The sequence below is a fragment of the Delphinus delphis genome, chromosome X, assembly GCF_949987515.2.
Source record: "Delphinus delphis chromosome X, mDelDel1.2, whole genome shotgun sequence".
NCBI classification, from domain to species: Eukaryota; Metazoa; Chordata; class Mammalia; order Artiodactyla; family Delphinidae; genus Delphinus; species Delphinus delphis.
The window spans coordinates 80577420-80865777 of record NC_082704.1 but is presented as its reverse complement, the minus strand read 5'-3'; the positions used below and the strand labels follow the sequence as shown (position 1 = coordinate 80865777).

The 288358-nt window shown below is 40.5% G+C and overlaps 4 protein-coding genes and 2 non-coding genes across 21 annotated transcripts; 2 read left to right on the top strand and 4 right to left on the bottom strand.

Moving 5' to 3' along the window:
* Nucleotides 1-4655: 4655 nt before the first annotated feature.
* LOC132419130 (U2 spliceosomal RNA) lies at nucleotides 4656-4846 on the bottom strand. The gene has a single exon (XR_009518137.1). It is a non-coding gene; the product is annotated as a U2 spliceosomal RNA (small nuclear RNA).
* Nucleotides 4847-17740: 12894 nt separating this feature from the next.
* ALAS2 (5'-aminolevulinate synthase 2) lies at nucleotides 17741-41299 on the top strand. 2 transcript variants are annotated; one of them, XM_060001750.1, is made up of 11 exons: nucleotides 17741-17815; nucleotides 22764-22959; nucleotides 23602-23724; nucleotides 24576-24686; nucleotides 27045-27267; nucleotides 27820-28004; nucleotides 30869-31048; nucleotides 33517-33681; nucleotides 34256-34524; nucleotides 36939-37101; nucleotides 40994-41299. In XM_060001750.1, the coding sequence occupies exons 2-11, from the start codon at nucleotides 22794-22796 to the stop codon at nucleotides 41155-41157; spliced, it is 1749 nt and encodes a 582-aa protein (XP_059857733.1). In that variant the 5' UTR covers nucleotides 17741-17815; nucleotides 22764-22793; the 3' UTR covers nucleotides 41158-41299. The 2 variants fall into 2 exon arrangements, with proteins under 2 accessions (XP_059857733.1, XP_059857734.1); XM_060001751.1 differs by lacking the exon at nucleotides 24576-24686.
* Nucleotides 41300-42200: 901 nt separating this feature from the next.
* On the bottom strand, nucleotides 42201-49810 carry APEX2 (apurinic/apyrimidinic endodeoxyribonuclease 2). 3 transcript variants are annotated; one of them, XM_060001933.1, is made up of 6 exons: nucleotides 49553-49810; nucleotides 48473-48556; nucleotides 47614-47794; nucleotides 46920-47066; nucleotides 46107-46176; nucleotides 42201-43528 (listed from the first exon to the last, which is right to left on the bottom strand). In XM_060001933.1, the coding sequence occupies exons 1-6, from the start codon at nucleotides 49707-49709 to the stop codon at nucleotides 42620-42622; spliced, it is 1548 nt and encodes a 515-aa protein (XP_059857916.1). In that variant the 5' UTR covers nucleotides 49710-49810; the 3' UTR covers nucleotides 42201-42619. The 3 variants fall into 3 exon arrangements, with proteins under 3 accessions (XP_059857916.1, XP_059857918.1, XP_059857917.1); XM_060001935.1 differs by having other exon boundaries at nucleotides 49560-49669; XM_060001934.1 differs by lacking the exon at nucleotides 46920-47066.
* Nucleotides 49811-56984: 7174 nt separating this feature from the next.
* Nucleotides 56985-242959, top strand: PFKFB1 (6-phosphofructo-2-kinase/fructose-2,6-biphosphatase 1). Of its 13 annotated transcripts, XM_060002100.1 has the most exons (17): nucleotides 57243-57329; nucleotides 107802-107893; nucleotides 108043-108105; nucleotides 118581-118706; nucleotides 122529-122637; nucleotides 123514-123580; nucleotides 124883-124957; nucleotides 125400-125456; nucleotides 127429-127550; nucleotides 130470-130677; nucleotides 133417-133563; nucleotides 137031-137135; nucleotides 141339-141468; nucleotides 144112-144174; nucleotides 145235-145299; nucleotides 169185-169294; nucleotides 227171-227910. In XM_060002100.1, the coding sequence occupies exons 4-17, from the start codon at nucleotides 118613-118615 to the stop codon at nucleotides 227298-227300; spliced, it is 1482 nt and encodes a 493-aa protein (XP_059858083.1). In that variant the 5' UTR covers nucleotides 57243-57329; nucleotides 107802-107893; nucleotides 108043-108105; nucleotides 118581-118612; the 3' UTR covers nucleotides 227301-227910. The 13 variants fall into 13 exon arrangements, 12 of the variants coding, with proteins under 12 accessions (XP_059858079.1, XP_069396425.1, XP_059858080.1 ...); XM_060002099.1 differs by lacking the exon at nucleotides 107802-107893 and having other exon boundaries at nucleotides 57221-57329; XM_060002096.1 differs by lacking the exons at nucleotides 107802-107893; nucleotides 108043-108105 and having other exon boundaries at nucleotides 56985-57329; nucleotides 227171-227904.
* LOC132418680 (trophinin-like) lies at nucleotides 147640-156336 on the bottom strand. The gene is given in 14 exon segments (XM_060002679.2): nucleotides 147640-148676; nucleotides 148679-149054; nucleotides 149056-149513; nucleotides 150308-150422; nucleotides 150971-151033; nucleotides 151450-151492; nucleotides 151586-151625; nucleotides 151627-151666; nucleotides 152357-152448; nucleotides 152885-152964; nucleotides 153225-153288; nucleotides 153404-153508; nucleotides 154157-155307; nucleotides 156321-156336. Coding segments are annotated over 14 exon segments (3525 nt in total). The 3' UTR covers nucleotides 147640-147794.
* On the bottom strand, nucleotides 150657-150785 carry LOC132419097 (small nucleolar RNA SNORA11). The gene has a single exon (XR_009518109.1). It is a non-coding gene; the product is annotated as a small nucleolar RNA SNORA11 (small nucleolar RNA).
* Nucleotides 242960-288358: the final 45399 nt, after the last annotated feature.

Below are 288358 nucleotides of genomic sequence, written 5' to 3'. Positions count from 1 at the left end.
GGGACAAAGGTAAGTTAAAATGTCACAATGCACTCCTACCAGGTTTTAGTCACCTTTTTCTTGTTTAAGCATTTGATTGGTTGCTATAAACCTTTGATTATTTTCCAGACATCTGAAAAGTTGATTTTGACGTTGATTTTACCAGTGCTTTTGTAGAGGGATGGTCCTTTGGAACTCCCTACGTTGACATTTTTGTTGCTGTCACTACTATCAAGATGCATTTTAAGGAAAATTTAAGAAAAAAAGAACATGTTTAAAAGAAGAAAGCTTATCCCCCATAGAATGCAGTGTATTTTTCACCATTAGTCGACCACAGTCTGGAAACTTTTACAGTAGTGGACCTACTCATAACCATAGTACTGACTAGAATTAATATGATTTGTTGAGCATTTTACTCTGTGCAACTGATGCCCAAATTGCCTCACATGTGTGATCTCCTTGGATCCACACAGACAGTGTAGCAATATGTTCTATTTAACCTAAGAACAGAAGAGGCAGATCATATAGTAACATTCCCTATTTTATTGAATAAGAAACTGAGGATTAGCCACTGACACAATATCAAAAGGAGAAAATCTAGCAAAATTAGGTTTGTCACTCAATTTGGGACAAGTCAACTTCTTGACCCTTCAGTTTCTTCATTGTAAAATGGGAACAAGAATATCTACATTCTAGGAAAGTTCTGAAGGTATAGTGGTATAACATATGTTCAATTGCTAGCAGACATGTGCTCAACTAATATTTAGACTAATATTTAAACTAACAATGATAATGAGGATTAGGGCTGCTATGTTCTCAGCCTCCACTATGAAAGTCCAGCACTAAATAGCTAATTTCATTAAATAGACTGCCAACTTGCACTGACTGTACAGGAGAAATAACAAGTCATTTCATGTTGTCATTTATCAGAATATTGCAATATGGACCTAACCTCAAAGGAAATTTATGTTTGGAAATTAATATTCAGGCATTGAGATATAACACAAGGCCCAAAGAGTTGCAATACTGTTGCTTAATTTGGTGAAAAATCTAACCTTTCTGATTCTCAGTTTACAATTTACTGTAAAAAGGCATCATAAGAAATCATTGGAGAAAATCTGAAAACCAAAAGCAAATACTTTGAAAAGACCAATATGATTGACAAGCCTCTATCCAGGCTAGCTAAGAAAAAAAAGAGGATGTAAGTTGCTAATATAAGAAATGAAAGAGAAGAGATCACTACAGATCCCATAGGCACTGAAAGGGTAACAGTATATAATGAACAACTCTATGCCCACAAACTTGATAACCCTGACCAATTCCTAAAAAGACACAATTATCCAATACTCCCACAGGAAGAAATACACAATCTGAATAGGCTTCTATTTATTAAAGGAGTTGAATTAATGATTAATACCTTCCAAAGCAGAAAACCACAGGCCAAGATGGGTTGGCCATTGAATTCTAACAAATATTTGAAGAAGGAATTATACCAGTTCTGTAAAAGCTACTCCAAGAGATAGAACAAGGTAGAATACTTCCTAACTCATTCTATGAGGCCAGCCTTGTCCTAGTACCAAGCCCAGGCAAAAACATTATAAGAAAAATACACATCAATATCTTTCATTAACACAAATGCAAAATCCTCAATAAAATAGTAGTAAATCAAATACTATAATTTATAAGAACAGTGCATATATCATGAACATGTGAGATTTTGAATTTACCAAGAGAAAAGTGACTCATTCCCTACAAGAGAAACTCCATAAGACTGGGTTTCTCAGTAGAAACCTTGCAGGTCAGGAGAGAGAATGATGTGTTCAAAATGCTGAAAGAAAAAAAAAGCCTACCAAGAATACTTTACTCAGCAAAGCTGTCCTTTGCATATAAAGGAGAGATAAAACTTTGCCAGCCAAACAAAAAATGAGGTAATTAATCACCACTAAACCTGCCTTTACAAGAAATCCTAAAGGGAGTCTTCAAGCTGAACCAAAGTGATGCTAATTAGTAACATGTAAACCTGTAAAAGTATAAAACTCACTGGTAAATGTAAGCCTATAGTCAAACTCAAAATACTCCAAAACTGTAATGGCAGTGTGTAAATCACATTTAACTTGAGTGTAAAGGTTAAAAGACACACACACAGAAATAAATTAAAAATAACTTTAGCTAAATAATTTGATAATGGATACACTAAGTAAAACAATATAAATCATGACATCAAAAACATAAACGTGATGGTAAAGTAAAAGTATAGAGTTTTTGTATGCAATCAACATTAAATTGTTATTGCCACACAGCTCACAGTGCCATGTTGGCAGGGGTGTGTGGAATGACTCTGTTTCAGAAAAGAGAAGACAAGATGGTGGAGTAGAAGATCTTGAGTTCACCTCCTCCCACGAGAACATCAAAATCACAACAAACTGCTGAACAATCAAAAATAAAGAAGACTGGAACCTACTGAAGACAAAGAAGAAATCACAGTGAGATGGTAGGAGGGGTGTACTCACAATATAATCAAATTTCATACCCCCTGGTGGGTGACCCAGAAACTGGAGAATAATTATATCACAGAAATTCTCCCATGGGAGTGTGAGTTCTGAACCCCATGTCATGCTCCCCAGGCTGGGGGTCTGGCTACAGGATGAGGAGCCCTAAGAGCATTTGACTTTGAAGGCCACCAGGTCTTGTTTGCAGGAGCTCCAGAAGAGTGGGGGAAACAGAGACTCCAATATTGGAGGATGAACACAAGGTCTCATTTGCACCGGGACCCAGGGCAAAAGCAGTGGCTTTGTAGGAGCCTGGGCCAGACCTACATGCTGGTCTTGAATTTATTCAGGTATGCAAGAGTGGTTCAAAATTTGAAAATCAATTGATGTAATCTATCCTATCAACAGTCTGAAGAAGATAATTGCATGAATATATATGAATATATATATATATGCAGAAATTGGATTGAACAAAATCCAATGCCCATTCAGCAAAGTAGGAACATGGGAACTTCCTCAATTTGACAAGTTCATATACAAAAACCTACCGTTAATATCACATTCAGCAAGATGGTGGAATACCATCCTTTCTACCATCCTCTTCCCACAGAGGTACAGATTTTCATAATCTCCCCAGCATAAGAGTACCTTTGTGGAAGTCCTGGAGTCCAGAGAAGTTCCAGCACACCAATTGAGCAAAAAAAATCCAAGAATAGACACACTGAAGAGGGTAAGAAGCACAGTTTCACCTGACCCACATCACCCCTCCCCCAAGGCAGCACAGCTCAGTGCCAAGAGAGATCCCCTCAACACAATTTCTCTCACAACGGAGAGTGAAAACATAGTGAACTCATGGCTTCCCCAGCAAGAAGTCCACTTCTTTCTTGCCCCACCCAGAATACTGAGGTAGGTGGAAGAGTTTGGGTGCAGGGAAAAGAAGTGGGGACTCACAACAACCAGGGCTCAGAATTCAATAATGGGCCATAGATCCTATTGTCAGCTTCACAGACTGCAACAGGAGGCACACCCATGAGTCACTTGGTGTGCCTCACCTTCAGAACACTCTCTCCCCCAACTGGCCCACAGGAATTCCCAAAACACAGCTCTATTCAGCCTCCTCTGTGGCTGGCTCCCATTGCTTGACCCCACAGATGGCAAGTGTGATCCTCTGCAGACAGCTTGAGAAAACATGCCAATGGCCATCTCAACTCTGCAGAATTGGGAGAACGCACACAAACTTGAGCATTTCAGGGAACTGCACTATGGTAAACAAACAGGAGGCTCTCAGCACCTTGCCTGGTATTGTGGGATCAAGAGAGACATAAAATCTTAGGAATTCCCTCCTCCTAAGAGGGAACAAGGAGTGCAGAGTTGGTGTATCCATAGAAATGGTCTGCAAGTGCCTCAAAATCCATAGCTGGGCTGACTGGTGAAGGTGTTCCTCTCCTATAGCCAGTCAGTAAGAACTGTAGGAGGTGTCTACATCTTCAAATGTGAAAACAGCAACACAGAATTTCAATGTTAATGGAAAATCAAGAAAGCATGATACTATTGAAGGAACATAATAATATTCCAATAACTGACCACAAAGAAATGAAGAGCTATGAATTGTCTGACAAAAATTCAAAGTAGTTGTTTTAAGGAAGCTGGTGAGCTACAAGAGAACACAGATAACTTAGCAAAATCAGGAAAACCATACATGAACAAAATTAGAATTTCAATAAAGAAATAGAAATAATGAAAAAGAACCAAAGAGAAATTCTAGAGCTGAAGAAAGCATCGAATAAAGAAAAATTCCATAGAGAACACCAAAAACAGACTTCATCATGCAGAAGAAAAATCTGTGAACTCAAAGACAGGTCATTTGAAATTATCATGTCAGAGAACAACAAAGAGTGAAAGGATCAAAGATAGCCTACAGGATTCATCAGACACCATGAGGGAACTAATATACAGATTATGAGAGTCCCAGAAGAAGAGAGCAAGAAAGAGATGTAAAGCTTACTTAAAGAAATAATGGCTGAAAACATTCCAAATCTTGAAAGAGCTATTTATGGATATCCAGGAACATGAAGGTCAAAGGTGCCCAAAGAGGATCAACCCAAATTGAATTTCACCAAGACACATTACAATCAAACTGTAAATAATCAAAGACAAAGAGAATTTTTTTTTTTTGGTCCCCGTGAGGGGAAGTGCACCATTCCTGGAGATACTGCAATACCAGGTCGATGCGTGGAGCGGACAGAGCAAGCTCCTATTCCGACTCCCAGCTCCAAAAATCCATTTAATATATTGTCCTCGGATAGAGGACGTATCAGATATTAAACTGATAAGAACAGATACTACACTTGATCTTAGCCAAAAGGCCGAGAAGCGATGACAAAGAGAATTTTGAATTCACCAAGAGAAAAGTGATTCATTCCATACAAGAGAAACTCCATAAGATTCTAGATTTCTCACTAGAAACCTTGCAGTTCAGGAGAGAGTGAGATGATATGTTCAAAATGCTGAAAGAAAAATAAAAAAAGCCTACCAAGAATACTTTATCCAGTAAAGCTGTCTTTTGGAAATAAAGAAGAGATAAAACTGCCAGCCAAACAAAAAGTGAGGTAATTAATCATGACTAAACCTGACTTTACAAGAAATGCTACAGGAAGTTCTTCAAGCTGAACCAAAATGATGCTAATTAGTAACATGTAAACCTATAAAAGTATAAAACTAAAAGTATAAAACTCACTGGTAAATGTAAGTATATAGTCAAACTCAAAATACTACAAAACTTTAATGGTGGTGTGTAAATCACATTTAACTAGAGTGTAAAGGTTAAAAAAACAAAAGAATTAAAAATAACTATGCCGGGAGGACCTTCAAGATGGTGGAGGGGGGCTTCCCTGGTGGCGCACGGGTTGAGAGTCCGCCTGTAGGGGACACGGGTTCGTGCTCCGGTCCGGGAAGATCCCACATGCTGCGGAGCGGCTAGGCCTGTGAGCCATGGCTGCTGAGCCTGCGCGTCCGGAGCCTGTGATCTGCAACGGGAGAGGCCAAAACAGTGAGAGGCCCGTGTACCGTAAAAAAAAAAAAAAGATGGTGGAGGAGTAAGACGTGGAGATCACCTTCCTCCCCACAGATACATCAAAAATACATCTACATGTGGAACAACTCCTACAGAACACCTCCTGAACACTGTCAGAAGATCTCAGACTTCCCAAAAGGTAAGAAACTCACCCCCACTGTACCTGGGTAGGGCAAAAGAAAAAAGAAAACACAGAGACAAAAGAATGCGGACTGGACCTGCCCCTCTGGGAAGGAGCTGTGATGGAGGAAAAGTTTCCACAAACTAGGAAGCCCCTTCACTGGCAGAGACAGGGGGATGGGCGGGGGAGAAGCTTCGGAGCCACAGAGGAGAGCGCAGCAACAGGGGTGCAGAGGGCAAAGTGGAGAGATTCCTGCACAGAGGATCAGTGCCGAACAGCACTCACCAGCCTGAGAAGCTTGTCTGCTCAACCACTGGGGTGGGTGGGGGCTGGGAGCTGAGGCTTGGGCTTCGGAGGTCAAATCCCAGGGAAAGGACTGGAGTTGGCTGTGTGAACACAGCCTGGAGGGGGCTAGTGCACCACAGCTAACTGGGAGGGAGTGCAGGAAAAAGTTTGGAACTGCCTAACAGTTAAGAGACCATTGTTTCGGGGTGCATGAGGAGAGGAGATTAAGAACACCATGTAAATGAGCTTCAGAGATGGGCTTGAGCCACGGCTATCAGCATGGACACCAGAGACGGGCATGAAGTGCTAAGGCTGCTGCTACAGCCACCAAGAATCCTGTGTGCAATCATAGGTCACTATCCACACCTCCCTCCCTGGAGCCTCTGCAACCCACCACTGCCAGGGTCCCATGATCCATGGACAACTTCTCCGGGAGAACACTCGGCCTGCCTCAGGCTGTTGCAATGGCACACTGGCCTCTGCCCTCACAGGCTCGCTCCACATTCCGTACCCCTCCCTCCCCGCAGCCTGAGTGAGCCAGAGCCCACTAATCAGCCGCTTCTTTAGGGTTAGGCAGTCTACTTGAAAAAGAATTCAGAGTAATGATAGTAAAAATGATCCAAAATCTTGGATTTTTCTTTGTATTTAATTTTTGATAGTTTAATTAATATGTGTCTTAGTGTGTTTCTCCCTGAATTTTTCCTGTAGGAATGGGACTCTCTGTGCTTCCTGGACTTGGTTGACTGTTTCCTTTCCCATGTTAGGGAAGTTTTCAACTATAATCTCTTCAAATATTTTTCAGTACCTTTCCTTTTCTCTTCTTCTTCTGGGACCCCTATAGTTCGAATGTTGGTGTGTTTAATGTTGTCCCAGAGGTCTCTGAGACTGTCCTCAATTCTTTTCATTCTTATTTCTTTATTCTGCTCTGCAGTAGTTATTTCCACCATTGTATCTTCCATGTCACTTATTTGTTCTTCTGCCTCAGTTATTCTCCTATTGATTCCTTCTAGTGTATTTTCCATTTCAGTTTTGTGTTCTCCATCACTGATTGTTTGTTCTTTAGTTCTTCTAGGTCTTTGTTAAATATTTCTTGTATCTTCTCAATCTGTGCCTCCATTCTATTTTTGAGGTCTTGGTTCATCTTTATTATGATTACTCTGAATTCTTTTTCAGGTAGATTGCCTATTTCCTCTTCATTTATTTGGTCTTGTGGGGTTTTACCTTGCTCCTTCTTCTGTAATCTATTTCTCTGTCATCTCATTTTGTCTAACCTACTGTTAAGGTCTCCTTTCCTTAGGCTTCAGTGTCTGTAGTTCCTCTTGCTTTTGTTGTCTGCTCCCAGTCAGTGAGGTTGGTCCAAGGGCTTGTGTAGGCTTCCTAGTGGGAGGGACTGGTGCCTGTGCTTGGGGGTGTGGAGCTGAGTCTTTTCCCTCTGAAAGGCAGGGCCACATCAGGTGGTGTGTTTTGGGGTGTCTGTGATCTTAGTATGACTTTAGGTAGCCTGTCTGATGATGGGTGAGGCTGTGTTCCTGTCTTGCTGGTTGCTTGGTGTGAGGTGTCCAGCACTGGAGCCTGCAGGCTGTTGTGTGGGGCTGCATCTTGGTGTTGATATGGATACCTCCGGAAGTATGCACACCGATTAATATTCCCTGGGCCCAGGTATTCTCTGGCGGTCCAGTGTCCTGGACTTGGCACTTCCACCCCAGAGGCCCAGGCCTGACCCCTGGATGGGGAACCAAGTGCCCACAAGCTGCCCAATGATAAAAGAAAGAACAGAAAAGAAACCCAAGGCAAAGAGCAAAAACAACAGCAAACAGCAGCAACAACACAACACACACACACAGAATAAAATAAATTAAAAAAAACAAGAGAACAAACAAAAGAATTCAAACATGAGAACAGTCAATAAGGCCTTAACAAACAAAACTTAAAAAATGAAAAATAAAACAAAAACAGACAGCAAACAAAAAACAAGAAAAGTGAAGAAAACAAAATATACACATATAAACAATCAAAAAAACTAAAGAAAAAATAAAATGAAAAAACAAAGAACAAAACAAGGAAACAAGTAAAGTAAAAATAGAATATATATATATATTTAAAAAATAAAAATAAATGATAAAAAATAATAAAAGGAACACCACCAACAACTGAACAAAACAAAACAAACAAAACTGAATAATAGAATTAAGAATATTTTTCTGGGCCCTCCTCTGTCAGTGTCATTGCTCCCTCAGTGAGCCACAGCCAATCCCTACCTTCCCAGGAGGACCTCCAATAACCTAGGTAGGTCCCTGGACCTGCTGTGGGCACTGTGGGGCCAGCTCAGACTCTGACCTGGCTTGACTCCCACATGTATGTTACCTAAAACTCCAGTGCTATGAAGGCTAGATCGGTCTCAACTGTGGGAACACTCATTGTCTATTCAGGTATTCCACAGAGGCTGGATTTACCAAGTCAATCTTGGGGATTTAATCCATGGCTTGTGCAGCTGCATGGAAAGACTTCCATTCCTCTGCCTTAGTTGCATGGCCCCTGGGGCTCAATTCTCGTTTTGGCTTCACCTCTGCATGTGTGCCACCCTCAGGAATCTGTTCCTTGCCCAGGTGTGAGTGGGTGAAAGCAGTGGCTGCTTGGGGCACACTTACTCAGGCCAGGGAGGGGTATGGCGGACACAATTGGGGTGTTCATGAGTTGCCTGCAGCAGCGGGGACCAGCAGGCAGTTGCAACAGTCTGGGGCATGCTCACTCTGGTGGGAGTGCCTGGCAGTGCCTGCAGAGGCAGGAGCTGGCATGTGGGGGCAGTGGTGGCCCTGCTCCCCTCACACCTCTCAACAATGGTGCCCCACTTTCCAGGCAGTGCATGCTTCCTCTAGGGGCATTCCCAGCTGCGCATCCCCTCACTCCTGTCCCCACTGCTATATCCGTGCAGCTTACAGCACTCCTCTGCCCAGATCCATTCTCCCAACCCCACGCTTTAGCACTCAGCCCAGCCAGCATCAGCAGACTCTCATCCCAGGCAGGGGAGCCCAGGGCTGATGCCCAAGGAGGCTTTGGGATGGGCAGCACTCAGGCCTCTGGAGCCCACATGGACAGAGGAGACCCTGGCCCGAGGGATGGGTGTGCCTGCTCAGATAGGAGCCCTTCCCAATGCCCATGGAGGCTGAAGAAGCCGGCAGGTGGTGAAAGGGGTTATAATGGTAGTTCTGCCCCTTGTACGCCACTCAAAAATGACGCCTTGCTTTTATGGTGTCCCAGGTTTTTTCTGCAGACTTTCCCGGTTGTGCAGCTCCTTACTCTTGTCCCTTCAGGCTATCTTTTCACACCCAACAGCTGTCCCCTCCCTGGGTCCGTGCTCCAAACCCCAATTTCCTGCACCCAGCCTCCCTTTGCAACAGGTGACTCACGACTCAGGCTGGAATGTGCAGAGCTGCAGTGTAGACCATGCAGTTCTTAATTTTTCCTGCCTTCTACAGACTGTCCACTGCATTCTCCTTTGATCCCCTGAAGGTCCTTTTCTGTCCCAGCTGATTTCCCCACCATGAGAGAGTTTTTCTGAATATGAGGACCTCCCCTCACCTTCAGCTTCCCACCAGGGTTGCTGGTCCCTCTTTTGATTCCTCTTTTCTTTTTTTCTTCTTTCTTTCATCCTAGACAGTTGTGAGGGGATGTTTCTTGTCCTCTTAGGTGTCCAAAGTCTTCCGCTAATGTTCAGCAGGTGCTCTATGAGAACTGTTACGTTTGTAGTTGTATTCTTGATATACTTGTGAAGAGCGACGAATTCCACATCCTCCTATTCCACCATCTTGACTCCTCCCCTCTCTTGTTTCTTGATGTAGGCATTTATCAGTATAAATTCCCCTTTTATAACAGCTTTTGTAGAAACACATGGGTTTTGATGTGCTTCAATTTTAGTTTCAAGATATTTCTTGATCTCGCTTTTAATTTCTTCTTTGACCCATCAATTGCTGCTGAGCATGTTGTTGTTTTTGTTGTTGTTTTTAACATCTTTATTGGAGTATAATTGCTTTACAGTATTGTGTTTGTGCTGTATAACAAAGTGAATCAGCTATACATATACATATATCCCCATATCCCCTCCCTCTTGCATCTTCCTCCCACCCTCCCTATCCCACCCCTCTAGGTGGTCACAAAGCAACAAGCTGATCTCCCTGCGCTATGCAGCTGCTTCCCACTAGCTATCTATTTTACATTTGGTAGTGTATATATGTCCACTGAGCATGTTGTTTAATTCCCAACTATCTGTTAATTTTCCAGCTTTCCTCCTGCTATTGATTTCTAATTTCATACCATTGTAGTCAGAAAATATACTAGCTATAATTTCAATCTTTTTTAAAATTTGGTAAGACTTGTCTTCTGACATATTATATAATTTATCCTGGAGAATGTTCTGTGTGTGCTTAAGAATATTCTGCTGCTCTTGGATGGAATATTCTGTACATGTCTGTTAGTTCCATTTATTCTATAGTATGGTTCAAATCCAATGTTTCCTTATTTATTTTCTGTACAGATGTCCTATCTGTTGTTGAAAGTGGGGCATTGATGTCTCCTACTATTATGGTATTGCTGTCTATTTCTCTTTTCAGAACTGTTAGTATTTGCTTAATATATGTAGATTCATATATATTTACAATTGTTATATCTTCTTTCTTATTTATTTTATTTTATTTTTTATTGGAGTATAGTTGCTTTACAATGTTGTGTTAATTTCTACTGTACAGCAAAGTGAATCAGTTATACGTATACATATATCCACTCTTTTTAAGATTTCCTTCCTATTTAGGTCACCACAGATCATTGAGTAGAGTTCCTTGTGCTATACAGTAGGTTCTCATTAGTTATCTATTTTATACATAGTAGCGTATATATGTCAATCCCAATCTCCCAATTTGTCCCACCCTCCCTTCCCCCCTTGGTAACCATAAGTTTGTTCTCTACATCTGTGACTCTATTTCTGCATTGCAAATAAGTTCATCTGCACTATTTTTCTAGATTCCACATATAAGCTATATTATACAATATTTGTTTTTCTCTTTCTTAATTACTTCATTCTGTATGACAATCTCTAGGTCCATCCACATCTCTGCAAATGGCACTATTTCATTCCTTTTTATGTCTGAGTAATATTCCCTTGTATATATGTACCACATTTTCTTTACCCATTCCTCTGTCAATGGACATTTAGGTTGCTTCCATGTCCTGGCTATTGTAAATAGTGCTGCAATGAACATCAGGGTTCATGCATCCTTTACAATCGTTATATCTTCTTGACCCCTTTATCATTACATAATTACCATATTTGCCTTCTGTTACTATTTTTTGCTTAAAGACTATTTTTTCTGATATACATATAGCTACCCCTCCTCTCTTTTGGTTTCCACTTGCATGGAATATCTTTTGTCATCTCTTTACTTTGAGCCTATGTGTGTCCTTAAAGTTGAAGTGAGTCTCCATAGGCATCATATAGTTGGGTCCTATTTTTTCATCCATACAACCACACTTTGCCATTTTATTAGAGAATTCAATCCATTTACATTTAGAGTAATTCTTAATAGGTAAACGATAGGTAAAGACTGACTAATGCCATCCTATTAATTGTTTTCTGGCTGTTTTGTAGCTTGATTGTTCTTTTCTTCCTTTCTTGCTGTCTACCATTGAGGATTGATAATTTTCCAAAGTGATATTGTTTGATTCCCCTCGTTCTATCTTTTTTGTAACTGCTTTGCAGTTAACAAGGAGGCTTACATAAATCTTCTTATATATATAACAGTCTATTTTACACTGATAACAATTTAACTTTGATTGCATGCAAAAACTATATACTTTAATCCCCTTTCCTTTTATACTTTTTATGTCACTATTTTAATCTTTTTTTATTGTGTATCCATTAACAAATTGTTGAAGCTATAGCTATTTTGGGTACTTTTGTTTTTTAACCTTTATGCTAGAGTTAACTAGTTAACACATCACCATATTACAGTATCAAGCTGTTTCGAGTCTAATTATATGTTCACTTTTGCCAATGTGTTGCTTATTTTCTTATGTTTTCATGTTAGTAATTAGCATTCTTTTGTTTCAGCTTCAAGAATTCCTTTCAGCATTTCTTGTAAGGCAGCTTTAGTGGTGATGAAATCCCTCAGCTTTTGCCCGGGAAACTCTTTATCTCTCTTTCAGTTTTGAAGGACAACTTTGCTGGCTAAAGTATTCTTGGTTGGCAGTTTCTTTTAGCACTTTGAGTATATCATCCCACTCTCTCCTAACCTGTAAGTTCATTGCTGAGAAATCCACTGATAGCCTTATGGGTGTTCCCTCGTTGTAGAAAATTTTTTTCCTGTTGCTTGTAAAATTCTCTCTTTGTCTTTAAACAATTTTATTATTATGTATCTTGGAGAACATTGTTTTGGATTGAAATTTTGAGGTGACCTATTAGCTTCATGAACCTGAATAACTATATCCCTTCCCAGGTTTGTGAAGTTCTCAGCCATTATTTTTTTAAATAAGCTTTCAGCCATTTCTCCATCCCTTCTTCTGGGACTCCAGTTAAGTATAATATTTCTTTTGATGGTATTTCATAATTTCCATAGGCTTTCTTCATTCGTTTTCATTCATTATTATTATTTTTTTTGCTTCTCTGATTGGATAATTTCAATTGATCTGCCTTCTAGCTCACTGATTCTCTCTTCTGTTTGTTAAAGTGTGCTGTTGGAGTTCTCTGTTGTATTCTTCCATTCAGTGATTGTATTTAGCTCCAAAATTTCTGTTTGGTTATTTTTTTATGCTTTCTATCTCTTTATTGAACTTCTCCTTTCATTGTTGCACTGTTTCCCTGACATCATTAAATTGTTTATCTGTGTTCTCTTGTAGCTTTCTGAGCATCTGTAGAAAAATTATTTTGAATTCTTTGTTGAACACTTCCTTGAGCTCTATTTCTCTGGGGACAGTTGCTGGTGGTTTACTGTATTCCTTTGGTAGAGATGTATTTTCCTGATTTTTTTCTCATGATTCCTGTAGCCTTGACTATGTATCTGCACACTTGAAGGAGTAGTCAACTCTTCTAGACTTTATGGACTGACTTCAGTAACAGAAGCATTTCACCTATGAATAGAGGCACACTGTATCATGCTGTGACCTGGTTCTAGTGGTCCAGGGCGTCAAGTATGGGGGCTTGTGGTGGCACTGCGTCTGGGAAGCATGATGTCTCTTCAGTTTAGGCCAATTTTGTCCACAGCACTGACAACTATGTGGTCCTTGGTGAGCACAGCACAGTGTGGGGGGGTATGCAGTGGATGCAAGGACTGTTGGACTCCTTAGTGGCACCTCTAGATCTAGCAGCTAGGGACCAGGGCAGTCAGTGTTGCTGGTCAGAGTCAGTGGTGTGCACACACTCAGCTGCAGAGGCTAGCTGCAGACACCTGTGCCTGCACACTTTTTCCTTAAGCATGTGTGCTTCAGTGGAGGCTGATAGTGGGAGTTGGGCTAGGGACATGCAGGTACACAGCTAGAAGGGCTAGCTATGGGTAGGTGTGATGTTGCCAGCCAGTGATTAATCAAGGCCCACAAACAGCTGCAGGGGCTGTGGCATTCCATGTGATCACCTGTGGCTCCAACTCTCCCTGCCCATCTTACCCCGGGCATGTGTACTGCAGTGGAAGCTGATGGCTGATGACAGGATCCAGGCTGGAAGCATGCAGACACACAGTTGAAGAGGTTAACTATGGGTGGGTGTGGTAGTGCTGGACAGTGACAGAAGACAGGGCCTGATCTGGGCTCAGAAGTTGCTCCAGGAGCCCTGGCTTTTGGTGTGCCCACTGTGGCTGCACGATCTTCCTCAGGGTATGAAAGCTACAGTGGAGGCATAAGGCTAGATCCATGTGGATGTGCAGATGGAGGCCCCAAGCAGAAGCACAGTGGTGAAAGTCACCCAGGGTGCTTAGGCTGGCATTTTGCACTCATGCAGATGCAGAGGCTCAACATGGCTATGTGTGTGGCTCCTGGGCTCTGGCAGTAGCACGGAAGGACTCAGGCAGCTGGCAACTTATACTTGCATAGCTTCAGGATCCTGGATAGCTGTTGGTATGGTTCCTGGGCTCTGACAGGGGTGGGAGGAGGAAAGGAGTGGGAAGGAACTCAGATGGCTGGCATCAGCAAATGCAAATACCTGTGGAGTGAAAGCTGGTGAAATATGCAGGCAATCCACAGCAACGGTGTTGGCTGTTGGTTTCCTCAGTGGTGAAATTTGCTGAATTCGTCTGCAGAGCAGGTCTTTGTGAACTATGATTGCTCCTGCTGTATGTCTGCTAATAATAGCCTCTGCTTTTCTTCCTTTTTCCTAGCTGGCTGTATACATTTCAGCTTTGCTGGTCTAGGTGGGGTGAAACCAAAGTGGGAACTTTCTGCAATGCCTCAAGAGGCTGGATAAGCTGTTTGCTCACCCCTACTCTTCCTTTCCTAGAGAGAGGAACTCTTTCTTGGTGGAAGTTCTTTCTTGGTGCTGAACAATGCTGCTTTGGGAGATGGGATGTTGCAGATAGAATGAAGTTGTCTTCTTTCTCTGCTTGTGTGGTTCTCAAAAATACTGGTTTTTGTTCCACTGTGCTGCTAAAATTCCTAGGTGGACTCTAGAGGTTTTCCAGAGCTGTTTTTATTCATGGATAGCTGTTCAATCATTGAACTTTTTGGGGGGTGTGTTGGGGAAGCAGGGTTCTTCTGCATTTCAGTTTTCCCCAGAAACTAATGGCTGATTTTTCATCAAAAACCATGGAGGCCAGAAGGCATACTTAAAGTGTGAAAAGAAAAAAATAGTCAACTAAGAATTCTATATATGCCAAAACTATTCATCAGAACTGAAGGAGAAATCAAGACAGCCCCAAACAAACAAAACCAGAAGAATTTGTCACCAGTAGACGTGCCCTACAAGAAATGCAAAAGGGAGTCCTTCAGGCTGAAAGGGAAGGATGCTAGATAGCCATACACAGAAATAAAGAACACCGGTAAAGGTAATTAAATAGGTAAATATAAAATTCAGTATTATTTTATTATTGGTTTGTAACTTTTCTTTTTTACTATATGATTTGAAAGACAAATTCATAAAACAATAATTATAAGTCAATGCTAGTGGATACGCATTGTATAAAGATGTAAGTTATGACAATAACATCATAAAGGGGAAAGGACAGAGGTGTCTAGGAGCATAAGAGCAGAGTTTTGCATGCTACTGAAGCTGTTAGTATTAATTCAAACTAAAATGTTATGAATTCAATATGTTACTTATAATCCTCAGGATAACCACGAAGAAAATAACTCAAAATACACAAAAAGGAAAATGAGAAGGGAACCAAAATGGAACACAACAACAAAAAATCAATTAAACACAAATGAAGGCAGTAATGGAGGTAATGAGGAAGGAAAAGCTATAAGACATATAGAAAAAAATAGCAAAATGGCTGAAGCTAATTCTTCCTTATCAGTAATAAGTTTAAATGTAAATAGAGTAAACTATGTAATCAAAAGGCATAGATTGGCAGAATGGATGAAAAAATTATGATCGAACTATATGCTGCCTACAAGAGACTCATTTTAATCAAAAGAAACTGGTAGGTTGAAAGTGAAATTATGGAAAGAATACTCCACGCAAATAGTAACTAAAAGAGAACTGGGGTAGTTATACAAATATCATACTAAACAGACTTTAATTCAAAATGTGTTTCAAGGTACAAAGAAGGACATTACATATTGATTAAAAGGTCAATTCACCAAGGAGCTATAATTATAAACATACACACAACTAACAAGACCATCACAAAATATATGAAGCAAAACCAGGCAAAACAGAAGGGAGAAATAGTTCTACAATAATAGTTCTATACTTCAATACTCCACTGTCAGTAATGGGTAGAACAACAACCCATAAACAGAAGATCAATAATAGAGAACTTGCAAAACACTATAAACCAACTAGAACAAATAATATACACAGAATGCTCTGCTGGCAATAGCAGAATACATATTTTTCTCAAGTGCACATGGAGCATTCTCCAGGATACACCATAAATTGAGCCCCAAGTCTCAGTTAATTTAAAAAGAATAAAATCTTACGAAATATCTTTTGTGGTGACAAAGGAATGAAACTGAAAATCAATAACAAGTGAAACTGGAAAATTCACAAGTATGTGGAAATGGAACAACACACTATTAAACAATCAGTAGGTCAAAGAATACATCACAAGGGAAATTAGAAAATACTTAGAAATGGATTAAAATGAAAATACAACCTATCAAAACATATGGGATGCAGCAAGGCAGTGCTCAGAGATTTATAGTTATAAAAACATATTTTTAAAAAGAAACAATATATCAAACCAATAACCTAACTCTACACCTTAAGGAAATAGGAAATTAAAATAGCAAACTAAATCCAAAGTTAGCAGAAGGAAGGAAATAATAAAAATTAGTTATAATATTGTAAATTAAGTATATTTCAGTTAAGTAATTAATTAAATTTTTTAAATGGTGTTGGCAAGTTTATGAGAGACCAGACACACACACTCTTATGCACCATTATTGGGGATGTATAGCAAATGTATAGGGCAAATTAGCAGTATCAAAAATTTTAATGTCTATATATCCTTTGACCCAGGAATTTTTTTAGGATTCTACCATATAAAAAATATCCTCACATAAGCCCAAAGATATTTATTGCAACATTATTCATAATGGATGGGGGAAATCCCTGGAAGTAACTTAAATTTCCATTAATAAGTGAGTGTTTAAATAATGTTAACATTCAGATTCTTGAATAGTATGACTCCACAAAAAAGAAAGAATTTATATGGAAAGAACTACATGGCATATTGCCATGTGGTCAAATAGAAAAAAAGGAAATTGCAAATCATTATAGAGTATGATTCCATTTATGTTAATATACTATTAATGATGATAATCTGCTCCACAGATGAAATTGCCTGGTTATGACATCGTCCTGCTGCCCTAGGATTGAGAAAGAAAAAAGAAGATAGTGAGGAGAAGAAAATTACAAAGGGATAAGGAGTTGGTAATAAAAAGAGGAAATAGAGAACTTCAAATTTTTAACTGTATATCCTGAAAGGGAGAATAGTGCTTAAAGAGTACAGGTTCTGGAACCAGACTGCCTGAGTTCATAGTTGGACTCTGAACTTACTATCTCGGTAATTATCAGTTAGTTGTCTCACTTCTCTGAGCCCTAGTTTCTTCATCTGTAACATGGGAATAATAATACCTTTCTCATAAGGTCCTTATGAGGATGGGCTAAATTTATCCATGTAAAGCACTTAACAAAGGTGCATAGTAGGCACTCAATCAACATTAGCTGTTATTTCTTTGGACCAGGCACTGTGTTGTGTTTTCTGTACATGATATTATTGAATTGTTACAATGACCTGGATGTCATCTATGGAAGCTAACTGTTACAGAGCCCTTCCCTCTTGTGCTACAGTTGCTTCTGACTTTTACTGCCCTCCTTTTATAGTTGAGGAAAATGAGGGTCAGAGAGATAGATGGTTTTGCTCAAGGTGCCCTAGCCATATAGGGATGGTCTAATTCCAAAGCCAGCAAACTCATTTTACTACTCCAGAGGGAGAAGGGAAAGAAAATAGAGAGGGGAGAGCCGGTGCTGGGTGAGGGTGGGAGACAAGAGGGGACTACATTGGGTTTTATCTCTAGCAAGGGCCTGAGATACCTTTGGGGCCAATGCAGGGCCAGGCCAGCAGAAGGCGGGGTGGGTGGAGTTGAGCCAAGGGAGAAGGGATAAAACCAGGTCCTGACCCACAGCACCCAACCCGTCGTTCGTTCGTCCTCAGTGCAGGGCAACAGGTAAGTGTTGCTTTCAGCCTGGTGCCCTCTCTCTTGGTCTGCTTGCCCACCTCAAGGCTGTATATGCTGACTCTCTGGCCTGACTAGATCTGACTTTGTCTGTTCCTTAGAATCTGTCACTCTGTCATTTTCTTTTGGCCTCCTATGTCTCTTCCTGTCTTTCCCAGTTTTCAGCTTTCCTTTGTCTTTTTTCCTCATTTCCTCTCCTCTGTTAGTTTTCAAGATCACTCACTTTACTTCATCATTCTCTGACACTCTAGCTTTCTCTTATTTTTCCTTTTTCTGAGGTCTATATGTATCTTTTCCTCTAAATCTCTCTCTCCCTTTCCATCTCTTTCTTCTACTCTGTATCTCTCAGTCTATCTCTTCCATTCCTTCTCTGTCTCCCAAGAAGAGGTCTTGGTATTTTTTTTTTGGCAATTCTCCATTCCTCTCTCACTTTGACTCCTTCTCTCTCCTTGGCTGACAGCAGAGCTCAATGGGTCAGACCCCAGAGGGCCAGAGGTAGGGAGAGAAAACAAAGTGAATGTGGGGTGGTGGGAATGATGAATTGGGAAGGGAGAGATTTGAGGGAATTGAGAGTTGAATAATTAGCAGAAATAAGGGGAGATGGTGGGAGAAGAATGGGGCCCTATGCTGAAAGTCAATTGATTTGTTTTCTCACCCTAATTCACTGTGAGGCAAATCATTCATCCTTTGAAAAAAAGGGCTTGGCCTATGATTTCCACAACCTCTTCTAAGTTTTATTTCATGGTCTTCTAAATTTTTGTTTCTAAGAATTTCTGATTCTGATTCCAGGAATCTAAAATTCTTTATGATTCTTCCATGATGGGGAGAGGGTGCTAGGAAGGGAAGTAAATCCTGATGCTTCCAACTCCTGAAGAGAAGTGACCACATCCCCTCCAGACTTAACTGATTCTTTCAAAGCAGGCCACAAAGGGGAGAGAGAGATCGAGGAACGCTGCAATGAGTGGTTTCTGGCTCTCTCCTGGGGTAGAGTTGTGGTTGGCCCCTCTGATCTCTGGGACTGCAGATTGGCTGCTGACACGAGAGAGGATTTTAAGGTGTAGGGAAAATCTTCTAGTAATGCTCTATCACTTGGTCCAAAATTTCACAGTTACCTCCTTGGATAAAAGCATTGTTTTAAGAAGACCCCGGCAAAGATTGGTGCATAAGTTGTTAAATAATGGAATGAATGAATGTATGAATGAATGAATGTTCACCAGTGCCTGAAATTCCGCTTCAGTTAGAAATCTGTTCCTGTGGTAAAGGCATTGGTTACAACTCAAAATCAAGTGTCCCAGAAAGGGACCTGTTAGTGTAGGAGAGTGGATTTATGCCTGGAGTCAGGCTCTCAGTCAGGATAATGTGTAGTAATATTAGAATCATAGATCCATAGTGGTTAAGTTAGTAGGCTCTGGAACCAGATTGACTAGGTTCAAATCCTGGTTCTCCTACTTAGTAGCTCTGTGACCTGAACAGGTTACTTAATCTTTTGGGCCCTCAGTTTCCTCATCTTTGAAATAAAGTTGATATTAGTATATAACTCACAGGGTTGTCATGAAGATTAAATAAGTCAATGTATGTGAAGCATTTACAAAGGGGTATGGCACAGTGAGAACTCTGTGAGTGTTTGACTGGTAGAACCAGATGGAATCTATGGAGCTATCTAGTCCAATGTTTTTGGAGAAACTGAGGCCCAGAGAGGGAAAATACAGAGCCCAAGTTCATATAGTAAGTTGTAACAGAATCAGGACAAGAATCAGGATTGAGACAAGAATCAAGTTTCCAGACCTGGTCTGGTGTATTCATGATGTTACTTCCCTTGACTATACCTTCACTTTCCCTACATAGAAAATGTAGAATATAAAAAAGAACAGATAACACTTTTTCAGCATTTACTCTAGGATAGGCACTCTTCTATATACTTTATATAGATTATCTTACTGGATCTTCACAACATCCCTGTGAAGTAGATTGTCCTTGTTATTATCTACATTTTAAAGATATAAGACATAGAGCAGAGACATGACTTTTCTAATGTCCCAGAGCTAGTGAGTGGTAGAGCCAGGATTCAAATGCAAGTAGTCTGGCTCCAGAGGCTGTGCTCTTAATACCCTAAATTGCCTAAAATACTCCTTTGATTTGATTTTACTCTCTCCAGTCTCATGATAGGTAGTAAGATAGAATGGAAACAGAGCCCAAGATGGGCAGGCAGAGTGAGGCAGGGCAAATTCCAGGAAAGGAGTGCCAGAACAGAGAAACTGGAACTGAAGCTTGAAAGAACTTGATAATTCAACAAATTCCAAGAAGTAGCCTATATTTTCCCAGGTCCCTGAGAATATCATGGCCGAAAGCCCCTTAGAGATGATGTGTGTACTGAACTTCTGTTTTTATACCTGGGGGTGGGATTCACCATCATCCAAAGGCAGGACTGGACTTTGCTTCCAATCTTGGGGGTTTTTCTTCACATTACATACCCCAATGTTGTCATTATTGTTGTTAATGTTGGGGAAAGGAATTTGCAGGAGCCTGGAACCTGGCCATCTGCTTTGCCTCCTCTCCCTGGGCCATCCGCCCCCCTCACCACCAATAGCTAGGGTCAGCCCCAGCCAGATGCACAGACATGATTCTAGAAAGGAACTCCTCTTCTCTTCCACACCCTGGTCTCAGCTTCGGGAGTGGTCAGACCCTAAACGTGATAAACTCTGGGAGCCTTATCTGTGGTCTGCAGGCTCAGTTCCAAGCAGTTTAGCCTTTGCAGGAAGGCAGGAGAAGGGAAACTCATATCTCCAGATATAAGGTAAGCATCAAATCCAATTCATTACCTACCATATGAGGTAGACATAAATACCTTACATTTGACAGCTGATGAAAGCTGAGACCCAAAGAGGGGAAGTGACTTTCCAAGAACGTCCAACAAGGAGTTGGGGAGCTGGAATTGAAATAAGAAAAGCTAAGATTTTCTTTTAGGCACTTTCCTAAAGTCTTAACATGAGTTTCATTAGTCCTTTCAATACCCCTTGGCCTTTCCCAATTTCAGGACCCACACACCCTACCGCACATACCAACGTATGCTCTTATGACAGCCTGTGAGAGTTGGAGGAGGATGCTCTGGGATGGAACAAGGGGAAGAGGCTGCTTTGTGAGTTAGGAGGAGGGTGTTTGCTCTATGAGATCTAGAAGGGAGGAGTATTGCTCTGTAAGAGGTGAAGGAGGTTGTCATATGACGACATGGCCACGAGTTCCTCCTGTTCACTTTTCCCTCACAACATAAAGCCTTAAATACTAGAGGTGCTGTTAGGTTCTACTAAGTAGCTCTCCTGGTGGTGGGAGGGCCTTAGTCTTACCACATTCCTCCATCTCTCTCCCATTATCCTGTCCCATATCTTGTCTCACCCTCTGATGCTGGATCTCTAGTTTGTCCTTTTTCTTTTAATCTATTTCTCCCTCTTGCTATCTCTAGTTCTCTTTGTCTTTATATGTCTCAGCCCTCCCTCATCACAACCCCCAACCCACCTTAGCCATCTCTCTGTCTCTATCCTTTGATCTTAGCTCTAACTCAGTCTCACTCTAATCTCCCTCAGTAGGGAGGGCCAAGATCCTCTTTCCCTAGCTCTTCTTTGTTGTTCTCCCCCACCCACACAATCTCTGACAGAATTTCTCCTTTACCTTTGTTCCTGACTGACTCTCTGCCTCTGCTGGATTCTCTCCTCTCCTGCTTTCAGTTTTCTGAGTCTTTGTATATTCAGCCATGCTCCTTGATTTCGCCTCATATCCCTTTTTTGTCCCTCTGTCTATCTGTCTCTAACTCTACCTCTGCTCTGTTTCTCTCTCCCTCTCTCTCTTCTCTCATCTTCTCTCTTTCATTCTTTCTTTTATCTCAGTCTATTTCCCTACCTTCTATATTTCCCATAATCCTCTTGTCCTCTGCTTTTCTGGATCAGTCCTCTTCTCCCTGTTCTTATCTCTACCTGTCCCCTTTCCTCTTGCTTTGATCTCTCTCCCGCTATTTCTGTTGTAACTCCACTACTACCATTGCACCTTTGTTCTCTTACTTTCCTCCTTTTATCTTTCCTAATTTTTCTTTCTTTATGACCCTTCCTCTCTTCTCTTTCCTCCATTTGAGTCCCTGCTCATTCATTAATTTACTCCCCAATTCAACAAATATTTATTGAATGCCTACTATGTGTATTTTTTTCTTATATTCTCCCCACCCCGATTCTCTCTTCTGTCTTAGTCTCTGCCTCTTTCATTCACCTATAGACTTGTTTCCCAGATTCCTTGGGTCTTGCTTTCACCTACATCTCTATCTGATTTTCAAAACTCCAGGAGAAAATTCAAAGACAGTAAAATATCTGTCTCGTGGCACATGGTGCCCTTTTGTCCTATTTCCTGAATCTACTTAAGCTGGTACCTATGGCCTCAAGCTCCTTGTCTCTCTGACTGGGTCTGCTCGGGAAACACTCTGAGTGAAGCCTCATGAGCCCTTGTCAATGGCATCTGTCTGCATTAGCAGGTTGAATCTTCATTTGGCTGAGGCCAATATTCTTAGAAAGAGTCTTAGCCCTAAGTGTTGATCAAAGGGTTGGTGGGTTGTCAACTCTCATCCTGCCACACACAATCAGACTTCAATGATCCTTACCATCACAGAGCAGGTCAGTGGCAGAGTCTGAATCAGAATTCAGGCTTTCTGACCTCCAGTGGGAACTCTTTTCTTCACCTCTTTTGTCTAATGATCAGTTTCCTGTTTCTTCCTCTCTGATGCCCTATTAGTACATTTTAATATTTGGAAAGTTCTTACCCTGAAATGACAATAAAGGCATCTCTGGGGAGGGAGGCAAGCATTGGGTGAGAAGCTAAAGGCAAAGGATCAAACACAAGAATGACCCTTGGCTTTCAGCCAGATCTTCATGGTGGAATCTCATCTCTTCCACATCTTATGCAGAACTTCGGGCTCAAGAGGGTGGCAGCAGCCATGTTGCTACAGCGTTGCCCAGTGCTTATCCGGAGCCCCACAGCCATCCTGGGCAAGATGATTAAGACTCACCAGTTCCTGTTTGGTATTGGACGCTGTCCCATCCTGGCCACCCAAGGAACAACCTGTTCTCAAATCCACCTTAAGGCAACCAAGGCTGGAGGGGGTAAGAAGTCACTGCTGGCAAATGGGGGAGAATGTCTGGATCCTAGAGATAAGATTCCAAGTCATATTGGTCATCATTACCTAATAATTGGAAGGGTTCATGTGAAAAGTATCAAGGAAGAATGAGCTTGCCTAAGAGTTCACTGGCCTCTGACTTCTGGCAGTATCTCTAAAAGGAGTTTCACTCTCATTCCCCTCACATTCTATATACTCCAGTCATGCTGAAACTAAAGTTGTCTGGATTAACTCTGTTTTCTTAAGTTTCTGTGTCTTTGCACCTGTCAAATGACTCTCTCCCATTATCTTTACTAGAGTATCTCATACTTCTCATGCAACATTTAACTTGGGCATCATCTCCTCTATGAAGCCTACCTAGACTTCCAGCCTGTCCAAATCCAATTCTGGGTCATGTCCCTTTCCTCTTCTAGCCCATGTCCTCCCTCCAATCCCAGCACTGCTCATAATGTGTCTTCAGTATGTGCCATCCCCAACAACTCAGGAACTCCCCTAGGGACCAGATACATCCATCTCTGTGTCTCTACCATAGCCTGAGATAGAGCTTTGAGATATAGTACTTCTCAGTGACCACTGTTAAACTTACAGCTAGAAGCTCACTGCCACTTACTCTCTTAACTTTACGTAGACTCTCCATCTTGGGCCAAGAGCCACTGTCCCTTCATGCTGTTGGAACTCCAGGATGGGAAGAGTAAAATTGTGCAGAAGGCAGCCCCAGAAGTCCAGGAGGATGTGAAGACTTTCAAGACAGGTTGGAGTTAAGTTCCACCTCATGTAACCTCTACACCTAATGCTTGATTTCACTTTATTACAGTCCTGAGCTAGGCAGCTCAGGGCAGCTAGTATACATTTCATGATGGAAGTCCAGTCTTTTCCAGGGGAACCATGTTACTAAATAGTATAGACTGTGCACTGAAATGCACCCTCCCCAACACACATACATGCTTCTGTAACTTTTAGCTATTAGTCTAAAATGAGCCCTCTAGAGTTCTGCCTCCTCTCTCCCAAGTGGCTAAATGGATTCCAACAGGCTGGGCTCCCACATTTAAGCAATACCACTCTATGACAATCTGGATTTGCATAAAAGAGTGAGTTTTGGAAGCAGCTACATTCTTTAGAAGGGTATGGAGCCCAGGTGAACTCAATTGGTGCAGACCACTGAAGGCCACACTTGAGAGTTGTCCACACTTGAGAGTTGGCCATACAGTCAACATCTTTCATAGACCCTTTTGGGATATAATTAAGAGTAAAAATTTCAAAATTGAATTTTAATGACTTTCAGAAAAGAAGAGTAAGGTACACTGTCCTGCATCTACCTTCCAAGTGAAAGACTCAGCATTGCTGCTCCAGTTGTCTCACCCAAGGGAAAGTCCTAGTGAAGAGAAGTGTAATTCAGCCTATGGATGGCTTCCTGACATATAAGTCTCCACTTGGGGAGATGAGAAAGGGCTAACTTTTCAGAATATTTCTTCTCTCTGTACAAGGCTTCCCTCCTTCCTAAACTTGAATATTTATATGTTGTATTGTGTTTAAAGAAGATAGCACATGCTTTCTTTTTCCCCCCTTTTTTTCATGGCCAACGAATCCCATACTCCTTCTCAGACCTGCCCATCTCCCTGGCCTCAACCAGCCTGAGGAAGCCATTCTTTAGTCCCCAGGAGCCAGAGAAAAATTCAGAGAAGGTCACACACCTGATTCAGAACAACATGGCTGGTGAGTTTGCTGAGGAGGAAGTAAAAGGGGTAGGAATATGGAAGGAATGCTGAAAGGGCTTCTGACACAGTAGAGGCAATGGCAAGAAAGCACTTTAGAGCCAAAGGGAATCTGAGTTTAAATTTTAATGCTGGCACTTGCTGTATCTGCATGCTTTAGAAAGTAAGTCACTCCCCTCCAGTGAGATTTTAATAACTCAACAAGTTATTATGAGAAGGAAATAAAATTACACTTATGGAAGTGCTTCTAACTTGTTATGAAGCTTCATTAAATATTAGGTGTATTCCTATTATTTCTTCTCCATGTTTCCCTCAAAAACTCTCATCCTTTGCAGAGAGCCTTTTTCCCCTCTCTTATATGTGTTTATATTCATTTTTCATAATAGAATGTTTTATTTTCCCAATATAAAAAGAATATAAAGAGGGAAATTTAAAGCACTCAGAGTTCCACCATCCACCATTAGCTTTTTGTCATACTTTTTCCAGATATTTTCCTATGACTAAACACACACACACACACACACACACACACACACACACACACACAACTACACTTCCCTCCACACACATGTTGTTATTAGAAATGTGATCTTATTCCACCTGGAGTTTGTTATTACGCTTTGTTCACTTAACAATATGTTAGGGGCATTATTCAATGTCCCTAAACATAGAGCTGCATAATAATTATTAATGGTTGAATGTGTTCTGTAGCATGAATGCAACATCATTTAGTTAACCAAGCACCTATATTTCAGGTAATTGTTTCCAACTTTTTGTGTGTATTCTTCCACTCTACATTGTATGTTGGTTTTACATACATATAAATGTATCCAAAGATAATATATAGTATTATCTTAGACTTAGTGTGGCTGTACTATAGAGTATTTAGTTATTCCTCTATTGGGTTGCTTCCAATTTTTCCTATTACAAACAGAGGTGCAACAAACATCCTTGAATGTACCTCATGTATATAGGTAAGTGTTCCTCTAGAATAGACACTAAGAGGTGACGATTCTCAGGACGTAAGGGTGTGTACATTTTCAATATTAATAAATATTGCCAATTAGTCCTCCAAAGTGGTGTACCAGTTATCAAAGAGAATCCATATTCTCACACGCTCTCCAGCACTTAGTATTATCACATTTTAAAATCTTTATCAATTTGATGAGTGAAAATTTGTTTTTGCCTTTTGATTTTCCCCGATTAAGCATCTTTTTCTACATTTATTGAATTGTCTGTTTATATTATTTGCCCACTTTTCTATTGGGTTAAAATTTTCCATAATAATTGTTCAGAGTTTCTAAAAAATAAATTCTGGATATCAATTTTTCTGTTAAACATGCTGCAAATATTCCCCTAGGTATGTCAGCATGTGCATTTTAAAAACACTTGGTACATATTTCCAAACATCCCCACAGCAAAGATGTTTCCAATTTACCCCCCTACCATATAAGTTGCCATCTGCAACAATCATGATTTCTGTCTCATGGATAGAGTTCTGGAGTTTCAATTTATCCTAAAAGTAGGGTTGCTCCATTTTGTAGTGGTAATGGTTAAAGAAGTAGACTCTAGGTCACTTATTTGTAGGCCACTTATGTGCTGTATGACCTTGGTCAAGTTACCTAACCTCCATAAGCCTCTGTTTCCGCACTTGTAAAATGGAGATACTAATAGAACTTACCACATAGGGTTGTTATGAGGAATAAATGAAATAATATCTGTAAGTTCCTAAGAGAGGGTATTACATGTAATAGGCACTTATTAAATGTTGGTTATAATAATATTATTTAAAATTATTATTATTACTACTACTACTACTATATTACAATAATCATAATACTACTACTATGTGCCAGACACTAGTTTGGGTGTATTACATTCTGTTTGTCATCAGATGGTCACAATTCTGCAGGGAAGATATTATTAATCCCATTCTACAGATGAGGAAATTAAAACTAAGAGGATTCATGACTTGCTCAAGATTACACAACTAGGAAGTGGCAGAGCTATGACTAGAAACTAGACCCATCAACATTCTTCCACTGAAACTAGAAGTAGTGATTCTAGTAAGGAGGGTGCCATACTAACCTTGGGAAAAGAGATGAGGCCATGCCAAGGGTAGGAAGCCTGAGTGAATGTATAAATAAATTACTAAGTGAATGAGTCAGTGAGTAAGCAAAGGGATGCTTGAATGAAACAGTAGAGAGTTAATGTGACCCAGTAAGTTAATGACTGATCAAATAAATGAATAAATGGAAAGAGAATTGGAGAACACCAAATCAACAGCATGAATAAAATATGGACTAGCCAGGAAGTAATTTAAAATGAATTCTTCTCATCCCCATTTCTACTCCTGCAGGAAACCATGTCTTTGGTTATGACCAGTTTTTTAGGAACAAGATCATGGAGAAGAAACAGGACCATACCTATCGTGTTTTCAAAACTGTGAACCGCTGGGCTGATGCATACCCCTTTGCCGAACACTTCTTTGAGGCATCTGTGGCTTCAAAGGATGTGTCTGTCTGGTGCAGTAATGACTACCTGGGCATGAGCCGGCACCCTCGGGTCTTACAAGCCACACAGTGAGTAGTAGGGTCTGAGCCATGAGCTGTGGGGAGACATCCAGAGAAGAGCCAAAGCCACTCATGGAAGGAAAAGGCAGAGCTGACAGTGGAAACCTTGTTTCCACCCAACACCCCTTTTGTCCAAGGTCTTCCAGCAAATCTAATCCTCAGACATGAACTAAGTCAAAAGCTATGTTTTCCAAACTCTTTGGTGTCCAGTGCTACAAAGGAAAGGATGAGAAACCAAGCAAGGCCCACTCTCTATGAGTTCTTACTCTGGCTGCAGAATGAGTATTGCCAGAGATGATGTGCTAACTCCTCTAGAAGGTCTTCCAAGCTAATCAAGCTCAACATGGCTTCTCCCTCCATCCCTGAGTGCTTTCAGCCTGAGAAGGAAGGTCCATTTCTCCCCATTGTTCCCAGCCTGCCCTCTACCTGGTCATATAGGACACAGCTCATAGAGTCACTAAATCAATACTGATCCCCTTCAAGGAAGAGAAACCTACCCAGTTCCTCAGAATCTGACAAGAATTTCTTCTCCTTGTCCCCTTTCTGTTTTCTCCTGGCCAGAGAGACCCTGCAGCGTCACGGAGCTGGAGCTGGTGGCACCCGCAACATCTCGGGCACCAGCAGGTTTCATGTTGAGCTGGAGCAAGAGCTGGCTGAGCTGCACCAGAAGGACTCAGCCCTGCTATTCTCTTCCTGCTTTGTGGCCAATGACTCTACTCTCTTCACCTTGGCCAAGATCTTGCCAGGTAAGCCTGGTGCCTGAGCTTTGTTCAGGGGTGGTATCCTGCACTACAGCATCCAGGTTTACTGCCTCCATCACTCCTTCCCTGTCTTCTGAGTTCACTTGCTCCCATTGCCCTTCCTTATTACCCACCTTGCATCTCCTCAACACTGGATGACTATATCCCAACCTCACAGAAGGGTAACATCATAAATTTATCATTTCCCAACTCAACTGCACTCTTAACACTTATAAACAGTCCTTTTATGTCCCTACATCAACTTTTTCAAACTTTCTTCCCCCTTCTAAAACCTGTAGCTACCTCCTCCTTCACTCTTAGCAAATAACCTCACATCTTACAACACAAAGAAAACAGAAGCCACCAGACAGGAGCTCCTTTAACTTATAGCCACCAAATCCACACATTCATCTGACTGTTCATGTACCCTTCTTTCATTCTTTCCTTTTACAAATTGAAAGCGCATCTCTCCTTCTGCCTAAAGCCAATCCCTTCACTTATACACTAGATCCCATCTGAATCCCATGTTCCTACTCCCCCATTCTCTAGCCAATAATGTCTTCAACTCATATGCCTGTCATCCTTCCATCATAGCCCAACTCTGGATGAATATAACTCTCCACCTTCTTTTTTTTTTTTTTTTTTTTTTTTTTTGCGGTACGCAGGCCTCTCACTGCTGTGGCCTCTCCCGTTGCGGAGCACAGGCTCCGGACGCGCAAGCTCAGCAGCCATGGCTCACGGGCCCAGCCGCTCCGTGGCATGTGGGATCCTCCCGGACCGGGGCACGAACCCGTGTCCCCTGCATCAGCAGGCGGACTCTCAACCACTGCGCCACCAGGGAAGCCCTCTCCACCTTCTTTATGTCAATCCTGGTCTTATACAATTGCTCAGATGGGAGCCACTAAAAATTCATGATCCCCAATGTCTACCAGGTCCTGGCAATGTCTATGCTGCCTGGCAATCCTGTTTTCATAGTCAGCTCTCCAAGTCTCCAAGGTAACTTTGCCAAACCCCGATCTCTTCAGCCTTCTTACACCTCCACCTGACCTTCAACCACAGCAAATGACTTCACCTCCTACCACACGGAAAATAGAAGACCCCACGCAGTAATGTCCTCAACTTCTTGCCTCAAACTACTTATAAACTCATGAGCATTCCCCTATGTCCTCTCCTCTCTCCTTCTCTCCTGTCACAGTAGAAGAGGTGCCCTTTTTCTTGTTGACTAATTCTTACATTGGTGCTCTGTGTCCTCTACCTCTTCAGGAACCTTGATCTATGAGTTCTCTCTCTCCCTCCTGTATCTTTAGCCTCTCCCTCTCTTTAAAAATGTTGAAGTCTTTTGCATCTCAAAAAAAAAAAAAAACACTTGCCCTCATCACTCTCTAGCTACTGCCCTTCTCTCTCCTCCCTATAACAGCCAAACTGCTTGAGAGAAGTCTCCACACTTGTTATCCACTTCCTCAGTTCCTGTCTATTTTTCAGCACACTGTAAACACCTCCACTGCTTCTCAGAAACTTTTTCCGAGATCACACATAACCCCAGCTAAAGCCAACATCTTTGGGAATGTTTTCAGTGAACCCCCTCTTCAGCCATTAGAATTCAACTTCTTTCCATTTCCTCTGCCACCATCCTCACCTAGACCAACATCATTTTCTTGATTTCACCTTTGCCCTCCTACAATATATTCTTCACAACAATCAGATCACATTTTAAAAATGCAAACCTATCTTTGTTACTCCCCTGCCCCAAACCCTTTAATAGATCCCCACTGCCCTTAGGACCAAATCCAAACTCTTTATAATGCCTTCTAAAGCCCTCAATAATCTGGCCTCTACCTCTCTCTTCAGGCTCATCTTTTGACACCCCTCCTCTCACTCTTTCATTCAGTAATATATTAATTCATATATTCATTCACTCACTTGAAAATCAGTAATTTGTTTTTTATCCATTCATTCATTCATTCATTCAGGAAAGGTTTGCTTAACATCTAAAGTACACTTAGTCTTAACCTGGGTACCAGAGACAGAAAGATAAAAAGATGTGGCTCCTGCTCCCTAGAAATTCCCAGTCTAGTTATCTTTCACAGCAGGTCCTCCAGGTAGTCATGCCTGATTTCCACAGGTAGAAGTGATCCCTTACTCTAATGAAAGGCCACAGTTCCTTGATGTCAGTGCAGTTTTGGGGGCCCAGGGATCAACTCCATCCACCAATTTCCCATCTCTACCTGTTCTCCCAGCATTGTCCAGTAAAAAGCCCTGCATTCCTCAGGTCCTAGAGAAAGGTCTTCCCCTCTCTGGACCTTAGCTTCCTCACTTGTACAGTAAAGGGATTAGATTCCATGGTCACCAATGGCCCTTCCAGCTCTGACTTGTCATGAGCTTATGATTCAAATTGTGAAAGTCTGATGAGTGTCTACCCTGTAACTATAAGCAGAAGGATGCTACCTGGAAGAGGTGGGATTTCATCTAGATCAGGAAGAATCTAGCATCAGTCCAAATCAGCAAATATTCCCTGGGATAAACTCCTTTCTAAGGCTTAATCTTGGTGTCTAGGAGAAGGAACCTAGGTCCTGTCCTCAGGAAACTCTGGAGCTTCTTGGGAAATTCAAATTTCCTCCACCCCAAGATAGTCAAAGGCCAGACCAGAGTTAGAAATGCCTGGAGGGAAGAGTGTAGGGGTCAGAATTTCAGGGCAGAGGAGTCCTTCCAAGAGAGGAAGAGGTGTTACAAAGGCTTCCAGAGGATGGAGAAGCAGAGCAGAGTCTTTAAAGGGAGGAAAGGGTTGGCTCTCTGTCCCTGCCAGGTCAATCCTGAGGTTGAAGTGTGAATACTGGGACTGAAGCTTAAGCATTATGCATCTGGTTCTTCAGGGTGCGAGATTTACTCAGATGCAGGCAACCATGCTTCAATGATCCAAGGTATCCGCAATAGTGGAGCAGCGAAGTTTGTCTTCAGGCACAATGACCCTGACCACCTGAAGAAACTTCTAAAGAAGTCTAACCCTGAGACACCCAAAATTGTGGCCTTTGAGACTGTTCACTCCATGGATGGTATGTATATGTGTGAGTGTATGTTTACTAAAATTGGTCTCACAAAAACTATGATGATAATGATAACAGCTAACATTTATAGTGCTTATTATGTGCCAAGCAAAATTATTAGTATTTTACATGTATTAATTCACTTAATCTTCACAGTGATTCTATGAGGTAGGTGCTATCATTATTTCTGTTTATTTATATGAGGAAATTGAGACATAAACAAGTGAAGTGACTTGCCCTAGGTCACACAACCAGTAACTGCCAAAGGATGGAGGCAGCTATTACACTGATCTCAAAGGTTAAGAAACTAAAGTGCGGAGACAGTATGCAATTTGTCTTGGTTGGCTCAGTAAATTGGTGCCAAAGTGAGTAGCTGCACCCTAGGATGTACGATTCCAATTCCTTCACATGACACTCCCTCCATTAGAAGTGCAAATCAATCATCCCAGTGTCTGGTTTCTGCAACAGAAAATTTCACAAACCATTACCTGGGAGATTTTTCAGGGTCCAATATCATCCTACCTCTTTTCTTTTCCCAACTGAAACAATGCTCAAATCATTCCATTGTTGTCCCTTTTAAGCAGAAGTCATGTGTTTTAGGCATAACCTTCTGGATTTATTAAAAGGAAGAGGTCCTCACTTCATTTCAACTTGTCACTTTTCCAAGTGAAACAAAGGAGAGTCCACTGTGTTCTCTGATTTAGCCAATGTAAGTGCCATCACATCAAGCAATGGTGATGCACAGGCTGTTGAACCAAACTATCCATGTTCAAGTCCCAGTATGACAACTTACTAGCTTGGGCAAGTTTCTTAATTGCTCTGTGTCTCAGTTGCCTTACCTTTAAAAATGGAGATGATAATAATAGAGTAGCTGCGAGAATTTAAGTAAGTTAATTTATATAATGAACTTATTGTCATGCCCTCTTTCACAGTTCTACAACTAACAATGATTATATTTCTACCATTGAGACTACTCTAATTCATTCATTCTTTTTTTTTTTTTTTTTGGCCACACTGCATGGCTTGTGGGACCTTAGCTCCCCGACCAGGGATCAAACCTGGGCCCTCAGCAGTGAGAGCACAGAGTCCTAATCACTGTACCACTAGGGAATTCCCTCTAATTCATTACTTCTGTAGTGAAAGCCATGTTGGAACCATTCTACTTCCTTACACTTGCAAATGAATGGTTCCTGATTCTTTTGGTGGAAACCCTGCCTAAATTGTCAACCATAGGGCTGAATTCCTCCCACTGAAATGATGCTTGAGCCATCACACTGTCCTTTTTGTCTTGGGCTCCAACTCCTGTGGTTTTCTCCCCTCCTGTTGTCCCAGCTCACATACTTTTATCCAGGCCTGGAGTCCCTGTTCCCACCAGAAGAAGTTTCTTCTGTATTCCAACTCCCTGTACCATTAGTTTCCAGCGATGGGGAATGGCAGAAGTGTGGGTTTTTGTATATGTAGAGTGGCCACAAAGTCTATACATGAGAGTCACAGCCATTTGAAGACCTTATAAACGACTATCAGCATAGAAGATGTCTAGAATAACAGGGAAAAATGGTAAATCTGCATGGAAAATGTACAGGAACATACAGATTACTTCTAATTCACTTTCATTCAGTATATTGAGACTGAGTCTGTGGGTGGGGGCCCTCAAGTAACAACATTGACAGAGATGAGACAGAAATATATTCCCACAGAGACACAGAAAAGACACAGAGGCACAAAGAAACTCAGAAAGAGAGAAAGATATAGAGAAAAAAAGTCTGAAGTCAGAAAGGTAGATAAAAAAGGGACACAAACAGTAAGAAAGAGAGAAGTGAGAGAGGAACGTGAGGGAGGGAGTGAGAGAGACACTGACAAAGAGACAGAGGGAGGAAGTGGAGAGGAGAGAGAAAAACAGAAGCAGAGATAGAAAAATAGAGAAACAAAGATGGAAATAGCCACAAAAAGAGAGATAGTGACAAAAAGCCAGAAAGACAGAAATAGGGAGGACCAGTGAAGAATAATAATATTGACAGGGCTGCCAACAGTACTTGGCTGAGGGGGCAAGCAGGATCTAAAATCAGGACCACATTAACCTGGAGCAAAAGGTTATTTTTTTCAATTTATTTAAACAAAGACATCATATAGGCTAGTGCCAATCCTAGATGGAAATACACAGACTTGTACAGAAAAAAAAAAAGAAGCAGAGAGAGGCTGGCAAATAGCATAAACAAGATGACAGATATTATCAGAATGAAGTAAAAATAGAAAGAGGCAAGTCTTAATCACAGGTTGGAGAAAACACACACACACACAGCTTAGGTGGGAGTGGGGTGAAATTAGTCAACACATATAAAGAGGTTTGGCATAGCCCCAACTGACAGTGCACACCCACCTCCTTTCCCAACCTAAAGTAGTTATGGGTCACAAATTCCGTGCTGGAGATGGAGCTGGGGAAGGGTTATGATCTACCTCTATTTGTTGGCTTTGCTCAGGTGCCATCTGTCCCCTTGAGGAGTTGTGTGATGTGGCCCACCAGTATGGGGCTCTGACCTTCGTGGATGAGGTTCATGCTGTAGGACTGTATGGGTCCCGGGGTGCTGGGATTGGGGAGCGTGATGGAATTATGCACAAGATTGACATCATCTCTGGAACTCTTGGTGAGTGAGTCCCTTGAGTTGCCCTTATATACAATCCAGAAAGGAAGCCCCTAGAAGACCCTTTTCTTCCTCCTCCCCACAACTGCAGGAGCTATTCGGGTAGAATTTACAGCCCCAGGCTATGGAACTCGTGGATTCTCTCATCCCACTCCCACCCCACTGCAGAGTTGCTGAGAAAGTCTGGGAGGGTTTTCTGAGAAGACCCCTGAGCCAGGCCAAATAGCCAAGTTCAACTCAGTGAGTGGAGAGTTGTGGTTCTAAACTCCTCCCCCACCCCAGCCCCAAACTTCATTTTAGCTCCACTTTTGGGCCTAACCAGTTGATGGTCCCACCCAGCTCCTGCATATCTAGTCATTGCATATGGCAGCCCTTGAAAGTCCTATCTCAAAGCAGCAGAATTATCAGCTCTGTCTGCCTTGTCATGGACAGGGGAGATGAACAGAGGCCTGTGAAGGGAGTCTGGAGCTCCAGCTTTTGGTATACCGCCTTGTGTTACCTGGTGCATGACCCTGTTCCTTGGGGGACTGATAATGGGGTCTGTGCATATCCTCCTCATTCTCCTCCTTGTCTCCAGGCAAGGCCTTTGGCTGTGTGGGCGGCTATATCGCCAGCACCCGTGACTTGGTAGACATGGTGCGCTCCTATGCTGCTGGCTTCATCTTCACCACTTCACTGCCTCCCATGGTGCTCTCTGGGGCTCTGGAATCCGTGCGGCTGCTCAAGGGAGAGGAGGGCCAAGCCCTGAGGCGGGCCCACCAGCGCAATGTCAAGCACATGCGTCAGCTACTAATGGACAGAGGCCTTCCTGTCATCCCATGCCCCAGCCACATCATCCCCATTCGGGTGAGAGCCCCACACTGCCCATTTCCTTCTCTACCTATCTCTTCTGGGAGCCTTCCCACACCCAGCAAACCAACACCTGTTCCTGTCAACTCTGCTTTCTTGTTAATCATCCTCCTTATTGCCAGTTTTGTTGCCCTTTTTGAAAAATTATCAGTCATTCTGGATTAGCCAGTCCTTTTTTTTTTGTTTGCATTATCTCATGCCTATTTTGCATTAGCTATTATCTCATGCTTATTAGACTGTCCTGACCCTCAGTTTTTTCAAACTGTGGATCAAGACCATTAATGGGACACAAAGTCAGTTTAGTGGGTTATGATTAGCATTAAAAAATAGAAGAAATAGAATAGGAAATGTTGGAGCACATCACACATAGTAAGGGTATTGTTTTATGAGAAATTTGTTTCAGTTGCGTATATGCACGTTTATGTGTATGTGTGTATAGTACGGTCATGGTGTGAAATGTATTTCTTAACGGAGAACTGAAGTCAGAAAATAGAAAATCAAAATCCATGGGGCTAGCTGCTACTTTGGATTCCCAACTATGTTTGTGTTTACTGCCTTTAAAAATGAACCTCTGGGGCTTCCCTGGTGGCGCAGTCGTTGAGAGTCCGCCTGACGATGCAGGGGACGCAGGCTCGTGCCCCGGTCCGGGAGGATCCCACGTGGCACAGAGCAACTGGGCCCATAAGCCATGCCGTTGAGCCTGCGCGTCCGGAGCCTGTGCTCCGCGGCAGGAGAGGCCACAGCAGTGAGAGGCCCACATACCGAAAAAAAACAAGAACCGCTATTGTATGTACGTGCCACACTTTCTTTATCCATTCATCTGTCGATGTACACTTAGGTTGCTTCCATGTCCTGGCTATTGTAAATACAGTTGCAATGAACATTGTGGTACATGACTCTTTTGATGGACCTAGCGACTGTCATATAGAGTGAAGTCAGAAAGAGAAAAACAAATACCATATGCTAACACATATATACGGAATGTTAAAAAAAAAAAAAGGTTCTGAAGAACCTAGGGGCAGGACAGGAATAAAGACGCAGACTTTGAGAATGCACTTGAGGACATAGGGAGGGGGTAGGGTAAGCTGGGATGAAGTGAGAGTAGTATAGACATATATACATTACCAAATATAAAATAGATAGCTAGTGGGAAGCAGCTGCATAGCACAGGGAGATCAGCTCGGTGCTTTGTGTTCACCTAGAGGGGTGGGATAGGGAGGGTGGGAGGGAGATGCAAGAGGGAGGAGATATGGGGACATATGTATATGTATGTATACATGTATGTATGTATATGTATAGCGGATTCACTTTGTTATACGGCAGAAACTAACACACCAGTGCAAAGCAATTATACTCCAATAAAGATGTTAAAAAAATGAACTGCTAATTCTTTCTTAAACTCTTAAATGACATCTATTTGTGTGTGTCGGTAAGCTGGGGTATGGTAAGGACAATTTTTTGTGACCTTTATTGATGAGAATGGTCACTGTTCTTGGGCCAACCCAATGTTCCCTTGAAAGACTGCTTTTGTAAATATCTTTCTTTAATTAACCCAGTGGCAGCACCCCAGAGGTGGCTTGGGGGGGTTTATCTTCCTACTCAGAAGCACCCCAAATTAACATACTAGCTAAGTATGCTTGCTCTGCCAACAACTTCAAGACAAGGTCCCTAGTGCCACCTTCACCTCCTTTCATTTTTTTTTTAATTGCAGTATAGTTGACTTACAATATTGTGTTAGTTTCAGGTGTACAGCAAAGTGATTCAGTTATATATATATTTTTTTCAGATTATTTTCCATTATAGGTTATTACAAGATAGTAATAGTTCCCTGTGTTATATATTTAATAGTTCCCTGTGACTATAGTTCCCTGTGTTATGTAGTAAATCCTTGTTGCTTATGTATTTTATGTATAGTAGTTTGTATCTGTTAATCCCATACTCCTAATTTATCCCTCCCCTCCTCCCTTTCCCCTTAGGCATCCATAAGTTTGTTTTCTGTGAGTCTGTTTTCTTTATAGATTCATTTGTATTATCTTTTAGTCTCCACATATAAGTGATATCATATAATATTTGTCTTTCTCTGTCTTACTTCATTTAGTATAATATTCTCCAGGTCCATACATGTTGCTACAAATGGCAATATTTCACTCTTTTATGGCTGAGTAATATTCCACTGTGTGTGTGTATGTGCTGCTATGAACATTGAGGTACATGTATCTCAAATTTGCTTGCTGCCTCTGAGCAACTCCTTGATAGAAATTCTAGACCTGCCACTGACTAAGCCTTTTATGAAAAAATATGTCCCCAAATTCAGTGGTGTTCCTTGATCTGGTTCCCTCCACCTACTTAATGGAGCTAGTGATAGTGGTCCCAGGGTAGCAGATACTGACAGACTTTTCTCCTGAGCCCAGGTGGGTGATGCAGCACTGAACAGCAGGATCTGTGATCTCCTGCTCTCCAAGCATGGCATCTATGTGCAAGCCATCAACTACCCAACTGTCCCCCGGGGTGAGGAGCTGCTGCGCTTGGCACCCTCCCCCCACCACAGCCCTCAGATGATGGAAGACTTTGTGGGTAAGTCCTCAACATGGGTGCCTACAGTACTCTCCTTCCCTTCAGCCCCAGTATGTGAAGAAGTTGAGAATGGATGCCATTCAGTTTAAAAATATATTCCTGGAACATCTATTATGTGCCAGACCCTATACTAGGGTCATAAATTAATGAGAAACAGTCCTTATACTCATAGGGCTTCAGTTTGGTTGAGGAGATCATAGCAGACCCAAACAATGACTTCAAGGGCTGATCAAAATTCAACAAAGACAATGTATGGGGGAGTTGTGGGAGCAGAGAGGAGGGGCCTGACCCAACCTGTGGGATTCAAGACAGGCTTCCTAGTGGAGGTGACACCTGAGCTGAGTCTTACAAAGCTGTGTGGTATTGGGCCAAGAGAAGAAAGAGGGTGTAGTAGGGGTATTCCTAGCAGAAGGAAGAGCATGAAGAAAGGCAAGGAGGAGGGTGAGAAGTAGCCTGGGACTTATCAAGAATAAGCAGTTGTTACTGGAATGTAGGGTAGTAAGAATGGAGGGGTGGAGGGCAGTGTTTATCTATGAACCTACAAAGACAACACAAGATTTAGAGGCTTGTAGAGCTGAATAGTTTGGGTTTTATCCTGAAGGATGCCAGTTTAGATGCTCTCTGGTGGTCTAGTGGTTAGGATTCGGCACTCTGAAAGATGCCAGTTTAGTCAATTCACCTAAAGTTTACTGGATTCCTGTTGGGTGCAGGGCCTGGCATAGAGCAGGTTCTCTTTCTAGGTCTGTTGGGTGAAAGACACATAGGCAGTTGATGGTATAGCAAAGGAGACAGACATAAACATGGATCGTACTGGTCCAGTGTGATGAGTTCCAGTACTCTGGGAACTGGAAGGAGAGTACTCATTTATGGCTAGAGAGGGTATAGGAAGGGTGAAATTAAAGAGGCTTTATTGGTAAGGAAGTCCTGCTGCACCTTGAAGTACATGTGGTATGGTGTAAGGACATTCCAGAATAAGGGAATTCCATGAGCATGGACCTAGAGATAGGAAAACAGAGGGCAGGCATGGGCAACAGTCATTCTGTTTGTCTGGAGCATAGGCAGAATGAGAGTCCCGGGAAGAAAAGACAGGTAGGTGCCATTCATTCATTCATTTAAAAACATCAAATAATGCTAGCCAACATTTATTAAGTATTTACCACGTGCCAAGAACTGTTCTAAACACTTTACATGTATAAACTCATCTAATCCTCATGGGGTACAGATGGTATTATTAGTATTTCCATTTTATACATGTAGAAATTGAGGCATAAAAATATATAATAACTGGTCCAAAGTCACACAGCTAATAGATTTGAACTGCAGAGTCTGTTTCTACATCCATGCTCATACCACTAGATCTGTATACTACCTCTGTGAACTAATGATCTAGACTTCTGGACCTTTTGCTCAGTCCTCTCACTTGCTCCAGGCTTCAATTATAGACCTCTCAGTACTCTCAGTTCTCTGAGTGTCCATTTATGCTGGGCTTTTGCAGGAAAGAAATATGAGGCATCCACCATGACTCCACCAGTCAGTCCTTCAATGTCATAGCCAACCCATCACGAAATCTTGCAAATGTTCTCTACAATCACTCTCTAATGTCTTTTCTCCACTGCCACTTCTTTAAGCCATGTCAATGTGATTTCTTCCTAATTTTCCTGCTTCTCTCTTGCTTCCTTCTAATCCCTTATCCATATTGACCACTAGAGGGATTTTTCTAAAAATCTGACCATATAGCTCTCTTGCCTAAACCTCTTCATTTTTCCCTATTGTCTAGACTAGAGCAGTGGTCTCCAAGGTGAGGTATGCAAGATGATCCATAGGGTAAGGGGATTTATTAGAATTTTATGTTTACTTTTTATATTAAAAAATAGGAAATTAAGTGTGACTGATATTGATCTCTAATATATAGAGTGACAATAATATACGTATATAGTATATAAAAAATACATACATTGGAGGTACATACTACAACTTTTGTACTAATAGGATGTATAAGCCCCCAAATTGGAGACAACTGGCCTGGAGAACAGTCAAAGCTCCTTGGCATGGCATTCAGTGCCTTCAACATGGTGAACTCTATGCCCTCACTTCTTGCCCACATTCATTTTATTTCTCCAGCTACACTGAATGATTTATAGTTCCCTCATTTTGCTCTAGCCTCTTACCTCTGGGATTTTGCTAATGATGCTCCTTTCTGATTGGAATGCCCTCCCTCACCCCTTACTCTGGCTTACTTCTTTTCATCTTCTAGACTTAATCAGGCATCCTTTCATTCATTTTTCGACACATATTTATTGAGTACCTACTGTGTGCTAGATACTGTTCTAGGTGCTGGGGATCCAGTAGTAAACAAAACAGACACAAATTCCCTATTCTTCTGGAACTTACATTCTAGTGGAAGGAGATAGTCAAAAAACACTTTAAAAAGTAAGTGCAAATTAAATAGCATGGTAGTTCTAAGCACTATGGAAAAAAATAGAGCAGAAAAAACGTGCTGGTTGGGGGGATACATGGGCTAGCTTGGAGGAGGGTTGTAGCATTAAATGGAGTGTTATGGGTAGAGACAACCAAAGTGACACTTGAGCAAAGATATGAAGGAGGTGAAGGAGTTAGCTGGGCAGAAATCTAAGAGAAGGGCATCCCAGGCAGAGAGAACAGCCTAAGACAAGGAAGATCCTAACACAGCAGTATTCCTTCTGTATTTGAAGAACAGTAAGTAGATGAGTGTGGATGGAGTGGTGTGAGCAAGAGGGAAAGAGACAGAAAACTGAGGAGGGGCAATGTGGGCTAGACTGTGTAGGGTATTATAGGCCACTGGAAGGGTTATGGCTTTAACTCTGAAATGGAGAGCCTTCTGAAGGATTTAAGCAGAGGAGTAACATATCTGATTCAGGTTTTAAAAGAATTTCTCTGACTTCTATGTTGAGAATAGACTGAAAGACTGGGAGCAGGGACATCCATTAGGGGGCTACTGTAATATTCCGGGTTAAGAAATTATGGTGGCTCAGACCTGAAAATAGCACTGTAGGTGATGAGAAGTGGTCAGATTTTGAAGGTAGAGCCAATGGTATTTGCTGATAGACTGGATGTATGGTAGGAAGAAAGAGAAAAATAAAGGATGGCTCAAACATTTTTGTACTGAGCAACTGGAATTGCCATCAACTGAGATGGGTAAGGCTGAAAGTAGGGTAGACTTGGTGGAGAGTAGGGAGATCAGTAGCTCAGTTGTGCTCATGTTAAGTTACAGATGCCTACTAGATATCCAGGTGGAGATATAGAAAGGCAATTGGATACACAAGTCTAGAATTCAGGATACAGCTTTGGGCTAGAGATGAAAATTTCACAATCATCAGCATGTGATGGTATTTAAAGCCATAAAACTAGATGAGATCACACAGGGAGTAGGCATGAAAAAAAGCCAGGGACAGAGACACAACTGAGGTACTTCTGACAGCAAGGTCAGGTTCTGTCCTCTGGGCTCCCACTCCCTCTAGGAAAAACCCCTGCCCCAGGCTCCCAGGTCACAATACTGACGACACTGTGTGGGTAGTGTCAGTGTCACCTTCCTCACCAGGCTAGGAGTTTCCAACTAGATGGATTCACTTCTTGAGCCACAGCATGTCCTGTACTTAGGGCTTGGTTCAGGCCAGGTCAGTATAGCTTCAAATTATGTCACATGAGTGCTTCTCAAACTTTTATACATCACAGCACCCATACACATATGCTAACATTCATAGCACACGGTGGAGCAAACTGAGGAGGATACCTCTGGTTCCGAGACATCTCAAAGGGTTGGGGGGATCAATATCTTGGCACATCTGTAATGTGACACAGGGATTAAGACCTACTCTAACCAATTATTTCCCTCCCCTCCCCTCACTACCTTCAGAGAAGCTGCTGGCAGCCTGGACTGAGGTGGGGCTGCCCCTCCAGGATGTATCTATAGCTGCCTGCAACTTCTGTCGTCGTCCTGTGCACTTCGAGCTCATGAGTGAGTGGGAACGTTCCTACTTTGGGAACATGGGGCCCCAGTATGTCACCACCTATGCCTGAGAAACAAGCTGCCTTGGATCCCCACCACACCTGCACCTCTCTTGGGGCTGGGCCGCCTCCTGTCCTCTGCTTTGTTGTGTGCCTCTAGCTGACTTGAGCCTGAAAATAAAGAGCAAAGTGTAGCATTTGTAGCCCTTTGTTTGACAGAGAACAGACAACTACATTATACCTGACGCCCTCAGACAAGTGGCAGAGCCATGAGGAAACCACTGATCACCTGTTGGTCATTTTACTGATAGGGAAACAGATCCAGAAAGAGCAAGAGGCCAAAAACTACACAGTGAGTTAAACAAAGAGCCAGGACATTTGGCAGGTTTATATCAAATGGCTCTTTCCCCATGGTTTCAACAAGAATCCAGGGATTGACTCTTCATGCGTAGGCCCAGAAACTCAGGCCCCAGGTAGCCTCTGAAGCCAGGAGGTGGAATCAGCCCAAACCAATCTGCCTGGAGAAAAAGACTGGTTCCCCAAAACTTTGGAGATATTTTCCAACAGAGAGAATGGATGTCCTCCTCAATCCATTATCCTCTTTGCTTCTCACAGCACCTTATAAAACAAGACTTATCAGTTCTGTTTCCCAAGGTGAGAAAGAGGCTTGGCTATAGCAAGCAACTTGTTCAAGGCAATGCTCCCAAACTTTCTAGGTCATAACACACTGAAAACATTTGCATGGCATGCTTGGGTGAATTAATGGTATTACTTGTCTAGGAGGCAATCTTTCCTGAAACTTGTGCAATTCCTGGTCCTGCCTGGCAACTCTAGGGTTGAGGGACCCATTTCTTTCTACCCTGTAGCCCATTTGTGGCAGCTGTGAGACACATCAGTTGAGAAACAGTGGTTTAAAGCTACACAGCCCACTTGAGCTTTCTGCCCCACCACACCCACCTCCCTTGCTGATCCAACCTCAGCAGTGCAGGGAACCCCAACAACTCAACAGAGCACTTTAATGGTAAGCACCAATCCTCCTTCCTCCCCTCTCCCTGGAAGTTATATCATCAGGTTACAGGCAGTTGGCAAACCCGGGACTGAGATAACGTCTCTGACTCAGCTTTATGGAGCACATCGAAAATGTCCACATGACATGGTGCACTACAACAAAGACACGTACTTTATTTAGGCACAGATACATTTCCCAGGAAGGAAGGAAGGGGTTTAAAATCACAACTTCCTGGGGCAACTGGTTCCTCTGTAATTCTGAGAGGAAGGTGGGAAGTGGGGTGGGGGACTGGGTCACAGCATTAAGACAAAAGAAGCTCACCAGTGAGGGGGAGCTAGGCAGGAAGAAGAGAGAGGAAGGGAGGCCTTGGAGGAAGAAGAAAAAGAGGAAAGGGAAGGGTCCCTGAGGAAGGTGGAGGAGGAAGAGGAGGTGGGAAGGAGGTCTTGAGGAAGTAGCTTAGGAGGAAGCTGGCCTCAGACCATGTACAAGGTTAACCATGCCAGACATCCCTAGGCCTGGGTTGGTTCAGCTGGGCCTGCTCCAGAGGAAGAAGCTGCAGCGGGAGGAAGGGTCAGTGGGAGGACCCTGGGGCCTGGCACACATGTAGAAGTGGCGGCCCAGGTTGGGTCCTGGCTTCTTCACAGTTCGCATTACACACGGCTCCCTGTGGCCCCCACACAGGGGCATGGGCAAGGGCCCCCCCAGCAGAGACTTCCAGAATGAGGTCCGTACCTCCTTTTCATCCTTGGCCTCTGAAGCCTTGGCCCGCCCCTCCACCACATTGGCCATCACATCCTCTTCTGAGGTCTTTGGGGTCATGAGGGTGCCCAGGCTAGGAAGCTCCAAGTTAGAAGCAGCTCGGGGACGACTGGAGGATGGCTGGAAGTAGCTCATCAGGTTTTTTTGGCCCCTACTGGAACCAGCTTGACTTGGCCGAGACCTGGTCGAGCGCACACGGGCTTTGTTTTGGCGCATCTGTACCGGTGTTTGATTGCTGAGCTGCAGCGCTGACTGCCTGAACACAGGATCTTGTTCGAGACGAACTAGGAATCTAAGGATCTTGAGCTGGGTGCCTGCAAACTCAGGGAGGAAGCGGGTGCACAGAGGTGGGCACTGTTTTGCCGGCACAGAAGACACGCTTAAGACTGCACCCACGGGGCAGTGGTCAGAGCCCATCACCTCAGGCAGCAAGAAGGAGGCCTGAAAGGTGTCCATGACCAGGGTCCTGTCTCCCAGCACATAGTCAAGCCGAGAGCCATAGTTCAGATGGCGGGCGCCACTGACTGTGGACCAGCAGGTGAAGGCCCCCTTCTGCTTTGGATGGAAGCATCGGTAGCTATCAATGAAGGGTCCCGTATGGGAACCAGCCTGGCACCCCAGGTTACTGAGCAAGTGGTCCATCCACTTGCGACCTGGGTCCTCTTGAAAGCATTCCTGGGGAAAGAGAAGGGGGACAAAGAAAGAGGTAGAACTAGACGCCTAGAACTGGAAGGGGCTTAGATTAACTGCTTTATTTTACAGACAAGAAAATGTGGTTGTTTCAAAGAAGAATGCTTAAGGTCATACAGTCCAGAACTGGCAGAGCTGGGATTCACTTTCCACCCTTACTGATTTAAAAGGCCATGATTCTTTTTCCCCTCTGCATCAGGCTACCTCTACCTTGCACTGGGCCATAAATCCCAGATCTGAAAGCTTGCTGTTAGTTAATCAAAGCAATTCTCAGAACTGCTCACCAAGAGAATGGAAAACAGCAAGTTAAAAGTGGTTACCTCCAGGAAGTAGGGCTGAGGTTAGGAGTTAAGAAGCCTGTTGCCTTTTCATGTAAACCCTCTGGTACTATTTGGCTTATCTTGTTGTGTGTGTCAAAGCCTTCACTGACCACACCCCCTTCCTGAGCTGAGGGGCTCCAGGGTTTCAGGTCTGAATACTTCCTTTGGCTCTGATCCCTAATTCATCATCCATCCAATCCACTCACCCACTCATTCAGTGCAACAAATGTTCAAAGAACACTGATTATGTGCCAGGCACGATACTAGAGACAAAGTGGGACCATGATCTTGTCTTGGGGACCAACAAGGCTTCCTTTCAGGAAGTGATCTGGAGCTGAGATCCAGATCCAGATCTGAAGGCTGAGCAAGAGTAACCCAGGCAGAGGGTGTTACAAATTGAGAGAACAACTTCTGTGATGGGCCTGTGGAGGGAGGGGACAGTATACCCAAAAGACTTGAGGGGCAACCAGACTGACTATCAAGAGGTGATGGTCACTTAGACTAGGGTGGTGCCAGAGGAGACAAAATGAAATTAAGAGATGATTTGGAGCTAGAATCAACAGTACTCACTGACCAATTGAATGGGAAAGGCGGGTAGAGAAGAAGAACACTAACACAATTCCCTGGCTTCTGGTTGGAGCAACCAAGAGGACGATGGTACTATTTAGGGAGATGAGACTAGAAGAGCTGGTCTTGTGGGAAGTAGACATACTCTGTTATTTTGGAAAGATTGTGTTTCTCATGTGATCTGGTACTATTAGTTCTCTTTCCTTGGGAAAAAAAGAATATAGGAAGTGCACTCGAGATATCTAAGATATTTCTAAACTAAGAAGAGAAGGCATAAAAGTATATAACACTATCACAGGAAGCAGCAAAAACAGACTAAGTAAACACCGATAAGGAATAAGGTAGGGAGGATTGAAGGCTTGCAGTTTGTAGTGTACACTCCCTTCCCCACCACCACCACCACCACTACCACCACCACCAGTCTCTCATTATCTCATTTCTGCTCATTTTCCCAGCTGAGAGACACATTTATGTTCCTGTGGCTCTTCTGCAAACTAATCAAGGAATTTTCCTACAGCCTCTTCTTTGAGCCAAGCCTACTGCTGAGTTGGACTGTGCCAGCATAAGTTACTTATCCCTCCCCTTATGAGGCAAGCTATGATGAGAACTGACTTGGAGATTCTAGGGCAGTGGTCCTCAAGCCTGAATATACAATAAAATCAGCCTGGGAACTTTCAAAACATACTGTTACCCTGGCTCCACACCCAATAGATTCTGATTTAATTGGTCTAGGGTTGCACCAAGGTATTGACATTTTTGTAAAAGCTCCTTGTACTAATGTACTTTCAAGGGTTGAGGACCATTGGCATAGAAGGACTCAGAGATGAGAGGTTCACACAAGAAAAGAAGACAGAGGGAGCGGATGCCTACCAATTCAGAGGACAGTGAGAAAAGCCAAAATGAGAATAACTTTTGCAATGGGCAGAGAGGAGACAACCTGGCTGGAGTGGATGGAGTGTGTAGCGGTGCGGAGAATGGAAACGGAGACTGGGTGCAGACAAGAAAGAGTTTTGAATGCCAGGCCTGTGTGTTTTCTCTGCATCACAAAGGTAACAGAGAGGTGTTGAAGGTTCATGAGCAGGAAACATAGTATATTAGGGAAATGATCAAGGCAATGTGGAGTTCCAGGCTCTTGAAATCTGACTGAAACTCTCCAGCCCCATCTCCTGCTACTCACCTTCCTTCTCTGTCACCCCCTAACAAGAATGGGACTTGTAGTTCTCAATGCACACCAGCCAAATTCTCACCTTGCATCCTTTGCTCATCATGCTAGAATTCTTTGCTTCCCACCCCAAAGCTCTGTTCTACTCATCTTTTAAGATTCAGCCATTTTAAGATATCTCCCCTGACGTCCTGGCTGGCCCGACTCCTATTTCCAGGCTCTCCTAACCTCCTGGGCTGCTGTCTCTGCCTCAGCCGTGAAGACACCATTCTATAATTGACTGGTCATGTGTCCATACCCCACCACCATGCTGAGAGCTCTGAGGGGCCGAGCCAGCACTGACTACTAACTGAGTCCACAGCACAATCCTCAGTGCTTGGAGAATAGAATTTCAAACTAAGCTCTGCTTTTCCGTGAAGGAAGCTTGCCCCTGGGCCAAAAAAAAAAGCATTGATTGGCTGGCTAAACAGAACCATAGTCAGGAGTGAGGTCAAAGGCCTAGAGGGAGCCTTACCAGGTTGACTGCATCCCAATGGTCGATGGGGCGGTGAGCTGTATTCAGGTCCCCCAGAATGATAACATGGCTGAAAAACATAAAATGAATGTTCAGAAAGGGAAGCAGTAGTCCTGGCCCATCTACTTTCTCCTGGGCCCAAGATCTCAGATAGACCACCTGCCACACAGAGGTCAAGGTAGGGTCCAACGGCAAGTCATAATAGCCTGCCTCTCCAATTTCAGTATAACCTTGATGCCTTTTACAACTGACCAACACAATTATGATCTCCAAAGGTAACCCTGTTCCCTGTTTGACATGATTGTCTCACTTATCTCTACCTAATGGCATCTTTCTGGTCCTTTAAAGATGAGCTCAGGTACCACTCCCTCTAGGAAGCATCCCTCGATTATGTCAACCTACCCTCACTTTCCTGTCCCTCCCTGGGATAAGACTTTTCATTTGTTCCCAAGTACATTACCTTCCTCATCTCATTTCATCCTTAAAACTATACTCTGAGGTAGGGATTCATACACTTATTTTACAAAAGAGAAAATAGGGGCAACACTAGCCTTCGGGCTCACAGTGAGTAAAAGAGGAGCTGGGATAGGTGCTCAGAGGTATCTGAGTACAAAACCCATATTTGTATCACTTTACCTGGTCCCCACAGCTCTTAGACAGCAGGGTCTATTCTGGTGGGCCTGCTGGTGTCTACAACTAGGCTGTAAATGAACTCAAAAGACAAAGATCCCATATCCCTCTCAATGGACCTTGACACGGGGCTGGGCACCCGGGACAAGCTCAAGGAAGCCTTGCTGCCCAGGTTTGCAGTACCTGCCAGCTGCCAGGAGGGCTTCTGCTCGGATCTGCAGCAAGCGATAGAAGCGCATCTTAAAGGCGAGCCGCTCAGGCTTCCCAGGGTCCGCATGGGGGCAGTACACGTTGATTAGGGTCAAGGTCTTCTCCTTCCCTTCCCATGTGCTGGGGAGAATAGAACCGGCCCCCGCAAAAGGGGTCACTTTCAAGCCACCCTTCCCCTCCCCACACCATGTGGCTCCCACTTAATGATTGTCTGTGGGATGGAAGTGAAGGAAAGGGATAGAGAGACATGAACAAGCTGGCATACACAGGACTTGAGGACTGACTACATCTAGGATGACACTCAGGTAAACCAGGTGATGGTCCTGCCATTCACAAAGACAGGACACAGAAAGAGAGCAACCTGGGGCAGTAAAGTTGGCTAACTTGCTTCTGAGGCACCTGTGGTAAAAAAGAGAGCTAGTCCTCCTGGCCAGGCTCCCTCTCCCCCCGCCCCCGCCCCTGTAGAAATAGAGAACTCAAGGCTCAGAAGAGAATATGATTTGTTCAGGGTCACATAGCAGGTTGCCTTGCCAGGACTGAAGTCCAGGAAAGGCAAGTTTGGGAAGTTTTCTATGGTGAATGTATGTTTATAAGGCAAGCCTTAGAATCACCACATTCACAGAGTTGAACCAGCAATGCTCGGTGACAGGCGGATGTGGGCTATTACCAGATCTTGTGTTGTGTGAGGAGGGCCCGGCCCTCACTATCCAGAGCTCGAAGCTCCTCTTGAGTGAAGTCATCCATGTTTCCGTAGCAACCCACGTCCCCATTCTGAGTGGCAAGTAGGCCACTCAGGCCTTCTTCAGCAGCCACTGGGGTAGCACTGTCCTTACAGAAGGTGGCTACACCTGGAGACAGAGAGGGTACTCTAAGCAGGCCTGGCAGCCAACAGCCTGTTGCACAGTCTATTGCCCCTGCACAGGTCACCCGACTCATCTTCATCAAGTGTGGCTCTCTTGATGACTCCCCCAACTCAAGGGCCATGGATGCCTGAGGCAACTCCTCTACTCAAACCCTGGAATTTCAGTTCCTTCATCTAGAAAAGCTGCAGATTAATAACAGCTAATATTCTAAGTGCTTTACATGGTAGGTGCTCAGAAAATGTTAGCTATTATTATTATTTTTTTTTTAACATCTTTATTGGGGTATAATTAGCTATTATTATTATCACATGGATTAATTAGTTTAGTCCTTGTAATAGCCCTAAGAAGTACACATTATCTCCATTTTCCAGCTGAGGAACTTGAGGCATAAAGAGGTTAAGTAGCTTGCCAGAGGGTACGCAGCTAGGAAGTGAGCTAGGATCCAAACTCAGGCAGTCTGGCTCCAGAGCTCATACAACTAACCATCACACTACTGTGTTTCTGAGATCCAATATTATACATAAAAATTATCCTTCATATAACCTGATATGGCTTTAGCTCTTGGATGAAAAGCCTACATTTCTTATTACCTTCTCATTAAATATTGAAAACCCTTTCCCACCTGTCTCCATCACTTTAAAGTCCCCAGAAAGCCCGATTTACCAGAATAGCCACTACGGTTGCGGCTGAAGCTGAAATAGGAGTTACAGCCCTCAATGATAGCCAGGGGCTCTGTCAGCACATCCCCTGGAAAAAAAAAAAGATGTAAGATTACATCAGAGATAAAACTAGGACCCAGGACACAGAAAGGCTTGGAATTACAGCTGTAGGCTAATTTCTTGCACACATCAGAGCCAGGGTAGAAGAGAATATCAAGTACCTATGATAAGAAGAGAAGCTAAAAAAAGGTGGGGACTAGAGAGGGAATTGTTATCAGAATTACGAGAAAGGGGAAGACTACTGAATGGGAGGTGAAGAATTAGGTGGGAGGAGGCTAGGTGACTAGGTGACTGGAGGAAGTTGGGGGTGGGAAATGGGACATATGGGAGAGAGAACTGGGAATCTGAGCTGGGAGTAGGAGGTAGGAGAGGGAATTCAAGGATTTGAACTGAGGATGGAGGGAAAGTAGGTAATGGGTCTTAGAGGGAGGTGGGTGGGAGAGGGAAGGAATCAGGGGATTGAGCTGTGGGGGAGAGGGAATTAGAGGGTCTAAGTTTGGGGTGGGACATGAGGTAGAAATGATGAGAAGCTCTCAGCTGGGGAGGAGAGATGGCGGTAGAGATAAGAGGAACTGGGGATCTGAGATAGAAGTTTAAAAAGGAGGAAACTAGGGAGTCTAAACTGGGGGCAAAGATGGTGTGAGAATTAAAGGATATGAACTGGGGGCAGAAAAGGGAAAGTGGGGGTGTCTGTCTTGGGAGTGGGAGATGGAAAGTGTGTGGCGGGAGGAAATTTGGGGGACTGAGCTGTGTCAGGAGAATGAGTAGGAATTAGAGGATCTGAAAGAAGATGGAGATTGCAAGGGGGAGGGAATTATGGTTCTGCTGAGGCCAGGAGATGATGTCGGAATTAGGAGATCTAGCTGGAGTGCGAAATATAGAGGGGGGATTGGGATTCCAGACGGGCTCTAGGGGGAGGACTCTAAGGATAGAGAAATGGGAAAGTTAAATGATATGGAGCAGAGAGCAAAAGTTAGCGGAAAAGGGAACGTGTGGTAGGGGTCCTGAATTCTTGAGCGCTCACTGGTTACTTTGGTCTCCTGAAGACAGACGATGTCAGCATCCAGCTTGTCCAAAATGCGCCCCATGGCCATGGCGGTACAATTGCTGGGCTCCTCGTTTCCCACCCCTTGCACGGGGCTGCGAATCCCATTGATGTTCCAGCTCACCACGCGCAACATGCTGACAGCTAACTGCAATGCCTTTAAGCCCGCGCCCCACGTAAGTGCGAGCCAAAACCCGAAAATTCCTGTGTCCGCCAGGCCTGGCCTTCCGCGCGCGCATTTGCGCAGGCGTTCTTGTGCGTGCCGCAAAAGGGTCGGACACACATGGGGCGGGGATTCAAGCCCTTCAGTTTTCATTGGCTGGAGAAGCGGAAGCTGAAGGGGGCGGTGTGGTAGCCTAGGGGCGATGACTAGTGAGAGGAAGGCCAGTGGTTGGGCTCCTGCCCCTACCACCCGACACTGGCTTACGTGCCTGAGTCTGACTGCGTTTCTGCTCTGCTGAAAAGTCCCCTTGGTGATTTCGATTACTTACAAACGAGATTTTACCACTTTTTAAGTGGCGGAACCGCGCAGCGACCGAAGCCCCGCCCACAGTGTTCAGACTGCGCCCCTGAGTACGAAGAGGGCTGCGGCACCCAGCGACTAGGGAGTGGCTGGCGTAACCCTGCATGTAAATGTGGGCGGGGGAATGCGCGAAGGGAACTTTGCGGCCGGAGGAGGGAGCAATAAGAAACGCACTCCATTTTGGAAATTAAGATCTTGATGGTCGTCGGTCATCGTTTGCAAATACTTTCTCCCAGTCCTTAGGTCATCTTTTCGTTTTGTTTATGGTTTCCTTTGTTGTGCAAAAGCTTTTAAGTTTGATTAGGTCCCACTTATTTGCTTTATTGCTTTTGCCTTGGGAGACTGATCTAAGACGATATTACCAGGAGTTATGTCTGAGAATGTTTTGCCTATGTTCTTTTTCTAAGAGTTTTTTTTTTATGGTGTCACGTCTTATATTTAAGTCTTTAAACCATTTTGAATTTATTTCCATGTATGGTGTGAGTCTTCTAACTTCATTGATTTACATAAGGCTGTCCAACTTTCCCAGCACCACTTGCTGTAGAGACTGTCTTTTCTCCATTGTATGTTCTTGCCTCCTTTGTCCAAGATTAATTGAAAGTAGGTGTGTGGGTTTATATCCAGGCTTTCTATTCTGTTCCATTGATCTATATGCTTTTGTGCCAAAAGAATCTTAATTAAAAATGTTTAATTTTTATGTTATGTATATTTTACCATATTTAAAAAACTAATAATAAAAGGAATGAGGAACCATCACCTCTACCTAGTTCCAAAACATCACCCCAAAGGGAAATACATACCCATTACGCATTAAGCAGTTAGTCCCTATGCCCTCCACCACCAGCACCTTTATGGCATCAATTTGCTTTCTGTTCCTGTGGGTTTACCTATTTTTGATATTTCATATAAATGAAATCTTTGCAAAATGTACTAAATACCATTTAATCATAGACTTTAAAATTGTTAATTTTGTGTTCAAATTTACCTCGCTTTTTTAATATATATACACACACTACAATATATAAAATAGAGAAACAAGGACCCACTATACAGCACAGGGAACTCTACTCAATACTCTGTAGTAACCTGTATGGGAAAAGAATCTGAAAAAGAATAAACAGTATATGATGTATTTTGCTATACACCTGAAACTAACACAACATTGTATATCAACTATACTCCAATATAAAATATTTTTTTAAAAGGGGGGGAATAATGAAATGTTCTATGTGTAGTGATATGGAAAGATCCCAAAACATATTGGGGGGTGGCAGGCTGCAAAATAGTGAGTATTGAACCTTTTCAATAAACCACGGGGAAAATGAGGGAAAAAAAGAAGCACTCTAGTGGAGTAAGATTTAGAAGAGGGCCTCTGGCTTTATTGGGCTGGGGGAGTGAGATGGGGAAGCTGTATCAAGCCCACCCTGTAGTCATTATTTGTCTTGGGCCTTATAGCATCCCTTAGGATGTGGCCTGACAGGTACTTCCTCTTTGCTCTGTTTCTCAGATTATTAAAATCAAGGCCAAGAGAGTTTAAGTGGGCTACCCAAGTTCCAGAGCAGCACTGTCTTCCAATATAACCTATGGCTCTTCCATATGCATTATCTCATTTCATTATCAGGGCAACACTGTAAGGGGCATTGAGGCTAAGAGAGGTTCAGTGAATTCACCCCAGTATCACAGAAGCAGTAGAGCCAGGATTCAACCCCTGTCTTAATCAGCTCAAGGAATATTTTCCTGAGTAAGTTTTTTCTAACCTCCCCAGTTAGATCTTTTCCTCTGGGCCCCCACATCACCCTATGGTCCATTCTGTCACAGCGCTTACAATGCACAGCTACCACTGATTTCTATTTCTGTCACTAGACTGCCAAGAGCTTGAGAGCAATGACCATATCTGATTCATCTTGTTAGCCCCATCCCCTAATATAGCGCACAACACATATTAGGAGTTAATAAATATTTGTTGAATGAATGAACAAATAAAGGGCAATAGCAAGAGCATCAACAGGTTAGTGACTTGTTTTTGATAACATAAAAATAGAAATAATAGACATGCCCAATGTCCAGGGAAAAGCATAATTTCACATCCTTAGGTTCCTCACCCAGAGTTGTGGCATAATTACTTTTCCCCCAGAATTCCATAGCCTTAAAACCATCATTCTCAGTGTCTGCAAAAAAGACCCAAAGAGCTGCTTTTCCTCCTGGAGGACTTAAAGGTTACATTCTAGTTGTTGCCATCAGAAAATAGCCCTGCAATTAAAATTAAGATGTTGGTGCTTTAAGCTTTTCTATGTTTTGGTGGTTATTGGCTTAGGATTGAGTCCCAAGAGTGGAATAATTAGGACAAAAGAAATGAACATTTTTATTGCTCTTGCTTCATATTGCCAAATCACTTTCCAGTAGGGGATCGTGCTGATTTACACTGAAGACCAATCTGAACCAGCCCCAAGGAAATCCAGATCTTGCCTGTTTACATTGCTGGTTTTCATTTCCCCATTCTGCAGTAGCTTGTTAATATTAGTTCTGACCTTTGGGGCAAGGCGAACACATGGTTGGCCTGAAGAGAAAAGGCTCTGGGTGACTCAGGAACTTCTTTGGCAGCTGATATTTCAACAGCGGGCACACACCCCCTCTTACCAAGGGTACTTCCCCAGCCTTCCCAGGGAGCCAACGAGTGCCTCCAGGCTCCCTGCTTGATGCCACTCTCTGTACCTGCTTTGGGGGTCTAAATGCAAGAGAGCCGTGTGTCGTGTATTGGATAACTAGCGATGGAAGAAAAAACCTCTAGGAGAACAGGTAGGTGAAACAGAAGGAAAAATAGATAGGAGTTAACACAAACCCAAATCCATTCTTTAGGCTCTCTGGAAAGTTTTCTTGGAATAGGTGGACACTCAAACTGTTCACTAAAGTGTATGGGAAGTTGGGGATAACATGATTTCTATATTTCATTATCTATCATCCATTCTGACGTGTCTTTGTGGAACACTGGCCCAAAGGGCAGTTCCCTAGCACTTTAGAAGTCTCTTTAACATGGTCTAGTCCAGTTTTGAATGAACTGGGTGATAGAGATTGTATCTCTTACCTCCCAACTGGTGTATAAAGTAGGGCTGGTTTGCTGTGACACTTTGAACAAGTCTTTTAGCTTCTCTGGGCTTCAATAGCCTCCTCACCAAAATGGAAATTGAAGTCCCTCCTATTTCCCTCAGAGGACTGTCACAAGGTGAAGAGGAGTGGGATGACAGGAACTAAAGCTCTTCTGAAATATTTCAGGACTTCCGTGCTCTGTCTTAGTGATCCTACTTTTTCTGTAGCCTCCACAGGCAATACCACACATAACCCTCCAGCTGCTCTTCTCCCTGAGTGACTATGGTCTGTGGAGGGCTACTCCTAGGACTAGGATAGAGCAAACTTTGGGCCCCAGGCATGGGGCTGAAAGTAGTAGGGGGATGGTGGGCCAGGGCAGTGGCCAAGAAGGAAGTGGATCCTAGGCTGCTGCCACAGAAGGCCTGATATTCACATATAGGCACCTGACCTGTAAGCATGCAATCTCCCCTCCTCACCCTAACACAAATGCATTCACACCCACACACTCGAAGAATTACCAATAAGAAGACCCCATTTGTGATTTTGATACCCATCAGTACTGTCTTGATACTGCTTTTAATGAGATTCTCCCATACACTCCATACTTTGGGAGGATGGTCAGGATCTGTGGGCCTCAGGTAGTCATACTTTTTGCTTTTCCTCCATAGAGTTAACCCCAAATTAGAATTTGTGACTCAGCTCTTGGTCTTGAGTGAGTCTCTGATACTGAGTGAACAATTTTTTCTGTAACCATTAATTGGAACTTTTTTCTGGGGGCGGACTTCATTCTTTTGTTCTTTCTGTTCTGCCCCATTCAGGGTTGAGAAACTTTCTAGATCCTACTACCACCTTCTACCTTCAGACCAAGTTAGTTCCCCCACCCAGTTCCCTGGATAGCTCTCTTTTTATAAAATTTACCTTTGTTGAATGGGGATTATTTGTACACATGTTCATCTCATCTAGGGCAGAGAGATGTAGATTGAGCAAGTCTCCTCTGTGCCAGGGCCTGAGCTGGACACCTGGAAACAGATCACAGATAACTGAGATCCAGTCCCATCCTTAAGGAGCTCACAGTCTAGTAGGAAAGTAGACCGGTAAAAGGTGGATACTTGCACAGATAAACAGAAGCATATAGGCAATGTGGGAACCAAAGCCAAGGCTTCTCAGAGGAGGTGAGCATTGAGCCTGGCCTTGAAGAGTGAGTCAGATTTCACTGAGAAGGGAAGGGAAGAGAAGGCATTCCAGGCTGAGCAAAGGCCCAGAGGCAAAAAAGTACACAGTAAGTTTGGGGGCCTAGTGAGTCAGCTGGCACAATTTAACCACAGGGGTCTAAAGAGAGACATGACTGGAGAGACACGTTTGATTGAGAAGAGCCAGGGCTGAGGCCTTCCCATAAAGCTTGTTTAGTTTTCCTACTTCTGGGGATCAGAATTGATAACAGTGGTTAAAACACACACACACGCACACACACACACACACACACACACACACACACTCAGTTCCAGGTAGTTTTAAGTTGGGTTTTCAAGCCTGGATCCTAAGTTTACCCTTTCAGACCTTGTCAAAAGCCCACTAAGCTCCTATCTCAGATTTCCTGCTGCTAAATTTATCTTTCTGCCTCTTGGCAGGGTCATGAGGACAAAACTGTAAACATAGAAGAGGGGTTCATGTGACTGGATTGATTACCTCGGACAAGCCACTTCCCCTCCCTAGACCTCAGTTTCCCTGTGAGGCTAGTGAGAATGTTTGGAAGGAGCAACTATGATGAGGAATATGTTTCTTTGTGGGCCATGGAAAACATACATGTAAAGGGTTATTATTCAGATTACTAGCCTTAGCAGAGTGATACCAGTTAGGAGACTTATTACGATTAAGAGAGTTGCATGTCTTCCAAACTGTAGTTCTAAGACTCTAAATGTTCTGAGCTAATCTAGAAGACCACATTCTTAAATCAAGCTTGATTGATCAGTTAACCAAAGAAAAACCCTGGACTGGAGAAATCAGATCCCCAGTGTTCTATTTCTAACTTGGTGACTTAATTTACTATAGGATCTTAGGAAAATACTTCCCTCTCTAGGCTTCCATCTTCTTACCTGAGAGGGTTGGATGCAATGATTTCTAGGGGACTTCTGTATCACAAAACCAAGAAAGTAAAAGTGAATTCATCTTTCTAACTGATTGGCATGAGCTCTTTATTTATTATAAATGTTAACCCTTTGTCATAATTTTGTAAGTTTCCTTTACTGAGTGTTTCCTGAATGCTCAGCATTACACCAGAAGTTGCATATTAGCCAAGGAGGTAACTGACCTTTTACTTCACAAAGGGAATCAGTGTTAGGTAATATATAATGAACATTTTCCAGGTTACTTTATATGTGTTAACACATTGAATCTTCAACAACCCTAAGGGAGTAGGTACTCTTATGAGATGAAAACACCACGACACTGAAAAATTAAGTCTTCTACCCAGCGTGTCATAGCAAGGGGCAGAGGTGGGATTCCACTCCAGTAGTGTGACTCCAGAGCTCATTGCTTTTAACCACTGTTATCCACTGCCTCAGTAGATTCATTTAGAAGGGCAGGCTTTGAAATGTATTGAAAGTTTGGTATGATTTATACACAACAAATGGAGGGAATCTAACCCTTATGTAGACTAGGATTCTGAGAATATATTTTAGGGAACTTCTTAAAAGGCAAAGTGGAGCTGAGAGCATTGGAGGTCAGGGATTGGAGATTGCTATCCCCATGAGATTGCCCCAGTGTTGCCCAGCTCAGTGGAAGAAATTGAGCTTTCTTGTAGCCAATCACTGGAGGTTCATCAAGGGGTGGGAAGGTTGCAAAAGAATGAAGTAAGAGCACACTTGGATGTCTTCCAGGTAAGCTATGCTGTTAGATGAGTACTACACATAAAAGCTTCAAAACAACCAGGGGGATGGGGGAGGGTAAAGCAGAGACATCTGGGTAGGATGGCTCTGGCCTATGGACTTGTCCTACTTTGAGGCCATTGCTCCCAACTCACCACACTCTGCCTGCTGCAGCCTCCCCCGCTAAGCCTCCATCCCCATGACTTGGCATGAAGAACTTTAGTATGGTTCTGGGTCAGATCACAATGCCTTTCTCCCTAGGGGACCTGATGGCAGTTGGCAGTCATGTGAACAGTGCTTATCATCTCTCCCCCTAGCAATGGCTGCATTCACTTCTCTTCCCAAGGTGTCCGATTTACTCTGATTTATTTAGCTTTGGCTGGAGAGAGCATAAAGATGATCAGATAGTGCCCATCTCTCCAAGAGTGTCCTGGGTAGCACATTTTAGGAGAGAGAGGCCTTTCAGTAGGAAAGGTAGCAGAATTCAGGGAAGATAAGGGTTGCAATGCCATTTGCAGGGGACGGCATTGAGGCAGTAAACCTTCTACTTCCAGTTCAGACCTAAGATTGCTAGCTCAAAACATTGCGTTTTTCAGTAGGGACTTTGTGCTTGTGCATTTGTACTTGGGAATCTTGCATTTCTGATGTGGATCTCTGTTTCTGGGTTGGAATTTGACATTCTACTTGGGCCTGTTTTTTTATTTTGAAGCTATGAAAGCTGCTGAGATCTGTTTGCATCACCTTTGCCTCCCCACCCCACACAGGATATAAGCACATGATCTTTGGTCTTTTATTTGCATACTCTACTAGTCCTGTCTTCATTGGAGGGAAGTGACTGGCCAGACATGGGCTGTCTTGCTGGCTGTCTTCCTTGCTGGGCTCCAACTTATCTCTTATGTACACAGCCCTTGGAGTTCAGAGGCCTCTGCTGACCTCTGTCCAACCTCTCCTCTGCACCCAAGCCCCCACTGGTACATACAGGAGCAGAGGCAGACAAGTCAGGCAATGACTAGGAGACAGGAGAGGGGCTGGAGACAGGCTGCTAGAGAGCTCAGAACCCCAGCACACTTCCTTGTCCCAACTCTGTCCACCACCTGCTGTGACCACAGCAACAGAAGAGACAGCTAATAAGACAAAGTGAGGCCCGGTACCTTGAGGACAGTGGTGTCATTAGCTGCGACGCCTAGGATGTCTCGAGAGATGGGAGAACTCACCCAAACCAGATTGCAGAAGATCTGGATTCCACACAACGGTGGCAACAGCAGGCTGCAACGCAGGAGGGGCTGTAAGTGGGGTTTGCTTCCGTGGGCTTCAAGGTGGTGGTGGTAGAGTGGATGTAGAAGAGCAAAGGATATTCCCCCCAACCACCCCCACCCCAATCTGAAAGTTGGAATAGATGAGCAGCTAGATGAAATAGCTGTAGGATAGATAACAAGAGGCTAATGTCAAAAAGGTAGAGAAAGAAAGATAGAAAGAGAGAGATGAAGACAGAGAAAGAATGAGGATTATATAAAGACCATCATAATCAGAGGGATTTTTGACTAGGAATTTTTTTCTTTCTTCACCAGAGCTTGTTTGGAATACTTCTTATTGGAAATTTGATGTTTCTAGTTCAATGTTAGCCTAAATGTTTTATTTTGGCGACATCAGTGAAGTGTCTGGAAATTAGTACTGCCTGATAGTGCTTGGGTGAAATAAGGTGATGGTTCCTGGCATTGTTTCTCAGAGGACAGGTGATGGGTACACAACAGTACCGTATCATTGGTCAGTTTTGCTCCTCCCCTTTCTCAGGCCTCTTCTAATAAGCCTCTGACTGGGTTGGGAAAGGCTGGGTGTCCTGTCTCCTGCATTGCCTTCTTGGCACATATGGACACTTTTGCTGCTCTGGGGAGTTGAGGGAGAAGACATTCAGGGAAAGCCTGCTGGTGTAATGTTCACTTTGAAAATTTAAGAAAGAGCAGGTTCAAAGGGGAAGCAAACAAAACCTGTAAAATATATTTTTTAAGTAGACTATACCATTTCCAATAGATAACAGTGTACAGTTGTGGATCAAGGTGCTGCCAGCCCAAGAATGTTGGCCTGAGGAGCCATAAGGTGTGCAGAGATAAGACAGCTGTGGAGTGTGGGACCCAGACATCTCAAGGACCAACTGACCAAGCTTCCACTATGCTAATGCTAGAGGAGGTCCAGGCTCAGGGCTAGTGAGGGGAGGATCCAGGAAGATGTAGAATGTTAAATATACTATGTAGAATGGAGGCTGTGGATAGAGGGAGAGGGGTAAAAACCAACCTCCTGTTCTTCTTCCTCCTCCTCTCCACCAGCAGTTTCAATCTCTCATCTGGTGATCTAGGAGCCTGGATGAGACTGAGAATTACACCCCACCCTCACTCACCAAGCCACTCTGTCCTTTCTAAGGGGCTGTTGGGTTTAGCTGGCAAGCAGGCAAGCCACTCTCTGCATACCTGGGTCCTCCATTGTTAGGACCCTTATATTCCTGGGAACTCTGTCTTTCAGATTGGAGAAATAATAGATATAAATCACCTATTATAGTGTTTGTCATATAGAGGGTGCAAAATAAATATGTGCTCACTTTATTTCTGAGCCCGTCTTTCCTCAGCTGGAAGACAGAATTAATACCTACTTCCCCATGTTGTTGAGGTGATTCAGTGATTCAGACTGCCTAGCTTTGAGTCCCAGCTCTGCCACCTCCTGCCTCTGTGACCTTGGACAATTCTCTTAACTTACCTGTCCTTCCATTTCCTCACCTGTCAAAAGAAGTTAGTAATAGTGTTGTGAAGATTAGAGAACTAAAGCATATAAAATGCTTAGAAGAATGTCCGGTGCATAGTAAATACTCAATAAATCTTATTATTATTATTATGATTATTTAAACAAGAAGGTGGGTGTGTGGTCTTTTTGCCCATCATATCCCCAGCATCAAGCCCGAAGCCTGGCACATAGCAGATACTCAGTAAATGGTCGCTCTGTGCTACTTCCACTCTACCACTCACCATAGCCAAGCATGGGGCTCTGTGTATACAAGACAGTAACTCATTAGTGATTGACTGAATTATGTCAGACCGCAGATATAATAAACTTAGCTAGTGCCCTGGGCAATGTCTGCCTCACCTCCCTTGCTGAGGAGGCCAGGTTATTTACCCCAGAAAGATCTGAATTACCTCCTGCTCAGAGCATTCTCTCTAGAAGACCTGCCCACCCCCACAGTGGGCAGTGGGGGAGGGGATGCACACAATCACTTAATGACGGTTTTGAGGATTAAATGCATTAACGTGTGTAAAGTGCTTGAACAGCTGTGTATATTCATCTGTGACTTGGTTTTTCGCATTCAGTGTTATGTTTTTTTGTGCCATGTATAATATTGTTGCATGCAGTTGGTTTATTCTCCTTGCTGTGTAATATTACATTTTGTGAATATCCCATGATTTACTTATCCATCTTACTATTGATGTACCTTTAGGTAGTTTCGTTTTGGGTTATGAACAATTATGCAATGAGGATTTTTGTCCCCATAAATTTTGGAATCACTTTTTCAAGTTACACACACACACACACACACACACACACACACACACACACACACCCCTTTTGGGATTTTGATTGGAATTACAGTCAATCTGTATATCAATTTAAGGAGAATTAACATTTTGTGATATCGAGTCTTCTGTAAACATGGTGTGCCTCTCTATTTAGACTTTTTCGATGTTATTTGAGTGAAGTTTTAAAAGTTAAAAGGGCTTATACATCAGTATAAGACTTTTTTTGCTTATTTTTGTTGCTATTGTATACCTTTTTAGAAAATTACATTTTATACCAATTTATTGCTAATGAGTACAAACATAATTGTGGTTTTTTCGTATATTGCATTTGCAACTAGCAAACCTGATAAACTTTCTTATTAATTTTGATAATTTATATGTAAATGACAGTTTTCTTTTTTCCCTTCCAATCCTTATTTTTTAAAATCTCTTTTCTTATATTACTGCACTGCTAGGACCTCCTACCTTTGATACATGCACACCGACGTCAAATAGAAATGTTAGTATTGTGCATGTTTATGTTGAACCTAATTTTAAAGGTAATGCTTTTAAAGTTTCACCATTGAGTAAGTTTGCTATAATTTTTTTTGTAGATACCATTAACAGGTTAAGAAAGTTCCAGTTTGTTCTTAGTTTGCCAATAGGACTTTTTTTTACTCCTATCTACTTTATTTACTATTATTATTAGCCAATAATAATTATTTAACAAAAGATTTACCTTCTTAGCAATTTTTAATGTGTACAATATTATTAACTGTAGGCACTATGCTGTACAGTAGATTTCTAAGATGTATTTTTCTTGCAAAAACAAAACTTTGTACCATTTGACTAATACCTTCTCATTTCCCCTGCCCCATCCTAGCCCTTAGCAACCACCATTCTATTTTTTGCTTTTATGAGTTTGACATTTTTAGATCCTAAACATATGTGGTATCAAGCAGTATTTTTCATTCTGTTCTTGGTTTACATCACTTAGTATAATATTCTCCAGTTTCATCCATGGTGTTGCAAATGGCAGGATTTCTTTCTTTTTAAAGCCTGAATAATATTCCATTACATATATGCATGTATATGTACATTTCCTTTATCCATTCATTCACCAGTGGGCACTTAGGTTACTTCCATATCTTGACCATTGTGAATAATGCTGCTGTGAATATGAGAGTGTAGGTATCTCTCTGAGATACTGATTTCAATTTCTTTGGATATATACCCAGAAAGGAGATTGCTGGATCACATAGTAGTTCTCTTTTTAACATTTGGAGGATTCACCATACTGCTTTCCATAGCAACACCGATTAACATTCCCACCAACAATGTATGAGGTTTCCCTTTATTTCCACATCCTTGTCAACAGTTGTATTTCATTTTTTTAGGATAGCCATCCTAACTAGTGTAAGATGATATCTCACTGTGGTTTTGATTTGCATTTCCTTGATAATTGATGATGTTGAACATCTTTTCATATACCTGTTGTCCATCTGTATGTCTTCCTTATAGAAATATCTATTCAGGCTCTTGCCCATTTTTAAAGTAGGTATTTGGTTTTTTGGCTGTTGGGTTGTAGTATTTCCCTATATATTTTGGGTATTAACTCTTTATCAGATATAAGGTTTGCAAACATTTTCTACCATTCCACAGGTTGGCTTTCATTTTGTTGTTTCCTCTGCTATACAGAAGTTTTTAATTTTATGTAGTCCTACTTATATATTAGGATATTTTAAAGATGAGTAAATGTTGAATTTTATAAACATGCCTTCTGTATCCACTGAGATGACAGGTTGATTTTCTATTTTAATCTGTTAATGTGAATTACATTAGAGGTTTTTCTTGTTTGGAACTTATCTTGCAATCATAGGATAAATAAAAACTGCTGGATTTAGTTCGTTAATATTTTGTTCAGGAATTTGGCATTTTGTTTATGAATGAGAGTGACCTGTACATTTTCCATTCTCATAGTTCCAGGTCCCTGTTTGACTTTTGTGTCATAAAATGAAGTGGGAACTATTTCCTTTCATTCTATTTTCTCACAGAGTTTGTCCAAGGAACTATTCGTTCTTTAAATATTTAGCACAACTTCCAGGTAAAAATATCCGGGCTTGGTGTCTTCTTTGTAAGAAAAATTTTAATGGATACAGCCTTTTAAATAGCTATAGAATCATTCCAGTTTGCTATTTCTTCTTGTCAGTGTTGTTAAATTACGGTTTTCTAGGAATTTTTCTATTTCATGTCATTTTTCAAATTTATTTGCATAAACTTCTTATCTCCATATTTTTAAAAATCTCTGTTGCATTTATATCCTCTTAACCTTGTTTATTTGTACCTTCTCTTTCTTCCTCTTGATCAATCTTGCCAAAAGTTTGTCACTTTTATAAGTTTTTTAAAATAGTCAACTTTTGGCTTTCTGATTCTTTCTGTGATGTCCTTTACTTTTTATTTAGCTATTTTCCTTATCATTATTCTTTTCTTTTCACTTTACTTGGATTTATTCTGTTGTTCTTTTTTTAATTTCTCGAGTTGGATGCACAGCTTATTAATTTTCAGACTTTCTTCCTTTTGAATATAAGCATCTGACTGTATAATTGGCCTACTAAACAGGGCTGATATTCCACAGATGCACAATTGTATGGACATATGAATTTTAAAACTATTTCCAGACCATTTGGTAAATACGCACTGCTCCAGGCTTTCTTAGTTTCTCCATCACTTACCCAGTAGCCCTGGCCACCTCAGTCCCTTTCCCAGGACTGCTAAGACCTACAGATTATCATCCAGCAACTAAAGGGTTAATGCCTAACACAGAAGGAGGCCTCTACCAATTGGTGCCAAGCCCTTGGGCCAGCTTCTGTTTTGACAGATCAGTGCCCTTGCCATTTCCAATTTAATTCCATTCTCCTTAGAGAACAAACTTTGTAAGATTTCAATTGTTTGAAATCTATCGAGATTTGCTTTATGGACAAACGTGTGATAATTTTTGGTAAAAATTCCATGAGAACTTGAAAAAAATGCACATTTTACAACTGGGTTCAGAGTACTATATACTTCAATTAAGTCATCTTTGTTAATCTGGCTCAAATGCTCTATATTCTTCCAGAATGTTGTCTGCTTGTTGATATGGAAAATTTGTTAATGTCTCCTTGTAACTATGTCAATTTTTAAAAAAATCTTTATTGGGGTATAATTGCTTTACAATGGTGTGTTAGTTTCTGCTTTATAACAAGTGAATCAGTTATACATATAAATATGTTCCCATATCTCTCCACTCTTGCATCTCCCTCCCTCCCACCCTCCCTATCCCACCCCTCCAGGCGGTCACAAAGCACCATGCTTCCCACTAGCTATCTACCTTAAGTTTGTTAGTGTATAAAGGTCCATGCCTCTCTCTCGCCCTGTCACAGCTCACCCTTCCCCCTCCCCATATCCTCAAATCCGTTCTCCAGTAGGTCTGTGTCTTTATCCCTGTCTTACCCCTAGGTTCTTCATGACATTTTTTTTTCTTAAACTCCATATATATGTGTTAGCATACGGTATTTGTCTTTTTCTTTCTGACTTACTTCACTCTGTATGACAGACTCTAGGTCTATCCACCTCATTACAAATAGCTCAATTTTGTTTCTTTGTATGGCTGAGTAATATTCCATTGTATATATGTGTCACATCTTCTTTATCCATTCATCCGATGATGGGCACTTAGGTTGTTTCCATCTCCAAGCTATTATAAATAGAGCTGAAGTGAACATTTTGGTACATGACTCTTTTTGAATTATGGTTTTCTCAGGGTATATGTCCAATAGTGGGATTGCTGGGTCATATGGTAGTTCTATTTGTAGTTTTTTAAGGAACCTCCATACTGTTCTCCATAGTGGCTGTACCAATTCACATTCCCACCAGCAGTGCTAGAGTGTTCCCTTTTCTCCACACCCTCTCCAGCATTTATTGTTTCTAGATTTTTTGATGATGGCCATTCTGACTGGTGTGAGATGATATCTCATTGTAGTTTTGATTTTCATTTCTCTAATGATTAATGATGTTGAGCATTCTTTCATGTGTTTGTTGGCAGTCTGTATATCTTCTTTGGAGAAATGTCTATTTAGGTCTTCTGCCCATTTTTGGACTGGGTTGTATTTTTTTTTGTTATTGAGCTGCATGAACTGCTTGTAAATTTTGGAAATTAATCCTTTGTCAGTTGCTTCATAAGCAAATATTTTCTCCCATTCTGAGAGTTGTCTTTTGATCTTGTTTATGGTTTCCTTTGCTGTGCAAAAGCTTTGAAGTTTCATTAGGTCCCATTTGTTTATTTTTGTTTTTATTTCCATTTCTCTAGGAGGTGGGTCAAAAAGGATCTTGCTGTGATTTATGTCATAGAGTGTTCTGCCTATGTTTTCCTCTAAGAGTTTGATAGTTTCTGGTCTTACATTTAGGTCTTTAATCCATTTTGAACTTATTTTTGTGTATGGTGTTAGGGAGTGATCTAATCTCATACTTCTACATGTACCTGTCCAGTTTTCCCAGCACCACTTATTGAAGAGGCTGTCCTTTCTCCACTGTACATTCCTTCCTCCTTTATCAAAGAAAAGGTGATCATATGTGCGTGGGTTTTTCTCTGGGCTTTCTATCCTGTTCCACTGATCTATCTTTCTGTTTTTGTGCCAGTACCATACTGTCTTGATTACTGTAGCTTTGTAGTATAGTCTGAAGTCAGGGAGCCTGATTCCTCCAGCTCTGTTTTTCGTTCTCAAGATTGCTTTGGCTATTCGGGGTCTTTTGTGTTTCCATACAAATTGTGAAATTTTTTGTTCTAGTTCTGTGAAAAATGCCAGTGGTAGTTTGATAGGGATTGCATTGAATCTATAGATTGCTTTGGGTAGTAAAGTCATTTTCAGAAGGTTGATTCTTCCAATCCAAGAACATGGTATATCTCTCCATCTATTTGTATCATCTTTAATTTCTTTCACCAGTGTCTTATAATTTTCTGCATACAGGTCTTTTGTCTCCTTAGGTAGGTTTATTCCTAGATATTTTATTCTTTTTGTTGCAATGGTAAATGGGAGTGTTTTCTTGATTTCCCTTTCAGATTTTTCATCCTTAGTGTATAGGAATGCCAGAGATTTCTGTGCATTCATTTTGTATCCTGCTATTTTACCAAATTCATTGATTAGCTCTAGTAGTTTTCTGGTAGCATCTTTAGGATTCTCTATATATAGTATCATGTCATCTGCAAACAGTGACAGCTTTACTTCTTCTTTTCCAATTTGGATTCCTTTTATTTCCTTTTCTTCTCTGATTGCTGCAGCTAAAACTTCCAAAACTATATTGAATAAGAGTGGTGAGAGTGGGCAACCTTGTCTTGTTCCTGATCTTAGTGGAAATGCTTTCATTTTTTCACCTTTGAGGATGATGTTGGCTGTGGGTTTGTCATATATGGCCTTTATTATGTTGAGGAAAGTTCCCTCTATGCCTACTTTCTGAAGGGTTTTTATCATAAATGGGTGTTGAATTTTGTCAAAAGCTTTCCCTGTATGTATTGAGATGATCATATGGTTTTTCTCCTTCAATTTGTTAATATGGTTTATCACATTGATTGATTTGCGTATATTGAAGAATCCTTGCATTCCTGGAATAAACCCCACTTGATCATGGTGTATGATCCTTTTAATGTGCTGTTGGATTCTGTTTGCTAGTATTTTGTTGAGGATTTTTGCATCTATGTTCATCAGTGATATTGGCCTGTAGTTTTCTTTCTTTGCGACGTCTTTGTCTGGTTTTGGTATCAAGGTGATGGTGGCCTTGCAGAAGGAATTTGGGAGTGTTCCTCCCTCTGCTGTATTTTGGAATAGTTTGAGAAGGATAGGTGTTAGCTCTTCTCTAAATGTTTGATAGAATTCACCTGTGAAGCCATCTGGTCCTGGGCATTTGTTGGTTGGAAGATTTTTAATCACAGTTTCAATTTCAGTGCTTGTGATTGGTCTGTTCATATTTTCTATTTCTTCCTGATTCAGTATTGGCAGGTTGTGCATTTCTAAGAATTTGTCCATTTCTTCCAGGTAGTCCATTTTATTGGCATATAGTTGCTTGTAGTAATCTCTCATGATCTTTTGTATTTCTGCAGTGTCAGTTGTTACTTCTCCTTTTTAATTTATAATTCTATTGATTTGAGTCTTCTTCCTTTTTTTCTTGATGTGTCTGGCTAATGGTTTATCTCTTGTTTATCTTCTCAAAGAACCAGCTTTTAGTTTTATTGATCTTTGCTATTGTTTCCTTCATTTCTTTTTCATTTATTTCTGATCTGATTTTTATGAATTCTTTCCTTCTGCTGACTTTGGGGGTTTTTTGTTCTTCTTTCTCTAATTGCTTTAGGTGCAAGGTTAGGTTGTTTATTCAAGATGTTTCCTATTTCTTAAGGTAGGCTTGTATTGCTATAAACTTCCCTCCTAGAACTGCTTTTTTTTTTTTTTTTTTTTTTTTTTTTTTTTTTTTGCAGTATGCAGGCCTCTCACTGCTGTGGCCTCTCCTGTTGCACAGCACAGGCTCTGGACACGCAAGCTCAGTGGCCATGGCTCGCGGGTCTAGCTGCTCCGCGGCATGTGAGATCTTCCCAGACCAGGGCACGAACCCGTATTCCCCTGCATCGGCAGGCGGACTCTCAACCACTGCGCCACCAGGGAAGCCCTCTTAGAACTGCTTTTGATGAATCCCATAGGTTTTGGGTCATCGTGTCTCCATTGTCCTTTGTTTCTAGGTATTTTTTGATTTCCTCTTTGATTTCTTCAGTGATCACTTCGTTATTAAGTGGTGTATTGTTTAGCTTCCATGTGTTTGTATTTTTTACAGATCTTTTCCTGTAATTGATATCTAGTCTCATAGCGTTGTGGTCGTAAAAGATACTTGATACAATTTCAATTTTCTTAAATTTACCAAGGCTTGATTTGTGACCCAAGATATGATCTATCCTGGAGAATGTTCCATGAGCATTTGAGAAAAATGTGTATTCTGTTGTTTTTGGATGGAATGTCCTATAAATATCAATTAAGTCCATCTTGTTTAAGGTATCATTTAAAGCTTGTGTTTCCTTATTTATTTTCATTTTGCATGATCTGTCCATGGGTGAAAGTGGGGTGTTAAAGTCCCCTACTATGAATGTGTTACTGTCAATTGCCCCTTTTATGGCTGTTAGTATTTGCCTTATGTATTGAGGTGCTCCTATGTTGGGTGCATACATATTTACAGTTGTTATATCTTGTTCTTGGATCGATCCCTTGATCATTATGTAGTGTCCTTCTTTGTCTCTTCTAATAGTCTTTATTTTAAAGTATTGTGTCTGATATGAGAATTGCTTCTCCAGCTTTCTTTTGGTTTCCATTTGCATGGAATATCTTTTTCCATCCCCTTACTTTCAGTCTGTATGTGTCTCTAGGTCTGCAGTGGGTCTCTTGTAGACAGCATATATATGGGTCTTGTTTTTGTATCCATTCAGCCAATCTATGTCTTTTGGTGGGAGCATTTAGTGCATTTACATTTAAGGTAATTATCGATATGTATGTTCCTATTCCCATTTCCTAAATTGTTTTCGGTTCATTATTGTAGGTCTTTTCCGTCTCTTGTGTTCCTTGCCTGCAGAAGTTCCTTTAGCATTTGTTGTAAAGCTGGTTTAGTGGTGCTGAACTCTCTCATGTTTTGCTTGTCTGTAAACGTTTTAATTTCTCCACCAAATCTGAATGAGATCCTTGCTGGGTAGAGTAATCTTGGTTGCAGGTTTTTCTCCTTCATCACTTTCAGTATGTCTTGCCACTCCCTTCTGTCTTGCAGAGTTTCTGCTGAGCGATCAGCTGTTAACCTTATGGGGATTCCCTTGTGTGTTATTTGTTGTTTTTCCCTTGCTGCTTTTAATATGCTTTCTTTGTATTTAATTTTTGACAGTTTGATTAATACGTGTCTTGGCGTATTTCTCCTTGGATATATCCTGTATGGGACTCTCTGTGCTTCCTGGACTTGGTTAACTATTTCCTTTCCCATATTAGGGAAGTTTTCAACTATAATCTCTCCAAATATTTCCTCAGTCCCTTTCTTTTTCTCTTCTTCTTCTGGAACCCCTATAATTCGAATGTTGGTGCATTTAGTGTTGTCCCAGAGGTCTCTGAGACTGTCCTCAGTTCTTTTCATTCTTTTTTCTTTATTCTGCTCTGCAGTAGCTATTTCCACTATTTTATCTTCCAGGTCACTTATCCATTCTTCTGCCTCAGTTATTCTGCTATTGATCCCATCTAGAGTATTTTTCATTTCATTTATTGTGTTGTTCATCATTGTTTGTTTCATCTTTAGTTCTTCTAGGTACTTGTTAAATGTTTCTTGCATTTTGTCTATTCTATTTCCAAGATTTTGGATCATCTTTACTATCATTATTCTGAATTCCTTTTCAGGTAAACTGCCTATTTCCTCTTCATTTGTTAGGTCTGGTGCGTTTTTATATTGCTCCTTCATCTGCTGTGTGTTTTTTGTCTTCTCATTTTGCTTATCTTACTGTGTTTGGGGTCTCCTTTTTGCAGGCTGCAGGTTCGTAGTTTCCATTGTTTTTGATGCCTGTCCCCAGTGGCTAAGGTTGGTTCAGTGTTTTGTGTAGGCTTCCTGGTGGAGGAGACTAGTGCCTGTGTTCTGGTGGATGAGGCTGTTTCTTGTCTCTCTGGTGGGCAGGTCCACGTCTGGTGGTATGTTTTGGGGTGTTTGTGGACTTATTATGATTTTAGGCAACCTCTCTGGTACTGGGTGGGGTGTGTTCCTGTCTTTCTAGTTGTTTGTCATAGACTGTCCAGCACTGTAGCTTGCTGGTCGTTGAGTGAAGTTGGGTGCTGGCGTTGAGATGGAGATCTCTGGGAGATTTTTGCCGTTTGATATTATGTGGAGCTGGGATGTGTTTTGTGGACCAGTGTTCTGAAGTTGGCTCTCCCACCTCAGAGGCACAACACTGACCCCTGGCTGCAGTACCAAGAGCCTTTCATCCACAAGGCTCAGAATAAAAGGGAGAAAAAGTAGAGAGAAAGAATTAGTAGAAGTAGGAAGAAAGAAAGAAAGAAAGAAAGAAAGAAAGAAAGAAAGAAAGAAAGAAAGAAAGAAAGAAAGAAAGAAAGAAAGGAAGGTAGGAAGGAAGGAAAGAAGAAAGAAAGAAAGAAAGAAGAAAAGAAGGAGAGAAGGAAAGAAGGAAAGAAAGAAAGAAAGGAGGGAGGGAGGGAGGGAGGGACAGTAGGAGGAAGGAAGGAGGGAAGGAAGTAGGGAAGGAAGGAAAAAAGAAAGAAAGAAAGAAGATAAAGTAAAATAAAATAAAGTAAATTATAATAAAGTTATTAAATTTAAAAATAATTATTAAGAAAAAAATTTTAAAAAAAGGACGGATAGAACCTTAGGACAAATGGTGGAAGCAAAGCTATACAGACAAAATCTCACACAGAAGCACACACACTCACAAAAAGAGTAAAAGGGGAAAAAATCATAGATCTTGCTCTCAAAGTCCACCTCCTCAATTTGGGATGATTCGTTGTCTATTCAGGTATTCCACAGTTGCAGGGTACATCAAGTTGATTGTGGAGCTTTAATCCGCTGCTTCTGAGGCTGCTGGGAGAGATTTCCCTTTCTCTTCTTTGTTCTCACAGCTCCCAGGGGCTCAGCTTTGGATTTGGCCCTGCCTCTGCGTTTAGGTCGCTGGAGGGCGTCTGTTTTTTGCTCAGACAGGACGGGGTTAAAGGAGCTGCTGATTCAGGGGCTCTGGCTCACTCAGGCTAGGGGGAGGGAGGGGCGCGGTGTGCAGGGCAAGCCTGCGGCGGCAGAGGCGGGCATGACGTTGCACCAGCCTGAGGCCCGCTGTGCGTTCTCCCGGGGAAGTTGTCCCTGGATCCCAGGAACCTGGCAGTGGCAGGCTGCACAGGCTCCCCGGAAGAGGGGTGTGGATAGTGACCTGTGCTCGCACACAGGCCCCTTGGTGGCGGCAGCATCAGCCTTAGCATCTCCCGCCCGTCTCTGGGGTCCGCGCTTTTAGCCGTGGGTCGCGCCCATCTCTGGAGTTCCTTTAAGCAGCGCTTTTAATCCCCTCTCCTCACGCACCAGGAAACAAAGAGGGAAGAAAAAGTCTCTTGTCTCTTCGGCAGCTCCAGACCTTTTCCCAGACTCCCTCCCGGCTACCCGTGGTGCACTAACCCCTTCAGGCTGTGTTCACGCAGCCAACCCCAGTCCTTTCCCTGCGCTCCGACCAAAGTCCGAGCCTCAGCTCGCAGCCCTGCCCACCCCGGCTGGTAAGCAGACAAGCCTCTCGGGCTGGTGAGTGCCGGTCGGCACTGATCCTCTGTGCGGGAATCTCTCCGCTTTGCCCTCCGCACCCCTGTTGCTGTGCTCTTCTCCGCGGCCTCGAAGCTCCCCCCTCCACCACCCGCAGTCTCTGCCCGCGAAGGGGCTTCCTAGTGTGTGGAAACCTTTCCTCCTTCACAGCTCCCTCCCACTGGTGCCGGTCCCGTCCCTATTCTTTTGTCTCTGTTTTTTCTTTTGCCCTACCCAGGTACGTGGGGAATTTTTTTGCCTTTTGGGAGGTCTGAGGTCTTCTGTCACTATGCAGTAGGTGTTCTGTAGGAGTTGTTCTACGTGTAGATTTATTTCTGGTGTATCTGTTGGGAGGAAGGTGATCTCTGCGTCTTACTCTTCCGCCATCTTCCCCTGACCTATGTCAATTTTGAAGCTTTGTAAATAGTTCCAAATTTAGAATTGCTATATATTTCTGGTATATTGAATATTTATCAATGTGTAAGGAAATTATTTCTGGTAATCTAGTATCATTTTGTCCTACAATTTTTTTCCTGATATTAATATATATGTATATATATTTGCTTTATTTAGCTTTATATTTGCCTGGTATATCTTTCTTACACTTTTTAAAAATGGTTTTAACCATTTTTATTGAAGTAAGTTAATTTACAATGTTGTGTTAGTTTTAGTTTCAACTGTACAGCAAAGTGATTCAGCGTATGTATTCTTTTTCAGATTCTTTTCCATTATAGGTTATTACAAGATATTGAATATAGTTCCCTGTGCTATACAGTAGGCCCTTGTTGTTTATCTGTTTTATATATGTTTGTATATGTTAATCCCAAACTCCTAATTTATCTCTCCCCCTCACCCCTGCTATCCCCTTTGGTAACCATGTTTGTTTTCTATGTTTGTGCGTCTATTTCTGTTTTGTAAATAATTCATTTGTATCATTTTTAAGATTCCACTTATAAGTGATATCATATGATATTTGTCTTTCTCTGTCTGACTTACTTCACTTAACATGATAATCTCTAAGTTTATCCATGTTGCTGCAAATGGCATTATTTCATTCTTTTCTATGGCAGAGTAATATTCGATTGTATATATGTACCACATCTTCTTTATTCATTCATCTGCTGATGGACATTTAGGTTGCTTCCATGTCTTGGCTATTGTAAATAGTGTTGCTATGAACATTGGAATGCATGTATATTTTCAAATTAGATTTTTCTCTGGATATATGCCCAAGAGTGGGATTACAGGATGATATGGTAACTCTATTTTTAACTTTGTAAAGAACCTCCATACTGTTCTCCACAGTAGTTGCACCAATTTACATTCCCACCAACAGTATAGGAGGTTTCCTTTTTCTCCATATCCTCTCCAGCATTTATTATGTGTAGACTTTTTAATGATGGCCATTCTGATTGGTATAAGAAAAATGTTTTTGATAGAGATGTAATTCACATACCATAAAACTCACCATTTTAAAGTGTACAACTTATTGGTTTTTAGTATATTTGCATGGTTGTATACCATCATTACTAATTCCAGAACATTTCATCACCCCCCAAAGAAACCCCATACCCTTTAGTGTCGTTCCAGATTCCCCTCTCCCCTCAGTCACTGGCAGCCACTAAAATCTACTTATTGTTTCCATAGTTTTGCCTATTCTGGACATTTCACATTCATGGAATCATACAATATGTGGCATTTTGTATCTGGCTTCTTCCATTGGGCATAACATTTTCAAAGTTAACCTATGTTGTAGCATGTGTAGATACTTCATTCCTTTATATAGCTGAATAATATTGCATTATATAGATACACCACATTTTGTTTACCCATTCATGAATTGATGGAAATTTGGTTTGTTTCTGTTTTGGCTATTATGAGTAATGCTGTCATGAACATTCTTTCACAAGTTTTTTTGTGCACATATGTTTTCATTTCTCTTGAATATATACCTAGGAGTGGAAATGCTGAGTCCTCTGGTAATTCTATCTATAATGTTTTGAGGAACTGCTAAACTGGTTTTCAAAGTGGCTTCACATTTTACATTCCCAAAAGCAACATATGAGCATTCTAATTTCTCTATATCCTCACTAACATTTTTAAAATTATAGCCATCCTAAGTGTGTATGAAATGATATATCACTGTGAGTCCCATTTGCATTTTATTAATGCCTAATGATGTTGAGCATCTTTTCATGTACTTATTGGCCATTTGTATATCTTCTTTGGAGAAAAGTCTATTCAGATTCTTTGCTCGTTTTTAAACTGGGTTATTTGTCTTTTTATTTGGGTTGATTTTTCCTTTTTGTATTCTGGGAACTAGACTCTTGTCAAATATATGGTTTGCAGATATTTATTCCCATTCTGTGAGCTATCTTTTCACTTTCTTGAGAGTATCTTTTGAAGCACAAAAGTTCTTAATTTTAATGAAGTCCAATTTACTTATTTTTTCTATTGTTGTTTGTGTTAGGTGTCATGTCCCTGAAGCCATTGTCTAATCCAAGGTCACAAAAATTTATGCCTAGGTTTTCTTCTTCTAAGACTTGTATAGTTTTAGCTCTTACATTTAGGTCTTTGACTCATTTTGAGTTAATTTTTGCATATGATGTGAGGTAGGAGTCCAACTGCATTCTCTGCATGTGGATATTCAGTTGTTCCAGCACCATTTGTTGAAACGACTTCTTTCTACCACTGACTTGTTTTGGCAGCCTTGATGAAAATCAGTTGACCATAAGTTACAGAGTTTATGTCTGAGTTTTCAGTCCTGTTTCAATGGTTTATATATATATAAGGTTTATAGATATATATAAGGATATATATATATATCCTTATGCCAGTACAACACTGTCTTTATTACTATAGTTTTTTTAAATTAAGTTTTGAAATTGGGAAATGTGAGTCCTCCAACTTTGTTCTTCTTTTTCAGGATGATTTTGGCTCTTCTAGGTCCCTTGAATTTCCATGTGAACTTTAGGATCAACTTTTCAATTTCTGCAAAGAAGTCAGCTGAGATTTTGATAGGGCTGTGTTGAATCTGTAGACCAATTAGAGAATACTGACACCTTAACATTATTAAGTCTTAGGTCCATGAACATGAGTTGTTGTTCCATTTATTTAGGTCCTCTTTAATTTCAACAGTGTAAGTTTTCAGAGTATAAGTTTTGCATTGCTTTTAAGTATTCCTAAGTATTTTTGATGCTATTGTAAATTGAATTGTTTTTATTAATTTCATTTTGCTTGTTCTTGCTTCTTTATGGAAATATAATTTTTTATATATTGATCATGTATCTTGCAACATTGCTGAACTCATTTATTAGTACTAGTAGATTTTTAGTGGATTTCTTGGAATTTTCTACATGTAAGATCATGTCATCTGCAAAGAAAGATAGTTTAATTTCTTTTCTTTTTTTCTTTTTAATTTTATTTATTTAACATCTTTACATATACAAATATCCCCATATCTCCTCCATCTTGTGTCTCCCTCCACAATCTGGAGGCCTTTTATTTCTTTTTGCCTAATTACCCTCACTAGAACCTCTAGTACAATGTTGAAAAGATGAAGTGATAATAGACATCCTTCTTTTGTTTCTGATTTTAGTGGATTAACATACAATCTTTCACCAGTAAGTGCAATATTAGCCATGAGTTTTTCATAGATGTCCGTTATCTGACTGAGGAAATTCTCTTGTATTCTTAGTTTGTTGTGTGGTTTTATTATGAAGGAGTGTTTAATTTTTCAATTGCCTTTTCTATGTGCACTGAGATGATCATGTGGTTTTGGTCCTTTATTCTAGTGATGTGGTGTATTACACTACTTGATTTTCAGAGGTCTAATTAACACTGCATTCCTACAATAAAGCTAACTTGGTGACAGTGTATAATCTTTTATATTTTTCTGGATTCAATTTGCTAATATCTTGCTGAAGATTTTTGCATCTATATTCATAAAATATTGGGCTATAATTTTATTTCTCTCTGATATCTTTGTTTACCTTTGGTATCACAGAAATAATCAAGAAATGAGTTAGGAAATATTCCCTCCTATTTTATGAAACAGCTTTTGAAGAATTGATGTTAATTCTTTAAATGTTTGGTAGAATTCTCCAGTAAAACCATCGAATCCTGGACTTTTCCTTGTGGCAAGTTATTTTGGTTACTTATTCAATCTCTTTACTTGTTATAGATCAATTAGATGTCTTCTTGAGTCAGTTTTGGGAGTTTGTATTGCTTTAATAATTTGTCCATTTCGTCTAAGTCAGCTATTGTGTTGGCATACAGTTGCTCATAGAACTCCATTATAATTATTTTTATTTCCATAAAGTCAGTAGTAATATCCTTCTTTCATTCCTGAATTTATTTTAACGTTTTTATTGGAGTATAATTGCTTTACAATGGTGCGTTAGTTTCTGCTTTATAAATAAGTGAATCAGCTATACATATACATATATCCCTATATCTCTTCCCTCTGTGTCTCCCTCCTTCCCACCCTCCCTATCCCACCCTTCAGCTAGTCACAAAATACCAAGCTGATCTCCCTGACTATGTGACTGCTTCCCACTAGCTATCTATTTTACATTTGGAAATGTATATATGTTCACATACAAACTACCACTCTCTCACTTTGGCTCAACGTATCCTTCCTCCCCCCGGTGTCCTCAAGTCCATTTTCTAGTAGGTCTGCGTCTTTATTCCCATCTTGCCCCTAGGTTCTTCATGACCATTTTTTTTTTTTTTAGATTCCATATATATGTGTTAGCATACGATATTTGTTTTTCTCTTTCAGACTTACTTGACTCTGTATGACAGACTCTAGGCCCATCAACCTCACCACAAATAACTCAATTTCATTCCTTTTTATGGCTGAGTAATATTCCATTGTATATATGTGCCACATCTTCTTTATTCATTCATCTGTTGATGGACACTTGGGTTGCTTCCATGTCCTGGTTATTGAAAACAGAGTTTCAATGAACATTGTGGTACATGACTCTTTTGAATTATGTTTTTTTCAGGGTATATGCCCAGTAATGAGATTGCTGGTTTGTATGGTAGTTCTATTTTTAGTTTTTTAAGTAACCTCCATACTGTTCTCCATAGTGGCTGTATCAATTTACATTCCCACCAACAGTGTATGAGGGTTCCCTTTTCTCCACACCCTCTCTAGCACTTATTGTTTCTAGATTTTTTGATGATGGCCATTCTGACCGGTGTGAGATGATATCTCATTGTAGTTTTGATTTGCATTGCTCTAATGATTAATGATGTTGAGCATTCTTTCATGTGTTTGTTGGCAATCTGTATATCTTCTTTGGAGAACTATCTACTTAGGTCTTCTGCCCATTTTTGGATTGGGTTGTTTTTTTGTTTGTTTTGTTTGTTTGTTTGTTTGTTTTTGTGGTATGTGGGCCTCTCACTGTTGTGGCCTCTCCTGTTGCAGAGCACAGGCTCCAGATATGCAGGCTCCGTGGCCATGGCTCACGGGCCAACCTGCTCCGCGGCATGTGGGATCTTCCCAGACTGGGGCACGAACCCATGTCCTTGCATTGGCAGGGAGACTCTCAACCACTGCACCACCAGGGAAGCCCTGTTTGTTTTTTGATATTGAGCTGCATGAGCTGCTTGTAAATTTTGGAGATTAATCCTTTGTCAGTTGCTTCACTGCAAATATTTTCTCCCATTCTGAGGGTTGTCTTTTTGTCTTGTTTATGGTTTCCTATGCTGTGCAAAAGCATTGAAGTTTCATTTGGTCCCAGTCATTTTTTGTTTTTAATTCCATTTCTCTAGGAGGTCGGTCAAAAAGGATCTTGCTGTGATTTTTGTCATAGAGTGTTCTGCCTATGTTTTCCTTTAGAGTGTGAGAATGTCTGGCCTTACATGTAGGTCTTTAATCCATTTTGAGTTTATTTTTGTGTATGGTGTTAGGGAGTGTTCTAATTTCATTCTTTTAAATGTAGCTGTCCAGTTTTCCCAGCACCACATATTGAAGAGGCTGTCTTTTCTCCATTGTATATTTTTGCCTCCTTTATCAGAGATAAGGTGACAATATGTGTGTGGGTTTACCTCTGGGCTTTCTAAACTGTTCCATTAATGAATATTTCTGTTTTTGTGCCAGTACCATACTCTCTTGATTACTATAGCTTTGTAGTATAGTCTGAAGTCCAGGAACCTGAATCCTCCAGCTCCGTTTTTCTTTCTGAAGATTGCTTTGGCTATTCGGGGTCTTTTGTGTTTCCATACAAATTGTGAAATTTTTTGTTCTAGTTCTGTGAAAAATGCCAGTGGTAGTTTGATAGGGATTGCATTGAATCTATAGATTGCTTTGGGTAGTAGAGTCATTTTCACAATGTTGATTCTTCCAATCAAAGAACATGGTATATCTCACCATTTATGTATCATCTTTAATTTCTTTCATCAGTATCTTATAGTTTTCTGCATACAGGTCTTTTGTCTCCTTAGGTAGGTTTTATTCCTAGATATTTTATTCTTTTTGTTGCAATGGTAAATGGGAGTGTTTTCTTGATTTCCCTTTCAGATTTTTCATCATTAGTGTAAAGGAATGCAAGAGATTTGGGTGCATTAATCTTGTATCCTGGTACTCTACCAGATTCCTTGATTAGCTCTAGTAGTTTTCTGGTAGCATCTTTAGGATTCTCTATGTATATTATCATGTCATCTGCAAACAGTGACAGCTTTACTTCTTCTTTTCCAATTTGGATTCCTTTTATTTCTTTTTCTTCTCTGATTGTTGTGGCTAAAACTTCCAAAACTATGTTGAATAAGAGTGGTGAGAGTGGGCAACCTTTTCTTGTTCCTGATCTTAGTGGAAATGCTTTCAGTTTTTCACCATTGAGGATGATGTTGGCTGTGGGGTTGTCATATATGGCCTTTATTATGTTGAGGTAAGTTCCCTCTATGCCTACTTTCTGCAGGGTTTTTATCATAAATGGGTGTTGAATTTTGTTGAAAGCTTTCTCTGCATCTATTGAGATGATCATATGGTTTTAATTCTTCAGTTTGTTAATATGGTGTATCACATTGTTTGATTTGTGGCTACTGAAGAATCCTTACATTCCTGGGATAAACTCCACTTGATCATGGTGTATGATCCTTTTAATGTGCTGTTGGATTCCGTTTGCAGTATTTCATTGAAGATTTTTGCATCTATGTTCATCAGTGATGTTGGTCTGTAGTTTTCTTTTCTGTGTGATCTTTGTCTGGTTTTGGTATCAGGGTGATGGTGGCCTTGTAGAATCAGTTTGGGAGTGTTCCTCCCTTTGCTATACTTTGGAAGTGTTTCGGAAGGATAGGTGTTAGCTCTTCTCCAAACGTTTGATAGAATTTGACTGTGAAGCCATCTGGTCCTGAGCTTTTTTTTTTTTTTTTTTTTTTAACATCTTTATTGGGGTATAATTGCTTTACAATGGTGTGTTAGTTTCTGCTTTATAACAAAGTGAATCAGTCATACATAAACATATGTTCCCATATGTCTTCCCTGTTGTGTCTCCCTCCCTCCCACCCTCCCCATCCCACCCCTCCAGGCTGTCACAAAGCACCGAGCCAATATCCCTGTGCCATGCGGCTGCTTCCCACTAGCTATCTACCTTACTGCGTTTGTTACTGTGTATATGCCCATGACTCTCTCTCGCCCTGTCACAGCTCACCCTTCCCCCTCCCCATAACCTCAAGTCCGTTCTCTAAGAGGTCTGCGTCTTTATTCCTGCTTTACCCCTAGGTTCTTCATGACATTTTTTTCTTAAATTCCATATATATGTGTTAGCATACGGTATTTGTCTTTTTCTTTCTGACTTACTTCACTCTGTATGACAGACTCTAGGTCTATCCACCTCATTACAAATAGCTCAATTTCGTTTCTTTTTATGGCTGAGTAATATTCCATTGTATATATGTGCCACATCTTCTTTATCCATTCATCCGATGACGGGCACTTAGGTTGTTTCCATCTCCGGGCTATTGTAAATAGAGCTACAATGAACATTTTGGAACATGACTCCTTTTGAATTATGGTTTTCTCAGGGTATAGGCCCACTAGTGGGGTTGCTGTGGCATATGGTAGTTCTATTTGTAGTTTTTTAAGGAACCTCCATACTGTTCTCCATAGTGGCTGAACCAATTCACATTCCCACCAGCAGTGCAAGAGTGTTCCCTTTTCTCCACACCCTCTCCAGCATTTATTGTTTCTAGATTTTTTGATGATGGCCATTCTGACTGGTGTGAGATGATATCTCATTGTAGTTTTGATTTGCATTTCTCTAATGATTAATGATGTTGAGCATTCTTTCATGTGTTTGTTGGTAGTCTGTATATCTTCTTTGGAGAAATGTCTATTTAGGTCTTCTGCCCATTTTTGGATTGGGTTGTTTGTTTTCTTGTTATTGAGCTGCATGAGCTGCTTGTAAATTTTGGAGATTAATCCTTTGTCGGTTGCTTCATTTGCAAATATTTTCTCCCATTCTGAGGGTTGTCTTTTGGTCTTGTTTATGGTTTCCTTTGCTGTGCAAAAGCTTTGAAGTTTCATTAGGTCCCATTTGTTTATTTTTGTTTTTATTTCCATTACTCTAGGAGGTGGGTCAGAAAGGATCTTGCTTTGATTTATGTCATAGAGTGTTCTGCCTATGTTTTCCTCTAAGAGTTTGATAGTTTCTGGCCTTACATTTAGGTCTTTAATCCATTTTGAGCTTATTTTTGTGTATGGTGTTAGGGAGTGATCTAATCTCATACTTTTACATGTACCTGTCCAGTTTTCCCAGCACCACTTATTGAAGAGGCTGTCCTTTCTCCATTGTACATTACTGCCACCTTTATCAAAGATAAGGTGTCCATATGTGCATGGGTTTATCTCTGGGCTTTCTATCCTGTTCCATTGATCTATCTTTCTGTTTTTGTGCCAGTACCATACCGTCTTGATGACTGTAGCTTTGTAGTATAGTCTGAAGTCAGGGAGCCTGATTCCTCCAGTTCCTTCTTTCGTTCTCAAGATTGCTTTGGCTATTCGGGGTCTTTTGTGTTTCCATACAAATTGTGAAATTTTTTGTTCTAGTTCTGTGAAAAATGCCAGTGGTAGTTTGATAGGGATTGCATTGAATCTATAGATTGCTTTGGGTAGTAGAGTCATTTTCACAATGTTGATTCTTCCAATCCAAGAACATGGTATATCTCTCCATCTATTTATATCATCTTTAATTTCTTTCATCAGTGTCTTATAATTTTCTGCATACAGGTCTTTTGTCTCCTTAGGTAGGTTTATTCCTAGATATTTTATTCTTTTTGTTGCAATGGTAAATGGGAGTGTTTTCTTGATTTCACTTTCAGATTTTTCATCATTAGTATATAGGAATGCCAGAGATTTCTGTGCATTAATTTTGTATCCTGCCACTTTACCAAATTCATTGATTAGCTCTAGTAGTTTTCTGGTAGCATCTTTAGGGTTCTCTATGTATAGGATCATGTCATCTGCAAACAGTGACAGCTTTACTTCTTCTTTTCCAATTTGGATTCCTTTTGTTTCCTTTTCTTCTCTGATTGCTGTGGCAAAAACTTCCAAAACAATGTTGAATAATAGTGGTGAGAGTGGGCAACCTTGTCTTGTTCCTGATCTTAGTGGAAATGCTTTCAGTTTTTCACCATTGAGGATGATGTTTGCTGTGGGCTTGTCATATATGGCCTTTATTATGTTGAGGAAAGTTCCCTCTATGCCTACTTTCTGCAGGGTTTTTATCATAAATGGGTGTTGAATTTTGTCAAAAGCTTTCTCTGCATCTATTGAGATGATCATATGGTTTTTCTCCTTCAATTTGTTAATATGGTTTATCACATTGATAGATTTGCGTATATTGAAGAATCCTTGCATTCCTGGAATAAACCCCACTTGATCTTGGTGTATGATCCTTTTAATGTGCTGTTGGATTCTGTTTGCTAGTATTTTGTTGAGGATTTTTGCATCTATGTTCATCAGTGATATTGGCCTGTAGTTTTCTTTCTTTGTGACATCCTTGTCTGGTTTTGGTATCAAGGTGATGGTGGCCTCGTAGAAGGAGTTAGGGAGTGGTCCTCCCTCTGCTATATTTTGGAAGAGTTTGAGAAGGATAGGTGTTAGCTCTTCTCTAAATGTTTGATAGAATTCGCCTGTTAAGCCATCTGGTCCTGGGCTTTTCTTTGTTGGAAGATTTTTAATCACAGTTTCAATTTCAGTGCTTGTGATTGGTCTGTTCATATTTTCTATTTCTTCCTGATTCAGTCTTGGCAGGTTGTGCATTTCTAAGAATTTGTCCATTTCTTCCAGGTTGTCCATTTTATCAGCATATAGTTGCTTGTAGTAATCTCTCATGATCTTCTGTATTTCTGCAGTGTCAGTTGTTACTTCTCCTTTTTCATTTCTAATTCTATTGATTTCAGTCATCTCCCTTTTTTTCTTGATGAGTCTGGCTAATGGTTTTTCAATATTGTTTATCCTTTCAAAGAACCAGCTTTTAGTTTTATTGATCTTTGCTATTGTTTCCTTCATTTCTTTTTCATTTATTTCTGATCTGATTTTTATGATTTCTTTCCTTCTGCTAGCTTTGGGGTTTTTTTGTTCTTCTTTCTCTAATTGCTTGAGGTGCAAGGTTAGGTTGTTTATTCGAGATGTTTCCTGCTTCTTAAGGTGGGCTTGTATTGCTATAAACTTCCCCCTTAGAACTGCTTTTGCTGCATCCCACAGGTTTTGGGTCGTTGTGTCTCCATTGTCATTTGTTTCTAGGTATTTTTTGATTTCCTCTTTGATTTCTTCAGTGATCTCTTCATTATTAAGTAGTGTATTGTTTAGCCTCCATGTGTTTGTATTTTTTACAGATCTTTTCCTGTAATTGATATCTAGTCTCATGGCGTTGTGGTCAGAAAAGATACTTGATACAATTTCAATTTTCTTAAATTTACCAAGGCTTGATTTGTGACCTAAGATATGATCTATCCTGGAGAATGTTCCATGAGCACTTGAGAAAAATGTGTATTCTGTTGTTTTTGGATGGAGTGTCCTATAAATATCAATTAAGTCCATCTTGTTTAATGTATCATTTAAAGCTTGTGTTTCCTTATTTATTTTCAGTTTGGATGATCTGTCCATGGGTGAAAGTGGGGTGTTTAAGTCCCCTAGTATGAATGTGTTACTGTCGATTTCCCCTTTTATGGCTGTTAGTATTTGCCTTATGTATTGAGGTGCTCCTATGTTGGGTGCATAAATATTTACAATTGTTATATCTTCTTCTTGGATCGATCCCTTGATCATTATGTAGTGTCCTTCTTTGTCTCTTTTAATAGTCCTTATTTTAAAGTCTATTTTGTCTGATATGAGAATTGCTACTCCAGCTTTCTTTTGGTTTCCATTTGCATGGAATATCTTTTTCCATCCCCTTACTTTCAGTCTGTATGTGTCTCTAGGTCTGAAGTGGGTCTCTTGTAGACAGCATATATAAGGGTCTTGTTTTTGTATCCATTCAGCTAATCTGTGTCTTTTGGTGGGGGCATTTAGTCCATTTACATTTAAGGTAATTATCGATATGTATGTTCCTATTCCCATTTTCTAAATTGTTTTGGGTTCGTTATTATAGGTCTTTTCCTTCTCTTGTGTTTCTTGCCTAGAGAAGATCCTTTAGCATTTGTTGTAAAGCTGGTTTGGTGGTGCTGAACTCTCTCAGCTTTTGCTTGTCTGTAAAGGTTTTAATTTCTCCATCAAATCTGAATGAGATCCTTGCTGGGTAGAGTAGTCTTGGCTGCATGTTTTTCTCCTTCGTCACTTTCAGTATGTCCTGCCACTCCCTTCTGGCTTGTAGGGTTTCTGCTGAGAGATCAGCTGTTAACCTTATGAGGATTCCCTTATGTGTTATTTGTTGTTTTTCCCTTGCTGCTTTTAATATGCTTTCTTTGTATTTAATTTTTGACAGTTTGATTAATATGTGTCTTGGCGTATTTCTCCTTGGATTTATCTTGTATGGGACTCTCTGTGCTTCCTGGACTTGATTAACGATTTCCTTTCCCATATTAGGGAAGTTTTCAACTATAATCTCTTCAAATATTTTCTCAGTCCCTTTCTTTTTCTCTTCTTCTTCTGGAACCCCTATAATTCGAATGTTGGTGCGTTTAATGTTGTCCCAGAGGTCTCTGAGACTGTCCTCAGTTCTTTTCATTCTTTTTTCTTTATTCTGCTCTGCAGTAGTTATTTCCACTATTTTATCTTCCAGGTCACTTATCCGTTCTTCTGCCTCAGTTATTCTGCTATTGATCCCATCTAGAGTACTTTTAATTTCATTTATTGTGTTGTTCATCGTTGCTTGTTTCATCTTTAGTTCTTCTAGGTCCTTGTTAACTGATTCTTGCATTTTGTCCAATCTATTGTCCATTCTATCTCCAAGATTTCGGATCAACCTTACTATCATTATTCTGAATTCTCTTTCAGGTAGACTGCCTATTTCCTCTTCATTTGTTAGGTCTGGTGCATTTTTATCTTGCTCCTTTATCTGCTGTGTGTTTTTCTGTCTTCTCATTTTGCTTATCTTACTGTGTTTGGGGTCTCCTTTTTGCAGGCTGCAGGTTTGTAGTTCCTCCTGTTTTTGATGTCTGTCTCCAGTGGCTAAGGTTGGTTCAGTGGGTTGTGTAGGCTTCCTGGTGGAAGGGACTAGTGCCTGTGTTGTGGTGGATGAGGCTGGATCTTGTCTCTCTAGTGGGCAGGTTCACGTCTGGTGGTGTGTTTGGGGGTGTCTGTGGCCTTATTATGATTTTAGGCAGCCTCTCTGCTAATGGGTGGGGTTGTGTTCCTGTTTTGCTAGTTGTTTGGCATAGGTTTTCCAGCACTGTGGCTTGCTGGTCGTTGAGTGAAGCTGGGTGCTTGTGTTGAGATGGAGATCTCTGGGAGATTTTCACCGTTTGATATTATGTGGATCTGGGAGGTCTCTTGTTGATCAGTGTCCTGAAGTTGGCTGTCCTACCTCAGAGGCAGAGCCCTGCCTCCTGGCTGGAGCACCAAAAGCTTTTCATCCACAGGCTCAGGATAAAAGGGAGAGAAAGTAGAGGGAATTAGTAGAAGTATGAGGAAAGAAAGAAGGAAAGGAGGGTAGGAAGGAAGGAAGAAAGAAAGAAAGAAGCAAAGAAGGAAAGAAGGCAAGAAGGAAAGAAAGGAGAGAGGGAGGGAGGGAGGAAGGAAGGAAGGAGGGAAAGAAGGAAAAAAGACAGAAAGAAAGAAGATACAGTAAAAATAAAATAAAGTATAATAAAGTTATTGAATTAAAAACTTCTTATTTAGAAAAAAAAAAAGGGACGGAAAGAACCTTAGGACAAATGTTGGAAGCAAAGCTATACAGACAAAATCTTACACAGAAGCATACACATACACCCTCACTAAAAGAGGTAAATGGGGAAAAATCCTAAATCTTGCTGTCAGAGACCACCTCCTCAATTTGGGATGATTCGTTGTCTAAAGGAGGGAAGGAAGGACGGAAAGAAAGAAAGAAAGAACGAAGGTAAAGTATAATAAGGTTATTAAAATTAATTATTAAGAAAAAAAATTAAAAAAAAAAAAACATGGACAGATAGAACCCTAGGACAAATGGTGGAAGCAAGACTATACAGACAAGATCTCACACAGAAGCATACACATACACATTCACAAAAAGAGGAAAGGGGAAAAAATCATAGATCTTGCTCCTAAAGTCCACTTCCTTAATTTGGGATGATTGGTTGTCTATTCAGGTATTCCACAGATGCAGGGTACATCAAGTTGATTGTGGAGCTTTAATCCGCTGCTTCTGAGGCTGCTGGGAGAGATTTCCCTTTCTCTTCTTTGTTCTCACAGCTCCCAGGGCTAAGCTTTGGATTTGGCCCTGCCACTGCGTGTAGATCGCTGGAGGGCGTCTGTTTTTTGCTCAGACAGGATGGGGTTAAAAGAGCCGCTGTTTGGGGGCTCTGGCGCACTCAGGCCGGCGGGGACGGAGGGGCACAGAGTGCGGGGCGGGCCTGCGGTGGCAAAGGCCGGCGTGACTTTGCACCAGCCTGAGGCGCGCTGTGTGCTCTCCCGGGGAAGTTGTCCCTGGATCCCGGGAACCTGGCAGTGGCGGGCTGCACAGGCTCCGCGGAGGAGGGGTGTGGAGAGTGACCTGTGCTCGCACACAGGCCCCTCGGTGGCGGCAGCAGCAGCCTTAACGTCTCCCGCCCGCCTCTGGGGTCCGCGCTTTTAGCCGCGGCTTGCGCCCGTCTCTGGATTCCGCGCTTTCAGCCGCGGCTCGCGCCCGTCTCTGGGGTTCCCGCTTTTAGCCGCGGCTCGCGCCCGTCTCTGGAGTTCCTTTAAGCAGCGTTCTTAAACCCCTCTCCTCACGCCCCAGGAAACAAAGAGGGAAGGAAAAGTCTCCTGCCTCTTCTGCAGGTGCAGGCTTTTCCCCGGACTCCCTCCCGGCTAGCTGTGGTGCACTAACCCCTTCAGGCTACGTTCAAGCCGCCAACCCCAGTCCTCTCCCTGCGCTCCGGCCTCAGCTCGCAGCCCCGCCCGCCCCGGCGGGTGAGCAGACAAGCCTCTCGGGCTGGTGAGTGCCGGTCGGCACCGATCCTCTGTGCGGGAATCTCCCCGCTTTGCCCTCCGCACCCATTGCTGTGCACTCCTCCGCGGCTTCGAAGCTCCCCCCTCTGCCTCCCGCAGTCTCCGCCCGCGAAGGGGCTTCCTAGAGTGTGGAAACTTTTCCTCCTTCACAGCTCCCTCCCACTGGTGCAGGTGCCGTCCCTATTCTTTTGTCTCTGTTTTTTCTTTTGCCCTACCCAGGTACGTGGGGAGTTTCTTGCCTTTTGGGAGGTCTGAGGTCTCCTGCCAGCCTTCAGTAGGTGTTCTGTAGGAGTTGTTCCACGTGTAGATGTATTTCTGGTGTATCTGTGGGGAGGAAGGTGATCTCCGCGTCTTACTCTTCCGCCATCTTCCGCCTTCCGCCGGTCCTGAGCTTTTGTTGGAAGATTTTTAGTCACAGTTTCAATTTCATTGCTTGTGATTGGTCTGGTCATACTTTCTACTTCTTCCTGGTTCAGTCTCGGAAGGTTGTGCATTTCTAAGAATTTGTCCATTTCTTCCAGGTTGTCCATTTTATCAGCATATAGTTGCTTGTAGTAATCTCTCATGATCCTTTGTATTTCTGCAGTGTCAGCTGTTACTTCTCTTTCATCTGTAATTCTATTGATTTGAGTTTTCTCCCTTTTCTTCTTGATGTGTCTGGCTAATGGTTTGTCAACTTTATGTTCTCAAAGAATAAGCTTTTAGTTTATTGATCTTTGCTATCGTTTCCTTCATTTCTTTTTCATTTATTTCTGATCACATCTTTTTGATTTCTTTCCTTCTGCTAACTTTGGGGTCTTTTTGTTCTTCTTTCTCTAATTGCTGTAAGTGTAAGGTTAGGTTGTTTATTTGAGATGTTTCTTGTTTCTTAAGGTAGGATTGTATTTCCATAAAATTCCCTCTTAGAACTGCCTTTGCTGGATCCCATAGTTTTTGCATCGTGTTTTCATTGTCATTTGTTTCTAGGTATTTTTTGATTTCCTCTTTGATTTCTTCAGTGATCTCTTGGTTATTAAGTAAGGTATTGTTTAGCCTCCATGTGTTTGTATTTTTTACAGATTTTTTCCTGTAATTGATATCTAGTCTCATAGCAGTGTGCTCAGAATATATACTTTCAATTCTCTTAAATTTACCAAGGCTTGACGTGTGACCCAAGATATGATCTATCCTGGAGAATGTTCCATGAGCACTTGAGAAGAAAGTGTATTATGTTGTTTTTGGATGGAATGTCCTATAGATATCAGTTAAGTCCATCTTGTTTAATGTATCATTTAAAGCTTAAGTTTCCTTATTTATTTTGATTTTGGATGATCTGTCCATTGGTGAAAGTGGGGTGTTAAAGTCCCCTACTATGAATGTGTTACTGTCGATTTCCCCTTTTATGGCTGTTAGTATTTGCCTTATGTATTGAGGTGCTCCTATATTGGGTGCATAAATATTTACAATTGTTAAATCTTCCTCTTGGATCGATCCCTTGATCATTATGTAGTGTCCTTCTTTGTCTCTTCTAATAGTCTTTATTTTAAAGTATTGTGTCTGATATGAGAATTGCTTCTCCAGCTTTCTTTTGATTTCCATTTGCATGGTATATCTTTTTCCATACCCTCACTTTCAGTCTGTATGTGTCTCTAGGTCTGAAGTGGATCTCTTGTAGACAGCATATGTACATGTCTTGTTTTTGTATCCATTCATCCAGCATATGTCTTTTGATTGGAGCACTTAATCCATTTACATTTAAGGTAATTATCGATATGTATGTTCCTATTACCATTTTCTTAATTGTTTTGGTTTTATTATTGTAGGTCTTTTCCTTCTCTTGTGCTTCCTGCCTATAGAAGTTCCTTTAGCATATTTTGTAAAGCTGTTTTTGTGGTGTTGAATTCTCTTAGCTTTTGCTTGTCTGTAAGTGTTTTAATTTCTCTGTCGAACATGAATGAGATCCTTGCTGGATAGAGTAATCTTGGTTGTAGGTTTTTCCCTTTCATCACTTTAAATATGTCCTTCCAGTCCCTTCTGGCTTGCAGAGTTTCTGCTGATAGATCAGCTTTTAACCTTGTGGGGACTCTCTTTATGTTATTTTTTGTTTTTCCCTTGCTGCTTTTAATATTTTTTCTTTGTATTTAACTTTTGATAGTTTAATTAATATGTGTCTTGGCATGTTTGTCCTTGGATTTATCCTGTATGGGACTCTCTGTGCTTCCTTAAGTTGATTAACTATTTCCTTACCCATATTAGGGAAGTTTTCAACTGTAATCTCTTCAAATATTTTCTCAGTCCCTTTCTTTTTCACTTCTTCTTCTGGGACCCCTATAATTCGCATGTTGGTGGATTTAATATTGCCCCAGAAGTCTCTGAGATTATCCTCAGTTCTTTTCATTCTTTTGTCTTTTTTCTGCTCTGCAATATTTATTTCCACTATTTTATCTTCCAGGTCACTTATCCATTCTTCTGCCTCAGTTATTCTGCTACTGATCCCTTCTAGAGAATGTTAAATTTCATTTATTTTGTTGTTCATCATTGTTTGTTTGCTCTTTAGTTCTTTTAGGTCCTTTTCAACGTTTCTTGTATTTTCTCTATTCTATTTCCAAGATTTCAGATCATCTTTACTATCATTATTCTGAATTATTTTTCAGGTAGACTGCCTATTTCCTCTTCATTTGTTAGGTCTGGTGGGTGTTTACCTTGCTCCTTCATCTGCTGTGTGTTTCTTTGTCTTCTCATTTTGCTTAACTTTCTGTGCTTGGGGTCTCCTTTTCACAGGCTGCAAGTTCGTAGTTCCCGTTGTTTTTGGTGGTGCCCCCAGTGTCTACATTTGGTTCAGTGGGTTGTGTAGGCTTCCTGGTGGAGGGGACTAGTGCCTGTGTTCTGGTGGATGAGGCTGGATCTTGTCTTTCTAGTGGGCAGGTCCACGTCTGGTGGTGTGTTTTGGGGTGTCTGTGATCTTATTATGATTTCAGGCAGCCTCTCTACTAATGGGTGGGGTTGTGTTCCTGTCTTGCTAGTTTTTTGGCATAGGGTATCCAGCACTGTAGCTTGCTGGTTGTTGAGTGGAGCTGGGTCTTGGCGTCGAGATGGAGATCTCTGGGAGATTTTCGCCATTTGATATTACATGGAGCTGGGAGGTCTCTGTTGGACCAATGTCCTGAACTTGGCTTTCCCCCCGAGACACACAGCCCTGACCCCTGGCTGTAGCAACAAGAGGTTTTCATCCACATGGCTCAGAATAAAAGGGAGAAAGAAAGAAAGAAGAAGATAAAGTAAAGTAAAATAAAATAAGATAAAATAAAATAAAAAACAAAAAATAATTACTAAAATTTTTTTAAGAATTAAAAAAAAGAATGAAAGAAAGAAGAGAACAAGTAAACCAAAAACAAATACACCAATGATAACAAGTGCTGAAAACTATACTAAAAAAAACACCAAACGAAACAAAAACAAACAAACAAAAACGGACAGACATAACCCTAGGACAAATGGTAAAAGCAAAGCTATACAGACAAAATCACACACAGAAGCATACACCTATACACTTAGAAAAACAGAAAAAAGGAAAAAAAATATATAGTTGCTCCCAAAGTCCACCTCCTCAATTTGGGATGATTCGTTGTCTATTCAGGTATTCCACAGATGCAGGGTACATCAAGTTGACTTTGGAGATTTAATCCACTTCTCCTGAGGCTGCTGGGAGAGATTTCCCTTTGTCTTCTTTGTTCGCACAGCTCCTGGGATTCAGCTTGGATTCGGCCCTGCCTCTGCGTGTAGGTCACCTGAGAGCGTCTGTTCTTTGCTCAGACATGATGCGGTTAAAGGAGCAGGTGATTAGGCGGCTCTGGCTCACTCAGGCCGGAGGGCTGGAGGGGTATGGAGTGTGGGGTTAGCCTGCAGCGTTAGAGGCTGGCGTGATGTTGCAGCAGCCTGAGGCACATTGTGTGTTCTCCCGGGGAAGTTTTTCCTGGATCATGGGACCCTGGCAGTGGCGGGCTGCACAGGCTCCCGGGAGGGGAGGTGTGGATAGTGACCTGTGCTTGCATACAGGCTTCTTGGTGGCTGCAGCAGCAGCCTTAGCATCTCATGCCCGTCTCTGGGGTCTGCGCTGGTAGCTTCGGCTCGCGCCCATCTCTGGAGCTCCTTTAAGCGGTGCTCTTAATCCCCTGTTCTCGTGCACCAGGAAACAAACAGGCAAGAAAAAGTCTCTTGCCTCTTTGGCAGTTCCAGTCCTTTTCCAGGACTCCCTTCTGGCTAGCCATGGTGCACTAGCCCCCTTCAGGCTGTGTTCATGCAGCCAACCCCAGTCCTCTCCCTGGGATCTGACCGAAGCCGGAGTCTCAGCTCCCAGACCCCACCCGTCCTAGTGGGTGAGCAGACAAGCCTCTCGGGTTGGTGAGTGCTGTTCGGCACCGATCCTCTGTGCAGGAATCTCTCCACTTTGCCCTCTGCACCCCTGTTACTGCACTCTCCTCCATGGCTCCAAAGCTTCCTCCCTCTGCCACCTGCAGTCTCTACCTGCGAAGTGGCTTCCTAGTGTGTGGAAACCTTTCCTCCTTCACAGCTCCCTCCTACTGGTGCAGGTCCTGTCCCTATTCTTTTCTCTCTGTTTTTTCTTTTGCCCTGCCCAGGTACGTGGGGAGTTTCTTGCCTTTTGGGAGGTCTGAGGTCTCCTGCCAGCTTTCAGTAGGTGTTCTGTAGGAGTTGTTCCACATGTAGATGTATTTCTGATGTATTTGTGGGGAAGAAGGTGATCTGCACATCTTACTCTTCCACCATCTTGCAGCTCCTCCCCATTCCTGAATTTATTCATTTGAGTTTTCTCTCTATTTTTCTCGGTCAATCTAGCTAAAAGTTTGTTGAGTTTGTTAATCCTTTCAAAGAACCAGTTTGGGGTTTGTTAATTTTCTTTAATACTTTTCTGTTCTGTATCAAATTATAATATCCCTCCTTATAGTTCACATACTTGTGAATTTCCCAAAGTTCTCTCTGATGTTAATTTCTAATTTCACTCCATTATGACTGGAGAACAAACTTTATATTATTTCAATACTTTTAAGTTTACTATAGCTTATTTGATGACTTAGACTATGATGTATCCTAGAGAATGTTTGATGTGCACTTGGGAAGAATGTACATTCTGCTGTTTAGAGGTGGAGTATTTTATAGTTGTCTGTTAGGACTGGTTTGTGTACAGTGTTGTTCAAGTCTTCTGTTTCTCTGTTTAACTTCTGTGTAGTTGTCCTATCCATTATTGAAAGTTCCATATTAAAGTCTCCAAATATTGTTATCAAATTGTCTATTGCTTGCTTCAATTCTGTCAGTTTTTGCTCCATGTATTGTGGGGCCCTCTTCTTAGATATAATTATAATATATTCCTTATGGATTGACCCTTTTGTCATTATATCATGTCATTACATATCTCTAGCAATGTTTTTTAGCTTTTACTTTTACTTTTACTTTCATCTGATCTTAGTATAGCCACTCCAACTTTCTTCTGATTGGTCTTTGCATGATATATTTTTTTACATTCTTTTACTTTTCATCTATCTGTGTCTTTGAATCTAAAATGTATTTTCTGTAGGCATCATATAGTTGGATCTTGTTTTTAATCCAGTTAGACATTTTCCACCTTTTGATTGGATTGCTTGATCCATTAACATTTAATGTTATTATTGATGTAGTTGGATTTAAATGTGCCACTTTTAAATTTTCTATATAGATTATGTCTTTTTCCTTCTAGTCCTCCTTTCTTTTGCATTAAGTTAATATTATCTAGTTTAATATTTAATTCCTTTAATAATTTTTTCACTGTATATTTTTGAGATATTTCCTTAGTGGTTGCTCTAGGGCTTTCCATATATATCTTAACTATTAGAATCTACTTTAGATTTTTACTAACTTAATTCCAATAAGATATAGAAATGTTACCACTATGTATCTCTATTCCATTTTCTTTTTTGTGCTATTATTTCATACATGTCATATCTTTACATGCTAAAACCCCAATAATATATTGTTATAATTGTTATTTTATATAATTTTATGTTTTAAAGAAGCTGAGAAAATTAAGGAGAGCACATATATACTTATAAAGTTTTTTTTTTATATTTACTGTCTGATTCCATTCATTTTTTTCTATGGGTTTGAATTAACTTCTTATGTCATTTCCTTACTGTAATATAACTCTTTGCTTTGTGACTTGGTTAGGCTATTTTAGTGAATTCTATTTCTCTGCAGTGTGAAGCCTTTGGTGTTACTCCTTGGAGGGCATAGACTTTGGGCTCACTTTCACTATCTCTTTCCCTGATTACTCTACTAAGCTGTCAGTCTCATCTGGTATTACACTCTGGGATCCACTAATTATTAGCTGATTGCTATTATTTTTTATATTGCCCCCAGGCGTACATTGCTCAGCAGTGTTATCTAATTAAACTCTGGCAAAAGTAGTCTTTGAGGTTAGCTCTGACCTGAGGAGGGCTCTTCTTAATTGGCTTGTTCTCTGGTTCTCTCTGGTGAACTAGCTGTTCTACGGTTTAGCTTGTTGCTCTTAATTAAGTGGGCCTATTGTTTTCAAGAGCACCCTTAGGCTCTTGTCTTATGGACTGCTTCTCTCCATGGGCAAACCTTCTGATCCACTGCTGTGGGTGCTGGGTTGGGCAGTGTCCTCTGGTCTTCTCTGTTTGCCTATCCTGGTGTAGTACTTCTGGCCTCTGAGCAAGTTGGAGTGAGGGTGATCAGGAACCCAGTATTTTCAGCCTACAGCACCTGGGGTATAACCTTCATCCTATGGGTAGGGACTGGATGAGGGAAGGGCATCTCCAACCTCTGAGCTACATTTGCTTCTGCAACTTGGAGCTGGAAGGGATGTGAGGTGCTGACTGTCTGCCCCTTCCACTGAGGTACCATATCATTTGATTGGGTGAACTCTCTTAGGGGGAAGGGAGCCCCATCTTTTTGGCTACACACACACACCTGGAGTGGAGGTTCCATTAAACTAAACTTGGGGGTCAGGAGTGAGGATCATGGCAAAAATGCCACAGATTCTCACTGTTCTTACTGAATTTTGGTTGATTTTTTTTGAATAAATGCTTCATGTGCTGTATCCCATTAGAATAATTTTCAGAGACTTTAAAAGGTTATTTTTTTAAATAATATTTGCCAGTTTTGCTTTTTTTTCATTGGGGAGTGGGTTCACAGAACTCCTAATGATGGAAGTAAAAGTCTCACAATTAATTTTTTTGTGTTGATCTTGTTCCTTCATCCTTGCCGAACTCACTTGTTAGTTCTAAGAACTTTTATACTTTTGGGGAATTTCTATATAGATAATCATGACATCTACAAATAGGAAATATTTTGTTTATTCTTTTCTAAACTGTATGCCTTTTATTTCCTTTTACTGCCTTATTGCAGTGGTTAGAACTTCCAGTACTATGTCAAAAGAGTAGAAAGAGTGAACATCTTTACATTGGTTCTGATCTTAGGGGGAAAGTATTGTCTTTTACTTTTTAAAAATATATTTATTTTATTTTATTTATTTTTGGCTGCATTGGGTCTTCATTGCTGCATGCAGGCTTTCTCTAGTTGTAGAGAGCAGGGTATACTTTTCGCTGTGGTGCACAGGCTTCTCATTTCAGTGGCTTCTCTTCTTGTGGAGCACAGGCTCTGCACTCAGTCTTCAGTAGTTGTGGCACGAGGGCTCAGTAGTTGTGGCTTGTGGGCTCTAGAGTGCAGGCTCAGTAGTTGTGACACACGGGCTTAGTTGCTCCGTGACATGTGGGTTCTTCCCAGACCAGGGATCGAACCCATGTCCCCTGCATTGGCAGGTGGATTCTTAACCACTGTGACACCTGGGAAGTCCAAGTCTTTCACTTTTAAGGGTAATAATGACAATAGGTTTTTGTTGTAAAGATTCCTTATCAAGTTTAAGTAATTCATTTCTATTTGTAACTTGCCAATAATTTTTATCACTAATTAATGTTTAATATATGAAGTGTTTTTTCTACATGCATTGTCATATTTTTCTTCTTTAGCTTATCAATATTGTGGGTTACATTAATTGATTTTTTTGAATGTTCATCTAGCCTTGCGTACTTGGACTGAATCCCACTTAGTTATTGCATATAATTCTTTTTATGCAATGCTGGATTCCATTTGCAAACATTTTCTTGATGATTTTTATATTTAAGTTCATGAGAGATATTGACCTATAGGGGTTTTTTGGGTACTCTATTCATCTTCTTTTGGTATCAGTGTAATTCTGGCCTCATAAAATTAGCTGGGAATCCTCCCTTCTCTTTTTGTTTTCTTGAAGTTATTGTGTAAAATTTGTGTTAATTCTTCTTTAAATGTGTGGTAGATTTCTCACATGAATACATCTGAGCGTAGAGATTTCTATTTCTGGAGATTTTATTTTTAATTCAATTACTTTAATGATTACAAGACTATTCAGATTGCTTATTTCATCTTGGTTGAGTTGTGGGAGGTTGTGGTTTTCAAGGAATTGGTCTATATAGTCTAAGTAGTCAAATTTATAAGAGTAAAATTATTTGTAGTATTCCCTTATTAGCTTTTAAATGACTGCAGGATATGTAGTGATATAACCTATTTTATTTCTGATAATGGTCATTTGTGTCCTCTCTTTTTATATTTTTCAGTCTTGCTAAAGGTTGATCCATTTCATTGATCTTTTTTAGGAATCAGCTTTTTATTTTATTCATTTTCTCTATTGTTTTTCTGTTTTCATTGATTTCTGCTCTTATCTAATATTTCTTTCCTTTTGCTTGCTTTTGTTTATTTTGCTCTTATTTTTCTAGTTTTTTTAAAGTGGTAATTTAGATTACTGATCTGAGACTTTTCCTTTTTCCAATATAAGCATTGTGGTGCTATAAATGCCCCTATCAGTACTACTTTAGCTGCACCCCTCATATTTTGAGAAGTTGTTTTTTAACTTTAAGTCAGTTCTATGTGTATTTTCAAAATTTCTTTTGAGACTTCTTTTTTCATTCATGGATTATTTAGAAGTATGTTCTTTAATTTCCAAGTGTTTAGAGACTTTGCTGTCTTCCTTCTGTTGATTTTTACTTTGATTCAATTAAGATCAGAGAATACACTATGTTTAATGTCAATCACTTTTGATTTACTGAGTATTATTTAATGGCTCAGGACATGGAAATGTACCATGGGCACTAGAACAAAATATTTATCCTGTTGTTTCTGGGTGTAGTGCTTTATAAATGTCAATTAGATACTGCTGATTTATTGTGCTGTTTAATTCTTCTATATTGTTGCTGATTTTCTGTCTAATGATTCTATTAATTCCTGAGAGTGTATGTTGGAGTCCTCAGATATACTTGTGCATTTGTCTTATTTCTCCTTTTAATTTTTGCTTCATTTATTTTGAGTCTCTGTTGTCTGGTATGCATACACTTTGGATTATTATATATTCCTAAGGGATTGATCTTTTATCATTATGTAATTTCCTTTTGTATGTAGTAATTTTCTGTGCACTGAAGTCTAATTAACTGGATAGTAACAGCTACTCTTGCTTTTTTAAAATTAATGATTTCATGGTATATTCTGTTTTCTTTATAATATATATTTATTAACCCACTTAAACATGAAAATAATAAACCTACTACATGATAACATAAATAGCACATTTTTCATAAAAATAACTTTATTTCCCCTCAAGGAAGGTAAAGAAAAATTGTTTTATGAATTTGCAAATCTCTTTTATGTCTGGCTTAATAGAAGATAGATGTATTTTCATACCTTCTGCATTCAATCTGTTGCAATGTGTTATCTTGGTTGAAATATATGAAGAAAATTTGTCCTCCTATACAGTAGCTTGGGAAAACAGCAATATGCTCATAGCCTTTAGTTTTAGATAATTGTATTTTTCTTTGATATTACACAAAAATTAGACAATTGGTAGTTGCTTTTTTATATTGTGGCAGGAACACAACATGAGATCTACCCTCTTAACAATGTTTTAAGTGCATAATAAAGTATTATTAATTATAGGCACAATTACAGTAGATCTCTAGAACTATTCACCTTGTATGACTCAAACTCTATACTCATTGAATAGCAACTCCTCATTTCCTGGCAACAACTATTCTACTCTCTGCTTTTGAGTTTGACTATTTTAGATATCTCATATAAGTGTAATCATGCAGTATTTGAACTTCTGGAACCGGCTTATTTCACTTACCATAATGTACTCCAGGTTCATCCATGTTGTCACATATGACAGGATTTCCTTATTTTTAAAGGATGAATAATATTCAATTATATGTATATACCATATTTTCTTAATGCATTCATCAGTTGATGGATATTTAGGTTATTTTTATATCTTAGCTATTGTGAATAATGCTTCAATGAACATGGGATTGCAGATGATTTCTTGATGATCCTGATTTCAAGGATAGTCTCTTAAACAAATGGTAGTGGGGAAACTGGATATCCACATGGAAAAGAATGAAATTGGACCCTTATCTTACAACATACACAAAAATCAAGTCAAAATTCATTAAATATTTAAATATAAGACCTGCAACTGTACAACTCTTAGAAGAAAACTTAAGGAGAAAGCTTCATGACATTAGTCTAGGCAGTGATTTCTTGGATATGACACAAAAAGCACTAGCGACAAAAACAAAAATAGACAAGTGGGACTAAATCAAACTAAAAAGCTTCTGCATGGCAGAAAAACTTAACTGTATTTGAGTGGATCTATTTCTGGTTTCTCTATTTCATTCTTTTGATCTATATGTCTATCCTTTGCCCATACTACACTGTACCTTTATAATAAATCTTAAAATCAAGTAGGAAGTTTCCTCCAAAATTGTTCTTATCTTGCAATTATTTTAGTCAATCTAGTTCCTTTTACTCTCCATATTTTCAGAGTACAGGTATTTTGCCTCTTTAGGTAAGTTTATTCCTAGGTATTTTATTATTTCTGATGCAATGGTAAATGGGATTGTTTCCTCAATTTCCCTTTCTGATCTTTTGCTATTAGTGTACAGAAATGCAACAGATTTTTGTATATTTATTTCATATCCTGCAACTTTACCGAGTTCATCAATGAGCTCTAGTAGTTTTCAGGTAGCATCTTTAGGATTTTCTATGTATAGTATTATGTCTGCAAACAGTGACAGTTTTACTTCTTGTCCAATTTGGATTCCTTTTATTTCTTTTTCTTCTCTGATAGCCATGGCTAGGACTTCCAAAACTATGTTGAATAAAAGTGGTGAGAGTGGACATCCTTGTCTTGTTCCTGATCTTAAAGGAAATGCTTTCAGCTTTTCACTGTTGAGTATGATGTTAGCTGAAAGTTTGTCATATATGGCCTTTATTATGTTGAGGTAGGTTCCCTCTATGCCCAATTTCTGGAGAATTTTTATCATAAATTGTTGAATTTTGTCAAAAGGTTTTTTTGCATCTATTGAGGTATTCATATGGTTTTTATTCTTCAATTTGCTGATGTCATGTATCACACTGGTTGAGTTGCAGATATTGAAAAATCCTTACATCCATTGGATAAATCTCACTTGATCATGGTGTATGATCCTTTTAATGTGTTGTTGGATTTTGTTTGCTAGTAATTTGTTGAGAATTTTTGTGTCAGTGTTCATCAGTGACATTGGCCTGTAATTTTCTTTCCTGTGGTATTTTTTTCTGGTTTTATTATCAGAGTAATGGTGGCTTCAAAGAATGATTTTGGGAGTATTCTTCTGCAATTTTTTGGAATAGTTTCAGAAGGATAGGCATTAATTCGTCTCTAAATATTTGATAGAATTCGCCTGTGAAGCCATCTGGTCCTGGGCTTTTGTTTGTTGGGAGTTTTAAAATCACAGTTTCAATTTCATTACTTATGATTGCTCTGTTCATATTTTCTATTTCTTCTTGGTTCAGTCTTGGGAGATTGTACCTTTCTAAGAATTTGTCCATTTCTTCCGGGTTGTCCATTTTACTGGCATATAGTTGCTAGTTGTAGTCTCTTATGATCCTTTGTATTTCTGTAGTGTCAGTTGTACCTTCTCCTTTTTCATTTCTAATTTTATTGATTTGAGCCCTCTCCCTGTTTTTCTTGAGTCTGGCTAAATGTTTTTCATTTTGTTTATCTTTTCAAAGAAGCAGCTTTTAGTTTCATTGATCTTTTCTATTGTTTTTTTATCCCTATGTCATTTATTTCTGCTCTGATCTTTATGATTTCTTTCCTCCTACTGACTATGGGTTTTGTTTGTTCTTCTTTATCTAGTTGCTTTAAGTATAAGATTACATTGTTTGCGATTTTTCATGTTTCCTGAGGGAAGATTGTGTTACCATAAACTTCCCTCTTAGAACTGCTTTTGCTGTGTCCCATAGGTTTTGGATCGTCTTGATTTCGTTTTGATTTGTCTCTAGGTATTTATTGATTTCCTCTTCAATTTCTTCAGTGATCCATCGGTTGTTTAGTAACATATTGTTTAACCTCCATGTGTTTGTGTTTTTTACAGCTTTTTAAAAATTGTAGTTAATTTCTAATCTCACAGAGTTTTGTTGGAAAAGTTGCTTGATATGATTTCAATTTTCTTAAATTTACCAAGGTTTGCTTTGTGGCCCAGCATGTGATCAATCCCGGAGAATGTTCCATGTGCACTTGAAAAGAATGTGTATTCTGCTGCTTGTGGATGGAATGCTCTATAAATATCAATAAAGCCCATCTGGTCTAATGTGTCATTTAAGACCTCTGTTTCCTTATTGATTTTCTGTCTGGATGATCTGTCTATTGATGAAAGTGGGGTGTTAAATTCCCCCACTATTTTTGTGTTACTTTCAATTTCTCCTTTTATGGCTATTAGTATTTGCCTTATAAATTGAGGTACTCCTATTTTGGGTGCATATATATTTACAATTGTTATATCCTCTTCTTGGATTGTTCCCTTGATCATTATGTAGTGTCCTTCTTTGTCTCTTGTAACAGTCTTTATTTTAAAGTCTATTTTGTCTGGTATGAGTATTGCTACTCCAGCTTTCTTTTTTTTCCATGTGCATGGAATAACATTTTCCATCCCCTCACTTTCAGTCTGTGTGTGTCCCCAGATCTGAAGCAGGTCTCTTGTAGACAGCATATATAGGGGTCTATTTTTTGGTATCCATTCAGCCAGTTTATGTCTTTTGGTTGGAGCATTTAATCTGTTTAAATTCAAGGTAATTATCAATATGTACATTCTTATTGCTGTTTTGTTAATTGTTTTGGATTTGTTTTTTTTAGTGTTTTTCTTCCCTTCCTCTTTTGTTCTCTTCTCTTCTGGTTTGATAATTATCTTTAGTGTTGTGTTTGTATTCCTTTTTATTTTTTGTGTATGTAACTATTGTACACTTTTGTTTTGTGGTTATCATGAGGTTTTGATATAGCAGTCTCTATATATACTATATACAAGATAGTTTTAAGTTGCTGGTCTCTTAATTTCAAATGCATTTCCAATATCCTACATTTGTACTCTCCTCACGATTTCTGGTTTTGATATCATTTGTGTGCAGATGATTTCCTACCTTTACTCTATGTTTGCCTTTACTGTTGAGCTTTTCCATTTGTAATTTTCTTATTTCTAGTTGTAGCCCTTTCTTTTCCACCTAGAGAAGTTCATTTAGCATTTGTGTTAAAGCTGGTTTGGTGGTGTTGAATTCTCTTAGCTTTTGCTTTACACTTTTGATTTCTCTGATGAATCTGAATGAGAGCCTTGCTGGGTAGAATATACTTGGTTGTATGCTTTTCCCTTTTGTCACTTTAAATATATCCTGCCTCTCTTTTCTGGCCTGCATAATTTCTGCTGAAAAATCAACTGATAAGTTTCTGGAGATTCCCTTGCATATTATTTGTTGCTTTTAATATTTTCTCATTGTCTTTAATTTTTGTCAGTTTGATTAATATGTGTCTCAGTGTGTTCTTCCTTGGGTTTATCCTGTATGGGACTCTGTGCTTCCTGGACTTGGGAGACTGTTTCCTTTCCCATGTTAGGGAAGTTTTCAGCTACTATCTCTTCCAATATTTTCCCAGGCCCTTTTTCTCTCTCTTCTCCTTCTGGGACTCTTATAATGTGATTGTTGTATCCCAGAGGTTTCTGTGACTGTCCTCATTTCTTTGCATGCTTTTTTCTTTATTCTGTTCCACAGCAATGATTTCCACCATTCTGTATTCCAGCTCACTTATCTGTTCTTCTGCCTCATTTATTCTGCTATTGATTCCTTCTAGTGTATTTTTTATTTCAGTTATTGTATTGTTCAACTCTCTTTGTTCTTTATATCTTCTAGCTCTCTGTTAAACATTTCTACTTCTCAGTATGTGCCTCCATTCTTTTTACAACATCTTGGATTAACTTTACTATTATTACTCTGAATTCTTGTTTGAGTATTTTGCCTATCTCCACTTCACTTAGTTGTTCTTCTGCGGTTTTTCTTTTTTTTTCATTTTAACAACTTTATTGGAGTATAATTGCTTTACAATGTAATGTTACTTTCAGCTTCACAACAAAATGAATCAGTTATATATATACATATGTTCCCATATCTCTTCCCGCTTGCATCTCCCTCCCTCCCTCCCTATCCCACCCCTCCAGGTGGTCACAAGCACCGAGCTGATCTCCCTGTGCTATGCGGCTGCTTCCCACTAGCTATATACTTTACGTTTGGTAGTATATATATGTCCATGCCTCTCTCTCGCTTTGTCACAGTTTACCCTTCCCCCTCCCCATATCTTCAAGTCCATTCTCTACTAAGTCTGTGTCTTTATTCCTGTTTCACCCCTAGGTTCTTCATGACATTTTTTTTCTTAAATTCCATATATATGTGTTAGCATACGGTAATTGTCTCTCTCTTTCTGACTTACTTCACTCTGTATGACAGACTCTAGGTCTATCCACCTCATTACAAATAGCTCAATTTCGTTTCTTTTCATGGCTGAGTAATATTCCATTGTATATATGTGCCACATCTTCTTTATCCATCCATCCAATGATGGACACTTAGGTTGTTTACATCTCTGGGCTATTGTAAATAGAGCTGCAATGAACATTTTGGTATATGACTCTATTTGAATTATGGTTTTCTCAGGGTATATGCCCAGTAGTGGGATTGCTGGGTCATATGGTAGTTCTATTTGTAGTTTTTTAAGGAACCTCCATACTGTTCTCCACAGTGGCTGTATCAATTTACATTCCCACCAAGAGTGTAAGAGGGTTACCTTTTTCTCCACACCCTCTCCGGCATTTATTGTTTCTAGATTTTTTGATGATGGCCATTCTGACTGGTGTGAGGTGATATCTCATTGTAGTTTTGATTTGCATTTCTCTAATGATTAGTGATGTTGAGCACTCTTTCATGTGTTTGTTGGCAGTCTGTATATCTTCTTTGGAGAAACGTCTATTTAGGTCTTCTGCCCATTTTTGGATTGGGTTGTTTGTTTTTTTGTTATTAAGCTGCATGAGCTGCTTATAAATTTTGGAGATTAATCCTTTGTCAGTTGCTTCATTTGCAAATATTTTCTCCCATTCTGAGGGTTGTCTTTTGGTCTTGTTTATGGTTTCCTTTGCTGCGCAAAAGGTTTTAAATTTCATTAGGTCCCATTTGTTTATTTTTGTTTTTTTTTCCATTTCTGTAAGGGGTGGGTGAAAAAGGATCTTGCTGTGATTTATGTCATAGAGTGTTCTGCCTATGTTTTCCTCTAAGAGTTTGATAGTTTCTGGCCTTACATTTAGGTCTTTAATCCATTTTGACCTTATTTTTGTGTATAGTGTTAGGGACTGATCTAATCTCATATTTTTACATGTACCTGTCCAGTTTACACAGCACCACTTATTGAAGAGGCTGTCCTTTCTCCACTGTACATTCCTGCCTCCTTTATCAAAGATAAGGTGACCATATGTGAGTGGGTTTATCTCTGTGCTTTCTATCCTGTTCCATTGATCTATCTTTCTGTTTTTGTGCCAGTACCATACTGTCTTGATTACTGTAGCTTTGTAGTATAGTCTGAAGTCAGGGGGCCTGATTCCTCCAGCTCCACTTTTCGTTCTCAAGATTGCTTTGGCTATTCGGGGTCTTTTGTGTTTCCATACAAATTGTGAAATTTTTTGTTCTAGTTCTGTGAAAAATGTCAGTGGTAGTTTGATAGGTATTGCATTGAATCTGTAGATTGCTTTGGGTAGTAGAGTCATTTTCAGAAGATTGATTCTTCCAATCCAAGAACATGGTATATCTCTCCATCTATTTGTATCATCTTTAATTTCTTTCATCAGTGTCTTATAATTTTCTGCGTGCAGGTCTTTTGTCTCCTTAGGTAGGTTTATTCCTAGATATTTTATTCTTTTTGTTGCAGTGGTAAATGGGAGTGTTTTCTTGATTTCACTTTCAGATTTTTCATCCTTAGTGTATAGGAATGCCAGAGATTTCTGTGCATTAATTTTGTATCCTGCTACTTTACCAAATTCATTGATTAGCTCTAGTAGTTTTCTGGTAGCATCTTTAGGATTCTCTATGTATAGTATCATGTCATCTGCAAACAGTGACAGCTTTACCTCTTCTTTTCCGATTTGGATTCCTTTTATTTCCTTTTCTTCTCTGATTGCTGGGCTAAAACTTCCAAAACTCTGTTGAATGAGAGCGGTGAGAGTGGGCAACCTTGTCTTGTTCCTGATCTTCGTGGAAATGCTTTCAGTTTTTCACCATTGAGGACGATGTTGACTGTGGGGTTGTCATATATGGCCTTTATTATGTTGAGGAAAGTTCCCTCTATGCCTACTTTCTGCAGGTTTTTATCATAAATGGGTGTTGAATTTTGTCAAAATCTTTCTCTGCATCTATTGGATGATCATATGGTTTTTCTCCTTCAATTTGTTAATATGGTGTATCACGTTGATTGATTTGCGTATATTGACGAATCCTTGCATTCCTGGAATAAACCCCACTTGATCATGGTGTATGATCCTTTTAATGTGCTGTTGGATTCTGTTTGCTAGTATTTTGTTGAGGATTTTTGCATCTATGTTCATCAGTGATATTGGCCTGTAGTTTTCTTTCTTTGTGACATCCTCATCTGGTTTTGCTATCAGGATGATGGTGACATCGTAGAATGACTTGGGGAGTGTTCCTCCCTCTGCTATATTTTGGAAGAGTTTGAGAAGGATAGGTGTTAGCTCTTCTCTAAATGTTTGATAGAATTCGCCTGTGAAGCCATCTGGTCCTGGGCTGTTGTTTGTTGGAAGATTTTTAATCACAGTTTCAATTTCAGTGCTTGTGATTTGTCTGTTCTTATTTTCTATTTCTTCCTGATTCAGTCTCAGAAGGTTCTGCGTTTCTAAGAATTTGTCCATTTCTTCCAGGTTGTCCATTTTATCAGCATATAGTTGCTTGTAGTAATCTCTCATGATCTTCTGTATTTCTGCAGTGTCAGTTGTTACTTCTCCTTTTTCATTTCTAATTCTATTGATTTCAGTCATCTCCCTTTTTTTCTTGATGAGTCTGGCTAATGGTTTATCAATATTGTTTATCCTTTCAAAGAACCAGCTTTTAGTTTTATTGATCTTTGCTATTGTTTCCTTCATTTCTTTTTCATTTATTTCTGATCTGATTTTTATGATTTCTTTCCTTCTGCTAACTTTTGGTTTTTTTTTTTTTTGTTCTTCTTTCTCTAATTGCTTGAGGTGCAAGGTTAGGTTGTTTATTCAAGATGTTTCCTGTTTCTTAAGGTAGCATTTTATTGCTATAAACTTCCCTCTTAGAACTGCTTTTGCTGCATCCCATAGATTTTGAGCCGTCGTGTCTCCATTGTCATTTGTTTCTAGGTATTTTTTGATTTCTTCTTTGATTTCTTCAGTGATCACTTCGTTATTAAGTAGTGTATTGTTTAGCCTCCATGTGTTTGTATTTTTTACAGATCTTTTCCTGTAATTGATATATAGTCTCATAGCATTGTGGTTGGAAAAGATACTTGATACAATTTCAATTTTCTTAAATTTACCAAGGCTTGATTTGTGACCGAAGATATAATCTATCCTGGAGAATGTTCCATAAGCACTTGAGAAAAATGTGTATTCTGTTGTTTTTGGATGGAATGTCCTATAAATATCAATTAAGTCCATCTTGTTTAAGGTATCATTCAAAGCTTGTGTTTCCTTATTTATTTTCATTTTGGATGATCTGTCCATGGGTGAAAGTGGGGTGTTAAAGTCCCCTACTATGAACGTGTTACTATCGATTTCCCCTTTTATGGCTGTTAGTATTTGCCTTATGTATTGAGGTGCTCCTATGTTGGGTGCATAAATATTTACAATTGTTATATCTTCTTCTTGGATTGATTTCTTGATCATTATGTAGTGTCCTTCTTTATCTGTTCTAATAGTCTTTATGTTAAAGTCTATTTTGTCTGATATGAGAATTGCTACTCCAGCTTTCTTTTGGTTTCCATTTGCATGAAATACCTTTTTCCATCCCCTTACTTTCAGTCTCTATGTGTCTCTAGGTCTGAAGTGGGTCTCTTGTAGACAGCATATATATGGGTCTTGTTTTTGTATCCATTCAGCCAATCTGTGTGTTTTGGTGGGAGCATTTAGTCCATTTACATTTAAGGTAATTATTGATATGTATGTTCCCATTCCCATTTTCTTAATTGTTTTGGGTTCGTTATGGTAGGTCTTTTCCTTCTCTTGTGTTTCTTGCCTAGAGAAGTTCCTTTAGCAGTTGTTGTAGAGCTGGTTTGGTGGTGCAGAACTCTCTCAGCTTTTGCTTGTCTGTAAAGGTTTTAATTTCTCCATCAAGTCTGAAAGAGATCCTTGCTTGGTAAAGCAATCTTGGTTGTAGGTTTTTCTCCTTCATCACTTTAAATATGTCCTGCCAGCCCCTTCTGGCTTGCAGAGTTTCTGCTGAAAGATCAGCTGTTAACCTTATGGGGATTCCCCTGTGTGTTATTTGTTGTTTTTCCCTTGCTGCTTTTAATATGTTTTCTTTGTATTTCATTTTTGACAGTTTGATTAATATGTGTCTTGGCATATTTCTCCTTGGATTTATCCTGTATGGGACTCTCTGTGCTTCCTGGACTGGATTAACTGTTTCCTTTCCCATATTAGGAAAGTTTTCAACTATAATCTCTTCAAATATTTTCTCAGTCCCTTTCTTTTTCTCTTCTTCTTCTGGAACCCCTATAATTCGAATGTTGGTGCGTTTAATGTTGTCCTAGAGGTCTCTGAGACTGTCCTCAGTTCCTTTCATTCTTTCTTCTTTATTCTGCTCTGCAGTAGTTATTTCCACCATTTTATCCTCCAGGTCACTTATCCGTTCTTCTGCCTCAGTTATTCTGCTATTGATCCCATCTAGAGTATTTTTAGTTTCATTTATTGTGTTGTTCATCATTGTTTGTTTCATCTTTAGTTCTTCTAGGTACTTGTTAAATGTTTCTTGCATTTTCTCTATTCTATTTCCAAGATCTTGGATCATCTTTACTATCATTATTCTGAATTCTTTTTCAGGTAGACTGCCTATTTCCTCTTCATTTGTTAGGTCTGGTGGGTTTTTATCTTGCTCCTTCATCTGCTGTGTGTTTTTCTGTCTTTTCATTTTGCTTATCTTACTGTGTTTGGGGTCTCCTTTTTGCAGGCTGAAGGTTTGTAGTTCCTGTTGTTTTTGGTGTCTGTCCCCAGTGGCTAAGGTTGGTTCAGTGGGTTGTGTAGGCTTCCTGGTGGAGGGTACTAGTGCCTGTGTTCTGGTGGATGAGGCTGGATCTTGTCTTTCTGGTGGGCAGGTCCACGTCTGGTGGTGTGTTTTGGGGTGTCTGTAGACTTATATGATTTGGGGCAGCCTCTCTGCTAATGGGTGGGGTTGTGTTCCTGTCTTGCTAGTTGTTTGGCATAGGATGTCCAGCACCTTAGCTTGCTGGTCGTTGAGTGAAGCTGGGTCCTGGTGTTGAGATGGAGATCTCTGGGAGATTTTCGCCGTTTGATATTATGTGCAGCTGGGAGGCCTCTTGTGGACCAGTGTCCTGAATTTGGCTTTCCCACCTCAGAGGCACAGCACTGACTCCTGGCTGCAGCACCAAGAGCCTTTCATCCACACGGCTCAGAAGAAAAGGGAGAAAAAGTAGAAAGAAAGAATTAGTAGAAGTAGAAAGAAAGAAAGAAAGGAGCGAGGGAGGGAGGGCGGGAGCAAGGAAGGAAGGAGGGAAGGAAGGAAAAAAAGAAAGAAGACAAAGTAAAATAAAGTATGATAAAATATAATGAAGTTATTAAAATAAAAAAATAATTATTAAGAGGGAAAAAAAACAAAAAGTGGATGGATAGAATCCAGAACAAATGGTGGAAGCAAAGCTATACAGACAAAATCTCACGCAGAATCATACACATACACACTCAGAAAAAGAGGAAAAGAGGAAAAAATCATAAATCTTGCTCTCAAAGTCCACCTCCTCAATTTGGGATGATTCGTGGTCCAAAGGATGGAAGGAAGGAAAGAAAGAACGAAGATAAAGTAAAATAAAATAAGGTTATTAAAATAAAAAGTGATTATTAAGAAAAAAAAACAGGACGGATAGAACCCTCAGACAAATGGTGGAAGCAAAGCTCTACAGACAAAATCTCACACAGTAGCATACACATACACACAAAAAAAGGAAAAGGGGAAAGAATAATAAATCTTGCTCTCAAAGTCCACCTCCTTAATTTGGGATGATTCGTTGTCTATTTATGTATTCCACAGATGCAGGTACATCAAGTTGATTGTGGAGCTTTAATCCGCTGCTTCTGTGGCTGCTGGGAGAGATTTCCCTTTCTCTTCTTTGTTCTCACAGCTCCCGGGGCTCCGCTTTGGATTCGGCCCGCCTCTGCATGTAGGTCGCCGGAGGGCATCTGTTCTTTGCTCAGACAGGACGGAGTTAAAGGAGGAGCTGTTTCTGGGACTCTGGCTCACTCAGGCCGGGGGGTAGGGAGGGGCACGGAGTGCAGGGCGAGCCTGCGGCGGCAGAGGCTGGAGTGACGTTGCACCAGCCTGAGGGGCGGCAGAGGCTGGAGTGACGTTGCACCAGCCTGAGGCGTGCTGTGCGTTCTCCCGGGGGAGTTGTCCCTGGAACCCGTGACTCTGGCAGTGGTGGGCTGCACAGGCTCGCCAGAAGCGGGGTGTGGATAGTGACCTGTGTTCACAGACAGGCTTCTTGTTGGCGGCAGCAGCGGCCTTAGCATCTCATGTCTGTCTCTGGGGTCCGCACTTTTAGCCGCGGCTCGCGCGCGTCTCTGGAGCTTCTTTAAGCAGCGTTCTTAATCCCCTCTCTTGGCGCACCAGGAAATAAAGAGGGAAGAAAAAGTCTCTTGCCTCTTCGGCAGGTCCAGACTTTTCCCCGGACTCCCTCCCGGCTAGCCGCGGTGCACTAACGCCCTGCAGGCTGTGTTCACGCTGCCAACACCAGTCCTCTCCCTGCGCTCCGACCGAAGCCTGAGCCTCAGCTCCCAGCCCCGCCCGCCCCGGTGGGTGAGCAGACAAGCCTCTCGGCTGGTGAGTGCCGGTCGGCCCTGATCCTCTGTGCTGGAATCTCTCCACTTTGCCCTCCGCACCCCTGTTGCTGTGCTCTCCTCCGCGGCTCCGAAGCTCCCCCCCTCCACCACCCGCAGTCTCTGCCCGCGAAGGGGCTTCCTAGTGTGTGGATACTTTTCCTCCTTCACAGCTCCCTCCCGCTGGTGCAGGACCCGTCCCTATCCTTTTGTCTCTGTTTATTCTTTTTTCTTTTGTCCTACCCAGGTACGTGGGGGGTTTCTTGCCTTTTGGGAGGTCTGAGGTCTTCTGCCAGCGTTCAGTAGGTGTTCTGTAGGAGTTGTTCCACGTGTAGATGTATTTCTGGTGTATCTGTGGGGAGGAAGGTGATCTCCGCATCTCACTCTTCTGCCATCTTCCCAGAAGTCCCTGGGGTTTTATCTTGTTCTTTCATCAGGAACATATTCCTCTGCTGTCTCATTTTGTCTAATTTTCTGTGTTTGTGGTCTCTGTTCTGCAGGCTGCAGGATTGTCATTTCTTTTGCTTCTGGTGTCTGCGTCCTGCTGGGTAAGGCTTGTCTAGAGGCTTGTGCAGGCTTCCTGGTGGGAGGGACTAGTGCCTGACCACTGTTGGTTGGGGCTGGATCTTGTCCCTCAGGTGGACAGGGCTGTGGCAAGTGGTGTGTTTAGAGGTGGCTGTAGGCTCAGGAAGACTTTAGGCAGCCTGTCTGCTGATGGGTGGAGCTGTGTTACTGCCCTGTTGGTTGTTTGGCCTGAGGCCTCCCAGCTCTGTAGCCTACAGGATGTTGGGTAGAGCCAGGTCTTGCTGCGAAAATGGCAGCTTCCAGGAGAGCTCATGCCAATGAATACTCCCCAGAGTCTCTGCCTGCACTGTTCTTTTTCCCACAGTGAGCTTCAGCCACCCCATAACTCCCCAGGAGACCTTCAAAGGCCAGCATGTAGGTCTGAACCAGGCTCCTCTCTGAAGTCACTGCTTTTCCCTGGGTTCTGGGGCACATGAGAACTAGTGTGCACCCTCTAAGAGTATAGTTTCTGTTTCCACCAGTCCTGTGGAGTTCTTGTGATCAAACCCCACTGGCCTTCACAGCTAAATGCTCTGGGGGCTCCTCCTCCCAATGCCAGACCCCCAGACTTGTAAGCTTGATGCAGGGCTCAGAACTCTCACTCCTGTGGGAGAATCTCTGCAATATAGTTTTGTTCCAGTTTGTGGGTCACCCATCTGGTGGGTATGGGATTTGACTGCATTGCAAATGTGCCTCTCCTACCATCTTTTTGTGGCTTCTTCTTTGTCTTTGGATGTAGAATATCTTTTTTGGTAGGTTCCTATCTTTTTTGTTAATGGTTGTTCAGCAGTTAGTTGTGATTTTGGTGTTTCTGTGAGAGGTGGTGAGCTCAAGTCCTTCTACTCCACCATCTTGTCTCCAACCCCCATAACCAATCTTCTTTTATGGAAGAACCCTGAAGTATGAACAGGTGATTTCACACAATTCTAAGGTACAGCTTTCTGGAGGGAGAGGAACAGACGAGCAGTTCACTGAGTTCTCATTACCAGGTTCAGTGACACCCCTTGCTCTTCACCACTTCTTTTGGTTCTCCACAGCATACATTTTCTGGCCCATTTCATGAAAAGGAAAGATATCATGGAAAATATCCTAGAGAGTAGTTGAAGGCACTAGTGAATGCAGATCAATGAATCCCTGCAGTTGAACCATCCAATTCTGCCTGGCTCATACCTCTTTGGGTTCTCACTGGGCAGTGTTCCCTCTGTTGTCTCTGCACCCCGGGATAATGTGACAAGGTAGCTCTGATACTGTCTGTGCAGGTTTCTGTCTGTTCTGGCTGCTTCAAACTAGCTGCTGCACTCTCCTCCAAGGCTCTGAAGCTTTCCCTCTGTCCTGGCTGATTTCCCTGCAGGTAAGGGGACTTCCCAGGGTGTGGGACCTTTCTGTCTTTCACAGCTCTCTCCCAGGTGTTCAGGTCCTGCCCCAATTTCTTTCCCTCTTTCTTTTTCTCTTTCTTCTTTTGTCCTACCCTGTTACATGGAGATTTTCTTGCCCTTTCAGGAGTCTGAGGTCTGAGTCTGCCAGCGTTCAGTAGATCTTCTGTGAGAATCATTCCACGTGAAGGTATATTTTTGATGTATTTGTGGGAGGAGGTGAGATTCATATTCTACTGCCCTGCCATCTTGATCTGGTCTCTCATTCAAGAATTTTTATAATAGATAATTTTAGACAATTCCATCGTCTGTGTCATCTCATGATTTCATGTCTGTTGATGGTCTTTTTTCATGTGAGTTGAGATTTCATAGTTATTTGTATCTTGATTGATTTTAGTTTGTATTGTGGACATTGTAAATATCATTTAAGACCAAGAGTATTATTTTTATCCTATGGAGGTTGATGTTTTTGTTTTACCCTTCTGTGTATTGGGGTTCCAATTTTTTGAACATTTTTGAAACTTTCATAGTACTGTTTAGACCAGTAGGGTGTGTGCATAACCTAGTGGTCAGTGTGGAACTTGGGATGATTCACTTTCCAAATCTTTGGTAGGCTGATTAGGGTCACATCAAAGCACTCACAGATCAAACGTGAGCCCAGCAGTTCAAAACCACTTTTCGTAATTTCTTTTCTAAACTGTTCCCTCTCCCGTAGTTTTTCAGTACTTTCCATTTCTCTAGGCTCCCATTTTCTGTCCTCTGTTCAGAAACCACCCACTTTCTTGGTAGTATCACTCCCAGAAACAAGTTGCAGGAGAGAGAGAGGAAAAATTAGTATGAAGTTTAGTTTTGTCCCCTTGACGCCATGACTCCACCTAGAGAAAGGACCTTATCCCTGAGATTTTTGATTACTGGCAGTTCCCTTTATGGACCACTCTTGCTTCTGGACTACTTTTGCTGTCACTACTCCCACTGTGGGACCAAAACAGAAGTAGAGTAAATAAAATCCTAGGAATGTCTCACATTCTCACATTTAGGAGTTCTCTTTTCCACTCCTTAAGCCATAACATCAAGGCTTCTCCTGTATTGCCCTCTGACTGTTAAACAATGCTCACCTCTGGGTTTCATATCATGTCCAATTCAGGCTTAGGATTCTGGAGGGAAAAAAATAATGTTGAACTCAACCATTTAGGTGGTATTTCAAACTCTGATCTTTTCTCAATCCATCTGCCTATATTTACTTTTCAGTTTTCAAATAGGTGTTCATGAATTCTATCAAGGTTTTATATTCGAGTTAGTTAGTGAGAGATAAAAGAAGGTCCCAGAACTGGACCCAGCTGCATGTGTTTTGTAGATGGCTTCTAGTTGATTCTTGCTTTTTTGTCCACTCTGACAATCTCTGTCTTTTAACTGGTGTGTTTAGAAAATTCACATTCAAAGTGATTTTTAATACAGTTGGATTAAAATCTACCATCTTGCTGTTTTTCTATTCATTGCATTTGTTCTTTGTTCTCTTTCTCTCTCTTTCGACTTTTCTTATTTTATTTGAGTATTTTTATGATCCCATTTTATCTCCTCTATTTCCTTATAATTTATATATCTTTAAAAAAATTTAGTGGTTCCCTAGGGTTTACAATGTACAGTTTAAAATAATTGGGTTCATCTTCAAATAACACTATATTGTTTTGCATGTAGTCCAAGTACCTTACAAAAGAATATTCCCAATCTTACTCCCTTCCCTTGTGTCACCATTGTAATCATTTAATTTTTACATTTGCTATAAACACTCAATACATTGTTACTATTATTGCTTTAAACAGTTGGGTTGTTTTAATTGGAAATATAGTTGAGATACAATATTATGTTTCAGGTTTACTACATAATGACTTAACATTTGCATATATTATGAAATGATCACCATGATAAGTCTAGTAACCATCTGTCCCCATACAAAGTTATTATTATTACAATATTATCAACCATATTCCTTATGCTGCATATTACATCCCTGTGGCTTATTTATTTTATAACTGGAGGTTTGTACCTCTCAATCCTCTTTATCTATTCACCCCCAACCATCCATTTTTTCTCTGCATCTATGGGTCTGTTTTCATTTTTTGTTTGATTTTTTTTTATTTTTTGGATTTTGCATATAAGTGAGAACATATGGTATTTGTCTTTCTCTGTCTGACTTATTTCACTTCACATAATACAATGTAGATCCATCCATGAGGTCACAAAGGTAAAGATTTCATTTTTTATGGCTGAATAATATTCCACTGTGTGTGTATACATATAATATAAATTATATATATATATATAACAGATCTTCTTTATCCATTCATCTATTGATGGACACTTAGATTGCTTCCATATCTTGGCTATTGTAATTAATGCTTCAACGAACAGGGGAGTACATATATCTTTTGTGATTACTGTTTTTTGTTTTCTTCAGATAAATACCAAAAAGTGGAATTGCTGGATCATATGGTAGTTCTAGCTTTAACTTCTTGAGGAAACCCTCACTGTTTTCATAGTGGCTGAACCAGTTTACAATCCTAACAACAGTGTACGAGGGTTCCCTTTTCTCCACATCAGTCAGTTAATTTTTAGAACAATTAAGAATATGGAAAATAAAAAGATATATTTTGCCTTCACGTATTCCTTTCCCAATGCTCTCACTTAAATTATGTAGATCCAATTTCTGACCTATATCATATCCCTTCTGCGTAAATAATGTCCTTTAATATTTCTTATAAGACACATCTGCTGTTGATGAATTTCCCATTTTTGTTTGAAAAAAAGTCTATTTTGCCTTTATTTTTTTTATTTAGAGTTTTTTTTACATCTTTATTTGACTATGATTGCTTTACAACTGTGTGTTAGTTTCTGCTTTATAACAAAGTGAATCAGTTATACATATACATATATTCCCATATCCCTTCCCTCTTGCGTCTCCCTCCCTCTCACCCTCCCTATCCCACTCCTCCAGGCAGTCACAAAGGACCGAGCTGACCTCCCTGCGCTATGCGGCTGCTTCCCACTAGCTATCTACCTTATGTTTGGTAGTGTATATATGTCCATGCCTCTCTCTAGCTGTGTCACAATTTACGCATCCCCCCTCCCCATATCCTCAAGTCCATTCTCTAGTAGGTCTGTGTCTTTATGCCTGTTTTACCCCTAGATTCTCCATGACATTTTCTTTTTCTTAAATTCCATATATATGTGTTAGCATACGGTATTGGTCTTTCTCTTTCTGACTTACTTCACTCTGTATGACAGACTCTAGGTCTATTCACCTCATTACAAATAACTCAGTTTCATTTCTTTTTATGGCTGACTAATATTCCATTGTATATATGTGCCACATCTTCTTTATCCATTCATCTGATGATGGACACTTAGGTTGTTTCCATCTCTGGGCTATTGTAAATAGAGCTGCAATGAACATTTTGGTACATGACACTTTTTGAATTATGGTTTTCTCAGGGTATATGCCCAGGAGTGGGATATATGGTAGTACTATTTGTAGGTTTTTAAGGAACCTCCATACTGTTCTCCATAGTGGCTGTATCAATTTACATTCCCACCAGCAGTGCAAGAGTGTTCCCTTTTCTCCACACCCTCTCCAGCATTTATTGTTTCTAGATTTTTTTTTTTTGGTGGTACGCGGGCCTCTTACTGTTGTGGCCTCTCCCATTGCCGAGCACAGGCTCAAGACGCGCGGGTTCAGCGGCCATGGCTCACGGGCCCAGCCAGCCACTCCACGGCATGTGGGATCTTCCCAGGATGGGTCACGAACCCACGTCCCCTGCATCGGCAGGCGGACTGTCAACCACTGCGCCACCAGGGAAGCCCTGTTTCTAGATTTTTTGATGATGGCCATTCTGACTGCTGTGAGATGATATCTCATTGTAGTTTTGATTTGCATTTCTCTAATGATTAATGATGTTGAACATTCTTTCATGTGTTTGTTGGCAGTCTGTATATCTTCTTTGGAGAAATGTCTATTTAGTTCTTCTGCCCATTTTTGTATTGGGTTGTATGTTGTTTTTTATTGAGCTGCATGAGCTGCTTATAAATTTTGGAGATTAATCCTTTGTCAGTTGCTTCATTTGCAAACATTTTCTCCCAATCTGAGGGTTGTCTTTTGGTCTTGTTTATGGTTTCCTTTGCTGTGCAAAAGCTTTGAAGTTTCATTAGGTCCCATTTGTGTATTTTTGTTTTTATTTCCATTTCTCTAGGAGGTGGGTCAAAAAGGATCTTGCTGTGATTTATGTCATAGAGTGTTCTGCCTATATTTTCCTCTAAGAATTTGATGGTTTCTGGCCTTATATTTAGGTCTTTAATCCATTTTGAGCTTATTTTTGTGTATGGTGTTAGGGAGTGATCTAATCTCATACTTCTACATGTACCTGTCCAGTTTTCCCAGCACCACTTATTGAAGAGGCTGTCCTTTCTCCACTGTACATTCCTACCTCCTTTATCAAAGATAAGGTGACCATATGTGCGTGGGTTTGCCTCTGGGCTTTCTATCCTGTTCCATTTGTCTATCTTTCTGTTTCTGTGCCAGTACCATACTGTCTTGACTACTGTACCTTTGTAGTATAGTCTGAAGACAAGGAGCCTGATTCCTCCAGCTCCTTTTTTCGTTCTCAAGATTGCTTTGGCTATTTGGGGTCTTTTGTGCTTCCATACAAATTGTGAAATTTTTTGTTCTAGTTCTGTGAAAAATGCCAGTGGTAGTTTGATAGGGATTGCATTGAATCTATAGATTGCTTTGGGTAGTAGAGTCATTTTCACAATGTTGATTCTTCCAATCCAAGAACATGGTATATCTCTCCATCTATTTGTATCATCTTTAATTTCTTTCATCAGTGTCTTATAATTTTCTGCATACAGGTCTTTTGTCTCCTTAGGTAGGTTTATTCCTAGATATTTTATTCTTTTTGTTGCAATGGTAAATGGGAGTGTTTTCTTGATTTCACTTTCAGATTTTTCATCATTAGTGGATAGAAATGCCAGAAATTTCTGTGCATTAATTTTGTATCCGGCTACTTTACCAAATTCATTGATTAGCTCTAGTAGTTTTCTGGTAGCATCTTTAGGATTCTCTATGTATAGTATCATGTCATCTGCAAACAGTGACAGCTTTACTTCTTCTTTTATGATTTGGATTCCTTTTATTTCCTTTCCTTCTCTGATTGCTGTGGCTAAAACTTCCAAAACTATGTGGAATAAGAGTGGTTGGAGTGGGCAACCTTGTCTTGTTCCTGATCTTAGTGGAAATGCTTTCAGGTTTTCACCGTTGAGGATGATGTTGGCTGTGGGTTTGTCATATATGACCTTTATTATGTTGAGGAAAGTTCCCTCTATGCCTACTTTCTGCAGGGTTTTTATCATAAATGGGTGTTGAATTTTGTCAAAAGCTTTCTCTGCATCTATTGAGATGATCATATCGTTTTTCTCCCTCAGTTTGTTAATATGGTTTACCACATTGATTGATTTGCGTATATTGAAGAATCCTTGCATTCCTGGAATAAACCCCACTTGATCATGGTGTATGATCCTTTTAATGTGCTGTTGGATTCTGTTTGCTAGTATTTTGTTGAGGATTTTTGCATCTATGTTCATCAGTGATATCGGCCTGTAGTTTTCCGTGTTTGTGACATTCTTGTCTGGTTTTGGTATCAAGGTGATGGTGGCCTCGTAGAATGAGTTTGGGAGTGCTTCTCTCTCTGCTATATTTTGGAAGTGTTTGAGAAGAGTAGGTGTTATCTGTTCTCTAAATGTTTGATAGAATTCACCTGTGAGGCCACCTGGTCCTGGGCTTTTGTTTGTTGGAAGATTTTTTTTTTGGAAGATTTTTAATCACAGTTTCAATTTCAATGCTTGTGATTGGTCTTTTCATATTATCCATTTCTTCCTGGTTCAGTATTGGCAGGGTGTCCATTTCGAAGAATTTGTCCATTTCTTCCAGCTTGTCCATTTTATTGGCATAGAGTTGCTTGTAGTAATGTCTCATGATCTTTTGTATTTTTTCAGTGTCAGTTGTTACTTCTCCTTTTTCATTTCTAATTCCATTGAGTTGAGTCTTCTTCCTTTTGTTCTTGAAGAGTCTGGCTAATGATTTATCAATTTTGTTTATCTTCTCAAAGAACCAGCTTTTAGTTTTGTTGATCTTTGTTATCGTTTCCTTCATTTCTTTTTCATTTATTTCTGATCTGATTTTTATGATTTCTTTCCTTCTTCTAAGTTTGGGGTTTTTTTGTTGTTCTTTCTTTAGTTGCTTTAGGTACAAGGTTAGGTTGTTTATTCAAGATGTTTCCTGTTTCTTAAGGTAGCATTTTATTGCTATAAACTTCCCTCTTAGAACTGCTTTTGCTGCATCCCATAGGTTTTGGGTCGTCGTGTCTCCATTGTCATTTGTTTCTATGTATTTTTTGATTTCCTCTTTGATTTCTTCAGTGATCACTTCGTTATTAATTAGTTTATTGTTTAGCTCCATGTGTTTGTAGTTTTTACAGGTCTTTTCCTGTAATTGATATCTAGTCTCATAGCGTTGTGGTTGGAAAAGATACTTGATACAATTTCAATTTTCTTAAATTTACCAAGGCTAGATTTGTGATCTGAGGTATGATCTATCCTGGAGAATGTTCCATGAGCACTTGAGAAAAATGTGTATTGTGTTGTTTTTGGATGGAGTGTCCTATAATTATCAATTAAGTCCATCTTGTTTAATGTATCATTTAAATCTTGTGTTTCCTTACTTATTTTCATTTTGGATGATCTGTCCATGGGTGAAAGTGGGGTGTTAAAGTCCCCTACTATGAATGTGTTACTGTCGGTTGCCCCTTTTATGGCTGTTAGTATTTGCCTTATGTATTGAGGTGCTCTTATGTTGGGTGCATAAATATTTACAATTGTTATATCTTCTTCTTGGATGGATCCCTTCATCATTATGTAGTGTCCTCCTTTGTGTCTTCTAATTGTCTTTATTTTAAAGTCTATTTTGTCTGATATGAGAAGTGCTACTCCAGATTTCTTTGGGTTTGCATTTGCATGGTATATCTTTTTCCATCCCCTTACTTTCAGTCTGTATGTGTCTCTAGGTCTGAAGTGGGTCTCTTGTAGACAGCATATGTATGGGTCTTGTTTTTGTATCCATTCAGCCAATCTGTGTCTTTTGGTGGGAGCATTTCATCCATTTACATTTAAGGTAATTATCGAAATGTATGTTCCTATTCCCATTTTCTTAATTATTTTGAGTTCGTTATTGTAGGTCTTTTCCTTCTCTTGTGTTTCTTGCCTAGAGAAGTTCCTTTAGCATTTGTTGTAAATCTGGTTTGGTGGTGCTGAACTCTCTCAGCTTTTGCTTGTCTGTAAAGATTTTAATCTCGCTATCAAATCTGAATGAGATCCTTGCTGGGTAGAGTAATCTTAGTTGCAGGTTTTCCTCCTTCATCACTTTAAATATGTCCTGCCAGTCCCTTCTGGCTTGTGGAGTTTCTGCTGAACGATCAGCTGTTAACCTTATGGGGATTCCCCTGTGTGTTATTTGTTGTTTTTCCCTTGCTGCTTTTAATATGTTTTCTTTGTATTTAATTTTTGACAGTTTGATTAATATGTTTCTTTGCGTATTTGTCCTTGGATTTATCCTGTATGGGACTCTCTGTTCTTCCTGGACTTGATTAAGTATTTCCTTTCCCATATTAGGGAAGTTTTCAACTATAATCTCTTCAAATATTTTCTCAGTCCCTTTCTTTTTCTCTTCTTCTTCTGGAACCCCTATAATTCGAATGTTGGTGCGTTTAATTTTGTTCCAGAGGTCTCTGAGACTGTCCTCAGTTCTTTCATTCTTTCTTCTTTCTTCTGCTCTGCAGTAGTTATTTCCACCATTTTATCCTCCAGGTCACTTATCCGTTCTTCTGCCTCAGTTATTCTGCTATTGATCCCATCTAGAGATTTTTAGTTTCATTTATTGTGTTGTTCATCATTGTTTGTTTCATCTTTAGTTCTTCTAGGTACTTGTTAAATGTTTCTTGCATTTTCTCTAATCTATTTCCAAGATTTTGGATCATCTTTACTATCATTATTCTGAATTCTTTTTCAGGTAGACTGCCTATTTCCTCTTCATTTGTTAGGTCTGGTGGGTTTTTATGTTGGTCCTTCATCTGCTGTGTGTATTTCTGTCTTCTCATTTTGCTTATCTTACTGTGTTTGGGGTCTCCTTTTAGCAGGCTGCAGGTTCGTAGTTCCCATTGTTTTTGGTTTCTGTCCCCAGTGGCTAAGTTTGGTTCAGTGGGTTGTGTAGGCTTCCTGGTGGAGGGTACTAGTTCCTGTGTTCTGGTGGATGAGGCTGGATCGTGGCTTTCCGGTGAGCAGTTCCACATCTGGTGGTGTGTTTTGGGGTGTCTGTGGACTTATTATGATTTTAGGCAGCATCTCTGCTGATTGGTGGGGTTGTGTTCCTGTCTTGCTTGTTGTTTGGCATAGCGTGTCCAGTACTGTAGCTTGCTGGTTGTTGAGTGTAGCTGTGTGTTGGTGTTGAGATGGAGATCTCTGTGTGATTTTCACTGTTTGATATTACATGGAGCTGGGAGGTCTCTTGTGGACCAGTGTCCTGAAGCTGGCTCTCTCACCTCAGAAGCACAGCACTGACTCCTGGCTGCAGCACCAAGAGCCTTTCATCCACACTGCTCAGAATAAAAGGGGGAAAATGTAGAAAGAAAGAATTAGTAGAAGTAGAAAGAAAGAAGGAAAGAAAGAAAGAAAGAAAGGAAAGAAAGAAAGGACGGAGGGAGGGAGGGTGGGAAGGAGGTTGCCTTTATTTTTGAAGGACATTTTTGCTGAATTTAGATTTGGATTGGCAGGGTTTTTACTTTCAGTATGTTAAAGGTTCCATTCCACTATTTTTGGCTTATGTGACTCTGGTACGAAGTCTTGTGTAATTATTCTTGTTCTTCTGTATGTAAGGTGTTCCGTCCACCCTTTTTCCCTGACTGCCTTCAATATTTTATTTTGCCTGTTTTTCTGCAGTTTGAATTTGATATGTCTGGGTGTGATGTGGCTCTTTTACAAATTTTATTTACCCTGCTTTGTGTTCTCTGAGATACTTGGATCTGGGGTTTATATCAATTGCTAATTATGAAAAATGTCAGCAATTATTTATTCAAATATTTTTTCTCCATTCTCTCTCTCTTCTCCTTCTAGTATTCTAATTTGATAGTGTCCCAAAGCTCTTGGATGTTTTGTTCTGTTTTCTTTTTTTACTCTTTATTTTTTCTCTGCATTTCAGTTTGTGTAATTTCTATTGTTCTAGCTTCAATTTTGCTTATTCCTCAGCTGTGTCTAGTTCACTAATAAGCACACTGAAGGCATTCTTCAGATCTGTTAATGTGTTTTTTCTCTTGTATTTACATATGATTCTTTCTTATACATTTTATCCCTTGCTGCTATCTTATCTTGCATGTTGTCTACCTTTTTCAATATAGAAAAGTACTTAATCATATTAATCACAGCTATTTTAAGTTGTCTGTTGGAAATTCCAAAATGTGTCATAACTAAGTCTTGTCCTGATGATTTTTTTGTCTCTTCAGACTATGTTTTTTTCTTTCCTTGATTCTTCCCTTTGTGCTGCTCTCTGGAGGTAACTTACCTCTTGCATTCTTTAAAAATAAAGTCTGCTATTATTTTACTTGATTTATTTTAGCCTTGTAGTGGAGAATAGGGGACTAGGGACATACTATGTTATTTTGATTAAGTCTCAGTCTTAGGCAGGCTTATCCTGAGTCATAGAGGTGTGACTTTCCCAAATGTTCCTGCCCCTCCTCTAAATATAACTGTGAGCCTAGCACATATTCCTATCCCTCCTGGGTTATAGCATTTTTTCAAATTTTCTCCTTCACCTGTGGTGGTGAGTTTCCACCTGTGCCCTCAGTTCCTATTGCCATTCCTTCTGCAGAGCAAGGCTTGTTTTCCCTAGGGGAGATAGAGTAGATTGGTCTGGGCAGAGTTTTAGTGGTGTTGGGTATTCCTCTCTGCTAGCTGCAATGAATTTCCACCAGTGTGCTCAGACTACAGTTTTATTACCTTTCCCTGTGAAGGTTAAGGCCTTTGCTCTGCAGTGTATAAAGGCAGAATGCTTTGGGCACAGTTTCAGCAATGGATGCTGTTCTGTTTCCCTCCCCCAAACCAGAACTATAGAATATCTTTCTCCGGATTCTTATTCTTCCCTGCCAGCACCTGGTGGACTTCTTAGGGGGAAAGTCTGCAAGAGGATTCAAAACCACCTATGTCTACAGCCCCCAGGGGTTTCACATTCTCACACTAACACACAACCAACTTTTAGCAATTCATTAACAAATTTTAGCTGTTATCTTCTTATGACTACATATTATTCAGTAGTATCTGCAAAAGATAAGCAAGTACCTGGGCCCTGTTGTTCCCTGTAGATGCCTATGTCTACAGATTTTGGGTTAGCTTTTAGCATTGCAATCTCAGTTTTCTCATGAATTCAATAGAGGACAATTTGCAATTTTCCAGTTTTTGTTTTCCTTGTTCTAATGGTGGGCGAGATGCTCATTCCAATTCTACAGCTCTGAGTTGATACCAGAATATCATGTGAACCTGGGGATAAGATTTGAGGTTCTGTTTGTCTTCCAGCATCCATACCCCAGTTTACAAATTCCCCCACGATGGTGATAATGGTGGGTTTACCAGCTCGAGGAAAGACCTACATCTCCACGAAGCTCACACGATATCTCAACTGGATAGGAACACCAACTAAAGGTATGTCCCTGAAAGCCTTTGTTCTACAGCCCTCTATAGGCCAATTATGGAAAATACAGTAAGGTAGCTGACCTCAAAAGGGCAAAACCACGAGTAAAGGAATGTCTCAAAACATTATTAACAGTATTAGGACTAATACTATTACTGCTGCTGCTGCTGCTCTACTACAACTACTACTACTACTACTGCTACTACTACTACTACTACTATAGCACCACCACCACCACCACCACCACCACTAACCTCATAAATTTTTACAATTTCTTAAGTACGTAATCTGTGCCCAATCCCGTGATAGCTGCTAAGCATAAGAAAACTACAAAGATTAAATATCTGTTTTCAAGGAGCACGATTTTTGTAAGACCTGAAAAAAACCCTATGAGTAACATACTACTTTTATCACCTTTATTATTACTTCTACACCAAAAATACGATTCTTCTTAGCATTACCATTTCTTCACAACCTTAAGGTTTTCTTTAAATTTTAGGGGTGTGTGGAGTCAAGCACCTCAAAGCCCCAGCCTGGAGTCCCCCACAAGGTCTTCAGTAAAGCAGGGCACTTTAGCTCACCTCTCCTGTCCAGAAGGCGTCCACTCTCTCCAAGCCTCTCCTTAGGTCTGAGCCTATTTGCTCCCCCTCCCCAGCCGGAAGTGATCCTGCCTCTTTCCGCCTCCAGAGGGGTCTCCTTCCCTGCCTGTCAGCCTCCTCCCTCACTCCCTACTTCCAGATTTCCTTTCTCCCCAATGTGATCTCTTTTCTGCTTACTACCTCTTATTCAGCAATCATATTTTTCTATTCTCCATTTGATTTCTCTATCACCCACACTGTATCCCCATTCCTATTTGATTCCTCTGTTGCCCCTAGGAAGACTATGTTTCTCTGGGCTCCCACATCAATGCTTCCTACAGACCCCTCTATGCCAACCTTAGTTACATAGTGTGTTGTTGTAGTGTGTTGTGTGTCTGGGTCTCTCTCCCCAGGAGCTGCTCTGCGGTAGGGGACTAGATCATGTTAATTTCTATTGCTTAAGTAGGACCAAATTAAGACATTTAGAGTCTCTAAACGCTAAAAGTTAGGGTATCCCCTACATCATACGTAATTCAGAATAAAATCAGTAAATACAAGAAAGTCTACCAAAAGTTTTTATTTATCCCCCAATGACTATTGATGCTTTTAACATATATCAACTTAGCTGAAAATTACTACTGGGACTGTGTTCCTCCTTTACTGGTACACTGGTACACAAGTGCTTAGCCTCTGTCTCTTGTGGAAAGGAGCACTCCTCCCCAGTGTGGAAAACAGTTCTTCTTGGGCAATCACTTGCTCACTCAGTCAGTAATTATTTGCTGAGCACACAGTTGTGCCACGGCCCTTGTTGGATGTTGGATCCCTGCCCTCAAAGAACTCACATCTAGTTTTTAAACTTTATTGGAGTATAATTGCTTTACAATGTTGTGTTAGCTTCTGCTGTATAACAAAGTGAATCAGTTATAAGTATACATGTATCCCCATATCCCCTCCCTCTTTCATCTCCTTCCCACCCTCCCTATCTCACCCCTCTAGGTGGTCACAAAGCACAGAGCTGATCTCCCTGTGCTACGCAGCTGCTTCCCACTAGCTATCTATTTTATATTTGGTAGTGTATATATGTACATGCCAGTTTCTCACTTGGTCCCAGCTTCCCCTTCCCCCTCCCCATGTCCTCAAGTCCATTCTCTACGTCTGTGTCTTTATTCCTGTCCTGCCCCTAGGTTCTTCAGAACCTTTTCTTGTTTGTTTGTTTTTTAGATTCCATATATATGTGTTAGCATATGGTATTTGTTTTTCTCTTTCTGACTTGCTTCACTCTGTATGACAGACTCTATTCTTAAGTTCTAAAACACCCATGTAGGAAGAACTAGTATCATCATTCCACAGTTGATGAAATTAATGCCCAAGATGTGACGTGTCTTGTCTAAAGGCACATGATCACTAAGTGATGGAACCAGAATATGAACCCACATCTGGTTGATTCCAAAGCCTGACACTCACTGTGGCAGGTCTGATACTTGGTGCTACTGATGGGAAGAAGAAAGAACCCACATTGGCCCTGTGCTCTCCTCCACACTCTTCCTCTTATTTCCCTTGACCATACCAACACCCTATCTCTCTTCCCCCTTCCCTCCCTCTCTCCAAGTATTCTCCTCCCCTTCTCCCATTTCTTCTTTCTCTTCATGCACTTTCTCTTTCTCTAATTCACTGGTGAAGAGTTCCCCAGTGGTTTTCCATGTGCCAAAACCCATACTATGCACTGGAGATGCAAAACTGGATGAGATTCACAACCTGTCCTTGAAGATTTCTCCATCTGGCTGGGATGCATAAGAATACAACATGTCACTGAAGAATCCCAGAGCAGGATACTGACGGGCCTCACAGAGGAAATCACCTACTGGAAGGCAGTGAAAGCTTCCAGATAGGGTGTATTTGAGCTGGGTGTGTCCTGTGGGAGGAGTAGAACATTGGAAGAAGAGAAGGGAAGAAGGAGTAGTTCTTGTAGGACTGCAGGCTCTGAGGAGCCTCTGCTGAGCATAGGGGCACATGGGACAGTGTCAGATGGGTCTCTGATCTAATGCACCTGCTTCCCATCTGTTCTACTTGCACAGAGGCCCTCAGAGTCATGTTTCAAATGCCAAGATGACCATATCTACAGCCACCAAGGGTTCCCTTGGCCTGCAGGTTTAAATCCAAGCTCCTTAGCCTATCATTCAAGGCCCTCCACAGTCAGTCTCTGACAGCCTCACAGGCCTCAGTCACAGTGGATGTCTCATGTTCTGCCTCCTGCCAATGCCATACCTTTGCTCAAACTCTTCCTCTACCTGGAATGTCTTTGTTCCCCTCTCCCATACCCCATGCCTGCCAATAAAAGGCCTGCCTTCCTATAAAGACTGGTACAAATGCTGCTTTTTCTAAGAAACCATCTGAGATCACCCCAAGCTTAGTTAGTCTTTCCTTCCTCCTTGCTCTTTTGCATGGCTCTGTCAGAGCACTTAACACACTGGGTGAGATCTCTCTGTTTACCGATTTACTGTTTACTCTCTTTCCTACATGCTAGACTGTGAGCTCCTTGGGGCCCCATCATACAGATCTGTTTCATCTCTGACACCCCAGAACTCTGTCCTGATTCACAAAGTAGGCATGAGAAACTATTTATTGGATGAATGAAGAAAATATTACATTACCTCTTTGCCTATTATCCCCTCTTTTCCCCTTTCCTTCCCTCCTCTCTGATTTTTCACCATTACAAATGAGAAAGTGTGGCCTAAAGAAGGCAATAAATCTAGACTCTCTGTCTTGATACAGAAAATGTAACAACATTGGACTAGGATTCAGGAGGCCCAGTCTAGTTATGTCCCCAGCTGACTCAATGTTTGACCCTTGACGGATTTTACTCCCTGGGTCCCAATTTCTTTATCTTTCCAATGCAGTAATGTACAGAACACAGTAATAATATATAGTAATACTATGGGCATTAAAAGGTTTGGAGTTTATGTTAAAATGGAATAGTGGAAAGATCACCAGCTTTGGAACCAAACAGTCCTGGGTTTGAATCCCATCTCTCCACTTATTAGCTATGAGAGTTACTCCCTTGATTTCCTCATTTATAAATGGGAATGATGATTCCTACTTTTCAGGGTTGTTGTAAGGAGTAAATGAGCTGGTGGCCATAATTTGAAGCTTTGTAAACATATTATATAGCTACAAACTATACCTTCTTTTACCTCTGAGCTACCTCCAAGAAAGGACATTATTTTGCCACTGGGATCTTCCCAACCTCTTCACCAGGGCTCCTGCTTTCAGTGTTTAATTTAGGCCAGTATCGACGAGAGGCAGTGAGCTACAAGAACTACGAATTCTTTCTCCCAGACAACATGGAGGCCCTACTTATCAGGAAGTGAGTACCTAATACTTTAAAGACCTGTGCTGCCCCCTGGCTGAGGGAGACCTTTGTTCAAATGATGCGGGAGTAGGGCAGAGCAACTTGGGTTAGCAAGGAGTCCACCTAGAGTCTCAAAGGGTCGTTAGGACAGCCCTTCTACTATCTTAACCAAAGCTTATTTCTGGTCATATCCATCCCCTGCTTAAGAACTTTTAACAGTTTCCTACTTCTGACAAGAGAGAGTGGAAACTTAGCTTAGAATTTAAAATAAGAGTCTCAGTAGCTTGGCCCACTCCAGTCTCATCCATTCAACCTCAAGTTGTCTCTCCTCTACAAGACTCTGAGCACTTCCAGAACAGAGCCTGGGTCTCATTTATTGATCCATATCCTCTTAATAGAACTCAGCAAAGAGTAATCACTAACCAGATTTTTGCCAAAAGCATAAATACATTTCCACATTATTACCTGTGCTTGCCCTGTTACATATGCCAGGAATGCCTTCTCCTTCACAGACCATATATTCAGGCTCTTCTTGGGTTCAAGAACCAATTCAGCTTGAGCGCTATTAGTTCAAGGTTTGGAGCCCTTAATACTATGGCTCTGTCATTAGTCAACTTTTCCTGGGTATGTTACTTTATACCTGCACCTAAAATGTCTACACAGAGCCATTTTCAACTGTGTGACCTCTCTGTGCTTGTCATAGCACATTTTCAACTGTGTGACCTCTCTGTGCTTGTACCTAGAATATAGGACACCCTTTGTAGATATTCAACAGATGAATAATTTAATGTAGGACATCTAAGAGATAGTGCAAAAGATAATTCAGAAAAATAGAGAGGAGACCATTTTGGGTATAATGGTTGTTTCTGTTTCTTCCTTCATCTTTTTCAGGCAATGTGCCATAGCAGCCCTGAAAGATGTCCATAACTATCTCAGCTGTGAGGAAGGTCATGTTGCGGTAAAGAAATTTGCATTTTTTCTTAGGTTTCTGCTGGGTTGGAGAAGAGCTAATATATATTGAGCATTTACTATGTTCTAAACATTGTTCTAAGCACTTTGCACATATTTATTTAATTTCCACCCTCCCCCATGAGATAGGTATTGTTATTATACTCCATTTTATAGCCCAGAAGAATGTCGTGCAGAGAGATTAAATAATTAAATATTTTACCAAGGTGGCAGGCCAGAACTGGAATACAGGTTGTATAGCTCCAGAATCTACACTCCTTTTTTCTTTCTTTTTTTAAAAATATTTATTTATTTATTTATTTATTTATTGGCTGTGTCAGGTCTTAGTTGCGGCACATGGGATCTTTGTTGAGGCTTGCAGGATCTTTTGTTGCACCACGCGGGATCTTTCATTGCGGTGCATGGGCTATTCACTGCGCTGCACAGGCTTCTCTCTCATTGTGGCGTGCGGGTTTTCTCTTCTCTAGTTGTGGCGCAAAGGCTCCAGGGTGCATGGGCTTTGTAGTTGTGGCACGTGGGTTCCAGAGAGTGTGGGCTCTGTAGTTTGTGGCACGCAGTCTCTCTAGTTGAGGCACGTGAGCTCAGTAGTTGTGACACATGGGCTTAGTTGCCCCGCGTCATGTGGGATCTTAGTTCCCTGACCAGGGATCGAATCTGCATCCCCTATTTTGGAAGGCTGATTCTTTACCACTGGACCACCAGGGAAGTCCCCAGAATCTACACCCTTAACCAGTATACACTACCACTCCATCCCCAAGAATTCAGCAGGACTACACTAGAATTTGACTGCAATACAAACATTTTTAAGTTCTAGAGATTTAGCTAAACATTTAATCAATTTAATCTCATAGACCTTTGGGATTTGCAAATTCTAAAAGTGCTTCAAAGAGCTCCAAAGTGATAGGGAAGGAAGAAGCTTCACCTAGGAGTTGAGAGAATTGGTTCCAACTCTGCTTTGTCAGAGTTTGTGACAGTTTGTCTCTCTGTGACATTGGTTAAGGCAAACACTTCCTCTAAGCCTCAGCTACTTTACCTGTAAAATAACTCTAATAAACCCCCACCATTTTCCTCTTGCTTTATTATGTCTACAGAGTCTGCTACATTTCTGGGCAGGCAGTGAGGGCTCAATGAGTGTTTGAGAAATTGATATAAGCCATTTCCAAATCCTTCAAAACCCTGTTCAAGTTTTATCCCCTTCTGGAAGCCCTGTACTTAGCACAGAGATGGTCAAAGAGTAGGCATTCTATTAGAGCCAGATTCAGAGCAAACCAATCTCATCGTGTGCCTCTAGGTTTTTGATGCCACCAACACTACCAGAGAACGACGGTCACTGATTCTGCAGTTTGCTAAAGAACATGGTTACAAGGTAGAGTAACTCTCTAACTCTTATCTAGAGCCTACTCATTTAACAAACACCAAAGAAAGGCAAACCAGGGGAGGAAGAGATGCCAAATCAGCTACCATAGGGTCAGCATTTTAATTTAGTTGTAGGATTTTCCAGGTCACAGTTAGAAGCATCAAAACAGAACAGAACAGGAAAGAAGAGGTGCCACATTAGGCAATGGAAGATAACTGCTGACAAGCTGACACTGTGGGGGTGGGTATGAGGAAGGAGGAGAGAGAACCACTACAATTCAGGGCCAATCTGACTCATAAAACTCAGAATCCTGAAAGCACCATTGTATGAAATTATGTTGTCAGAGATACCTCTAAAGATGACTCAGAGCCATTGAGAAGGGGTCAAGCTATGTTTGACTCCTACCAAACATAATTCCTTGCTGGAAATCTTTCTTCTGTTTCTTTTATAGGTCTTTTTCATCGAGTCCATTTGTAATGACCCTGACGTCATTGCAGAAAACATCAGGGTAAGGAGCACCAGTCACCTTTCCTTCTTATTTTGTCTCAGATTTGGATCATACCTAGAAATACCTCTGTGCAGTTAAAGGAGGTATCTTCCCTGAGCTTCTCCTCCCACTTCCTATAGGAAGTATTCCCTGATCATCCTGGCATACAATGATTCTGTGAAATTCCTTTAAGTATTGGAGAGGAAACTAAGGTTCCAAGAGGAGAGGTAAGTTGTCAAGTGTTCATACAGCCAGGAAGAGGTAGAACTGGGACTGGACCTCAAGCTTGGATGTCTGCCTTGAAAGCTCTTTTTTCTGACCCACAATTCATATCAGAGCTATCATTGTAGCTATCACTGTAGCTATCACTGTAGCTATCACTGTAGCTATCACAGAGCTATCACTGTAGCTATCACTACAGTTTCTAGGCATGTGGTCTAGATTTAGTTCACTCACTACATTTTATTGTTCCCTATTTCATTAAATTACTGTATCTTGGGGACAGAGGTGACCTTAAAAGTCACCTCCTTCAACACTTCATCAGAAACTTGAAATCTTAGCTAATTGTTTGTGTAGATTTTCTCTTTGTACCTCCAGTGTGAAAGCTCATTGTCTTCATTAAGTGCAGTCCAATCAATCTGAAATCTGCCTCCCTGTAATTTCCACTCATTGGTCCTAATTTTGCCTCTTGAGGCATAGAATATGTCCAAGTACTCTCTTTCCTTTTCATCCATCCACCTATCCATCCATTTGTTGATTAAACATAAATTGAATACATACACCTGGGTTGAACCATTCTGGGTACTAGAGACAGAAATAGATAGGGGAGTGCCTGGCCCTTGAGCTCACAGTCTAGTGAGGGAGACTGACAATTTTATAGACATAATTCTGTGAGATCAGTGCTGAGATGAAGAAACAAAGGAGGCTGTGGCAGCACAGTGTTGAGGACCTAACCTTGCATGGGAAGGCTTCTCAATGAAGGTAATAGCTGACCTTCATCTTGAAGAATGCATAGGAATTTGGCAAGTAAAGAATGGAAAATAGGGGGATAGCATATACTAAGTATGGCATCTATGGGGAACTAGAAATAGCCTAGGTTGTCTAAAGCAAAGTGTGTGGAGGTCTAGAGGGGCAATGGGAGAGGAGGATGAAGAAATCATTTGGGGCCCAATCATAACAAGCCATGAGTCACCTGCTAAAATATTTCATACTTTGTCCTAAAAGATGTGAGGAAATGGTGAAGGGTTTCAAGCAGAGGAATTCCATATTCAGATGTGCATGTTAGAAATATCCTTCTGGCTGCTAGTATGGGAAAGTAACTAGACTATAGACAGAGTAACCAGTCACAAAGCTAGAGTGAGCATCCAGGAAATGGATGGAGGCCAGCTGGAGAGATATTTAGAAGATACAGGGGGGAAGATTTGGTACCTTCTAAGAGGTGGGGGATGATAGAAAGAGACACATCTAGGATGACTCCCAGATTCATTTTAGGCTCAGGTGACTTGAGTAGATGATAGTGACATTCACTGAGATGGTGAATGTGGGTGGAGAAGATAGATATATTAAGGGATTAGGAGTTGCCAGCCCCTCAGAAATCTAAAGCCAATATATGCCATGTTATCCCAGTAAACACTCAATACATGTAAGCCATTATGATCCCCAGCCAAGATCTCCTGTTCCTTTTCTTCAACCATTTCTCACACCACAATTTCCAGGCCACTTATAAATGTTTCTCTTAAACAGTGTGTGAACTGAATATAATGTAACAGACCTTGTTTGAGCACACAGGGATAAGGAATGAGGTGTTAACACAGTACAGATTCTCTTCAACTGACTGATTTTGTAAACTTGGGCAAGAACCTTTCTCCAAGTCTCAACTTCCTCATCTTTATGATGAGGAATATTGTACTCAGTGATCTCTAAGCATTCATCCCAAGGGCACTGTCGGAGTCTCTGTCTCCCATGGTTCTTCCATCTTTTTCCCTTCCTCCAGCAAGTGAAACTTGGCAGCCCTGATTACATAGACTGTGACCATGAAAAGGTTCTGGAAGACTTTCTAAAGAGAATTGAGTGCTATGAGGTCAACTACCAACCCTTGGATGATGAACTAGACAGGTAAGAACCCAGAACCCCAAAGTAAAGGTCAGGATCCTTAGCCCGGTTTTGATGTCCTGTAGGACCTGGAGGAATGCCTTCCTTCTCTGGGCCTCAACTTTATTTGTAACATCAGGAAACTGTACTTGATTTGTCTTCAAGGGCCTTCCCAGCTCTAATTATCCATGAGGTGGTGATTCCTTGTTGTGTAAGGTGTTCATCATAAGGGGCTTGAAGTAGTGTTTTCCTGAACAATGTGGACATATTAGGACCCTGATCTCAGGGGGGGAGAAATGCCTCTCTCCTGTGGTTGTTGCTATTATGTTTTCAAAAGTATTCTTCACACATGGATGACATTTCAGCTTCCAAACATGTTCACCTTTTTTGTTTCATTGAATCCCCTCGGCATCCCTGTTAAGGAGGCTGAAATAGGTCTTATGATCATAAATTTTCAAGAAGAGGAGATTGCATCTTAGAGAGCTGAAACCACTTGCTCAAGCTTCCACCACAAGTCAGGGGGTAGAGCTAGGATTCTAACTACATATTCTGTCTCTTAATCATGTCTGTTTTCACAACACGCATGCACCTTCAACCAGTAAGTATTTGGATTCTTTGGGCTATGGTGTACATCGGGGGTGTAAATAAGGGCAAGAGAGGTAGGTTCTATCCTCAGGTAGCTTCCATAGTGCTTTGACATATGGGAAGATACATTAAAAATATGAAACTTTCATTCACAATACCAACTAAAGATTGGAGAGGTGTTAGCTGGCAGTACAGGGAAGATGTGAGTTTTAGACGTAGGGTATACCCAGAACCTCACTTTCTTTCAAAATGGATTGTGATGAGAAGAGACCCTGGTCACTCAGACCCTTTGGACCCCAAGTAAGAAGTATAAGGAGACTTCTAACAGTCATCACCACCCAAAGAAGTTTAAAGAGCATCCTTCCAACTTTGTCCAACCAAAGTCCCCAGAGGTGAGCATTGTTACTGCCTCACTTCTTAGATGGGGAAACAGACCCACAGCAGGGCAAGGGCTTACCTGAGGCCACACAATGAGTGAGTAGCAGAATATATACTCAAATTCTTGTCTTCAAACTTCCATCATGGTTATCCTCCTCCCACATCCCTATATCATAAAAGTGCCACATGAGGCTTAGACACTCAGGTCAAGGGGCAGGACCTTGTGTACAATTGTGAATATTGTTCACTGTGCCAGGTCACGGGTACACTTGCTTTTCTCACCAAGACGTGTACTGGAGTAGGGGAAACTTTTTCAAATTTCCACAAAGGCACTGTATGAATAGTAGCATATGGTGGAAGAAGTTTGAAGGAGGGGAGCTAAAATGAAAGAACAGCATTGAGAAAGCCCCTAGCCTTTGGCCTAGACTGCTGCAGGTACTCGGTGTTTGATGAATCAGTTTGGGTCTGAAGACAACTGATTCTGAAAGTTGGCTTTATCTAATCGTTTTTCCATCAACAGACATTTACAATCCATGCATCAAGGCCCACTCCTAAGCTGTGCCCTAGGAACCCAAAGAGGGAAGGTCTATCTATCTCTGTTCTGATAGAATGCCCAGGTGGTTGAGGAAGACAATGAGTATGCAGTTGACCAGAATTGTGGTGATGGTAAAGCAAGTGGGGTGGGGGAACACAGAAGAGGGGACCCAGTCCAACTGGGAGGAAAAGGTCTGGAAGAACATGTTTACCCAGTAGGTGGACTAGACATGCGTTTAGGGCACCAGCAAGGTAGAGTCCACCAAAAATAAGAAAAGAAAATCTTGAAAGCTTTTAATAGTTTGTATTTCAAAAACAGCATCAAGGTAGTCAAAACAGAAAAAAATATAACCAGAACTCAGTAGACCTTCTTCATGTTATAATATAGCTTATAATTTTTATTTTAAATTACACATAATGGGGGTAAGCATTAGCTACTATAAGACTTTTGATGTGAAGTACCTTTAAATGACTTCATATGATCCTGGGCTCAAAGAAAACTTTCTAAAGAGAGTGAATGTACTGGTTCTTGAAGGATGGATGCATAGGAGCTCAACTTTGGAAATCAGGCAAATAACATATTTTCAAGGAAAGAGAACAGTACCTTGCAATGGCCTAGTTAAATCTGAATAAAAGTAGAGGAGTACAGAGAATATTTCAGCAAAAGCATTAAGGCTAGAATGAAACAGAGAAGTTATGAGCATAGACATGGAACACTGAGGTGAGGCAAAGCAGGACCAGTGTATGAAGGCACCTAGAATGTCAGACTAAGCTACAGAATTTGGAAGTTCTCCTAGAGCCACTCAGGACCTAGTACCAGAAACAAGGCAACAAGGCTACATCAGATATTTTCTACTTAGGTTCTGAGAGTCATAGATGAGATGGTTGGAGAGTTTGACATTAGGCAAATCAATTCCTCTCTCTGTGTTTCAGTTTCCTCACCTATCAGAGATAATAATCTCTGCTTCCTAGGATGGTTATGAGGATTTATGCACTTTGAAGCCCCCACCCCTGCCAGGTGCATACATACACACAAAATGGTCAGCAAATGCAAGTGGCCTGTGAGATGTTGGAGACAGTCAGGGACACAGAGGATTACTGTTTCTCTCTGAGTATGTCAGCAGTGTGAGCCAAAAAAAAGAGAACCCTAGATGCCTGAAGTGTGAGGAGTGAAAGTAAGACAGTCTGGCTCAAACTGAGATTGAGGAAAGGAGAGAAAAGGAGATGGTAGCAGGCAGTGAGCTCCTCAGAGTGGCCAGGAACCAAGTCTCTAGAACAGGTACCCAGAACAGGGCAAGGCATAGCACCTTGTCAGAGGAAAGGTAGGTGAGAGCTGGGTTATGGAGGAAGCTTGAAGGCAGGGTGTGTGGTTGGGGCTTTCTCTTGGGATCAGCCTCTCCAACATCAGCCCCTGAGCTGCCCTTGCTCCTGCTTGGGCTGGCCCAGCCACCTGTCCTACATCAAGATCTTCGACGTGGGCACACGCTACATGGTGAACCGACTGCAGGACCACATCCAGAGCCGCACAGTCTACTATCTCATGAACATCCACGTCACACCCCGCTCCATCTACCTATGCCGGCACGGTGAAAGTGAACTCAACCTCAGAGGCCGCATCGGAGGTGACTCTGGCCTCTCAGCTCGGGGCAAGCAGGTAGGGATGGCCCCATGCACTCAGAGGTTTTGGCTGATCTGGTCCAGGTGGGCTGTGGGTTGGTGGGGTGGCTGCTGCCTGGGTCCTGAGGATGGGGGTACTCAGTGGCAGGATAAAAGCAGGTTCTGGTCACTCTTGCTCTTCCACCCCATCAGCCACTCAGTTTTGACCCACTGAATGGCTCCCAAGTGCCAACAGCATCTGCAAGTCTGATGGCTTGGTCCAGGCCTTCCCAGATCTGGCTGCTCCTCCAGCCCCATTACAATAAGCACCCTCTCTCCTGCCTGACTGGTCCCCTCATCTTTCTCACAACTCTGTGCTTTTGCTTGTGCAGCTTCCCCACCGAGGCTGTCCTCCTCTGTCCCCTCTGTCAGCTGGTGACCGTCATTTGCACAGATACCTGCCTTAAAGTGCCCCACCTTTGAATCCATCTTCTCCTCCATTACTCAGGGCTGATTCTACTCCCCCAAACCCCCACTACAGGTTATCACAGGGTCAGCACTTGTCCTCCCCCAGTTACCGCTTCTTTTCTGCCCTCCCTGCTCCACCCCTTCCAGGACCCATCTCCTGCTCCATGAGCTGGTCCAGGAAGCCCTCCCCTGTCCTTTCCTGCCCTCCTAGTCAGGTCACCTGGGCTCCATCCCCCCCATTTCTGGCCCATCTCTGACCCTCACGGTGGGAGTCTCTTTGTAGCTGAGAATAGTGAGCTGCACATTATGGGTGCTGGCCAATTAAAGAGACACATTTTCCCATATTTGGCCCTGACCCTGGGCTTGTTAACACAGTTATTGTTCTTGCTGGGAGGATGGCTTGGGGTGGAACAAGTGGGAAATGAGGTGCAGGAGGGAGGGAATGTCCTCTCTTATTGGACACCTCTGCACATTCACGGCACCGTCTGCTTCCACATGTGTGGCCTCATTTAATCTTCATAGCAGCTCTGTGCAGTGGCCATTACTGTCACTGATTTATGGATGAGGAGGCTGAGGCCCACACAGGAACAGAGAGTGGCCCCTGGTCACACAGCCAGTAAAGGACAGAGCCAGGACTGAAAACCAGGCCTTCATGCTTGCTCCTCAGCCTCCCCCCACTGCAGAGCTGGCAGTATCACAGGCAAGGCATCACACCGGAAGGCCTGGTCCTCCTGGATCATTTTCTGTTACTTTCAGACTGGTAGCCTCCCCTCGAGGTAGACTCTGACCTCTGACTCTCGCCTCTCTCGCAGAGTCAGAGACCACTGGAGGAGCCACCCTAGCCCGTGGCACCACCTACAGCCAGGGGTCTCTTGGTTAGGGCTGTCCGTGGCTTTGCCTGCACAATTTAGCACCCAGTTTGGACACGTGGCCATCTCCACCCAACATGCCTCCTTGAACACAAGTGTGCACATGTACATGCACACGCCTGGCCCCAACCTTCATGCTAAAGGGCACAGTGCACCATGCATTGTTTACAAAGCAGTTTCCCATCAACTGTCACCCACCACCAATCACCGTAGCTCTCACTTACTATGTACCAGGGAGCGCTCTGGGTGCTCCCGGTCCACTATCCAATGTGACACAGAGACCAGGCTGAGTGAGCTAACGCTGTTTACATTTTATAAGCAGGAGATATGAGGCCAGAGATGACCAGGGACACGTCCCAGGCCACACAGGCATAACCCCCATCGTCTGTCTCCCAGTCAGCACTCCTTCCACCAGAGCACACTGACTGCTGACTCATAATCCATAATTAGAATGTGTGTACACAATGCCTATATTTGTACATAAAAATGTGTGCCTGTACCTGTACATTTGTGCAGATGTTCCTCACAAACCATCTGTGATGAATAACATGCCTGTATGCAGAAGAATAGCGAACCACTTGCTCATCTGGGCTCCCACAAACCTAAGTGGTTCCTTTTAGTGCTGTCACTGTTTCCCTCACTGGACTGACCATGTCTTAATAACAGGACACCCCAGTACGCAGCACATGGCCACACACACTCAGTAAATGTTTGAATGCCCTTAGAACCTGGGTACCAGGTCCCCTGCTCAAACAATGAGAATTCACAGGGTCAAAGGGAAATGTACCCCACATCCCACCCCCATACACTTCCAGACCACACTCAGAGTACCCAGAACACTAGAATTTCCTGCCCAGAGTCTGCTTCCATTACCTACATGGGCACATCCCAGAGTCTTTTCACCTGAGAAAAGGCCATGTCACAGAAGTGTTCACCCCTAGGCAAAGGGGTGGCCAAGGGGTTACTGTTTGTGTGTTATGGAGATTGGTGGAGATATGGTGTGGACAGAACTTGTTCCTGTGACTGGATTATCCATAAACGTGTACTCAAGGCACCTAGGAGTGCAGGATGGAGCAGAAATGGGAAAAGGAGGGAAGTAGACTATGAGTGGAGTGCTTCCATTTGTACTTTTGTCCCAGGCTCCACAAATGTTAGAGGTGGGCTGTTTGAATAAATGAACAATCAAGTAGGAGGTTCTGTGAGCAAACATCAGTGAATGCACACGCACACATATGCACATATACACACATAAATACACATATTCTTCTCTATTCCCTTGGTTCTTAGTCACATGGGCAAGAGTATGACTTTTTATAAATTGGGAATATTTAAGCTCTACTTTTGCTTGTTCATCGTCACTCCATTATTTGTGGCAGATCTGAAATTCTTCTCATGGTCACCCTGTCTTCTTTCATCTCTCTTTCTCCCCTGCTCTCCTCCTTTGCACCCCTACTCCCCAGTATGCCTATGCCCTGGCCAACTTCATTCAGTCCCAGGGCATCAGCTCCCTGAAGGTGTGGACCAGCCACATGAAGAGGACTATCCAGACAGCTGAAGCCCTGGGTGTTCCTTATGAGCAGTGGAAGGCCCTGAATGAGATTGATGCGGTGAGATGGAGGGGGATGGATTTCCCGGTGGATGGTGAGGCTTGACTCTAGGCTTATCCCCTGGATTGCCTCTACTCTGGCTCATATGGGGAACCTAATTAATTCGGCAAACATTTCTTGTGCTAAACACTGTTCTGTGTCTTGGGGATCCAGTGAAGGCCAGAACAGACAAGATATTTACTCTCATGGAGCCCAAAGGCAGGCCGTGAATAAGACATTGCTTTGCATGTGACAAAAGTTTGTGAGAGGGGAAGTACAAGGGACTATAGAGTCTCAGAAGGTGAGGGTACTCTTGACAAGACAATGGTGGAAGATTTAGAAGGAAAGCTTCCTAGAGGAAGCTGGAGATGAGACAAGAAGCAGGCAAAATGGACTGGGGTGAGGGATAATTTTAATTCGAGAAATAGGGAACAGTTCATGTGAAAGCCCAGAGGTAAGAAGAGAGCATGGCATGTTTAGGGAACTGAGGAAAAATAGCAGAGAGTCTGGGACAGTGAGTGTGAGGTCTGGAGAGAAGGGAGATGAGGTTGGAAATGAAGACAGCTTATAGGGCTTTATAGCCCATGTTGAGGGATTTGGATGCTGCCCTAAAAATGGGAAGCCATTGATGTGGTCTAAGTCAAGGAGGAGTGGCCTGAATGTGATTCACGTTTTCTTAAAAAAAGACCACTCTGGTCATGTGTGGAGACTAGGTGAGAAGAAGGCCAGAATGAGAATGCATACCGGTATGGAGATGGCTGCATTTGTCTAGGCAAGAGGTGAGGGTGTGATGGCCCATATGTATATTGGAGATGAAGAAGAAGAATTTGGTAAATATTTCATATGACCCTCGTGACATGGCAGTCTCTCATTAGAGTCAGGTTTTTCCATGAGCTTCTTGAGAAAGTGTTTCCTCTCCATTGTCTCACCTGTACTATAGGTACACTGACCTCAGGTTAGACACTAAAGTAAAAGCTTCACTACAGATATAGATAGCTTGTGTGTAGGTAGGTTAACCTGATTGCCTGCTAGATAAATACATAGAAGTATGTTTGTGTATACATAATACATATATGCTTAACTGTAGATGTACAGAGGCACACATATTTAGAAAAGGGATATACAGCATTGTTATACATATCACATATATTTGTTATAAAATACATGCAAGCAACAGTTCATCATAATTGTTCAGTTATTGTTTGTTTCTGGCCCACATGTGGTGTAAACATTTATTGGATACCTACTCCATTTCAGGCTCTGGAGTAGTGCTGGAGACAGAGATTGGTTCCTGTCTTCACTGGGTTTTCAGAAAAAAACAGGGTAGACAGAGGAATGCAAAATAGTGTGCATGATACAGCCTCTGATGGGTTAGAATGTGGGCACACAGATGTTGGGGCAAGGCATCTGACCCAGCCATGATCTGCCTAGAGGAAGTGATGCCTAGCTAAAGCCTAAGGGGTGAGTAACAGTGAGCCAGAGAGAGAGGATCAGGAATAGTATGTCACGCAGAGAAAGCAGAATAAGCAAAGAGGGAATTGTGTGTGTGTGTGTGTGTGTGTGTAGACCTACTAAGGTCATAGCAGTGCAGATGGAGAGGGAAGAAAAAGGAATATATCTGAGAGAAATTTAAGAGGTAGAATCTCAGGAATTAGCTATGAGGGGATGGGTAAGGAAGAAGGAAGAATTTAGAATGATGTCTAATTTTCTGGTTTCTTTTCCATTCAGTAATATATTAATAATTAGATATATTAATCTAATAACATTAGATTAAATTAATCTATTTAAATTACTATATAATCTAAATAATATTAATTAATATAATAATATATTCTATTGATTGAGTTTTTAAAATGTGCCTTGTACATTCTGTACTAGTCTTTTTTACATATATTATCTCTAATATTCAAACTACTGTTGTGAGGTAGTTATAATTATCTTTATTTTGCAGATGAGGAAAATAAAATTCAGAGAAGTTAAGCAATTTTCCTTGTCAATAAAGTCAGTGGCCACTTCCACAGGCAACAGGCTCCCAGCATGCCTCAGAATATAAAGTCAAAGCCAATCTGGAAGGACCTTGTGTATATACAGGGTGCACTTTCTCCTATGGACAGTGTCAGTTGCAGGTTTGACACTGCCTGTCTTCTTGTAGGCTGGGGCAGGGGTGAACCTAAACCCTAAGGGAAGCTTGGTTGATGGCTCAAAAGACAACAACCAGAGCACATTGCTCCCCTACAGGAAGGTCTACTTGGAATCTACACAACCAGAAGGAAATCTTACAAACCCAACATCACTTCCCACCTCTACCAGCAGCCACCTCACTTCTGTGGATTTCTCAGTGGGAACTCATTCTCTGAGCCCTTGATTCCTTTGGGTGTGGAGAGTGTATCTCCCCAAGGACCACTCTGAAACTGTTAGGAATTTACTAATTCTTGCCTTCTGAGAAGTCTGTGGATATCTGTTTCTTTATCTGCCAGAGGTCCTGGAGCAGAGGTGTGGGCAGGAGGGATGGGAAATGCTATAACACAAGAAAGCACTGCTGTGGATGTGCGCACACACATGCGCCTGCCTACACAGTCACAGACATCCACCATAGGTATGTTTACACTCACAGACATGTACTTCACAGACACATGGACCCAATAGTCAAACACAGGTTCCCTCTCAGATGCATTTACCAATCATATTTGCACCATTCATGCACACACATGCACACTTACAGACAGACACACCTAGAGATACATATCACACTCACCATAGACACACATGCAGTCTTTGCATATATCTACATCACATAGACACATAGAGGCATGCCAGGGACATATAAACAGTACAGACACATAACCTCAATCATATTACCACAGATTAATGCAGACCTTAGACATAGGTACACAGATACTCACACATATAATCAGGGACATACACACTCACAGATACACATACCACAGACACACTGAGACCCACATGGAGGGACAGACCACAGAGACACCCATGCAGGCAGATTCTTAGATGATCAGACAGTCTTCATACACACACACTCACACCAATACACTATACATATGCTGAGACAAAAACACAACCAACAGCATAGAACCTTAAACATACCACAAATATACACCATAATCATGCTGCACACACACAGATAAACACAGTCACAAATCCCCACAAATTTATAAAAGTACACACTCATATATACAATGTACACCTATAAACCTTTGGAGACAACCATAGAGAAACACCAGATACCCACCATACACTCAGCCTGAACACACCTATACACATGCACTCATTCTCACATCCACACAGCTACACACCTTGTGCATACATACACACATACATTCAGACAACAGACGCAGACCTAGAGCTGTGTTCACAGAAACCCAGGTGCTTGTGTGCTAACGTTCCACAATCATTGGCTTCAGAACTATGGTAAAGGTTGTGGGGATTTCAACTTGTGAATACTTTTGTCCCCAAATAATTTTTCTCAGGGTGTCTGTGAGGAGATGACCTACGAAGAAATCCAAGAGCACTACCCTGAAGAATTTGCACTACGAGACCAAGATAAATATCGCTACCGCTATCCCAAGGGAGAGGTAAGGTTTGGAGGGGTGACCAGACTCTTAGGACTGCTCCCCAGTATCTCTATTCCAACTACCAGGATTCCATATTTTCCTAGATAGCTTTAAAAACAGGGTAAAGCAAATTTTGCAGCATCTTCCATCCCGCAAGGCATATGATTATCTGGCCCTTTGCTCTCTCATTCTTAGCTATAGGCAACAGATTCCCCTTTTTTTAAAAGCTACACATTTGCCTGATTATTTTCCTGTCTTCTTTCAGGAGGACTCACTTTGTCCTAAACTTTGAATTTGATATCCTTACACTAAAGGTATTTGAAATAGTTCAATATACTCTAATTTCCTGACATTTTATTGCCAAGTTGCCTAAAGCTCCAGCCTCTCTGGACTGTGGGTTGGAGTCCCAAGGGACAATGGCTAATGGTTTATCCAACTTCTTTGCCACCACATGAACCAGACTATCAGTTCCCTATTCCCATGTGAGGTAAATCCTCGTTGTTTTCAACCCAGTCTCCATTTAGCCAGTTCCACATGTTAGAATATTTGTTAGTCATACTCCATTTTTGATAGATTCCAGGGAACAATTATCAGAAAGCAGGATATCAGAGAAGAAACAATAGATATCCTGTGTTACAAAGCACTTTCACATGTGTATTTTCATCCTCAAAAATGACATTATGAAGTCAGTCCGACTTTGCCCTCATTTTCCTTTATATATTTTGAGGTTATGTTGTTAGAGGCATACAAAATTAAAGCAATTATATCTCCTTAGTGAATTGTATATTTTATTATTACATAGTGAGCAAGCCTCTTTCCCCCTAATAATGCTTTCTGCCTAAAAGTGTATTTTATATGATATTAATATAGCTATATAAGATTTCTTCTGGTCAGTATTTGCTTAGTTCATCTTTAGTCATTTACTTTCAACTTCTCTGTGTATGTTTGTTTTGTTTCTTATAGACAGCGTATAGTTGACTTTTATTGGTTTTAATAAAAATTGAAAATGTATGTCTTTTGAATTGTAAATTTGGTACACTTACTTTTATTGTAATTACTGATTTATTTGAACTTCTTTCTATTCTCTTATTTTGAGCTCTCTAGGCTTAGTTTATCTTTTCTCTTTTCCTTCCTTCTTTAGAATTGAGAGTTTTTACATCTATATTTGACTTATACAATCTCCTTTCTTTTAGAGTTACTCTTAACATTTTAATATGTGTGATTGACAAAATCTAAAAATCAATATCTTCACCCACCCCCTAAAACAATATAAAAATGTTACAACTCTGGTCACTCCCTCTCTTAACTTACATGTTAATTGTTGTTTTATATTTTACTTCAAACTTGTGTCTTATCCCCCAGATGACTTATTATTGTTATTAATAGATTTATTATTGTAAGCACAACTTACTAAGTAGATGTTGATTGAATTAATGCTTACTGAAGCACTTCAATTTACAACAATCTATCAGAATATATCACTATTTGTTCCTATAATACCAACATATTATATTTTTTAAGTTAAATCAATATTACCAGAGTAGAATTATTATAAATGCTAGACAAAATAGAGCTACTTCCAAACACTTAATAAACTTTGTACCCACATAGATGGATTTTTTTCTTTTTTAAAAATTTTGTTGGATTATAGTTGATTTACAATGTTGTGTTACTTTCAGGTGTACAGCAAAGTGATTCAGTTATACATATACATATATTCATTCTTTTTCAGATTCTTTTCTCATAAAGGTTATCACATAATTTTGAGTAGAGTTCCCTGTGTTATACAGTTGGCCCTTGTTGGTTATCTATCTTATATATAGTAGTGTGTGTCTGTTAATTCCAAGCTCCTAATTTATTCCACCCCCCCCCCCCAATTTTCCCCTTTGGTAACCATAAATTTGTTTTTGATATCTGTAAGTCTGTTTCTGTTTTGTAAATAAGTTAATTTGTATTATTTTTTAAAAATGAGATTCCACATATATGTGATATCGTATGATATTTGTCTTTCTCTGACTTACTTCACTTAATATGATAAGTGAAGTGAAGCATCCATGTTGCTGCAAGTGACATTATTTCATTCTCTTTTATGGCTGAGTAATAGTTCATTTTATATATATATATATATACCACATCTTCTTTATCCATTCATCTGTTGATGGACATTTAGCTTGCTTCCATGTCTTGACTATTATAAATCGTGCTGCAGTGAACATTAGGTGCATATATCTTTTCAAATTATGGTTTTCTCTGGATATATGCCTACGAGTAGGATTGCTGGATCATATGATAGTTCTATTTTTAGTTTTTAAGGAACCTCCATACTGTTCTCCTAGATGGATTTTATATAGTGGAAAAGGGGTAAAATCACTTATCCAATTAAAATATAATTCTTATTCGCTAAAAAATAATATTGTATACAGTCAGTGTTTATTTAGATTTAGCCACATATATCCAATTCCCTTGATCATTCCCTTGATCATTCTTTCTCCTTACAGCTGAAGTTTTCCTTCTGGGTTCAATGTCTATCTTCCTTTAGAAGTTTCTTTAGGAGGATCTGTTGGTAGTAGACTCACCTTTCTTTTTGTCTAAAAATGTCTTTAAGGAGGGGTGGCTCTTAATCCTAGATGGTATTTTGGCAAGGTATAAAACTCTAGGATGACAGTTTTCTCTCAGCACTTTGGAGATATTGTCCCCACTGTCTTCTGGCTTCTAACATGGTTAAGAAGTCTCCTGAAATTCTAATTGTCATTTCTTTTCTCTCTGGCTGCATTTAGGGTCTTTGGGTCTCTATGGCTTTTAGTTCCACTCTGATATGTCTAAATATTAATTTCTTTTCATTTATCTTGCTTGGGGTTAATTGGACTTCCTGAATCTGAGGACTAGGATTCTTCATCGATTCTAGAAAATTCCCAGACATTATATCTTTAAATATTCCTCTCTCATATTTTCTCTATTATCTCCTTGAAATGCAATTAGATGTGTGTTAGTCCTGTCTCTATCCTTTATGTCTCCTAACTTCTTCTTATTTTCAATCTCTTTGCTACATTCTGAGTAATTTCTTCAGCTCTATCTTCCAGAACAGTATTTCTTGAATTGTATCTAATCTGCTGTTTACTCTATCCATTGAGTTTTCCATTTTAATGACTATATCTTTCATTTATAGAAATTCTACTTAGTTCTTTTTCAAATCTAGATCATATATTCAATAGCATCTTATTTCTTCCTTACATTTTTGATTCAATCTTTTATTTCTTTCAAAATCTCAAGCATATTCATTTTATATTGTGGATCCTTTATCTTAAGTTGTTAGGGTTCTTGTTGTTTCTGCTTATTTTTACTCATGATAGCTTATTTTCCTTGCATGTTATGTGAGCTTCAGTTTGATGAAAATTTATCTATGGGAATCCCATGCAGTCTGAGTTGAGAGAATCCAGAGAGAATTTCCATTTGCTTCTTCCAGACACTCCTGGGAGCTAATGACTTGAAATCACTTTTTATTAAACTCTCAGCTTAGCATTTTCTAAAACACATAGGTAGTGTAATTCTCAACCACAAATCCACCTGAGGATAGGCTTGTGGTTATACATTCTTACAGGAGGCTTTTCCTAATTTTTTCCACCAAGAGTCAGGCAGAGACAGATATATTTTCTTACTGTTTCCCTTTGCCTGTGGATATATTTTTTAGTTTATAGTTTTTCTGAGGATGTAGTCCTTTGAAGGTCTCAGATTTTTGTGAGAGTCTCAGTCCCAAATCCCCATCTCGTACACACCTAAGGCCTTGTCTCGTGTTTCTATAAGGTTTTAAAAGCTCAAGTCTCTTGGATACTGTGATTGGCAAATGCCCTCATGGGAGTTGTGGCTTCTATATCCATTTATCACTCTTTTTTTCAGTTTTTCTTCATTTTGGAACCATATATTCATAACGTTTCCTTCATTTTCTTGAAAGATCAGCAGTGCAGACATTTATTTTATCCAGATTTTCTAGGGAATTTTAGTGGAAATTTTATTATTGTTATTTACTCTACTATATTGGTTGCCCCATTTAATAGATGAGAAACTAAGGCCCTAAGAAGGAAGTGAGTTGCCTAAGGTCATACTGCTGGACCAACAACGGAACTGGCACCACAGCCAAGTTTTCCTGATTCCTAGTGTAGAGTTCTTCTCCTCTGGGCAAATGTGCCTCATCTCCTCTTCTTACCCAAGTGTTTCTCTCCCTTTCAGTCCTATGAGGATCTGGTCCAGCGTCTGGAGCCAGTTATAATGGAACTAGAACGGCAGGAAAATGTATTGGTGATCTGCCACCAGGCTGTCATGCGGTGCCTCCTGGCCTACTTCCTGGACAAGAGCTCAGGTACCACTGTTCTCTCTGTTCCTGGCATGGGAGCTGCATGTGAGTTGAGACTCTGACACCAGAAATTGGTGGTTTATATCTTAATAGTTAAGAGTACGGGATCTAGAGCAAGGGTGCATGTGTTCAAGTTCTTGCTCTGTCACATAATACTTTTGGCAAATTACTTTAACCTCTCTGTTCTCAGTTTCCTTATCTGTAAAATGGGGAGAATAATGATGAAGTTTAAATAAATGAACATATTTAACATAAAGAGCTTAGAACAGTTCATGACACAAAGTATGGGCCATATAAGTGTTAGCTGCTATTATTAATATCAGTGTTACTCTGAGATAACATTTTCAAAGCCAACCTTAACAGTCTGCCTCAACCTGAAAAAGATGAGCCAGTATTTGTCTGAGGCATGCTGTTCTCAGGTGGAATGGGACCTCTTGTGGTCTCTTGATTTTGATTATAGGTTTCTGTCTTTGCTATAGGGATGATTTCCCCAAGATATTGATGTTTTCATTTAAAATTTTTAAATGATAATTTCTTTTTATAAAAAACATCTAGATATTTTAATTTACAGAGTATCTACACTGACTACAAATACTGAAATGCAAACTAAGGCAGCTGGCCTGGCAAGAGACTGTTGTGTCACCTTCAGGTGGGAGAGTCCATTTCTGACATGAATGCTGAAGCACTGACATCTCCAGGATACTGGAGGGAGGGAGTGTGAGGACAATGCAAAGTCATATTTGAAGTGTACAATATCCTGCAGACTTGGATCTTTTCTATGACGCTAGCTTCCAAGCAAAGGGCACTTGTAATATGGAGTCATCTAGAATTGGAACCCCTGGGACTTGAAAACTTGACATTGGACAAGTAATTTCCTCTGCTTGGTCCTCAATCTCTTCAATGGAAAAAAGATGACAGGGGGTGGGGTGGTGCTGCTAGATTTCTGATACTGTCCACATCTCTACTGCTCAGTACTATTTTTGAGACTGTGAGGCCGGTCTTGTAACCCCAACTGTGCAGAAGAGGAAATGGAAGCTCTGAGGGATGAAGGAATTGCCCAAGATCACAGGGCTCAAGGAGAGGTACCAATCTCAGGTGCATTCCAGAGGCCTCTCACTTCAGACACATGTGAGGTGCATGGGAAGCACATGCATCTCCCGTTTGCACACTGCTTTACCCACTTACTAACCACTTTCATGCACAGGCCATGCCATCTTCTCACAGCTGTCTTAAGAGCTGGGCCAGGCAGGGCTGGGCACATGCTCTTGCCCCTATCACTCACGTGAGGAAACTGAGACCCAGAGAGATGGTGTGACTGAGAACTCAGACCCATAAGACCTCAGAGCTGGGTCCAATCCTGTGCTATGAGAGATAGGAACTTTAGGGACCAGAAAGGGAAAAGACAGGGCTGAGGTCACTTGTGCAGGCAGTGGCAGAGCTGGGTCAGAGACCTCAGGCAAGTCGCTTCCCTTCTCTGAATCTATTTTGTCATGTGTGCAGTGAGGAACAGTAACTCCCGCAGAGTATCAGTGAGGATGGAATGAGATAGTGCACCAAAAGCACTGGGCCCAGCACCTGAAGATGATGGTGACAAAGGCAAGGAGGAGGAGCAGACTGGTTGCCCAGGAAATTGCCAAATCTTATGTGTCAGGAGGCTGAGTGGTCAGTGGCAGGCCTTAAAAGCCTACGGTGAACCTCAGGGGCAGGGAGGCCGTGAGGGGTGGAGTTCTGGCTCAATGAAGGGAGATGGGGAGCCGTATAGGTTGCCTGGGTGGTCAGGAGGGTGGATGTCTGCAGAGAGGAGTGAGGTGGGGGTGTCACCCCACAACACTGTGAGTCCCTCGAAGGCAGTGGCAGCAGACTGCAGTGGGAAGAGCACACATTTGGCCTCAAAGCATCCTGGGCTCGAGTCCCAGCACTGCCACTTCCTGGCTGTGGGACATAGGGCAAGTGCCTTCCCTCTCAGAACCTCAGTGTCCTCATCCATGGAATGGGCCTGATCATCACCTCCCATCAGGGCTGTCTGAATGTCATCAAGGCCATACGAGTAATTGCATGCGAATATTCAGAACAACTTTATACATAATCCTCAGTAACTGGAAACAAGTGAATCGGTGAATGCTTGTCCATCAACAAGTGTCCCAGGAGTCAGAGGGCACAGGCCTGGGCTGGGGAGAAAGCTGCGGGAGCTGCCAAGGTGCACGCACACCTCAGCCACGGCCCCAGCGCATAGTAGGGCCTCAGAAAACACTTGCTGGGACCTGTTGTGAGCCTTTGTGGTGGGGGAGCCCATGGAAGGGCTGAGGTTGGGGCGGGAGGGAGGCCTGCCTTGGTCTTATGTTTGCCCTGTGGGTGAGGAGGTCGGCCACCTCCAAGGTGACCATCCTCAGCGTCTGGGGGACCCAGGGTCTGTCTGCGATCTCCAGGGCCCTCCTTCCTCCCTGCTCCTGAGGCTGCCTCTCTGCTCTCTTCCTCCTTCCCCACCCTGCTCTCAGCACTGTCTCTGAAGACTGTGGGGGAGAAGGGCCCAGGTGAAGACAACCATGGGGAAGGGGGTGGAAAGGGAGAGTGCTGCAAGCCTGGAGGCCTGGGGAGGTGGTGCCTTCCCCAGCACCCTGTCTCTGAGGGCTGCTCTCTCCTCCTTTCTAGATGAGCTGCCTTATCTCAGGTGCCCTCTGCACACAGTGCTCAAACTTACACCTGTGGCTTATGGTGAGTCCCCTACCTTCATCTGGGGAAAAGCACATAGACACCATGAGCATGCCTGCAATGCCTAGCATTTTCCCAGAAGAGTCCTGAGAGAGATTTCCTGGGTGGGTAGTTGGATGTCTTGGTAGAGGCAGGGCTTGTGATAGCAAGATGAGAATGGGGAAGGACTGAGGTGGCCTCTAAATCTGGGACCTGGCCCCAGCTTTCTCTGTCTCTACCAGAGCACCAATCATACAGCACAAAGCTGTAGAAGAGGGGGTCCCCAAAAGGGACCAGATGAATAAGTGTATGTTGGGGCCAGATTTGAAGAGAGGGTTCAAAGACCAGCCCGGGCAGTTGAGACTCTCTTTGGGGGCATTAGTCAGCTCTGGAATGTTCATGAGCGATGAAGAGACAGACTCAAATCTATTCTGGAGTATGAAGAGGGCAGATGGTATACTGAAACCTGGATTAGTGTTCAATCCACAGGGATGGAGCTAAGGGGGCTTCCATAGGCATTGGGCCTCCTCTGCCCACTCCAGGCCCCAATGATACCACCCTCCTCTTTCTTCAGGCTTCCTAGAACTCCCTTCTGACCTTCCACACCTCTGATGTTGCCATAACCGCATAGTTCTGGAAATAAATTTTACCTGGGACTGGTCGCCCCAGGCAGAGACACCAGGACTCTTCCACCACTTTAGCACCTAACACAGCTGGGAGGATCCACAGAGCTCCATTGTTATTATTAGGTTTCTGTCTCACAGACACGAGCTGGGGAGGGGTGCAAAAATCATCTCTTGTCATCTCTCATTCCCATTGACAACTGGGCAAGGGAGGCTCAGAGAAGTCTGAGACTATTAGGGGCAGAGCTGGGGGGATGCCCCATTCCTGTCTCTTAGGCCTAGTGTCTTCCCCTGACATCACACAAGTGGTCTAAATTCCCCTCCCTAAAGGGCAGTCACAGTCTGCGCACAGCGTGGAGCTGGGGGTGTGGGTGGTGACGGGTGGAGGAGGGAATGACACCTCAGGGAAGACCTGTGCTTACCCGGGTGGCTTATGGATGAACGGGTTGTTCTTTTCTGAGGCTGCAAAGTGGAGTCCATCTACCTGAACGTGGAGGCTGTAAACACACATCGGGAGAAGCCTGAGGTAGGTGAGGGACTCTGTGGCCTAAGCTGGCACATGGTGAAAGCACCCTCCCCTGCAGAAAGGCAGCCCCAGTCCCACAGAGCTTGGGTGTTTCCACCAACAGGTAGAATAACCAGCACCCAGAAATGCAGGAACCACAGCCCAGACCCGAGGCACCCTAGACACGCACAGCTAGAGCAACCCTGACTAAAAGCCCTCTGGCTGAGGTTCCCCCAGGCTTGCCTGAGAAGAGGGTCAGGATCCAGGCTTGGCTGAAATAGGGGAGCCTGGCAGTGAGGACAAGAGGCAGGGAGGGGTGGGGGCTCCACACTGCTGGCTGCTTCCTGCTAATACTGGGTTCTCTCCTCTCAGAATGTGGACGTCAGCCGGGAACCTGAGGAAGCCCTGGACACTGTCCCTGCCCACTACTGAGCCCTTTCTAAGACATAAAACTGCCTCTGTCCTCGCTATCTTTCACGTTTAGGAGCTGCTATTGTTGCTCTTCTCTTACACTGAGAACACTCTGGAGTTGGCCTCACTGAAAGAGACCTGCTTCCAGTGAAGAAACCCTCATCAGCTCCAAAACAGGTCTTGATTTCTAGCTACAACTAAGGAGCTGTCTAGGTCAGGATGAAACTTTTTCCTTCTTAATTCCTATTTCCTGATCAATAAAGACTTCTCTTACTGCCTACAAAAGGGGAAAGGAGGTCATTGTGAGGCTTTTCCCACAAGATCCTCTTAAGATCCTGACCCTATGAAATGGCTCTGGTGCTGTTGGGGTATGGACTGGGTGAGAACTACCTGGAAAGAAGGACTTTGGAGTAGTACCTCCAAATGTGAGGGTGGAGATAGGTTCATGTGAGTGCTTATGGCCTTGTTTCTTCGTGGGCAACATGGCTGGGAACATGACACCTTCATCCCTACATTCAAAGAAGAATCTGCACTCAGACCACAGTTCTCCTTCCTTCTCCAACTCTTGTTGCCATCCTGAGTTATTTCACTGTCCATATAAATGATTCAGACAATACCCTGGTCTCCTAGTGTTCTGCCCCCTCAACTTCAGTGAGCATCTTCCCTTCAGCCACTCACTGCTTGGTTGGCATCATCTAGACTTCTCTACAGTCTGACTTCTTAAATACAAGCATCCCACTATCTGACCACTGGCCCCCTGGTCCTTAAAACTCTCTGTGTCATCCACAGGATCCCTAGCAGCATGCCTCCCACACAGCAGGCATGTATGTAGTATTTCTTGAATGAACAATACTTGTTCTTGTACTGCATCAAGAGTATAGTCCTTTGATTCCTCCATTATCTCCCAATCCACCAGTCCTCTTCCTCTTCACTGTTCTTCCATACCTGGCCAGCTTGCATCCTACATTCTATTTCTTCAGCCAATCTCCATGCAGCTACTGTGGGCAGATAGCAGCAACCCAGTTGCGAAGAGACAGATGCATACACCCCCTGACTTTGTTTGTCCTTCCATCACAACCACCAGCAAGACACAAACCTTGTATGATCCACATCACTTTTTTTATTGGGATCACTGCTTGAAGCAAATCTACATTTATCTCCTTCTAGAGCCACCCTTAAATCCTGTTCAAAGTCAGGGTCACCCTCTATTCTCTGGTATTCTATCCATCCCACCTCCCCAAGGATGGGTTGATTCAGTCAGTTCCTGACTATTCCATATCTATATCCTGTCCTTCTCTATTGGCTTTTGCCCCCACTGTCTATGCAACATGCTCAGGTCTCTCTCCTATCCCAAAAAAGTCCTCCCTTGTTCCCATGTCCACCTTTAGTTACGTCCCTCTATATCCCTCCCATTCTTACACAAATATCTCAAAATGAATCTATACTTACTCTCCAGAACCCTCTCCCTTTGCCTTCTGTTCCAGGCTTTCTCCTTCTAGATCTTGACTTAAGGTATTATCCCCTTGCCTGCTATGCTTTCCCCACATCTCTACCCCACTGAAGTCATACTTGCCTTTTAGCCTAAAGCTGGAGCCCACCTTCCCCAAAGAGCTATGCTTATCTCTAGCTCTTATATGAACCCAAAATGTCACTCACAACAACTTAGGCACATTAAAAGACAGAACAAACCGCAATTCATTTTTCAAATTTAATGGAACTCATATCAAATATGACAAGACACAGAAAGCAAACAACAAAGCAGGATTGGCAAACAGATTTTTTCATAGTATGTCACCCTCAGCTGATTGGTAATATCTGCTTAGATTGCTACGTGGACAAAGATTCCAAGGATGTACCTTGGCTCCATGGGAAGGACTGCTGCAATTCATTAGCGGTATCTGTAAACATGCGATATAAATCTGAAAACAAAACACCAAACAGAAACACATTTTAGCACCAAATATACTATTTTCTCATACTTCCTTCATTGTGCTCATCTCCCCACCCTGCCCTCCCACCTTGGGGTTTCTTATAACATCTCCCAGCTCTTATACCCATCCCCATCGGCCTTGGCTGTGGAAATGTTGTAATTACCTGAAACCTCACTAGCCATAGGAGAAGCTACAGGCACCAAGGCTGGTGGCTCCACCACTAAAGCCAGCAGCATTGCTCGGTCCACTGCCATAGCCAGCACTACTGCTTGGTCCACCGTTGAAGTCAGCATCGGTGCTCAGTCCACTGCCAAAGCCAACAATGGAAGTGGGTCTACCAATAAAGCCAGTGCTGGTGTTGGAACCACTGCCAAAGCCAATCATGGTGCTCAGTCTTCCATCGAAGCTGGTATTAGGCCCACCGCCAAAGCCATCACTGATGCTGAGGCCACTACTAAAGTCAGCACTGGTGCCAAGTGTGCTGCCAAAACCAGCATTAGTGCCCAGCCCACCACCAAAGATATCACTGGAGATCAGTCCACCACCAAAGCCAGAGTTGGTGCTCAGTCCACCACCAAATCCAGTGCTGGTGCTTAACCCATCACAAAAGCTGAAACCAGCACTGGTGCTGAGTCCATCACCAAAACTGGCACTGGTAGGACCACTAAAGCAGGTGCTTGTACTAGGAGGGCCACCAAAACATAGGTTGGTGTTAGACACACTGCCAAAGCAGAATCTGGTGCTGGGGGCTCCACCAAAGCTAATGCTGGTACTGGGAGCACTGCCAAAGTCAGTAGTGGTGTTAGGTGCCCCACTGAAGTCAGTACTCGTGCTGAACACACTGCCAAAGCCAGAGTTGGCACTGGGTGCACTGTTGAAGGCAATGCTAATGCTGACAGCACTGCTAAAACCAGCACTGGTGTTGAGTGCACCACCTAAGCCAAGACTGGTGCTGAGTGTACCACCAAAGCTGGCACTAGTGCTGGGAGAATCACCAAAGCAGAAGCTGGTGCTTGGTGTACCACCAAAGTCAGTGCTATTGCTGAAAGAGCTGGTACACCAGCTAAACCAGCACTGGTACTGAGTACACCATCAAAACCAGTGCTGGTGCTAGGAAAGCCACCAAAGCAGATACTGGTACTGAGTTTGCCACCAAATCTGGCACTGGAACTGGGAGAGCCACCAAAGTAGACACTAGTGCTGAGTGTGCCACCAAAGCCAGTGCTGGTGCTAAGTGCACCACTAAAGACTGCACTGGTGCCGAGTGTACTGCCAAAGCTGGTGCTCATACTGAGTGCATCACTGAAGCCAGCAGGGGTACTGAGTATGCCTCCAAAACCAGAGCTGGCTCCACCACTGAAACTTGTACTGGTGTTGAGTGGGCCACTGAAACTAGAGCTGACCCCACCACTGAAGTTGGTACTGGTGCAAGGTGCCACCAAAGCTAATGCTGGCTACACTGCTAAAGCTGGCACTGGTGCTGCATGTGCCACCAAAGCTAATGCCAGCCCTGTCACCAAAGACATTACTGGGGCTGGGGACACCACTGAAGCTAGTACTAGCACCATCGCTATAGCTAGCCCTGGTGCTAGATCCTCTGCTGAAGTCAATGTTGGTGCTGGCATTTGCATTTTCTTGGGCTCTGGCCTCAATTTCAAGTGAAAATCTGCCCCAGGCCTGAGCATCATTACCTAACTCTTCTCTTGTTAGGCAGTTGATATCCATGTCATCCCAATTCCAGGGCCCAGCCACAGCTTCCTCTCCAATCCCCATTTGGGCTCTTGCCTCAGCCCTGGCCTCAGCCTCAGCTACAGCCACAGCTGCAGCTTGGACTTCCATCTCCACTGCCTCCCGGTACTGCACGGCCCAGTCCTTGGGGTCTTTCTTCTGCACCTAAAATGAGAATTACAATCATTATAAGAAAAATAACATTTGTAATTATGTATTAAATACCTACCATGGGCTTTGTATAAAACTAATAGTAGCATTTAAAAAAAAAGTCTTAGTTGTTGGGACTCTATCATGGGTCAGTCCTGAGATCCAATTTCAGTTCGATAACTTAGGTGCTGTGTGACCTTGGACAAGCTACTTAATCTCACTGAGCCTAAGTGTCTTCATCTGTAATATGGGAAACGATAAGAGAGTATGTTGTGGATTGAATGTTTGTGTCCCCCCAAAATTCATATTTTGAAGTACCAACCTCGAATGTGACTATATTTGGAGGTAGGCCTTTATGGAAGTAAAGTTTAATGAGGTCATAATGGTGGGTCCTTGATCCAATAGGATTAGTGTCCTTATAAGAAGAGACTCTCTCTCACCACCAAGAACACAGCAAAAAGGTATTCATCTGCAAGCCAGGAGGAGAGGCTTCACTAGAAACTAACACTGCTGGACCTTGATCTAGGACTTCCAGCCTTCAGGACTATGATAAAATAATTTTCTGTTGTTTAAGCCACCCAGTCTATAGTATTTTGTTATGGCAGTTGAGGAGACTAATACAAAGTATGAACATGAATGAAACAATGTAAACTTTATGTCAAGCAGCATTCTGGGACATAAATGAAGTTCCATGTGCTTATATATGAACTGCAGACTGCCCTATACCTGCCCATCCCTGTACACTGCCTACCCCAGCCAGAGACATCCTGTACCCTTAATATGCCAAGTCAGGGCAGCTCTCCTATTACTTTGCATGCAAACTTGAGAACTTTCATCTTGCTAGTCTCATGGTAGGAGCACAAGCCCCAGAAGAACTCATATTCAGGTGGTCTGCTGTTGGGGACCCTCTTGTATTCCAGGTACCTTGAAGAAAGGAAATGAAACTTGCTTCTAACCAAGCAAACCTGTTGTCTAACCACTTGGGACCAGGTGGCAACCTCCTCCAAAGAAAAACTAAACTCAGCTCCTAGAGAAGGATTTCCAAGGCCCTCCTTCCCTAGACTCACTCCAAAACACAGTTCATGGTCTTGACCTCCAATACTGAGCCATTTCCCATTGGCCCTGTGCAAAGTAGTCACTTGGTGTGGCAGGGGACGCATGTATAGGGCATGGTGTCACAGGGAGGCCAAAGTATCCTGCCACCTGTGAGGAGTAAACCCAAGTTTCTATTGGGTGTGTTGTAAACAGAGGAGCCATTCTTTGGGCATTCTGCTCTGAGCACACCCCACAGCAAGGGCCTTGTGTTTGGTCTGGCCCAGCCCTGGTATGGTCCACCATGGACTCAGTTCTAGGGAACAGGATGCCCATACCTCTAAAGGTAGTGTAAGAAAAGGGCAATCGAGCACTTTCTGGACCAGATCGGCACACTCAGAACACTTCATGGCCTGACAAAGCCCCCAAACACCACTTACTTCTGCTTCACAAACTCATCTGTGATGAGCTTCCTCACTTCCCCAAAGAGCGAGTGCCTTACCCTAACAATGGGAAAAATAACCCATGAACCAAGATCAGAACTTCCCACATGGGGGCAGAGGCATTTCCCAACATGGAAGAGACCTCTCTAGTACATAAGGCCATCTCAATGAACTCAGGAAAGTAATGAACACATGGTCACTAGAAGCAGGCAGTTGAGGCCAGATGGTTCTTTATCAGGGATGCCCTGAAGGTCTATCTTATATATCAGCTTAGAACAGAAAAAGAACATAGGAGAAAGGGGAAGCAGAGAGTTCAGGACCATTTCCCCATCCACCCAGGTCAGAACCCTGGACCCTCTACCCAGTCCAGCAATCCCGCCCCCTCCACCAGACCACCAGGCTGATGCAATCCTGGGACCATCCTCTCTTGCCAAAGGACAACATGGAAAGCAACTGCTGACAGAGCCCAATCATACCCAGGGTGCAGCCCCAACTTGGGCAGCAACTCCCAGATGACAGCTGCAAGGGGAGGCAAAAGGAAACAGGGATAGAAAATGAACATGTGGAATTCCGACCATGACCCCCCATTCGGCTGCCAGCCCAGCAACTCACCCTCATTGGCCTTGTTGCCATTCATAAAAATGACACTCAGAAATCACCATGAGAAGATCTATTTTGGGTGTGTCCTTGGTCCTAGGGAAATAATGGGACAGAGAGAAGGTTTACATCCAGCAGCCATCTGCAAAAAAATACACACCAGCCAGCCTACTAGGTTAGCTTCTCCCAGATTCTTCAGATATGAGAGAATTCTGCCCAGTCTATGCTTCAAGCTCTATGTGACCCTGGGCAAGGCACTTAGACTCCCTTATTCATAAAATGGGAAAATCACATTTTCCTCTCCCCAGGTTGCTGAGAGGATAGAATTGTACTTGTATTTGTCAACCCACTACAACCCAGACACCCAGCCAATATGAGTCCCTTCTTTCTCTTCCAGACCCCTCAGCTCCAAAAGAATTCTAGGCATGGCCCCACTGATGCTCCTGCCCTTCAACCCTCATGATTCACCCATACCAGGAAGCCCTCCCTTGGGAACCACTCTACCAAGGTCAATAGGAAGAGACAAGCAACAACAGGGAAGCTTCTGGAGATACAGAAAACTTGACAGTAGGAATGACCTGTCCCAGGCTTCTACAACCTCCATTCAATCATAAACAGGCACCACTATCATGTGTAGGGCTCCAACTACGTGTGGGATATGGAAAAGGGGTTTTTAGGCTCTGTCTTTCCTGACTTCCTAGGGGATGTGGGGAGAGGACAGGGATGGAGTAGTACCATGGACAAAAGCAGAAGCCTCCCTCCCATCCTAGCCCTTTCCCAGCTTACGTTCCCAGGATGCCTGCAGAGGATTCCTGAATGCTGATGAGAATATACAAGCTACTTTGTTTATCAATTTCCTTCAGATTGACTCGAAACATCTGCCAAGTAAAAGAATAGCCTGTGAGGTCACAAAATTCAGCCTAGGCAGTGAAATAATTCATGTAAAGCACTTAACTAACACAGCAAACAGGTAACAAATGTACTATTGTTATCAAAATAGTCTTTATGCTTAATGGGACTCTAGGGAGACAGATAATGGGGGATGGAAGGGAGAGGTGAGCAACTGAAATACACTACAGGACATGTCCAGCAGTAGACAGAAGCCAGGACTAAGCTGGGTGGCTTGGGTCCTAGCTGTACTTGCTGTGTGACCCGAGGCTAGTCTACGTCCCTCCCTAGGCCATCATCTGCTCATTTGCACAGTGATGGGGCTGGATTAGGGAGTCTCTGTGGTCCCCCGCAAAGGGACGTGTACACCTTTGTTCCATTCAAGACTTCCCCATTGTGCGCATCCCACAGAGGATGTCCCTTCACCTTCTCCAGAGCATAGCTTGCTCGTTCAATGATCTCTGGGAAATATTCATCATATTCTTAGATGACATCCTTCAGCATGTCTGCAGGAAGGGAGAGGTGGGAGCAGCTGGGCTGAGAAGGGGCCACAGAACTGCAGCCCTTTTGCCAGCCCTATGGGGTTAGTGTAGTCTGAGTCCTGAACTGTGTTAATGGGAGATGCCAGCCATGACAGAGTGTGAAAAGGGCAGGGGAGGATAGATGAGAGAATGAAGAGGCCATAAAACTAAATGGTTACCCCCAGGGCAGGGAGGAGAGGGGAGTAGAAAGGAGAGCTCAGGGAGGAGGGTTGGGATGACTCTACCTGAGCGCTTGATGGGGATCTTTGTCTGGTCCTTAACCAACAGGTATTTCATAAACTTATTTGCCTGGGAGAAGAGGAATACATGGGGAGATCTCAATATGTTTTCATAAAACTTGGAAGAATGACAGAGAAGAGGGCAGGTGAAGAAGAGAAGAGACTGGGCAGCATTGGATTCTTACCCTTTCTTGCAAAATGGCCACATCTCAGGATAGCGGAGGCCTCCGGCCCCATGGAATCCACCTATAATTACCACCACCTCTCTCATCCCCGTTCAGATGCTTGGACTGCATCATCAGAAAGCAGAAAGGTCCAAAATCACCAGGTGAAAGAGATGGCTCTGTCTCCTCACCCTGCCTATTCCTGAAAGTCCCCTAAACCCTCCCTGTAGGGGTCCTGACCTTACCATTAGCCACACTGAGTTCTAGATTTGTCTTTCACTGTCTTCCGGTCAGGAGTTTCATTTCCCTGCCAAGACAGGAGCAACCCAAGGGCAGGGTCTGGTTCTTCCTCTTCTTTTGGCCACCACTGGCTCTACTAGCTGTACCCCTTCAACAAGTCACTTCACCTCTCTGGGACTTGGTTTTCTTATCTGTAACACTGGGACCTAGCTGGTAAGAGTTACTTTAAAACATAAAAGCATAACCTGTGTGACTATACCCAACACAAAGCCTGGTCCATGCTAACTACTATGTATTGATAAATACAAGTTGAATTATATCCAGTTTGTAGCTAAGTGTATGGATGCCTTATTTCCCCACCAATTTTTGAACTGCAAAGCAGCAGGAACTATATCACATTCCTCTCAGCATCTCTCACAGCCTATGTGAATGCAGGGACTGGCTCAGTAAACTTAAAAGAACAAGTGAACAAACCAGGCAGATAGGAATGGAAAAGGAGTACAGAGTTAAGGATGGTGATGTCAGAGATCTCACCTTTCGGTTCCTCTTGCCCCGGGTCCTGTTTGTTGGCTCCAGACTCAACTGAGCCAGGTAGTCATCTGCCAGGGCCTGGACAGCAGCAACAACCTGAGTCTCAAGGGCACTTATATTGATCTGAGGGGTAGTCATCTTAGCCTGGGCCCCTTTGTCAATTTGAGTCTGGCTTTCAGTTGTCCGGGTTTTAGTGGCAACCTTCTGAGCCCTGTACCTTCTCTTGACCCGGAGGGTGGCTGCTAGGGCTTGTTTTGTGACCATTTGACCGGCAGGTGGGGCCTCAGAGATCTCACAGGCAGAATTTGGGCCCTTATAGGCAGCCTTCTTGACTTTGGATTTTTTGGGCCAGATAGCTGCTGCTGAGGCCTCAATCTGCCTGGTAGCTGTCTCAGTGGCATCTGGGGTCTCTAGGAGTTCAGTGTCAGTATTTGTGTCCTTAACAGTTGCTTTCTTGGCTTTGGAGGTTTTCTTAGTTCGGATGGAGGTAATTTGGCCTTGGATGGTAGCTGAGTAGGTGGTGGATGGAGTCAGTGAGATCTCAGTGGCACTAGTTATGGCCTTATTGTTAGCCTTCTTAGCCTTGGGAGCTTTCTTAGGCTTGATGGAGGCTAACAAGGCTTGAGAATTGGCTGACTCAGTGGCAATCGGAGCCTGGATAGTCTGTGGGATGACTGGCACATTTAGGGCCTACAAGGGTAACTTGATCTGTGTAGTAACACTCTCACTGCCAGTTGGAAATTGGGAGCCTCGGGCTGCCTTAGCAGTAACTCTCTTTGTCTTGTTGGCTTTCTTAGGCTGAGCAGTGAATGAAGAAGCCTGAGTATTGGCTACCTCAGTGGTAGCTGAAGCCTGGTTGATCTGGGGGATGATTGGCAGGTTTAAAGCCAGAAAAGTTATTTTAGGCTTGTTGGTGGTAATCACATTGGCAGATGGAACTGGAGGGGCAGTGCGTACTGTCTTAGTGATAGCCTTAATAGGGGCCTTCTTGGTCTTGCTTTTCTTAGGCCGGTTGGCAACTGGTGGGTCCATAGCTAGTAGGTCCTTGGTTGATGACAAGAGGGTATGCATCAGCAAGACACTATCTTCTTCTGTTGTCTCAGGCTGTACATCTGGAGGGAAGTGAAGCCCAGGCTCCCAGAGGGCCCTACACACTTAAGATTATAACGTGCTGAGCCATCTGGCCTCCCTACAATCCACCCTTTCTACAAAACCTCCCCCTCCTCTGAATGGTGACTGATTGAAGGGGAGGGTGAAGGAAGAGGAAGGGAGCAAGAAATAGGCAGGTTTTCTTCACCTCCTCCTCCACCATTCAGGGGAGGACTGAAACAGGTTAGGCAGGAAATTATGCAACTACAGAGTGGTAGGGGCTCAACAGCCTTAAATGAACTCAGAATAGGGCAGATGGCCTGCCAAGAATGCAGAGGGGCCTCACCTGGAACGGGGTCATCTTATAATCGGAGTCATTTCTCCTATCCATTTTTCTGGAAAGCCGAGAAGGGGCCTGAGTCAGGAAAGAATAAGAGGGAGGTGGACATTCATCAGGTCTCCTGCCAATCCTGAAGGAGGGGGTTCTGATCAAACCTTGGGCCCCAAACCCTTCAACTACTGGGTTCTCATACCTAGAAACCCAGACCATCTGGCTTCCAAATCCTAGCTCCTTTTGCCTCCAAGAAACCGCAAGCCTGCTCTCGATCCCGCCCCTTTACCCTACAAACACCCTTACCGCAACTCGGTAGTGCGCATGCACATCAACCAGAGGCGTGAGGGCAACCGCAGGCGCTCAGCGCGCATGTGCTTTGGTGGACTGGACAGCCTGACCACCTCAATCCCACATAAGCCCTCTGCCCTCAGAGCAGCAGAACATCTTGACGCCACTCCTGACCCACTCTTTCTAACTGCATCTCGTCTCATTCCAACCCTTCCCCCAACACCGGTCCCTCTCCCTCCGCTCTGCAGCACCTCTTCGTTCCGCCCCTTCCCCAACACCATACACCTCTCCTCTGCAGTATAGCCACGCAGCGCACTGCCCCTTTCTGTAATGCCCCCTCCCTCCGCTCTGCTGTACTCCTCCGCACCTCCTCTTCTCTTTATATGCCCCCTCCCTATGCTCTGCAGTAAGTGCCTGCACTGCCCCTTCCGCAACACCGCACCCCTACTTACTTACTTCTGCAAGTGACCATCCCGCCCTTACTGCAACATGGTTACCCCACCCACAAATCCTATGGTATTCGGCTTTTGTGTAATCCTTCCCAAACGCTACCAGGTTCTGTCCCTTTCTTTTCAAACCGGTATCAACCGGGTCCTAGCCCCTCTTTTCTCCCCTCTGAGCCAGGTCATTTCAGATGTATAATAAGGATTCTGCCTCTTACTTTTTCTAGCTCCCAGTCTCTACTTTCTGTGGCCCAAACCAGGTCCTGTGACCTCTCTCCAGTTTAAACGAAGCCTCCCATCGCCTATCTCCCTACCTAATTGGATCGTGTTCCATTCTTTCTATGGCCGGAACTATTTCTCCATCTCTCTTTTCTGCAGTCCCAACCGGGTCAGCATCCCTCCTTCCTGCAGCCCGAACTGAGTCCAGATCTCTCTTTCCGTTGCCCAAAGGGGATTCTGCCCTCTCCTTTCTCCCTTGCAAACCGAGTCCAGACACCTCTATCCGACCACTTCTATGCGGTTAGCTCCTGAACCTCTAGCAGGTTTCCTTCAAACCCTAGGGATGTGTGGAGTCAAGCACGTCAAACCCTAGCCTGGAGTCCCCCACAAGGTCTTCAGTAAAGCAGGGCACTTTAGCTCACCTCTCCCGTCCAGAAGGCATCCGCTCTCTCCAAGCCTCTCCTTAGGTCTGAGCCTATTTGCTCCCCCTCCCCAGCCGGAAGTGATCCTGCCTCTTTCCGCCTCCAGAGGGGTCTCCTTCCCTGCCTGTCAGTCTCCTCCCTCACTCCCTACTTCCAGATTTCCTTTCTCCCCAATGTGATCTCTTTTCTGCTTACTACCTCTTATTCAGCAATCATTCTTTTCTATTCTCCATTTGATTTCTCTATCCCCCACACTGTATCCCCATTCCTATTTGATTCCTCTGTTGCCCCTAGGAGGACTGTGTTTCTCTGGGCTCCCACACCAATGCTTCCTACAGACCCCTCTATGCCAACCTCAGTTACATAGTGTGTTGTTGTAGTGTGTTGTGTGTCTGGGTCTCTCTCCCCAGGAGCTGCTCTGCGGTAGGGGACTAGATCATGTTAATTTCTATTGCTTAAGTAGGACCAAATTAAGACATTTAGAGTCTCTAAACGCTAAAAGTTAGGGTATCCCCTGCATCATATGTAATTCAGAATAAAATCAGTAAATATAAGAAAGTCTACCAAAAGTTTTTATTTATCCCCTGATCACTATATTGATGCTTTTAATGTATATCAACTTAGCTGAAAATTTTTACTGGGACTGTGTTTCTCCTTTATTGGTACACTGGTACACAAGTGCTTAGCCTCTGTCTCTTGTGGAATGGAGCACTGCTCCCCAGTGTGGAAAACAGTTCTTCTAGGGCAATCACTTACTCCCTCAGTCAGTAATTATTTGTTGAGCACACAGTTGTGCCATGGCCCTTGTTGGATGTTGGATCCCTGCCCTCAAAGAACTCACATCTATTTTTTTTAACTTTATTGGAGTATAATTGCTTTACACTTTTGTGTTAGTTTCTGCTGTATAACAAAGTGAATCAGCTATAAGTATACATATATCCCCTCCCTCTTTCATCTCCTTCCCACCCTTCCTATCCCACCCCTCTAGGTGGTCACAAAGCACAGAGCTGATCTCCCTGTGCTATGCGGCTGCTTCCCACTAGCTATCTATTTTACATTTGGTAGTGTATATATGTCCATGCCACTCTCTCACTTCGTCCCAGCTTCCCCTTGCCCCTCCCCATGTCCTCAAGTCCATTCTCTATGTCTGCATCTTTATTCCTGTCCTGCCCCTAGGTTCTTCAGAACCTTTTGTTTGTTTGTTTGTTTTTTAGGTTCCATATATATGTGTTAGCATATGGTATTTGTTTTTCTGACTTACTTCACTCTGTATGACAGACTCTATTCTTAAGTTCTAAAACGCCCATGTAGGAAGAACTAGTATTATCACCATTCCACAGTTGATGAAATTAATGCCTAAGAGGTGACGTGTCTTGTCTAAAGGCACATGGTCACTAAGTGATGGAACCAGAATATGAACCCACATCTGGTTGATTCCAAAGCCTGACACTCACTGTGGCAGGTCTGATACTTGGTGCTACTGATGGGAAGAAGAAAGAACCCACATTGGCCCTGTGCTCTCCTCCACACTCTTCCTCTTATTTCCCTTGACCATACCAACACCCTATCTCTCTTCCCCCTTCCCTCCCTCTCTCCAAGTATTCTCCTCCCCTTCTCCCATTTCTTCTTTCTCTTCATGTACTTTCTCTTTCTCTAATTCACTGGTGAAGAGTTCCCCAGTGGTTTTCCATGTGTCAAAACCCATACTATGCACTGGAGATGCAAAACTGGATGAGATTCACAACCTGTCCTTGAAGATTTCTCCATCTGGCTGGGATGCATAAGAATACAACATGTCACTGAAGAATCCCAGAGCAGGATACTGACGGGCCTCACAGAGGAAATCGCCTACTGGAAGGCAGTGAAAGCTTCCAGATAGGGTGTATTTGAGCTGGGTGTGTCCTGTGGGAGGAGTAGAACATTGGAAGAAGAGAAGGGAAGAAGGAGTAGTTCTTGTAGGACTGCAGGCTCTGAGGAGCCTCTGCTGAGCATAGGGGCACATGGGACAGTGTCAGATGGGTCTCTGATCTAATGCACCTGCTTCCCATCTGTTCTACTTGCACAGAGGCCCTCAGAGTCATGTTTCAAATGCCAAGATGACCATATCTACAGCCACCAAGGGTTCCCTTGGCCTGCAGGTTTAAATCCAAGCTCCTTAGCCTATCATTCAAGGCCCTCCACAGTCAGTCTCTGACAGCCTCACAGGCCTCAGTCACAGTGGATGACTCATGTTCTGCCTCCTGCCAATGCCATACCTTTGCTCAAACTCTTCCTCTACCTGGAATGTTTTTGTTCCCCTCTCCCACACCCCATGCCTACCAATAAAAGGCCTGCCTTCCTATAAAGATTGGTACAAATTCTGCTTTTTCCAAGAAGCCATCTGAAATCACCCCAAGCTTAGTTAGTCTTTCCTTCCTCCTTGCTCTTTTGCATGGCTCTGTCACAGCACTTAATAAACTGGGTAAGAGCTCTCTGTTTACTGGTTTACTGTTTACTCTCTTTCCTACATGCTAGATTGTGAGCTCCTTGGGGCCCCATCATGCAGATCTGTTTCATCTCTGACACCCCAGAACTCATGTCCTGTTTCACAGAATAGACATCTGAATGAAATATTACATTACGTCTTTTTTTTTTTTTTTTTTTTTTTTTTTTTTTTGCTGTACACAGGCCTCTCACTGTAGTGGCCTCTCCTGTTGTGGAGCACAGGCTCCGGACATGCAGGCTCAGCGGCCATGGCTCACGGGCCTAGCCACTCTTCGGCATGTGGGATCTTCCTGGACCGGGGCACGAACCCGTGTCCCCTGCGTCGGCAGGCGGACTCTCAACCACTGCACCACAAGGGAAGCCCCATTATCGCTTCTTTTTTAAAAAAATTTATTGGAGTATACTTGCTTTACAATGTTGTGTTAGTTTCTACTATATAGCAAAGTGAATAAGCTATACATATACATATATCCCCTGTTTTCTGGATTTCCTTCCCATTTAGGTCACTACTGTGCATTGAGTAGAGTTCCCTGTGCTATACAGTAGGTTCTCATTAGTTATCTATTTTATACATAGTATCAAAAGTGTATATATGTCAATCCCAATCTCCCAATTCATCCCACCCCCTGTTCCCCTTGGTATCCATATGTTTGTTCTCTACATCTGTGTCTCTATTTCTGCTTTACAAATAAGATCATCTGTACCATTTTTCTAGATTCCGCATATATGCATTAATATACAATATTTGTTTTTCTCTTTCTGACTTACTTCACTCTGTATGACAGTCTCTAGTTCCATGCACATCTCTACAAATAACCCAATTTCGTTCCTTTTTATGGCTGAGTAATATTCCATCGTATATGTATATATATGTACCACATCTTCTTTACCCATTCCTCTGTTGATGGACATTTAGGCTGATTCCATATCCTCGCTACTGTAAATAGTGCTGCTATGAACATTGGGGTGCATGTATCTTTTTGAATTAGAGGTTTCCCCAAATATATGCACAGGAGTGGGATTGCTGGATCATATGGTAACTCTATTTTTAGTTTTTTAAGGAACCTCTATCCCAATCCATTACCACCAATAGTGCAAGAGGGTTCCCTTTTCTCCACAACCTCTCCAGCATTTATTGTTTGTAGAATTTTTGATGATGGTCATTCTGACCGGTGTGAGGTGATACTCCATTGTAGTTTTGATTTGCATTTCTCTAATAATTACTGACGCTGAGCATCTTTTCACGTGTTTGTTTCCCATCTGTATGTCCTCTTTGGAGAAATGTCTATTTCGGTCTTCTGCCCATTTTTTTGATTGGGTTGTTTGATTTTTGATATTGAGCTTCATGAGCTGTTTGTATATTTTGTAGATTAATCCTTTGTCAGTTGCTTCATTTGCAAATATTTTCTCCCATTATGAGGGTTGTTCTTTTGTCTTGTTTATGGTATCCTTTGCTGTGCAGAAGCTTTCAAGTTTAATTAGGTCCCACTTGTTTATTTTTGTTTTTAATCTAGGAGGTGGATGAAAAAAAGGTCTTGCTGCAATTTATGTGAAAGTGTGTTCTGCCTATGTTTTCCTCCAAGAGTTTTATAGTATCCAGTCTTACATTTAGATCTTTCATCCATTTTGAGTTTATTTTCTGTATGGTGTTAAAGAATGTTTTAATTTCATTTTTTTACATGTAGCTGTCCAGTTTTCCCAGCACCATTTACTGAAGAGACTTCCTTTTCTCCATTGTACAGTCTTGCCTCCTTTGTCATAGATTAATTGACTGTACCTGCATGGGTTTATTTCTGGGCTTTCTATCCTGTTCCATTCATCTATATTTATTATTTTGTTCCAGTCCCATACTGTTTTGATGACTGTAGCTCTGTAGTAGTGTCTGAAGTCAGGGAGCCAGATTCCTCCAGCTCCGTTTTTCTTTGTCAAGATTGCTTTGGTTATTCGGGGTCTTTTGGGTCTCCATACAAATTTTATGATTCTTTTGTTCTAATTCTGTGCAAGATGCCATTGGTAATTTGCTAGCGATTGCATTGAATCTGTAGATTGCCTTGTGTAGTAGAGTCATTTTCACAATATTGATTCTTCCAATCTAAGAGCAAGGTATATCTTTCCATCTGTTTGTATCATGTTTGATTTCTTTCATGAGCATCTTATAGTTTTAGGAGTACAGGTCTTTTGTCTCCTTAGTTAAGTTTATTCCTAGGTATTTTATTCTTTTTGATGCAATGGTAAATGTGATTGTTTCTTTAATTTCTCTTTCTGATCTTTTGTTGTTAGTCTGTAGAAATGCAAAGGTTTCTGTATATTAATTTTGTAACCTGCAACTTTACTGAATTCATTGATGAGCTCTAGTAGTTTTCTGGTAAGGTCTTTAGGATTTTCTGTGTAGCATCATGTCATCTGCAAGCAGTGACAGTTTAATTTCTTCTTTTCCTATTTGTATTCCTCTTATTTCTTTTTCTTCTCTGATTGTCATGGCTAGGACTTCCAAAGCTATGTTTAATAAAAATGGTTAGAGTGAGCATCTTTGTCTTGTTCCTGATCTTGGAATGCTTTCAGCTTTTCAACCTTGAGTGTGATGTTACCTGTAGGTTTGTCACATATTGCCTTTATTTTGGTGAGGATTGTTCCCTCTATGTCCACTTTCTGGAGAGTTTTTATCATAAATGGTGGTGAATTTTGTCAAAAGTATGTTCTGGTGCTATTGAGATGATCATATGGTTTTTAGTCAATTTGTTGATGTGGTGTATCACACAGATTGATTTTTGGATATTGAAAAATCCTTGCATCCTGGGATAAATCCCACTTGATCAAGTTGTCTGATCCTTTTAATATATTGTTGGATTCACACTGCTAGTATTTTGTTGAGGATTTTTACATCTATGTTCATCAGTGATATTGGCCTGTAATTTTTTGTGTGTGGTATCTTTGTTTGGTTTTTGTATCTGGGTGATGGTAGCCTTGTAGAATGAGCTTGGGAGTGTTCCTTCCACTGCAATTTTTTGGGAAGAGTTTCAGAAGAATAGGTGTTAACTCTTCTATAAATGTCTGATAGACTTCAACTGTGAAGCCATCTGGTCCTGGACTTTTGTTTGTTGGAATATTTTTAAACACAGTTTCAATTTCATTACTTGTGATTGGGCTGTTCATATTTTCTATTTCTTCCTGATTCAGACTTGGAAGGTTGTACCTTTCTAAGAATTTGTCCATTTCTTCCAGGTTGTCCACTTTTGGGCATATAGTTGCTTGTAGTACTCTCTTACGATCCTCTGTATTTCCGTGGTGTCAGTTGTAACTTCTCCTTTTTCATTTCTAATTTTATTGATTTGAGTCCTCTCCCTTTTTTCTTGATGAATCTGGCTAAAGGTTTTTGAATTTTTTTTATCTTCTCAAAGAACCAGCTTTTAGTTTTATTAGTCTTTGCTATTGTTTCTTCGTTTCTATTTCATTTATTTCTGCTCTGATCCTTATGATTTCTTTCCTTCTGCTAACTTTGGATTTTGTTTTTTCTCCTTTCTCTAGTTGCTCTAGGTGTAAGTTTAAGCTGTTTATCTGAGACTTTTCTTGTTTCTTGAGGTAGGATTGTATTGCTATAAATTTCCCTCTTAGAATTGCTTTTACTGCTTCCCATAGGTTTTGGGTTGTTGTGTTTTCAATGCCATTTGTTTCTAGTTTTCTTTGATTTCCTCTTTGGTTTCTTCAGTGATATCTTGGTTATTAAGTAGTGTATTGTTTAGCCTCCATGTGTTTGTATTTTTTCAGATTTTTCCCCAAAATTGATATCTAGTCTTATAGCATTGTGTTGAGAAAAGATACTTGATAAAATTTAAATTTTCTTAAATTTACCATGGCTTGATTTGTGACCCAAGACATGATCTATCCTGGAGAATGTTCCATGAGCACTTGAGAAGAACATGTATTCTGTTGTTTTTGGATGGAATGTCCTATAAATATCAATTAAGTCTATCTTGTTTAATGTATCATTTAAAGCTTGTGTTTCCTTATTTATTTTCATTTTGGATGATCTGTCATTTGGTGAAAGAAGGGTGTTAAATTCCTCTGCTATCATTGTGTTACTGTTGATTTCCCCTTTTATGGCTGTTAGCATTTTCCTTATGTATTGAGGTGCTCCTATGTTGGGTCCATAAATATTTACAATTTTTATATCTTCCTCTTGGATTGATCCCTTGATCATAATGTAGTGTCTTTCTTTATCTCTTCTAATAGTCTTTATTTTAAAGTCTATTTTGTCTGATATGAGAATTGCTACTCCAGCTTTCTTTTGGTTTCCACTTGCATGAAATATCTTTTTCCATCCCCTTACTTTCAGTCTGTATGTGTCTCTAGGTCTGAAGTGGGTCTCTTGTAGACAGCATATATAAGGGTCTTGTTTTTGTATCCATTCAGCCAATCTGTGTCCTTTGGTGGGAGCATTTAGTCCATTTACATTTAAGGTAATTAATGATATGTATATTCCTATTCCCATTTTCTTAATTGTTTAGAGTTCCTTTATTGTAGGTCTTTTCCTTCTCTTGTGTTTCTTGCCTAGAGAAGTACCTTTAGCATTTGTTGTAAAGCTGGTTTAGTGGTGCTGAACTCTCTCAGCTTTTGCTTGTCTGTAAAGGTTTTAATTTCTCCATCAAATCTGAATGAGATCCTTGCTGGGTAGAGTCATCTTGGTTGCAGGTTTTTCTCCTTCATCACTTTCAATATGCCCTGACAGTCCCTTCTGACTTGCAGAGTTTCTGCTGAAAGATCAGCTGTTAACCTTATGGAGATTCTCTTGTGTGTTATTTGCTGTTTTTCCCTTGCTCCTTTTAATATGTTTTCTTTGTATTTAATTTTTGACAGTTTGATTAATATATGTCTTGGCATATTTCTCCTTGGATTTATCCTGTATGGGACTCTCTGTGCTTCCTGGACTTGATTAACTCTTTCCTTTCCCATATTAGGGAAGTTTTCAACTATAATCTCTTCACATATTTTCTCAGTCCCTTTCTTTTTCACTTCTTCTTCTGGGACCCCTATAATTCAAATGTTGGTGCGTTTAATGTTGTCCCAGAAGTCTCTGAGACTGTCCTCAATTCTTTTCATTTTTTTTCTTTTTTCTGCTCTTTGTTAGTTATTTTCACTGTTTTATCTTCCAGGTCACTTATCCATTCTTCTCAGTTATTCTCCCACTGATCCCTTCTAGAGAATTTTTAATTTCATTTTTTGTGTTGTTCCTCACTGTTTCTTTGCTCTTTAGTTCTTCTAGGTCCTTGTTAAACGTTTCTTGTATTTTTTCCATTCTATTTCCAAGATTTTGGATCATCTTTATTATCATTTTTCTGAATTCTTTTTCAGTTTGACTGCCTATTTCCTCTTCATTTGTTAGGTCTGGTGAGTGTTTACCTTGCTCCTTCATCTGCTGTGTGTTTTTCTGTCTTCTCATTTTGCTTAACTTACTGTGTTTGTGGTCTCCATTTCTCAGGCTGCAGGTTTGTAGTTCCCATTGTTTTTTGTGTCTGCTCCCAGGGGCTAAGGTTGGTTCAGTGTGTTGTGTAGGCTTCGTGGTGTAGGGGACTAGTGCCTGTGCTCTTGTCGATGAGGCTAGATCTTGTCTTTCTGGTCAATAGTTCCACGTCTGGTGGTGTGTTTTGGGGTGTCTGTGACCTTATTATGACTTTAGGCAGCATCTCTGCTAATGGATGGGGCTGTTTTCCTGTCTTGCCTGTTGTTTGGCATAGGGTGTCCAGCACTGGAGCTTTCTGGTCATTGAGTGGAGCTGTGTCTTGGCGTTGAGATGGAGATCTCTGGGAAATTTTTGCCATTTGATATTACATGGAGCTTGGAGGTCTCTTGTGGACCTGTGTCCTGAACTTGGCTCTCCCACCTCCGAGGCACAGCCTTGACTCCTGGCTGGAGCACCATGAGCCTGTCATCCACATGGCTCAGAATAAAAAGTGGAAAGAAGAAAGAAAGAAAGAAGAAGATAAAATAAAATAAAATAGTTTGAGACCTATGCAGCTGCATGGAAAGATTCCTCCTCCTCAGTCGCAGTGCCTGTGGGGCTCAGCTTTGATTTTGGCCCCAACTCTTTGTCAGCACCGCCCTCAGACATCTGTTCCCCACCCAGGCAAGAGAGAGAGAAAGCAGCAGCTAATTGGGATCCACTTACTCCCTCAGTCTGGGGAGTGGTAAGGCAACCACAACTGGGGTGTTCTAAAATTGCCTGTGGCAGCAGGGACAGGCAGGAATTTGCAACTGACTGGGGCAAGCTTGCTCTGGTTGGAGGGGCTGGTGTGTGGGGCTTTTGGCAGTCCCTCCCCTTGTGTGCCACTCAACAATGGCACCTCATTTTCTAGGCAGACAATGCTTCTTATAGGGACATTCCTGGTCCTGGAGCTTCTCACTCCCATCCCCTCTGTTGTATCCATGCAGCCAACAGTGGTCCTCTCCCTGGATCTGCTCTTTTAACCCCACACCTTAGCACTCAGCACCAGCCAGCATCCGCAGATTCCTGTCTCAGGCAGGGTGCCAAGGGCTGTTTCCCAAGGAGGCTTTAGGTTGGGCGACACTCAGGACCCTGTGGCCTACGTGGGCAGAGGATGTGGAGGAGACCTTGGCTTGAGGGGCAGGTAAGCCTGCTCAGGTGGTTGCCCCTCCCAATGCCTGCAGAGGCCAAAGTAGCCAGCAAGTGGGGAAAGGGGTTGTAATAGTGGCCCCACCCCTGTTTGCCACTCAACAGTGATGCCTTTCTTCTACGGGGTCCTGAGGTTTCTCTGCAAACTTTCCAGGTTGTGGAGCTCCTTACTCCTATCCCGTCAGGCTGTCGTTTCACAGCCAACAGCTGTCTCCTTCCTGGGTCCATGTTCCAAATCCCACTTTCCAGCACCCAACCCCCCTCCACAACAGGAAACTCACAACTCAGGCTGGGATGTGCAGAGCTGCAGTTCAGACCATGCACGCAGTTCTTACTTTGTCCTGCCTTCCACAGACCGTCCGTTGTATTCTCCTTTGATCCCCGAAGATTCTTTTCTGTCCCAGCTGATTTCTCCACCGTGAGGGAGTTTTTCTGAGTGCTGGGACCTCCTCTCACCTTCAGCTTCCTGCCAGGGTTGCTGGTCTCTTTTTTGATTCCTCTTTTCTTTCTTTCAAACTACCTGGTTGCAAGAGGATGTTTCTTGTTCTTTTAGGTGTCTGAAGTCTTCCACTAATGTTCAGCTGGTGCTCTGAGACAATTGTTCTATTTGTAGATGTATTCTTGATGTACCTGTGAGGAGCGACAAATTCCTTGTCCTCCTATTCCACCATCTTGACTCTTCACTCTGTCTAAAAGACTATCTCTTAATAGAGCACATTACCAGAAATTTCATACTACTCCTCCAAGTGTTCTTATGAAACAAATTATGACAGCTTTACCTCAGTGGAAGAAGAGAAAATTGTGGAATGAGGACTTGCTTTATCTGTAACCAGACATCCACTTTTCACTGCTTCTACACAGTCCTCCCCATGGCCCCTTGCAGATTCTGCTGACTTCTGTTAATCTTTCAGACCTGAATGCTGGCTGCTACAGGGTCTTACACTTTCTGACTATGGCAAAGATTAAGCTCACAGCTTCCTCATGTGTTAGGTAGTATTAGCAAAGTTCAGCATGAATCAAGAGAATAAATCAAAATTAATTTAGCCTTCTTCTCAGGGGTCCACCAATTTTCTTAGTAGCATCTTCTGGTAGATTATCCACTTCTATCTTCTCATTTTTATCACTGAGGTCCAAAGCTGGAAATATCCCTGAAAACCAGCAGTTTTATCTCATTGTTCCTTGAAAATCTTTGCCACGGAAACTTGGTATGAACTCTTGTCTTTATGAAACAGATACAGCCAGAGAACCTGTGGTTTCTATTAGATTCATGCAGAATATTGAGCTGATCAAGGTGTGTTTATGGTAGCTGTGCAAATATGGACGTTTTCCCCCTTATCCTTCATGCTTTGCTTAGTTTCACTTGTTCATAGTGTGCACCGTAAAAGCCTCACACCTGGCACTTCAGACCAGACTTCCTAGTGAGAAACGGTGCTGCCTGGCATCTCAGTTCAGTGGGCCATGTGAGGAAGTCACCTCTTCTTCTTCTTCACATCTTCTTCCACTGTTTCCCTCTCTCCTCCCCTTATTTCGTTTTTTCTTTTATTGCCAATTTTTGTTTTTACATTAAGCCATGCCTAAATCCAGTGCTATCCCTGAACTTTCCTAATGTATGATAAAATGCCCCCCTTTTAAAGTCAGTTTGGAGTTGAATTTTCTATTATTTACAGGCAAAAGCATGCCTATACAGAAATTAGTACCAAGTTGTTATGGGTAGAAACTGCAACAGAGGGGAGAAGTTAGAAAAGTATAGAGTATGAAGGTATGTTGGCTACAATAAGGGACCTCAAAATAATTTCTACTAAAAAGAAATAAACTGAGTTTGAGACTGGCCTGAATGAAAATCAATAAGCATTAATTAAGGAAATGAAAATTACCATAAAATAAAATACCACTTTGTCTATTAAATTAGTAAAAGCTAAAAAATATATTTTTTAAAAATGAAGATTGATAATACATGGTGTTGGGGAGAGTATCAGAATATAGGCAATCCCATTCAGTATTTGTGGTGGTATACATTTGTCCAACTATATTATCTAGTAAAATTAAATATAAATATAACCTATAACCCAAAATTCCACTATTAGGTAGTATCCAAGAGAAACATGTTCCTAATGATACATGAAATGAATGTTTATTGCAACATTATTTGTAATAGAACAGAATCAGAAGGCTACCCCAAATTTAAAACAAAGTAATAGGCAATTTTGATAAGTAAATTGTAGCATAGTCGTTCAATGAGATACTACACAACAGTTAAAATATGTATCAAAATGGATATTTACCTACTAATATCTTCAGTATCATACCATTTATGTACATGTGAAACTATGCTATACATTTTATGGATACATACATATACAGTAATAGTATAAAAATCTGCACAGGGAGGGAGGAAGTTATGGGATTTGGAAACAGGTACAAAAGCATATTTAACTCTATCTAAAATATTTTATTATTAAAAATATAAAAATCTAGCAGGGCTTGGTAGCTAGATTGAGCTCATAGAAACTGGTAGTCAGGGATTTTTCTCATTAGTTGATGTCTATGCCATACAGATTGTTATATTTTGAATATCACCTCTGGAAACAACTTTATAAAATGTTAGGATATGATAGGTATGGATAATGGCTTAGCAAGTGTTTGTTATGTTATAATCTGTACACTAATGTACAAAATTCTTGCTGTAATTTTATCTGAACTGTCAATCAATTTATGGATAAATTTGGGAGACACTGAAATTTTTATAGTGCTAAATAATCCTATTCATAAATATGGTATATCTGTCCACGTGTTCAGGTTACTTTTTATGTCTTTCACAATAAAACCTAAAATTCTATGAAAAGATGCAACTGGATAATTATCAACATAATGTTGAACATAAATTAAGACATAGAATGAGATTTAAAATACAGTGCTCTTGGGAGACTCAATTCTGCAATGGGAATGTAAGCTCCCTTACAAACCACACCCGCCATTAATGACACCTATAAACACTGGAAAAAATTTTAAAAAGAAAAATCCTGCTTGAGGACTCTGAGAAGTAGCCAAAAAGGAGGCAAATGGTGGAAAAGAGTGATAACATAAGAAAGAGGGTAAGTTACCCAGATTTTTTTTTCTTTCTCAGCCTTGCATGGTTATTGTGTCCCACTTGTGGATTGGAGAAGCACAGGTAGCTGAAACTCTGATGGAAACCCTGCCATCTTTCTGGCCAAAGGACCTCACAAGGGAGCATGGGTAAGATGCAGTGCAAGTGAGGAATCTCAGGAGGAAAAGAGACAGAGAAAGTATTCCATATCTATGAATAAAACCACACAACACTTACTGGAAAATGCACATGCAGGAGTTAACCACACATGCAGGAGTTAACCTCACAAGCAAATCAAAGGCTTTGAGAAATGAGCTGAGATTTGAATCACAAAATTATCAGCCTAAACCCTGAACCACACATGCACACACATATCCAAATTAGCAAATTAAGGCTTTGAGAACTAAACTGAGATTTTAACTACAGCCCAGAAAATGTAAGACAGAACTGATGGGCAGAATCTAACCAAATTGATTGCCTACTAAAAGAAAAGGATCAACATTTTCCAGAGGGTTATAAAAGAACAGAGTCTACACAAAACATTTTCAATGTCCAGGATAAACAAAAAAATTACTTAGTATTAAAGAACAAGAAAATATGCCCCATTCAAAATGAAAAACAAAATCATCAGATGTCAAACAAGAAGAGACCCAGATATTGGAATTATGAGGCATAACATTAAAGTAGCTATTATAACTATATTCCATGAGGTACAGAAAAACACACTTGAAATAAATGAAGGAAAAACAAATCTCAGAAGAGAAGTAGAAACTGTAAGAAAGAAGCAAATGTAAATTTTAGAATTGAAAGTGCACTATCTAAAATAAAAAGGAATTGGATGAGTTTAATAACAGAATGGCAATTTCAAAGGAAAAAATTGGTGAAATTGAAGTTAGATTGATAGAAACTAACCAATCAGAAATATATAAAGGAAAAAAGTTAGGGGAAAAATAAACAGAGACTGAGAGAACTATTGAGCATTACCAAAGATACTGATATATGTGTAATTTGAGTTCCAAAAAATGGAGGAGAAATAGACTGGGGTAGAAAATATATTTGAAGAAGTCATAAACAAAAGCTTCCTAAATTATGTGAGTAAAACATTTCTGTATGTATGAGAAGCTCAGTGAACAGCATAACTTCCAAGAAAACCAAGTCTTAAAACCAAAGGTATGTTAAAAACCTATAAAACAGCCAGAGGAAAATGACATTATTTTACACAAGGAAAGGCTTCAGTGAACATGGACTTTTTAAAAAATTGAAGTATAGTCGATTTACAATGTTTTGCTAATTTCACGTGTAAAGCAAAATGATCCAGTGTTTTTTCATATTATATTCCATTATAGGTTATTACAAGATAATGAATATAAATTCCTGTGCTATACAGTAAATCCTTGTTACTTATCTATTTTATGTATAGTATTCAATAGCTTGTGTCTGTTAATCCCATACTCCTAATTTGTCCCTCTCTCCCCCTCCCCTTTGGTAACCATAAGATTGTTTTCTATGCCTGTGTGTCTGCTTCTCTTTTGTATATAGATTCATTTGTATTATTTTTAGATTCCTCATATAAGTGATATCATATAGTATTTGTCTTTCTCTGTCTGACTTACTTCACTAAGCATAATATTCTCTAGGTCCATATATGTTCCTGCACATGGCAATATTTCATTTTTTTATGGCTGAGTAATATTCTGATGTATATACCTACCACATCTTCTTAAGTGAATAATCTGTTGGGCACTTGTGTTGTTTCCATGTCTTAGCTATTGTAAATAGTGTTGCTATGAACATTGGGGGATGAATGTATCTTTTTGAATTAGAGTTTTCATTTTTTCCTAATATATAACCAGGAGTGAGATTGCTGGTTCATAAGGTAGCTGTATGTTTAGTTTTTTGAGGAATCTCCATACTGTTTTCCATAGTGACTGCACCAGTTTACATTCCCACCAACAGTGTAGGATGGTTCCCTTCTCTCCACACCCTCTCCAGCATTTATTATTTGTAGATTTTTGACGATGGTCATTCTGATTGGTGTGAAGTGATACCTCATTGCAGTTTTGATTTGCATTTCTTTAATAATTAGCAAAGTTGAACATATTTTCATGTGCCTTTTGTCCATCTGTAGGTCTTCTTTGGAGAAATGTTTATTCAGGACTTCTGCCCATTTTTTGATTGGGTTTTTTTAATATTGAGTTGTATAAGTTGTTTGTATATTTTGGCTATTAACCCCTTGTCAGTCACATCATTTGCAAATACTTTCTCCCCTTCAGTAGGTTGTCTTCATTTTTTTGATGATTTCCTTTACTGTCAAAAAGTTTTTAAGTTCAACTAGGTCCAATTTGTTTATTTTTGCTTTTGTTTCTTTTGCCTTGGGAGACTGATCTAAGAAAATATTGCTACAAAAAATGTTTTTAACAAGAAAATATTGCTACGAATTATGTCAGAGAATGATTTACCTATGTTCCCTTCTAAGAATTTTATGGATTCGTATTTTATATTTAAGTCTTTAAACCATTTTGAATTTATTTTTATATATGGTGTAATGAGTATTCTAATTTCACTGAGTTACATGTTGCTGTCCATCTTTCCCAACACGACATGCTGAAAAGACTATCTTTTCTCCATTACATCCTCTTGCTTCCTTTGTCATAAATTAATTGACCATAGGTGAGTGGGTTTGTTTCTGGGCTCTCTCTTCTGTTCTATTGTTTTTGTGCCAATACCACGCTGTTTTGATTAATGTAACTTTATAGTATACTCTGAAGTATGGAAGGCATATGCCTCCAGCTTTGTTCTTCTTCCTCAGGATTACTTTGGTAATTCAGGATCTTTTGTGGTTCCATATAAATTTTAGGACTAATTATTTTAGTTCTGTGAAAAATGTAATGGGTCTTTTGGTAAGGATTGCATTAAATCTGTAGATTGCTTTGGGTGGTATGGTCATTTTAACAATATTAATTTTTCTAATCTAAAAGCATGGGATATCTTTCCATTTCTTTGAATCATCTTCAATTTCTTTATCAATGTTATATAGTTTTCAGTGTATAGATCTTTCACCTCCTTGGCTAAGTTCCTAGGTATTTTTTTGACATGATTTTAAACTGGTTGTTTTTAAATTTTCTCTTTCTATTTCATTATTAGTGAAAAATGCAACAGATTTCTGTATGTTAATCTTTTATCCTGCTACCATGCTGAATTAATTTATTACTTCTGATATAGTTTCTGTGTGGAGTCTTTAGGGCTCTCTATATAGAGTATCATGTCATCTGCAAATAGAGAGAGTTTTACCCTATCTTTAAAGTTTGAATAACTTCTATTTCTTTTTCTTGTCTGATTCTTGTGGCTAGGACTTCCAATATTATGTTGAATAAAAGTGGTGAGAGTGGGCATCCTTGTCTAGGTCCTGATTTGGGGGGAAGGCTTTCAGCTTTTCACAATTGAATATTAATTTTCTCTGGGTTTGTTGTAAATGGATTTTATTATGTAGAGATATGTTCCCTCTATATCCACTTTGGTGAGAATTTTTATCATGAATGGATGTTGAATTTTGTTGAATGCTTTTACTGCATCTATTGATGATCATGTGGTTTTTGTCTTTCCTTTCGTTGATGGTGTGTATCACGTTGATTGGTTTCATATGTTGAACCATCCTTGTGAACCTGGAATGAATCTAATTTGATCATGGTGTATGATCCTTTTTATGCACTGTTGAATTTAGTTTGCTAATATTTTGCAGAGGATTTTTACATCTATATTCATCAAAGATGTTGGTCTTTTTTTTTTTTTTGTAATGTCTTTGTCTTGTTTTGGTATCAGGGTGATGGCAACTTCATAGAGTGAATTTGGGAGTCAAAACTTCTCTTCAGATTTTTGGAACAGTTTGAGAAGGATATGTATAAGTTCTTTTTTGTATATTTGGTAGAATTCCCCAATGAAGCTGAAGACTTATTTTGCAGCAAGTTTTTAAAATTACAGATTCTGTTTCACTTTGAGTGATTAGTCTGTTCAAATTATCTGTCTCTCCTTGACTCAGTTTTGGGAGGCTATATGTTTCTAGAAACTTGACCTTTTCTTCTAGGTTGTCCAGTTTCTTGACATAGAATTGTTCATAGTATTCTCTTATGAGATTTTGTATTTCTGTAGTATCACTTGGTATTGCTCCTCTTTTATTTCTTATTTTGTTTATTTGGGTTCTATCTCTTTTCTTCTTGGTGAGCCTGGCTAGAGGTTTTTGAATTTTGTGTACCTTTAAAAAACAAAAAAGCTCTTGGTATATTGATCTTTCCTATTTTTTTTTATCTTTCCTATTTTTAATCTCTATTTTATTTATTACCTCTCTGACCTTTATTATTTCCTTCTTTCTGCTAACTATGGGTTTTGTTTGTTTTTCTCTTTCTAATTCTTTTAGGAGGTAGATTAAGCTGTTTGAGATTTTTCTTGTTTCTTGTGGTAGGCCTGTATTGCTCTGAAGTTCCCTCTTAGAAATGCTTTTGCTACATCCCATAGATTTTGTAAGGTTATGTTTTCATTTTCATTTGCCTTCAAGTATTTTCTGAATTCTTTGATTTCATCAGTGACTCTGGTTTTTTAGTAGCATGCTGTTTACTCTCCATGTGTTCATTCTTTTCCCATTTTCTTTCTATAGTTGATTTCTGGTGTCATACTATTGTGGTCAGAAAAGATGCTTGAAATAATTTCTATCCTCTTAAATTTGTTGAGACTTGTTTTGTGACCTAGTATGTGGTCTATCCTAGAGAACATTCCATGCATGCTTGAAAAGAATGCTTATTCTACTATTTTTGGATGTAGTGTCCTGTAGGTATCAGTCAAGTCCAACTGCTCTATTGTGTCATTTAGGATCTTTTCTGCCTTATTGATTTTCTGTCTGGATGATTTACCCATTGATGTCAATTGAGTGTTAAAGTCTCCTACTGTTATTGTATTGTCAATTTCTCCCTTTAGGTCTGTTAGTATTTGTTTTATGTATTTAGATATTCCTATATTGGGCATGTATATGTTAATATTTGTAATATCTTCTTTTTGTATCGATCCCTTTATTATTATATAATGCCATTCTTTGTCTTTCTTTATGGTCTTTGTTTTAAAGTCAATTTTGTCTGATATGAGTATCATCGTCCCTGCTTTCTTGTTGTGTCCATTTGCATGAAATATCTTTTTCCATCCCCCTCACTTTCAGTCTGTGTGTGTCTTTTGCCCTGAAGTGAGTTCCCTGTAGGCAGCATACTGTAGGTTCTTAAGTTTTTATCCAACCTAGCACTCTATGTCTTTTGATTGGAGCATTTAGTCCATTGACATTTAAAGTAATTATTGATAGCTATGTATTTATTGCCATTTTAATTCTTGTTTTCAGGTTGTTGCAGTTCTTCTTTCTTCATTTCTTCTTTTTGTTTTTCCCTTTGTGGTTTGATGATTTTCTTTTGTAGTGTGCTTGAATTCCTTTCTCTTTGGTATTTGTGAATCTATTGTATGTTTTTGATTTGTGGTTACCATGGAGTTCAAGTACATTGATCCATAACTATAACTCTTCCTTTAAGCTGATAGTCATTGAAGTTCAAACACATTCTAAAAAATCTATATTCTTATACTCCCCTACCCCCATTTTGTGATTTTGATAATCTATTTTACATCTTCATGCTTATCCTTTTGCTGTTAATTGTAGCTATAATCACTTTTATAATTTTTTATTAATATATGTACTGGCTTATTTAAATGATCTTCGATCCTTTTGTATATTTACCTTTCCTATTGTGATTTCCCTTTTCTATAGATTCCTGCTTCTTTTCTATTTAAAGAAGACCATTCAATGTTTCTTTTAGGGTAGGTTTAGTGTTTGCTAGTCTGAGAAATTCTTTATCTTTCTATTCTAAATGATAATCTTGCTGGGTAGTGTATCCTTGGTTGCAAGTTTTTCCCATTCAGGACTTTGAATATATCATGTCACTCCCTTCTGGCCTGCAAAGTTTCTGGAGAGAAATCAGCTGATAGCCTTATGGGGGCTCCCTTGTAGTGGTACCTGGCTTTTTGTTTTTCTCTTGCTGTCTTTAGAATTCTCTTTATCTTTTACTTTTCACATTTTTAATATGATATGTCTTGGTGTGGGTCTGTTTGGGTTAATCTTCCTTGGGACGCTCTTTACTTCCTGTACCTGGATATCTGTTTCCTTCTTCAGGTTTGGGAAGTTTTCAGCCATGATTTCATCAAAGACATTTTTGACTCCCTTCTCTCTCTATTCTCCTTTTGGGACCCTTATAAGGAAAATGTTGGTATGCTTGATGTTATCCCAAAGATCCCTTAAACAGTTCTCATTAAATTTTCTTTTCTTTATGCTGTTATGATTGGGTGATTTCCATTATTTTACCTTCCAGATCACTTGTTCATTATTCTGTGCCATTTAGTCTGCTATTCATTGCTTCTAGACTGGTTTTTATCTTGGCACTTGAATTGTCTATTTTTGATTATCTTATCTTTACAGTTTCTAGTTCCTTGGTATAGTGATCTACATTTCTATCAATAATATTTCTAAATTCAGTTTACATTTTTATCACCTCTTTTTTAAACTCAAGGTCTAGTAGACTGGTGAGCTTTGTTTCATTATTTGTTCTTTCAGGAGACTTCTCTTGTTCTTTTTTTCACTTTAAAAAAATTTATTGGAATATAGTTGATTTACAATCTTGTGTTAGTTTCAGGTGTACAGCAAAAGTGAATCAGTTATACATATACATATATTCACTCTTTATAAGATTCTTTCCCCATATAATGCCACTCACTTTTTTTTTTTTTTTGTGGTACACAGGCCTCTCACTGTTGTGGCCTCTCCTGTTGCAGAGCACAGGCTCCGGACGCACAGGCTCAGTGGCCGTGGCTCACGGGTCCAGCCGCTCCACGGCACATGGGATCCTCCTGGACCGGGGCACGAACCCATGTCCCCTGCATCGACAGGCGGACTCCCAATCACTGCGCCACCAGGGAAGCCCGCCACTCACTTTTTTTTCACACACACACACTATTTTATTTTTACAAGAGATAAATAGACTGACAACAAGCATTGTAAATGAATGACCACAAAAAAAAGCAACAATGATTGCAATTACCAAGCACAATACACACTCATAATATGTCATAATATTGACATTCAGTCCAGTAATCCTCCACTATAACAGCTCCTTTACTTTGCAGTGAAAATTGATTTGTATATTTTTTGCCTCTGGGTCCTTGTGGGATTTTTTTTTCTTTTATTCAAACACAAAGTCACAAAAATTATAATCGTCCACATCAGTTCACTCAGTCCTGTGTAATTAATCTTTTTATTTTCCTCTTGATCTTTTGTTAGCACTTTTAAGAGTTCATCAGTTTTCCATTAGAGTTCTGAAAATGCTTCTTCATTCAGTTCAGCAGTATAGTGGGTTACCAGAAACTGTACTTGTCAGAGTCTTTTCCATGAATTCCTTGAAGATGAAACCCTTTTACAGGAACATATTTGCAAAAGCATCAGAGTACACCCAGAACTGTCTGTAAATTACAAAAGACTTAAAAATGACCATGGTTAAATATTTGATGAAAGTTCATAATAATGCAATTGACAAGGAAATTTAGTTATTTCTGAGATATACATTTTAAAGTAATAACTGGAATTATGATTTATAACATTATACCAGAACATATAAGATCTTTAGAAATTTCATGCAATGTCTGAAACATTTATATTAACATATTTCCATACAAATAACTCAAAGAAAGTTTAGTATTAGTTGTTTTGTTTGTTTGTTTGTTTTATATTGCAGGTTCTTATTAGTCATCAAATTTATACACATCAGTGTATACGTGTCAATCCCAATCGCCCAATTCAGCACACCACCATCCCCACCTCACTGCGGTTTTCCCCGCTTGGTGTCCATACATCTGTTCTCTACATCTGTGTCACAAAGTCTGCCCTGCAAACCAGCTAATCTGTACTATTCTTCTAGGTTCCACATATATGTGTTAATACATGATATTTTTTTCTCTTTCAGACTTACTTCACTCTGTATGAGAGTCTGTAGATCCATCCATGTCCCAACAAATGACTCAATTTCCTTCCTTTTATGGCTGAGTAATATTCCATTGTATATATGTACCACATCTTTATCCATTCGTCTGTCGATGGGCATTTAGGTTGTTTCCACGACCTGGCTATTGTAAATAGTGCTGCAATGAACATTGGGGTGCATGTGTCTTTTTGAATTATGGTTTACTCTGGGTATATGCCCAGTAGTTGGATTCCTGGGTCATATGGTAATTCTATTTTTAGTTTTTTAAGGATCCTCCATACTTTTCTCAACAGTGGCTGTATCAAATTACATTCCTGTCAACAGTACAGTGGGTTCCCTTTTCTCTGCACCCTCTCCAGCATTTGTTGTTTGTACATTTTTTGATGAAGCCCATTCTAACTGGTGTGAGGTGATATCTCATTGTAGTTTTGATTTGCATTTCTCTAATAATTAGTGATGTTGAGCAGCTTTTCATGTGCTTCTTGGCCATCTGTATGTCTTCTTTGGAGAAATGTCTATTTAAGTCTTCTGCCCATTTTTGGATTGGGTTGTTTGTTTCTTTAATATTGAGCTGCATGAGCTGTATATATATTTTGGAGATTAATCCTTTGTCCGTTGATTCATTTGCAAATATTTCCTCCCATTCTGAGGGTTGTCTTTTTATCTTGTTTATAGTATCCTTTGTTGTGCAAAAGTTTGGAAGTTTCATTAGGTCCCATTTGTTCATTTTTGTTTTTTTATTTCCATTACTCTAGGAAGTGGATCAAAAAAGATCTTGCTGTGCTTTATGTCAAAGAGTGTTCTTCCTATGTTTTCCTCTAAGAGTTTTAGAGTGTACGGTCTTACATTTAGGTCTCGAATACATTTTGACTTTCTTTTTGTGTACGGTGTTAGGGAGTGTTCTAATTCCATTTTTTACATGTAGTGGTCCAGTTTTCCCAGCACAACTTATTGAAGAGACTGTCTTTTCTCCATTGTATATCTTTGCCTCCGTTGTCATATTAGTTGACCATAGGTGTGTGGGCTTATCGCTGGGCTTTCTATCTTGTTCTGTTGATCTATGTTTCTGTTTTTCTACCAGTACCATGTTGTCTTGATTACTGTAGCTTTGTAGTATACTCCAAAGTCAGGGAGTCTGATTCCTCCAGCTCCGTTTTTTTCCCTCAAGACTGCTTTGGCTATTCGGGTTCTTTTGTGTCTCCATACAAATTTTAATATTATTTGTTCTAATTCCGTAAAAAATGTCATTGGTAAATTGATAGGGATTGCACTGAATCTGTAGATTGCTTTGGGTAGCATAGTCATTTTCACAATATTGATTCTTCCAATCCAAGAACATGGTATATCTCTCCATCTGTTGGTATCATCTTTAATTACTTTCATCAGTGTCTTATAGTTTTCTGCATACAGGTCTCTTGTCTCCCTAGGTAGATTTATTCCTAGGTGTTTTATTATTTTTGTTACAATGGTAAATTGGAGTGTTTCCATAATTTCTCTTTCAGATTTTTCATCATTAGTGTATAAGAATGCAAGAGATTTCTGTGCATTAATGTTGTATGCTGCTACTTTACCAAATTCATTGATTAGCTCTAGTAGTTTTCTGGTGGCATTTTTAGGATTCCATAAGTATAGTATCCTGTCATCTGCAAAAAGTGACACTTTTACTTCTTCTTTTCTAATTACTATTCCTTTTATTTCTTTTTGTTCTCGGATTGCCATGGTTAGGACTTCCAAAACTATGTGGAATAATAGTGATGAGAGTGGACATCCTTGTCTCATTCCTGATAGTAGAGGAAATGCTTTCAGTTGTTCACCATTGAGAATGATGTTTGCTGTGGGTTTGTCATATATGGCCTTTATTATGTTGAGGTAGGTTCCCTCTATGCCCACTTTCTGGAGAGTTTTTATCGTATATCGGTGTTGAATTTTGTCAAATGATTTTTCTGCATCTATAGAGATGATCATATGGTTTTTATTCTTCAATTTGTTAATATGGTGTATCACATTGATTGATTTGCGTATATTGAAAAATCCTTGTATCTCTGGGATAAATCCCACTTGATCATGGTGTATGAACCTTATAATGTGCTGTTGGATTGTGGTTGCTAGTATTTTGCTGAGGATTTTGCATCTATATTCATCAGTGATATTGGTTTGTAATTTTCTTTTTTTGTAGTATCTTTGTCTGGTTTTGGTGTCAGGGTGATGGTGGCCTCATAGAATGAGTTTGGGAATGTTCCTTCCTCTGCAATTTTTTGGAAGAGTTTGAGAAGGATGGGTGTTAGCTCTTCTCTAAATGTTTGATACAATTCACCTGTGAAGCCATCTGGTCCTGGAATTTTGTTTGCTGGAAGATTTTTAATCACAGTTTCAATTTCATTACTTGTGATTGGTCTGTTCATATTTTCTGTTTCTTTCTGGTTCAGTCTTGGAAGGTTATACCTTTCTAAGAATTTGTCCATCTCTTCCATGTTGTCCATTTTATTGGCATAGAGTTGCTTTTAATAGTCTCCAAGGATGCTTTGTATTTCTGTGGTGTCTGTTGTAACTTCTCCTTTTACATTTCTTATTTTATTGATTTGAGTCCTCTCCCTCTTTGTCTTGATAGTCTGGCTAATATTTTATCAGTTTTGTTGACCTTGTCAAAGAACCAGCTTTTAGTCTTATTGATATTTCCTATTGTTTTCTTTGTTTCTATTTTATTTATTTCTGCTCTGATCTTTATGATTTATTTCCTTCTGCTAACTTTGGGTTTTGTTTGTTCTTCTTTCTCTAGTCTCTTTAGGTGTAAGTTTACATTGTTTATTTGAGATTTTTCTTGTTTCTTGAGGTAGGCTTGTATAGCTATAAACTGCCCTCTTAGAACTGCTTTTCCTGCATCCAATAGGTTTTGGATTGTCGTATTTTCATTGTCATTTGTCGCTAGGTATTTTTTGATTTCCTCTTTGATTTCTTCAGTGATCTCTTTTTTATTTAGTAACGTTTTGCTTAGCCCCCATGTGTTTGTGTGTTTTACGTTTTCTTCCCTGTAATTCATTTCTAATCTCACAGCGTTGTGGTCAGAAAATATGCTTGATATGATTTCAATTTTCTTAATTTTACTGAGGCTTGATTTGTGACCCAAGATGTTATGTATCCTGGAGAATGTTCCGTGCACACTTGAGAAGAAAGTGTAATCTGCTGTTTTTGGATGGAATGTCCTATAAATATCAATTAAATCTATCTGGTGTATTGTGTCATTTAAACCTTCTGTTTCCTTATTTATTTACATTTTGGATGATCTGTCCATTGGTGTAAGTGAGGTGTTAAAGTTCCCCCCTATAATTGTGTTACTGTTGATTTCCTCTTTCAGAGGTGTTAGCAGTTGCCTTATGTATTGAGGTGTTCCTATGTTGGGTGCATATATATTTATAATTGTTATATCTTCTTCTTGAACTGATCCCCTGATCATTATGTACTGTCCTTCCTTGTCTCTTGTAACATCCTTTATTTTAAAGTCTATTTTTTTTTTGATATGAGCAGAGTTACTTCAGCTTTCTTTTGATTTCCATTTGCATGGAATATCTTTTTCCATCCCCTCACTTTCAGTCTGTATGTGTCCCTAGGTCTGAAGTGGATCTCTTGTAGACAGTATATATGTGGGTCTTGTTTTTGTATCAATTCAGCAAACCTGTGCCTTTTGGTTGGAGCATTTATTCCATTCACGTTTAAGGTAATTATCGATATGTATATTCCTATGACCATTTTCTTAATTGTTTGGGGTTTGTTTTTGTAAGTCCTTTTCTTCTCTTGTGTTCCTCACTTAGAGAAGTTCCTTTAGCATTTGTTTTAGAGCTGGTTTGGTGGTGCTGAATTCTCTTAGATTTTGCTTGTCTGTAAAGCTTTTGATTTCTCCATCCAATCTGAATGAGATCCTTGCCAGGTAGAGTAATCTTGGTTGTAGGTTCTTCCCTTTCATCACTTTAAGTATATCATGCCACTCCTTTCTGGCTTGTAGAGTTTCTGCTGAGAAATCAGCTGTTAACCTTATGGAAGTTCCCTTGTATATTATTTGTCATTTTTCCCTTGCTGCTTTCAATAATTTTTCTTTGTCTTTAATTTCTGCCAATTTGATTACTATGTGTCTCAGCATGTTTCTCCTTGGGTTTATCCTGTATGGGACTCGCTACTCTTACTGGACTTGGGTGGCTATTTCCTTTCCTATGTTAGGGAAGTTTTCAACTATAATCTCTTCAAATATTTTCCCAGGTCCTTTCTCTCTCTCTTTTCCTTCTGGGAGCCCTATGATGCGAATGTTGTTGCATTTAATGTTGTCCCAGAGGTCTCTTAGTCTGTCTTCATTTCTTTTCATTCTTTTTTCTTTATTGTGTTCCACAGCAGTGAATTCCACCATTCTGTCTTCCAGGTCACTTATCTGATCTTCTGCCTCAGTTATTCTGCTATTGATTCCTTCTAGTGTAGTTTTCATTTCAGTTATTGTATTGTTCATCTGTTTGTTTGTTCTTTAATTCTTCTAGGTCTTTGTTAAATATTTCTTGCATCTTCTCGATCTTTGCCTCCTTTCGTTTTCTGAGGTTGTGGATCATCTTCAGTATCATTATTCTGAATTCTTTTTCTGGAAGGTTGCCTATCTCCACTTCATTTAGTTGTTTATCTGGGGTTTTATCTTGTTTCTTCATCTACTGTATAGCCCTCTGCCTTTTCATCTTGTCCATCTTTCTGTGAATGTGGTGTTTGTTCCACAGGCTGCAGGATTCTAGTTTGTCTTGCTTCTGCTCTCTGTCCTCTGGTGGATTAGGGTATTTAAGAGGCTTGATGGGAGGGACTGGTGGTGGGTAAAACTGACTGTTCTCTTGTTCTCTTAATTGGGAGTAGTTCCTCTTCCTTTTCATTTTTCATGTTGTAGTATCTAGAGCCTGTGCTGGATGTGAGGCATGGCTTCCTCTCTCTTCTGTGGATGTCACAGCCCTGTCAGGGGTGGGGCCTATTCTCCAGTTGTTGAAGTAGAAGCCCTTATTGCTGAGTTGGATCAAGCTCCATTGCCATTGAGTGCATGTTTTTACCCCAAATGTGGTGATTACTGAAGCTAGTGAGGCCCGTGTGGTCACAGTTGACCTATGTGTTGCCTTTGTAGGCATCCTCAGTTCTGCTCAGAAGCAACTCAATATTGTGTCCCTTTCTCTGTAGTATTCTTCCCACATCTAGTGCAAAGCTGTGGTGGAGAGTAGACTGGGACTGGGGGTTAGGGGATTGTGAGTGCAGGAATTGAGTTGGCTGTGCTGTTGTCTGAGATCTGGGCTGCCTCTGTGGCAGAGTTCTCCCAGGACCTATCTGCCCCAGATCTAGCACTAAGCTAACTGTGATGTATAGTGGGTGGAGCTTGGGCACTCTTGCTGGGAGATAAACCACTGCATACTCTTGGAACATGCTGACAATAGCCATCGCCACCCCACATGGACCACACCCCAGGACCTCCAGCCTATCTCTGCATAGCTAAATGAGTCATTTTCCAGGGCCTGTCTGCCCAAGATTCAGCACTTAGCCATTTGTGCACCTGTGGTGTTGCCCCATGTGTACATTGACAATGTTTGCCACAGCTACACCTGCTGCTGTGTGTGTTCACTGACAATAGTCTTCTCAGATCCACTCATATCACACCCCAGGTGCCCTGGTCTGTCTCTACACAGCTAGGCTGAGTCTCTGCCCAGGTCTCACACCAGGCTGTGTTGGGGCATGAGTGAGGCTGTGTTGTTCACCGCTTCAGATTGGCAAGTGTGACAAGGCACCAGCCACCAGTAAAGGGTCTGTCTGCCTTGATTGTCAGCAAGCTAACACGCACATACTTCTCACAAGTAGAGCCTAGACTCCTACAGCCCTTCTTTCTGTCTTGGTGGATTTCCCAGCAGGTAAAGCAGCCTAACTCCTCCATGTAAGATCCCAGGACAGGGATACCCAGATTGTGGCTCAAACTGCTAACCCCCCAGGGCGAAGGTCCACCCATGCAGACCTCCTCGTCCTTACAGATACCTCCCAGAGGTGCAGATCCTTACCTGATGCTTTTTTTCCCCCTACTTGGTTAGATGGAGATCTTTCTTGCAGCTTTGATTATATAGGAGTTCTTCTGCAAATTTCCAAATAGTTTTCTATGAAAAATACTTAACTAAAGCCAAGTGTAATCCTCTCTGAAGACCTCAGAAGGCAAGAATTATCTTCATACTCATCTTTGCCATGCTCCAGGTTACCAGTAATCCCCTGGAGGGGAGATTGTACAGGCATCTGGTGCTCTGGTTTTTATGTCTGATGCCCCAGTTTTGTGACTGCCACCCTGGGGATGCCCCTAGAACTTCTGACTCTGGTGACAAGTGGGGCTTGCATTCACAGGTCCCATGGAACTGTAACAAGTAGAGAAACAGATCCTGGCCAGTTGTCCTGGGCAGTCTTTCCGAAAAAGAGGTCTATCTGTTTGTCCTGGAGCTTTGGTATGAGGGGCAGGCTTCTGGTTTGGCACATATCTAGGAGCCTACTTAGGTGCTCTCCAGAGACAGAAGGCAGTGGATGCCATTTTAGCATTCTCCCTCTGCCTTGCTCCAGTTCACTATATCTCTCAGGAGATTGTACACTAGTCTGATGCCCCAATTTTTGTAGCTGCCACCCAGGGGACACCTCTAGATTACCTGGCTATGTTGACTAGTGGGGCTAATGCTAATGGGTCCCACAGGACTGTGACAAATGGAGAAAGTATTCTTAACCAGCTACCACCTCCGAGGGCACACGTGAGAGGTAACAGACTGAGGCACCCAGTCTTTCTGTGAAAGAGGTCTATTAGCTTATCTTTATAGCTGTGTCCTGAGGGGCAGGCTGCTAATTAAACACACACCTAAGAACTCAATGTAATCCTTTCCAAAGACCTCAAAGGGCAGGAGCTATCTTCACACTCCCTCTGCCATGCTCCAGATCACTGGTAACTCCTAAAGGGAAGTTGTGCACACACCTGGTGTCCTGGTTTTTATGTCTGGTGCTCCAGTTTTCATGGCTGCCCCTTAGGGGAAGTACCTTGATCTCCTAGCTCTAGTGGCCAACAAGACTTTTGTTCTTGAGTTCAATGTGATGGTAGGATAGAAACAGTTCTGTGCTAGCTATCATTCCAAGGCTCAGTGAAGAAGGAACAGAAAGAAATGCCTATCTATCTCCCAATCCTCCCCTAAAATAAGTATATTTGCATACTTTAAAGGCTGCTGCCTGAGAGTCCATTTTCCATACAGACTGAATCTAAAGGCTGACTGAGATCCTCCTGTTTGTAACAACAGGTCTTGACACACTCTCAACTACTGGAAACCACTAAAAGTAAAATAGGCTGCTTGGATAAGCACAAAGTTTTGAGAGACAACAAAGATTGGGGCAGGGTGGAACAATTAGGTTCATCTCCCACAGGAGGCCAATCCTTCAAGACTGGGATAGGTGGTTGTTTTATTTAATGCATAGAAACCAACATAAAGAGTCCAGGAAAATGAAAAAAACATAGAAATATATTTCAAACAAAAGACAAGATGAAAGGAAGCTCAGACGTTTCTAAATAAAATGAACCCAAAGAGACCCACAACAAGACACTATAATTAAAGTGTCAAAAGTTAAAGACAAGGAGAGAATCTTAAAAGTAGCAAAGGAAAACAATTTGTTAAGCATAAGGGAATCCTCATAAGACTATCAGCAAATTTTTCAGCAGAAACTTTGCAGCCTGGAAGTGAGTAGCACAATGTGTTCAAAGTGCTGAAAGAAAAAAACTCTGCCAAGCAAGAATATTCTAACTGGCAAAGTTGTCATTCAAAATTGGAGGAGAAATAGTTTTCTTGGTAAGCTAAAGCTAAAGAAATTCATCACCATGAATGGCCTTACAGGAAATATTAAAGGGACTTCTTTAAGTTGAAAAGAAATGGTGGTAATTAGTAACAGGAAAAAATATCAAAGTATAAATCTTACTGGTAAAGGTAAATATATAGTATTGATAAAATTCAAAGTAACCCAATGATGTAAAGGTGGTAGGTTAATCACTTGTAAAGTTAGTATGAAGGTTAAATGGCAAAAGTAGTAAATATAACTATAATAATTTGCTAAGGGATACATAAGGCTGTACACACTGTCTCCTCCTCTCTCAAGCAGAAAGGGGAGATGGGAGGAAAGTAGACAAAATTCTCTGCCATAGCCCCCTGGCAACCTTGCATGCATCCATATTTGCCATGTAGGCAAAGGCTTTAACTACAGCAAATCTGGATCTTGGTTGAGTGCCTTTGATCCTCCCAGAACAGAAGCTGGTGGGAGGCGTGTGATGAGTTTCTATAAGGTCACCTCCCACTTGCCTCCTTAACTCTCCTATCAGGCTATCATCATAAGACAACTTTTCATTGCCTCTTGTGTTCTGATGAGGTATCAAGCTTCCTGACTCATATCTTTCAGAATAGAGCTAAAGAACATAAAACCACTTACCTGAAGGCTGGAGTTGGCTCCTCAGGAGTGGAGTATCCACAGTTCACACTATAGGCATCTGCCTCTTTTATTTTGGTGTCATCCTTTTCAGTGTGTGAGACAAAGACCCAGGAAAATGACACCTTTGACTACTCTTCCTTTTGTGGTCTATACAAGTAATAAACAGTCTGAATCTAAAAGTTGCTCATTGTTCTGAAGAATGTTCTCTGTCCCTAGTCCAATAATTTTAACAATACTCCCCATGGGTCTGGGAACTCCCCAGCAATAGCCCAAGCCTAGACTATTTCCCCAGCTATCCTCCTTTGACTCCATGCCTAGGCAAGTGAGGAGACACTCTGGTAAAATCACTAACCTGTCTGGATTGACTCCAACTCCATGGTTCCAACATTTCCTCGGGTATCACAATCATGCTCCAGAACTTACAGGCAAATCGCTGGTCAGCAACATTTCACAGTCCCCTCAATGGACATTCTAAACCCTTACCTCTCTCCTTCAGCTTTCTTTGTCTCACCTAAATACATACCTCTATATAGAAGGCAATCTGCCTTCAGTGTATCTGGGACATGAAGTAAGTAAATAGCAAAGTCAGTTCCTGGCTTTTGACTTTGAAAATCCTTAATTTGGGCATAAGGCAAATTCATCCATAAGCCTAAGTGAACAGTCAGGGTCAGTTTTTCCTTTGAGACTAGATTAAATTTTCCCAATATAAGAAGAGGAGAAAAGTCTCAAAGACAAAGCAAAGAGAGATTAGATACCACTGTGGACTCTGAGAATGGAACATATAGCCTGCTAAAACTCAGACTGAGACTCCAGAACTCCTAGATTAGTCTGAATATCAGGAAGAAGAGTGAATTTTTTTTTTCCTCCCTAGTGTGGAGGACAGGTACCTGGCAAAATCCCAGAGTCCCCTCATTGCATCACAATTTGCAAGAATAAAGAAGACATTTCTGTGTAGTATCTAGGCAAATAAACCTGCCCATAATTTCCTATAGTCAAGAGCAGTGCAAGAGCAATAAAACATTTTCCAAGCAAGGAAACTGAAGTGATTCTGTGATCAGAACAAGGAAGAGGTATCAGTGACTGGCATAGACAAATGACCAAAAGCCTCACAAGAATATATCTCAGTGATGCCAGCAAGGATATATAAGAGCACAGAGTATTAGATGCCTAACTCTGTATCCTCCCTCCAGAATATAAATACATCCCTGGAGAGAAGTATGTCAAAGGGGAAAGAGTCCTTAAATAACTGAAATTAAGTATCCACCATTCTAGTGTGATGGGGATGAAGAAAGAAAAAAATAGTGTTAGAAAAAAAAGAAAGCAATATTTCTTACACCCTTTAGTGGACATGGTTTCGTACTATTAATATAGGGGAGTTTAGAAATAGTTATAAGTGGGGAAAGTTAACAAATTTCTAAGTTAACTAACCACATCTGTGCCTAAGAACAAGAGTAAGACTCCTACTGCCCCCTGGTGGAAGTGTACTCTAAAGTGGATGCTCCCTTCAGTTCTGAGTGGAGGAAATGCTTTCCTTCCTACTTGCTGTGCTGTTTTGTTTCGTTTTGTTTTTCCTGAGAGTGGTTTTACTTTTATTAATATTGTTGGCATAATTTTATAGGTCCAAAATGGAGCTGCTCCTACCCTGGGTGCCATGTCAGCAAGTTGAAATTTAGATAGCTTTTGTGTTCCTGTAAATGTTCTGCTTGCCCAGAAACGTAGTACATATACCAGGTCAGCCAATCCCCAAATGTCAAGCCAACTCTGGACACTGTACTATTTTCTTGTCCCTTCTCATCCCAAACAAGGTTGAGTCTGTGGCCTCAGCCAATCAGAAATTTTCTATTTTTCTCTTCCTTGTTCTTTATTCTTTGTCCCATAAAAGTTTTCTTCCTTCTGCTCTGTTTTGCAGTTCTCTGAATGGAGAATGTCAGCTACATGAAACGTTATTTTTAACCTTGACGAATAATTAAAAAAATTATTTTAACTTGAAGTAGAGTTGATTTACAATGTTATATTAGTTTCAGGTGTATAACATAGTGATTCTATATTTTTAAAGATTATACTCCATTTAAAGTTATAAAATATTGGTTATATTCCCTGTGCTGTACCTTGTATCCTTGTATCTTATTTATTCTATATGTAGTAATTTGTACCTCTTAATCCCCTTCCCCTATTTTGCCACTCCCCTTATACCTCTCCCCACTGGTAACCACTAGTTTGCTCCTTATATCTATGAATCTGTTTCTGTTTTGTTAGATTCATTAGTTTGTGTTTATTTTTTAGATTCTACATAGAAGTGATAGCATACTATTTGCCCTTAACTGACTTACTTCACTAAACATAATGACCTCTATGTACATCCATGTTGTTGCAAATGGCAAAATTTCATTCTTTTATGACTGAATAATTGATATTCCACCGTGTGTGTGTGCGTGTGTGTGTTTGTACATCTTCTTTATCCATTCATCTGTTGATGGACCACTTAGGTTGCTTCCATATCTTGGCTATTGTAAATAATGCTGCTGTGAACATTGGGATGCATATATCTTTTCAAATTAGTGTTTTCATTTTCTTTGGATATATACCCAGGGGTGGAATTGCTGGATCATATGGTAGCTCTATTTTTAGTTTTTTGAGGAACCTCCATACTGTTTTCCATGGTGGCTGCACCAATTTACATTCCCATCAACAATGTACTAGGGTTCCCTTTTATGCATGTCTTCACCAACATTTGTTATTTTATGTTCTTTTCGATGATAATTATTCTGACAGGTGTGAGGTGATATCTCATTGTGGTTTTGATTTGCATTTCCCTCATGATTAGTGATATTGAGCATTTTTCATATTCCTGTTGGTCATTTTTATGTCTTCTCTGGAAAAATATCTATTCAGGTCTTCCACCCATTTTTTTAAAATTATTATTTTTATTTATTTATTTATTTTTAACAACTTTATTGGGGTATAATTGCTTTACAATGGTGTGTTAGTTTCTGCTTTATAACAAAGTGAATCAGTTATACATATACATATGTTCCCATATCTCTTCCATCTTACGTCTCCCTCCCTCCCACCCTCCCTATCCCACCCCTCCAGGTGGTCACAAAGCACTGAGCTGATCTCCCTGTGCTATGCGGCTGCTTCCCACTAGCTATCTACCTTATGTTTGGTAGTGTATATATGTCCATTCCTCTCTCTCTCTTTGCCACAGCTCACCGTTCCCCCTCCCCATATCCTCAAGTCCATTCTCTAGTAGATCTGTGTCTTTATTCCTGTCTTACCCCTAGGTTCTTCCACCCATTTTTAAAATCAGGTTGCTTGTTTGTTTATATTGAGTTATATGAGCAGTTTATATATTTTGGATATTAACCCCTTATCAGACATATCATTTGCACATATCTTTTCCCGTTCAATAGGATGTCTTTTTGTTTTCTCAATGGTTTCCTTTGCTGTACAAAAGCTTTCAAGTTTAATTAGGTCCCATTTGTTTATTTTTGCTTTCGTTTCCCTTGCTTGAGGAGACAGATCCAAAAAAATATTGCTGAGACATGCCAAAGAGTGTACTATCTATGTTTTCTTCTAAGAGTTTTGTGGTTTCTGGTCTTACATTTAGGTCTTTAGTCCATTTTGACTTTATTTTTGTATATGGTGTGAGAAAATGTTCTAATTTCATTCCTTTACATGTAGCTGTTCAGTTTTCCCAACTCCACTTATTGAAAAGACTGTCTTTTGCTATTGCATATTTTTGCATCCTTTGTCATAGATTAATTAACCATATGTGTGTGGGTTTATTTCTGGGCTTTCTATTCTGTTCCACTGATCTATGTGTCTGTTTTTTGCCAGTACCATACTGTTTTGTCATGCTGTTTCATACCCCTGTATTTCTATACATACTGTTTCCTTTGGCTAGAACCATCTTTCTCTGAACCTTGTTCACCTGATGAAGGTAAGGTCCCATTCATGTTTTATGTTTCAACTCAAGTATTTCTTTCTCTACAAAGCCTTTTCTGTCCTCCCATCTCTGATCTCACACCTCAGCACAGGTAAAAATAATCTTTCCTTTCTTTGTGTTCCAATATGTTGGTATATGTATCTGCATGTTATCTAAACTAATTTATTACTGTTGTTTTTTATGTATTTGCTTCCTAAAAATCTGTTAGCTCTTTCAAGGCATGAAGCTAGGCCTGACTAACCTTACAATCCCCAAGTTACAAAGCAGAGGACAGACACAGTGTATTAAATCTCAGGGACTGTTTGGTGATATGTTTCGTGGATATATGGAGAAAAAAAACAATATCTTTTCTATTAAATGTATATAATTTAAGGTTTTATTAATTACTTTAAGGTTTTATTTAATTACTTTATGTATTTTAAATTTTTCCTGCTATATATATTCTATTTTGAAATTAGATCATTGAAATCTGTACTATAACGTATGTTTTTATTTCCCATTTTAATAATTTGGGTGGTAGGCATTTAGCTCTTATGTTGCTATGACTTCTTCAGAAAATATGATTTGTATTATTGTTGATGATCCTCTTTATCGTATTTAGTGAATTTAAGCTTAAATTGTCTAATACTAATGTAGTTATTGTCTAATACTAATGTAATTGTCTAATACTAATGTAGTTATTTATGCTTTCTTTTATTGTTATGTATTCCACTCACTTGTGAGATTAGGGAGCAGAAAAATACCCAGAGTTTCTCACAGAAATATGTGTGGGGGGGGCAGGGGAAGGGTTTATCACATCAGCTCAGTCAAACATCTTAAAAATAAGTCAATTATTAGAGTAAATTGAGGCATAAGGAGATAAGGGAATTTAGTTACTATTATACAGCTAGGAAGTAGAACAAGCATCAACTTCAAAGTCAGTGCTCCTTCTACTTCCCTGGACCCCCACATCTACACATGTCCAGTGAGGTCCTCCATGGCTACAACATATTGGATCATGAAATCTACCATGATAACTGAGCTAGTCAACCCAGACTAGCCTTGCAGTATGGGTAGAAGATGATACATATACAGCCTTCTCCCTTCTCAATTCTGGTGGATGGTGGCAAGTCAGCTTCACCTGTATGAATGGGGTGGGATAGGATGGAGGGTGCTATGATCTGAATGTTTGTGTGCCTCCAAAATTCATATGTTGAAGTCCCAAAAATGATGATACTAAGAGTTAGAGCTTTGGGGAGGTGCTTAAGTGATGAGGGTAGTGCCTTCATAAATGGAATTAGAGCCTTATGAAAGAGACCCCACAGAGATCCCTAGCTCCTTCTACCATGTAAGAACACAATAATAAGGCATCAGCTATGAACCAGGAAAAGGCAACCATGTCAGTAGCTTGATCTTGGACTTCCAACCTCCAGAACTATGAGAAATAAATTTCTGTTGTTCATAAGCTTACCCAGTCTGTGGTATTTTATTATAACAGCTCAAATTGACTAAGGCAGAGGGATTACCAAACAGAAAGCCACGTAAAGTGACATCAAAAGGGGCAATATCTGGGTAGGATGAGAAGTAATCCCTGTACCACATACTGTTTATTTTTTCTTGCCTGCAACACTATTCCACCTGCCCAAATGCCATGCTCCTCTCCAAACCTACAACCAGCTCTTCCTGCCCTGCCTCTTCCAACAAGCCCACCCTGAGAGAACCATCCCTCCCCTCAGCACCAAGGCTGCACCCCTCATTCATAACCTCACCCTGGACTCACCATCCTTTCCAGGAGCCAGCCTCTGAAGAGTGTCATGTCCTCAGGTAAACTGGGTCTCTTCCAAGAGGGGTCATGTGGTGTGTGTTGTGGAGAGAGACGGACACACAGACAGGTTCTAAGTCTCCTCCCATGCCCCTTACTGGTGTAAGAAATTGCAGTCTAGCAAGGTTCTCTTCTGGGATAGAATTTCATGTGCTTTCTTCCCCCTCTACTTTCTGACTGTCAGAATAACGTGTGTGAATAAGACTTTTAGCACCTCATGAAATCACAGATGAATTTCTGGTCCCAGATGTTTGCTGATCTGGCCACAAGATCAACTCCTCTGGAATTTCAGCCCAAGACAAATGTCCATTTAGACATGCCTCTGTGCCTCCTTTTTTCCAGAAAATGGAAACTAGGGAATTCTGCTCCCCACCCCCCTTTTCTGCTAAAGCTTTCAGGAAGATTAGGGGAAAACTGAGCCCCCAAACTCTCTGAGATGCCTGCTTACATACATTCCCTTGGCTTCCTTCCTTTCAGAGTCTTTGTTCTGTTTTATCCCCACAGGATTGGCTATCTGCTCTGTTTTAACATTTAAGGAAAAGTGAGCGTATCAATTTACATTCCCACCAACAGTGCAAGAGTGTTCCCTTTTCTCCACACCCTCTCCAGCAATCCCACTACTGGGCATATACCCTGAGAAAACCATAATTCAAAAAGAGTCATGTACCAAAATGTTCATTGCATCTCTATTTACAATAGCCAGGACATGGAAGCAACCTAAGTGTCCATCAACAGATGAATGGATAAAGAAGATGTGGAACATATATACAATGGAATATTACTCAGCTATAAAATAAACTAAATTGAGTTATCTGTGGTGAGGTGGATGGACCTAGAGTCTGTCATACAGAGTGAAGTAAGTCAGAGACAAACAAATGCCATATGCTAACACATATATATGGAATCTAAGAAAAAAAAAAGGTCATGAAGAACCTAGGGGTAAGACGGGAATAAAGACACAGACCTACTAGAGAATGGACTTGAGGATATGGGGAGGGAGAGGGGTAGGCTGTGTTGAGGTGAGAGAGTGGCATGGACATATATACACTACCAAACGTAAAATAGATAGCTAGTGGGAAGCAGCCGTGTAGCACAGGGAGATCAGATAGGTGGTTTGTGACCGCCTAGAGGGGTGGGATAGGGAGGGTGGGAGGGAGGAAGACGCAGGAGGGAAGAGATATGGGAACATGTGTATATGTATAACTGATTCACTTTGTTATAAAGCAGAAACTAACACACCGTTGTAAAGCAATTATACTCCAATAAAGATGTTAAACAAAAAAAGGAGAAGTGGGGAGAGAGCTGCTTTATACCTTAGGGTTTAAGAGTGCAGGCTCACAATTGTTGGGAAAGATGGAGGAACAAGAATTAGATTTTATCCTCTCACACAAAAGAAACAAAAAAGGACAAAATTTATGAAACAACGTGTTTCAAGACACTGGACATCAGGTAACAAAGGACAATGATCCCTGAGAAATGGGAAACAAATGAGGTGGGGTCTACTATTGCCCCAGCTTACAGTTTTGAGGCACAAGTAGGTAGAACTAAGGTGAAGCCCACAGGATTCCCTGAGTTAGCAGATGGAGTTGGAAGTCGAGGAGATCAAGTCAGAGAGAGTCCACAGGACAGAGTAAGGAGATGAGATAGCTGCACAGAGTAAGAACTCCAGAGATCTGCAAAGCGTTCTTCTCAAGTATTCAGTTGAGTTCTGATTTGTGTGTGCAGGTGAGGAAACTACCAGAGGCTAGGGAAAAAACAACATCAAAATATTATAAGAAAGAATACCTGAGACTCACTCAAAGTGGAAAAGAGTGTCTGTCTCCATCAGCCAGTCTGGAAAACCTCATAACCCTTGGGGCATTAGTTAGAGTACACAGAAGGGACTTGCCTCCATATTGGGGAATAATTACCTTAAGATTGATTGAGAATTGCTCTAGTACTGCCTTAAAAAACATAAAAGGAACACCTGAAAGGATTAAACAATTTCCTAGTAACTGTGTCCCAGAACGAAGATGAAAGGTATGGTATTTATAGAAATGCAAAAATTATCAGCACTCAACAATGTAAAATTAATAATGTCTCAGAACTGATAAAAAATTATCAGGCATTCAAAAATGGAACATATGAGTGAAAATGAGAAAAATCAGTCAATGGAAAATGACCCCCAACTGACACAGACACTACAATTAAGAGACAAGGTCATTAAAATAGTTACTGTAACTATATTCTATATGTTCAGAAATTAATTAGAAACACAGAAGGTATACAAGATATCTGCAATGAACTTCTAGAGATGATAACTACCATGTTTGAGATGGAAAATGCACTGAATGGGATTGCTGGCAGATTAAACATTACAGTGAAAAGGTCAGTGAAGTTAAAACAGAATGAGAAACACAAAGAAAAAAGATATTTTAAAGAAATAAACAGAGAATCATTAAGCTTTGGGACTTTTTTTTTCCTTTGAGTTGAGTTTTATTCTATGAAGTCTGAAAGTCTTATGTCATAAAGAAAAGGATTCTAACATTGAGGAGGTCTGTTTTTTTTTTAAAGGATACAATTATTATTCAATTTGTTATTCCCTATATACAAAAAATTAGCTTGGTAAAACATTAAAAGCTTTCACTTTTAGACTGAGAATAATTCATAGCTCCCAAATATTCCCACTTCTAGTTAACACTGTACTGGAGTCTTAGCAAGTACAATAATGCAAGAAATATAACTACAAGGTATAAGAATACAGAAAGGAAGAAATATTGTTCTTATTAAGTTATGAGCCCCTTTTTTCCCTTATTAGTCATAAATTTCATTCACATGAGTGAATACATACCAATCCCAATCGCCCAATTCATCACACCACCACCCGCACCCCCATGCCACTTTCCCACCTTGGTGTCCATACGTTAGTTCTCTACATCTGTGTCTCAATTTCTGCCCTGCACACCAGTTCAGCTGTATCATTTTTCTAGGTTCCACATATATGCATTAATATACGATATTTGTTTTTCTCTTTCTGACTTACTTCACTCTGTATGACAGACTCTAGATCCATTCACATCTCAACAAATAAACAAATTTTGTTCCATTTTATGGCTGAGTAATATTCCATTGTATATATGTACCACATCTTCTTTATCCATTCGTCTGTCGATGGGCATTTAGGTTGCTTCCATGACCTGGCTACTGTAAATAGTGCTGCAATGAACATTGGGGTGCATGTGTCTTTTTGAATTATGGTTTTCTCAGGGTATATGCCCAGTAGTGGGATTGCTGGGTCATATGGTAATTCTATTTTTATTTCTTTAAGGAACCTCCATACTGTTCTCCATAGTGGCTGTATAGATTTACATTACCACTAACAGTGCAAGAGGGTTCCCTTTTCCCCAGCATTTATTGTTTGTAGATTTTCTGATGATGCCCATTCTAACTGGTGTGAGGGGATACCTCATTGTAGTTTTGATTTGCATTTCTCTAATAATTAGTGATGTTGAGCAGCTTTTCATGTGCTTCTTGGCCATCTGTATGTCTTCTTTGGAGAAATGTCTATTTAGGTCTTCTGCCCATTTTTGGATTGGGTTGTTTGTTTTTTTAATATTGAGCTGCATGAGCTGTTTATATATTTTGGAGATTAATCCTTTGTCCTTTGATTCGTTTGCAAATATTTCCTCCCATTCTGAGGGTTGTCTTTTGGTCTTGTTTATGGTTTCCTTTGCTGTGCAAACGCATCAAAGTTTCGTTAGGTCCCATTTGTTGATTTTTGTTTTTATTTCCATTACTCTAGGAGGGGGATCAAAAAAGATCTTGCCATGATTTATGTCAAAGAGTGTTCTTCCTATGTTTTCCTCAAAGAGTTTTGTAGTATCCAGTCTTACATTTAGGTCTGTAATCCATTCTGAGTTTATTTTTGTGTATGGTGTTAGGGAGTGTTCTAATTTAATTCTTTTACATGTAGCTGTCCAGTTTTCCCAGCACCACTTATTGAAGAGACTGTCTTTTCTCCATTGTATATCCTCGCCTCCTTTGTCATAAATTAGTTGACCATAGGTGCATGGGTTTACCTCTTGGGTTTATCTTGTTCCATTGATCTATGTTTCAGTTTTGGTGCCAGTACCATACTGTCTTGATTACTGTAGCTTTGTAGTATTGTCTGAAGTCAGGGAGTCTGATTCCTCCAGCTCCGTTTTTTTCCCTCAAGACTGCTTTGGCTATTCGGGTTCTTTTGTGTCTCCATACAAATTTTAAGATTTTTTGTTCTAGTTCCCTAAAAAAGGACTTTGGTAATTTGATAGGGATTGCCTTGAATCTATAGATTGCTTTGGGTGGTATAGTCATTTTCACAATATTGATTATTCCAATTCAAGAACATGGTATATGTCTCCATCTGTTGTTATCATCTTTAATTACTTTCATAAGTGTCTTATAGTTTTCTGCATACAGGACTTTTGTCTCCCTAGGTAGGTTTATTCCTCGGTATTTTATTCTTTTGGTTGCAATCGTAAATGGGAGTGTTTCTTGAATTTCTCTTTCAGATTTTTCATCATTAGTGTATAAGAATTCAAGAGATTTCTGTGCATAATTTTGTATCCTGCTACTTTACCAAATTCATTGATTAGCTCTAGTAGTTTTTTGGTAGCATCTTTAGTATTCTCTATGTATAGTATCATGTCATCTGCAAACAGTGACAGTTTTACTTCTTCTTTTCCAATTTGTATTCATTTTATTTCTTTTCCTTCCCTGATTGCCATGGCTAGGACTTCCAAAACTATGTTGAATAATAGTGGTGAGAGTGGACATCCTTGTCTTGTTCCTGATTTTAGAGGAAAGGCTTTCCGTTTTTTACCACGGAGAAAGATGTTTGCTGTGGGTTTGTCATATATGGCTTATATTATTTTGAGGTAGGTTCCCTCTATGCCCACTTTCTGGAGAGTTTTTAGCATAAATTGCTGTTGAATATTCTCAAAAGATTTTTCTGCATCTATTGAGATGATCATATGGTTTTTATTTTTCAGTTTGTTAATATGGTGTATCACATTGATTGATTTGCGTATATTGAAAAATCCTTGCATCCCTGGGATAAATCCCGTATGATCATGCTGTATGAGCCTTTTAATGTTTTGTTGGATTCTGTTTGCTAGTATTTTGTTGAGGATTTTTGCATTCATATTCTTCAGTGATATTGGTCTGTAATTTTCTTTTTTTGTAGTATCTTTGTCTGGTTTTGGTATCAGTGTGATGGTGGCCTCATAGAATGAGTTTGGGAGGGTTCCTTCCTCTGCAATGTTTTGGAAGAGTTTGAGAAGGATGGGTGATAGCTCTTCTCTAAATGTTTGATACAATTCACCTGTGAAGCCATCTGGTCCTGGACTTTTGTTTGTCAGAAGATTTTTAATCGCAGTTTCAATTTCATTACTTGTGATTTGTCTGTTCATATTTTCTATTTCTTCCTTGTTCAGTCTTGGAAGGTTATACCTTTTTAAGAGTTTGTCCATTTCTTCCAGGCTGCCCATTTTATTGGCATACAGTTGCTTGTAGTAGTCTCTTAGGATGCTTTGTATTTCTGTGGTGTTTGTTGTAACTTCTGCTTTTTCATTTCTAATTTTATTGCTTTGAGTCCTCTCCCACTTTTTCTTGATGAGTCTGGCTAATGGTTTATCAATTTTGTTTACCTTGCTAAAGAACCAACTTTTAGTTTTATTGATCTTTGCTATTATTTTCTTTGTTTCCGTTTCATTTATTTCCTCTCTGATTTTTATGATTTCTGTCCTTCTGCTAACTCTGGGTTTTGTTGTTCTTCTTTCTCTAGTTCCTTTAGGTGTAAGCTTAGGTTGTCTATGTGAGATTTTTCTTGTTTCTTGAGGTAGGCTTGTATGGCTATAAAATTCCCTCTTAGAACTGCTTTTGCTGCATCCCGTAGGTTTTGGATCATCATGTTTTCATTGTCATTTGTCTCTAGGTATTTTTTGATTTCCTCTTTGATTTCTTCAGTGATCTCTTGGTTATTTAGTAACGTAGTGTTTAGCCTCCATGTGTTTGTGTTTTTTACGTCTTTTTCCCTCTAATTCATTTCTAATCACATAGCATTGTGGTCAGAAAAGATGCATGATATGATTTCAATTTTCTTAAATTTACTGAGGCTTGATTTGTGACCCAAGATGTGATCTATCTTGCAGAATGTTCCGTGTGCACTTGAGAAGAAAGTGTAATCTGAAGTTTTTGGATGGAATGTCCTATAAATATCAATTAAATATATCTGGTCTATTGTGTCATTTAAAGCTTCTCTTTCCTTATTTTCATTTTGGATGATCTGTCCATTGGTGTAAGTGAGGTGTTAAAATCCCTCACTATTATTGTGTTACTGTCGATTGCTTCTTTTAGGGCTGTTAGCAGTTGCCTTATGTATTGAGGTGCTCCTATGTTGGGTGCATATATATTTATGATTATTATATCTTCTTATTGGATTGCTCCCTTGATCATTATGTAGTGTCCCTCCTTATCTCGTGTAACATTCTTTATTTTAAAGTCTATTTTATCTGATATGAGTATTACTACTCCAGCTTTCTTTTAATTTCCATTTGCATGGAATATCTTTTTCCATCCCCTCACTTTCAGTTTGTATGCATCCTTAGGTCTGAAGTGGGTCTCTTGTAGACAGCATGTATATGGGTCTTGTTTTTGTATCCCTTCAGCAAGCCTGTGCCTTTGGTTGGAGCATTTAATCCATTCACGTTTAAGGTAGTTATCAATATGTGTGTTCATAGACCATTTTCTTAATTGTTTTGGGTTTGTTTTTGTAGGTCATTTCTTGTCTTGTGTTTTCCACTTAGAGAAGTTCCCTTAGCATTTGTTGTAGAGCTGGTTTGCTAGTGCTGAATTCTATTAGCTTTTGCTTATCTGTAAGGCTTTTGATTTCTCCATCAAATCTGAATGAGATCCTTGTTGGGTACAGTAATCTTGGTTGTAGGTTCTTCCCTTTCATCACTTTAAGTACATCATTCCACTCCCTTCTGGCTTGCAGAGTTTCTGCTGAGAAATCAGCTGTTACCCTTATGGGAGTTACCTTGTATGTTATTTTTCATTTTTCCCTTGTTGCTTTCAATAATATTTCTTTGTCTTTAATTTTTGCCAGTTTGATTACTATGTGTCTTCATGTATTTTTCCTTGGGTTTATCATTTATGGGACTCTCTGCACTTCCTGGACTTCGGTGGCTACTTCCTTTCCCATGTTAGGGTAATTTTTGATTATAATCTCTTCAAATATATTCTTGGGTCCTTTCTATCTTACTTCTTCTGGGACACCTATAATGTGAATGTTGTTACATTTAATGTTGTCTGAGAGGTCTCTTAAGCTGATTTCATTTCTTTTTTTTTTAACATCTTTATTGGAGTATAATCGCTTTACAATGGTGCGTTAGTTTCTGCTTTATAACAAAGTGAATCAGTTATACATATACATATGTTCCCATATCTCTTCCTTCTTGCATCTCCCTCCCTCTCTCCCACACACCCTATAACATCCCGCTCCGTGGTCACAAACAACTGAGCTGATCTCCCTGTGCTATGCAGCTGCTTAGCACTGGCTATCTATTTAACATTTGGTAGTGTATATATGTTCATGCCACTCTCTCACTTTGTCAAGATTACCCTTCCCCCTCCCCATATCCTCAAGTGCATTCTCTAGTAGGTCTGTGTCTTTATTCCTGTCTTAACCCTAGGTTCTTCATGACCTTTTTTTTTTTCGATTCAATGTATATGTATTAACATTCGGTATTTGTTTTTCTCTTCTGACTTACTTCACTCTGTATGACAGACTCTAGGTCCATCCACCTCACTACAAATAACTCACATTCGTTTCTTTTGATGGCTGAGTAATATTCAATTGTATATATGTGCCACATTGTCTTTATCCATTCATCTGTTGATGGACACTTAGGTTGCTTCCATGTCCTGGCTATTGTAAATAGAGCTTCAATGAACATTTTGGTACATGACTGTTTTTCAACTATGGTTTTCTCAGGTACATGCCAGGTAGTGGGATTGCTGCGTCGTATGGTAGTACTATTTTTAGTTTTTAAAGGAGCCTCCATACTATTCTCCATAGTGGCTCTACCAATTTACATTCTCACCAACAGTGCAAGCGTGTTCCCTTTTCTCCACACCCTGCCCAACATTTATTGTTTCTAGATTTTTTGATGATGGCCATTCTGACTGCTGTGAGATGATATCTCATTGTAGTTTTGATTTGCATTTCTCTAATGACAAATGACGTTGAGCATACTTTCATGTGTTTGTTGGCAATCTGTATATCTTCTCTGGAGAAATGTCTATTTAGGTCTTCTGCCCATTTTTGGATTGGGTTGTTTGTTTTTTGTTACTGAACTGCATGAGCTGCTTGTAAAACTTGGAGATAAATCCTATGAAAGTTGCTTCATTACCAAATATTTTCTCCCATTCTGAGGGTTGTCTTCTGGTCTTGTTAATGGTTTCCTTTGCTGTGCAAAAGCTTTGAAGTTTCATTAGGTCCCATTAGTTTATTTTTGTTTTTATTTCCATTTATCTAGGAGGTGGGTGAAAAAGGATCTTGCTGTGATTTATGTCATAGAGTGTTCTGCCTATGTTTTCCTCTGACTTTGATAGTGCCTGGCCTTACATTTAGGTCTTTAATCCATTTTGAGTTTATTTTTGTGTATGGTGTCAGGAGGTGTTCTAATTTCATACTTTTACATGTACCTGTCCAGTTTTCCCAGCACCACTTATTGAAGAGGCTGTCTTTTCTCCACTATATATTTTTGCCTCCTTTTTCAAAGATAAGGTGTCCATATGTGCGTGGGTTTATCTCTGGGCTTTCTATTCTGTTCCATTGATCTATATTTCAGTTTTTGTGCCAGTACTATACTGTCTTAATTACTGTAGCTTTGTAGTAAGTCTGAAGTCAGGGAGCCTGATTCCTCTAGCTCCATTTTTCGTTCTCAAGATTGCTTTGGCTAATTGGGGTCTTTTGTGTTTCCATACAAAATGTGAAATATATTGTTCTAGTTCTGTGAAATATGTCAGTGGTAGTTTGATAGGGATTGCATTGAATCTGGAGATTCCTTTGGGTAATAGTCATTTTCACAATGTTGATTCTTCCAGTCAAAGAATATGGTATGTCTCTCCATCTATTTGTATCATCTTTAATTTCTTTCATCAGTGTCTCATAAATAACTGCATATGTGTATTTTGTCTTCTTAGGTAGGTTTATTCCTAGATATTTTATTCCTTTTGTTGCAATTGTAAATGGGAGTGTTTTCTTAATTTCACTTTCAGATTGTTCCTTATTACTGTATAGGAATGCCAGAGATTTCTGTGCATTAATTTTGTATCCTGCTACTTTACCAAATTCATTGATTAGCTCTAGTAGTTTTCTGGTAGCATCTTTAGTATTCTCTATGTAGAGTATCATGTTATCTGCAAGGAGTGACAGCTTTATTTCTTCTTTTCCAATTTGGATTCCTAGTATTTTTCTTCTCCTCTAATTGGTGTGGCTACAACTTCCAAATCTATGTTGAATAATAGTGCTAAGAGTGGGCAACCTTGTCACGTTCCTGATCTTAGTGGAAATGCTTTCAGATTTACGCCATTGAGGATGATGTTGGCTGTGGGTGTGTCATATATGGCCTTTATTATGTTGAGGAAAGTTCCCTCTATGCCTATTTTCTGCAGTGTTTTTATCATAAATCGGTGTTGAGTTTTGTCGAAAGCTTTCTCTAAATCTATTATGATGATCATATAGTTTTTCTCCTTCAATTTGCAAACATGGTGTATTATGTTGATTGATTTGCGTATATTGAAGAATCCTCTCATTCCTGGAATAAACCCCACTTGATCATGGTGTATCGTCCTTTTAATGTGCTGTTGGATTCTGTTTGCTAGTATTTTGTGGAGGATTTTGCCTCTATGTTCATCAGTGATATTGGCCTGTAGTTTTCTTTCTTTGTGACATCTTTGTCTAGTTTTGGTATCAGGGTGATGGTGGCCTCATAGAATGAGTTTGGGAGGGTTCCTTCCTCTGCTATATTTTGGAAGAGTTTGAGAAGGATAGGTGATAGCTCTTCTCTAAATTGTTGATCAAATTCGCCTGTGAAGCCATCTGGTCCTGGGCTTTTGTTTGTTGGAAGATTTTTAATCACAGTTTCAATTTCAGTGCTTGTGATTGGTCTGTTCTTATTTTCTATTTCTTCCTGATTCAGTCTTGGCAGGTTGTGCCTTTCTAAGAATTTGTCCATTTCTTCCAGGTTGTCCATTTTATTGGCATATAGTTGCTTGTAGTAATCTCTCATGATCTTCTGTATTTCTGCAGTGTCAGTTGTTACTTCTCCTTTTTCATTTCTAATTCTATTGATTTGAGTCTTCTCCCTTTTTTTTCTTGATCAGTCTGGCTAATGGTTTATCAATTTTTTTAAATCTTCCCAAAGAATCAGCTTTTAGTTTTATTGATCTTTGCTATCATTTCCTTTATTTCTTTTTCATTCATTTCTGATCTGATCTTTATGATTTCTTTCCTTTTGCTAACTTTGGGGTTTTTTTTGTTCTTCCTCTAATTGCTTTAGGTGCACAGTTAGATTTTTTATTTGAGATGTTTCATGATTCTTATGGTAGGATTGTATTGCTATAAACTTCCCTCTTAGAACTGCTTCTGCTGCATCCCATAGGTTTTTGGTCATCGTGTCTACATTGTCTTTTGTTTCTAGGTATTTTTTGATTTCCTCTTTGATTTCTTCAGTGATCACTTCGTTATTAAGTAGTGTATTGTTTAGCCTCCATGTGTTTCTAGTTTTTACAGATCTTTTCCTGTAATTGATTCCTAGTCTAATAGCATTGTCGTCGGAAAGATACTTGATACAATTTTAGTTTTCTTAAATTTACCAAGGCTTGATTTGTGACCCAAATATGATCTAGCTTGGAGAATGTTCCATGAGCACTTGAGAAAAATGTGTATTCTGTTGTTTTTGGATGGAATGTCCTATAAATATCAATTAAGTCCATCTTGCTTAATGTATCATTTAAAGCTTGTGTTTCCTTATCTATTTTCATTTTGGATGATCTGTCCATTGATGAAAGTGGGGTTTTAAATTTCCCTACTATGATTGTGTTACTGTCAGTTTCCACTTTTATGGCTGTTAGTATTTGCCTTATGTATTGAAGTGCTCCTATGTTGGGTGCATAAATATTTACAATTGTTATATCTTCTTCTTGGATTGATCCCTTGATCATTATGTAGTGTCCTTCTTTGTTTCCTCTAATAGTCTTTATTTTAAAGTCTATTTTGTCTGATACGAGAATTGCTACTCCAGCTTTCTTTTGGTTTCCATTTGCATGGAATAACTTTTTCCATCTCCTCATTTTCAGTCTGTATGTGTCCTTAGGTCTGAAGTGGGTCTCTTGTAGACAACATATATATGGGTCTTGTTTTTGTATCCATTTAGCCAGTCTGTGTCTTTTGGTGGGAGCATTTAGTCTATTTACATTTAAGGAAATTATCGATATGTATGTTCCTATTCTCATTTTCTTAATTGTTTTGTGTTTGTAATTGTAGGTCTTTTCCTTTTCTTGTGTTTCTTGCCTAGAGAAGGTACTTTAGCTTTTGTTGTAAAGCTTGTTTGGTCATGCTGAACTCTCCCAGCTTTTGCTTGTCTGTAAAGCTTTTAATTTCTCCATCAAATCTGAATGAGTTCCCTGGAGGGTAGAGTAAACTTGGTTGTAGATCTTTCTCCTTCATCACTTTTTTTTTTTTTTTTTGCAGTATGCGGGCCTCTTACTGTTGTGGCCTCTCCCATTGCGGAGCTCAGCCTCCAGATGCACAGTCTCAGCAGCCATGGCTCACGGTCCCAGCCGCTCTGCGGCATATGGGATCTTCCTGGACCAGGGCATGAACCCATGTCCCCTGCATTGGCAGGCCGACTCTCAACCACTGCACCACCATGGAAGCACTCTCCTTCATCAATTTAAATATATCCTGCCAGTCTCTTCTGGATTGCAGAGTTTCTGCTGAAAGATCAGCTGTTAACCTTATGGGGATTTCCTTGTGTGTTATTTGTTGTTTTTCCCTTGCTGTTTTTAACATGTTTTCTTTGCATTTAATTTTTGATAGTTTGATTAATATGTTTCTTTGTGTGTTTTTCCTTGGGTTTATCCTGTATGGGACTCTCTGTGCTTTCTGGACTTGATTAACTATTTCCTTTCCCATATTAGGGAAGTTTTCAACTATAATCTCTTCAAATATTGTCTCAGTCCCTTTCATTTTCTCTTCTTCTTCTGGGACCCCTATAATTCGACTGTTCGTTCATTTAATGTTGTCCCAGAAGTCTCTAAGACTGTCCTCAGTTCTTTCCATTCTTTTTTCTTTACTCTGCTCTGCAGTAGTTATTTCCACTATTTTATATTCCAGGTCACTTATCCGTTCTTCTGCATCAGTTATTCTCCTATTGATCCCTTCTAGAGTATATTTAATTTCATTTATTGTGTTGTTCATCATTGCTTGTTTCCTCTTTCGTTCTTCTAGATACTTGTTAAATGTTTCTTGTATTTTCTCTATTCTATTTCCAAGATTTTGCATCATCTTTACTCTGATTATTCTGAATCCTTTTTCTGGTAGACTGCCTATTTCCTCTTCATTTGTTAGTTCTGGTGGGTTTTTACCTTGTTCCTTCATCTGCTGTGTGTTTTTCTGTCTTCTCATTTTGCTTATTTTACTGTGTTTGGGGTCTCCTTTTTGCAGGTTGCAGGTTCGTGGTTCCCGTTGTTTTTGGTATCTGTCCCCAGTGGATAAGGTTGGTTCAGTGGGTTCTGTAGGCTTCCTGGTGGGGGGGGGACTAGTGCCTGTGTTCTGGTGGATGAGCCTGGATCTTGTCTTTCCGATGGGAAGGTCCTCGTCTGCTGGTGTATTTTGGGTTGTCTGTGGTCTTATTATGATTTTAGGCAGCCTCTGTGCTAATGGGTGGGGCTGTGTTCCTGTCTTGCTAGTTGTTTGGCATAGGGTGTCTAGCACTGTAGCTTCCTAGTCTTTGAGTGGTGCTGGGTCTTGGTGTTGAGATGGAGATCTCCGGGAGATTTTTGCCATTTGATATTACGTGGAGTTGCGAGGTCTCTTGTAGACCAGTGTCCTGAAGTTGGCTATCCCACATGAGAAGCACAGCACTGACTCCTGGCTGGAGCACCAAGAGCCTTTCATCCACACAGCTCAGAATAAAAGGGAGAAAAAATAGAAAGAAAGAAAGAAAGAAGGAAGGAAGGAAGGAAAAAAGAAAGAAAGAAAGAACATGAAATAAAATAAAGTTATTAAAATAAAAGATAAAAAACAATTATTAAGAAAACATTTTTTTAAAGTAAAGAAAAACAAAACAAAACAAAACAGATGGACAGAACCCTAAGGAAATTGGTGAAAGCAAAGTTACACAGACAAAAACTCACAATGAAGCATAAACATACACAGTAACAAAAAGAGGAAAAGCGGCAAAGATAATATATCTTGCTCCCATAGTCCACCTCCTCAATTCGGGATAATTCATTGTCTATTCAGGTATTCCACACATGCAGGGTACATCAAGTTGATTGTGCAAATTTAATCCACTGTTCCTGAGGCTGCAGGTAGAGATGTCCCTTTCTCTTCTTTGTTCGCACAGCTCCCAGGGTTCAACTTTGGATTTGGCCCCGCCTCGGCATGTAGGACTCCTGAGGGTCAGATCTCACTCAGAGAGGACAGGGTTAAAGGAGCAGCTGATTCGGGGGCTCTGGCTCACTCAGGCCAGGGGGAGGGAGGAGTATGGAACGCAGGACGAACCTTCGGTGCCATGTGTTCTCCCAGGGAAGTTGTCCCTGGATCACGGTACCCTGGCAGTGGCGGGCTTCACAGGCTCCTAGGAGGGGCAGTGTGGATAGTGACCTGCCCTTGCACACAGGCTTCTTGGTGGAGGCAGCAGTAGCCTTGGCATCTCATGCCTGTCTCTGGGGTCCGCACTGTTAGCTGTGGCTTGCACCTGTCTCTGGAACTCCTTTAAGCAGTGCTCTTAATTCCCTCTCCTCACCCACTGGGAAACAAAGAGGGAAGAAAAAGTATCTTGCCTCTCCAGCAGGTCCAGGGTTTTTCCCGGACTCCCTTGCGGCTAGCCGTGGTGCACTAACCCCTTTAGGTTGTCTTCATGCCTCCAACACCAGTCCTCTCTCTGTGATCAGAATGAAGCCCGAGACTCAGCTCTCAGCCCCCGCCCACCCTGGTGGGGGAGCAGAGAAGCTTCTCGGGCTAGTGAGTGCTTGTCAGCACTGATCCTCTGTGCGGGAATCTCTCTGCTGTGCCCTCTGCACCCCTGTTGCTGTGCTCTCCTCCACGGCTCCTAAGCTTTCCCCCTCCGTCACATGCAGTCTCCGCCTGCGATGGAGCTTCCTAGTGTGTGGAAACCTTTCCTCCTTCACAGTGCCCTCGCACTAGTGAAGATCCCATCCCTATTCTTTTGTCTGTGTTTTTTCTTTTTTCTTTTGCCCTACCCAGGTACGTGGGGGAGTTTCTTGCTTTTTGGGAGGTCTGAGATCTGCCAGTGTTCAGTGGGTGTTCTATAGGAGCAGTTCCACGTGTAGATGTATTTCTGATGTATCTGTGGGGAGGAAGGTGATCTCTGCATCTTACTCTTCTGCCATCTTCCTCAACTCCCCAGTGTTGAATATCCATGATTCTTTCTGAATTGTGGTTTTCTCAGGGTACATGCCCAGTAGTGGGCTTGCTAGGTTATTTGATAGTTCTATTTGTAGTTTTTAAGGAACCTCCATACTGTTTTCCATAGTGGCTGTATCAATTTATATTCCCACCAACAGTGCAAGAGTTTTTCCTTTTCTCCACACCCTTTCCAGCATTTATTGTTTCTAGATTTTTGGATGATGGCCATTCTGACTGGTGTGAGATGATATCTCATTGCAGTTTTGATTTGCATTTCTCTAATGATTAATGATGTTGAGCATACTTTCATGTGTTTGTTGGCAATCTGTATATCTTCTTTGGGGAAATGTCTGTTTAGGTCTTCTGCCCATTTTTGGATGGGGTTGTTAGTTTTTTTGTTATTGAGCTGCATGGGCTGCTTGTAAATCTTGGAGATTAATCCTTTGTAAGTTGCTTCATTTGCAAATATTTTCTCCCATTCTGAGGGTTGTCTTTTGGTCTTGTTTATGGTTTCCTTTGCTGTGCAACGCTTTGAAGTTTCATTAGGTCCCATTTGTTTAGTTTTGTATTCATTTGCATTTCTCTAGGAGTTGGGTCAAAAAGGATCTTGCTGTGATTTATATCATAGAGTGTTCTACCTATGTTTTCCTCTAACATTTTTATAGTGTCTGGCCTTACATTTAGGGGTTTAATCCAGTTTGAGTTTATTTTTGTTTATGGTGTTAGGAAGTTTTCGAATTTCATACTTTTACATGTATCTGTCCAGTTTTCCCAGCACCACATATTGAAGAGACTGTCCTTTCTCCACTGTAAATTCTTTACTCCTTTATTAAAGATAAGGTGACCATATGTGCATAGGATCATCTCTGGGCTTTCTATCCTGTACCATTGATCTATATTTCTGTTTTTGTGCCAGTACCATACTGTCTTGATTACTGTAGCTTGGTAGTATAGTATGAAGTCAGGGAGCTTGATTCCTCCAGCTCCATTTTTTTTCTTTTTTCTTTTTTTGCTGTACGTGGGCCTCTCACTGTTGTGCCTTTTCCCGTTGTGGAGCACAGGCTCTGGCCTTGCAGGCTCAGCAGCCATGGCTCATGGGCCCAGCTGCTCCGCGGCATGTGGGATCTTCCCAGACTGGGGCAGGAACCCGTGTACCCTACATTGGCAGGAGGGCTCTCAACCACTGTGCCACCAGGGAAGCCCCTCCAGCTCCATTTTTGTTCTCAAGATTGCTTTGACTATTCAGAGTCCTTTGTGTTTCCATACAAATTTTCAAATTTTTTGTTCTAGTTCTGTGAAAAATGCCAGTGATAGTTTGATAGGGATTGCATTGAATCTGTAGATTGTTTTGGGTAGTACAGTCATTTTCACAATGTTGATTGTTCCAATCCAAGAACATCATATATCTCTCCATCTATTTGTATCATCTTTAATTTCTTTAATCAGTGTCTTATAATTTTTTGCATACAGGTCTTTTGTCTCCTTAGGTAAGTTTACTCCTAGTTATTTTATTATTTTTGTAGCAATGGTAAATGGGTGTGTTTTCTTCATTTCACTTTCAGGTTTTTCATCATTAGTGTATACGAATGCCAGTGATTTCTGTGCATTAATTTTGTATGCTGCTACTTTACCAAATTCATTGATTATCTCTATCAGGTTTTTGGTAGCATCTTTAGGATTCTCTGTGTAGAGTATCATGTCCTCTGCAAACAGTGACAGGTTTACTTCTTCTTTTCTGATTTGGATTCCTTTTATTTCTTTTTCTTCTCTCATTGCTGTGGCTAAATCTTCCAAAACTATGTTGAATAAGAGTGGTGAGAGTGGGCAACCTTGTCTTGTTCCTGATCTTAGTGGCAATGCTTTCAGTTTTTTACCACTGAGGATGATGTCGGCTGTGGGTTTGTCATACATGGCCTTTATTATGTTGGGGAAATTTCCCTCTATGCCTACATTCTGCAGGGTTTTTATCACAAATGGGTGTTGAATTTTGTCAAAAGCTTTCTCTGCATCTATTGAGATGATCATATTGTTTTTCTCCTTCAATTTGTTAATTTGGTGTATCACGTTCATTGATTTGCATATATTGAAGAATCCTTGCATTAGTGGAATAAACCCCACTTGATCATGGTGTATGATCCTTTTAATGTGCTGTTGGATTCTGTTTGCTAGTAGTTTGTTGAGGTTTTTTGCCTCCAAATTCTTCAGTGATATTACTTTATAATTTTCTTTTTTTGTAGTATCTTTGTCTGGTTTCGGTATCAGTATGATGGTGGCCTCATAGAATGAGTTTGGGAGTGTTCCTTCCTCTGCAATTTTTTGGAAGAGTTTGAGAAGTATAGGTGTTAGCTCTTCTCTAAATGTTTGATACAATTCGCCTGTGAAGCCTTCTGGTCCTGGACTTTTGTTTGTTGGAAGACTTTTAATCACAGTTTCAATTTCATTACTTGTGATTGGTCTGTTCATATTTTCTATTTCTTCCTCGTTCAGTCTTGGAAGGTTATACCTTTCTAAGAATTTCTCCATTTCTTCCAGGTTACACATTTTATTGGCGTACAGTTGCCTGTAGTAGTCTCTTAGGATGCTTTCTATTTCTGTGGTGTCTGTTGTAACTTCTCCTTTTTCATTTCTAATTTTATTGATTTGAGTCCTCTCCCTGTTTTTCTTGATGAGTCTTTCTAATGGTTTATCAATTTTGTTTATCTTGTCAAAGAACCAGCTTTTAGTTTTATTGATCTTTGCTATTATTTTCTTTGTTTCTATTTCATTTATTTCTGCTCTCATCTTTATGACTTCTGTCCTTCTGCTAACTCTGGGTTTTGTTTGTTCTTCTTTCTCTAGTTCCTTTAGGTGTAAGATTAGATTGTTTATTTCAGATTTTTCCTGTTTCTTGAGGTAGGCTTGTATAGCTATAAACTTCCCTCTTAGAACTGCTTTTGCTGCATACCATAGGTTTTGGATCATCGTGTTTTCATTGTCATTTGTCTCTGGGTATTTTTTGATTTCCTCTTTGATTTCTTCAGTGATCTCTTTGTTATTTAGTAACGTAGTGTTTAGCCTCCATGTGTTTGTGTTTTTTATGTTTTTTTTTCTTGTAATTCATTTCTAATCTCATAGCGTTGTGGTCAGAAAAGATGCTTGATTTGATTTCAATTTTCTTAAATTTACTGAGGTTTGATTTGTGACCCAAGATGTGGTCTATCTTGGAGAATGTTCCATGAGCACTTGAGAAGAAAGTTAAATCTGCAGTTTTGGGATGGAATGTCTTATAAATATCAATGAAATATATCTGGTCTATTGTGTCATTTAAAGCTTCTGTTTCCTTATTTATTTTCATTTTGGATGATCTGTCTATTGGTGTAAGTGAGGTGTTAAAGTCTCCCACTATTACTGTGTTACTGTCGATTTCCTCTGTTTGAGCTGTTAGCAGTTGCCTTATGTATTGAGGTGCTCCTATGGTGGGTGCATATGTATTTATAATTGTTATATATTCTTATTAGATTGATCTCTTGATAATTATGTAGTGTCCCTCCTTGTCTCGTGTAACATTCTTTATTTGAAAGTCTATTTTATCTGATATGAATATTGCTACTGCATCTTTCTTTTAATTTCCATTTGCATGGAATATCTTTTTCCATCCCCTCACTTTCAGTCTGTATGTGTCCCTAGGTGTGAAGTGGCTCTTTTTTAGGCAGCATATATATGGGTCTTGATTTTGTATCTTTTCAGCAAGCCTGTGCCTTTGGTTGGAGCATTTAATCCATCACGTTTAAGGTAATTATCGATATGTATGTTCCTGTGACCATTTTCGTAATTGTTTTGGGTTTGTTTTTGTAGGTCCTTTTCTTGTCTTGTGTTTCCCACTTAGAGAATTCCTTTAGCATTTGTTGTAGAGCTGGTTTGTTGGTGCTGAATTGTTTTTGGTTTATTCTGTTCTGCAGTGTATTCCACCATTCTGTCTTCCAGTTCACTTATCAGTTATTCTGCTATTGATTCTTTCTAGTGTAGTTTTCATTTCAGGTATCATATTGTTCATCTCTGTTTGTTTGTTCTTTAATTCTTCTAAATCTTTGTTAAACATTTTTTTGCATCTTCTTTATCTTTGCCTCCATTCTTTTTCCGAGGTCCTGGATCATCATCACTATCATTATTTTGGATTCTTTTTCTGGATCTTTGCCTATCTTCACTTTATTTAGTTGTTTTTCTGGGGTTTTATCTTGTTCCTTCATCTGATACATAGCCCTCTGCTTTTTCACCTTGTCTATCTTTCTGTGAATGTGGTGTTTGTCCCACAGGCTGCAGGACTGTAGTTCTTCTTGCTTCTGTTGTCTGTCCTCTGGTAGATGATCAAGGAGGTCTGTTTCTTATTGTCTCACTCACACCTCACAACTTCACAGTATTGTATATAGAAACCCTGCTGTCACTGCCAAGTACTTTGGTGCATCCAATTTCAGGCTGGATGATATCTGACTGTAAATTCAGAGTCCTATTCTGACACAGTAGGATTATAATCACTGTGTTTCTAGAGTTTTAGATGTTGTATTCTGAATGGTAGATGTAACAGAGGCATCTGCTAGTGTTGGAGGGTCTCCTGCAGAGGCGGGGGGTGGCTGTGGCTCACCGTGGGGACAAGGACACTGGCGGCAGAAGTTCTGGGAAATATTTCTTGGTGTGAGTCCTCCCAGAGTCTGTCATTAGCCCCATCAAAGATCCCAGATAGGCTCCAGTGTTGGGTCGCCTCTGGGACAACTTTAAATTGGCTAATATGCAAGAAATCTGAGTCCCTCGAGGATAGCAGGAGGGGAAAGGGAAAACCTCTGAAGGAGTATTAAACCAAAATTTTCCAAATCTGATGAAAATTATAAAGCTACAGATCCAAGAATCTCACAAACCCCAGTCACAAGAAACATGAAGAAGCTACACTGAGGTAATCATGATCAAATTGTTCAAAACCAATGATAAAGACAACATCTTAAAAACAGCCAGAGAAAAAATGGCATACTACATACAGAGAAACAAATATAAATATGACATATGACAGCAAATTTCTAAGGAGAAACATTGCAAGCAATAAGATAGTGGATCAGCAGGCTTAGAGTACCAAAAGAGAAATACTGTCAACCTAGAATTTTATACTCCATGAAAATATCTTTTTAAAATGAAGGTGAATCCAGACATTTTCAGACATATGATGGTGAAAATAATTTAACACCAGCAGATGTTCAATGCAAGAAATGTTAAAAATTCTTTCTTCAGGCATAAGGAAAATGATACCATATGGAATTACAGATCTACTATAGGGAGGGACTTCAGAGTTCTAATTCCACATGTAAGGAGACTGGAAGTCGCTGCTCCATCCTAAAAACAAGTAAAAAAAAAACTGAACAGACTAAAAAATAAAAAAAACACTTCTTGGATCTATAAGAAAGGGAAGGACTCAGGCAAAACCCCTGCCCCCAAGATTGGAGAGATAGTCAAGTGAATACAGGGAGCCATAGATCCAGAAGAGAAATTCACAAGTGAAGACTGCATGGAAATAAGTGTCAGGGTAGGAAAATTTGAGCTGTAGTTAACAACTTGCTGGAGGCTCAGTGTGAACAATTCTCAGAGTTAAAAATTCCAGTCTAACCCATTCATAGGGGGCTACTGCACAATTTTGTGAGATTTACATCCAGGAGCTTGTCAAGGTTCTCAGAGTGAACATTGAATAAAAATTTTCTCATGTTTATAGCACAGAGAGGAGACAGAAAGTATTTTGAAATATGCCAAAGCACTGTCTTCTTAACAAGGTCTGCCCTTGTGGGAAATTAATTAACCAGAGCCTAACCTGCTGGAGTATTATAAGAACCTAAATGCTCTTGGGGAATGGAAATATGAACTCAAGTCAGCTCTAACCTTATATAACTCCAGCCAACCTTAACCACCCTATTCCTCCTAAGGGGAAGAAAAAAAACTGAGAAATGCTTGTGGAGTTCACAGTCTAAAGGCATAGGCTCTCAGAGAATGAGACCTAATCATAGGACTAAAGAATACTTTTCCTCCTTCCACAACTCACCACCACATAAGTAAAAGTATATTTACATTACGTCCAGCTATCAAGAAAAAATTATAAAACATACCAAAAGGCAAAAAGAAATCCTCACAGTATGAAGAGACAGAGCAAGCACCAGAACCAGATGTGGCAGAGATGTTGGAATGATCAGACCAGGAATGTGAACGATCTATGATTAATATACTAAGGGCTCTAATGGATAAAGTAGACAGCATGCAAGAAGAGATAGGTAATGTAAGCAAAGAGATAATAATTGTAAGAAAGAACAAAAGGGCTTCCCTGGTGGTGCAGTGGTTGAGGGTCCGCCTGCTGATGCAGGGGACACGGGTTCGTGCCCCGGTCCGGGAGGATCCCACATGCTGTGGAGTGGCTGGGCCCATGAGCCATGGCTGCTGAGCTTGTGCGTCCAGAGCCTGTGTTCCACAACGGGCAAGGCCGCAGTCGTGAGAAGCCCGCGTACCGCAAAAACAAAACAAAACAAAACAAAAAAATAGAAAAAAAAAGGAAGAACCAAAAATATATGCTAGATATAAAAAAAACTGTAACACAAGTGAAGAATGCCATTGATAGGCTTATTAGTAGGTGGGATACAGCCGAGGAAAAAATCTCTGAGCTTGAATATATCTCAATAGAAACCACAAAAACTGAAAAGCAGAGAGAAAAAGACTGAAAAAATATAATAAAATATCAAGAAATTCGGGACTGCTAAAAAAAGGTCTGATATATGCATAATGGGAATTCTAGAAGAATAAAGTCAAGAACAGAAGAAACATTTGAAACAATAATGACTGAAAATTTTCCCCAAATTAATGTCACACACCAAGCCACAGATCCAGGAATCTCAGAACACTGAGGAGAATAGATGCGAGAAAACTACACCTAAGCATATTATATTCAAACTATGGAATATCAAAGATAAAGAAAAAAAGTAAAAGAAGCTAGAGGAAAAAAATCTTACATATACAGGAGCAAAGATTACATCGAAAATCATGCAAGCAAAAAGAGAGTAGAGTGAAAAATTTTATTTTTTGACCTTTCATGATTTATTTATTTTAACATTTAAAATTTTTTTACTAGAGTATAGATGATTTAAAATGTTCTGTTAGTTTCAGGTGTACAGCAAAGTGAATCAGTTATACATATACATATATGCACGCTTTTTTAGATTCTTTTCCCATATAGGCCATTACAGAGTATTGAGTAGAGTTCCCTGTGCTATACAGTAGGTCCTTATTAGTTATCTATTTTACGTATAGTACTGCGTATATGTTAATCCCAATCTCTCAATTTATCCCTCACCTCACTTATTCCCTAGTAACTATGTTTGTTTTCTAGATCTTTGACTCTACTTCTGTTTTGTAAATAAGTTCATTTGTACCCCTTTATTAGATTCCACATATAAATGATATCATATGATATTTGTCTTTCTGTGACTGGCTTACTTCACTCAGTATGACAACCTCTAGGTCTATCCATGTTGGTGCAAATGGCATTATTTTGTTCTTTCTTTATGGCTGAGTAATATTCCATTGTATATATGTACTATATCTTCTTTATCCATTCCTCTGTTGATGGACATTTAGGTTGCCTCCTTGTCCTGGCTATTGTAAATAGTGCAGCAATGAACATTGGAGCGCATGTATCTTTTAGAATTATGGCTTTCTCTGGGTATATGCTCAGGAGTGGGATTGCTGGATCATATGGTAGTTCTATGTTTAGTTTTCATGTTTTTGTTTGTGTGTTTGGCTATACCACATGGCTTGTGGGATGTTTGTTCCACAACCAGGGATTAAGCCCATGTTCTGGACATGAAATCCTGAGTCCCAACCACTGGACTGCCAGGGAATTCCAGCTATTTTTAGTTTTGTAAGAAACCTCCATACTGTTCTCCATAGTGGCTGTACAAATTTACATTCACACCAACCGTGTGTGTGGGGGTCCCCTTTTCTCCAAACCCTCTCCAGCATTTATTATTTGTAGACATTTTAATGATGGCTATTATGACTGGTGTGAGGTGACATCTCATTGTAGTTTTGATTTGCATTTCTCTAATAATTACCAATGTTGAGCATACTGTCATTTGCTCATTGCCATCTGTATGTCTTCTTCTTTTTTTTTTTTGTGGGACGCGGGCCTCTCACTGTTGTGGCCTCTCCCATTGCAAAGCACAGGCTCCAGATGCGCAGGTTCAGTGGCCATGGCTCACGGGCCTAGCAGCTCCGTGGCATGTGGAAACCATAAACAATATGGAAAGACAACCCACAGAATGGGAGAAAATATTTGCAAATGATGTGACTCACAGGGGATTAATCTCCAAAATTTACAAACAAATCATGTGGCTCAATATAAAAAAAATAAAACCCAATCAAAATATGGGCAGAAGACCTACATAGGCATTTGTCCAGAGAAGACATGCAGATGGCCAAGAGGCACATGAAAAGATGCTCAACATCGCTAATTATTAGAGAAATGCAAATCAAAACTACAATGAGATATCACCTCACACCAGTCACAATGTCCATTATTAAAAAGTCTACAAACAATAAATGCTGGAAAGGGTGTGGAGAAAAAAAGGAACCCTCCTACACTGTTGGTGGGAATGTAAATTAGTACATTTGCTATGGAAAGCAGTAAAGAGGTTCCTTAAAAGTCTAAAACTAGAGCTATCATATCATCCAGCAATCCCATTCTTGAGCACATGTCCAGAGAAAAACATTTTCGAAAGGATACATGCACCCCAATGTTCATTGTAGTACTGTTTACAATAGCCAAGACATGGAAGCAATATAAATGCCTATCAACAGAGGAATGGATAAAGAAGATGTGGTACATATATAATTACTCAGCCATAAAATAAGAACAAAATAATGCCATTTGCACCAACATGGGTGGACCTAGAGGTTGTCATACTGGATGAAGTAAGTCAGACACAGAAAGACAAGTATCATATGATACTGATTATATGTGGAATCTTATAAAAAGGGTGCAAATGAACTTATTTACAAAACAGAAGTAGAGTCACAGATGTAGAAAATAAACTTATGGTTACCAGGGAATAAGGGAGGGGAGGGAAAAATTGGGTGTTTGGGATTGATATATACACACTACTGTGTATAAAATAGGTAACTAATAAGGACCTACTGTATAGCACAGGGAACTCTACTCAATACTTTGTAATGGTGTACATGGGAAAAGAATCTAAAAAAGAGTGGATATATATGTATAACTGATTCACTTTGCTGTACACCTGAAACTAACAGAACATTGTAAATCAACTGTACTCCAATAAAATTTCTTTTAAAAAAGAATAAATAAAGAATAACAAAAATACAATACGTTACAATAGATAACCATCATAGACCCACTCTGTAGCACAGGGTACTCTGCTCAATATACTGTAGTAACCTAAATTGGAATAGAATTTGAAAAAAGAATAGATACTTGTATATGTATAGCTGAATCACTTTGCTCTAAACCTGAAACTAACACAACATTGTTAATCAATGATACTCCAATATAAATTAAAAATTTATTTTAAATGTTGAGGAAAAAAAACCTACCAACCTAGAATTCTGTGTCCTGAGAAATTATCTTTCAAAGATGAAAAAGAAATAAAAAATATTCTCAGAGAAACAAAAATTGAGGAAATGTGTTGCCAATAGACTTGCCTTGCAAGAAATACTAAAACTTTATGCAGACTCATTAAAGATGGCAGAGTAGGAAGACCCTGAGCTCACCTCCCCACAAGGGCATACCAAAATTACAACTATTTCTAGAGCAAGTATTGATGAGAAAGCCAGAATCTAGCAGAAAATATCTTCTACAACTAAAGATATGAAGAAGGGATCACAGTGAGACAGATAGGAGGGATGGTCACAGTATAGTCAAGACCCATACCCTGGGTGGGTGACCAACAAATGGAAGGGTAATCACCACTGCAGAGGTTCTCCCCCAAAATCAACAGGGCTGAGCCCCACATTGGGCTCCCCAACCTGGGGGTACTTCACTAGGAAGACCAGCCCCCAGAACTTTTGCTTTGAAGACTAGTGGGGATTACTTTCAGAAGAACCAGAGGGCTGTGGGAAATAAAGACTCCACTCTTAAAGGGCACACACAAAATCTCACAAGCTCCAAGACCCAGGGCAGATTTCATAGTTTGAAAGGTGCCTGGGTCAGACCAACCTGCTGATCTTGGAGAGCCTCCCAGGAAGTCAGGAGGCGACTGGAGCTCACCCATGGGACACAGACACTGGCAGGAGCCATTTGGGGTAGCTCATTCTACCACACGGACATGGGTGCTGACAAGTGCCATTTTGGAATCTTCCACCAACCTTACTAGCACTGGGACCCAGCCTTGCCCAACAGCTTGTTGGCACCAGCACTGAAACACCTCAGGCCAAGGAAATAACTGTATGTGGACACAGCCTCACACACCAGCAGGCAGGCTGCCTTAAGATCCTGTGAGCCAACGGCTGCTCCATGACATGGCCTTGTCCACCAGAGAACCCAGAACATGGACACATACACCAGTGCACTGGCTCTAACCTTAGGACCCCCAGGGCCCTGGTATCACCCAGCAGCAGGCAAATGTTAGTTCTGTGACACCTTGGGCCATTCAGACAGCCACCCCAGGATCTGGCCCCACCCACCAGTGGGCGGACACAAGCTTTGGACACTGCAGATGCCACAGCCAGTTGTGTCAGGAACCAGCCCCAACCACCAGTAGGCCAACTCCAATTTCAGCACCCCCAGAACCCTGCAGCCAGAGAGCCTAGGATCAGGCTTTGCCCACCAGTGAGCCAGTACTAGCCTTGGAATCCCCCTGGGTCTTGGGCCCCCACACCAGCAATCTGACAGCAGATCTGGGACCCACGGACCCCACAGCCAGAGGCCCCAGGACATGGCTCTGCCAACCAGTAGGCTGGCACTAGCCCCAGGACAAGGCTTCACCCATAAGCAGGCAGGCACCAGACCCGGGATCCCCTGGACCAAAATGCCATCTAGCAGCAGGTGGATACCAGCCCCAAAACCACTGCAACCCTGCAGCCTGCCTTGTCAAGACCCAGATAACCCACAGGTAAGCAGGCACCAGACCCAGCACCTCCTGGGCCCTGGCCCTGCCAACCAGCAGACCCACACTATCTCGAGGAAATCATAGACCCTTCAGGCAGCCACCTCAGGATATGGCCTCACTCATCGGCAGGCAAGAATCAGCTTTGGGACTCCCTAGAACCCAGAGACAGCCACGTCAGAAATTGGCACCACCCACCAGCAGGCAGACACTAGATCTGGGAACCCAGGCCCAACAACCACCCGCTCACCAGTGGGCCAGCACTAGCCCCGGGATACATTGGGGTTCTATAGCCAACCACCCCAAAACTCAGCCCCAACACCCAGTGGCCAACAGCATCTGCACAAGGCAGGGCCTGGCAACCAAGCAGACAAGTAGGGACTGGCAACCAACAAGAACAAGGGCCAGCTACACCTACCAGACAACTCACAGTAGTCAGGCCACCACAACAGAAGAACACAGACAGCTCTTATAGGGGGCATACCAAGAGCATATAGCCCTGGTGACCATAGGGGAGTGAACTGCTGGGTTTCATAGGACAACTCCTAAAATAGACCACTTATCCAAGGTTGGGAAACATAACAAACCTATAAGATACATAGAAATAAAAACAGCAAATTAGGAAAAATGAGATAACAGAAAAGATGCTTCAAATGAAGGAAAAGATGAAATCCAAGAAGAAATAAGTGAAGTGGAGATTGGCAATCTACCAAATAAAGAGTGCAAAGTAATGATCATAAAGATAATCAAAGAATTTGGAAGAAGAATGGATGAACACAGTGAGAAATTTAACAAGGATTTAAAAAATATAGAGAGAAACCAAATAGAGGAGAAGAATACAATAAATGAAATATAAAGCACACTAGAAGGAATCAACAGTAGATTAAATGATAAAGAGAAATTGATCAGTGAGCTGGAAGACAGAGTAAAGGAAATCACTGAAGCTGAACAGAAAAAAAGAAAAAAAAATGAGGACAGTTTAAGAGACCTCTGGGACAACACCAAATGTGTTACTATCCACTTCATAAGGATACCAGAAGGAGAAGAAAGATTTAAAAGAGGGCATAGAACATATTTGAAGACATAATAGCAAAAAATCTCTCTAACCTGAGAAAGGAAACAGACATCAAGGTACAGGAAGCACAGAGAGTCCCAAACAGGATCAACCCAACAAAGATCACATCAAGATACATTGTAATCAAAACTAAAGCATACTAAAAAACTAAAGCAAACTAATCAAAACCTAAGCATAAACAGAAAATATTAAAGCAGCAAGGGAAAAGCAACAAGTTATATACAAGGGAGCTCCCATTAGGTTATAAGCTGACATTTCAGCAGACACTCTACAGGCCAGAAGGGAGTGGCATGATATGTTTAAAGTGATGAAAGGGGAAAGCCTACAATCAAGAATACTCTACTCAATAAGGCTTTCAATCAGATTTGATGAAGGGCTAAAAAGTTTTACAGACAAGCAAAAGCTAAAAGAGTTCAGCACCACCACACCAGCTTTACAAGAAATGTTAAAGGGACTTCTCTAAGCAAAAAAGAAAAGGCCACAACTAAAACACAAAAATTATGAAAGGAAACAGCTCAGTGGTAAAGGCAGTAAAGATAGTGAATCAACCATGTACAAAGCTAGTAGGAAGGTTAGAAAACAAAAGTAGTAAAATTATAAATGTTTACATAGGTAGTTAAGGAATACATCCCCCCAAAAGATGTAAAATATGATGTCAAAAACAAATATGCTAGGGGGGGTGTGAAATAAAAGTGCAGGATTGTTCAAATGTGTTTGAAATTAGGAGATAAGGAAGTTAAAATAATCAAATGGATGAAAGATAGATAGATGATAGATAGATAGATAGATAGATAGATAGATAGATAGATGATAGATAGATGTAAACCTCATGATAACCACAAACCAAAAATCTATAACTTATATAGACACATAAAAAAGAAAGGGATCAAACGTTACACTAAAGATAGTCATCAAATAACGAGATGAGAACAAAAGAAGAAAGGAACAAAAAGGAACTACAAAAACAACACAAAAACAATTTAAAAGTGACAATAAGAACATACATCTCAATAATTACTATAAATGAAAATGGACTAACTGCTCCAACCAAAAGACATAGAGTGGCTGAATGGATACAAATACAAGACCCATATATATGCTGACTACAAGAGACTAACTTCAAATCTAAAGACACACACAGAATGGAAGTGGGGGATGGAAAAAGATATTCCATGCAAATTGAAATGAAAAGAAAGCCAGGGTAGCAATACTAACAGACAAAATAGCTTTTAAAACAAAGACTGTAACAAAAGACAAATAAGGACATTACATAATGATAAAGTGATCAATCCAACAAGAAGATATAACAAGAACATACACATGCACCCAACTTAGGAGAACCTAAATGCATAAAACAAACATTAACAGACATAAAGGGAGAAATTGACAGCAACACAATAATAGTAGGGGACTTTATTATTTTTATTGTGGTAAAAGTCATATAATATAAAACATACTATTTTAACCATATTTAACTGTACAGTTCAGTGGCACTAAGTACATTTACAATGTTGTGCAACTCTCTCCCGAATTTTTCAACTTCCTAAACTGAAACTCTGTCCTCTTTATACACTAAGTCCCCATTCCTCCTCCCCACTCCCCCACCCCCTCGGCCCCTGACGTCTACCAATGTGCTTTCTGGCTCTATGAATTTGACTATTTAAGGTACCTTGTATAAGTGGAATCAAACAATATTTGTCTGCACCTAATGTATATTGGAATGCATTTTTAAGGTTAACTTAATATATGTCCTGTAAACATATTGTACCTGCTTTTCTTCCCCCTGTGCTATACAGTAGGGACTCAGCAGCCATCTATTTCATACAAAGTAGCGTACATACGTCAATCCCAATCTCCCAGTCTACACCACCTCCCTTCCCGCTTTGGTGTCCATATGTTTGTTCTCTATGTCTGTGTATTTCTGCTTTGCAAATAGGTTCATCTGTACCATTGTTCCTAAATTCCACATATATGCATTAATATACGATATTTGTTTTTCCCTTTCTGCCATACTTCACTCTGAATGACAGTCTCTAGATCCATTCTTGTCTCTGCAAATGGCACAATTTCTTCCCTTTTCAAACCTGAGTTATATCTCATTGTACATATGTACCACACCTTCTTTATCCATTCCTCTGTGGATGGACATTTAGGTTGCTTCCATGTCCTGGCTATTTCAAATAGTGCTGCAATGAAGATTGGAGTGTATGCGTCTTTCTGAATTATGGTTTCCTCCAGGTACATGCCCAGGAGTGGGATTGCGGGGTCATATGATAGTTCTATTTTTAGTTTATTAAGGAACCTCCATACTGTTGTCCATAGTAGCTGTATCAATTTACATTCCCACCACAGTGTAAGAGGGTACTCTTTTCTCCACATCCTCTAAGCATTTATAGTTTGCAGATTTTGTTATGATGGCCATTCTTACCAGTGTGAGGTGATACCTCATTGTATTTTGATTTGCATTTTCTAATAATTAGTGATATTGAACATCTTTTCATGTACCTCTTGGGCATCTATATGTCTTCTTTGGAGAAAAATCTATTTAGGTCTTCTGCCCATTAACTGATTGGGTTGTTTGTGGGTATTTTTGATATTGAGCTGGATGAGCTTTATGGGAAATAAATCCCTTGTCAGTTGCTTCATTTGCAAATATTTTCTCCCATTCTGAAGGTAGTCTTTCACTCTTGTTTATGGTTTCCTTTTCTGAGCAAAAGCGTATAAGTTTAATTAGGTCCCATTTGTTAATTTTTGTTTTTATTTTCAATATTCTAGGAGGTGGGTCAAAAAAAGATCTTAATATGATTTATGTCAAAGAGTGTTCTGCCTATATTTTCCTCTAAGAATTTTATAGTATACAGCCTTAATTTAGGTCTTTAATCCATTTTGTGTTTATTTTTGTGTACGTATTAGGGAGTGTTCTAATTTCATTATTTTACATGTATCTGTCCAGTTTTCCCAGCAAGAATATTGAAGAGACTGTCTTTTGTCCCTTGTATATTCTTGCCTTTTTTGTCATAGATTAGGTCACCATAGGTGCTTGGGTTTATCTCTGGACTTTCTACTCTGTTCTATTTGTCTGTATTTCTGTTTTTGTGCAATACCATACTGTTTTGATGACTGTACTTTTGTAGTATAATCTGAAGTCAGGGAGCCTGATTCTTCCACCTCCATTTATCTTTTCTTTTTTTTTTAACATTTTTATTGGAGTATAATTGCTTTACAATGTTGTGTCAGTTTCTGCTGTATAACAAAGTGAATCAGCTATACGTATATATAAATCTCCATAACCCCTCCCACTTGAGTCTCCCTTCCAGCCTCCCTAATCCACCCCTCTGATGGTCAAAAGCACTAAGATGATCTCCCTGTGCTATGCAGCTCCTTCCCACAAGCTATCTATTTTACATTTGGTAGTGTATAAATGTCCACTCCACTCTCTCATTTCATTCCAGCTTACCCTTCACCCTTCCCATGTCCTCAAGTCCATTCTCTACATCTGCATCTTTATTCCTGTCCTGCCCCTAAGTTCTTCAGAACAATTTTCTTTTTTTTTTAAGTTTCCATATATATGTGTTAGCATACGGTATTTGTTTTTCTGTTTCTGACTTACTTCACTCTGTATGACAGACTCTAGGTCCACCCACTTCACTACCAATAACTCAGTTTCACTTCATTTTATGGCTGAGTAATTTTCCATTGTATATATGTGCCACATCTTTATCTATTCATCAGTCGATGAACACTTAGGTTGCTTCCAGGTCCTGCCTATTGCAAATAGAGTTGCAATGAACATTGTGGTACATGACCCTTTTTGAATTTTAGTTTTCTCAGGGTATATGCCCAGTAGTGGGATTGCTGGCTCGTATGGTAGTTCTACTTTTAGATTTTAAAGGAACCTCCATACTGTTCTCCATAGTGGCTGTATCAATTTTCATTCCCACCAACAGTGAAAGAGGATACACTTTACTCCACACCCTCTCCAGCATGTATTGTTTGTAGATTTTTTGATGATGGCCATTCTGAGTGGTGTGAGCTGATACCTCACTGTAGTTTTGATTTGCATTTTTCTAATGATTAGTAATGTTGAGCATCCTTTCATGTGTTTGTTGGCAATCTGTATATCTTCTTTGGAGAAATGTCTGTTTACCTCTGCTGCCCATTTTTGGATTGGGTTATTTGCTTTTTAAATATTGAGCTGCATGAGCTGCTTGTAAATTTTGGAGATTAATCCTTTGTCAGTTTCTTTGTTTGCAAATATTTTCTCCCATTCTGAAGGTTGTCTTTTCGTCTTGTTTATGGTTTTCTTTGCTATGCAAAACCTTTGAAGTTTCATTAGGTCCCATTTGTTCATTCTTGTTTTTATTTCCATTACTCTAGGATGTAGATCAAAAAAGATCTTGCTGTGATTTATATCAAAGAGTGTTCTTCCTATGTTTTCTGCTTAGAATTTGATAGTGTCTGGTCTTACATTTACGTCTCGAATCCATTTTGAGTTTATTTTTGTGTATGGTGTTAGGGAGTGTTCTAATTTCATTCTTTACATGTAGCTGTCCAGTTTTCCCAGCACCACTTATTGAAGAGATGGTCTTTTCTCCATTGTATATCCTTCCCTCCTTTGTCATAGATGAGTTGACCATATGTGCATGGGTTTATCTCTGGGCTTTCTATCTTGTTCCATTGATCTATATTTCTGTTTTTGTACCAGTACCATACTATCTTGATTACTGTAGCTTTGTAGTATAGTCTGAGGTCTGGGAGCCTGATTCCTCCAGCAGCATTTTTCATTTTCAACATTGCTTTGGCTATTCAGGGTCTTTTGTGTTTCCATACAAATTGTGAAAATTTTTGTTCTAGCTCTGAAACATGCCATTGGTAGCTTGATAGGTATGGCATTGAATCTGTAGATTGTTTTGGGTAGTTTAGTCATTTTCACAATGTTGATCCTTCCAATCCAAGAATATGGTGTATCTCTCCATCTGTTTGTGTCATCTTTAATTTCTTTCATCAGTATCTTATAGTTTTCTGCATACAGGTCTTTTGTCTCCTTAGATAGGTTTATTCCTAGGTATTTTATTTTTTTTGTTGCAATGGTAAATGGGAGTGTTATGTTAATTTCTCTTACAGAGTTTTCATCATTACTGTATAGGTATGCAAGAGATTTCTCTGCATTTGTCTTGTATTCTGCTACTTTACCAAATTCATTGATTAGCTCTAGTAGTTTTCTGGTGGTATCTTTAGTATTCTCTACGTATAGTATCATGTCATCTGCAACCAGTGACAGCTTTATTTCTTCTTTTCCGATTTGGATTCCTTTTATTATTTTGCTTCTCTGATTGCTGTGGCTAAAACTTCCAAAACTATGTTGAATAATAGTGGTGACAGTGGGCCACCTTGTCTTGTTCCTGATCTTAGTGGAAATGGTTTCGGTTTTTCATCATTGAGAACAATGTTGGCTGTAGGTTTGTCATATATGGACTTTATTATGTTGAGGAAAGTTCCCTCTGTGCCTACTTTCTCTAGGATTTTTATCATAAATTGGTGTTGAATTTTGTTGAACGATTTTTCTGCAGCAGTTGAGATGATCGTATGGATTTTATTCTTCAATTTGTTAATATGGTATATCACATTGATTGATTTGCATATATTGAAGAATCCTTGCATTCCTGGGATAAACCCCTCTTGGTCTCGATGTATGATCCTTTTAATGTGCTGTTGGATTCTGTTTGCTTGTAATTTGTTGAGGATTTTTGCGTCTATGTTGATCAGTGTTATCTTTGTGACATCTTTGTCTGGTTTTGGTATCAGAGTGATGTTGGCCTTGCAGAATGAGTTGGGAGTGTTCCTCCCTCTGCTACATTTTGTAAGAGTTTCAGAAGGAAATGCGTTAGCTCTTCTCAAAGTGTTTGATAGAATTCGCCTGTGAAGCCATCTGGTCCTGGGCTTTTGTTTGTTGGAAGATTTTTAATCACAGTTTCAATTTCAGTGCTTGTGATTGGTCTGGATATATTTTCTGTTTCTTCCTGGTTCAGTCTGGGAAGGTTGTGCTTTTCTAAGAATTTGTCTATTCCTCCCAGGTTGCCCATTTTATTAGAATATATTTACTTGCAGTAATCTTTCATGATCCCTTGTATTTTGCAGTGTCAGTTGTTACTTCTCCTTTTTCATTTATAATTCTATTGATTTGAGTCTTCTCCCTTTTTTTCTTGATGAGTCTGGCTAATGGTTTGTCAATTTTGTTTATCTTCTCAAAGAACCAGCTTTTAGTTTTATTGATCTTTGCTATTGTTTCCTTCATTTCTTTTCCATTTATTACTGATCTGATCTTTATGATTTGTTTCCTTTTCCTAACTTTGGGTTATTTTGTTCTTCTTTCTCTAATTGCTTTAGGTGAAAGTTTAGGTTGTTTATTTGATATGTTTCTTTTTTCTTGAGGTAGGATTTTATTGCTATAAACTTCCCTCTTAGAACTTCTTTTGCTGCATCCTATAGGTTTTGGGTTGGCATGTTTTCATTGTCATTTGTATCTATGTATTTTTTTATTTCCTTTTTGATTTCTTTAGTGATATCTTGGTTATTAAGTAGTGTATTGTTTAGCTTTCAAGTATTTGTTATTTTTATGAATATTTTTCCTGTAATTAACGTCTAGTTTCATAGCACTGTGGTCGGAAAAGATACTGGATATTATTTCAATTTTCTTAAATTTACTAAGGCTTGATTTGTGACCCAAGGTATGATCTATCCTGGAGAATGTTCCATGAGCACTTGAGAAGAAAGTGTAGTCTGTTGTTTTGGATGGAATGTCCTATAAATATCAATTAATTCCTTCTTGTCTAATGTATCATTTAAAGTTGTATTTCCTTATTTATTTTAATTTTGGATGATCTGTCCATTCGTGAAAATGGGGTGTTAAATCCCCTAATATTATTCTGCTACTGTTGATTTCCCCTTTTATGTCTGTTAGCATTTTTCTTATGTATTGAGGTGCTCCTATGTTGGGTGCATAGATATGTACAATTGTTATATCTTCTTCTTGGATTGATCCCTTGATCATTATGTAGGGTCCTTCCTTGTCCCTTGTGATAGTCTTTACTTTAATGTCTGTTTCGTATGAGATAAGAATTGCTATTCCAGCTTTCTTTTGAATGCCATTTGCATGGAATATCTTTTTCCATCCCCTCACTTTCAGTCTGTGTGTGTCTCTAGGTCTGACATGGGTTTATTGTAGGCAGCATATATACAGGTCTTGTTTTTGTATCCATTCAGCCAGTCTATGTCTTTTGGTTGGAGCATTTAATCCATTTACATTTAAGGTAGTTATCCATATGTATGTTCCTATTACCCTTTTTTTTAACTGTTCTAGGTTTGTTATTGTAGGTCTTTTCCTTTTCCATTGTTTCCTCTCTAGATAAGTTCCTTTAGGGTTTGTTGTAAAGCTCATTTTGTGGTGATGAATTCTCTTAGGTTTTTTTTTGTCTGAAAAGTTTTTAATTTCTCCATTAAATCTTGTGAGATCCTTGATGGGTAGAGTAATCTTGGTTGTAGGCTTTTCCCTTTCATCATGTTAAATATGTCTTGCCATGCCCTTCTGGCTTGCAGTGTTTCTGCTAAAAGATCATCTGTTATCCTATGGGGATTCACTTATATGTTATTTGTTGTTTTTACCTTGCTGCTTTTATTATTTTTTCTGTGTATTAATTTTTGATAGCTTGATTAATATGTGTCTTGTTGTGTTTCTTCTTGGGTTTATCCTGTTTGGGACTCTCTGTTCTTCCTGGACTTGATTGACTATTTCCTTTCCCATATTAGGGAAGTCTTCACTTATAATCACTTCAAATATTTTCTCAGTCCGTTTCTTTTTCTATTCATCTTCTGGGACCTGTATAATTCATATGTTGGTGTGTTCAATATGGTCCCAGAGGTCTCTAAGACTGTCCTCAATTCTTTTCATTCTTTTTTCTTTATTCTCATCTGCGGTAGTATATTCCACTATTTTATCTTCTAGGTCACTTTTCCGTTCTTCTGCCTCAGTTATTCTGCTCTTGATTCCTTCTAGAGAATTTTGAATTTCACTTTTTGTGTTGTTCATCACTGTTTGTTTGCTCTTTATTTCTTCTAGGTCCTAGATAAATGTTTCCTGTATTTTCTCCATTCTATTTCCAAGATGTAAGATCACCTTTACTCTCATTACTTTCAATTCTTTTTCAGGTAGACTGCCTATTTGCTGTTCATTTTTTTGGTCTGGTGGGTTTTTACCTTGCTCCTTCATCTCTTGTGTGTTACTCTGTCTTCTCATCTCACTTAACTTACTGTGTTTGTGGTCTCTTTTTCACCAGCCACACTTTCATAGTTCCTGTCATTTTCGGTGTCTGTGTCCAGTGGGTAAGGTTGGTTCAGTGGATTGTGTAGGCTTCCTGGTGGAGGGGACTAGTGCCTGTATTCTGGTGGATGATGCTGGATTTTGTCTTTCTGGTGGGCAGAACCACATCTGGTGGTGTGTTTTGTTGCATCTGTGACCTTATTATTATTTTAGTCAGCCTCTCTGCTAATGGGTGGGGTTGTTTTCCTGTCTTGCTAGTTGTTTGTCATAGGGTGTCCAGCACTGTAGCGTACTGGTCTTTGAGTGGAGCTGGGTCTTATCTTTGAGATGGAGATCTCTGGGAGAGTATTTGCCATTTGATGTTACTTGGAACAAGGAGGTCTCTGATGGACCAGTATCCTGCATTTGGGTCTCCCACCGCACAGGCACAGGCCTGACACCTGGCCACATCATGAAGATGCTGTTTGCAGCACAGCTCAGAAGAAAAGGGAGGGAGAGGGGGAAGATGGCGGAAGAGTAAGACACAGAGATCACCTTCCTCCCCACAGATACATCAGAAATACATCTACACGTGGAAGTGCTCCTACAGAACACACAGTGAATGCTGTAAGAAGACCTCAGACCTCCCAAAAGGCAAGAAACTCCCCACGTAACAGGGTAGGGAAAAAGAAAAAATAATAAACAGAGACAAAAAAATAGGTAAGGGACCTGCACCAGTGGGAGGGAGCTGTGAAGGAGGAAAGGTTTCCAAACACTAGGAAGTCCCTTCTCGGGCAGAGACTGTGGGTGGTGGAGGAGGGAAGCTTCGGAGCTATGGAGGACAGCACAGCAACAGGGGTGGGGAGGCCAAAGTGGAGAGATTCCTGCACAGAAGATCAGTGCCGACTGGCACTCACCAGCCCGAGAGGCTGTCTTCTGACCCACCGGGGCAGGCGGGGGCAGGGAGCTGAGTCTCAGACTTCGGTTGGATCGCAGGGAGAGGAATAGCAGCCTGAAGACAGCCCGAAGGTGTAAGTGCACCATGGCTAGCCGGGAGGGAATCTGGGGGAAAGTCTGGAACTGCCGAAGAGCCAAGAGACATTTTCTTCCCTCTTTGTTCCCTGGTGCGTGAGAAGAGGGGATTAAGAGTGCTGCTTAAAGGAGCTCCAGAGAGGGCCGCGAGCTGTGGCTAACAGCGCGGACCCCAGAGAAGGGCATGAGACATTAAGGCTGCTGCTACCGCCACCAAGAAGCCTGTGTGCGAGCATAGGTCACTATCCATACCTCCCTTCTGGGGAGCCTGTGCAGGCAACCACTGCCAGGGTCCTGGGATCCAGGCACAACTTCCCTGGGGGAAGGCACGGCACGCCTCAGGCTGGTGAAATATTCCTCTGGCCTCTGTCGCAGCAGGCTCGCCCCACACTCCGTGCCCCTCCCTTCCACCGGCCTGAGTGAGCCAGAGCCCCTGAATCAGCTGCTCATTTTACCCCGTCCTGTCTGAGGGAAGAACAGAAGCCCTCCAGCGACGTACAGGCACAGGCGGGGCCAAATCCAAAACTGAGACCCTAGAGCTGTGTGAACAAAGAAGAGAAAGGGAAATTTCTCCCAGCAGCATCAGGATCAGTGGATTAAATCTCTACAATCCACTTGATATACCCTGCATCGGTGGAATACCTGAATAGACAACGAATCATATCAAATTGAGGAGGTGGACTTTGAGAGTAAGATTTATTATTTTTTCCCCTTTTCCTCTTTTTGTGAGTGTGCATGTGTATGCTTCTGTGCGGGATTTTGTCTGTATAGCTTTGCTTCCACCATTATTCCTAGCTTTATATCTGTACATTGTTTTTTGGGGGTTTCTTTTGTTGTTTTATTTTTGATTTTAAAAAATATTTTTCTTAATAATTATTTTTATTTTAATAACTTTATTATATTTTATCTCACTTTATTTTATTTTACTTTATCTTCTTTCTTTCTGTTTTTCCTTCCTTCCCTCCTTCTGTGCTTCCTTCCTTCCTCCCTCCTTCCCTCCCTCCTTTCCTTCTTCTTTTCCTTCTTTCTTTCTTTATTTCTTCCTTCCTTTCTTTCTTTCTACTGCTACTAATTCTTTCTTTCTACATTTTCTCCCTTTTAATCTGAGCCGAGTGGATGAAAGGCTCTTGGTGTTGCAGCCACGAGTCAGTGCTGTGCCTCTGAGGTGGGAGAGCCAATTTCAGGACACTGGTCCACAAGAGACCTCCCAGCTCCACATAATATCAAATGGTGAAAATCTCGCAGAGATCTCCATCTCAACACCAGCAACCAGCTTCACTCAATGACCAGCAAGCTACAGTGCTGGACACCCTATGCCAAACAACTAGCAAGACAGGAACACAACCCCACCCATTAGCAGAGAGGCTGTCTAAAATCATAAGTCCACAGACACCCCAAATCACACCACAAGACGTACACCTGCCCACCAGAAAGACAAGATACAGCCTCATCCACCAGAACACAGGCACTAGTCCCCTCCACCAGGGAGCCCACACAACCCACTGAACAAACATTAGCCACTGGGGACAGACACCAAAAACAACGGGAACTACGAACCTGCACCCTGCAAAAAGGAGACACCAAACACAGTAAGATAAGCAAAATGAGAAGACAGAAAAACACACAGCAGTTAAATGAGTAAGATAAAAACCCACCAGACCTAACAAATGAAGAGGAAATAGGCAGTCTACCTGAAAAAGTATTCAGAATAATGATAGTAAAGATGATCCAAAATCTTGGAAACAGAATAGACAAAATGCAAGAAACATTTAACAAGGACCTAGAAGAAATAAAGATGAAACAAGCAACGATGAACAACACAATAAATGAAATTAAAAGTACTCTAGATGGGATTAATAGCAGAATAACTGGGGCAGAAGAACGGATAAGTTACCTGGAAGATAAAAGAGTGTAAATAACTACTGCAGAGCAGAATAAAGAAAAAAGAAGGTAAAGAACTGAGGACAGTCTCAGAGACCTCTGGGAAAACATTAAACACACCAACATCAAATTATAGGGGCTCCAGAAGAAGAAGAGAAAAAGAAAGGGACTGGGAAAATATTTGAAGAGATTGTAGGTGAAAACTTCCCTAATATGGGAAAGGAAAGAGTTAATCAAGTCCAGGAAGCACAGAGTCTCATACAAGAAAAATCCAAGCAGAAACACGCCAAGACACATATTAATCAAACTGTCAAAAATTAAATACAAAGAAAAACATGTTAAAAGCAGCAAGGGAAAAACAACAAATAACACACAAGGGAATTCCCCTAAAGTTTAACAGCTGATCTTTCAGCAGAAACTCTGCAAGCCAGAAGGAACTTGCAGAACATATTTAAAGTAATGAAGGAGAAAAACCTGCAACCAAGATTACTCTACAGAGCAAGGATCTCATTCAGATTTGATGGAGAAATTAAAACCTTTACAGACAAGCAAACGCTGAGAGAGTTCAGCACCACAAAACCAGCTTTGCAAAAAATGCTAAAGGAGATTCTCTAGGCAAGAAACACAAGAGAAGGAAAAGATCTATATTAAAGAACCTAAAACAATTAAGAAAATGGGAATAGGAACATATATATCGTTAATTAACTTAAATTTAAATGGACTAAATGCTCCCACCAAAAGACACAGATTGGCTGAATGGATACAAGAACAAGACCCATACATATGCTGTCAACAAGAGACCAACTTCAGACCTAGAGACACATACAGACTGAAAGTAAGGGGATGGAAAAAGATATTCCATGCAAATGGAAAGCAAAAGAAAGTTGGAGTAGCAATTGTCATATCAGATAAAATAGATTTTAAAATAAAGACTATTAGAAGATACAAAGGAGGGCACTACATAATGATCAAGGGATCGGTCCAAGAAGAAGATTTAACAATTGTAAATATTTATGCACCCATAATAGGAGCACCTCAATACATAAGGCAAATACAAACAGCCATAAAAGGGGAAATCGACAGTAACACATTCATAGTAGGGAACTTTAACACCCCACTTTCAGCAATGGACAGATCATCCAAAATGAAAATAAATAAGGAAACAGAAGATTTAAATGATCCATTAAACAAGATGGACTTAATTGATATTTATAGGACATTCCATCCAAAAACAACAGAATACACATTTTTCTCAAGTGCTCATGGAACATTCTCCAGGATAGATCATATCTTATGTCAGAAATCAAGCCTTGGAAAATTTAAGAAAATTGAAATTGTATCAAGTATCTTTTCTGACCACAACGCCATGAGACTAGATATCAATTACAGGAAAAGATCTGTAAAGAAATACAAACACATGGAGGCTAAACAATACACTACTTAATAACGAAGTGATCACTGAAGATCAAAGAGGAAATCAAAAAATACCTAGAAACAAATGACAATGTAGACATGACAACACAAAACCTATGGGATGTAGCAGAAGCAGTTCTAAGAGGGAAGTTTATAGCAATACAATCCTACCTGAAGAAACAGGAAACATCTCGAGTAAGCAACCTAACTTTGCACCTAAAGCAATTAGTAAATGAAGAACAAAAAACCCCCGAAGTTAGCAGAAGGATAGAAAACATACAGATCCGATCATAAATAAATGAAAAAGAAATGCAGGAAATGATAGCAAAGATCAATAAAACTAAAAGCTGGTTCTTTGAGAAGATAAACAAAATAGATAAACCATTAGCCAGACTCATCAGGAAAAAGGGAGAAGACTCAAATCAGTAGAATTAGAAATGAAGAAGGAGAAGTAACAACTGACACTGCAGAAATACAAATGATCATGAGAGACTACTACAAGCAACCCTATGCCAATAAAATGGACAACCTGGAAGAAATGGACAAACTCTTAGAAATGCACAACCTGCCAAGACTGAATCAGGAAGAAATAGAAAATATGAACAGACCAATCACAAGCACTGGAACTGAAACAGTGATTAAAAATCTTCCAACAAACAAAAGCCCAGGACCAGATGGCTTCACAGGTGAATTCTACCAAACATTTAGAGAAGAGCTAACACCTACCCCTCTCAAACTCTTCCAAAATATAGCAGAGGGAGGAAAATTCCTAAACTCATTCTACGAGACCAACATCACCTTGATACCAAAAGCAGACAAGGATGTCACAAAGAAAGAAAACTACAGGCCAATATCACTGATGAACATAGATGCAAAAATCCTCAACAAAATACTAGCAAACAGAATCCAACAGCACATTAAAAGGATCTTACACCATGATGAAGTGGGGTTTATTCCAGGAATGCAAGGATTCTTCAATATATGCAAATGAATCAATGCGATAAACCATATTAACAAATTGAAGGAGAAAAACCATATGATCATCTCAATAGATGCAGAGAAAGCTTAGGACAAAATTCAACACCCATTTATGGTAAAAAAAACTCTGCAGAAAGTCGGCCTAGAGAGAACTTTCCTCAATATAATAAAGGCCATATATGACAAACCCACAGCCAACATCGTCCTCAATGGTGAAGAACTGAAAGCATTTCCAATAAGATCAGGAATAAGACAAGGTTGCCCACTCTCACCACTCTTATGGAACATAGTTTTGGAAGTTTTAGCCCAGCAATCAGAGAAGAAAAGGAAATAAAAAGAATCCGAATCAGAAAAGAAGAAGTAAAGCTGTCACTGTTTGCAGATGACATGATACTTTATACAGAGAATCCCAAAGATACTACCAGAAAACTACTAGAGCTAATCAATGAATTTGGTAAAGTAGCCGGATACAAAATTAATGCACAGAAATCTCTGGCATTCCTATACTCTAATGATGAAAAATCAGAAAGTGAAATGAAGAAAACACACCCATTTACCATTGCTACAAAAAGAATAAAATATCTAGGAATAAACCTACCTAAGGAGACAAAAGACCTGTATGCAGAAAATTATAAGACACTGATGAAAGAAATTAAAGATGATACAAATAGATGGAGAGATATACCATGTTCTTGGATTGGAAGGATGAACATTTTGAAAATGACTCTCCTACCCAAAGCAATCTACAGATTCAATGTAATCCGTATCAAACTACCACTGGCATTTTTCACAGAACTAGAACAAAAAATTTCACAATTTGTAAGGAAGCACAAAAGACCCCGAATACCCAAAGCAATCTTAAGAACGAAAAACGGAGCTGGAGGAATCAGGCTCCCTGACTTCAGACTATACTACAAGTTACAGTAAACAAGACAGTATGGTGCTGGCACAAAATCAGAAAGATAGATCAATGGAACAGGATAGAAAGCCCAGTGATGATCCCACGCACATATGGTCACCTTATCTTTAATAAAGGAGGCAGGAATGTACAGTGGAGAAAGGACAGCCTCTTCAATAAGTGGTGCTGGGAAAACTGGACAGGTACATGTAAAAGTATGAGATTAGGTCACTCCCTAACACCATACACAAAAATAAGCTCAAAATAGATGAAAGACCTAAATGTAAGCCCAGAAACTATCAAACTCTTAGAGGAAAACCTAGACAGAACACTCAATGACATAAATCACAGCAATATCCTTTTTGACCCACTTCCTTGAGAAATGGAAATAAAAACAAAAATACACAAATGGGACCTAATGAAACTTCAATGCTTTTGCACAGCAAAGGAAACCATAAACAAGACCAAAAGACAACCCTCAGAATGGGAGAAAATATTTGCAAATGAAGCAACTGACAAAGAATTAATCTCCAATAAGCAGCTCATGCAGCTCAATAACAAAAAAACAAACAACCCAATCCAAAAATGGGCAGAAAACCTAAATAGACAGTTCTCCAAAGAAGATATACAGACTGTCATCAAACAGATGAAAGAATGCTCAACATTATTAATCATTAGAGAAATGCAAATCAAAACTACAATTAGATATCATCTCACACCAGTCAGAATGGTCATCATCAAAAAATCTAGAAACAATAAATGTTGGAGAGGGTGTGGAGAAAAGGGAACATTCTTGCACTGCTGGTGGGAATGTGAATTGGTTCAGCCACTATGGAGAACAGTATGGAAGTTCCTTAAAAAACTACACATAGAACTACCATATGACCTGGTAATACCACTCCTGGGCATATACCCTGAGAAAACCGTAATTCAAAAAGAGTCATGTACCAAAATGTTCATTGCAGCTCTATTTACAATAGCCCAGAGATGGAAACAACCTAAGTGTCCATCATTGGATGAATGGATAAAGAACATGTGGCACATATATACAATAGAATATTACTCAGCCATAAAAAGAAACGAAATTGAGCTATTTGTAATGAGGTGGATAGACCTAGAGTCTGTCCTACAGAGTGAAGTAAGTCAGAAAGAGAAAGACAAATACCGTATGCTAACACATATATATGGAATTTAAGAAAAAAAATGTCATGAAGAACCTAGGCGTAAGACATGAATAAAGACACAGACCTACTAGAGAATGGACTTGAGCATATATGGAGCGGGAAGGGTAAGCTGTGATAAAGCGAGAGAGAGGCATGGACATATATACACTACCAAACGTAAGATAGATAGCTAATGGGAAGCAGCCGCATAGCACAGGGAGATCAGCTTGGTGCTTTGTTACCGCCTGGAGGGGTGGGATAGGGAAGGTGGGAGGGAGGGAGACACAAGAGGGAAGAGATATAGGAACATATGTATATGTATAACTGATTCACTTTGTTATAAAGCAGAAACTAACACACCATTGTAAAGCAATTATACTCCAATAAAGATGTAAAAAAAATTGAGTTTTTTGTAGTGAGGTGGATGTGCATCGAATCTGTCATATAAGTGAAGTAAGTCATAAAGAGAAAAACAAATACCGTATGTTAACACATATATATGGAATCTAAATTAAAAAAAAAAGAGGGTTCTGAAGAAACTAGGGGCAGAACTGGAATAAAGATGCAGATGTAGAGAATGGACTTGAAGACAGAGGGAGGGGCAAGGGTAACCTGAGACGAAGTGGGAGAGTGGCATGAACATATGTACACTACCATATGTAAAATAGATAGCTATTCGGAAGCACCCGCATAGCATTGGGAGATCAGCTCGGTCCTTTGTGATCACCTAGAGGGGTGGGTTATGTAGGGTGGGTGGGAGTCGCAAGAGCACGGGTATATATGTATATGTATAGCTGACTCACTTTGTTATTCAGCAGCAACAAACACAACAATGTAAAGCAGTTATACTCCAATAAAGATGTTTAAAAAAATACAATTGCAACAGAAACTATAGTAGATACAAAAATGATTATTGAAATGGAGAAAAAAAATCACATTTTTTCTTTAGAACCAATAAATATGTTTTAATTAATCATTAAAAAAAAAGTGGAAATAGCCTAAATATCCATCAGCTGGTGAATGGGTAAACAGAATGTCATATATCGTTATATTATTCAGCCATAATAAAGAATCAAGCACTAATACATGGCACAACATGGGTGAACCTTGAAAACATTATGCAAAGTGAAAGAAGTCAGGCACAAAGGACTATATATTTTATGATTCCATTTATATGAAATGGCCAAAATAAGCAAATCCATAGAGGCAGAAAATACATGAGTGATTGCCAGGGCCTGGGAGGAGGGGAGAAGGGGAAATAATGGGTACTGGGTTACTTTAGAGGAGGATGAAAATGTTCTACAATTAGGTAGTTGTGATGGTAGTACAAGTTTGTGAATATACTAAAATAAATCCCACTAAATTGTACAGTTTTAAAAAATTCTATAATTCCCTTTAGGGGCACATTTTCTAGTTACCTATTGTGATGAGTGAAGCATATCTTTTAACTTTTGAAGCCTTCCTGAATGTACATGCTTCTGGACACCTGTACAAAATGGACCTTCTTCATGTTTCTTGTCTTTGTCCCATGTTCTTCTGCAGACACAGCTTCAATGTCTTCTATCTTGGTATCTTAGTCCATTAATTATGACTTCCAAATGGTGATGGAGGCCAAAATAGAGGAGTTGAGAATGTATCATGGGCCACTTTGTATAATAACTTATTTCAGGTCATATTGTAATGACTACAAAATACCCTAAATTTAGGAATTATGTTTTCTTCTTTCCTTCTCTTCTGCTTTCCTCTATGGACTGAGAAAATGTAATTGTCATAGCCTCTGGTTAGTTTTAATCACATGAAGTAAACCCAGAAGGCCCAAAATTGCATTCCTAATGCCCTTTAGCTCTCTCTGCTTCACCATCTACAAATATGCAGCTGTGTTTGATTTCTCTCAAGCAAGGCTTCCCAAAAGTGTCTGATCTACCAATCTCCAATAAATGGGTTGACTTGAAGATGGTAAGACCTTCATGTTTTACCTTTCTCACTGCTGCTAACATTTTACCAAAGGTCTACTGTTAATATATGTTATAAACCAGCCATCCTCAACCCTAGATACACATTCAAATAACCTGGGAAATAATTTTTGAATATTGATGCCTGAACCCCAGACCCAATTAATTGGTATAGGTTGGGGCCTGAAAATTGATATTTTTTTAAAAGTCCCCCTGGGTAACTCCAGTGGGCAGCCAGGGTTGATGAAAACTGCACTAAGAAATACTTGAGTAGAGTCATGGGCATATACACAGTAACAAACGCAGTAAGGTAGATAGCTGGTGGGAAGCAGCCGCATGGCACAGGGATATTGGCTCGGTGCTTTGTGACAGCCTGGAGGGGTGGGATGGGGAGGGTGGGAGGGAGGGAGAGGCAACAGGGAAGACATATGGGAACATATGTTTATGTATGACTGATTCACTTTGTTATGGAGCAGAAACTAACACACCATTGTAAAGCAATTATACCCCAATAAAGATGTTAAAAAAAAAAAATAAAAAAAAATAAAAAAATAGAAGATGTGGCACATATATACAATGGAATATTACTCAGCCATAAAAAGAAACGAAATTGAGCTATTTGTAATGAGGTGGATAGACCTAGAGTCTGTCATACACAGTGAAGTAAGTCAGAACGAAAAAGACAAATACAGTATGCTAACACATATATATGGAATTTAAGAAAAAAAAAATGTCATGAAGAACCTAGGGGTAAGGCAGGAATAAAGACGCAGACCTCCTAGAGAACGGACTTGAGGTTATGGGGAGGGGGAAGGGTGAGCTGTGACGGGGCGAGAGAGAGTCATGGACATATACACACTAACAAACGTAGTAAGGTAGATAGCTAGAGGGAAGCAGCCGCATGGCACGGGGATATTGGCTCGGTGCTCTGTGACAGCCTGGAGGGGTGGGATAGGGAGGGTGGGAGGGAGGGAGACGCAAGAGGGAAGAGATATGGGAACATATGTATATGTATAACTGATTCACTTTGTTATAAAGCAGAAACTAACACACCATTGTAAAGTAATTATACCCCAATAAAAAAAAAAAAAAAAAGAAATACTTGAGTATTTCTTAAGTTTAGATTTACTAATTATATTTTTATCAAGCAATATAGATATAAAGTTCTAAAAGTCAAATGGTACTTACTACAAAGGTTTTTAAGAAAGCAATTTCTTGCTCTACTCATTCCCATCCCTGATCCTCATTCCCCAGAGGCAATCACATTCAACTCTTTTTCTAAAAAATAAATTTATTTATTTTTGGTTGCATTGAGTCTTTGTTGCTGCTCACAGGCTTTCTCTAGTTGAGGCGAGTGGGGGCTGCTCTTCATTGCGGTGCACGGGCTTCTCATTGTGGTGGCTTCTCTTGGTGTGGAGCATGGGTTCTAGGCACGTGGTTCTCAGTAGTTGTGGCACATGGGCTCACAAGTTGTTGGGCATGGGCTTAGTTGCTCCACGGCATGTGGGATCTTCCTGGACCAGGGCTTGAACCTGTGTCCCCTGCATTGGCAGGTGGATTCTTAACCACTGTGCCACCATGGATGCCCCATATTCAACCCTTTTAAGTATTCCCTTAAATTATTTACATCTTTTATCATTATACTGATATTTCTTATTTATTTTCAATTTTATTTATTGTGAGTTGACTTCCTACTACAGAAGACGATGATCTACCTCTCCTCTTCCAGCATTCTGCACACAAAAGTTTTCCTTCCACCTTCCCAGCATAGTTATAACATGGTTTGGGGTTAAAGCAATATTGAATGTTGACATATTTATGACTATGCAAATATAATAAAATGGCAGACTTAAGCCCTAACCTATCAGTAATTACCTTAAATATAAACAGTTTAAGTTCACCAATTGAAAGACAGAGATTAGCAAAGTGGATTAAAAAATTTAATCAAACCATATCCTGTCTATAAGAAACTCACTTTGAATAAAACCACAGAAAAGTAAAAGAATGGAAAAATATGTACAACACATTAAGTCTTTTTAAAAAGCACAACTGACTATATTAACATTAGACTCCAGAGCAAAGAAAATTACTAAAAACAAAGAGGGACATTACATAATGATAAAAGGATCAGTTCACCAAGAAAAGATATTGAGTCTGAAAAAGCATCTGCAAAAACCAAGATTCATTCATGATTTAAAAAATATATATCCCTCAGAAAACTAGAAATAGAAGGAAATTTCCTCAGCTTTGTAAACAGTACTTACAAAAACTTACAGTTAATGTTGTATTTAATTGTGAAAGACTGAATTGCTTCCCCTCTAAAATCTGGAACAAGGCAAGGTTGTATGCATATCACCACTCTCATTCAACATTCTACTGGAAGTTCTAGCCAGTGAAATAAGACCCCAAAAATAGAATAAATAAAAGAGATACATATTTTTTAAAAGGAAAAATAAAACTGTCCCTATTTGCAGATGTCTATACTGTTCAAAATCCCAAGGAATCTAAAACAAAACAAAACCCTCCTAGAACTTATGAGTTCAGCGAGGTTTCAGAATACAAGATCAACACTTAAAAATCAATCGCATTTCTATATGTTAACAACATACTTGTGGAAGCAAAAATTAAAAACACAATATCAGGGACTTCCCTGGTGGCACAGTGGTTAAGAATCTGCCTGCCAATGCAGGGACATGGGTTCAATCCCTGGTCCGGGAAGATCCCACATGCCGCAGAGCCACTAAGCCTGTGTGCCACAACTACTGAGACCGCATGCCACAACTACTGAAGGCCGCATGCCCAGAGCCTGAGCTCCGCAACAAGAGAAGCCACCACAATGAGAAGCCCATGTACCACAACGAAAGTAGCCCCTGATCTTCTCAACTAGAGAAAGCCTGCGGGCAGCAACGAAGACCCAATGCAGCCATAAATAAATAAATTTATATATATATATTAAAAAATACCATTTATGGTGTGTGCTAAAGAAAATTAAATAGATATAAACCTAAAAGCATGTAGAGGATCTGTATGCTGAAAATTACAAAACGCTGATGAGATAAATCAAAGGCCTAAATAAATGGAGAAACATATGTTCATGGATTGGAAGACTGAGAATATTGTAGATGTCAATTCTCTCCAAATAGATCTATAGGTTTAATGCAATTCCTACTGAAGTTTTTTTTGTAGACACAAACAAGCTTATTCTAAAATGTATATGGAAAGGTACAAGCCCTAGAATAGCAATATTAAAATAAAAATTTAAATGACATACCTAATTTTTCATTTTTAAAATATTAAATTAAAATAATCTTTAAAAAGAAGAGTAAATTGGAAGGGATCAAACCTGATGGCTTACTATATAGCTGCAGTAATCAAGGTAATTATTGTCTTAGCAGGGAGATGGGCATAGATCAATGGAACAAAATCAAAATCTCATATAGACTCACACAAATACAGCCAGCTGATTTTTGACAAAGATGCAAAAGCAATCCAATGGAAGAAGGATAGCCTTTTCAACAAATGGTGCTGGAGCAATTGGATATTAATAAGCAAAAAATGAACCTTGACCTAAACCTGAAACCTTACAAAGGTCAACTCAAAACGGATCAAGGAGTGAATGTAAAATGTAGAACTCTAAAACTTTTAGAAATAAAATATAGGAAAAACTCTTTGGGATATAGGACTAAGTGAAGAGTTCTTAGACTTGATATGGAAAGTACAGTCCTTAAAAGGAAAAATTGATGAACTGGACTTTATTAAAATTAAAGACATTTGTTTCATTGAAAGACTGTTAAGAAGATGAAACGACAAGTTACAGACTGTGAGAAAATATTTGCCAGCCACATATCCAGTGAAGGCCTTATATCTAGAATATATAAAGAACTCTCAGAACTCAACAATAAAAAAAAGGAAACAATCCAACTAGAAACTGGGCAAAAGACATGAACATTCATTTCACCAAAGAGGAGATACAGATGGCAAATAAGTGTCTGAAAAGATATTCAACACCACTAGCCATTAGGGAAATGTAAATTAAGACTGCAATGAGATATCAGTTGAAATAAAAAATAGTGATAAATAACAAATGCTGGTGATGACACAGACAAATTGGATCTCTATACATTGCTAGTGAAAATGTAAAATGGTGCAGCCAGTCTGGAGAAGAGTTGGGGGTAGAGTGAATATGTACAAAGAGGTAATATTAGGGGTTTCTTTTGTGGTGATGGGAACCACTTCTGTATCTTGCTTATGGTAGTGACATAGAACCACGCACACACACACACACACACACACACACACACACACACACACAGGGTTTTTTAATGGTGAAAACTGAATGCTAAAAACTGAATGTGGTCCGTAGTCTAATTAAGAGTAATGTACCAATGTCAGTTTCCTAATTTTGATATTATACTACCGCTGTGATATTGGGGGACGCTGGGTGAAGGATGAACTTGTACTATTTTTGCAATTTCCTCTAAGTATATAATTATTTCAAAATAACTTTTTTAATTTTAAGAAATACATCCCCCAAAAAGTCTTTTTGATCTTGTAAATATCCCTCAGTGGGGAAAATCCTTAAGCAATTGCTTTCCAGCTATAGCTTTTTCCAGCTCATTTTGTTAGGTCATTTCCTGCCCTGAAGGCATGTTGGATTGTATCAGGGGTGCTTCAGGAGACAGAAGGAGGGAGCCTCAGGAAAATGGGGGAGGACCTCACAAGGAGGGGTGCATGTACCAACCACCACCTTCTCTTCAAATGCTTGTCCAACATTAGCCAGCCCTGTCTCAATATCTGTGCCAAGGTCCATTGGCCTCATCCATACACAGAGGTGGCAAGACAGAAATTAGCCTGCAATTCACAAAGTTTGCTCTGTTCCCACATCTGCCTGATGCTTTCTGGATGCCTAAATTTCTCCTATGAAGAACAGGAGTCATACCATTGTGCTGCAGTAGCTGGGGATAAATGCGCTAAAGAATTCAAAAGTATCATAATTGTAGCGATGCCAAAAGGGGAAATATTCTCACTGTGTGTGTTCCCCCATCCTATCCTTCCCCAGATTCAGTTCCTAAGAGACCCTCACAATTTTAACAAGTGCTTTACATAGTTATGAATACCTGAATTGTAACTATATCAAAACATTATATGAAATGCTTCATGCATAATATAATATTCTTATTCACAGTTGGAAGGGGGTATGGTAGTTGGCATATGGAGGTTTGAAACACAGCTCATTTTCATTGCCAGAATTTATTTTTGTTATACTATCCCATGAAGTCTAAAAATAAAGATATGATTGTAAAATTATAATAACCTAGAATAAAGAGGATAAAATACTATTTGTGAGTCCATGTCTTATAAACATTTATCAGTGCTTAATTTGTACAATAAATCCACAAAAACAAAAAACATAATTAAAAGTATCATAATTGCAAGCTTGGATGATTAGTGCAGCTTGGGATTGATGAAGGATTTAGGGTCTGAACTTTTTTTTTAAATTTTTGTTGAAGTATAGTTGATTTGCAATGCTGTGTTAATTTCTGCTGTACAGCAAAGTGATTCAGTTATATATATATATATATATATATATATATTCTTTTTCATATTCTTTCCATTATGGTTTACCACAGAATATTGAATATCATTCCCTGTGCTATACAACAGGACCTTGTTGTTTATCCATTCTATGTATAATAGTTTGCATCTGCTAATTCCAAACTCCCACTCCATCTCTCCCCCCTTCCCCATCCCCCTTGGCAACCACAAGTCTCTTCTTTATGTCTGTGAGTCTGTTTCTGTTTCCTGGATAAGTTCGTGTCATATTTTAGATTCCACATAAAAGTGATATCATATGGTATTTGTATTTCTCTTTCTGAATTACTTCACTTGGTGTGATAATCTCTACTTGCATCCATGTTGCTGCAAATGGCATTATTTCATTCTTTTTTATGGCTGAGTGATATTCCATTGTGTATATGTGTATGTATGTGTATGTGTGTATACACACACACACACACACACACACATATAGGGTCTGAGCTTTTGACAGAAAGGCATCTGAATCAGAGACAGGAGTCTCCAAATTCTTTAGCATTCAACAGGCTCCTCCTGTCGGTCTAGATTTTTGCTTCTAAGACACCAGGCTTTAAGAGTCACTGAGAAGCTGTTCCCCTGCAGAACAGACAGAAACACATAGCAAACATCATCCCATTTTTCTTGAGGGGTACTTGTGAATGTCCCAACATCAAGGCAGGAGAAACCCCACCGTTCAGAAGGATTCTGGTTCTGACAACAGAAGGCCATTAATTTGGAGACAGAGATCACTGTTACAACTGAATGCCAGAGGCAGGGAAAATGTCAGTCTAACTGCTGACACAGTCTCAGCTACTGGTGGCTAAAACCAGGCCACACAGAGTTTGAGGAGGGAACAAGAGTTTGTCTAGGGAGACCAAGGGTGAGGAGCTGAGGAAAGGGAAATATGTGCATTGTGACCAGGAAGAACTTTCTGGTGAGCAGTATTTCTTACACTCAAATTGCTGTTTTACAGAGCCTGGCCATGAATGCAGCTGGTACATGAAAAAGCAGAGAAGCATCTGTGAAATAAAGCAAGAAACTCTTTGGCAGAAGGTATTAAAGGAGCCTGGGGAGACAGTTGAGAGCTTGATGGATGCATAGGTGTGATGGTCCCTTCCTTCAACACTAATTGCAAAGTCATGGGCATTAAGCAACGCACACAAGAGGGGTAATTATGACAAACATGATTTTCAAAGACTAGGAAGGATATGATCAGAGGAAAACCCTGAAGTGATCACAGCCACTGAGGATCATTATTTGTTTGCTGAAGCTAATGACAGGTTGGCTCTTAGAAACTAGTGGGGATGGGGCTTCTGGTGGGAAGAGAAGAGAGTATTCAGTTCCTTGTTATGCAAAACTTGTCCCCCAGAAATAGCTAAAACGTACTACTGTGGTCGAATTTAAGCTACAATACACAAATGTTTTATGATACGGTCCTTTTTCATGATACTACTGACTTGGAATGTGCTTGTGTTGGTTTAGAGTTTCATTTCTGCCCTTAGGTTGGCATACAGACTGTGCTTTTCAGTAAAATGGCATCATTTGTCAAGGTGTGATTGTGAATTCTGTCCAGGTGTGTTAAGCACAACTGTCCTTGGAGAGCCTACTCTGCAGGGTCAAGGGGACAAAGCCACATTGCCCGAGGAGAGAGGAGACTTCTGAGGAAAGCGCTGTGAATAGCTCTTCGAGTGGAAGGCACTCAGGAGAGAGGAAGCAGATTAACAGGGAAGGAAAGACCCCCACACATGCTCGGCTGCTCGGAGATGAGTGCCAGAACGTAGCGTCCATTGGCATGCAGACATGGTAATCCATGGCTGGCCCTTGGCCTAGGGTCACGCTATGGAGCAGGCTGGGAGTATCTCCCTGGCTCTTGATACTCCTCTCTGCCCTATTTTGAGACTCTCTCATTTTAGGCTTTCTGACTTGCTCTCCAAAGTGTTATATGACCTGGGTCAAGAGGAGCACAAGGGGAACATTTGGAACAAACTCTTTCACACGGAGATATGACCCAGCATGATTCCTTACCCCCACTCCTGCCCCCACTCTTACCTTTAAATTATCACTGAAGTGAGCAAAAAGGTGTTGGGGATCTAGGCAAATATGCAATACAGCCCCTTTACTCACCTGATCCCTAAAATGGATATCTGACTGTGATTGTTCTAGCTCAGACTCTCTTTGCCCTGCTGTGGTAAGAGAACCCCTTTATCCTGCAGAGAACCCATCATCCTTGCAGTTTAGTTAGAGCTGAAACCATCTGCCCCTCCTGACCACAGGGCTGGACCTCCAGTGACCTAAACTGGCCAATCAGCATCCACCTCCCTCTTAGGCATAGTGCTTGAATGAAGGGAGGGCAAAACAGAGAGCAAGACTTCAGGTACTAAACTAGCTATGGAAGCCAAAACTTGACCACATTGGTAATCAGATTGGGAAAAGATGTTAGCATATACTGGAAAGAGACAAACACAGAGTTCTAACCTGAGAGGATCCAGGGGAGAAGACATATCGTCATGGTAGATATCCAGGCTGAAGAAACAAGACAAAAGTCTAGTTCTGTGAAATAGACTAGAAAGGTCCAGAACCAACTTAGAAGCAAGCAGAGCCCAACGCTGAGCCCAGAATAATAAAGTGGGGCTCCAGAAGTTTTCACTGTGAACAGACAGTGTTTGTTATAGAGAATGAGGCAAGATTTAGCCTTAAGGTGGGAATTGAGGGATCCTTTTAGGAGAAAATGATAATAGTGACTAGAAAGCCAGCTGGAAATGTCACTGCTAACATCCTGACACCTCCTTTAGTTCTATGTATGCCACTATTAGAACTGGATTTTGTTTTTAGCAAAGGGCTATTTCACCCCTTATAAGAAAAATTCCTATTAGTATATGGGCCATGATTTAAATGGTTATCAGCCATTTATACCTTAGTATGAATTTGCTTACATATTTCCTTCTTGAGAGTGGATTTTGATGGAGGCTGGAAGAAATTATTCATATAGGAGAGTCTTACTGGGATGCTAAGGGCCAGGCACTGTGCTACACCCTAATGATACAAAGATGAAGCAAAGCACATATGCTTCATCCCTGAAGAATTTTACAGCCTTCTAGATTGAAGGTGGAAAGGAAGCCACTAAAAAGAAAAATATGTGCAACAGGGAACCTGGATATAGTATAGAGAAATGGTTTTTTTTTCTAGTGTTTCCAAAGGACTCATTTCTCCATGGAAATCCCACAGATGATCCTTGCCATCTTCCCACAGCCGTTAGCCTCAACTCTTCAAGTAGTATCAGGGCTTCTTGGTCCATGCTTACTGTCAGAAGTAGAGATGCTGGGAAGATCATTTTGTCCAATAGCCTTTGACTTATTAACAAGGAAAACCAGGACCAAAGAGATAAAGGAACTGTAAGAAATTATGATGGGAGTTCATGACAGGAGTTCATGGGTTCCTCCAAACGTCTGGTCAACACTCTTTCACTGAACATGCTGTATAAAAATAAATAAATAAATAAAATTAAAAATAAAAAGTGTGGTGATGCTGGGATGAATTGGGAGATTGGGATTGACATACATACACTGATATGTATAGAGTAGATAACTGATAAGAACCTGTTGTATAAAATAAATAAATAAATAAAATTTAAGATTAGAAACAAGATGGTGGAGTACAAGGACGTGCTCTCACTTCTTCTTGCGAGAACACCAGAATCACAACTAGCTGCTGGACAGTCATCGACAGGAAGACACTGGAACTCACCAAAAAAGATACCCACATCCAAAGACAAAGGGGAAGTCACAATGAGATGGTAGGAGGGGCGCAATCACAGCAAAATCAAATCCTATGACTGCTGGGTGGGTGACTCACAGACTGGAGAACACTTATACCACAGTGGCACAGTGGTTAAGAATCCAGCTGCCAATGCAGGGGACATGGGTTCAAGCCCTGATCTGGGAAGATGCCACATGCCACAGAGCAACTAAACCTGTGCGCCACAACTACTGAGCCTGCGCTCTAGAGCCCATGAGCCACAACTACTGAAGGCTGCGCGCCTAGAGCCCGTGCTCCGCCACAAGAGAAGCCCATGCACCACAACAGAGTAGCCCCTGCTTGCTGCAACTACAGAAAGCCCATGCACAACAATGAAGACCCAATGCAACCAAAAATAAATAATAAAATAAATAAATTTTAAAATTATATATATATATATATATATATATATATATATATATATATATATTTACAGTTGACCCTTGAACAACTTGGAGAGTTAGAGGCTCTGACCACCCCAAGCACAGCTGAAAATCTGCATAGTCCTGCATCTGCGGGCCCGCATCCGTGGTCCCTGTAGTACGGTAATACTTATTTGTCCAAAAAAAATTGCATTTAGATGGACCCAGGCAGTTCAAACTCCTGTTGTTCAAGGGTCAACTGACTATTTATACAGAAGGTGCATTATGAAGCTAGCGAATCTGGTGAGACTGGGTATTTATAGACCAGATCCAAATGAGGGCAAACGTCTATGGAAAAATTTTGTGACAGGCAAGTTGAAGTTCATGGAGGTAAACTCTGTATAGGGGCAACTCCACAACATTGGGAAACCAGAAACATTTGTCTTTATGTGTCAGAGCCTCCCTTGCCAGCTTTACTGGTTTCCATCAGGAACACCTCTCAGATGTTAGAAACCTTATTCTTTCCACCTTACTCCCATCAAACTTCTAACAAAACCAATTCTCAGAAAAAAAAGTCTGCCAAGGTCTTCCCCTGGAAGTGTACATCCTATTGTGAGTATGGGCTTGGGGATGCATATTTCAATGGGATTTGTTAGCAACAGCAACACTTGGACAGGAGTCTGAAACACTGTAGGTCCTGTTCTACTTTATATAAGCAGAATCATGCAGTAGTTTTCTTTTTGTGACTCTCTTATTTCACTTAGCATAACGTCCTCAAGATTCATCCATGTTGTAGCATGTGCTAGGATTTCCAGGGCCATATTTTTAATGTGTAAGTCTCCACTGAAGCTGTCATGTACTTGCTCCAGAGCCCCAGGAGTCTGAGTTGGGATTCTCCCACTGAGGCTTGCTATAAATTCTCCACCATCTTTTCCCACCACTGATATTTCCAACAGCTTAATGTCTGCCAGATCATATGTCCCAAGCACTAGAGCTCCTTGAACTGCACCCTGAACCTGATACAGGGTCCTTTCCTGCTCTGGGTTCCAATCAAATGCAGCAGCCTTCTATGTCATCTGGCATGTGGGCCAAAGCAATAACCCAGGTGTCAAATACCCTGCCTGCAAAATCTGAAGAGGCCTACCAGGCACTATCCTTCCTCTGTGGCAGGAGATGCAAGATGCAATAATTCATCTTTTATTTCGGAAGGGATGTTCTGGAACTGAACTCTGGACCACTGAACTCCTAACATTTTTAAGCATGTGACAGATTCCGGAATTTTCACAGTGTTCATCTCCCACCCTCTGGAGCACATGTTTTCTGGTTGTCCAGTGTGCTGGCCATCTCTTACATGATAACTGATGTAATGAATCAATATGATGTTCTGTGAAGTGGCCAGACAGTCCTGATTATTTTGTACTAATTACGACAGAAGGCAGGAGAGTTAGAAGAGTTTTGGGACAAAACTGTAAATTAATATTTTTGCCCATTCTATGTGATTATAAACTGTTTTTTATCTTATTTTCTGACAGGGATAGAAAAGGATGCATTCAACAAATCAAGGGTCACATACCATGTACCTGAGGCCATGTTAATCTTCTCTAGCAATGATATCGTGTCTGGCTGCCACTGCCACTGGGACTGCTGTTATTTGCTTGAGCTTGGAGCAGTCCACTGTAAACCTTTAGAATCCAGCCAGTTTCTGCAGGAGCCAGACTGGCAAATTAGATGGATAAACGGTGAGGATCACCATTCCTACATCCTTTAGATCCTTAAAGGTGGCACTAATCTCAGCCATACCCACAAGGATGTAATATTGCTTTTGCTTTTTTTTTTTTTTTTTTTTGCGGTACACGGGCCTCTCACTGCTGTGGCCTCTCCCGTTGTGGAGCACAGGCTCCGGACGCGCAGGCTCAGTGGCCATGGCTCACGGGCCCAGCCGCTCCACGGCATGTGGTATCTTCCCGGACCGGGGCACGTACCCACGTTCCCTGCATCGGCAGGCAGGTGGATTTACTACCTTTGATGAGTGAAGGGTAGTGTTATGGGTTGAACTGTGCCCACCTAAAATTCATATGTTGAAGTCCTAACCCTCAGTACCTCAGAATGTGGCCTTATGTGGAAATAGGATTGTTGCAGATGTAATTAGTTAAGATGAGGTCATCCCAGAGTAGGGTGGGCCCCTAATCCAATATGACTGGTGTCCTTATGAAAAGGGGAAATTTGGAGACACACACACACACACACACACACACACACACACACACACACACACAAAGGTAGAATGCCATGAGAAGATGAAAGCAGAGATCAGGGTGATGCAGCAGAAGCCAAAGAATGCCAAAGATTTCCAGCAAACCACCAGGAGCTAGGAAGATGCACAGAGATTCTCCCTCAGCCTCAGAAGGAACCTTCCCTGCCAACACCTTGATTTCGGACTTCTAGATTTCAGAACCGTGAGATGATAAATTCCTATTATTTAAGCCACCCAGTTTGTGGTACTTTGTTACAGCAGCCCCAGGAAATGAATACAGGCAGTTCCAGAGGTTTCCACTTAGTCTTCCCTACTATCATAGCTCCTACCCTACAGCCCAAGGAACGAATATATGAGTTGCACCAACTGCCCATCATGTCAATCCTGATTATACATTCAAAGTCTGGCAAAATGACCATGGGTTGGGACCGTGGACTCAGTGCCCCCACCGTAAACTAGACCAAGTGTCACTGTGAACTGGTCTTGGGACAGGACTCCATTTATTACCTGGTCCTTATACACCCCCCACTCTAACAGTGAGGCCATGATGACACAAAGTTTCCAGATATCAATGTCAACTCAGACCCTATGTCCAACAGTCCTTAAGACATCTGGATATTTCCCTTCCTAGTATAGTTGTCCACGACCAGTTGCAATGGCAGGGGCTATGGTTCATCCCACTAATCTCCCTCTTCTAAGTTACCCCTCAGGAAAAGAGGCCCACCAGAACTTTGGAAGAGGAGCACCTGATCATATGTGGAGAAGTAGATCCATGTGATACAGGGGGTGGGCTGTGCAGACACAAACGTGAGCCCCCCAGGCCCGCTTCAAGCTCCTTTGGCATCTGCCTCAGCTTCAGAGAACCACCTGGGTTATAGCCTTCCCAGGACAGCACACAAGCAGTGACTGAGGGAGACAGGAGGGATGAAGGCCAGCCAGCTCCACCCAACACAAGACACTCTGATGAGTATTACTTACTGCAATGGATTGAATGTTTGTGTCCCCCCACCCATATTCATGTATTGAAACCCTAATCTCAATGTGATGGTATTTGGAAGTGAGCCTGTGGGAGGTAAATGGGTCATGAATGTGGAATCCTCAAGTGGAATTAGTGCTCTTGTAAAAGAGGCCAGACATCTGGCTGGTTCTCTTTCTGCCAGGTGAGGATACAATGAGAAGTCGGCAGCCTGCGACCCAGAAGAGGGCTTTCACCAGAACCCAGTCGTTCTGGCACCCTGATCTCAGACTTCCAGCCTCCAGAACTGTGAGAAATAAATATTGTTGCTGAAGACCCCTGGTCTATGGTAATTTGTTGTAGCAGTCCCAGCAGACTAAGACACTCCAGGGTTCCCTCCTGGATTGGCTGGCCAAGGCTTTGTCAGGCTCTCAATCACAGTTCGACTTCTCCCTCTGCCCACTTCCACTTCTGTATCCTTCTGTCACAGGTGTTGGTCCTTAATAAATGTCTTGCCCCCAACTGTCTTGGGAGAATACAACATGTGACATATGTGTTCATTCTATACTTGTATCAGCGTCATGTTTGAAAATTGTACTTTAATAGAGATTTCACAGACAGTATAGGAGTGTTACAAGCACAAACTCCTGGATGGAATAAAGAATCAGTTCTTTATAAACAGCTGTGTGAGGTCAATTGATGTTCTTACTTCATCTCAAGCAAAACTGTTGTTTTCTGAGTTCCTTTCCTTGGAAACACATGGAGGCCCGTGTAGAAAGGGAGCTACACTAAAGAATATAAATGGAAGGGAACACTTCTCAGTAACGTTGTAAAATGTGTTATGTTCCTTCAGGGTCTTCACTTTTCCCTTTGGGCATCCTCCTCCTTCTCCATTAATCATGTGAACTCTCACGGTGACCTGGGTCCCCAGCAAACCTCCAGGACCTTCTCCCCCATTAAACTCCCCTGCCCACCAAAAGTGACCCATTCTTCATTATCCCTGTGGGTCACATCCCCATAGACAAGTGCTAAATGACTCATTAATTTGGATCAAAAAGACTATTAATAGCTGCTAATAGCAATGTAAACAGTCCTATTTCTATGCTTTTTCCAGAAGAGGAGTATAATGCAGGGACTTCAGAGCTATGTTGGGGCCAGTGGAGGGCAGACTGTCATAAGTAGAGGCAGCCACAAATCGTGGCTTCTCAGCAGTCACTTTGACATGGAAAGACAGAGAAAGATCAGAGTGGTATTCTAAGAAAGGGTTAATGACAAGCACCACGCTGGGTTATGGCCCTCGGCAGCTAGAGTGACCTGGGCTACTCCAGGGGCTGGAGAAATGGTGAAGGGTCCTGGGAGGAAAGTGAGACTACTCCAGCCATCTACTTACCCAGTTCTGAATCTTGTATTCTGAGGATATTCCAGACAAGTAACTGATTTAAACAGGCTGTTTATGCAGTCTGCCTTTGTCTTGGAGAAATTGGCTTCAGATAAATGACAGTATCCTGAGTAAAACAAACAGGAATCATTCAGAAATCCTGACAAAAAGTAAAGATTGAATTGAAACTGAAGACTGTATTGAATTGAATACTGGAGCCCTACTGACACAGCCAGAGACAGTTATCTGGAAGAACACTTTTCTCTGTGGGTTTTCAATTTGATCAAGAGTGAGGTTCATTTACCCTCCTTCAGTGTTGGTGGGAATGTAAATTGGTACAGCCACTATGGAAAACAGTATGGAGGTTCCTCAGAAAACTAAAAGTAGAATTATCCTATGATCTAGCAATCCCACTCCTGGGCATATATCCAGACAAAACTATAATTCAAAAAGATACATGCACCCCTATGTTCATAGCAGCACTATTCACAATAGCCAAGACCTGGAAACAACCTAAATGTCCATCAACAGTGAATGGATAAAGAAGATGTGGTATATATATACACAATGGAATACTACTCAGCCATAAAAGAGAACAAAATAATGCCATTTGCAGCAACATAGATGCAGCTAGAGATTATCATAGTAAGTGAAGTAAGTCAGAAAGAGAAAGACAAATACCATATGGTATCACTTATATGTGGAACCTAAAATATGACACAAATGAACCTATCTACAAAACAGAAACAGACTCACAGACATAGAGAACACACTTGTGGTTGCCAGGAGGGAGGGGGTTGGGGGAGAGATGGAATGGGAGGCTGGGGTTAGCAGATATAAGGTATAATATATAGAACGGATCAACAACAAGGTCCTACTGCATAGCACAGGGAACCATATTCAGTACCCTATGATAAACCAAAATGGAAAATAATATTTTAAAAAATAATGTATATATATGTATAACTGAATTACTTTGTTGTACAGCAGAAATTCACACAACATTGTAAATCAACTATACTTCAATTTTTTAAAAAAAGAGGTTCATTTGTGTATGCTTGTATTCACTTTTAGGGTTTGCTTTCCCTCCCATACTTTCACATTTTTACTTTTTGACTATGTAGCTTTCCCCACTTTTCTATGCGTCACAGGAGAAAATGTTTGAAATATATGCTGCAAACACAGGTGTTTGTTGTTGCCTTTAGATAAACATTTCTGCTGTGTTTTAAAACTAGATTGCAGTACGGTTTCAAGATAAACCTGGTTCCAGGCATAAAGTATTTCTGGAATTAACAGCAAAAAGAAAACCCACATGGGAAAATATTTCATCACAAAAGCACCAACTGCTGGAAACTGGGTTTGTCTGAGGAGCCCTGCTCTGCGGTCCAGGGATCATGGGCCTTCCACCAGGGCAGGATTTCTGCTTAATAAAGTAACTTTTGTGAAATTTCCCTAAATCTCAAATCCGACGATGCAATTCTAGCAATAGAGAGAATGAATGAATGAATGAATGCAAGGAGGTAGAAGCGCTTGCTGGGCTTGTGACTGAGTTTAGGGGCAAACGGGGAACAAGAGACTGCAGCTGCTCACACAAGGTCGGCCCCCATCACCGCTGCACTAAGAGGTATAGTTTTCAATTCTGCTACAGGAGAATCTTCAGCACCTTTGACAAGTGAACCGACTGAGTCACGGACACAGGATTCGAACGGATTCTCCATCCCGAAAGCCCCGCCTCCACATCCCAAAACTCTGACCAAGACTCCATCGCGCCTGCGCCAAATCAGCGGCCAATTAGAGTTCGGCGCGCGCCTGGGGCGGGGGTAATGCCCCTGTGCGCACAGAAAAAGCTCAGGATTGGTAAAAACTCGTGGTGACCAATCAGATCCCAAAACGAACCTTGAGACCCGCTCACTTCTGCGTGGGTCCAGTCGCTTGCTCCTGCACGCTCAAGCCACTGATTCAAAGGTAAAGAAATTGTAGGGTGGAGACCGAGAAGCTGCGAAAGAAACCTGGGCAATGTGGAGACCTCAGTCCAATAGAAGGTGCCTGCCTGGGACTCGGATAGGAATCGGGAGGATGGGTGGGGGCTGCGAACGGTCAAGGTTCTGACATTCCTGCCTCCATCAGGAGCTTGTACGGAAACAATTAAGCGGCCCCTAGTGTCCCCTCCAACCCACGCAGTGGTTTGTTCCAAAATAGATGCCACCTACCCAGGGGTACCTCCCAGAACTGACTGTTCCATCTGTGCCTCACGCAGGGGTATAACCTGAGAGGACAGGTCTATTACCGACTCCTTATCCCTACCTCCCGTAGGCCCCCTAGTGGTGTGATCAAGGAGGCTTCGATGCAAATGCCCTGTGAACCGTTCCTTCCTCAGCCTCCTGCCACTCCCTGGACCCTTCCATCCCTGTCTCCCCCCACTCCACACCCACGTCCCCAAATGGACCATCCCAGGCCCTGACCCGGAAGGTCTTGCAGAGAGCAAAGGCAAAGGAGTACACCCACCTGCCTTAAAGTTCCCGCCCCAGAAGTAGGCCGAGGATGTCAGTAATTGGACAAGTGTGGCAGCATCTATCAAAATAAAAACTGGAACTATCCTCCACTGGAATGTCAGCTCCACCAAAGCAGGAACATGTGGCTTTCTAGTTCCTTGAGTCTCCCCAATGCCTGGAGCAGTGTCTGGCACAGAGTAGGCACTCAGGTTGTTGTTGACTGACCCCTTTGACTCAGCAGTTCCACTTCTAAGATTGTGTGCTAAAGGAACACTCACACATGTGCACATAGCTGTGTGCACAAGGATGATACCAGAAAACTATTAGAGAGGGCGGCGGGGGTGTATGTGGAGGGGGACTAAATGACCATTTATAGCCAGTAGCTTGCAGAGTAAAATTAATGACTGGGATTCATGTTATACACACAGCATCCACTGGGTATGATACAAAATGAGTGGGACCTGTGTGTACCTGCAGGGGCAAGGGGGAGTGCTTTCTACAGGACACGCTATTAACAGAGAACAGCAGGTGGAACAAGTGTGTTGCAGAGAAAAGTGTCCGACCCCAAGAGGCTAGTGCCCGATTCCTGCGGAAGGAATGGGGACTGGGCTTTGTTCACGGCAGGTCTGTCTCCACACCACTCACAGGGCAATCTCAGAGGTGGGGCTTGGGGAGGGCTGGCTCAGGAGCCTGGGAGAGGGTGAGCCATTCCTTTGAGTGTCATTCATTTATTCACAAATGCAGTGGGCTGCCAGTTACCTTTAGGACTTGGATGAAGATACAATGAGAAGCTTATCCAGACTGACAGTGGGAGGACAGGAATCCTCAGATCCTAACTGTCTCCAGGAAGTCAGGCCTCCTGGAGTGACCTTCACGGGGTCCAGAATGAGGCCCTGGAGTGCCATCCAGAGTGGAGGAGACAGGCCCCCTGCTAAGGGATGGAGGCTTAGCCCTAGGACTAAGGCTAGGGCTTTCTCGAAATGAACACATTAAGAAAGATGTAACAAAATAGGCGCAATAAACTTTGAGGGTAGTGCTGATATCACCTCCACTTTACATGTGAGGTGACCTTTATGTCTTCTTCCCCTGTGTCCCTTCTTGAACTTCTGTGGGCTGCACTCCTAATTCAATGCTTTAAAATTGTTTCATTAGCAAGCACTTACTAAATTTTTATTATATTCCAGGAACTGTTCGAAATTCTTTACAAATATTAACTCACATAATACTCTCACAACAACCTATTGACGTAGGTAGTTTTGTTTTCTCCATTTTACAAATGAGGCACCTGGGAAACAGAGAGGTTTAGAAACCTACCAGAGGTCACACAGCTGGGAAATCATGGAGCCAGGATTTGAACCAAGGCCATGTGGATCCAGAGTTCCATCCTCGTAACCACATACTGCAGTGCCTTATGGTTTTCTTTTTGTGCTTGTGTGTGTGTGTGTGTGTGTACACTAGATTCCCAGGGTTTATTTACCTTATGACTGGAATTTTGTACTTCTTGAGCCCCTTCACCCATTCCCCAACCCCCACCACACCGCCCTGCCTCTGGCAACCACCAATCTGTGCTCTGTTTCTATGAGTTTGGTTTTTTAGATTCCACCTATAAGTGAGATTATTCATTCTTTACCTTTCCCTGACTTATTTCACTTAGCATAATGCACTCCAGGGCCATCCATTTTGTTGCAAATGGCAGGATTTCCTTCTTTTTGTTTTTGTTTTTGTTTTTTTGTGGTGCTTGGGCCTCTCACTGCTGTGGCCTCTCCTGTTGTGGAGCACAGGCTCCGGACGTGCAGGCTCAGTGGCCATGGCTCACGGGCCCAGCCACTCCACGGCATGTGGGATCTTCCCAGACTGGGTCACAAACCCGTGTCCCCTGCATCGGCAGGTGGACTCTCAACCACTCTGCCACCAGGGAAGCCCAGGATTTCCTTCTTTTTTATGGCAGATCCCAAGCACCTCTTAAGTGCCATCCTACTTAATCCTCACTAAGCCCCTTGGAAGGAAACCCTGTCACCCCTGTCAGCGATGAGGACACGCAGGCCCAGAGAAGGCACTTAACTGGCTCTGTCATCCAGCTAGAGCAGGTGCCAACGCCCACGAGGACAGCAGCTGGGGCAGTCCTGGCACTTATGCTGCCCCAGCCCCTCCCAGGGTCTCTTCCCTGTCTTCACAGACCCAGCCCTGCACTCTGTCATCCTATCTCCTGCGGGACACTGAGCCCACTCCTGCTCTCAGAGACCCTCTCCCTTTCCCCCCATCCCTGCGGGAACTGCCCTGGACTCCTGGTCTGGGTCTGGATTTCATCTGGATCCTGGAGAGATTTTCAGTTCCTCCCTCACAGGGACTTTTTGAGAGACCCCTGTTTGTGGGCAGGAGCGAGGTGTCCTGAAGACACCTCTGCCCTTGCAGGGAGCTGGCAGGGTCCTGAAGGGATCCTCTGAGACAGCACTGGGTGCTGGGTGAGAGGACACAAATGGGGTGAGGGTGTAACAGGCCCTGTGAATAGGGCTGGGGGAGGGGGCTAAAGAGGCCCCTGGGTGGAAGGGGAGGCCTGGTGGCAGGCGAGGGGAGGTTTGGAAACACACGTGTTGAGGTGTCCGGAAGTCCTTGTCCAGACACCTGCACCATTCATGGTCTGCTGCCCACCTCCCCCCAGATGCCCACAGGAGACTTTCACTCTCCCAGGCTGCCTCCTGCTCACTCTCAACAACTAGGCACTTTAATGGCCTAGAATCTTGAGCTGAGGAGATTATCCTGGACAGGAATGTGGAGCTTTGGGTAAGGCATGCCCCACGTGTACTGAGGGTCATCATCCCCTGAGTTATGTAGATGCATAACCCCTAAATTATGTAGATTAAGCCACAAGTATAAGATACCATGCTCTGTGTGTATGTGTAAGAGAGAGACAGAGAAAGAGAGGGAGGGAAGGAGAAGAGACAGAATCAGAGAGTCAGACACAGAGAGAGGTGGAGTCAAACAGCCTCTCTGTAGGTTCATAAAAGGTAGTGATCTGGCCACTAGCAAACCCTAAAATCCATCCTACAATTCTAGGTCCATAAACGATCCATTCTAAGGAGGTCTCCCCTGACCTCTGGGGGTCATGGTCATAACTTGAGGCAGTGGCTTAGGGGCACAGGCTTTGGAGAAAGCTGGAGTTCTAACCTGGCTCCTCTACTACTTCCCATCTGCGTGACACTGCGCAAATCATAGAACCTTGCTGGGCCTCAGACTCTCACTTGTAAAATGGAGACAGTGGCAAGTATAACTCATGCAAAGCACTGGCACATGGCAAGCCTAGTGCAAACAGTACCTGTTATGATCAACATTGTCGCTATTATTATTATTATTACTTTTAGGTAAGAAGTGGATTTATTTAGAGAGAAACACACTCCACAGACAGAGTGTGGGCCATCTCAGAAGGTGACAAAGGCCACTATTATTCTTAAGGCCATCGACTGTTGCTGGATTTATCTCCCTTGTGGGATGGGGACCTTGCTACTCTTAGAGATAAGCCCTATCTGTCCACATCTATGGACACATTTGGGGACAGTGACAGTCACCAAAAGGGCTTGGGGGCAGGAAAGGAGGTGTGATACACAGAATAATGACCCCCGCAAAGATGTCCACGTTCTAATCCCCAGAACCTATGACTGTGTCACCTTACAAGCCAAAAGGAACTTGGAGGATGTGATTAAGTTAAGAATCTTTTTTTTTAACATCTTTATTGGGGTATAATTGCTTTACAATGATGTGTTAGTTTCTGCTTTATAACAAAGTGAATCAGTTATACATATACATATGTTCCCATATCGCTTCCCTCTTGCATCTCCCTCCCTCCCACCCGCCCTATCCCACTCCTCCAGGCTGTCACAAAGCATCAAGCCGATATCCCTGTGCCATGCGGCTGCTTCCCACTAGCTATCTACCTTACGTTTGTTAGTGTATATATGTCCATGCCTCTCTCTCGCCCTGTCACAGCTCACCCTTCCGCCTCCCCATATCCTCAAGTCCGATCGCCAGTCGGTCTGTGTCTTTATTTCTGTCTTACCCCTAGGTTCTTCATGACATTTTTTCCCTTAAATTCCATATATATGTGTTAGCATACAGTATTTGTCTTTCTCTTTCTGACTTACTTCACTCTGTATGACAGACTCTAGGTCTATCCACCTCATTACAAATAGCTCAATTTCGTTTCTTTTTATGGCTGAGTAATATTCCATTGTATATATGTGCCACATCTTCTTTATCCATTCATCCGATGATGGGCACTTAGGTTGTTTCCATCTCTGGGCTATTGTAAATAGAGCTGCAATGAACATTTTGGTACATGACTCTTTTTGAATTTTGGTTTTCTCAGGGTATATGCCCAGTAGTGGGATTGCTGGGTCATATGGTAGTTCTATTTGTAGTTTTTTAAGGAACCTCCATACTGTTCTCCATAGTGGCTGAACCAATTCACATTCCCACCAGCAGTGCAAGAATGTTCCCTTTTCTCCACACCCTCTCCAGCATTTATTGTTTGTAGATTTTTTGATGATGGCCATTCTGACTGGTGTGAGATGATATCTCATTGTAGTTTTGATTTGCATTTCTCTAATGATTAATGATGTTGACCATTCTTTCATGTGTTTGTTGGCAGTCTGTATATCTTCTTTGGAGAAATGTCTATGTAGATTTTCTGCCCATTTTTGGATTTGGTTGTTTGCTTTTTTGTTATTGAGCTGCATGTGTTGCTTGTAAATTTTGGAGATTAATCCTTTGTCAGTTGCTTCATTTGCAAATATTTTCTCCCATTCTGAGGGTTGTCTTTTGGTCTTGTTTATGGTTTCCTTTGCTGTGCAAAAGGTTTTAAATTTCATTAGGTTCCATTTGTTTATTTTTGTTTTTATTTCCATTTCTCTAGGAGGTGGGTCAAAAAGGATCTTGCTGTGATTTATGTCATAGAGTGTTCTGTCTATGTTTTCCTCTAAGAGTCTGATAGTTTCTGACCTTACATTTAGGTCTTTAATCCATTTTGAGCTTATTTTTGTGTATGGTGTTAGGGAGTGATCTAATCTCATACTTTTACATGTACCTGTCCAGTTTTCCCAGCACCACTTATTGAAGAGGCTGTCCTTTCTCCACTGTATATTCCTGCCACCTTTATCAAAGATAAGGTGTCCATATGTGCATGGGTTTATCTCTGGGCTTTCTATCCTGTTCCACTGATCTATCTTTCTGTTTTGGTGCCAGTACCATACTGTCTTGATTACTGTAGCTTTGTAGTATTGTCTGAAGTCAGGAAGCCTGATTCCTCCAGCTCTGTTTTTCGTTCTCAAGATTGCTTTGGCTATTCGGGGTCTTCTGTGTTTCCATACAAATTGTGAAATTTTTTGTTCTAGTTCTGTGAAAAATGCCAGTGGTAGTTTGATAGGGATTGCTTTGAATCTATAGATTGCTTTGGGTAGTAGAGTCATTTTCACAATGTTGATTCTTCCAATCCAAGAACACGGTGTATCTCTCCATCTATTTGTATCATCTTTAATTTCTTTCATCAGTGTCTTATAATTTTCTGCATACAGGTCTTTTGTCTCCTTAGGTAGGTTTATTCCTAGATATTTTATTCTTTTTGTTGCAATGGTAAATGGGAGTGTTTTCTTGATTTCACTTTCAGATTTTTCATCATTAGCATATAGGAATGCCAGAGATTTCTGTGTATTAATTTTGTATCCTGCTACTTTTCCAAATTCATTGATTAGCTCTAGTAGTTTTCTGGTAGCAGCTTTAGGATTCTTTATGTATAGTATCATATCATCTGCAAAGAGTGACAGCTTTACTTCTTCTTTTCCGATTTGGATTGCTTTTGTTTCCTTTTCTTCTCTGATTGCTGTGGCTAAAACTTCCAAAACTATGTTGAATAAGAGTGGTGAGAGTGGGCAACCTTTTCTTTTTCCTGATCTTAGTGGAAATGCTTTCAGTTTTTCACCATTGAGGATGATGTTGGCTGTGAGCTTGTCATATATGGCCTTTATTATGTTGAGGAAAGTTCCCTCTATGCCCACTTTCTGCAGGGTTTTTATTATACATGGGTGTTGAATTTTGTCAAAAGCTTTCTCTGCATCTATTGAGATGATCATATGGTTTTTCTCCTTCAATTTGTTAATATGGTTTATCACATTGATAGATTTGCGAATATTGAAGAATCCTTGCATTCCTGGAATAAACCCCACTTGATCATGGTGTATGATCCTTTTAATGTGCTGTTGGATTCTGTTTGCTAGTATTTTGTTGAGGATTTTTGCATCTATGTTCATCAGTGATGGCCTGTAGTTTTCTTTCTTTGTGACATCCTTCTCTGCTTTTGGTATCAAGGTGATGGTCGTCTCGTAGAAGGAATTTGGGAGTGTTCCTCTCTCTGCTATATTTTGGAAGTGTTTGAGAAGGATAGGTGTTAGCTCTTCTCTAAATGTTTGATAGAATTCGCCTGTTAAGCCATCTGGTCCTGGGCTTTTCTTTGTTGGAAGATTTTTAATCACAGTTTCAATTTCAGTGCTTGTGATTGGTCTGTTCATATTTTCTATTTCTTCCTGATTCAGTCTTGGCAGGTTGTGCATTTCTAAGAATTTGTCCATTTCTTCCAGATTGTCCATTTTAGTGGCAGAGTTGCTTGTAGTAATCTCTCATGATCATTTGTATTTCTGCAGTGTCAGTTGTTACTTCTCCTTTTTCATTTATAATTCTGTTGATTTCAGTCTTCTCCCTTTTTTTCTTGATGAGTCTGGCTAATGGTTCATCTATTTTGTTTATCTTCTCAAAGAACCAGCTTTTAGTTTTATTGATCTTTGCTACTGTTTCTTTCATTTCTTTTTCATTTATTTCTGATCTGATTTTTATGATTTCTTTCCTTCTGCTAACTTTGGGGTTTTTTTTGGTTCTTCTTTCTCTAATTGCTTGAGGTGCAAGGTTAGGTTGTTTATTCGAGATGTTTCCTGCTTCTTAAGGTGGGCTTGTATTGCTATAAACTTCCCTCTTAGAACTGCTTTTGCTACATCCCATAGGTTTTGGGTCGTTGTGTCTCCATTGTCATTTGTTTCTAGGTATTTTTTATTTCCTCTTTGATTTCTTCAGTGATCACTTCGTTATTAAGTAGTGTATTGTTTAGCCTCCATGTGTTTGTATTTTTTACAGATCTTTTCCTGTAATTGATATCTAGTCTCATGGTGTTGTGGTCGGAAAAGATACTTGATACAATTTCAATTTTCTTAAATTTTCCAAGGCTTGATTTCTGACCTAAGATATGATCTATTCTGGAGAATGTTCCATGAGCACTTGAGAAAAATGTGTATTCTGTTGTTTTTGGATGGAGTGTCCTATAATTATCAATAAGTCCATCTTGTTTAATGTATCATTTAAAGCTTGTGTTTCCTTATTTATTTTCATTTTGGATGATCTGTCCATTGGTGAAAGTGGGGTGTTAAAGTCCCCTACTATGAATGTGTTACTGTTGATTTCCCCTTTTATGGCTGTTAGTTTTTGCCTTATGTATTGAGGTCTTCCTATGTTGGGTGCATAAATATTTACAATTGTTATATTGTCTTCTTGGATCAATCCCTTGATCATTATGTAGTGTCCTTCTTTGTCTCTTCTAATAGTCTTTGTTTTAAAGTCTATTTTGTCTGATATTAGAATTGCTACTCCAGCTTTCTTTTGGTTTCCATTTGCATGGAATATCTTTTTCTATCTCCTTTCTTTCAGTCTGTATAAGTTAAGAATCTTGAGCTGGGGAGATTATCCTGGATTATCTGGATGGCCCCTGTGTAACCACAAAGATCCTTATAAGTGGAAGAAGGAAAACCAATGTCCATATGACCAAATTCTGAGTCATAACAAAATCTTAACAAATTTAAAAGAATTGAAATAATACACAGTATGTTCTCTGGCTGTAATGCAACTAAACTAGAAATCAATGACAGAAAAATATCTGGAAAATTTCCAAATGTCTGAAAATGAAAGACATTTGTAAATAACCCATGGGTGTATCAAAGAGTAAGTCACAAAGCAAGTTAGAAAATATTTTTAATTAAGTGACACTGAAAACACAATGAAACAGGGTTTGTGATATGCACCAAAAGCAGTGCTTAGAGGAAAAATTATGATTAAATACTTATGTTAGAAAAGAAGTTTATAGGAGAGGAAAAATTTTCCCTTGACCCTCTTAGGGTCCTTGGCTGGGTCTGAAAAGTAAAATGACAAAGATTAACAGGAGAAAAGTATGTAAATTCATTTAATATAAATTTTACATGACATGGGAACCTTCATAAGGAAGTGAAGACCTGAGGAAACAGACCTGAGTAGTTTTATTCTAGGTTTGATGAAGCCTAGACAGTCATAGATAAATATGATAGGGTCAGAGAGCATGTGATAAGTGTATTAAACTGGGGGAAAGTTAGCAAGGCCTGTTTGTTCAGATTCTTATTAGGGTTCCTTTGTCTTCAGAGATAAGAATGCTCCTTTCCTCTGGGTATACAGAGGGCACTTCTCACATGAGGGTGTATGAACTGTTTCGGGGAGAGGGCAGGAGGAAGGTCAGAGTGACCTCCCTGCTTCTGCTGTTTTCTCCACTTCCTTCAGCTTAAAGTTTTCAATAGGCCAAGGTGCCTTATTTGGGAGCAGCATGTCCTGAACTCCATCAAGTCCTCCTATCAATGATCTAAGCTTCCACCTCATGAAATTAGAAAAAGACAAACAAAATTAAGCCAAGCTGAAGGAAGGAAATAATACAGAAAAGAAATCAAGAAAACAGAATAATAAGAGGAAAAAAGTCAATGAAACTAAACTAATTCCTTGGAAAGATCAATGAAACTGATAAAACTCTAGCCAGACGGACCAAAAACACAAACAAACAAAAATCAAAGAGGAGACAAATTACCAATATCAGGAGTGAAAGAGAGACAGAGGGGGAAATGGGGAGGTCATGTGTAATGCGTACAGGGTTTCAGTTTTGCAAAATGAAGAGTTTTGGAGATGGATGATAGTGATCATTCACAGAAATGTAAATGTACTTATTGCCACAGAACTGTACACTTAAAAATGGTTTAAACGGTAAAATTTGTGTTATGTATCTTTAACCGCAATTTTAAAGTAAATAAATAATTGTTTAACTGAAGCAATGGTTTTTATCAGGACCCCAGAGCAAAATGTTTCGTGCAGGAGGGGGAGGCTGCTTACCCGCAACTGCTGCAAATGCTTGTCCTGCAATTCCAGGTGCCCAAGACCCTGACCGACCTGAGCTGAGCAGCCTGGAGGGGCTGGTGCCTCTTTGGGGAATTCATCACCAGATTCTCAGCCTCATGATTCCCAGCAGACACATCTGGTGGTCTCTGGTCATCCTGAGGCCTTTGTCCCTATGACATAGACCAATTTGTGCAACTATAAGCCTTACCTGGGGCCTAGATAAGTATCTTTTCTCTAAGGAGCCCTGGCTGAGGGGGGCTGACACCAGTCTTCAGCATGACTTCTGACCCAGCCACACAGTTCCTGACAAAGGTCTGTGATCCAAAGCCTGAGCAATAAAAAGATTTCCAAACACCTTTAATGCGTAAACTTGAGTGTAAACTGACCAGATGTCAGGGATTTATCTTCTTCCATAAGAAATAAAAAACCAAAAGCAACTCCCTACATTCCCTCATTCCCTGCATTTTCTGTCATCCTTTGAGTGCCTCTTCACCTATTTTTCTGAATCAAAGACAGTCATCAGGTGACTTGGGGGGAAAGAGCAAACATCAGCCAGTTTTCCCTGGCTTTCAGCTCATTGAAAACACTTCAAAGTTGATACAACCTAAGAATTTCTGCTCCCATGGGCCATCTTTTGTCCTTTACAAAAGGTTATTGTCAAGGCTAGGGGACACCAGGGTTTGTAAGTCTATGGGCAACACACAACTTCAGTGCTCTGTAATCTCTTCCACTGGGAAGGGAAAAAAATGAATTTCCAAGATTTTGTAGGAAATTGCCATAATATTATTTTCAGAACTCAGTAAAGAGACCTTAATTGGATTAAGTGTATGTTTATATTTTAATCACCCATTAATTAAGAAAAAGTAGAAAAGTACATTTTTTTTTGGCCACACCGTGAGGCTTGCAGGATCTTAGTTCCCCAACCAGGGATGGAACCCATGCCCCCTGCAGTGGAAGCGTGGAGTCCTAACCACTGCACCACCAGGGAATTCCCTAAAAGTAGTTTTTTTTTTGTTTTTTGTTTTTTAAATTTTTTTATTGAAGTGAAAAATATAGATTTCCAAAAAATCTCCTGGAAATCAGGTAGCTAATATGAAACATTCAGTGGAAGCCTTGAAAAAAAAAGTTGAGCAAATCTTCCAGAAAGTTGAATAAACAGACAAAAGGAGTGAAACAATTTTTTTAAGTCTTAATAAAGGTGATCTAGAATTAGATTTTAAAACTTTCCAGATACTTAGATACTGAGAACAGAGGAAAAGGCAGAGAAAATTATCAAAGAAATAATGCAAGAATGTGCCTTAGAAATGAAGACCATGTGTATCCAACACAAATGAATAACGACTTAGACAAAGGCATATTACTGTAAAATTTCAGAATACCAAGTAAAAATAAAAATAAATAGTAGATCCCCCCAAAAAAGAAGACAACCCAGGGACTTCCCTGGTGGCACAGTGGTTAAGAATCCTCCTGCCAAGGCAGGGTACACGGGTTCGATCCCTGGTTCAGGAAGATCCCACATGCTGTGGAGCAACTAAGCCCGTGTGCCCACAACTACTGAGCCTGCACTCTAGAGCCCATGTGCCACAACTACTGAAGCCCGTGCACCCTAGAGCCCGTGCACCACAACTACCGAGCCTGTGTGCTACAACTACTGAAGCCCACACACCTAGAGCCCATGCTCCACAACAAGAGAAGCCACCGCAATGAGAAGCCCACGCACCGCAATGAAGAGTAGCCCCCGCTCATCACAACTAGAGAAAGTCTGCACCCAGCAATGAAGACCAATGCAGCCAAAAAAAAAAAGACAACCCAATAAAACATGTACAAAAAATGTGAACAGACAAGAATAAATGTGGATGAAAACTTAGCACATGAAAATAGGCTCAACATGTTGAAATTCAAATTCAAACCCCAAGGAGATGCCACGCACTCCTTTTAGAATGGCTAAAATTAAAAAGACTGACCATCCCAAGAGTTAATGAGGATGTGAAGCAACCCTCATACACCGCTGGTGAGAATGCAAAATTGTACAGCCAGTTTGAAAAATATTTTGGTGGTTTGGCACTAAAGCTGTAAAAATAAATAAATAAACAAACTCCTGATGAATTAAAGAGAAAGAATTTATGGGACAAGCAGAGCAAAGAAACATATGTATGGTGAATGTGAATTAAGACAGAAGACAATATTAAAAGCAAATAGATGGTTATAATGAGAAGTACATAGGGGTTCTAAGAGTCCTGGGTTGGAAACTAGCTGCACTGGGAACTAGTGATTTGACCTTGAATAAGATACTTCTCTTCTCTTCTCTTCCATTACTTGACCTATAAAATGAGGATAACAGAGCAGTGAGGTGTTTTTTTTTAAGGGTAGTAACAGAGAGATTGAAATGTACTTATAGTGAAGCAGTACCTAGAGCACTCACACCATCCCCTGGGAGAAGCCATTCCTGACCACCTGGGTTACAGGGCTCTCCTCTGTATACTGAGCATCCCTTGGCCCTCCCCTGCCATGGCTCTCATCATACTTGTTCTATCATCATTATCTTCTGGATGGTTCTCTACTCATTAACTCTGAGCTCTTTGAGAACTTATATCCTGCCTGAATCAATCATTCCTATGTCCTCAGAGCCTGCCAAGCCCAGAGCAAGGAGCTTGATTCCCAGCAGGGGCTCAGACAAGATTGTTTTTTGTCTTTGGTTTTGGGTTTGGTTTGGCTTGGTTGATTGGGAGGTTTTGTCTGAGTGATGATGACACTAGATAATCAAGTTTAGAGGATGATGAAGTTCAGGACATGCTACTCCAAAATATGGCACCTTGACATGTTGAATATTTCCAGCTGAAGGAATTTAAGAAACGGCAAGTACAGGCAGGATTTTCTGACCTTTCTCTGAAACAGGTCATAAGACCCTCATGTGAGAGGTGCCCTCCCTCTACCCAGAGGAAAGGAGCATCCTTATCTCCAAAGACACAGGGACACTGACAAGAATCTGAAGAGACAGGCCTTGATGTTTCCCCTAGTTTATTACACTCAGCTCACATTCTTTTTTATCTTATCACATTTTTCCAGGACTTTCCACTCTTCATCAAATCTAGCATAAAACGCTCAGGTTTAACCACTTCTTCGGGTCTTGTAAAACTCATATAAAACAAATTAATATGCTTTTCTCTTGTTATCTGTCTTTTGTTACAGCAGCCCCAGCCAAGAACTTCAAAGGGTAGAGAAAAAAGATATTTTTCCTCCCTATACCATTATTAAACCAGCATTTGGTTATTGGAAATAATACATTATAAACAAGAGATCATAGGAAATATCTCTTTGCAAACTTCTGTTCTCTTTGAGGGGGATGTGCAGGAAAGGGTTACCTCAGTGGGCCTGGGTTGCTCAAATCCTGCACATACCAAAGAAAAGCCTGCCTCCGGGATTGGCCCTTGGATGGCTCCTGAGAGATAACTTCTGAGCCCTTCAAATATTTTGCCTGATAAGAGTTTTTGCATCTTTGAGACCTTGGGCCATGCTGAACCAGCAGGATCAAATAAGTTTATCCTAACAATGTGATTTATGATGAATGTCTGGTTTTGCTCTGGGGGGATATGGTCTGAGTAACTGAGATCAGTCACATGAACTCTGCATGACTATGTGACTGACTTCTCGCAAAAAAATGGAGACCAAGGCTCAGATGACCGTCCCTGGTTGGCAACATTTCACATGTATTGTCCCACACCATTGCTGGGAGAATATACAAACATGTCCCCATGCAACTCTACTGGGAAGGGACCCCTGGGAAAGGAATCTTGCACCTGGTTTCTCCTGGACTCCATCCCATACACCTTTTCCCTTTGCTGATTCTAATCTGTATCCTTTCACTGTAATAAACCAAACCATGAGTATAACAGCTTCTGAGTCCTGTGAGTCCTTCTAACAGATCATCAAGCCTGAGGGTGATCTTGGGAATCTCTGGCACAGGGAGCTTGTGCCCTTTACCCACACTCTTGCCAGAATCATCTAGTACCAGTGTACTGCCCACATTTATATTTATAAGGAACCTTAGTCACTGCTATTTTCTCAGATCAGCCCCCAGGGGCTGCATTGGCTAATTCGCTAAAGCCTTCCCATATACAAAGGGGCTAAGGAACAGACTAGGCTCTCAATAAATACTTCTTGAATAAACACAACACTGCCAATCTGGTTATTTTAGTTTTAAGTGTAAGGCATAAATGTCACTCAGCCTTATATCAACAGAACCAAGTATGTGAACCCAGTGATCAGTGGGTGTGGGAAGTCCAGTTGACCTCTTTTACCCTCACGAGTCTCCTCTGCTTGTTTTCCTCCTGCTTTGTGGCCACCTCATTCATCACTTTTCTTCTAGGTTCCTTCCCTGTGTTCCTCCTTTGCACTTCAACTGCTCTTCTGTTTATGTGACTTGTCTGCCCCACCAGTGTAATATCCCCCATGGCAAACACCATATGTATCCATATGCTACCTCACTTATTTCACCACAGCAATCCTTTAGTGTAAATATTTTAATTCCTATTTTAGAAACGGAGAAACAGACCCAAAGGATATAGATACCTTTCCCACCATCACACAGTGCATGTCAGAGGCAGGATCGAAACCAATGGCTATTTCATGCCATGGCCTATAAGCAGACAGAATAGGTAGGACCCAAGTCGTTTGGCCTTAGCCAGTTACACTGCTCCCTTTCCCTCTTCTACCTACATTCTAATCCTTTCATCCAACTCTAAAGCCTAGGGACTTCTCACATATTTTGTAGCAAATTGGGATACCTTACGTTTAGTCTTTTTATTTGAACCATAGGTTTTCAGTCCTTTTGGGTCAGGAAATATCTTTAAACCTGTATTAAGAGGGAGAAATAATTGCATTTATTATTCCTTAAGCGGGATGGATTCTGAGCAGGGTCTTTTCTTCAGAACTGATTTTTGGGGTGTTAAGATAAAAATGCGAGCTCAGAGATGTAACTTGGCTCTCATTGTATTTATTAATAGGGGTGTAAGGCTGGAATCGGGCAGTTGGGGGATTCTGAGTGTGATCTGTGACTGTCAGGCCAGTGGAGGATTTTGCAGAAGAAATAAAGAGATTTGTGGCTGCTCCCTCCCCACCTCTGAATAACTTGGAAGGATAGGGGTGTTTGCAGGGGATGTTGTGACATTTTGCCATGAGGCCTGTGGCATAAGTTTTTTTCTCTGTCTCTCCACAAACTGTCCCCAAAAGGTTTAGTGTTCTAGTTATACTTTTCTGTAGCACTATAAGATAAGCATGTTACTACTTTTAGATGTTTGTTTTTAATATCAATTATTTCGCCTGGAATACCATCTGGGGCAACGCTTCATCTGCAGTATGTGGTCTGTGTTTCACATATTGGGAAACCCTTCCTTCAAGAGGAGAACAAAGCCTTTTAAGTCAAACAATTTTATATATTTTTAAAATTTAAATTAAATCTTATAAAAACATCAGATTATAACTGAAGTCATCATATACAGCATCAGTTCTGTACTCAACACTTCAGGAGCTTTTACTCTGAGAAAAGAGCAAGTGTTTTGAACTTAGAACTCAAACCCCCAATCTGCTTTTTACTGGGGTCAGAGATTCTCAATTTTGAGAAAACTCTGACTTCCTTTTTGAGGACCTGATGAGGTCATACATGTACAGAATCCAGCACACAAAAATGGCTAACAGTACATACTCTATAAATGTGAGTTTTATAGTAAATCCTATTATTATTAGATAAAAGAACTCAATAAGTGAAGCTATGGTCATAATTGTACACAGCTCCAGGGTTGGTCAGCCATTCGTGACCATACAGAACAGATCAAAATCATCTAGGCAAGTTAACAGAGCCGTGACTTTTAACTTTCTGTGTAGAGGAGATTGATATCAGCATAGAAACAGGAGCAGGTAGCTTTCAGAGTGACAGCATCATTAGAGGTATCTTGCAGGGAAGATGGGCACCTCACAAAGTTTGAAGGGATGGCAACCTGGAGCTGCCCCTTCTGTCTCTACCTTTTAAGTAAAGTCCAATCTTCAAAGAGAAAGGCAATTCAGAAACAGCTGATCACAGGAGAGCCTGGCCCTACATTACTCACAGCCTTGAAGCTCTAGAGAATGGAAGCGGTTTTACATCCCAGCTCATTGTATGAAGCTAGCATAACCTTGATACCAAAGTCAAAGAGAGTACATGAAATAAAAGTATAAGCTAGTGTCACTCATGGGGACACACATAATCCTAAACAAATTATTAGGACATAGATTACTCATGACCAAACTGTGTTTATTTTAGGAATATAAAGTTGGCTTAAACATAGAAACTTGTCCATTTAATTCAACCCATTCATATATTAATAGAGGGAAAAATCTTATGATCATCTCAATAAATGCACTTTAAGTGTTTGGTGAAATTCAACATGTAATCAAGATGAACACTCTAAGCAAACTAATAATAGAATACAATGACTTTGATAAAGTATATCTACCAAAAGAAAAGCACAGTAAACACCATGGTGAAATATTGAAAAAGTTCCATTTCTCATCAGGGAAAAACAAGGATGTCCACAGTCACCAGTTCTGTTCAACATTATTTTACTGGGTGGGTCTACCTAATGCTGTAAAATGAGAAAAGGAAATAAAAGCTATAATGTTTAAAATGGCAGGAACAAAACTGTTATTATTATTCAAAGATGATATGATTATGTATGTTGAACACTGAAAAGGATCTAAAGATAAACTTTAGGACTTAATAAGCATATTTTAGCAAGGTTGCTGGGTAGAAAAAAAAATACACAAAAATTAGGTCTCTATATACCAGATCAAACAAAATATAAAATTTCCAATAAAAGGTACAATTTTTAATAGCATCAAATACCTAGGAATAAATTTAACAAAAGACATGCAAGACTTCTTTGGACAAAACTGTGAAACTTTACTGAGAGAATTTTAACAGTCACATTTCCAACACAAGAGCACCCTGCATGGTTACGGTTTGTCTTCATTTAAACCTGTGGTTGCCCTTCACCTGTAAGATAACATAACATTTGGGAATATTAGTTAGAACTTTATTCAGATGACGCTAAAGGGATACAGAGGACACTACAGTCTTAGTTTTATAAAATGGACTAAAACCGGAACCCTAATGGTGACCCTTGGCTTATATACAGTTAAACCTCTGTAGAGACTTTGAAGGTAGAATTTCAGGCACATTAACAATATTTGCTAAACACACCACTCTTTCTAGTGGTACAGAGAAACAAAGAGACTGTTCAAGTTCAAAACTGATTAAACCCAATGCTTCCATTCAGAGGTAGTTTTAAGTAGAAAGTAACATTTTTTTACACTTTTAGTAAAAATCCAACCAAACAAATAAAAAACCTAAGAAACAAAAGAAACTTTTTAAAAGTTCACTTAAATGTTTTGACTTGAAAAAAAAATATTCTTAATATAGGATATCGCAAACAGTAATGTCACACTTAGAATTGCTTAAATGGAAAACAGAAAGGCTAGTATCGCATTTGTTTTGGCTCTATTGTGGAAAAGCACAAAACTTTCTATGAGCCAGTTTAGCCCTTACATAGTAGTAGGTTAACCATTTGTCCCTGTTTTCATCCATACTTCTGCTATAATTATGAGTAGTGACTACACACCTAAAAGCATTCCAGTTTGTATAATAAATTATATGGTTACACTAGTTTTAAGCCATTACCATCAAAAGTAACATCACATTGTGAAGGAAAATAGTACCATGTCTCACAGTCTGGAAGAAAAAAAGGACAGAAGCGGGGTGGAGAGAAAGGAAAAAAAACCTGGAAAGCCAAATATCTAGATAGACAGATAATATAGTCAATAGTGTCTTTTTTTTTTCACTGTATAGTTATTTATTTATTAAAATTTTTATTGACTTGCTTTACAATGTTGTGTTCGTTTCTGCTTTATAACAAAGTGAATCAGTTATACATATACATATATCCCCATATCTCTTCCCTCTTGCATCTCCCTCCCTCCCACGCTCCCTATCCCACCCTTCTAGCTGGTCACAAAGCACCGAGCTGATCTCCCTGTGTTATGCGGCTGCTTCCCACTAGCTATCTATTTTACCTTTGGTAGTGTATATATGTCCATATATACACTACCACTCTCTCACTTTGTCCCAGCTTACCTGTCCCCCTCCCTGTGTCCTCAAGTTCATTCTCTAGTAGGTCTGCATCTTTATTCCTGTCTTGCCCCTAGGTTCTTCATGACCTTTTTTTTTTTAATTCCATATATATGTGTTAGCATACGGTATTTATTTTTCTCTTTCTGACTTACTTCACTCTGTATGACAGACTCTAGGTCCATCCACCTCACTACAAATAACTCAATTTCATTTCTTTTTATGGGATGTACTGAGAGCCTGGGTTCGTGAAAGCCCACTAGGAGCCCAATTCCACAGCAGCTGCCTGTGGCCATGGTAGCCAGCCAGTGGTGAGATGAGCCAGAAGCCTGAGCTCATGGGAGCCTAGTGATATGGGAGATGTCTGGTGTTGGTATGGATCAGTAGCTTGGGACCACAGGCGCCCATTGGAAGCCTAAGGTCACAGAAGCCTCCTGGGTCTCTGGGAGCCAATCCAGGTTCTCGGTTTTCAGGGACCCTCTGGGAGCCTGGAGCTAAGGAAGTCAGTTGGAGGAGCAGGAGCTGCCCAGGCCCACTGGAGCTGGAAGACATAGGGATGAGTTGAGGTAGTGGGTTGTGTGAGCCCTCAGGAGTCTGGTGCCATGAGTACCTCCTGAGGCCACTGGAGCCAGTGGGAGCCAGGGTGAGCTGGGACCTGAACTCACAGGAGCCCACTGGGGGCCTGGTGCTGTGGAAGCTGTCTGGCTCCACAGATGCTGCCTAGGGCTCCTGGAGCTGGCAGGCACTGGGGTAAGCTGGGTGCCAGGTTTTGTGGGAGCTCACTAGGACCCTGGTGCCACAGGATCTGCTTGAGGCCAGTGGAACCAACAGGTCCTGGGATGAGGTGGGTACTTGTGATCATGGGACTGCTAGGAGCCTGGGGCCATGACAGCTGTCTGAGGGCTTGAGCTGGCAGGTGCCAGGTTGAACTGGTGGCTTGGGTTCACATGGGAGCCTGTTGCTGTGCAAACTACCTGGGACCACATAGGATGCCTGGGGCTGCTGGAACTGACAGACACCAGGGTGAACTGGGGGCATGATTTTACAGGAGTCCACTGGGAATCTGATATCACAGCAGGCGTCTAGTACCATGGGAAACTTCTGGGGCACTGGAGCTGGCAGGCACAGGGGGTTTGATTTCCCAGGAGTCCACAAGGAGTCTGGTGCCAAGGTCATTGCCTGGGGCCACAGGAATCAGCAGACACTGGGATGAAATGGAGACCTGGATTTCTGGGAGCTCAGTGGGAGCCTAGTGCCATTGGAGCCAGCAGACACTGGAGGTACACAAGAGACCTGGATTTGTAGGGGGTGTCAGAAATCTGGTGCAAACACTACTGTCTGGGGTCACTGTAGCTGGCAGGCACGTGAAAGCTGAGGTTACTTCAAACATAATTCATTTTATTTGTATCTTAGTGTGAGGCCATGATAAAAAGGGAAACACAAAATTGCTTTTCTTAACAGAACAGGCTGCAGAGAAAGTCCAGGAGAGAATACCCTTGCAAGCTCTCTGAAAAGATGACTACAAGGAAACATTGCTTTTAAAATCTGGACTTATTTATTTAAATTTATTATTTATTTTTTTAACATCTTTATTGGGGTATAATTGCTTTACAATGGTGTGTTACTTTCTGTTTTATAACAAAGTGAATCAGCTATACATATGCATATATCCCCATATCTCCTCCCGCTTGCTTCTCCCTACCACTCTCCCTATCCCACCACTCTAGCTGGTCACAAAGCTCTGACCTGATCTCCCTGTGCTATGTGGCTGCTTCCCACTAGCTATCGATTTTACATTTGGTAGTGTATATATGTCCATGCAACTCTCTCACTTTGTCCCATCTTACCCTTCCCCACCCCTGTATCCTCAAGTCCATTCTCTACGTCTTCGTCTTTATTCCTGTCCTGCCCCTAGGTTCTTCAGAAACATTTTTTTAAAATTCCATATATATGTGTTAGCATATGGTATTTGTTTTTCCCTTTCTGACTTAACTTCACTCTGTATGACACACTATAGGTCAATCCACCTCACTAAAAATAACTCGATTTCATTTATTTTTATGGCTGAGTAATATTCCATTGTATATACATGCCACATTTTCCTTATCCACTCATCTGTCAATGGACACTTAGGTTGCTTCCATGTCCTGGCTATTGTAAATAGAGTTTCAACGAATATTGTGTAACAAGACTCTTTTTGAATTATGGTTTTCTCAGGGTATATGCCAAGTAGTGGGATTGCTAGGTCGTATGGTAGTTCTATTTTTAGTTTTTCTAAGGAACTTCCATACTGTTCTCCATAGTGGCTGAACCAATTCACATTCCCACCAGCAGTGCAAGAGTGTTCCCTTTTCTCCACACCCTCTCCAGCATTTATTGTTTGTAGATTTTTTGATGATGACCATTCTGACCGGTGTGAGGTGGTACCTCACTGTAGTTTTGATTTGCATTTCTCTAATGATTAGTGATGTTGAGCATCCTTTCATGTGTTTGTTCACTATCTGTATGTCTTCTTTGGAGAAATGTCTATTTAGGTCTTTTGCCCGTTTTTGGATTGGTTTCTTTGTTTTTATCATATTGAGCTGCATGACCTGCATGTAAATTTTGGAGATTAATCCTTTGTCAGTTGCTTCATTTGAAAATATTTTCTCCCATTCTAGGGGTTGTCCTTTTGTCTTGTTTATGTTTTCCTTTGCTCTGCAAAAGCTTTTAACTTTCATAAAGTCCCATTTTTTTATTTTTGTTTTTTTTTTCCATTTCACTAGGAGTTGGGTAAAAAAGGATCTTGTTGTGATTTATGTCATAGAGTGTTCTGCCTATGTTTTCCTCTATGAGGTTTAGAGTGCCTGGCCTTATATTTAGGTCTTTAATCTATTTTGAGATTATTTTGTGTATGGTGTCAGGAAGTGTTCTAATTTAATTATTTTACATGTAGCTGTCCAGGTCTCCCTGCACCACTTATTGAAGAGGCTGTCTTTTCTCCACAGTTTATTCTTGCCTCCTTTATCAAATAAGGTGACCATATGTGCATGGGTTTATCTCTGTGCTTTCTATCCTGTTCCATTGATCTATATTTCTGTTTTTCTGCCAGTACCATACTGTCTTGATTACTGTAGTTTTGTATGATAGTCTGAAGTTTGGGAGCCTGCCTCAGCCAGCTCCACATTTCTTTCTCAAGATTGCTTTGGCTATTCAGGGTCTTTTGTGTTCCCATACAAATTGTGAAATTTTTTGTTCTATTTCTGTGAAAAATGCCACTGGTAGTTTGAATGGGATTGCATTGAATCTGTAGATTGCTTTGGGTAGTATAGTCATTTTCACAATGTTGATTCTTCCAATACCAAGAATCTCTCAACCTGTTTGTATCATCTTTAATTTCTTTCATCAGTGTCTTATAATTTTCTTCATACAGGTCACTTGTGTGATTAGGTAGGTTTATTCCTAGGTATTTTAATTATTTTGTTGCAATGGTAAATGGCAGTGTTTCCTTAAATTCTGTTTCAATTTTCATCATTATTGTACAGGAATGCAAGAGATTTCTGTGCATTAAATTTGTATCCTGCTACTTTACCAAATTCATTGATTAGTTGTAGTATTTTTCTGGTAGCCTCTTTAGGATTCTCTATGTGTAGTATCATGTCATCTGCACACAGTGACAGGTTTATTTCTTCTTTTCCAATTTGGATTCCTTTTATTTCTTTTTCTTCTCGGATTGCTGTGGCTAAAACTTCCAAACTGTGTTGAATAATAGTGGTAAGAGTGGGCAACCTTGTCTTGTTCCTGATCTTAGAGGAAATGGTTTCAATTTTCCACCATTGAGAACAATGTTGGCTGTGGGTTTGTCATATATGGGCATTATATTGAGATAACTTTCCTCTATGCATACTTTCTGAAGGGTTTTTATCATAAAAGGGTGTTGAATTTTTTCAAAAGCTTTTTCTGTATCTATTGAGATGATCATATGGTTTTTCTACTTCAAATTATTAATATGTTTTATTACATTGATTGATTTCCGTTTATTCAGTAATCCCTGCATTCCTAGGAGAATACACACTTGATCATGGAGTATGATCCTTTTAATGTAATGTTGGATTCTGTTTGCTAGTAATTTGTTGAGGATTTTTGTATCTATGTTCATCAGTGATATTGGCCTGTAGATTTCTTTCTTTGTGACATCTTTGTCTGGTTTTGGTACCAGGGTGAGGGTGGCCTCAGAGAATGATTTTGTGAATGTTCCTCCCTCTGCTATACTTTAGAAGAGTTTGAGAAGGATAGGTGTTAACTTTTCTCTAAATATTTGATCAAATTTGCCTATGAAGCCATCTGGTCCTGGGCTTTTGTTTCTTGGAAGATTTTTAATCCAAGTCTTAATTTCTGTGCTTGTGATTCGTCTGTATATATTTTCTATTTCTTCCTGCTTCAGTCTTGGAAGGTTTTGCTTTTCTAAGTATTTGTCTACTCTTCCAGGTTGTCCATTTTATTGGCCTATAGTTGCTTGAAGTAATCTCTCATGATCCTTTGTATTTCTGCACTGTCATTGTTACTTCTCCTATTTCATTTCTGATTGTGTTGATTTGAGTCTTCTCCCTTCTTTTCTTGATGAGTCTGGCTAATGTTTTATCAATTAAGCTTATCTTCTCCAAGAACTAGCTGTTGGTTTTATTGATCTTTGCTATCATTTCCTTCATTCCTTTTCCATTTATTTCTGACCTGATCTTTATGATTTGTTTCCTTCTGGTAACTTTTGGGGTTTGTTGTCCTTCTTTCTCTCATTGCTTTAGGTGTTAGTTTAGGTTGTTTATTTGAGATGTTTCTTGTTTCTTGATATAGGGTTGTATTGCTATAATCTTCCCTCTTAGAACTGCTTTTGCTGCCTACCATATGCTTTAGTTCGTCGTGTTTTCAGTCATTTGTTTCTAGGTATTTTTTTATTTCCTCTTTGATTTATTCAGTGATCTCTTGGTTATTTAGTAGTTTATTGTTTACCCTCCATGTGTTTGTATTTTTACAGATTTTTTCCTGTAATTGCTATCTAGTCTCATAGCGTTGTGTTCAGAAAAGACACTTGATATGATTTCAACTTTCTTAAATTTAACAAGGCTTCATTTGTGACCAAGATATGGTCTATCCTAGAGAATGTTCCATAAGCATTTGAGAAGAAAGTGTATTCTGTTGTTTTTGGATGGAATGTCATAAATATCAATTAAGTACATCTTGTTTAATATATCAGTTAAAGCTTGTGTTTCCTTTTTTATTTTCATTTTGGATGATCTGTCCATTGGTGAAAATCGGGTGTCAATGTACCCTAATATTATGGTGTTACTGTCGATTTCCCCTTTTCTGGCAGTTAGCATTTGCCTTATGTATTGAGGTGCTCCTATGTTGGGTGCATAAACAGTTACACTTGTTATTATATCTTCTACAATTTTTATATCTTCTTGGATTGATCCCTTGATCATTATGTAGTGTCTTTCTTTGTCTCTTGTAATAATATTTATTTTAAAGAGTGTTTTGTCTCATATGAGAATTGCTACTCCAGCTTTCTTCTGATTTCCATTTGTGTGGAATAACTTTTTCCATCCCCTCACTTTCAGTCTGTATGTGTCCCTAGATCTGAAGTGGGTGTCTTGTTGGCAGCATATATATGGGTCTTGTTTCTGTGTCCATTCATCCAGTCCATGACTTTTGGTTGGAATTTTATTCCATTTTCCTATAAGGTCATTATCCATATGTATGTTCCTATTACCGTATTCTTAATTGTTTTGGGTTTGTTATTGTAGGTCTTTTCTTTCTCTTGTGTGTCCATCCTAGAGAAGTTCCTTTCGCATATGCTGTAAAGCTGATTTGGTGGTGCTGAATTCTCTTAACTTTTGCTTGTCTGTAAACATTTTACTTTTGCTGTTGAATCTGAATGAGATCATTGCTTGGTAGAATATTCTTGGTTGTAAATTTTTCCTTTCATCACTTTAAATATGTCCTCCCACTCCCTTTTGGCTTGCGGAGTTTCTGCTGAAAGATCAGCTGTTAATCTTATGGGGATTCCTTTGTATGTTATTGTTTGCTTTTCCCTTGCTGCTTTTAATATTTTTTTCTTGTATTTAATTTTTTATAGTTTGATTAATATATGTTTTGGCATTTTTCTCCTTTGATTTATCCTCTATGGGACTCTCTGTGCTTCCTGGACTTGATTGACTATTTCTTTCTCCATATTAGGTAAGTTTTCAACTATAATCTCTTCAAATATTTTCTCAGTCTCTTTCTTTTTCTCTTTTTCTTCTGCACCCCTATAATTCGAATGTTGGTGCATTTAATGTTGTCCCAGAGGTCTTTGAACCTGTCCTCAATTATTTCCATTGTTTTTTTCTTTATTCTGCTCTCCAGTAGTTATTTACAGTATTTTGTCTTCCAGGTCACTTATCCGTTCTTCTGCCTCAGTTATTCTGCTTTTGATTCCTTCTAGAGAATTATTAATTTCATTTATTGTGTTCATCATTTGTTTGCTTTTTAGTTCCTCTAGGTCCTTGTTAAAACTTTCTTGTACTTTTTCCTTTGTATTCCCACGATTTTGGATATCTTTAGTAATATTACTCTGAATTCTTTTTCAGGTAGACTGCCTATTTCCTCTTCATTTATTTGGTATTGTGGGTTTTTACCTTGCTCCTTCATCTGCTGCATATTTCTCTGTCTTCTCATTTTTCTTAACTTACTCTGCTTTAGGTCTCCTATTCACAGCCTGCAGGTTCATAGTTCCTGTTATTTTTGGTTTCTGCCCTCAGTGGGTAAGTTTGGTTCAGTGTGTTGTGTAGGCTTCGTGGTGGATGGGACTGGTGCCTCTGTTCTGGTGGATGAGGCTGGATCTTGTCTTTCTGGTGGGCAGGACCATGTCTGGTGGTGTTGTTTTGGGTGTCTGTGAACTTATTATGATTTTAGTCAGCCTCTCCACTAATGGGTGGGGTTGTGTTTCTGTCTTGCTAGTTTTTTGGGTATGGGCTTTCCTGCACTGGAACTTGCTGGTCATTGAATGAAGCTGGGTCTTAGCATTGACATGTTGATCTCTGGGAGAGCTTTTGCCATTTGGTATTATGTGTGGCTGGGAGGTTTCTAGTGGTCCAACGTCATGAATTCGGCTCTCCCACCTAAGAGGCTCAGGCCTGACACCTGCCTGGAGCACCAGGACCCTGTCAGCCATATGGCTCACAAGAAAAGTGGAGGAAATAAAAGAAAAATAAAGTAAAATAAATTTATTAAAATAAAAATAATAAATATAAAAAAGTAATAAAAAAGGAAAGAAAGGAGCAAGCAAAGCAATAAAAATATCCACCAATGATAAGAAGTGCTAAAAACCATGCAAAGTAAAAAAACAAAAAAACAAAAAAAAAACAAAGGCACAGAAAGAATCCTAGGACAAATTTTAAAAGCAAAGCTATACAGAGAAAAGTCCACAAAGAATCACACACATGCACTGTCACAGAAAGAGAAAAAGGAAAAACAATCGCATATATAAAAGGAAGGGGGCCATCAAATCATTAAACAAATCTACCAATGATAATAAGCTCTAAATACTAAACTGAGATAAACATAAAACCAGAAACAAATTAGGTGCAGAAAAACCCCAAGTCTACAGTTGCTCCCATAGTCCACTGCCTCAGTTTTGGGATGATTCGTTGTCTATTCATGCATTCCACAAATGCAGGGTGCATCAAGTTGACTGTGGAAATTTAATCTGCTGCTCCTGAGGCTGCATGGAGAAATTTCCTTTTCTCTTTGTTGTTCGCACAGCTCCTGTTGTTCAGCTTTGGATTTGGCCCTGCCTCTGCAGGTCTGCCTCTGTAGGTTGCCTGAGGGCATCTGTTCCCTGCCCAGACAGGACTGGGTTAAAGTAGCAGCTGATAAGGGGGCTCTGGTTCACTCAGGCCGAGGGGAATGAGGGGTAATGAATGTGGGCCGAGCCTGCGGTGGTAGAGGCCAGCGTGACTTTGCAACAGCTTGAGGTGTGCTGTGTGTTCTCCTGGGGAAGTTGTCCCTGGATTATGGGACCCTGGCCATGGAAGGCTGCACAGCCTCCTGGGAGGGGAGTTGTGGATAGTGTCCTGTGCTTGCACACAGTCTTGGTGGCTGCAGTAGCAGCCTTAGCATTTCATGCCTGTCTCTGGTGTCTGCTCTGATAGCCGCAGCTCACACCCGCTTCTGGAACTTGTTTAGGTGGTGCTGTGAATCCCCTCTCCTCGCACACCCTGAAATGGTCTCTTGCCTCTTAGGCAGTTCCAGACTTTTTCCCAGACTCCCTCCCAGCTAGCTGTGGTGCACTAGCCCCCTTCAGGCTGTCTTCACACTGTCAACCCCAGTACTCTCCCTAGGGTCTTACCTACAAAGCCCGAGCCTCAGCTCCCAGCCCCCACACGCCCCGGTGGGTGAGCAGACAAGCCTCTCAGGCTGGTGAGTGCTGGTCAGCACCAATCCTCTGTACAGGAATCTCTCCTTTTTGTCTTCTGCACCCCTGTTGCTGTGCTCTCCTCCGTGGCTCCAAAACTTCTCCCCTGCCCACCCCTGGTCTCCACCAGTGAAGCGGCTTCCTAGTGTGTGGAAACTTTTCTTCCTTCACAGCTCCCTCCCAGAGGTGCAGGTCCTGTCCCTATTCTTTTTTTTTTCTGTTTTTCTCTTTGGCACTACGCAGGTACGTGTTGTGTTTCTTGCTTTTTGAGAAGTCTGAGGTCTTCTGCCAGCATTCAGTAGGTGTTCTGTAGGAGTTGTTCCACATATAGATGTATTTTTGATGTATTCGTGGGAAGGTGATCTCCCCATCTTACTCATCCGCCATCTTGAAGGTCCCCCCTATTTCTTGTCTTTGTATAATACCCATTCTAACAGATATAGGGTGATATCTCATTTTGGATTTGATTTGCATTTCCTTGATGATTAGTAATGTTGAACATTGTTACATGTATCTATTAGCTATCTGTATGTCTTTTTTGGAAAAAAGTTCCTATTCAGATCTGCTGCCCGTTTTTTAAAAACAGATTGTTGTATTGCTCTTGAGTTGCATGAGATCTTTATATATTTAGATATTAACCCTTTTTCAGATATATAGTTTGCAAATATTTTCTCCCATTTTGTAGGTTGCCTTTTCATTTTGTTGATAATTTCCTTTGCCATGCAGAAGCTTTTTAGTTTGATGTAGTCCTATTTGTTTATTTTTGCTCTTAATGCTTCTGCATTTGAAGTCAGATATAAAAAATCACCACTAGGAGCTCACCACCTCTTTTCTTATAGGAGTTTTATGGTTTCAAGTCTTACATTCAGTTCTTATATCTAAGTCTTTAATCCACTTTGAGTTAATTTTTGTGTATGGTATAAGACAATGATCAATTTTTGTTCTTTTTTATGTGGCTTCTGATTTCTCCGAACATTATTTATTGAAGAGACTGTCCTTTCCCAATTGTATATTCATGGCACTTTTGTCATAAATGAATTGACCATATATGTGTGGGTTTATTTCTGGGCTCTTGGTTATTTTCCATTGATCTATGTGTATATTTTTATGCCAATACCATAGTCTATTGATTACTAAAATTTTGTGATAAAATTTTAAGTCAGTGAGTATGATGCCTTCATCTTTGTTCTTTTTTTCAATATGTTTTTTGTTTATTCTTTTCTGGTTTCATACAAATTTTATGATCCTTCTAGTACTGTGAAAAATGACTTTGGTATTTTAATATGATTGCATTGAATCTGTGTATTTCTTTGTGTAGTATGGATATTTTAACAATATTAATTCTTACAATCAATAATCATGGTATATATTTCCATTTATTTTTATCATCTTCAATTTACTTCATCAATGCCTTATAGTATTGAGTGTACATGTTTTTACCACCTTGGTTCAATTTATTCCTAAGTATTTCATCGTTTTTGATACAATTGTAAAGATGATATTTTAAATTAATTTCTTTCTGATAATTTGTTATTAGTACATAGAAGCACAAGAGATTTTGTATATTGATTTTGTATGTTGCAACTTTACTGAATTCATTTAATAGTTCTGTCAGATTTTTTGGTGGCATCTTTATGTTTTTTTATATATAATATAATCTCATTTTCAAATAGTGACAATTTTACTTCTTTCTTTCCCATTGGGATGCCTTTTTTGTATATTTCTTGCCTAATTGCTGTGGCTAGAATTTCCACTACTATGTTGAATGAAAGTGGCAACAATGGGCATCTATATCTTGAATCTCTTTTTAAAATTAATTTTTATTGGAGTATAGTTGCTTTACAATGCTGTGTTAGTTTCTTCTGTAGAGCAAAGTGAATCAGGTCTACGTATACATATATTCCCTCTTTTTGGATTTCCTTCTAATTTAGGTCACCACAGAGCATTGTGTAGACTTTCAGGTGCTATACAGTAGGTTCTCATTGGTTATCTATTTATTATATAGTAGTGTATATATGTCAAACCCAATCTCCCAATTCATCCCACCCCACTTCCCCCTTGGTATCTATAAGTTTATTCTCTCCATCTGTCTCTATTTCTGCTTTGCAAATAAGTTCATCTGTATCATTTTTTTCTAGATTCCACATAAAGCCATATTATATGATATTTGTTTTCCTCTTTCTGACTTACTTCACTTTGTATGACAGTCTCTAGGTCCATCCACATCTCTGCAAATGTCACAATTTCATTCCTTTTTTTGGCTAATATCCCGTTGCATATACGTGACAAATCTTTATCCATTCATCTTTTGATGGACACTTAGGTTTCTTCCATGTCCTGCTATTGTAAATAGTCCTACAATGAACATTGTGGTCCATGTCTCTTTATGAATTATGGTTTTCTCAGGATATATGACCAATAGTGGGATTGCTGGGTCATATGGTGGTTCTATTTTTAGTTTTCTGAGGAAAATCTTTCATGTGTTTGTTGGCAATCTGTATATCTTCTTTGAAGAAATGTCTACTTAAGTCTTCTGCCCATTTTTGGATTGGTTTTTTTGGTTTTTTTATACTGAGCTGCTTGTATATTTCAGAGATTAATCCTTTTTCAGTTGCTTCATTGGCAAATAATCTCTCCCAATCTGAGGGTTGCCTTTTTGTCTTGTTTATGGTTTCCTTTGCTGTGAAAAAGCTTTTAAGTTTCATTAGGTCCCACTGGTTTATTTCTGTTTTTATAACCATTTCCCTAGGAGGTCGGTCAAAAAGGATCTTGCTATGATTTATGTCATAGAGTGCTCTGCCTTTTTTTTTCTTTTCCTCTACGAGTTTTATAGTGTCTAGGCTTACATTTAGGTCTTTAATCCATTTTGAGTTTATTTCTGCATACGGTGCTAGGGAGTGTACTAATTTCATTCTTTTACCTGTAGCTGTCCAGTTTTCCCAACCCAACATATCGAAGAAGCTGTCTTTTCTCCATTTTATGATATTGCCTACTTTATTAAAGATAAGCTGACCATATGTGCATGGGTATATCTCTGGGCTTTCTATGTTGTTCCATTGATCTATGTTTCTGTCTTTCTGTAAGTACCATACTGTTTTGATTACTGTAGTTTGTAGTATAGTCTGAAGTCCAGGAGCCTGATTCCTCCAACTCCGTTTTGCTTTCTCAAGGTTGCTTTGGCTATTTGGAGTCCTTTGTGTTTCCATACAAATTGTGAAATTTTTGTTCTAGTTCTGAGAAAATGCCATTCTTAGTTTGATAGGGATTGCATTGAATTTGTAGATTGCTTTTGGTAGTATATTCATTTTCACAATGTTGATTCTTCCAATCCCAGAACATGGTTTATCTCTCCATCTGTTTGTGTCATCTTTAATTTCTTTCATCAGCGTCTTATAGTTTTCTGCATACAGGTCTTTTTTCTCCTTAGGTAGGTTTATTCCTAGTTATTTTATTCTTTTTGTTGCAATGGTAAATGGGAGTGTTTCATTAATTTATCTTTCAGATTTTTCATCATTCATGTATAGGAATGCAAGATATTTCTGTGCATTAATTTTGTATCCTGCTACTTTACCAAATTCATTGATTAGTGCTAGTAGTTTTCTGGTAGCACCTTTAGGATTCTCTATGTATAGTATCATGTCATCTGCAAACAGTAACAGTTTTACTTCTTTTCCGATTTGTATTCCTTTTATTTCTTTTTCCTCTCTGACTGCTGTGGCTAAAACTTCCAAAACTATGCTTAATTATAGTGGTGAGAGTGGGCCACCTTGTCTTGTTCCTGATATTAGTGGGAACTGTTTCAGTTTTTCACCATTGAGTACGAAGTTGGCTGTGGGTTTGTCATATATGGACTTTATTATGTTGAGGTAGGTTTCCTCTGTGCCTAGTTTCTGGAGGTTTTTTATTGTAAATGGGTGTTGAATTTTCTCGAAAGCTTTTTCTGCATCTATTGAGGTGATTGTATGGGTTTTCCCCTTGAATTTGTTAATATGGTTTATCATACTGATTGATTTGCATATATTGAAGAATCCTTGCATTCCTGGGATAAACCCCACTTGATCATGGTGTATGATCCTTTTATTGTGCTGTTGGACTCTGTTTGCAGTTCTGTTGAGGACTTTTGCATCTATACTCATCAGTGATATTGGCCTGTAGTTTTCTTTTTTGTGTGACATCTTTATCTGGTTTTGGTATCAAGGTGATGGTGGCCTCATTGAATGAGTTTGGGAATGTTCTTCCCTCTGCTATATTTTGGAAGAGTTTGAGAAGGATAGATGTTAACTATTCTCTAAATGTTTGATAGAATTCTCCTGTGAAGCCATCTTTTCCTGGGCTTCTGTGTGTTGGAAGATTTTTAATCACAGTTTCCATTTCAGTGCTTGTGATTGGTCTGTTCATATTTTCTATTTCTACCTGGTTCAGTCTCAGAAGGTTGTGCTCTTCTAAGAATTTTTCCATTTCTTCCAGGTTTTCCATTTTATTAGCATATAGTTGCTTATAGTAATTTCTCATGATCCTTTGTATTTCTGCAGGGTCAGTTGTTACTTCTCCTTTTTCATTTCAATTCTTTTGATTTGAATCTTCTCCCTTTTTTTCTTGGTGAGTCTGGCTAATGTTTTTTCAATTTTGCTTACCTTCTTAAAGGACCAGCTTTTAGTTTTATGGATCTTTACTATTGTTTCCTTCATTCGTTCTCATTTATTTCTACTCTGATCTTTATAATTTCTTTCCTTCTGCTAACTTTGTGGTTTTTTTGTTCTTCTTTCTCTACCTGCTTTAGGTGTAAAGTTCAGTGGTTTATTTGAGATGTTTCTTGTTTCTTGATTTAGGATTGTATTGCTATGAACTTCCCTCTTATAAACTTTTGCTGCATCCCATAGGTTTTGGGTCGTCATGTTTTCATTGTCATTTGTTTCTAGATATTTTTTGATTTCCTCTTTGATTTCTTAAGTGATCTCTTGGTTATTTAGTAGTGTATTGTTTAGCCTCCATGTGTTTGTAATTTTTACAAATTTTTTTTCCGTAATTGATATATAGTCTCATAGCATTGTGGTTGGGAAAGATACTTGATATGATTTCAAGTTTCTTAAACTTACCAAGTCTTGCTTTGTGACCCAAGATATGATCTGTCCTGGAGAATGTTCCATGAGTACTTGAGAAGAGAGTGTATTTTGTTAATTTTGGATGGAGTGTCCTATAAATATCAATTAAGTCCATCTTGTTTAATGTATCATTTAAGGTTTGTTTTGCCTTATTTATTTTCATATTGGTTGATCTGTCCATTGGTGAAAGTGCAGTATTAAAGTTCCCTAGTATTATTGTGTTACTGTCAATTTCCCTTTTATGGCTGTTAGCACTTACCTTATGTATTGAGGTGTTCCTCTGTTGGGTAAATAAATATTTACAATTGTTATATCCCCTTCTTGGATTGATCCCTTTATCATTATGTAGTGTCTTTCTTTGCCTCTTGTAGTAGTCTTTATTTTAAAGACTATTTTATCTGATATGAGAATTGCTACTCCAGCTTTCTTCTGATTTCCCTTTGCATGGAATATCTTTTTCCATCCCTTTACTTTCAATCTGTATGTGTCCCTAGGTCTGAAGTGGGTCTCTTGTAAACAGCATATGTATGCATGTTGTTTTTGTATCCATTCAGCCAGTCTATGTCTTTTGGTTGGAACATTTAATCCATTTAAATTTAAGGTAGTTATCGATATGTTTGTTCCTATTACCCTTTTCTTAATTGTTTTGTGTTTGTTATTGTAGGTCTTTTTCTTCTCTTGTGTTTCCTGCCTAAAGAAGTTCATTTTGCATTGGTTGTAAAGCTGGGTTTGTGATGCTGAATTCTCTTAGCTTTTGCTTATCAGTAGATTTTAATTTCTCCATCGGATCCGAAAGAGATCCTTGCTGGGTAGAGTAATCTTGGTTGTAGGTTTTTCCCTTTCATCACTTTAAATATGTCCAGCCACTCCTTGCTGGCTTGCAGAGTTTCTACTGAAAGATCAGCTGTTAATCTTATGCGGGTTCCTTTGTATGTTATTTGTTCCTTTTTCCTTGCTGCTTTTAATATTTTTTCTTTGTTTTTAATTTTTGATTAATATGTGGCTTAGCGTGTGTCTCCTTGGATTTATCCTGTAATGGACTCTCTGCGCTTCCTGTACTTTACTATTTCCTTTTCCATATTAGGGAAAATTTCAATTATAATCCCTTCAAAAATTTTCTCAGTCTCATTTTTTTTTTCCTCTTCTTCTTCTGGGACTCCTATAATTCTAATGTTGATGCATTTAATGTTTTTCCAGAAGTTTCTGAAAGTGTTCTCAATTATTTTCATTCTTGCTTCTTTATTCTGCTCTTCAGTAGTTATTTCCACTCTTCATCTTGTAGGTCACTTATCCATTCATCTGTCTCAGTTATTCTGCTATTGATTCCCTGTAGAGAATTTTTAATTTCATTTATTGTGTTGTTCATCAGTGTTTGTTTTCTCTTTAGTTCTTCTATGTCCTTGTTATACATTTCTTCTATTTTCTCCATTCTTTTTCCAAGATTTTGGATCAACTTTACCATGATTACTCTGAATTCTTTTTCAAGTAGACTGCTTATTTCCTCTTCATTTGTTTGGTCTGGAGTTTTTACTTGCTCCTTTATCTCTTGTATTTCTCTGTCTTCTCATTTTGCTTAACTTACTGTGTTTGAGGTCTCCTTTTCACAGGTAGCATGTTTTTAGTTCCCGTTGTTTTTGGTGTCTGCCTCCAGTGGTTAAGGTTGGTTCAGCGTGTTGTGTAGGCTTCCTGGTGGAGGGAATTGGTGCCTGTGTTCTGATGGATGAGGCCTGATCTTGTCTTTCAGGTGGGCAGGATCATGTCCAGTGGTGTGTTTTTGCATGTCTGTGAACTTGTTATTATTTTAGGCAGCCTCTGTGTTAATGAGTGAGGTTGTGTTCCTTTGTTTCTATTTGTTTGGCATAGGTTGTCCAGCACTGTAACTTGCTGGTCATTGAGTGGAGCTGGGTCTTAATGTTGAGATGGAGATCTCTGGGAGAGCTCACTGTTTGATATAATGTGTGGCCAGGAAGTCTCTGGTGGACCTATATCCTGAACTCGGCTGTCTCATCTCAGAGGCTCAAGCCTGACACCTGGCCAGAGCACCAAGACCCTCTCTCTCCAGGACCTTTAACTCCTCTGTGCTTCTGGATTGTGTACTGAGCCGTACATGTACATATACAAGGTTACCAAACCTCTACCTTTGCAGGAAATCGCAGAGCAGGAGATGAGTGGTTTGCATCTCTATCTGCATGAAGCACTGCCATGTTGGATATGCATGTATTGGTGGGAACCCACAAATTTCTGGTTGCCTCAGCAGCAGCTTTTCTTTTCCTTAATTTAAGTCTAGTTTCACTTGCTCATGAGATGCTGTGTGCAGAGGCCTTGAACCCAGCACTTCAGACCAGAGTCCGCATTGCAAAACAGCTATGCCTAACGTTCCAACTTGGGGAACAGTGTGCAGAAGCTGGTTTTGGTATCTGGGTGATGATGGTCTCGTAGAATGAGTTTGTTGGTTTCCTTTCCTCTGCATTTTTTGGGAATAGTTTCAGAAGGATATGTGTTATATCTTCTCTAAATGTTTGATAGAAGTCACCTTGTGAAACTATCTGGTCCTGGACTTTTTTTGGTTGGGAATGTTTAAATCACAGTTTCAATTTCTGTACTTGTGATTGGTCTGTTCATATATTCTGTTTCTTCCTGGTTCAGTCTTGGGAGATTGTAACTTTGTAATAATTTGTCCATTTCTTCTAGGTTGTCCATTTTATTGTCATATAATTGCTTGTAGTAATCTCTTATGATCCATTGTATTTCTGAGGTGTCTATTGTAACTTCTTCTGTTTCATTTCTAATTTCATTGATTTGAGTCCTCTTCATCTTTTTCTTGATGAGTCTGGCTAAAGAATAATCAAGTTTGTTTACCTTCTTAAAGAACCAGGCTTTAGTTTCATTGATCTTTGTTATTTACATCTCTATTTCATTTAATTCTGCTCTGATAGTTATGAGTTTTTTCCTTCTACTAACTTTTTTGTTTGTTCTTCTTTCTCTATTTGCTTTGCATGTAAGGATAGGCTTTTATTTGAGGTTTTTTTTATTTCCTGAGGTAAGATTGTATTGCTATAAAGTTCCCTCTTAGATCTGCTTTTGCTGCGTCCCATAGGCTTTGGATTATTGTGCTTTTGTTTTCATTTGTCTTTCAGTATTTTTTGATTTCCTCTTTGATTTCTTCAGTGATCTATTGGTTGATTAGTAGTACATTGTATAGTTTCCACGTGTTTGAGTTTTTTTTACAGTTTTTTTTCTTGTAGCTGATTTCTCATATCATAGTGTTGTGATCAGAAAAGATGTTTGGCATGATTTCAGTTTTCTTAAATTTACCAAGGCTCACTTTGTGGCCCAGCATGTGATTATCCTGGTGAGTGTTCCATGTGTACTTGAGAAGCAGGTGTATTCTGCTGCTTTTGGATGGAATGCTCTGTAAATATCAGTTAAGTCCATCTGGTCTAATGCGTCATTTAAGGACTGTGTTTCCTATTTGATTTTCTATCTGGATGATCTGTCCATTGATGAAAGGGGGGGAGTGTTAAAGTTCTGCATTATTATTGTGTTACTCTCAATTTCTCCTTTTATGGCTGTTAGTATTTGTGTTATAAATTGAGGTGCTCCTATGTTGAGTACATAAATATTTACAATTGTTATATCTTTTGGGGCTGATCCCCTTGATCATTATGTACTGTCAGTCTTTGTCTCCTGTAACAGTCTTTATTTTAAAGTCCATTTTGTTTGATATGATTATTTCTACTCCAGCTTTCTTTTGATTTCCATTTGTGTGGAATACATTATTTGGAATACATTATTCCATTCCCTCACTTTGTTTGTATGTGTCACTAGGTCTGAAGTGGGTCTTTTGTAGATAGCATATATATGGGTCTTGTTGTTGTATCCATTCAGCTAGTCTATGTCTTTTGGTTGTAGCAATTAATCCAATTACATTTAAAGTAATTATCAATATGTATGTTCCTACTGCCATTTTATAAATTGTTTTGTGTTTGTTTTTGTAGGTCTTTTTTCTTCCTTTCCTCTTTTGTCCTCGTCTCTTGTGGTTTGATGATCATCTTTAATGTTGTGTTTGGGTTGCTTTTCCTTTTTTGTGTGTGTATCTATTGTACTTTTTGCATTTGTTGTTCCATGAGGTTTTGATATAGCAGTCTATATATGTACAATGTTGTTTTAAGTTGCTGGTCTATTTCCAGCCTAGAGAAGTTTCTTTAGCATTTGTTGCAAAGGTGGTCTGTTGGTGCTGAATTCTCTTAGCTTTTGCTTGCCTGTAATGCTTTTGATTTCTCTGCTAAATCTGAATGAGAGCCTTGCTGTGTAGAGTATTCTCGGTTGTAGGTTTTTCCCTTTCATCACTTTAAATATATCATGCCATTCCATACTGGCCTGCAGAGTGTCTGCTGAGAAGTCAGCAGATAACGTTATGGGGTTCCCCTGTATTTTATTTGTTGCTGTTCCCTTGCTGCTTTAATATTTTTTCTTTGTGTTTAATTTTTGTTAGTTTGATTAATATGTCTTGGCGTGTTTCTCCTCGGATTTAGTCTTTATGGGACTCTCTGTGCTTCCTGGACTTGACTGGTTATTTCCTTTCCCATGTTGGGGAAGTTTTCAACTATAATCTCTTCAAATATTTTCTCAGGCCCTTTATCTCTCTCTTCTCCTTCTGAGACCCCTGTAATGTGAATGTTTGTGTGTTTCATGTTGTCCCAGAGGTCTCTGAGACTGTCCT

Coding starts and splice junctions, on each gene's coding strand:
- PFKFB1 (XM_060002096.1), top strand. CDS start 57,233: ATGTCTCGAGAGATGGGAGAACTCACCCAAACCAGATTGCAGAAGATC. Junction 57,330..118,580: donor GCTGCAACGCAGGAGGGGCT/GTAAGTGGGGTT, acceptor TTTGTCTTCCAG/CATCCATACCCCAGTTTACA. Junction 125,457..127,428: donor TCATTGCAGAAAACATCAGG/GTAAGGAGCACC, acceptor CCCTTCCTCCAG/CAAGTGAAACTTGGCAGCCC.
- APEX2 (XM_060001933.1), bottom strand. CDS start 49,709: ATGTTGCGCGTGGTGAGCTGGAACATCAATGGGATTCGCAGCCCCGTG. Junction 46,177..46,919: donor GCCCTCCTGGCAGCTGGCAG/GTACTGCAAACC, acceptor TATGTTTTTCAG/CCATGTTATCATTCTGGGGG. Junction 43,529..46,106: donor ATTGGGATGCAGTCAACCTG/GTAAGGCTCCCT, acceptor CTCTTTCCCCAG/GAATGCTTTCAAGAGGACCC.
- ALAS2 (XM_060001750.1), top strand. CDS start 22,794: ATGTTGCTACAGCGTTGCCCAGTGCTTATCCGGAGCCCCACAGCCATC. Junction 28,005..30,868: donor CTTGGCCAAGATCTTGCCAG/GTAAGCCTGGTG, acceptor CTGGTTCTTCAG/GGTGCGAGATTTACTCAGAT. Junction 34,525..36,938: donor GCCACATCATCCCCATTCGG/GTGAGAGCCCCA, acceptor TCCTGAGCCCAG/GTGGGTGATGCAGCACTGAA.